This window comes from Indicator indicator, chromosome 23 (assembly GCF_027791375.1).
Source record: "Indicator indicator isolate 239-I01 chromosome 23, UM_Iind_1.1, whole genome shotgun sequence".
NCBI lineage: Eukaryota > Metazoa > Chordata > Aves > Piciformes > Indicatoridae > Indicator > Indicator indicator.
In genome coordinates, this window is record NC_072032.1 from 9,617,315 (window position 1) to 9,837,495 (window position 220,181).

The window sequence follows — 220,181 nt, forward strand, 5'->3', positions numbered from 1 at the left end:
TCATCTTTCTCTTCTTGCTGTTGTAGGATTAATTCATGGGCATTATTAACAGTTATTGTTTTTCTGCCTTTCCCATTGGAAAGGACACAGGACAGCATTCATCAGATGATGTTGGACAGTCGTATTCACTGAATAGCTAGCAAAGAAAGGATTGGGACTGGGCTTTGCAACAGCTGCTTTACTTGGGGTGGTAACAGTGGGAAGCAAGAGAAGATGTTCGAGGTAACTGATAGGGGATATGAAAAAAGAGGCTGCACTTTTTTTCCCTGAATTTAGGTGTCACCTTGCAATTTAAGAAACAGGCTTTGCCCAGTCTGATTAGCTTGAACATGAGGCTGTGTCCATGATGCTTTTGGTATGTTGGAGAACCATACAGAGCAGCAAGTGAGCTTGGCTTGCCTTTCACATGGGCACATTCCAGCTTGTGCAGCTATGCAGTGTTTGGGGACCTTATCTCTCTTTTGGGATGTGTTTGGAGAAGTTAGGAGTATGTTAGGTTTTTTTTCCCCTCAAATGACTGAGACTGCAGCCTCTTCAGATGACTGATCGCTGTAATGGATAATGCTTCCATGCTGATTCACTTCAATTTCTCCTGCACTGAAAGGATTTGACTTGATGTATTTTATGTATTCTTTCCATATTGGATCTGAAACCATCGTGGATATCTTCCCTCATTTCTCAGGGCTGAGAGGGAATTTGTGCAAGGAATGCGGGGATAAATTGTAGTGCTTCTTATTGCTTCTCATGGAGTCATCTTAAACCTTAAGGATAAAAACCTCCAGGCAAGAAATGTTTTCAGTGTAGTGAATCAGTTATTTTAAAGAATAGGAATAAATGTACACAACATCCTCCTTGTCAGGGGATTTCTTCTGAGATACTTTTTGGTAGAATACTGTTTTGTTGGGGTTTTTTTGGTTTTGTTTTGTTTTGTTTTTTCTATTTCTACCCATTTCTTTGCAAGAACCTATTTACTGCTTTGCCATGAATCATGTTGGAAGGAAAGAGGTCTGAAATAACATTCTCTGATGTTCTCCTTAAAATGATTTGTGTGTGGCTGGTGAAATCAGAAGCTTTTTCTGGCGCCGACGATGAGATAACATTTTGTGTTTGACATCTATACTTCAGGCAATCATCTCCATGGCAGGTTATCTATTTATTGGTATAGTTGCAAGAGAGAGATACAAGGAGATATCCTGCCTAGTTTACATATCTGCTTTAGATGGGGTGAGAAGAGTTGTAGAAGTTGGACTCCATTAGTTGTGAAGGGAGGCAGGAGGAGATATGCTTTGGTCAGATGAATGTCACTCTCAGAGAGGAGAACAAATTTAACCCTGGGGTTTTAGTCTTGTAGGGACAATGCTGATCAAGATCAAGGGACAAAGTTTTTTGCAGGAAGAGGCTTCTTTGTTTGACATTAAAGAAAATGTGATCGTTAAATTATTGCAATTCCAAGGAGATGAAAGAGAGGAGATGGTAGCAATTATTTTTTTAAAAGGGTAAAATCCATTGCTGAGAGAGACTATTAAAAATATTGAAGGGTATGAAATATGGATTAGAACCAGTTAAGGACAGTCTGGCCTTTCCAGGGAAATAACTGATAAAGCTCTTCAATAATTATATAAATATCTGTTTGTACAGTGAGTAACTCAAGAATTTGTGGTGGCTGAGGAGATGGTACATGCTCAAGATTAATGCCCTTTTAAAGTAAAATTGTGTTTGATGGACATCCTGTGAAAACTTTGGTGGAGTAGCAGCTTCACTCATCAGGGTTTGCACTAGCTCACCTTTCTACTGTGTTTCTCTGCTTCAGCTGCAATAGAGCTTGGTAATTCTAAGAGGCAAAAGAGTTTGTGAGCTGAACAACTGAAGGGAGGGAAAGACCCTGCAAGGAGGTCATTTTTCTAAAAATGAGATGTGCCAGTGTCACAGCTTTGATTTGCTGCTCTGTATTTTCTGGTAGCTTTCCCAGCTCTCCTGCCTGCGAGGAGGACAGTGATGTGCCTTTGCATGGGTCACTGAGCTCCAGAACTTGTTCTGCTCCTGCTGACTCTCATCTATCACCAGGGATGCCTCTAACTGTGCTTCCTGTAGTGAGGAAATTCTCATCAAATAATTTTTGATCCAATCTCTTCATGCTTCACAACATTTCATGGCTGCCCTTTGTAACCTTTCCACCGCTTTCAGCCAGCCGGCATTTTTTGTGAGAGCTGGAGAGAGATCCTGCACTCATAACCTTGGTGAGAAACCAAGGACTTCTGAAGCTGCCTTTGGCTTTTGTATTTATAGTGGAACAACCAAATGTGTGTCTTTCCAACTGATCTATGCCTGTGATGCTAGAATATGATTTGGTATTCGTGCCCCACTGCCTAAATAAATGCTCTATCCAGAGAGTGTCATAGATCCCTCTGCTGCTCCTCCCTGAAACACTTTCTGATTGCAATCTGATGTGCCCAAAGTCAGTCAGTATCAATGTCTTTTAATTCTTGGATGTCACCATCCATCCTGTTCCCTGGCCTCTTGTTCAGCCTGAAGTAAATGATCCAGGTGGAAGCTGCTCCTGGAGACTGTCTCAGCTGACCAGACAGGAATATAAATGGGGTGAATGACTTGAATTCAGCAGCATTGGTTCCCTCCACTCATTGCAGGAAGTCAAGACCAGATCTTTTTTGAGGTCACTTCAGAGCAATCTTACACCACTATGGCATTTCAGAATCCTTTTTTTTTTTTCTTTATTTAATAGGCACAAGTGATGCAGTTAATGCTCACCAAAGATGTATGGAGTAAAATGTTTAAAATATGTGTTTTAAATTCATTAACCATTCCTGAGCTGGTATATCTCTAGTATGTGCATTTCTGGAGCTTTTGCAAGAGAACTAAGGACACTAAAGTGACCACTTGTAGTCAAAAGTATTAATTTTGGAAATAAATAAATAAAACTTCTTAAAAAAAAAAAACAACACAACAAAAAAAACCCAAATCAAAGCTGAAGCTGTTGTTAACAATCTTAAATTTGTTTTTCTGTACAATTGCAAGGGGAAAAAAAAAATAAACCCCCCAAACTTTAATGAATTTTCATTTGGGTAGTAAAATGCTACTACCCTGACCTGTGATATTCATTTACATTCAAGAACTTCTTTTCCTGTTTGAAACTGATATGACAAGGTTCATAATTACACAACTGCAGTGTCTCTCTAAATTTGGCTTCGGTTCAGTGCAAATAGTCAAGAAGAAGAATTTTTTTTTTTTGTGGTGTTAGGGTTGATTTGGAGGTGAAATAAGATCAACTGAATTAATATTATTTTGATTCATAATAGGGAGGTCTGTATAAGAGTTTATGTTTTTGAAGTCTACTCAAGTAATCTTTCTTGAGCATTTGCAGGTAGACAAACCTGAGTTTGTGTAGTGCAGAGTGAGAGAATACCTGTGTGGAAAAAATAATACAAGAAATTTGGAGGTTCTTTAAGAGGAGATCTACATGAGGCAATTTTTTAAATCATTATATTCTTTTACTTTTCATCTAGGTTTTCTTAATATCCATATGCAAATTTTGGCTGTAGTTAAAGCTTTTTTTACTTTGGGAAGACTTGATACATTGCTTTTTAGACAGATGCAGGAATATTTCACATATAAAATAACTGTCATATTATCTTGTTTTCTATTTTGGTAATTTATTTACATTTAGTTGTCATGAATTCACCCAAGTGGCTTCTAATTAATCCAAAATAAGCAGCACTGGAAAACATCATCTAGCTTAAATTTCTGAAAGTGGTATTTTCTCCTGTAGGTGCTGCCTTCTTCCACAGGCTTTTCACAGGCCAATGGACAGCCAGAGGATGGTGAGACAAGTGTCAAAGTGGATTGGATGACTGGGTCAACACCTGCAAGCTCTCAGCAAGAGGTAGATAGCATCCACACTTCTTGCATCACTCCAAATGTGTCTGCTGCTTCTGCTGTTAAATTAACAAGCCCAGAGAGGATCACAGCCTTGCATCGAGAGATAAGTCAAAACTATCACAAAATGTGCCAGGTCAGTAAAAATTTTCTCATTATGTTTCCAGTAGTGATATTTATTATCCTTGGCAGCCATTTTATAGATTAAATGGAGTGATATAGAGATGTAGAATGATTGCTTCCAGAGATGCAGAGTTGATTGTTAGTTTAAACAAGCTGAAGGCCATAAATACTTCATGTTTGTATTTTCATCCCCATTGTTTAGGAATAGCTTGGGGCTTGTAAAAATAATTAAAAGGTTTTTGCTTCACCATGATGTACTGTCTGGTAAGACCACCTTTGAAAAGTGCTAGATGTTTAAAAATGGAAGTTGTTATGTTGATCTTGTCCTACCTTTTTTATTACAATTTTTTTTTTTTTTTTTACTGATCCAATTATTCCTGTGCCCTGAAGCTCTTTATAGTAATTTCCACTAACTGCAGGAATCCTGTTAAGAACAGAGCTGATCAATTGCAATTGCATTTGTGACAGTCTGCTGCTAAACTAAACATGCAGGAGATTTCACCCTCTCTGACACAGCACAACCTCTCCATGATTGCACAGAAACAAAATTCAAGTATGCAGTGACTGGAGCCAGTTAGCTAGAGTAGCTGCAAATGTTACTCTACTGAATTTCCTTCATAATCTTGGATTAAAATAAATGTAATAAAACAAGTAAAAGCACAATTTCTGCTTCTGGCATTAACAGTGGGGAGGGAGGAAAAAAAAACCCAAACTTGAAATCTCCTTTTAGTTCAGAAATATTTTATAGAATGAAATGGAGACTCAGAATCCTACTAACATGTTATTTAGTCCAGGACAGATATGTGTCAGGTCAGATCTAGCTTCTTGGTCAATTTCTGTATCACAGCCACATATAAAAGTGGACCCATGGAAATATTGTCATAAAAGAAAATTATTATGGAGAGCAGAATGTAAGTAGCTCTGTGATTGACTCAGCTTTGTAAACTCAGGGTTGGGTTTCTTATGTACATCACATGACCTTTAATTTAACCCAAAGGAGAGCACGACACAAACCTGCTGTGGAATTACATGGGAATCTACAGCTGCAATCAGTCACAACACACAGAGTGTGTTTCCACATATCATCATGTGGTGGGTTGAAAGTTCCCCCCCCTACATTTAATTTGCCAGACCAGCTCAGCTGGAAGCAAATGAAAGCTGTATTTACAATCAAATCTACAATCTGCAATGGAATGTAATGAATATGTACAAATATACAGTATTTACAAGACTTACAGGGATTTGCAATTTATAAGCAGCACAAGGACCCCTCTGGCCAAAGACCAGGGGAGCTGCAACAGCTTCTCCCTCCCTGCCTTCCCCTTATCCCCCGGTACAAAAGGGACAAGAGAGAGAAGCAGAGATATTAATATCAGTCAAAATAATGCAGCCAAGGTCAAGCAGAAGCCAGTTGAAGCACAAAGTTAGTATCTCCCAGCCCAAGAAAATGAGAAGAGAGAGAAATTCTTTTGGCAACTAAATCTTATGGTAGATATCTTTCCAGTGGGATTATTTAGAACTATCCTTATTTTTCCCACCCAGTAGTGATTTATTTACATTCTACTACTTTCTGTTCAAGATCTCTGAAAAATTTGAAAGGCATAGCCTAAAACTACCACACATACAGAAACACACTGGGGCATCCAAGATTGTTTTCTTCTCTTCTTTCCTTCTCAGGTACCTTCAGCTGTCTCCATCCCCAATCCAAAGGCTGAGTGCAACTTGCCCATGATGCAAGAGGAAGCTCCTTGGCCTCTGCTGTCAAGGAGGAAAGCTGCACTGGTGCCTCCAGAGCGTGGTGCTTTCTGCGCCACGAAGGGGAGGGATCGGCTGTCGAAATGTGATGATGTATTTTGGGGTCAAGTGGGCAATCAGCATGCAGGTGCTATTCCCCAGGGAATGAAACAGAAAAATTCCATTATGAATAAGGCATGGCTCTCTAGAGAAAAAACAGATGGCTCTACCTCTGCTACCACAGCAAAAAGCTATTTGTCAGACGTGTTGTCAGCGAGTAATAAAGGTCGAAATCCTGTGGGGAGAAATCAGCTGCACGGGAAAGAGTAAACCCCACAGAAATAAAACAAGGTAAAGCATCTTAGCAATGTGATTTTTTTTCTTGTTGTTATAAGGGAGTTAATAATTCTTTTTTAAAACAAAGATATTCTACTAGTTAGTATGGCTTAGCAACAAGTTTGAGGTGACTGTGGATAATTTCCATGAAAAAGAGCTAGAATACTTTTTGTGGTCAAAATTTCTTAGAACATTTGAGGTCACTGAAGTCTATGGATTTCTCAGTAGCTGGCCTGCCTCCCCATTTTCTTTTTACCACTTGTTTATGATTTGTTTTTCTTTGAAATCAGACTGTGAATCCATCTATTAAACCATTTTGTAACTCATTTGTTCAGTGTGCAGTGGCAAATTCTGAAAGGTCTGTCTTGTGTGACTGTTTCCTTTGGAGCTTAAGCAAATGGCCTTCCTAGAAACCCATTTTACAGAAATTTGGGAGTAGTTTTGCTGCTGATGTTTCTTTAGCGTCTTGGGATTTTTTTTTCTTTTATGTTTGTTTTGTTTTGTTTCAATAAGAGATCCACAGCAGGATACTCCATGTGTTCCTGCAAGTGGTAGTATCTTTAAAATGACATCCTGCAGTTGTTACTTTTAAATAACAAAAGTCACCTTAATTTGAGTAGTTTTACTGGACACATCCTGACCACTCTCTTCAGGTGACCACTTGGGCATCATGAGCAGGATTAACATCTGAGTTCCAGGGATGGATGATCCAGAAAGCAACCTGTGCTGCCAAACCCCTTCATACACAGCAGGGAAAAGTGACTGTGGTGTGAGGCCACCTGCCTAGCACAGCTGTGACATCCTTCTAGCCTGGTTCAGAAATAGCTGTGGTCTGGGTTGCATGAACTTTTGATGGACCCTGGTTGTGGGAGGGAGGAGGGAAGAATGTGTCTGTGCAGGTATGTGTGCAGTAACACTGGTTCATTCTGGGAAGTTTAACTGAGCATGGCTGGAAGTTTCCCAGAACATTGATTTTTATTGGGATCCTGCAGAGTTAATACTTTTGGAAAACCTTCATTATTCACATCTCCCAGCTATCTTTACTTTTAATCACTCTGATCAGGAAAGGGTATTTTTAACATGCAGTAATATGTGTTATCACTCCTGTGCTTTTCCTCTGCCTCCATTGAAGACCCTGGATGGTTCATAGTATGTTACCACTTTGGTGCTGCTTTTCAGAAACTTAGAAAAGAAAAAAAAAATAAGACTGTTTTTGATGAAATATTAATGCACCCCCTCACACTTTGTGGTGGACAACTTGTCATCATTTGTTCAGTGAAGTAGCAATGCAATTATTTACAGCAGTAACCAAACTGGTCTTTATCCAACACCCCAGATGCCAAGGAAAATTGCCCCTGGAAGTGGTGTTCTGGAGTGCTATAAGCAGAGGAGACAACAGTGAGCTTCTGCTTTCTTTCCTTCCTAATGCTTGGCCAGCACTTCTGGAGACAAATATACCTGATAGCCAACCATCAGCTGGATCAAAGAGATTTTGATGTGCAAAAACCACTAGTAAATGTTTAACATGGTAAACATTGTATTGATAAAATGATGCTTTAAGAATTAGCACTTGTATACAAATTTTTGGGAGCTTCGTCTTGCTGATGGTAGAATATAGGACCTGTATTCTAGGCTGGAGGTCAGATTATAATACACAAAGTGTGCTAATAATAAGGGTATTAATAATACCTGATGATAATAAGTCTTTGTTTTCCTGGTGTAGCTATCTGCTTTGTGGTTAGAACCACAACAACTTACCCTGAAATTATTTTTTTATTTAGTCCAGATTCTTTCTATCAAACAGAAATGTGGTTTATTTTAAGATATCAGGCTTCGTTTTAAGCTAATTAGGTTATTTGGCCTCATTTTTCCTCCTGCTGGAATTAATAATTTCCTAAGTGAAGGCTGCAGACACATGAGTGTAGATGGGGCAACAGGCACTTGCAAGCATATCACCTGCATGAAAGCACTGTCCTACAAAATGAACTCAAGCAATACCTCAGGCAAATAGATTCTGCACTGGCCCTTTGTAGATTTGCTTCACAAGTCAGATTTCATTTGAAATCTTGCAGCCCCTTGTGTTTTGACTTTTCAAAGACATCCCTTCTTCCTACACCAAAGCATTGTTTAAACAGGTGAAGATGCCATAGTCCTCATTTGGCCAGCAGTTTCAGCTGCTTTTCATTTCTTCTGTAAAAATGTGAGTTTTTCAGACATTACAGTGAGGTAATGCTAACAAATTAACAGCAATTCACTTGTACTGCTCCATGCAACAGTGTTAGAGAAGATGGATCAGCTAAAGGCTTTCTCTTTAAAACCTCTGCTTTACCCCATTTTTTAGCACTACTGAATGTGCAAATGAGAAGTGATTGTCAGATTATGCCAAATAATTGTGAGCTAATGGATGTTCAAGAAGATCAGATGGTGCCTTGCACCATCAAACAAGGTCCTCCAACAGCTTTAAACACTGTCATTTATAGAAACCAGCTCCAAGATGTACAGTGGCAGGCCAGATGGTTTGCATGTTGGTGTCCTGCTAAGCTGAGGTCCTTTGGGAGTCTTGAGCTTGCTGAGTGACTCGTACAGAATAATTAATACTGCCCCTTATCATGTAAATGATGTGGTGGTGGTTGAAATTGAGGGTGATCAGTAGCAGTGTACTTACAGAACACATCTGAACAGTGCTGAATCACCTGTGATGTCCTGCTTGGCATCTGTGGACTTGCATGAGTCAAATGGCATTAGCTGTACTTGACTGGAGGGTCAGGATACATGGAAGGAAGATGGACAACAGTGTGCTTCTTACTGACAGATCCTCACTGAGCCTGATTCCCATTCAGACTCTTCCACTTCCAAAGAATTTTTTTGAAACAGCACAGAAAACTATTTGTTATAATCAGTTATTTGTTATAACTCACACCAAACAAGTGTTTGTTAACATATTCAGGCACTATTTGCCCAGTCCTTTTTGTCTACACTTGAACCTCCTCAGTACTAAACTCCAAATGTCTCATTTTAGCAGGAAAGTCATCTCTTTTCTCACTAGTTTTAACAGAAATATTACTTAGAAACAGGATATAAGTTCAGTGCATGGGAGTAGTAACATGAAGTAGCACATAGTGTGTGAAAGATCAAGGGAAATCTATGGTGTGCCCAATGCTACAGATGCACTGTAGAGTAATTTGTACCCTGTTTACGGGAGGAATTGTAATCTAAAAATAAAAATCCACTGGAAAGAATGGCCATTTGCCCATGACAAGTGTAAAAAAAAAAATCATAATAATTAAAACAAAATCTATCACTTTCTTCCAGCACTGAACAATTTTATGTAATCAAAGACAACGAATAATTCTCCTGCACTTGTGTTTTTTCTATTTTCCTCTCCTCTGGTGGGAGATGTCATAAACAAGGAATGCAATGCCAGTTTTTATGTTCAGATGAAAAGCAACAGAACACCTACAGTGACAGATCATGTGTCTTTAAGAAAGTTCTGTTTAGTCAGTGAAGTTCTTGTATTTAGAGTACTTCCAGTCCTCTTATTTTTCAGGAAACCAGCAGGTAAAGCAGCCATGGTTTGGTCATAATCAGTTGAAGGAACATAGTCTCTTTGAGAACTGATCTGCTGGAGAAGGTCTGGAAGGCACAGGAAATTGACAAAACACAGTGTCTTTGAAATAAATGATGCCAGTGCCCACTCTGGGTTCTCCTGGAGATTAAATATTTCTATCAAATGCAGAGGGGTTGCTCTGGAAGCCTACCACTCCCCATCTGCTGCTTATCCTGTGCTCTTATGCACATAGGAGATCGGGGGATCAGATCTACTTCTCAGCCTGTGGTAAGTCAGTTCCTTGCTCAGGACTGCTATTTGTATGAGTCAGAACAAACCCAAGTTGTCCTTGATTAAATTCTCTGTAGTCCTTAATAATTCCTGTTGGTGTCTTTTGGGTGGCAAGTGTGATTTGTAAAAGCACTATCTAATGTCGTCTTAGCAAAACCCTTTTCATTTATCCCTTAAGCTGAGGGATATTAAAGCTCCTAATTAAATCCAGATAATGCATGAAAGATTTCTACAGTCAAGACTTTTTTCTTAAGGCCTGGTTAAACCAAGAAACTCCATCTATTGGTACAGCATTATTCTCCTCATGTCAGGCACTGACTTAAGTCCTCCTTTCTTGCAGCAGCATTTCTTGGGAATGAAGAGAACAGGAAGGGCTAGGACAGAAAATGGAATATTTCAGAAACATTGCCCAGTTACATTTAGCTGGGAATATCATCTTTCCAGAGTCTGTGACTCTGATCCTATTAGCCAGGATAATGGTACACCATACAATAATGTGTTCATTTACATATAAATATGTACACAGTATTTATGTGCATCTCTATATATGTAATTGCATGAGGTTTGCCATAAATAAAGGTTAGCATCATATAATAGGGACAAATAACTTGCTGGAAATCTTTCTTTCTTTTTTTTTTTCTCTATTCTTTTTCTTTTTCTCTCTCTGCTGGGATTTGTTAATAGAAGTAGGGACATAAGAAGAGATTGGGGTTTTTTATTATTTATTTATATTGTTATTTTAAAGACTGAATTTAAACCTTAAGTTAAGAGGAAGATAAGACTATGCAATGGAAGTTCTTGTTGTTCCTTGACTCCACTGCAGGCTGAAATCCAGGTGTGTGTCAATCTGTCTTCCCTTTCCTAAACACACTAGTGTCCATAGGAAGGAAATTTGTGTGCTCCACCTCTCAGTGTCAGTGTAGATGACAGTGAGACCAGGCTGATGGTGGATATTTGTTCTTTTGCTGCTGAAAGAGAGGAAGAAAAGGACCAGTGGTTATATATAATATTCTCAGTACAATTTTGCCTTGCTTTTATATGAATAAATTGTTGAACCTTTACTGGGTAGGAGTTAGGTACCACCAAAGAAAATGTCAGGCTCAGTGGATGCTAGACTGACTTGCACCCTTGTTAAAGGTGTCTTCAGCTGCAGGCACTGTTACATTGTCTTTGGAAAGGTCTATGTAGTTTGGCAAGTTCTTGAGGGAAAGCATTATGACTTGTGAAATAAACAGTTCTTCAGAAGAAGGCGGGGGGGGGAGGGAAAAAAGAGCTAAAGGATCTTATTACAGATGGTGGTTCAGGTTCACCAGGGTGCCACAGCAGCTCTGTTTTAAACTGGTGACCCAGAGCAGCTGTAAACTTGGCTTCTCAGGCACTGAAACTGTGTTTATGTTCAAGCCATTAGTGATTCGGGTTGAATATGTAAGGAAGGAGAGAGAGGGGCTGGGGGGTTGGTTTTGGTTTCGGTGGGGTTTTTTTGTTGCTTGTTTGTAATGGTTGTTGTTGTTAGTTACTGGGAATATTTAATCAACAACTAATAAAAAATTAGGATGCTATCAGTTCTGCCTAGCCCCTGCATTTTTGGTCCCAGTGTGAGAACACAGAGCAGAGTAAAGGGGAATTTCAGTAAAGGGTTCCGTGAAGCTCACTGGGGTTGGATTTGTATTAACTATATTTAGACAAGAGCAAAAAGCTCTGAAATTGCCTCTCAGGACATGGTTGTCTGGCAAAGCCTTCTTTAAGTGGGAAGCTCTTGGAACACGTTGTCAATTTTTGTGATGCAGCTGTGAGGCTGAAAGTCAGGAGTGGTTCTTTCTCACCCTTAGTGAAAGTGGCAGCTAGAAAGGGAGGATGTGGCCATCTTTTATTGCCCTCCCTTGCCCCCACCATCTGCTGGGTGCTGCCTCTCTGCTTTCCCATCTGTGGGCTGGGGAATCTGTTTCACAGCAGCCACATCTTTGTTTCCAGCTGGCTGCAGACAGTCCCTTCTGGTGAGCAGGCTTTAAAATCTAGGATTGAGGCTACCTTGCTGGAGGGTACCTGTAGTTTGTGACTGTTTGTGCAGGAAGTTCTGCTTAGGGGGCCCAAAGCTCTTCTTGTTTCAGAGCAGCTGATTTGTCAGATGATGTGGCTTCTGAATGAATAGCTATTAAGACATCTTTTGTGATGGCAGACCTCTTGCAAATGATGTTTTACGGATGAGCAGACAGGTTGTCTGTTGTACATGAGCTGGGCAGAAATCAAGAATAAGTCTATGTTATAGAGTTCCTATATGGTCTGGATGCCTCATCAGTTTCCAAGACAGAAGTATACTGTCTGCATACCCTGTCAAAATGAACTTGTCCAAGAGTAGCTGAGCAGTTCTGGAGAAATAATGGTGTGTGGCAGGTGCTTGGCCCTCAGTGTTGAAGAGGATATTGGAGGCAATAACCTCTTCAGGTTTTTGAAACATAAGAAATGAAGGTGCAACTGGTGTGGACAAGTATCCCAGGGTGTTAGGGGGTCTGAATTGGGTTCAGAAGAGAAACTGTCTTGTGTGATGATGTGTGATGTCATATAACTGCTTGTTACAGCTGACATGCAGCTTTCCCAGAACAGCACATTCCTGTAGTCCCCTGCTTTAGATGTGAGAATGGGATTTGCACTCACTTTTGAATGTGAACAGAGAATTGACTCAGCATTTCCTGGTTCTTCCCAAATGACACAACAGCTCTACTAGGCTAGAGCCCTAAGCTCTTTACTGCTTATACAGACCTTCACAGCACTGACTCTCAGGTGTATGCCTCCCAGACTGGGACTTTGTTATCATGTGTTTAAGAACTAAGCTTAATTCCCAAGGAGTGGGATTCCTTGGAGCATGTAGAAGCCTGAGTTAGTCTCCTGGGGTCCTTGATAGTCAGAAAGAGAAATCAGCACTTGATCCTAGAGGATAGGATTCATCTCATCATAACGTGGGTCTGGAACAGACAAGATGAGGTACCTTTTCAACTCAGTGGTTATGAAGATGAGTGGAGGACATCTGCCTCAGACATCAAGTCTGCACTGCAGAAGAAAGTGAAAGTGATTGACACTTAAAGTACTTGAGTAGCAAATGTGACTGAGGTGGTATGGGACTTGGTTGTGACAATCTGGTAGTGCCCAGTAGAACAAAGACTTGAAATCTTCCTGTCTCCTTCCTAGGTGACTGCCCTGAGCACTGGTCTAGCCTTCTCTTAAGAGATAATGGACATTAACACTTGGAACCTCTTCTTTTGTATTGTTATAGCTTTTTTTTTTTTTTTTTAATATTCTGCTTGAGGACTTTTCTTTGTACTTATACTTAGGACTAACTCTATAGTTTTGTCTTAATTTATAGCCACCAGCTCTGCTGGATTCACTACAAGAAGTTTAGGTACGAGTTCATGGATGTATTAAACAGGAAATAAAATGTGTATGTAGATCTGAAGCCTTGTTGACCTGACAAATTCTCCTGAGGCCCCAGGAGATCAGAGACAGCATTCATGAAGTGAGGCATTGAGCATATGCTGGATCTAGTGCTAATGCTGAGGAGTTTTTGCATAAAAATGAGCTGGATTCACTATTCTTTATCTGTCAGCTGTGTGCTCCTCTTTAGTTTTGTGTGCTTCTCCTTCAATAGCATAAAATAGGACAAAGCAGAAGAGAGGGCAACAACTTAGAAAGCAGTGTGTGCAAACACATGGATTCAGCCTGAGCTGTGGAGAGTTCTCTTCAGAGCTTTAGTAGTTGCAATGCTGCCGTTCTCCTGGGAAATCACAGCATATGTGTTTTCCTTCTGACCTCTTTTGTGGTGGTGTTCTTAATTTCTGTGTCCTAAGTAAGGTGATATTGAAACAAATCCTTGTTGGTCTGCTACCTTGGGAGCTTTACAGAGAGGAAAGGAGGGTAGTGGTTTCTACAGCTTCTGAATTAAAAGCAATAGCTCAAATTCCTGCAAGCCTGCAGAATATGACATGTCTGCTAGGAATGAGCACTGCTCTTTGCTGGGGAGAGAATACAATGTTTGTCAAGACACAGCTTGCAGTTTAATATACAGCTTTGAGAGGAAAGCTCTGCCTCAGTTTAATAATAATCTTTTTGAGGGAAAAAAAATTAGATTCCAAACTCTTGCATGAAATCAAGCACACTTTTTTCTATTTTGAAATAACCCCGCTTCTTTCTGCAGCACTGGGCTGTGTTGTAAATTAAGCCTTCTATAGACAAATGGGATATGAATAAGACGATTGCCTTAGCACTGTTATTAGGAGTAATAACTTCTGTTGTGGATAAATCTGACCCTTTCTGAACATAAAAACTCTCATGTTTTATGTATTAGCTTTTCCCCCAGAAGAGGTTGTTTTGTCTGTAAGACTTATTTGAACTGTCATGATATATGTCCTGCTAAGAATTGCTACTTTGGAGCTCCGTTGAACAGAGGCTGTTGCCATATATTGTTTTGTGTGTCTAGACTGGATGCTCTGGAAGCTTAACACTAGGAGCTCCTTCCTGCTTCAGAATGATTATTTGGGGACTGATTATCAAGTACCAGTGCTATACAAAATGCCTGAATCTGCTGGTAAATCTCCATTGAAGGAGCTGCATTTCTATCTGTGTGCTTTAGATTGGGACCCCCTTGCACAGGAGTCTCCCTTCCCTTCTCTCCCTTGGCAGAGAGTTTATTCTGCTCCCATGGTCAGTGTGCCCAGGGTGTTTTTCTGTTTGCAGTGAAGCCATCACATCCCCAGCCACGGCAAAACTGACACCCATCCATTGACACTCAAAGAGAATAAAAACAATGCAGAGCTTGAGCCCTGGGAGCTGCACTGCTGCCTTCTGCATGGGATCCTTGACATTTTCAGATTGCAGCTGAACTTTATCTGTTAATGACCACACCTTGGGAAAAAAAAAAATCAACTTCCAATTTACTGGCAAGTTTGTAGGCCCACCTGGTAGACATGTGAGACAAGCTGAACTCATGTTCAATGATTAATGTGAAATAAAAGGTAGTGTTGTGTGGCCCAGTTAACTTAGATGTCTTTGATTTAATCCTGTCATTTGGTCACAGCTGTTAATGCTTTTATGTCCTTATAAAAAAGCTGTACCTGTGTTGCTATAGGTTTTCAGGCTAAAAGAAAATCATATTAAAATAAGGTATAGAGCCAGAAGTTATATCAATCAATAGAATTGGAGATAAACATCCATGAACTGAAGCAGAAATTTATAGGAGGCTATGATTTCTACCACATAAAATGTTACGGTGATTTTTTCAAAGTCAAAAGAATTCATTAAGTGTCCAGATTTCATTGCCTTTCTATTTCACTTGGTAACTAATTCCTCTCACTTCTTTTAAGATGTCCCCTTAATTAGTCAGTTTGACTACACATGCCATATATAACTGTATAGGACCAACAATGAGAATTCTTTGTGATTCTTAAATTGTATTTTTCTTCAGTGCAAATTTCCAGTTGAAATAGTTACCTGTGGGAGAGTAAAAAAAAACTGAAGCAGCTGCAGAACCTCAGGGTGGTTTCACTAGGGCTTGGTAACATTCACCTTTATAGAACCTGGCAAGGAATAGGTGTGGTGAAAAGGCTTTTTGTCATCTTGGGCACCAGGAGGCTGCTGCAGAGCTGACTGCTGCACTACAAGGTCAGTGTAATCCTCAGTCATGTGTTGTACCTAGTGGGAATTAACAGATTCCTGAGACTTTAAATTAATGTTCCTATTAGGAGGGACACTTTTCTTCTTCCTCATTTTGTGTGACAGGATCAATATCTCATCAGGGAAACCTTTGACAGAGAATATTTTGAATGAGCGTACAATAAATAATATTCTCCTGACTGCACTTGGCCTATAGGAAAAAGAGTTTTCCCTGTATACTGTGTGATAAGTAGAACAAAGATCATTTGGGAATAAAATGTTGCTGTTTGATCCATTTGATAATTTCCATCTGGATGGCATTTGCTTCCCTCAGTAAAGGGAATGGGAGCTGCCTATTTCTGGGCAATCTGTTCAGTTTCTTTCATGGGCAAGGACAGTCTAGCTCTTCCTTCCATATGGGCATCCATTATTACAGCTAACAAACATGTTGTTCATCTTTCCTTTTATTCAGACCATCTAAGCAGCCTTAATTCCTGTGTGAGGTGAGATGGGGATTGAATTTTTTTTCTTTGTTTGTTTCCTGTCTCCAAAGCTCAATAAGGGAGGAGAAAGATTCCTGTTGTTCTGTACAGACAAGTGCTAGTTCATTTACTAACACACAGAAAAGCTTTGCTTGAGGAAGCAGAAAGCAAGCTAATTGTAAGGATGCCAGAATAATCATTGTTCCTGACAACACTGGAGGAATAGAGGTCTGCAAGTGTGACTCCCTGCTATCACAGGATCCAAGTCATGCAAGTTCTGCTGTAAATTAAGCAAGACCTGTCTCAGAATTCCCCCTAGAACAGTATTCTAAACATTAGAAGTGTCTTTATAATCATAATGTTCCTTTGGCTAACCAAAGAGAAACTATTTTCTTAGTACAATGAGGTGACCCTGGTTAATGCTGCATTTTTTAGCCACTGCCCTGAGACTACTGGTTCTTGTGCACTTTTAGCATGGTTTTTTGCTATTTGTGGGGCTTTTGTGTGAGGCACCCTGGGCCCTTTGATTAGTTCTCAAGAAGTCTTGTGTATCAGAGGGAATATGTCACAGCTGCTTCACTCTGACACCCTGGGTGGGCAGTGAGGTCCAGGCTCTGCTCCCCTCACTGAGCACAGTCATTCCAAAATCAATTCCTGTAGTCCAAAATGTCAGAAGGTAATCAAGTGCAATAAGCATGGAGGCAATGGTTCCTTGTCCTTGGAATTCTTCTATCTGAAAAGTGATTCTGTCCTATGAATCATGATTTTTTTTTTTTTGAATGTTAGTGTTTGAAATCTTTGAAACTACTGAAATCTCTTCCTAATATCCCTGTGCATAAAAGCAGGAAGGAGCAGTAGCAATTGCTGCTTTGCTGGTTGTACTTTAAGAGGACAACATGGGTTTTGTTATAAAAGCAAACTTGAACTTTTTCTCCTTTGGCAAACCCATGTAAATACTCCTGCAGAAACAGTGTTGTGTGAGTGCATGGAGCCAAGGAAAGGGGCAAAAACTAAGAGGGTATGCCTGGTGTTTTAGGGCCACACCTTCTACATTCTCTTTTCACTAGTACTCCTTAGGTACTGCTTGTTCTCTTTTGGTTTGGTGTGACTTGCTGAGCTCTTTCAGCAGTGAGTTTGAGTTTTGCTTTACCATGCCCAGCACTCTCAGTGGATGCTGCTGTTGTAAACATGCCCAGGCAGCTTGACTGGAAGTTCATCCCCAGAAGGGTTCAGAGTCAAAACAGCTTTCTGTTGCTGCCACTGATCATCATTTCCTCTGTTAGCAAAAGCTGCCACCCCTGCATCAGATCCATGAGACCATGGATGGCTTCCAAACGTGCTAATTCAGCACCAGAGCTGTGATTTTAGCAGCAATTGCTCTTTAGCGTTTTGTACCTGGAATTTTTATGAATTTCCATATTTATCAAACAGCTGTAAATTGAGACCTCTAGCTTGCAACTACTTGTGTGATCTAATGAAGTCTGTGAAAGATGATTGCACTCCAGTTTCAGTGGAAACAAAGGCTGATTCAGCTGAAGTTCAGCTAGGACCTGGTTCCCAGAGAATTTCAGTGCCTTGGTAATTACACATTTCATCTGTCAGTTGTGATTTTTTTTTTTTTTTATTTCAGTGCTTCATTATTTTCCATTGTCCTTGCTACTCATTGGTAATGTTCACACTGGACACAAGTACAGTGAGAGACTTTTTACCTGGTGGGCCCAAGCCATAAGAATTGTGTTTGGGATGGGCAATCCAAAAGATAAGCACAATTCCTAACTTCCAGAAGAGACTTTTTTTTTTTTTCTTGTCCTGGCCTTTAACAATCTGCACCAGTGAACAGAGCCACATCACCGGCAGCTGGTAGGAAGGCACCCAGATTTTTCTCAGTCTGCATCTGATGTACCTCCTGTTTGGAAAATGGGGACCCAGGTGCTGAAGGGCTTCCTGGGGAGGGGAGAGAGAATGGGTCAAAATGAAGAAGCAGATGTTGTCTAGGCAGGAATTCTCTTTTTTTTTATTTATTCACTTGGCTGTTGAAGAAAACTGTGACAATATATGTTTTCAGCCTTTTCATAAGATTAGCTGTGACAAATCCAACATCTTTGCTCCCTACAGAGAGGGCTGATGTTTATTACTGCTGTGTCACTTCAGTTGCAGTTGTAGATTTGCCTTTTCTCTTCCTCTAAAAGTAGTTTTAAATGAAACAGAAGCAGTATCTGGGTAACTAACACAAATTAAACAGCCAGATGAGATTTTCTTCCTTTGCCAGAGCCCTTAAAGCTCTCTTTGTGCTCCTTAAGATTTTATCCAGACAGATCATGGCTTTATAATCCTGGTGGTGTGTGACAGTTGGATCTGGCTAATATCTATACCCTTAATGAGTTATTAAAGTAAGCAGCATCATTAAGAATTTATGTTATGCCTTGAAGCCTCTCTCAGACTTTTTTTTTTTTTTTTGTGAGACATCTGTGGCTACTGCTGACAAAAAAGTCTCTGCTGCTGCAGATTTGTGGTAGCACAGGGGTTGTGCAAGTTGTGCTTGCGTGGTACCCCCACAAGTTACAGCATTAAAATTATTGATGCAGTGATGTTAGGCATAATGTCCTAAAAAGTGGCTTTATTCTCACCTGCAAAGTTACAGCCTCAAGTATTTTGCAGGCACGTGCTAGAACACAACCAGTGAAGGCAAATAGGGACATTGTGATGTAGTTTCTCATGCTGAGAGAATGGAAACTTTCTTGTGGATAGAACAGAGTTAAGGTTATGGTCATCAAAGGAAGATCCATTAAAAAAATGAGCCAGCAGCTGAAAGCAGATACCCTGGGGAAGAGAGGAGGTCAGACTACTACTGTCCAGGGCTTTCATCATTTGCTGGTTAAGGACTTCCTGAAGCAGAGATGGTTTCTATCCGTTCAGTGAACTTTGATGGATTTTTCTTCTATTAGATTATCAAGTCTCCCCTGAACCCACATAAACTTTTTGGTTTTGCAATATACCATGGAAAGGAGATCCACCACTTAATTGCATGTTAAGAACTACTTTGTTAAGAACCTGTTACCAATGAGAGCATCCTGGCTCTTGTCATTCCTGATTTTTTCCATCTTCACTTAGGTGTACTTTTACTCAAGAATCACTTTTCACTGTAGGGTGTAAGGTTTGCACAAGAATCTGTCTAGCAAACAGCAGCTTTGGTTACTGTTAGTTTTGGACTCAAATTTCCAAAGCCATTTCAGGCCATTTCATAGAGTAAAAAAAGCCCTAAGACCTTTGGAAAAGTCCTAAAACCTCCTCCAAAATTGCAGACTTTAATGTTAATGGACATTTCATTTTTTTTTTTTTTTTTTTAAAGTAAGAGAAACTACTTACTGGGCCAATTCCAGAGCACAGACAAAACTTTTGGAGCTATGACTAATATTGCAAGCTGTGTTCTTACAGGAGCTTGCAAAATAAATCAGGCAATGATACACAGTGGGAAGATGAAATAAGTTGGGAACTAAATAATATTTATTTTCTGCTCCAGGTAAGTGCTTCCATTTGAAGTATTTGACATTTATCATGTTTTGTCTCCTTTGTTCAACTCCAAAGTGTTCTGCACTCTGGAAATCCTCAGCTTCACAGGTTATTGCCCCAGGTTACTGCAGACTCTGTGGCAAAGTGAATAGGAAAACCAGAAAGGGAGTCTCTTCAAAACTGGATATGCACAATTAACATCTTCATGCTTCCTCTTCACTTTTCAGTTCCCACCTGTTGTGAAAGGACTTTTAAATCCAAGATTTTCATGTCTTTAAAAGCTATTACTACCCCCAAAATGACCAGATACTCATTCTACTGTTGAATATTAGGCAGTCAACCTTTTCTGGTTGAAATGTTGTTTTTCTTAGATTATTGCCTTGAAAATTTAGCAACTGTGTTTTCAGATATTTCCCTTTTTTTTCCATGCTATGCTCCAGCAGCTGCTTCTTTTCCTTCAGTATTTTATCTGCCAAACAGAAGTCCTCCTTCATTACGCTACTTTTATTACTACACATGAGCTAATGTTTTAATGAACATTTTATTAGCCTGCTTAGCTATCACAGAAGATGATGATTGAGATGAGTAACAATGTTTTACTGATTTCCAAAAGTTAGAATGGACAGGAAAACTCACAGTATTGATAAGGAAGGGTTGATACATGAAAGCTATGTCCCTGTTGAACCAAAGCATTTTAAAGCATGTGCTGAAATTGCATTGCAACTTGAATGCTGTATTGGCCAGAGGGTTAACAGTTGACTTACTATTAAGAGCTCAGTGAAATGTTGTGCTGAACTGGGGACACTGAAATTGACTTTCCTCACTCAAAAAGATAAAAGCTGCAGTGCCTGCATTTATGTTATGTCAATGATTTGAAAAGCTAATGAAAATAGTATTCTTGCTGTATGGTTGGTTTTTGTTTTTTTTTTTTTCTCCAGGGCTGAGTTTGCCAGTTGGTTTGGTCTACATTAAACAGTGGGGAGAGGCAGCCTGATGGTTGGTTCAGAGTGATGATGATAATGAATTAGGATGTTGCAACATGGCTTTCATTGCAGAATACAAGGTAGGTTTAATACAAATAAATACTTAATGCTTTATCTCAAATGACATCAAATAAATTTTATTTAATTTTTATGCTTTTTTTTTTTTTTGGTATTGTTTCATTCAGGCAGAAAAAATTCTGTATGCTGATTTTTAGGAGTGCTAATTTTCAAATACAGCGCATCACTCTTGAAACAATTCAATAAAATCAATATAACCACTTCTGAGGACAAATTCAGATCTGACTTTTTTTGGTCAGCTGTTCTGTTGCTTTAAAAAAATAGAAATAAGAAAGAAAACTAAGTCATCAAACTAAGTAGAAATATGTCCTCTGGATAGTTTCAAAATCAACTATTTAAAATTGGTCTTAAATAATTATTACATTTTTATCTGGAATATCTGGTTTAATTGTATTTCCTGCTCACATTGGGAGGTTAGATTTCTTGCTTTTCCTCAGTACTGGCCCATCACTTGGACTTACTTATACAGGACTTAGGTTCTCCTGTTGCTGAATCACCCAGTTTGTATCAACTATTTACCTGCCTCTCATGAACTGTGTACTGCTTGCTTTGATCACATTCAAGATCCCCACATTCTTAAACCTAGTTCCTTTTTCAGCATGCCTTGAAAATACAGCAGGTGCAGAGAGATTAATTCCAAGGTCATGCATAGTCTGTGGCAAACCAGGATATCGAAGTCTGGTCTACATCCACAGGCAGTGCATTAAGCACTACATCTTCTTATGTCAGGAAGATTTGACAAATTAAATTTTACACAATACAATTAGACTTACTAAAAGCTGACCTGTAATTTTCATGGGAAAGTGATTTATATGTATTAAATACCCTGGAGAAAAGGAAGCTCAAGGGAGAACTTGTCTCTCTCTATGCAACCACCTGAAAGGAGGTTGCAGCAAGGTGGGGGTTGGGCTCTTCTCCCAAGTAACAAGTGACAGGATGAGAGGAAATGGCCTCAAGTTTTAGCTTGGTTTAGCGGTTTAGACTGGACGTTAGAAAGGTTTGTCAAGCAGTGGAACAGCCTGTGGAGGGAGGTGATTGAGTCACCACCCCTGGAGGGATTTAAAAGCTGTGTAGATAACTTAGGTTAGTGAAATGATTTTGTGGTGGAGTTGGCAGCACTAGGTTAAGAGTTATAAATTTACTAAGTTCTTCTCCTTAAACTACTTTGGTAGAGATGCAATATTAAAGGTACAGAGAGCATTCTGCCACTATTACCTGTAGTTTGAAATGTACTCTGCAATTCTTCCATATCTCTCTATGCACAATTAATTTTAAATATATGTCTTTGCTCCCCTTTCCAGTTCTCTAAACACAATCCTGATGAGTGTAAGGTCACTGATCTGAGTCATTCTGCCACTTGGATTTATGCATCCATTGTCTGAAATTACTTATGGACTTCCAATGGGATGCTGTTTCCATTATTTATTTATTTTTTTTTTAATTAAGAACAATTTCCATAACGCAATAACTTCTGTACTCACGGTTTCAGGCAGATTTTCTGTATCTACACACACATTTAGGAACAACTCTTTAGGCTGTTTACTTTGGTTGTGTTCCATCATACTAAGACAGTAGTTGGAGAACTATTGTTCATGGTTACCCTATGTTTGTGTTGGATTTTTTGCAGTCAGCATTTATATTGTAGTACTCAGGAGAATTTTTTGCTAGCAAAAACTGTAGTTTCATGGTGGAAGAGCTTGTTCTGTGTTGCAGCAAGAGCTGATTCCTCAAGCAGTCCCCTCAAAATCCATTGCTTCCTGAAGATTAAGTTGCACCTTGCCGTGCAAAGCTGAAATTGAATCCAAATGGCCCGAATTGAATTGAATGGACTAAAGATGTGTAGACATTGACTTGAAAGAAAATTTGGATATATCTGCACAGCCTCAAGCAGAGGGGAGCTGGCAGGAACATGTGCTGCTTCATTTATGCAAGAAAGAGAGGCATTCCTACGTCTTCTGTAACACAGGCACAGGCAGACCAAGCTGGTATGAAAGCCTGGCAATGTATCTCGTGCTGAAGATTGCATGAGGTTGCCTGAATGCTAAAGATGCTTAATTATTTAAAGATGCTTAAGCAATTCAGTTACCTAGATTATGCACATGGGAAGGAGGGGAAGAAGAGTTAGGGAATTTGGTTTAGCACAGACAGCCTGGGCCTTACAATTTTATATATATATTGCTGTCTCTAGTTATCTTCCTGCAGGCATTGGTGGGCATGAATCTGAAGACGTGTTTAAAGCCAGAGACTAGAAATCTTTAATAGGACAATTGCTAATCAGCAGTGTGAATACCACAGCTGTCCTGTGGTCAGAGAGGCTTTTAGATTGCTTGTCTCCAAGTCTGATAGGACATCTACTTGCCATTTAAGTCCCTCTAATCAAATCATGATTCTATGATTATAGATCACTCTTTAATGTCCACCAAAGGCTTCAGGTCTGCTGAAGGCAAGTATCTATTCTATATTAAATCAATTAAGCATGTTTTTTTCACACCAGCATTTTCACCTATGTTGTTTTTCTGCCATGGTTATACCCAGATGAGGAATTGCATAAGTCTGCCATGAGTTCAGCAAGTACTGAAGTCACCCAAGTCTTTGCTGAAAGATATTATTCAGTCTGTCAATAGTTCATGTGGAGCAACCACTGAACTGCATGATTTGATAGATCGGTGTGTTGCTCCCTGAATACCTCTAATGCTCTCATGATCTCTTCACTTTTTAGAAGCATCATGAGAAAACAAACACCAAATGTTGTGTTCTGGACAAAAATGGTGTGAAACAAGCTAATAGTATTGCACAGGTATTTTCCTCACAGTTTTTCTGAAGCTCTCATGGGGCTCAACAGTGTCTCTAAGCCAGTTGGTTGCTCAGGGTCTTTATTGGCACATGGGGTTGATTCCCAGCACACAGTATGTGATGTGCTTTCTCAGACACATGATAGCTTCTCCTGGGATTTGTGGTTCTTACCACAGTGAGCCTCTAGCAGACATGGAGTTAGCTGATGCAAGCAGTGGAGTGAGACTAGGTCAGTTTGCTTTTGGTAGTGTTTCTCCTGCGGAGTCTCTTCCATGCTCATTCTTGACTCTGAAAGCCAAGACAGCTTCTGAGTCTTAGGGCAGTTAACAGCATCATTTGCAGGTATTACTGAAACTATATTGAGATAAGGGTTATTGAGAGTTCACCCTGAATATAATTCAAAACAAATTCTGTGAAATCATCACCCCTGCTGCTTTGCTCCTTTTTCACAGATGACTTGATCCTCCATCATTACTAGATTCAGTCTGTGATCTAAAAACGCTCCTTTGACCTTTTGTTTCTCATGTCAGTGCCCCTTCTCTGTCCTTAGAAATTCAGTAGCATTCCTTCTCCCAGAGCAGATACTGGTTCCTGTCAGTCTTCCTACCTTTCTGTGGACTGTATGTGCAGGTGATAGGAGTATGGTATATGGAAACACTACAAACCATACAGCTATACATCTTATCTTGTCCCTTTGGCCTCCTCCACCTGATCTCTGCTCCAGGAGCCTCTTCCAGCACTCCACACCACTGAGCTAGGAGCCACCATTAAAACATACAACAAGCAGGATCATTTGTTTCTGTCTTGTGAAATTCTCACAGATGCAAACTGCTCCTTTGCAGGTCCTGTGGTGAAGGTAAGATTCTCTCAAGGGTTGTTAAATACAAGCATTTTTATGTCAAGGATAATTGGTAAAGTCTAGGATATTATTGTATTCTCTCCCACAGGAAAGGGAGAACTTTTTCCAGTGTGCTTTAACACCTTCTGTTCCCTAAAATAGTGAGGTCATAGACTTAAAGACATAATATTTTTTATCATGAGAGAACTAGTTTAATTTATAAACAGTTTTATGACCTTCAGTGGGATCTTTACAGCAGGAGGCCAGATGCCAAAAACCTAAAGCAGTGAAGCCATGAAGTACTTTGCCAAAAAAAACATATTTTGCAGTTTTGTGACAGAACAACAAGTAGAGAGTAAAAATTTGAATGGTAAGGATTTAAGAAGAGGTCTGTTACTCATACATGGTCTAACAGTCCTATGTAGCCTAAGTGTTCTAGAATAAAATAAAACACAATGCTATTTCATAGAATCATAGAGTGGGTTGGGTTGGCGGGGACCTCCAAAGGTCATCTAGTCCAAGTCTCTCTGCGGTAAGCAGGGACATTCTCAACTAGATCACATTGCTCAGAGCTCTGTCTAGCTTCACATTGAATATCTCCAGGAATGAGGCCTCAACCACCTCCCTGGGCAACCCATTCCAGTGTTCCACCATTTCTCCTGTGCATCTGACTTGTATCCCATATTACATAGTACACAAAGTGCTGCCGTCTCTGTTACTGCAATCAGCTAAAACCCCTTCCAACTCAAAGGATTAGTACTTGTTGAAAAGCTTGGTCTGGTTTTGTATCAGAAACCATTACTTAGTGAGTAGTATTGCTAAAAAGGTGGTGGGAAACGACTTTCTAATGAATATTTCTTCTCTTTCCAGACTGCCTTAGAAAATTCATGCTGCCCATGTACCTTTCAAACCAGTGCTTCTGGTTTGTTTTCTGAGAAGACAAGTGTCCAGTGCAGTCCAGTCCAGCTCAGCCTTGCTGGCCTGTTGCCAGCTTTTGTGAAGTAGCAGTTGTCTTCTTCATGTAGAAGTTACTGCTGATTTTTATCCTTAGAGCATCTCTATGCCAATCCATGCTATTGTTTTTATTGCAAAAACATCTTGAATTCCAATATAGACATGCTCTAATCAGGAGACACTTCTGCACTGGAGCACCTGTAAAAGGTTAGTAGTACATGAAAGGTAATTCATGGGAAATGCACAAAAAGTGGATCAATGCTACATTTATTTATTTAGCTTTTAACTGAAGCATCTGTTTGTGATTCATGGATAGATATCATGTATCTGAGTGAACAGAGTTTCAGTGCCTCATTAAAGGCAAGTTCCAAGTGGCAGCAGATGGAGATGAAGCTAGGATTAATTGTAAGGAAAGTGAGAGCTGAGTGTTTAGTTTCAGTTTTAGGAATCAAACCTCCTGCCCTGGTTAACACTGAGATATTTGGATTTGATACAGATTGATAAGAAGATTAACAGAGCAAGGAGATAAAGAGCAACCTCAGATCACCTGATTACAACCTGGGTTTATTCACTGTAGCACAGAAAAAGAGTTTGTAAGGGCACAATGAAAGTGTACTCAGCCATGGCAAAGTTTGCCTTGAGAATTTAAGAAAATTGATACATCTAATACATAGATGTATTAATAAATTAATACATCTAACATGAGTTAGAAATAAAGGGAGTTGAAAGTTTGAAGCATCTTCTGAAGCTTGGTTAAGGAAGTTATGATTTCTCCTACTGGGGAAATAAGAGGCAGACGTTATCTCTTGAAGGAAAATGCTGGTGAGGTAGTGTCTCTGGTAAAGAGATTCTAGTCAGGTCCTTTCCTGGTAACCTGAATGTCTTTAAAAGTCAGGGGTTTGCAGAGCATCAAGCAAAAGAGCTCAGAAGATCAGGTTTCTCACAGAATGCCTGGCTATAAAGTGTGACATCTGAGTTTGCCTTTGGGTTTGGCATTATACAGTGCTGGCTACTCAGAGATTTCCCCCTGACCTGAGCAATTCTGCATTATAAACATTCTAGAACAAGACTGAAACAATCAGTGCCTCCCTTTATGTGACTCAACATGCACAGGCTGATACCAGTAAGTGATGATAGTTGCTCAAATATTTTTTCTTGGTTCCATTTTTAAAATGCTTTGTAGTGCTTTCAAACAGCCACCAAGCCAACCCTTCAGCAGGGAGCTGTAGCAGGTCTCTTTATCTTAAGAGAATACATATAATATTGTAGCTTTTCTGTATGATTATGTATTTAGATCTAAAGGGTTTGGGTTTTTTTGCTTACCCTGAGCAGAATGATTAAGGTTCATGTGTGAAAATGCTTTGTAATGTTCCCTTCTTGGCAAAGAGGAGATCCTCAGATTTATTACTCCTGGATGTGTCTCCCATGTTAAATGCCCCTGCACAGTATGTATCCAGGGAAGGGCACAGGCTGTGCTGGACATTGCGCAGAAGTTCAATCAGTCAGCCTGTGGATTACAAACACAACACAATTTTACTCATTTGAAACAAAAATTTTCTCTGCTTTTGGATTTGTTTGGTTGGTTTTGGTTTTACCTTTGAAACCAAACTGAGAACACTCTTAATTTCACATCATTGCATTTTAGTAGCAGTATGATAGTTACTGCCAAAGTCAATAGTAAAATGTTGTTCATTTAATTTGGATCAAAGCTTGAATGAATACACAAGTTAATTCTCTTATTACTTGTGGTGTTCTTTATAAAACATTCAATTTACCCTTCACACATAAGCAGAGCCTCCTGAAGGATAGCTTTGTTTCATCACCAGGAACATGCTATGCTAGAGCTGGTTGCAAAATCACTTTAATCTGGAGGTGACAAATGAAAGAGATTAGTGGCTTCAGTTTGGACACATACAGCCAAGTACCATGTTCATTCTTTAAGGCAGAACAGACAGGATTATGTGGGATTTAAGAAAGAAGTTCATGAAGTTAAAATACATTCTTATATTGCTTAAAATGTTTTTAATATCACCACAGAGATGGGGACATGCTGCACACCACAGTGCCTCATCAGTGAAGTCACTAAGGTGGGCTTAAGCATATAATGAAATTTCATGAACTTCAATAGCGAAAGACATGGAGGGGTTAAGCAGGTGTTTCATCATTGGAGTAGCTCTCACATCCTTCCCTTTTACAAGGACACAATTAGGACAGAGCCTAGTGAATTCTCCCAAGAAGTCTGGGAGCAAGAAAGAACACAATTTTCTTATGCTTTAGATGCTGTGGTAGACTTGAGACTGCAAAGTCACCTTGAAAATGCGGATGGTGTCAGCATTGCTATTTGTCAATGCAAATCCTGGTGGCATGGAAAAAAACCTTTGCACCACTATGGGCTTTTACTGGACGTGTTTTAGACAGCTATTTTAGGTAAGATATATTAGATTAGATTTATCAACAAATGTGAATAAAACTTCACACGCAAACATACACAAAAATAATGTTTTAGGCAAGGCTTTGATATTTTTCCTTGTTTTCACGCTGGTTTTAGGGACTATTTGGCCCTTCTCTGCAAAAGCTGAGATGAGCTAAGATTCAAAGGAGGGTTGCAGAAATGATGTTGATATATTTTAATTGCCAGCCAGCATGCTGTCCTCTCTAATGAAACCTTTTCTTAAGTCAGTTAAAAGGCTTAGAACACAGGAGGGTGCAAAGAAGTGATAAGAACTGATGTATGGTGATACTAGCTTGAGAAATTTAATGTTCATTTTCAAAGGCACAAGGGAAGGCAATGGTGATGGGCCAATAAAAAGCCCTCTTCTCATCTGTCTGTTATGCTAGGAGCATAAGAAGATTTTTTTTTTTTCCTTGGGGGTTGAGATGAGTGTTGAAAAAAGTGTGGTCTAGGACTTTCTGAAGATTAACTCGTGACATGGAGACTGCAGCCAAGAAAAGCTAAGCACCATTCAGACCTCTGTGATGGTGTGGCATACTCAGCACTTTTGAAAAACCAGGCCATTTAAATACAGCTGGGAGGCTAAGGATGGGGAGTTTTAAAAATCTTAGCCAAAAAAACCCTTTAAAATATCAGATGGAAATAAGTCTAAATGTTACAAGTGTGAAGTTAGACCTGTGGTGGGATGGTTTTGTGGTTGTTGTCAGTTATGCAAGCTGATCAGAATTAAGTTGAACTCTATCAACATCAGGAAAGCAGGTGGATGACCAATTCAATCAGTTTTTCCCTGCCCAGTCTTAACTGGATATCTTTGAAATTAATATTTTTGTTGGCCAGTTAAATGTGGACTAACAAAATCAATTTTTTTCCACTGGATTTGTGAGGGCCTGTCTTTCTTATACTGTCTACAGATTACAAGAGATCAATGAGGAAAAAGGTCACGTGCAGAAGATACAAAAGCTCTTCATTAGCTAAGGCAGTCACAGCAAGAAATTAAAGCTTAAAAAAAACCAAAACAAAACAGAAAATCACCCAACCAAAATCCCTGAAAATCCAAACTTCCATCAATCTTCAATCCAAGAATCCCTTAAACTGGTCTCTGCTTTATGAGACTCCAAGGGCAAAAAAGCTTTTGCATTTTGTGTCATTACTGCAGTGATAGAAGATTCTTGCAGTGGATTTAATTTGTCCCCATCAGTTTCTCCACAGATACTGGTGTGGTTTTTTATAGTCTATGTCTCTGAGGCACTGCATTTTGAAGCTAAATTTCCCTCCTTCCTGAAAATAGAAAAGTAATCCTACTGCCTTTGGGAGAAGGAGTTGGCTCAGGGAAGAATTGTATTGGTATGACATAAATTAGAAAAAAAAATAAAATTGAAAGGGAATTTGCCTGAGAGAGAAGAATGAACACTTATTTACTGTCTCATGAAGAGAGAATTTTGTGACTGTGTGGAAGGTCGCCATATGACTTATATGGTGCTAAAGTCTCACTTGTAGTAGACCCCTGGCAATCAAGTCTCTAGCTGAATGAAGGTTAGTGACTCCTTAAAAACGAGCTTGTAGAGTGCAGGAAAATAAAAAGCAGATTGAAAGAGAATGTGATCTCTGTGCTAAATATGCCATAAACTGGCTAACTAGTGCTGAATTTGCTTGTTTCAAATATTGTGGAAACATACATAACCTGCAAATCTGGTGAAGAACTCTGCCTTCTATGAGACTCTAATAAATTGGCCAACCATACTGTAAAGCATACATTCATCTTTGGATTTTATGAAGCAGTGTAGTTGTGTGCTAAACTGAAAACAGCAAATAGAAACACAAAGTTTCAGTAGTGTTGTCTTAATATATTGTGTCATGCACTCCAGCATTTCAGAAGGTATGTATGTGGGAAAGGAGATGAAGTGGGATAAATGTAACATCATGTACAGTGTATGTATGAATTTTGTAGACCTTTAATTTTTAAAGTTTCCTATGCAAGACTTAGAAATACATTAATTCAGCTATCAGCTCTTCTCTGCTATCTTGATTATGCAGGTCACAGAGGTTGCTATAGTAACCTTGCATTGCCAATGTAAAGGCAGTGAAGGATCTGGCTCTCTAGATAAATAAAATAATGGAGGGGTGTTTGCAACCAGCACTCTGATTAATGCAGTGCCTGGCTCCATTGAATGGGCACTTAGTCCTGTGTGGATTAGGCTCTTGACTTGTAGGATAGGAGAAAGGCTGGTGCTCAGAGCCAGTTTCATATGGAACAGGTTTGTAATTAGAGAGGTGCTATTCACTGGGACAGCCTGTGAATTGTGGTATACAAGATGTTAATTCGTTGCAGTCTGCAATCACAGTGTCAAAAGGCACTCCAATACAATCCCATGTCCAGACCTTCTCTCGAGGATGAAGATGTGTTGGAATATTTGGATATTTTGTAAGCCAGGAAAAGGTAGTTTCTGTGAAACTGAAGTGGGTTCGTGTTGTTGAATGCAGATGTTGAAGCACACAGCCTAGTGCAAGCGGGGGCTAGGCACTTCATCTTATGGGAGCAAAGACTAGATCACAGAGTGCTTAGGAGACAGTGCTGGTCTGTCATGTCCTGATGACAAAGGAATGAGAAGTTGTAAGTTTAAAGAAAGAGCAAATTTCTGAATCAAACTTTCTGAACATTTCTGACAGTTGCTCCAAGAGCCTGAACCTCAGCTGAAGCTTTGCAGTATTTTGGTAAGCAGAGGACCCACCTAAACTCTATAGAAGGAGAAATCCTTTCTAGTGTAGTTTCTTCTATAGCTTATTACAGGAGTTGCTTTCTTTTACCAGGCCTCTGTGTTCTTGGAAACTTGTAGGAATTTGGAGGCTTTTTTCCTGAGTGGTTTTTAGTTAAACATGGCCACTGGGTTCAAAAGTAATGCAGGAATGCAGGTCCAGAGAGGCATGCAGTGCTGAATGCTCCGTTTCCATTGGAAACCAAGCCTAAAAATACTCCTGCAGCCACAGCTCAAGTGTGCTACCAATTGAAGTTGCTGGCTGTGCCTGTGAAATAACACTCCAACCTGAAGCAGTAAAATAGGAGTTAAAGTTGTAGCCTCTTGTGAGCCTTCCTTCAGCCTAAAGTCCTACAAAGGAAACCTCTCATTGCTTTAGAAGTGTCCCAGCTCTTTTCCTTTTTGTCTGGCCCTGAAAAGCCAAATCGGTTTTGTGACTTGCTTTGTTGAGACTGTCAGCCTGCTCCCTGTGAGAGGCTGCTGCTGTCCTGGCAGCTTTCTGCAGGGGGCAAAGGGAAAGAAAGATTCTGCATCAGCAGCTCCATTTGTATTGCTTTCCTTCCCTCCTTCTCAGCACAAAGGTGGTTTTGTTTGTGCTCAAGAACCAACTAAAAAGTTTGGCTGTGAAATGAGCTCTCCTCTGGAGAAAAAGAAAGGGGCAGAAGATGTAGCATACAACAGCCAGCCACAAACTTCTACCAGGTCATGGGCCAGAGCTGGGCTTTTGCATTAGCTGATGTTGTTTTACCCAGCTGCAGAGCAACTAATGAGACAGCAGTTGCTGGGTTTCAATCTTGACAGAAGTAATTTAGTTATTTGGGATAGGAAGAAAGTTGAAAGAAAAGGTGGTTCTCCCACACTGGTGAGATGCAGGGAAGGGTTCAATATTTATAGTTTGCTCACATTGGTATTTGTTTCAATTCAGGCTCTCTGGTGCTGTCAGAAAGGTGAGAGAGAGGCTGCCTGCAATTATTTATGGTCATAGTGTACAAGGTAGTGAATCCTGGTTGGTTGGGGCACGATTGTACTGGACAGGAGAGAAATATGATCTGCCACAAATTCCTTTCCAACAAGCAAACTGGAAGCAGATGGAGACTTGTATCTTCTCTCCTGTTCACTGAAGCGAAGTGGAACTGGTTGTAGTTGGTGTCCTAATAAACTTTTGGGTCTGTTTTCCAATGGAGCAAAATGGAACCTTTGATGCTTTGTTTATCCTGGGGCTAGAATGATTCTGCACTGGTGAAGGCTGGGGTTAGTGGAGTGAACCATCCACCAATGAAGTGCATAAGCAATGGTGGAATTTCTCTTTGATTGAGCTCTGCTTTTCTAGTTAATTTTACTTCTATGGTTTCTCATGTTTAAACTGTATCATTACACCCAGCAAAATATTTATTGTTACCTGCTGTGATTTTAAATAATTAATGATGTTAGTATGGAATTTTAGACCATAACTGCATCTCCCAAGAGAAAACCAAAGGTTGCTTCACTGGTTTTGTGTCTTTGAAGGTGAATGGAAGGCAAGTTCTGACTTTGCCTTTTATCAGAAAGTTAATCTCTGAATCAGCCAAACAAATTAAAGGTGGCATGATGAAGGTATAGTATTTGCAATGTAGCTGAAATATTTTTATGAAATGGCTAGCTAAGATAAAAATAACCTGAGCAAATCATCCCAGGACCTCCATAAAGAAGTCTTCTACTTTCAGTTAATTGTTTCCATAAATGTAGTGAGCGACAGCATTCTGGTTTTCCTACATCAGTGTTACTGCAGCTCTCAACTTCATTTGATTTAATTTCCTTTTCTTAATAGATGGGTTAACCAAACCTAAAAATACCGATCTCTCTTTTCAGTTACAGCAAGGTTTTCCCTACATGGGTTTTGTGAGTTGCCCTGGAAACAAGAAACCACTGAAGTAAGGTCAGAAAAGTGGTGTCATGCCAACCATTGTTTCTAGTATTTTGAGCCCAGCTCAATACTAGACAAATTTTATGGCTGAAGAGTCCAGCTGGTAGCTGGTAACTTCTGAACAAAGATAGATGTGGTATATTTGTTTTGATTAGAACAAAATCAGTGGGGAATATTCCACAGTGAAAAGTCATTATGTCAGAAATACATTTTCCAAGTGTTTTTCTTCCGCAGCCTGGCACGAGCTCTGGAGTTGCTTCACTCTGGCACTGTCTGTGCTCCTTTGCAGCCTCAGGATTGCATTGACTCCATCTTTATACAGCCTGTATTAGCCAAGATCTTTGAGTGCAAGGCTGAAATCCTCTTTTTGGCTATCTTCACAAATAGTTATGGAGTATTTTCATCTTTTTCCAAGCGATGACAAAAATTGGTCCTCTGAACATGAAGCAGAATGGTTTAATGTTAAAACAAAGGCCATTCCTAAAGGTTAACTGCCTGATAAACAGCCAGATTGTTCCCTCCACTCACTGCAAGTCTGCAATCTGCTTAATATATGCACAGTCAGGGAAAAGCTGTAAATATAATGCTAAAAGCAGACACTTGGAACTACTGCTCTTGCTTTTCTTCAGTTTATGCAACTGTTTGCAGTAGTTTATTGCCAACAGAACTGTTGTGTCCTAGTACTTTGGGCTTAATCTTACACATCTCCTGAAAATGCTGTCCCCATTCCAACACTGTTGAACAGATCTGTATGAGGAGGGCTTGCAAGACCAAGTTGTTAACTGAAAGCCACAAATGCATCACCACCTGCTTAAGCCATCAGCCTAGAACTGAGTGAGCTCATAAAGTTCTGCCAGTTGAAGTCCTGCCTAAAACCCTCTAGTAACCCAAAATTTTGGCCCTAAGAAGCCCATGCCTTATCCAGACAGATAATTCCACCTGCTTTTCCCCTAGCAAATGATTGAAGTTCCCTCTTCCAGAGGTTTTCCAGTGAGTCTTGCCGATCTTTCAGCGGCAGCTTTGTGCCGGTTGATAGCTGATCTTTTCTCATCTGCCTATTCAAAGCAAAGCTTAACAATGCAGGGATAATCTGCATCCATAGCCTTCTCTCTTCAGACAGACCCAGAAGATCTCTGGTAGTAAATAACATTCTTGCTCCACAGGCTTCTAAGTTCATTGAAGGTGATGCGATGATCTGGGAAATTGCTAGACTCATAAATTGCTGGGACTGTGTGCTTGAGGCAGTGTCATCTCTGATACTCTTGGTGATCTCCAAGAATTCCTTACAAAATTATAGTCTCATGCATTAACAAGGTGTATGAGGGAAGGATGTATTTTATGTAAATTTAGTCAGAAAGTCCTTGTAACTAATTGCTTAGCCAGGAGTAAGTGGGGAAAGCTGATGGAGTGTGATAGACATGCAGAATTTTTTTTCCTGCTTTCAGAATAGATAGTGTTGATTAACTGGGCTTAGTATAGCACTGCATACATTAACTGAGCATAAAATCACTCAGTGGATGATCCTGCTCTGTGGATGAACTTGACAGGCCATGCTCTGGATGTTCTTACAGGTGAATGTAGGAAGTTTTAGAGCTAAACTCGTGCACATCAAACCATTGGTTTTGGTGAGCTTAGCATCAAATTATTGTCTTGTCCTAGTTTCAATATTTCAATTTGTGGTAAAAGTGGCATCAAATAAAAAAAAAAAAGTGAAGCCATACCTACAAAATGGATAATTTATTCCAAAAGGTCTCAAACTAGGAGAAAAAGTTGGGAAAATCTTCCTGCACATATGTTGCTCAGCATAGTTAGCCCTGGGAGCTGTCAGAGTGTTGTCTGCCAATCAGTTTCCAAGTCTTTGGTCTTTCTGATTTGTGCTTTTTGGTCATGCTGTCTTGTCTGCAGAAGAGCCTCTGACCTTTCTTTGGTGCTGTTCTGGCCACAGTCTATTATGCTTCAGGCTTTGTTCCTACTTCACCTTGCATTTAGCCACATTTGAATATTTATAGAAAATCAGTGATTTGATTTCTACACTGGCTAGAGGCTGGAGGTACAACTTACAGTTACCTTCTTGGTCCAGAACTGGGGCTTGCATAGATGTGTACCTGTATTTGATACCTTAATAAAACACATTATTGTGCCTACTGCATTGGGCCAGATCTGCTGTTCTTAAGCATGAGCTCATGCCATGGGTCTATGCATACCTCAGTGAAGCATGAAAGCTGGGCTCCTGCTGTTGACTTGGGTCCCATCCCCTTCATAATACTTTGACCTAGTTTCAATTAAATAAGATTTTTACAATATTCAGGTCTGGATAGAGCTTCTTCTGTGCTGTGTCCTATGGACATGTAGGAAGTCCTTGCCTGTTGCCATGACCCTTTCACAGGGGTTGGCTGGTAGATGTGTGACAAAATGGAAAAGGTCAAAGGAAAAGGCAAGAACAAGAAGCAGCAGTAAAAAAAACAAGATGGAGACAACTCACAAGCTAACAACTGACCTTAAAGGAGTGTATTAAAATACAACATGAACTAACTCAAAATCTGTTCTCTGTAATAATGAATTAAAAAAAAAAAGAAATCCATTTAGTCCGGTTGTAAACACCAGACTGAGAACATGTAGCAACCACAGGTCTTTGGAAAACTGCAGGTTGAAATTTCAGTGGATCTCCTTTAATAGGAAAACAAAAATATGGTTATGAGCCTTTGATGAACAGTGCACAAGGTTATGTAGCAGTCACAGTATATTCTGCCTTATTTGGGACAGAGTCAGATGCATCACTGTTACATAAGCCTGCTGACCTGCATATAGAGCTTTGTGATAATAATGGTTTCAGAAAAATAAACCCTGTTCAACTTAGCCAGCATGATTTAGTGTCTTTTCAAGTTTTGTTGCTTTCCACCTGCTTTCTCTGGAGTTGTATGGCTATACAGGTAGGTTTAAAGAGGGAAACTCCACAAAACTTATTCCCTAAAGAGCTTGCTTCTGAAAATAAAATTGGGAGGTCATGAATACCTGGGATAAAGAAGAAGAGTGAGGAGTCAATGAACATGATGAAATCTCAGTCTGCTGAGTAATGATACAGTCTGTATGTTTAGGGAATGGGACCAACAGGTGTGTTGTACACCAGCCATAACAGCTCATTACTTAAGTGGTGCAGCATGAAAAAAGGTTATGCCATTTTGATAGAGGGCTTTGATAGAGTTGCTTCATTTGATTTTATTCTGATTTGAAATGGAGTATTTTTTGCAATTCTTAATGAACAGTGTAGAATGTTTTCAGTCAGAACAGGCCTACAATGATCATCTAGTCCAAAGCTAATGTCATCTTGAACTGGAGGCTCACAATCTCTGGGGTTCCCGGCTGAAGGAAGCCTGTCTGGATCCTCTGGCTGCCTGGCCTGCCAAGCATTTGCACATTTCCAGAGCTTCCAGACTCTTGCTTCTCTTCTTTCTGCCTGATGGGCTAACAGAGAGCTGACAGCCTTGGAGTTTATGATCAGGATTACTCTGCTTTGAGTTTCTTGGCATCCTGCCTAATGAGATCTGTAGAGGAGCCAGCATCTTAGGAGTTCTGTAATCTCTGAGACAATCCTGGAGCAAAAACTTCTTTCAAACTCCTACTCTCTGTCAACTTGCCAGGAGTGCTGTTGAAGAACAGGGAAGGGGACCTGGCAGGAAATCAGACATGATTCCTGCAGCCTCATCAAAATCAAGTGTTCCATTAAAAATGTTTCTGAACACTTTTAGTAATCCCATGCAGAAACCTTAACATGTCAGGACCTGGTTCTGGAGGTCCTGCAACCCCTTGTTTCAGATATAATGGATGAAAAGCATGAGGCAGAAGAGAGGGTGAAGTGATATTTACACCTTCCTAGCATCTCTGTAGTTGGGTTGTGGGTCAGCTGCAGCTCTTGACATAGCACTGGACTACCTGTAGTCAGATGGCCTACAAATTCCAGTTGTCCTGATGGTATTGGAGCGCAAGTTTATTCTAGGAAGGCTCTTGGGAAGGCTTTTGACTGGTATAGCAGCTACTATGATAGTACTGGAAAGATAGATGAAATGCATATTTGCTTTCTGTACTTCTTCCAGTGCTTACTTTATAATTGACCTTGGGGTTTGCGTCTGAGTAGAGACATTGGTCCAAACAGTGTGGACAGAATTGTCTGGGCACAGGCTTGTGTGTCCCAAGCACGTACTTACCGTGCAATGCAGACATTTCCAATGCAGATTTTAGCAACCTAAAGGTTACTGCAATTGATACTTATAATCCCAGAATCCCAGGATGCCAGGTTGGAAGGGACCCCAAGGATCATCTGGTCCAACCTTTCTAGGTGATAGTGGAGTTGAAATGAGCTGTATAATCTACACCTGGTAGATTATAATGGTAGCTCAGCAGCTGGGAGTCCCTGGAAGTTGAGGGTGCTCTTGCTTTTTCCTGCCATAGAGCAGGAGGACAATGATACAACAAACCTGGTGACCCCTGCAGAGTGAATTAGCACTAATGATGCAATGCAAAATTGCCCAAATGACAGAGAGAATCTGGGCCACTGCATTCATCTTGTCTGATTTCCAAATTTTTCAGTGCTCAGGGGGACAGGATTGTAACAAAGTTTTGACTCCCTGCTATGTAGGTCATATGCAGTATGCTGAATCCTTCACCACAGGGATAAAGCTGAACTAAGGACAATTGTTTTGCCTCTGTAAATATTGATTGGAACAGGAAATGCTTTCCTTGTATTAATATAGTTTTCAAGATTTGGGATGAAAGCATTTAGAATTTTACTGTTGGTGGTGCATTGAAGTATGTTGCAGTAACAACATGTTGCAATTATTAAACTCCACCACGTTTAGATTGCTGCCTCTGAGCAAAATTCACTGCTTTCTGAATGAGGAGTGGGATGTCTGGCTCTGCTGTGGGCCGGTCAAGGTGCTACCACCCCAGTGCTCCTGTGACCACAGCTGTGTATCAGATCCCTCTGGCAGACAGGGCTGTGCTGGCTCACATGCGGATCTGCTGGAAGTTGATCAGGGAATGAATAGTTTAAGGAAATAACCACATAAAATCTAGGATTTGCTCACAGGCTGCTAATGACCCCATTTTAGTTTGTACTTTAAAAAAGTAAAATAAAATCCAGCCTACTTGTAGAGAAGGTCAAGAAAAACAATGCAGAACAGAAAAGCTCCTGTTTTCTTAAGCTTTTGCTAATGGGGTGCAGAGCACCTGGAAATCCTCTTCCTCAGATGCTATTTAATCTGTTCTGGATGCACATACATCATTTTTTCTGCATGGTTGAAGAGGTAGTGCCATATTAAAATGCTTTACTGAAATGTGAATTCACTTCCCGTTTTTCTCAGGCTGGCAGCAGCAAGGCAAACCTGCTGATGAGTTACTTGTATGACTGTGCATTTCAGGGGAAGGTATTCCTTTGTCACTGCTGAAGTTCTGTTGCAGCAATTAAAAAACCAAGAAAGTGTCTAAGAAGGAGGCAATAACTCTGAAAGTGGTTTTGGTGACTAAACACTATACTCTAAAAAAATGTAGTGTCGATGCTGATTTTTCCCAGTCTCCCCTGAGTCATAAAGCTTGTCTCAGATTGAGAAAGACCTTGGCTTAATGACCTTCACTTTAAAAACCAAAGTCTGTACCTCCCCCTAAGTCAAAAAATTTAAATGAATGGTTTTCTGTAGGACATTTGTAGTGCTTTTCAGATCATTAAAATTCCTGAAGGACAATGGGCAGGTCTGAATTTGCAGGCATCACTGCTGTCCCCAGGACAAAGCTCTTCTGTCCCAAACGTTGCTGTGGCTTAGATGAATGCAACCCTTAGTCTTCTGGGCAGCCTTTACCCATGTAAATATGAATAGGACTACCTGGGAAGATTATCTGGCAGATAGACATCCTGCTCCAGTGACTGAAGGGCTCCAATGGCCTCTAATTCAGGGACTTTATGTTGTCCTGCTCACAATTTGTGCTCTTCAATCCCAGCAAGTCTTTGAGATTTCCCTGGTTGTACTTACCTCCTTGGGTTCCTCAGCATCCCCAACAGACTGAGATGCTCCTTTGAGGGACAGGATTTCCCCTTATAGTCTGTTGATCCAGTTTACAATGCCTTGCTTTCCCAGAAACTTTAAAGGGAAAGGAGTGGTCTAGCAGCCCAAAAGATTTGGAAGTAGCTAAATTGATCAACCAAGTTGAACGTGCCTCTATTGCATGTTTTTAGGGTGGGCTGTGGGCCTACTGTGGATCGCCCTCTCTGTTGCATGTTCATCACTGGAAGAAACAGTGTGTCCCAGTTATGACTGGATGTATTACAGTGCCGAAGTACATGGTGAAGTACATGAGATGGGAAGTTTTTGTTGTGGTTGTTGCTGCTGTCTGTTACTGGTAATGGTCACTTCTTTAACCCTAGGAAAACATGCTCATGATAGGGATCGCTTCCATTTCTGACTTGACAGCATAATCCTTCTGGAACTTGCTTTTGCATTGTAGTGAGTTCAGTTATTGTTTTGTGATGTTTCTCACTAAAAAAATCTACCCACTGTACTGAAGGTACCACTGCCATTGTATTTGGACATGTCACACTGTTATTGTGTCTATAGTGTGAGACTAACACATTTGTATTAACCTTTAAATCCCTTATAACTGTCTTAATGGGAGAGATGTAACCAAACACTAAGTTCATGTCTTCAGTTTACCTTAGCACAAAAAGAAAGTGTGTATTTATTAAGTGCTGTTAGATTTGCAAGACTTGTAAAAGCCCTGGGATATATAAATGAGGTGGTGACAGTAGAGGAAAATCAAATCTGTAAAGAGGGTCCTGTAGAAGATACTTCGAATGCAAGGGTGTTTTAATTGTTTCTTATTTTAAATTGGACTAGGGCCACTCTTTAATTAGGACTAGCACTGGGTGAACTGGGTGGGAAAAAAAAAAAAGTAAATCCAGCTGGTTTTCCCTTTTTATGTGTTCTCAACAATCTGTGATCAGACATTGAGGTTTCCTAGTTTGTCATTTTAAATTGCTGGGCTGCTCTATATCAACGTGTTTCACCCTAAGCTTCTTGGCAAGCTGGCTTGCTTTGACTGTGTTTTCAAGACTTTGGGTTAGTAATTGATCTCATAAGTGTGTATGTTGCTGCTGCCTGCTTGCAAAGTTGTGGAATATTTGATGAGCAGGAGGTTAGACATCAGGATTCTTCTGCAAACATTCGCATTTTCTGTAAGCAAAGCTGCAAAGAATTGTAAGGATATTATTCTAGAATACAGTTTTTGAAAGGGCATGTATTATTTATATATATATGTATGTAGATAGGCCATTAACAGAAGAAATTGGCTCCCAGAATGGTGCTCAGCACAGCAATGAATTCAACTGTCCATTGCACATTTGTAACATGCACGTTTGCAACTCCTATTCACTGTGGTGACCCAACCCTAATTAAGCCTCTGAAATTGTTCTTCTTCTCCAAACAGTGTGAAAATGAGTGTGACTGACTTCTTTCCTGAGGAGTTCTGTAACATTAAATAGCAGCACTGCTTCTACATTTTATATTGACCAAATTCCACTGTTAATCAAACTAATGTATTTTGCATAGAGTATGGTTAAGACAAGCTTCATTCACCACTGCATGAACTCATTTTACCAGAGTTACACCATTAGTTTCATAAGAAAGTAACTGGCAGAAAGCCAGGAAAATGGTGTTGAATGAGGTCAATAAAGGTAACACTACTTAGCATTTAATATCTTTATTAGGCACAAAATATAACAGTAACATGACTTAATTTTCTAACAGAAGACAGTATAATATCTGTGATTTTCAACATCCTTGGTTGCTTTGTTGATAAGGTTTTTTTTCCCTGGAGTGCAATTGGTGTGGGTTTTCCTTTCCTCTGAGATATAGGTGAACTCTCTTGGCTTTTTGTTATAATTGGGATCAATACATCTCCACTCAGAGTTTAATGAGACTTCTACCTCTTGAGGTCCAATGTGAATCAATCGATTAGAATTGAATTTTATAAGCAGCAATTTGTGAATGAGAAGACTACACTGAATACTGTTAGATTTTATCTTTTCCAAGGTTTTATTTTTCCAAAGACCAGAATGCTCTTGGGCATATAGCATTGCTTTATCAAGCAGCTGAGGGATCCTGTGTATATTATGGCAAAATACAGCTTCAGACCATTTCCTTTCTTGTAATCACTTTCTTTTTTTTGCCAGTTTTTCTATTTGCAAGTAATCTTTTTTTTTTTTTTCTAAATAAAGATACCTTATTAAAGTAATAAAGTACCTCATTTTAAAATAAGGTGCTATAAAGCACACACCAAATAATTTATGGTAGATAATTTTCTATTGAAGTGTGTGCATGCCACAGACTCGTTGATTCTGTGTAATTAGTAGAAATGATAAAATGACTGGATGCTTGTGATTATATTAGTTAGACTACGTAAAATATTGGTAACTTCATTATCAAATATCATAGAACAGCCAAGGCCTTCATGCCTGGCATTTTCTCTCATCTGTCCTACTGTAAGTGAAGATAGGGTCACAGAAAAGAGACTTTGAGTAGAAGGGGGGAGACAAGAACGTGTTTCAGACCATCCCAGAATACAAGACCAGCTCTGCTGTTGCTAAGTCATATTTCTCTTTGTAATATTCGTTATAAAAGGGAAAGTGCCTGATGTCCTGAAAAAATCCTTGGAAGCTGTGGACAGCAAAGGCTGTACGTATGTTCTACTGGGTCTTGTTTCGACTGCACTCAGGCTACAAAGGCATTAATCAAAAAAGAAGGTGATCCATGAAGACTCTAATAGCATTCCCTGTCTCTGCCTGGAGATCAGAATGAACTGCAATGGTGTTTGTTTGCAGTACAGTCTGGAGCTCTAGGAGACCGTGGAAAGAGAAGAAATTCCTAAACCAGTTTTGTTTGGATCCACCTACAGAAGATGCAGAGATAATATACAACAACTTAACCAGGCTGCAGCAAGCTTCTGGCAGTGTTTTGAATCTGAATATTGGTCACCCTCTCATCCAGGATGGAGATCTGGACTGGGGAGTATGAAAGGGCTCTAAATGCTTGTCATCACTAGGATGCCTACATGGGTTCCTGCCTGACTGGCACTCCTTTGGCTCAATAACTGCCCTTTCCACATCTCCTTGGTTTTGTATCCTACAATATCACAGATATCTACTTCTCCAAAAGTAATGGCCTCCCCTTTATTACTCTGTCTCAGTCGGTAGGAATTTTTTTCAGTTCTGTTCTTTGTGCCTGGTCAAACCTTTTCACCCTAAAGTCTAAGTTATAATGGCTCTTTCCCAGTTTTTCTCCATTGAAAGGCATTGATGAATGGGACATGTTTTAGTAGTGACAGTTAAGGACTACCACCAGTGAGTGTAATAATTAGAATATTTACAATATACCATTGAAAAAAATGCTGTATAATTTTCTGTGCTCCAGCAGATACTAAGTTTCAGCCAGCGTTAAGTATGCAGGCACTGCATCACTGATGATACTGAACAGGAGTGATGACAACCTCAGCAGAAATTGCAAAGCCAGACACAGTATTTCACAGGCTTTGAAATGTAATATCTAAGGAAGAATTCACATCATTCAAATGATGAATATTGCTCTTAGAAGTGGTACAGAAATTTGATTTGCATGGAAAGTCGAGTTTGTGGTGACTGTCAACCCTGTGGTGAACTTTATCCATGAGACTTCTGTAGATCCCTGATGAGAGGATTACAAAATGATGTTGGGGAAATGGCAGAGAGTGTTTGTTCCCATATTGATAAATGGACGACAAGAAGGAGAAGCAAAATGGAAAATCATGCGATGTGCTCTTCATTTTAAAATCAGTAAATCATGGAAGAATGTCTCAATGTGTTTTGAACAGTCGAGTTTGCACAGTATCTTCTCTTAATGCTGCCATTATGTTATATTTGTGTGGAAGCACCTGGGCACACTGCTTCCCTAATGCTTTGTTTTGGCCTTGAATGAATAACAAACAACTCCTTGTTGCAAAAGTCCAGATGTTTATCTTATGCTTTTGTCTTTTTTCCCCCCTTTTCTTTCTTTCTTTTTTATTTTTTCCCTCCTTCCTCTTATCCAGGAAAGAATTTATCAGTCACACAAAAGAAGCAGTACTGCTCCGAGGAAAGATGAAAGTTGCTTTGACCTGGTGATGGCAGCTGCTTCATCATGGGAAAAACAGAATTTGTCTTGAGTTACCACCTGTCACATTTTAGCCACCTCCTGTAGTGGAAGCTGGCCATGGGGGCTAACCCAGTGTGTGGTTTGAGTTTTCATGGGATCTCAACATTTGCCTTTTAAAGAAACTCTCAAGTTAAGCACAGATCTCAGTCTTCACGGGTATGCTTTTGTGGACATTTTTTATCTTCAGCCTCATATGGCTTTGGGCAGTCCTGAAAGAGTCTTTGATCTGAGTTAGAATGTTTAGTCTTTCTGAGGACATGGCACTTCAGGGTACAAACTGTTTAGGAAATGAGACAGAACTGCATTTTTGCAAGGGTAAGTAGGAGCTGGGAATGTGCTTCATGTACACTGAGAGGCACTTGGAACGTCAAAGCGCTGTGTCCTAGTAGTCCAGATGGATTATTTCAACCATACAAACAGGTCATAACTTTCAGATAAGGCATTTGCACACATGCTCTTCCTGAAATAGGTGGTTTTGTGCACGCTGGTTGGTACCAGGGCACATGATGAAATCCCATTTTGCAACCATGCTGCACAATTCATGTGGGAGTGCCCACTTGTGAAAGCAGGGAGCTGTGAACACAGGCACAAGGCTTGTGCATAAGACATCACATGGGTGCATCCACTCCTCCTTCAGCTGAAAGCACATGGCACTGTTGAAGTCAGTGGCAATTCTTGTGTTGACCTGAACAGGAGTGTATCCCTTACAGTGCACTTCCAGTTTTGATAACCGGTTTATGATTTGTATTTCCACTTTTTTTTTTTTTTTTTTTTTTTTTTTAAGCTTCTGTTGAGCTAACTTCCAGAATGAGCTCTCTTTGTAATGCTCAGTTGCCTGGTAATTCCAGATACCCTTTGAAAGGAGGCAGAAGGATAATAAATGGTGGAATCCTGAATCAGATTAATGTAATGTACATTTCTAGATTATGATTAGTTACGAGATGACACGTTGGCATGGTAACACTTTAAGCTTAACTACAAGTTCTTAAAATAAAGCAATGACATATGTGTAGGTTTCTATCCATTTGCATAGTATCCACCTGAAAACATCATTTCCACAACACTCAGTCAATTAAACCCTGAATTAGGTGTTGAACTAAAACATTATGCCTCTTTCCTAGTATTTCTGCATCATCTCCCACTGTAAATTTTAAATGTTGATAATGAATCTACCCACTTTGCAACATCTTAGACTTTCTGCTTCTTGTCTTCATTTAAAAATGATTAGCATAAGGAATGTAGAACATACTTCCTTCTTTGTGGTTTATACCACATTCATCTCCTTCAGATTATACCACCTCCTAATATGAAAATTGTCTCACTGATATGGGAAAGGTCTGTTTATTAATTAAACTGATAGACCAGTGGCTGCATTTCATGTGGCTGAGGATTGGGAATTAAATCCCAACATTACCTCAAATCATTGTAAGAAAGCATTACAGTATTTAATGTGAGATTACTAGCTGAGGCAGAGAGCCTAGCTATTATTTTCTGGTTGCCTTATGGTGAAGAGAAAAGTGTTGTCTGGTTGTTACAGGGTGTGTTTGGCTTTCCAATTTGACTTGTTTAATGTGCTATCTATGGTAAATGTGTCAGGGGATGCTTTACATGTATCGTTGTTTTGTGTTAAACTTCCTCAGAATGCAAAATTGGGCACTTTGTTCAGATTGCTTTGTATGCACAATATTGCTTTGACCAAATTCCTTATAGCCAAGATGAAGATGCTGCTAAGTTCTGTGTAAGTAAATGCAACCTTCTTCTGTCATCCTAAATAGACAACATGGGCAGTGTTACATGGAAAATATTATTTGACAGCTCACTTATTTATGTATACTCTACTGCATAGAGCATAGTAGGATATTGAAAATATAGCTTACAGCCTTTCCACAGCTCTTTACACAGCCTTTAAATCCCAAATTCTGTTCTTCACACCGCTATGGATGGCAGGTGCTGGAAGTACAATGATTGACTCTGGCATGATAATCATGTTACATTCAGAATAATACAATTGCCAGGAAATATTTCACATACACAGCAGAGTTCCCAGGATAAACCTCCTGCTAAGGCATGGCTGATGTTTGTCCTTGTGGCCTTTTAACAAGTGGAAACCCTGATCTGTGTTTCAGAAATCTACCTGTATTTCTCACTTGCAGATGAAGGATTTTAATATTTGAATTTACTGTGGTTGTGGGGTGGAGGGATGGCCATGTGCATGCTGGGTTTTGCCACTAATCCTTTGGAAATCCTTTAGTGCCTTAAGGAGGCAGAGGGGGAACAGACCTTAGGATTACAGAAACTTATTCAAACCTCTTTCCTGCTTCAGCAGAATTCCTTTAAAGTATATTGTGCCTTTGGCTCCAAACATATTTCCATTAGAAATCAGTACCCATGGGATTATGGACAGGTATTTTTGTCCCTGCACAAATGTTAAGGAGAGTATACTGTTTCTTATATAGGATGTGAATTAAAAATATAGCCAACTTCAGTTCTATGCTTGGGATCAATGCATACTTTGAAAGGTGAATGTTGAAGGTAAAACCAGAAAAGTAAAAACAGATGGGAGTTGGGAGGGGAAGGACAGGGTTTGAATGTACTGGATGAAATGCTTGCACCACTGAACTGACTGGCAAATTTCCACTGGAACTACGATTTCATGCTTGCTTCTATTTGGCTTAAGAAATGCTCCCATATGATAGATACTTAGGCATCATGTTCTCCTTAACACTGTCTATGCATAAAGGAGAGGCAAAGAGAGATTAGTAGGTGTGGAGACCTGTCTTGATTTGGAGTTCTTGGGATCTGTGGTATAAATCTCTGTTCACTATAGTTTCTCTGTGGGACATAGACTCTTGATATGGGAATATGAATATGCAAATGTAAATTCCAATGTGAGATGTTACTATGCAGTGTGCAACGACCAATACTGAGCATTTCTCTACTCTCTGAATTGTAGTTGTGTTTGAAAAGAGGGAAAGTGTAGTGAACAGGTGAAAACTACTCCTGGGCTAAAAAAAAAAAAACTATGTGAGGCAATTCATGTACTCACTGGTGGCCCCAAGCAGAATTTATAAAAAGCTGAATAAGCTTTTAGCTCATGAGTGAATTTTATCTTCCAGGAATTAAGAGCAGTTTTTTGGTACAGAGCTACAAAATTAAAAAAGAAAAAGGGGGGAAAAAATGAAGGCCTGAAATTCAGAGTGGTGGTGGTCTTCTAGTTCTCTCCCTGTGCTGACAAGCAGTTTTAATGCAAATTTAAATATTTAAACGAAAATCATTACATGGCTCACAGTATGGAAGACAAGACTCAGCATGGAACAGATTTTTGTAGCTTCTGTCTTTGGTTTGGAATTTGGAAAAAGAAACCATGGAAATTAAAGAAGGAGTAAAGACTTACTGCACACATTTGTATGACTGAAACAAAGGTATTTCCCCACCTCCTGAGGCTTTAGTGGGTAGTCTGGGGTGAATAACACACAGAGATCTTGCCTTTTGAGCTCTAGTGCTGTGCAGCTATTTAACCCTTTCACACAGTCATCAGTGGGATGGTAACCAGAAGTCATGAAGAGCAGTTGTTAGGGCCACAAACTGGGATCCATTTGAAGGATGCACAAAACAGCTGAGATTTGTTGTGTGATACTTATTAAATTGATGTATGAGCCAGAATGGGGAGGGAGGAGTGTTTGTAAATTAAATGCAAAAAGTTTAAACTCTGGCCTATGACCACCCTTCAGTAGTATGAGAGAGGTCACTCTTGTTCCTTCTGGAGAACTTTTCAGCAAAGATTTCCACTCTAACACATTTGCCATGGATATCAACTGTACATATGTAGTAATTTCCAGTGTAACTAGGGAAATACAGAACTGTAATGAAGTCACAAAGTCTACTTGATGATTATCACAGATTTGTAACTCTCAAATTATGTAAGATATGTTGACATTTTATCTTGTTAACAAGATGTATTTTTCTATGTTAGTTAAATGTATAATTTGTATAATTTTGTATATTAAATGTATGCATATTTTAAATTAAAAACCTCATAATTTTAATTATTTTAACTCCAAAATGGTGGCAGAGCCTCTATAGTTGTAAGTGCAACTGTACCCATGGAAGGCAACCCAAGAAGTCTCCATTTTGAGGAAGGAGCAACCTGGTCTTCTAACAGGGTAAGCAAACTGTTATGCCTGAGCTCTTGGTGAAGGAGTTGTCATTCTTCTTTTGCTGATTTAGTGGAATTAATGTGAATTAGCAGAATACTATGGGCTGGATCACTGCTCAGGAAGCGGGAAACTTAAGCCTTTCCCAGCTTGTAGGAGTTGGGATCCATGTTTCCTACATGTCAGGAGACAGTTCAAATCACCAGTCTGGTTCTGTGGGGGTAAGGAGGACACTGCAGCCAGATATTTCTGGCAACAGTCACATAGAGCAGAGACAGGGAGACTGACTCAGTGACTTAGTGACTCAAGTCACTCCTCTGGGAGAAAGAAAATGGGTCTCTTTCACACTCACTCTCTTTGGGCTGTCTATGCCTTTTTTAATCTGATGATTCTGTTATAAAATGCACAACAGCAAGAACAGGTGCAAAATGTACATTGCTTATTCCCTGAGACCCTTCACCAGGGAAATCCTGCTCTAGGTCATGACATTCATGCTGCTGCACGAAGAGTTCCAGCTACAGCTGGAGCCAAGCCAGTAAATATCTTTCTGATTGAGTTTTTGCTGAAGTTTTTTATTGTGTGAAGCGAGAATGTGTCTAGGTTTTCTACTGTCTCCCATCTGGTCTTCTTGGGAAGAGGGTGTACTTTCAGTCAAATTCTATCCTCTTTTCACCAAGCCACATCCAGAAAGGATGAAATGCAGTGCCTGCAAGAGAAAACACCCCCAAAGTGTAACGTATTTCTCCAAAGCTGTAAACCCACAGGGTGTCAGATTTTCAGGCTGTAACTAGGTCTGCTTTTGGAGTGCCTACAATTGCAATTTTATGGCTTGGCCAATGGAAAAACAGTGTGTATCCGTTGAGTTAGAACACAGTTTTTCATAAACTAAGGGCTACTATATATGTGTGTGTATATACACATACATATAAAATCTTTTTAAAAGTAAAGAAAGACTGATAGGATTTTATTCTTATTTCTAACTCGAAAGTTCAATGGTGTCTCCCAAAGCATTGATTTGACATATTCTCTGAGCTTTGGGATCTCATTATATATCACCATTAAGATGAATGTTCTAGCTTAATACTGGAAAACAAACAAACAAACAAAAAACCTAAAAACCATTATCCTTTGTTATTTTAAAAAACTGAGCAGTTCTAGAACCACTGAACAGTGGTATCTAATGAGATCTCAGGTGTAAACAGAGTCCAGCTTTCTTAGTTTTATGGATCCTCTTTGTTTAGCAGATGCATGCACTATGTAATATATACTGGACCTACCAAGGACCATGAGAAGTTTTTTGTGGGTATTTTTGGTTGGTTCTTTTGTTTGTCTGGGGCTTTTTTGGGGGTTAGGTGTTTTTTGTTTGGTTGGTTGGTTGGTTTTTGTTTTGTTTTTTGTATGTTCAAATCAATCTCTTGATGGGAAAGACGTATCTCATAAAATGAATTATTTTTCAGTATTTACAAAGACACACAGGTCTTGCTCCCTGTACCACCTGCATGTTTCACTAACTGTCAGGGTTTGGTGTCTTGTGGAGAAACAAATTGACTTGTTTTTTTTTGACTTGATCAGTGTATCTCAATGTTACCATTTGGAAGAAAAACTATTTGCCCACAGGAATAGTGGGGCCAGGAGGACTAGGGATGTAATTCTGCCCCTGTACTCTGCGTTAGTGAGGCTTCACCTCGAGTGCTGTGTGCAGTTCTGGGCCCCTCACTTCAGGAAGGATACTCAAGTGCTGGAGCAGGTCCAGAGGAGAGCAATGAGACTCGTGAGGGGGCTGGAAGGAAAATGATCTGAGGAGAGGCTCTGAGGGAGCTTGGGTTGTTCAGGCTGGAGAAGAGAAGACTTAGAGGGGACCTTATCACTCTCTACAACTACCTAAAAGGAAGTTGTAGTCAGGTGGGGGTCAGGCTCTTCTCCCAGGCAACTTGTGACAGGACAAGAGGGCATGGTATGAAGCTGCACCAGGAGAGGTTTAGGTTAGATATTAGAAAGCACTTCCCCACAGAAAGGCTGATTAGGCACTGGAATGGGCTGCCGGAGAGGTGGTGGAGTTACCATCACTGGAGATCTTTAAGAAAAGATCGGATGTGCACTTGGTGGCATGGTTTAGCTGATGTCATGGTGTAGGGTCATAGGCTGGCCTTGATGATCTCAGAGGTCTTTTCCAGCCTCAATAATTCTGTGATTCTGTGACATACAAGAGGAGTCTTTAAGGGAGCAAAAAAGCAATGTCCTACAAGCTATACAAATTTTTTCACACCAATGAAACCTCTATATGATATTAAGTGTGTTGACATGGTAGCATGGTTTATCAAGTGAGCTGTTGGAATCCTGGGCAATATACACTCAGAAATGTCAGTCATGATGCTGTGACTACTAAAATTGGTGTGTTAGTACCTGATGGTCAATGGACTTTTGGCTGATTTCCTAACTCCCCTTGTGAACAATACACACAGTGTTGAGTGTGCACAGGGCATTCAGGACAGCAGGTACCACTGCATTACAGCAAATGTAGAAAAGAAAGGTGTTTTCCTTTGGTGTGTTTTGGCAATGCTCAGGTATGTTCCATCACTGTTTTTTCACATGGTTTTGGTCCGTGGGTAGTTGTTAGTGAGGAAATGGTTATCTGGACTTGCTTCTGATGAAATCCCAGTGATCTCTGTCTTTAACCTCTCAGTTAGTCTGGTTCATTTATTAACTTGTGGTATTTCTGGTGTTGGGACCACCAGGCACGTCTGTGGGCTGTAGACAACAGTGCTGTGTGGCCAGACTGGTATCAAAAATGTCCTAACTATGTTGTACGTAAGCAGTAAACAGGTCTTGTGATTGATCTGGTGCTTTAAATTTGCTTAGTCATTTAATCGATCTCAGAGCAGTTTGTTCCAAGTAGTATTTCAAAGCAACAGAAAATGTTCCTTATGTAACTGCTGGTGTATTCAAAGCCTTTCAGAATCGTCTGAGATTGGCTGCTTGTGCAGGAGAGGAGTGTCCAAGGTCTTGTACTTCCAGTGGATGATCCCCTCAGGCATCATAAAGCAGGCAGAGGTGAAAAGATGGACTTTCTGAAGTGGCCTAGGCAGTGAGCGGAGGGTAACACATTCTCCGTCCCTCCTGCTTTAAAAGCAACTACACTCTCCTTGATTTTGGGAGCTGACTTTCCTCACAGCGCCGCGAATCACTGTACATTTGTACCGGGCCGCCGGTCCGAAGCCGGAAGCCGGTCGGGGTGCTGAAGGGACAGCTCCGCGGGGGCGCGCCAGGCTTCCCCGGTTTGCGTAGGGCCGCGCTCGGCAGGACACAACGGACACCCCAGCTCCGCGGGGACGCGCCGGGCATTCCGCGGGCCGCACACCACGCTCCGCTCAGCCCCCTCTGCCAGCCCCCCGCGCCCCATGGCCGGTAGTGGAGCCAGTTAGGCAGGCAGCTCTCGGCACGATCACTTCCGTGTCAGCGCCGCTTGCCGCCGCCGTGCCAGCTGCCTGCGCGTCGCTCTACGGCATCGGACGCCCTCCTAGGGCCGCTGCGGCTGCGGGGGGTGGGGGCGGCGGCCAGGGGCAGTGAGGCGGAGTGGGGCCGCCGCCATCCCCCTTCCACCTCCCAGGCACCAGCTGCTGCGGCGGAGAGAGCATAGCACCAGCCCCCTTTTTGCGCCGGGGGTGTGCGGCTGATCGTCCTTCCTCCCCCTACTCCGGCCATCCCTCCTCTCCCCCGCGGCGGGGGGGCAGCGAGGAGCTGGCCCGCCCCGCACCGCGGGCTGCCGCGCCCCTCCCGGGCACCGCCGCAGCTTCCTCCTGCGGAGAGAGGCGGGGGGAGTGCGAGTGTGCAGAGTGGGAGAAACTCCCTCCGGCTCGCTCGCTCGGGGGTGGGCGGGGGAGATTTTGGGTTTGTGGGTTTTGGGTTGGGTTTTTGTTTTTTTTTTTTTTCCTCCCCTAAAGCCACGCAGCAGCAGGTGACTGGCGCCCGCCCGCCGGCAAGGACCCTGTTTGCACTGGCTGCGTGTGCGGGTGGGGGGCTGCCGCCTCCCCCTGCCTCCCGCCCTCCAGATCCTTCTTTATACCGGGGGAGCCTGTGCACTGCGGTCCTTGGTCTGGGAATCGCTGCTGCTCTTCCTATTCGTCAAGGGCTTTCCAATCACCTGCCTCTGCCACCCTCTTCTCTCCGCTCTTTGTACTTTATTTTCACGTGCTCTTTACTAACACGGCTATTTTTAAATCCCACTTTGGATTTATTTCTTTCTCTCTTTTTCTCTTATATTTTTTTCTAATTTTTTTCCTCTTTTTTTTTTTTTTCCTTTCCTGGGGGTGGTTGGGGGGAGGGAGGTTAACGTTTGCATTATCCCTAGGGGAAAGATCCCACCAGCCAACCCAGCTCCGCCACTGCTGCATCCATCCATTCATTTTTATGGTCACTAGCAGCCTGTACCGGTAGTAGAAGGTGCAGAGAAGTGGGAAGCAGAGAGAAAGAGAGGGAGGGAGGGAGGGGAGAAATCCGGACAGCGAGAATGGCCGAGAGAAAGAGGAACTGGAATAAAGAAGATGACCTGCCTGTGTATCTAGCTAGGCCGGGTACGACAGCCCAGACACCGCGGCAGAAATACGGGGGGATGTTCGCCTCGGTGGAGGGGGCCTACGAGAACAAAACCATCGACTTCGATGCCTACAGCGTGGGGAAGAAGGGGTCCCGCACCCCGCGGAGCGGCAGCCGGCACGATATGCTGGACGGAGGAGACAACTACAGTGAGACCGCCAGCGACATCAGCGAGGTCTCCGGTTCCGTCATCAGCTCCCCGGGAGACCGGGAGGACAAGACCCCGGGCGTGGAGATTAGATACCCCGTGGGGAAAGAGCTGCTGCAGGGCCAGGACAATGGGCAGGTGAGCGGGGCCCGGGCCGGGGGAAGGGAGCCGCCGCCCCCGCTTGCCGGGCGAGCCGAGCTGTGCCGAGCCGTGCCGTGCCGAGCCGCAGATCCCCGCTCGCCTTGCGGGGGGGACGGGGGTCACCTTAGCAGGGGAGTTTCAGCCGGAAGGTCGGTAGGGCACGAACCCCTTTTCCCTGGCAGGGCGATGCTGCAGGAAAAGCCTAGCTGGCTTCGAAACTATCTCGCTTGCCTGAGCTTAGTGGGGACTGGGGGACTGGGGCGGGGGGCATATCAACTCCAGAAATCATTTTCCTTTGTGAGTGATAGCGCTCAGTTTTCTCCGTATCCTATCCTGTTGGCAAAACGTTGCCCGTGTCGCGGGGGCTGGAGGGCACGCACCCTCCCTTTCTCCCCCCCTTACCCTTCCACCCCCCCGGCGCCTCCTCTCTGCCCCGTGGAACAAAGCAGTCCCCGCTGCACTGGTGGGCTTGCCGGGAAAACTCTGCAGAGCATGTCCCAGGCACAACCCCCCGGCTCTGCCCCGGCTGTGCCCCCGGTTACCCCCGCCTCTTCCCTCCCCCCCCCCCCCCACCCTCCGTTCCCATGCGCCTTCATTGTCTCCCCGGCAGGGAGCGCGTAAGGAGGGATGATCAGTCCAAGCCTGTGCCCGGGTTCCCTACTTCTGGGGCTGCCACCTTGGACTTACTGTGAGGAAGGCTCATGGAAGAAGTGAAGGTGGTGGGGCAGGCTAGTCCCTGCCAGCTGAGCTTCCCCATCTTAGCCCTGTCTGTGACACGCCGCTGGAGGCAGACCCGGGGGGCTGGCTCTCCTGGGAACGGGGCTGCCATTGATTTCTCCTTAGAAAGAAATGTGGCCTGCAGTTTTAAATGCACCTTTCCCTGGAGGTTGATATCCTGTTCATGCTCTCCTATTTCTATAGTCTAAACCAAGAGTTTCTGCTCTCTTCTTCCCCTCTTCAATTTGATCATGAATGGGGAGCTGGACCTTTCTCGTCTGAGTGCTGGGTGCAGATGCCACACAGCCTCCCATGCAGTTACTGTGGTGGGACACTGGATCGAGCAGACAGGGCTTGGTGGGACGCTGCACCTGTGATGGTGCAACTTCACTGCAATGACCTCGGTATTGCCCTCAGTGGCTTCCAGCTGCAGTGCAGTCTTCTCTTTCACAGCTTACCTGACACCCTGTGTTTTCTGCATCAGGACTCAGAACAGTGTAAGGGCACAGCACACCCTGAACATCCCATCTCTTCTGGCACTTCCCTTATACCTCCTCCCCATTTTACCTGCTTCCTACTTCAGCTTAGGACTTGGGGTAGTGAGTACATTGCACACTATCTTCCTGTATCTCACTGTGCTTACGAAGTTGTCTGGCTCTGCACTGAACTTGAGGGGGTGAGGAGGAGGCCGGGGATAAAGTAGGCAGTATTTGGTCATGGGCAGAGGTGCACTCTAAGCAGCACCCATGAACCTGACCCCTGCATGAGTGGCAGATGGAGCTTTTTGCAAGATCCAAATGGTGATTTTGGGGCCGATGTGGCCTAGGTGGGAAGTGCTTTGTACCTGTGTGTCTGTGTTGCAGGTGTGTGTGCCAGGAACACCTGGCTGCTTGTTGAGGGGGATTAACCTTGGGTGCAGCTTTGCAGTGTCTTCTGTGCTTCCTGCAGTTGTCAAAGCAGCCTGAATAAAGTACCGTGGGTAGGGGGAGACACTCTGTGATTCAGAAAAGACAGAAGGGTTTCAAATAGGTGCTTTCACTCTCTAGCAGGTGCCGGCATAGCGTCTACCTGGCTAGGCTATGGTGGGGTGTGCCAGCTCCCATGCCCTCCCTAGCGATGGGGCAGAGCAGAGTGCCTCTGAGACACTGATAAGGAGAGCAGTGCAGGGCTGTCAGAACCGTTGGTGGGAGAGAACAAGCAGTGCCATGTGGGTTAGTGCCGATCAGGGACAGAGTGGGCAGTGCCACGGGGTCAGAGCAGGGCAGTGCTATGGGGATAAACCAGGGCAGAGCCATCGCGGTCAGTGCCATGGGGAAAGAGCGGGGCAGTTCAATTGCCATGTGCTGCGCAGTGGGACCCACAGCCGAGGGTTACCCCCATTCAAGCCTGTCTCCACCCTGCGGAAGCCCATGTGTGAGACCTCGCCGGTAACCTCAGCGTGCGAGCGGGGCGGTGGCGGAGTTGGGGATGGCGGCGGAGCTGGGGGGGCGGTGTTTCCCAGCGCCGGTGCGGGAGGGAGGCAGGCTCCGGTTGGATTGATGGGCTGTGAAGGGGGGCCGAGGGGGGTAGGGGTGGGGGGGCTAGGAGGGAAGGAAACGCTTCCTGGGTTGAGCTGAGCGAATCCTGCTCCGACCTGCAGCCGGGAGGGCGCTGCTGCCGCCGGGAGAGGCAGCGCTCGCCGACCCCCCCTTCCCCGGGAGCTGCGTCCTCTATTTTATTGCAGCCGGAAAAAAAGGTGCCAGGTTTGCCTGGCTTCCTTTCCTCTGGGCGAGGAAACTTTGCCTCCATTACACAGCTCAGCCGGGTCGCCCCCGCCCCGCCCCATCACCCCACCGAGCTCTCAATTTTTATTCCTCCGGTTAGCGCCGGTGCTGTTCCTCCGGGCTCGGCTCGCTCCTCGGGTGTGTGCGTGCGCCCGGCGCTAGCCAGAGCCGACATGTCTTATCAGGGCAAGAAGAGCATCCCCCACATAACGGTAAGCGATCCCGGCACGCAGCGAGCCGCTGCCCTCGCTCCTTTGTTAGCCGGGTGGGGAAGGGCGTGAGGCGGCTGCAGAGCAGCCGCTCAGAGCCCCGCGGATGGTGGCAGGGAGCCCGCTGAGGCTCTGCGGGGCTGGGTGGTGCGAGAGCCGGTGTCCTCTCATTCTCTTCCTGCTGCTGCAGCTCTGGGCTGGGAGCGATTTTATTATTTTCTGTATTTTTATTCTATTTTTAATTTATTATTTTTCCTGTTTCCTCGCCCTGCACATAGGCGGGGCTCAGCGCTGTGTGCTCTCCGGTTTGCCAGGGGACCGGGACGGGGAGAGGAGCGGGAGGCGGCGGGAGTCTTGTCCCGGCGCTTGCGGGGCCGGGGACTGAGGGCCGGGGATGGCGGTGTCGCCCTCCCGAAGGAGTGGGGCCCGGGGAGGCTCGGCTGCCGGGCGAGGCAGAACAAAAGAGGGAGGGGACGAGCCGCAGCACAACGTGCCCCAGCTGCCGCCCCCCGGCAGCGGGCAGGGGCAGCGCAGCTCCCCGGCAGGGCGGGGGGCAGGGGTGGGCTCGGGGTGCGGAGAGATGGGAGGTGAGGAGATAGGGAGTGGGGGGGGAGAAAGCGTGGAAAATCAAGGAGCGCCATGATGCCAACACCAACACCTCTGTGTGCTGTTAATACATCATGGTGGGGATCAGAAGTCAAAGAGTTAATCATAACCAGCCTCTTCCTATATGTGCCTGTCTCCCCTAGATGCTTTTATCCCCGAGCAGGACTACAATAGAACATGCTTCCCGTGTCGGGAAGAAAGGATCTAGATCCTTTGATTCAGTATCTTGTTTCCCATAGCTACCCTGCCTCCACAGGGACTGGGGGGTAAAGAATAGGCAGAGCTGGTGGGGAAGGGAGTTTCAGGGAAATCTCCCCGGGGTTTCGTCATGCAGAGATTTTCCTCATCACCAGTGCTGGTCTCCAGGATGGTACCTGCTTTCCTTCTGGGGACTGGATGAGAGGGTGGTGGGGTCACTGCTGCTGTGAGACCCAGAGATTAGGAGGGAAGCCCGGTGAGCTCAAGAGGCTTGGGTTCATGAAGCTTTTTCAGGAAAGCTGGAGCCCTGGGGACACAGGTTTCAGGAGCTGGAGAGATGGCTGAACCGGTGGGTGTGGCAGCTTCCTGAGCAAACCTGATGGTTAAAGGCATTATTTGAATCAGTGTTACAAAGCTTGTAAGCACCTCAGTGTTTTCTCAATGTTAGAAAATAATAATTCCTTAACCAAAATATTTGGTCAGGGGTGGGGGATAGCCTTCTTGGAAAAGCAGAGCTTTATGGTACCAAAGTGCTGCATTTATGCAGATTTCCACTGTCAACAGGCAGCAGTGCCTGATGGCCAAGGCTGAGTCTGGGTGTTGCAGTGGCTCTTTGGGTGGTGGCTCCTCTTGTCTCTATCTTCAATGTGTGGTTACTCGGTACATCTACATGAGGGTGTCCCTGGCTGTCGTCTGGGTGAGTGTCTGGTGTGTTATGTGTGGCTTCATTTGCAGCAGGAGTGTAACAGGTTCCCACCCATAGCTGGTTGGTTGCTCTCCAGTTTGGAGTGAAAGAGGAAACTGGAAGAATTGCAAGTGTTTGCCTTGGAATCAACAGTTCATTTTATTTTCTTCACTTTTCACAGATTTCCTTCTCTGTGCTGGTGAGGGGATTGCTGGGAAAAAGAAATCCCAAACCTCAGCCTGTTCTCTTTGAAATGGGATGTGTTGAAGCTTCTATAAATGAATATTCATTAATGCTAGTGAGTTTTGTGACCAAATCAAAGGCATAAATTAACATTGGTGAAGTTGGCAGGCATCAGACTTGAACTGCCTTTTTTATTTTAATGTTTTACACTTCTGGCCCTTCCTCTCCTTCATCAAAAGCAAATCAGATATTCTGTGTTATTCCTTGTATGTGCTGCCCATCCCACAAGAGCCTGCTGAATTTGTCTGCATGTATCTTCTGAAAGCCCCATTCTACTGTGGTAAATTAGGTATTTCATCCTGCTACTAAGGAAATGCACTGGAGCTTCAAGTCTTCTGGGCTCTGAGGAAATGTGATAGCTCTGTGAAGTTATGCAACAATAACAGAGATGATGAAGTCATACAAAAATGTCATGTGTTACTGTGCTTCATATTTTACACATGCACACTCCTGCTTTCTGGAGCTACACTGGCTCCTGGATTCATTGGAATAGTGGGAAACTCATTTTTGACAGTGTTCTGTGTGCTCATACTTTGTTGTGGGCTTTTTCCGTTCCAGGCCTATGCTCCTTGCATGGGGCCAGAAGCCATACTGAGCACCCAAGGACAAGAGTGCCCAGCATTCATCCACAGCATCCAGCCACAGGCACTATTTGCAGTCAGTACTTGGTCAAAACTTCCCTCTGAGGTCATGTTTGCAGCATCAGGAACTTTGTGAAGGAAGAGGCAGAGGCTGGTTTCATCTCTCACCAGCATGGGAGCAGATGCTTCTTTTGGGAAGACATCCCCGTGGTGTCCTTCCTGGGTTAGTCCTGTTGGTGCATGTGGGCATAACTACTTCCTTGTGCTTTGTCTGACCAGGCCTTGCCCCTGACTCCTTCAGATTATTAGCAGTGCCTGGCTGATGCCCCCTTCATCCCTTTTCCCCAAAGCAGCTTAATTCATGCTTTCCCTTCTCCCCTTTATCCTAGAAGTATCTAGGACAGCAGAGACACTGTGGTGCAGACAGGTCCCCTTTGGCATGCTGCATCTCTCCCCTCTCATGTATCAAATTTGCATCTGTTATATTAATTTTGTTTCACCTGCCTTGTTATTGATTTCAGCTCCTGAAAATGCATGCTTCTTGCAGTTTATCCTGTTTGTGACTCTGTTGCTGCCCTTTATGCATCCCAGGTAGCATTCAGGCTAGCTGTTGTTAGCTAAACACCAGCACTGCTCCAGTGTAAGGTGCTGTTCAGTTGTGAGTCAGATTGGAGAAACTGGGCCCCTTCCACTGTAATTACTGAGGTTCTTCTCTGCATTTGAAGCACCAGACCAGACCCTGGGTGATGTAAAATAGAAATGCAGTGAACCAGTAAGTGTGAGGATTTTGGTCACACCCTCTGCACTGTGTTGTTCTCAGGAGGGTCTCACTCCCCAGGTTCAGGAGTATTATCTGGGGATGGAGCAGGTTGTGCATAATGTAGGAATGGTCAAGAATGCCTCTGCAAGAGTGTATTTCTCAGGCTGTGTAGTACAGTCAGCCATCAAATCCATTGCTGAGGTGTTTTTCTGCATGAGGTGGCAATCTTTTGTGCTTGGGTTGTGCAGGCATGCTGGCATGCAGGGCAGATTTTTCCAGGATACATCCCCCAGCCCTTGCTGTTAACATCACTATTACACTCCTCTTGTGCAGCAGATTACAGGGAATCAATGGGGATGATACTGAAAGATCTCTTACAAATTATTTTGGCTTGTGTGTTTTGGTGGTGCTGGGTACTTTGCAAGCAAAGGCCTCAAGCCCAGATGAACTCAAAATTACATTATATACAGAGCACAATTAAAATGTGTGTGTAAAATGTTTGTTAGAGGACTTGTTTGTTCCAGTAACGGCTGCAACCGTTTGAAAAAAACATAATTGGTGTGAGCTCAGTGAAGAGGAGGTGTGAAGACAATTCTACTGAGCAAAGAGGGAATAGCTAGTCACCAAAGCAAGGAGGGACATGGGAGGAACAAATGGTGTTTGAATGTCTTAGAAAAAGGAATAGTATTCCTGGGAATGGTCCAAGGGTTGGCATATGAATGGGGGAAGGAGCCAGTGGTCATGAACAGGCAGACTGTGAGGCATGGTGAGGTAGAGAGCTGAAAAATGTGGTGCTGCAGAGGAAGGATCTTGCTATTGAGCTTAGCAAGTAAAGAAAAGAGCTGGTGGAAGATGAGAAAAGGAAGCAGACACAGGGAAATGAAGAGAGACTGGAGAAATTCAGAGGAGTGGGCACAGAGAATAATTGTAGTTGCAGCTTTTTGGATTGATTGATTGATGTGAAAAAAGCTGGGAAATAAGCAGGCTTTGGCTGAAGACAGCAGAGTACTTTGAGAGAGGAAGAAATTGTATGCATCTGGACTTCTGTGTGGGACAGTGCACTCAAGCTAACTGTCCAGGATCCAGACAGAAACTTTTCGCTTGACCCGAGCAAAGTGGTGAGGTAATATGAGGTGTTCTGGTGTGAGACAACAGCAGTGTAAGAGATGCCAGCTTTGAACACCAGGAGAGGCATATCTTACAGATGCAAGTTGTGCTGAGTACCTGCAATGGGGAAGCAAAGTCCTCATCTAGGTTTAGATCTATTTCCTGTCTCCTCTGGCTGTGCTTTTTTTCCCACCCACCTTTCTTAGCAATATGAAGCTAAACACAGATTGGTGAGTGATGTGCCAAAAACGTTTGAAAAGCTGACTGAGAGCTGGGCATGGGAACAATGACTCACATTATTATTCTGCTGTTGGTGCAAGATTTGGATTAATTTAGACAACACTTTGTCCTGCTTTAAAATACCAAGGCCTGGGATTTCTGGATCCCCTTTTACCTTTAAATATTTGCTTAATATTCAAAGTTATGTTTTTCCATCTGTAGCTGTTTAATAGACTTGACCTTTCTCAGTTTACCTGTTTGTTGATGAACATTAGAGAATTCACATTGCACATTGCACTGCACTTGGTCTTGGCAGCTCTGGAGATGCTTTAGCTGCTTCAGTAGCAGTTGTTTGACTTCCATCCATTTCCATGATTCAGTGATTAGTCTTTTCATTTCCTTTTTCTACAGGAGAAAAAGTGGCCCCAGTGTTAGGCCACTTCCCTTTGATGTCTTACATTACATTCAGAGTAGGTCCTTCTGGGGACATTTCTAGGGAGATCAAAACCTCTGCAGAGGGACAGAAAAGAGGGTTTGGGGTAGCGAGTTCTTCAACTGCCACAGCAAGTTTGTCAGTTGTTGCCTGCTTCAGGTCTTCAGTGTCATAGCTGGTGCCAACATGGGAGTTGAGCTGGGTTTTGCTGGAAGCTGGGCAGGTTTAGGAAGGGGGCAGTGACTGACTGATGTGGTGAGTGGTTGTTCAAGCCTGAATCTCCTTACAAGCACCGAGAGCGACCACTGCCGATGAACCACTTCCCTGACAAGAGGTCAGGGTCTGGTTTTTGCTTTGCTGCCATTTCTTTCATAAGCAAGTCTATACATGGGGTAAAAGACAGAAGCTTGATGGCACAGAGATGAGCAGCAAAGTAATTTGCAAGTTTCTAATCTTGCTATATGTGAAGATCACGATGTTGTCCTTGGAGACGGAGATACTCTGGGATTACTTTTGCTTGCCCCTTGATGCACTTGTCACAAGACAGTTTCAGTCTGTCGTGCATGTCCTGAGGAGGTTTAAGGCCTCAGCTCTTACTTACATGACTAATGAATGTCACAGAATAAATGTCCCCACTGATTTCAGTAAATCTACACTCTGTGTAAAATCTAGGTAGAGCTGACCACCCTTGCCCACGGCTGGCTATAGGACTGTGGAAGGGTTGTTCAGGGACTGGTGCTGATACCATGTGAAATGGAGCAGCAAGTGTTGCAACTTGCTGTGACTCGCAGGGGAAGTAGAGAGGTGAGGCAACATGACAGCAAAAAGTGTCTAAATGGAAACAATGCACTTTGTATCCACCTAGGCTTAGTCCATTATGAGTTACTATTGCTAACATCATATGAAAAGGCCTTTCCTACTGTTCTGCTTCCCTTGCATCCATTTCTTCCATCCAGAGAAGGGATTCCTTATGGTCTTAGCTGAATTTCAACTGTGAGTGATGCCAAAGCTTGTGTGTCCTAGTAACCTGCTGCAGGTGTGTGACTAGAACTTAGAATTCATCTTCAGTTCAGTGGCACTCAGCAGCCAGCCCTGCTGTAAATTGCTGTTATTTTTTCCCCAAGTTTAACCTTTCCTTTGAATGGCTTGCTGAGATTTTGAGCTCAGCTCTGACTGACATAACCTGCTTGTAACCCCAAGAGATGTCTGTAACAACACACAGTGCAATGGCTTCAACTCTCCAGCCCATACTTAGGGGAAACCTCTGCTGATGTCAAGAAATATTGTCTTCAGTAAGACAATATTTGTTGTGCTTCCCTTCTAAAAGCAAAGATGACATTTACAGTAAAGAAATCCCCCTGGAGTTAGTAGCTGTAGCCCTTTTAGACTATGTGAATAACGAGTGAAATTGCTAGCAGAATATAAAGTCAGGTCTCCAAAGGGGAATCAAAGGAAATCAGTTCTTTTAAATGAATAAAGATGAATGAATATATTGGATGCAGACCAAAATACAGCACTACTACAGTCAACATAATCCTTCCTAAATGAATTGCCATATAGTGGAGTGCATTTGTTAAGAAAAAGACCTTAAAAGCAGGATTTGCCATTAGTGGCCTGTTGGAAATGATCCCTCAAGGATAGAATGTTTTACAATCAATTCCCTGAGCTGATTCAAGTATCACCCCAGCAAAAGATCACTTCCTATGGAGGGTAACCTGGATGTGAAATTCAAAGGGAAGGATAGCGCTGATTAAAAGCAGATCTTCTATAAGCAGACAGTGCTTCATGAAATCCCATTTACAGCTCTTTGATCCTTATGAAAAGATTTAAACAAGCATTCCTCTTGGGAAGGATGTCTTCTTTTGCCATTAAGTTTTAAAATGTTCCTTATTTGTAAGTACTTTGCTAAAAGCAAGGTAATTTAACTATATCGTATGACAAGTGGAGCTGAATCTGACCAGCTCTCACAACAGACAACCAAATATATCCACAGAAAAAACCCAAACCAAACAACAACCAAACCCACAAAACCAAAACAACAAAAAATCCCACACACAAATCCCCAAACCAACCAAATAAGAAAAACAACACTAAACCAGTGTCTTGTATATCATGGAAAATAAATATGCTAGAGGAAAACCAGAGAAGCACAGAGGAGCCCTGGGTGTCTTCCATTGTTAAGCAGTGGGACTTTTGCCTTTGAGAAACTGTTCCTTTGCATATGGTCTTGTGGAGATTTGAATAATCAAGGAGAACACAAACATCAGCCTGTGTCTTTTGATCCTTCCCTCTCAATTGGGGATGTCATCTCTTTCCTAACTCTCAGTGGCCTTTTTAAAGCCTTAGCAACAAAGGATTCTGCCTCTAAAATGCTAAAAAAGTAAAGCTGAATGTCATGGCTGCAAGTGATAACATAGCCTAATGCAACCTTCTGTCTATTGCCTTTAATCTGCACATGCATTTATAGGCAGAGTACTGTAAATACAGGTAGATTTGGAATTAAAACTGTTTTCAAATGTCTGTTTAGCATAAAGTCCTTAGGCATCTTTAGGGACATTGACTAATCTGGATTTTAGAGAATACAGTCTTTGTCACTTTGGAGCTAGAAGGACAATGGTATCTTCTAGTAAGTCCTCAGAATTATGCAAAGGATGAAATCACTGCTGAGTGTTTCCTCCTCTTTTAGGCCTGGAAAATCCTGGGCACAATGCAGCAATCTTAAAAGTCCAAATGCAAGAGTGAAGCAGCACTTAGGCTGATATGCTGGATGTGTTATATGAAGTTCCTTGTAGCTAATTGTAAAACAAACTGTAAATAACCACAAAGACATGATTTACTTGAATTAGAGATGAAGATGTGACAGAGCACTGGAACAGACTGCCCAGATTGATGGGGGAGTCTCCTTCTCTGGAGGCATTCAGAACCCACCTGGATGTGATTCTGTGCAGCATGATGTAGGTGAACCTGCTTTAGCAGAGGGGTTGGGCTAGATGATCTTCAGAGATCCCTTTCAACCACTACCATTCTGTGATATGTAACAGAATTTACATTTGTGGAAGAAAAGCAGGAACATGATAGCAAATATCAGACTTGCAGTCTGCTATTTGATGAAAACACAGCTTTTGAAATCTCTTTGAATCTGTATGGCAAGAACAGATAGTGGCAGACTCATTCTTTGTTTTTATTTTATTGTTCAAACTCCATCTTGTATGACAGAGGTGTGGCTTTCTCTGAAAGGTTCTTGCAGGTGTGGGTATTGACACTTAAGAAATGTGGAAGTGTGTGGTTTGCTCTAAATTGTGCTGCCTTGTATTTTGACTTGCTGTGTGTATTTGAGAGAATATTTATTTAGTAAATCTTATGGCAGAAGATGACAGATTCTATTACTCTATTTTTTCAGCAGTTCTAGAAGCAGATTGAGAACTGCATATGTAAAAAAAACCTATTTCAGTTTTGTTGGGTATAATATTTTTAAATACTTCTATTTCTGAATGAAAAAAAACCCCTGATTTTAAATTTCTTTGTACTTGTTCCTGCTCTAACATTTGGATTGTATTTACAAATAACCCAGAGCTGAGTGATTTACTGACCAGAGGACTTCGATTTTACTGTGCAGAGCCCACTGCAGTTTCTGACTGCAGCAGATCTCAGGCTCATTATCTGGCAGGTTGATGCTGACCATGCTTGTATCTGCTGGCCCTGTACTTTTGGGAGCATGTGGAAATATGGACACATTTCACAAGAGCTGAGCCAAGCTGACTTTAAAAACTCAGAAAAACAGGCAATTTGTACAGATTTTGCCAGATACCAGCTTACAGATGCTTTGTCTTGCTCTTACAATAGTTGTAAGGGAGTGAAAAATCCACTGCCTCATGGCTGAGCAGCCAGCCCCTCCTCCTGCAGCAAACGATGCTGAGTTTGTGGCATCTCCTTCTGCTGCCATGAAAATTGCTGTCATGTCACAGACTAAGCTCTGTGGCTTTGCTGACAGATTAAGCAGGAGAAGCTCCACTGCGATTAGCAAAAAAAATCACGGGGAAAGCAGCGCGCAGGGTTTGAAGGTGGAGAGCAGTGGATAACGGGAATGGCTGTATCACACTCGACAGCGAGCTGAGCTGGGAGGTGGTGGAGTGCTTGTAAAATGGAGCTGCAGGGAGACAGAAGATAAGCATCGCTGCTGTGCTGATGCTGTGTCATAGCCAGGCACAAAACCCGGAAGCAAAGAGCGCTGCATCCATGTGGTCACATCACTGCAGCAGCGAGGGTGGAGAAACACCTTGGCTCCCACACCCTGCAGCAAATGCTCGGCAGTAGCGTGGATTTACAGTGGTGCTTTACCCACCTCCCACGTCAGTGACAGCAGATCTTTTTTCCTCCTCGCTTCTTGGCACCTAATGAATTGCTCGATTTATGCGTTCAATATAATGCTCCCTCTCTCTTTTACTGCTGTCTGTCCTTAGGCTGGAGGGAGAGGGTCCCAGCAGCTTCCCTTGGCTTGCAGTAGGAAGAAATGGATTTGCAGTGTCTTGTGCCAGGCAGTGAACTGAGAACTCGGTTTTAAGCCCTTAGGGCTCAGCAGGCACGGCACCAGCGGCTGAGACTGCTGTTAGCTGAATGGGAAGGTGGCAGCCACCGTATAAAGGCTTTTATAGTATTGTCACCCCCTGAGCTGTGTGATGAGTCCATTGTTGTTTGCTTTGTGAGAGCACCCGAAGGTCATCTGAGTGGCTGAGGGTACGTCTAGGCTAGGCAAAGAAAGTCCTGCCTTGAGGGGTTACAGCTGAAAAGGGGAAATATCGGCCAGCACTGCATGAATAATTCATCAGCTTCAGGCCACTCCTCACTTCACCGCCCCCTGCTTTGCTCTGTGGCTGTCCTCCAGCCTGGAACGTTGTCCAGGTAGAGGACTTTGGTCCCCGTTTTTTGTGAATATTTGGCACTTAGTAAGAAAACTGCAAACCTGCAGACCCCTAATAAATAATAAATGGTCTCTGGCCATGCTTAACCAGGCTGCATACCCCAGGAGACTGACCTACTTCACAGACCCTGTGTGTGCTCACGTTTCTGTCCAGGATTTCACTGCCACAAGTACCAATGACCTCAACCAGTGCAGGAGTGCCCAGGCATTGGTGACTGTGGCAGTATCCCTTTGCTTTCATGCCAGGGCTGTGCCTGCCCCTGAAGCTTGTGCTCAAGCTATGGTGGGGAATGACTGCTCACATGCTGACCAAGGGTTTCTATGAAAGAACCTTCATTCTTTCATGAATACTTGCCCACATTAGCGCACACCTCCCTGCTAGTTGGTTATGTTCTGTAATTTTTCCAACATTTTCTTGGAGATGCATCTCTATGGTTAGGTGCACACAGGCATCTGGTGCTGCAGCTCTGGCTGAGATCAAGCTACCTCTGCTCCTGAGTAAGGTGTATGAGGCAGTGCCTGTTTGCTTGGGCACAGCATGCTGCTGGGATGTCCACCAACACTGACACTCCACCTGGTTTGCTTGTGCCCACCAGCACCATCTGTGTAAAGGTACTGTGCTTGCTTGTGCTTCTGGCTTGCAGCAATCAGTAATGTGTCCTACAGGCGTGCTGACAGCTTGAGCTGGTTGGAACAAGCTCCAGCAAACCCCTTTTTCTTCTAAATTTGCTCATTTGTTGGAATGGAAATGTGTGTCAGAGGTGTTTCCACATCTATCAGGTCTTGATGAAAGTTGGGCAAGGCTCCACAGCACCCTCCCCAGTAGCTTGGCAGACTACCTGGAGAGCATCAAGATTGATGATTTTTTGGCAGCCTCATCTCCCATGGCTTTCTATTCCTGGATGGGGACAAGCTTAGCCACAGGCCAGCTCAGGGGCAGGAGCTGCTACCTTTTGTAGCAGTTTTGAACCATTTGTGTTTCCTTCTGAATGGGAAGGTGTCAAGAATTAAAACATTGAAAGTCTCCTTAAAGTGCAGTTTTCTTTCTTCACCAGAATTTCTTAGACCCTCTGAAGTTCTGAAAAAGACAAGACTTTGTAGCTAAATATTCAGTAATCCTTTATAAACTGTAAGTGATGCTCAATTTAATGGATGACTCACATAATTGAGTGCTTTCTTGAAACTGTATTTGTATCCTTTTTAGTTTCAGATTAATACCTAGATTTGCCACTTATGTTTATGTATAAAAACATGTCAAAACCTTATGTCTACAATTTTTTTTTCTGGGGTTATATTTCTGCTTTATTTTAGGCTGTCTTACTTTCCTGGCCTGTTAAATTTGGGTTTTATTTATTATGCATCTTAGCCTGTTTAAAAAAGATAAATTGCAGAACATCTTGATGAGTATACAGATTTTTGACTCCTTAGAAGTGACAGATGCAGTGCTCTGGTAAGATTCCTTGCCCATAGCAATAAGCTCTTGCCTCTTGTAATTGGGCAGTGTTAATGTTTAGGAAAGTAATTGAATGAGCTTAAAAAGAGCTCACAAGATGGTGGTCTCTGCAGGTCACCAGGCAGTGTAGTAAATCATCATGGTGAGGAGATGCAACTGCCAGCACATGGCAATATGACTTATTACCATTCCAGCTGCTGGCTCACAAGTCCTGCAATTACAAGTGACAGTAGAATGGCTGGGGAGAAAACAGGGAGCTTGCTCTGGCAGATTCCAAGCTGAGGATTTGGAATCATCTGCATACTTTAATGAGAGGGTACCAATATCTGAGACATATTGCATTGTACTTCTGTGCCTTGGTCCCCCCTCCCCAGGGTCATCTCTCTGTTGCAGCACATGGAGAAAAGTCTCAAACTTTGTGTCAGACTGTATTTAAAATGTCATTTCCCCTCTTCTTTCTCCCCTTAAAATTCCTGTTTCTCCCTTTTTTTGCTTCTCTAAAATGATGGGGGGGTGGGGGAGGGGTGGCTGTAGAGGCCTTGTTCAAATACTAGCTGAGAAGGAAATCTGCTGCATATAACTGAGAAGTTACACTGAAGAAAGGTGGTTGTAACATCCCTAGCTCTGACTTAGCACTTTCTAGTCAATACATTTTAGGAGTTCTGTATTATTGTCCTGGTTTTTATAGATGAGGAAACATATCAACTTGTTTCATTCTGTTCTAAACTGGGAACTTGGGACATGCAGGGTTTATATATTAACCCAAGAACAGAGTCTGGAATGAGGAGTATAAAACACAGACAGAATGGAGATTCTGAGTTATTGTTTAGTGAGCCAAGGAAATAATTTTCAATAAATGGCTCTTTTATATGTGAATGGGAAAAGAAAGTTTGGACTACTTTAGATGTTTTCAGCATTCACAGTCACTTGGCAAAAGCTCAGCAGCCTCTCCTGACCTCTTCTCATTTCAAGCTCTGTTGCTCTTCCAGGGGTGCCAAGAGTCCCAGGTGAGCTCAGCTTGGCCATTCTCATGTCAGAGAGTTTATTTTGGTGGTTTCTCTTCCCTTTTTGGCCTTTGTACAGTAAAGTGGTGGTAAAAAGGGGTTGTAGCAGGATTCCAGGTGTTTCTGTGTGCAATGAATTCTGCTTTGAGGAAGAAAGACCATGACAACCATGAGGGCTTGTGGCCAAAATTTCAGAAACAGGCACTCGGTGAAACTATAATTTTCTTCTCCACTGTCTATATACTCACCTGAACCTATAGTATAGACCTTAATATAGTGTAAGTGCTTTTGTATTGATGGCATCCTATAGAATATAAGCCTGTTTGGTATCATCAATATATTATCTTCATTTATTTCAACCAACCCACATTTTTTCCTCTTTTTTTTCTTTTCCCTCAGAGTGATCGACTACTCATTAAAGGTGGAAGAATTATCAATGATGACCACTCCTTCTATGCAGACCTGTACCTTGAAGATGGACTTATAAAGTTGGTGGTTGTTTTGTTTTGTTTTTTTAAATATTGAACTTTTGTTTTGCATGCCTGTTAGTATAGACTGCTGTGATTTCTTGATGGTGCTGACTCAAAATCTTGCAGCCAGCATCTCACTTTCCTCTAGATGTGAGGCCACAGTAGGGGAGTGTTTAATTATGAAATTCCATTTTATGTTTGCTAAGATTAGATAACTTGAAATTTTCTTTACTGTGAGTCAAAGGTATTTGGTTTTCTAACAGTTCAATCCTAGTTTCTGCCAACATAGTCAAGGCAAATAAGCTCTCTCAACATGAGAAGCAGTGATAAGGGCAATGAATATTTTTTTGGGTCCATGTATGACAGAAGGCTGATTATCAGTTTTTTTTCCCAACACCTGATCTGAGTGAATGCAGCCATGCTTTAAAGGATTGTAGGACACAGACGTGTGCCCTGTGTTACACAGTACTAATGGGGACCTTCTTCTCAGTTGTCCTGTTGGTTGTTGCTGAAGCAATAGCATGTTGTGCTGTCCAGCATTGTTAAGCATTGTTGTATCTCCCTGTTCTTGCTTAGAAAAAAGTATATGGTCTTAAATCTTCACACCATCAGAAAGAAAAATCCTACTGATTTATCAGGGTATAAAATAGGGCAACTGTGAAAATATTCCTTAGGTGAAAAACACGAACTACATGTTACTTACAGCTTGAGAAACAGTAACAGAGATGTCTGTTCATGGAGCTCCTGCCTTGACTTAGTGGAGATGGGCATCTCTAGTTTTGCAGTTACGTGCAAAGTGTGTGCAAGCACCCGGATGTACACAAGGATCAAAGCTTTTCTTGACTGCTGCACGTTTTCACTAGTGACCTATCAAGTTTGGTCTCTAGGGGCTACAATTTAATACACAGATATATAATTATGGTTATAATTCATAATTAATTCATTACCTATTTGTTTTCAGAGCTTTTTTTTAATGAGAGGCTCTCATCACCTTAAAAGTCCAATTCTTTCTATGTCTGTGGCTACTTAGATTATTCATTATTCAGAGTGTTGTAACAGAAAACAATCTGCACACTTTTATCCATGGACTGTGGTTTTCATTTTTAGTACTTCACTCTGCCTTTCCAGTTGCAGTATTACTTGCGTTGCAGAAGTGACAAAAGGAGCATACTGTTTTAAGTGGAGAAGGCACAAAATTTGGAACATGTGTCTTTCTTATTAATAGGAACAATCTACCAAGCTGTGCTTTCTGATAGGTACTTCAGTTGAGTTTTTCACTGCTTTTGTTTATTCACATGCAAATTTCCTAGCAACACTTGAAAGTGTCAGAACTGATTTAACAGCTAAGGGCATGAGATACTGAGAGTCTGAAACTACTCTGAATTTTTGGCCTTGGTTCCAGAAATGCAATGGTGCTTGGTAGACAGATTAGCAATGCCAGCCTGTCAGCTGCCCTTGTGAAGTGCATAGACTCCCTCTAAAATACATGTGTGGATCCATACCTCCAGGAATTATTCTTAGCTGCCCAGCATAGTCAGGATTAATGATGAATAGACAGGCAAGATCTTAATTTTAAAAATGCCTTTATCTTTTCCCAAGGCAGCAAGTTTACTATTCAACACCCCAAGTTGTGCCTGGTTTCCTGGATTGAGATGACTCAAGACTTTTATTTGTCATCTGGCCTCTGCACGAGCAGCTAATTTGTGAGGGCAGCTTGGTGTGAGAGGAACTTGGGACCTAACAGTGTTCAGATGATAAATTCTGCAGTCTAGGAAGGTGCTATATTTTCAGGGATTTGTCTCTTCTAGTTTATCCAGCTGGAGCTGCACATTGTGTCTGAATATTTAACATTGTTGTTAAATGTTCCTCAAGATCCTTTGGAGCAGGACCTTGAACCTCAGGCATCTATGTTTCAACTGATGCTCTAACTCTCCAGCTGCTGATCCTGCTAATACAGCATTACTTCCACAGAATGGAGCAAATACCAAACCACTTAGCCCAGAATAGGCAGTAGTGTCCTAGTTTTGCTGGGATATAAAGGATCTGGGTTAATTTTCTTATTTTGCAATGGAGACTGATTGGAAAATGGAGGGTTGGGTTTCTCTTGCAGGCTAATGAAATGAATAGGGTCTTTTAACACTTATGTCCCTGTAGATTGTCCTGCAGAGAGGAATGTAGATACTACCTTGAATGTGTTTGAAGATTAGCTATAGTTTGGAGGGTGGTAAATGTTTTTTCATACCTATCAATACTCAAACTGACTCCATAGGTGCAAGGCAGCAGTGGTGCATGTGGGTTTTTCATGGCTGAAACTTAAGCCCTTCACACTCAGATGGCAGCTGAGAGGCAGTTCTCTGGTATCTAAAGAGTAACTTAGATATTTAGTAATTTAAATTGCCACTGGCATGTAAATAATGTTTTGCCTACTTCTGTGCTGCCTCTGTTATTGATATGAGGAAATGAGCCCCAGTCTCTCTGCTCACTGACAGGTCATGCAGTCTGGTGCCTGCTGTCCTCTGCTCTTCCTGCTAATGTGAAGGGTTAGGTTCCTGTGGGCTGGAGGGGGCTAATAAGTGTGCAGAATGGGTGACTGGGAACAGGCTCTGCGTTGCAAGGCAGGTGATGAGCCAAATGCCAAAAGGAGATCCGGACTTGATAACAAGAGAAATAACTCTGGAGTCCTGGGGGAGGTTTTCAGCTTTCTCAGGTTAAGCTTATGGAGATCTGCAGTCTGATGTTTCCATTGTGCTTTAATCAGCTCATGTACATCAGAATTTATCAGCTTGTTCAACTGAAGACTGCACACAGCATCAGCTTTCCCTGAGTGTGAGTTTTCTAGTTGCAGGTGCATTAGAAAACCAGCTCAATCATTTATACAGTGTCTACAACAAAGTTATCTGTGCTATTGTATTTTTTCACCCACAAGCCTCATTCTTAACATACACTTAGCAATTCAGTGAGCAATTCAGGAATCCTGTCACATTTTCTCCTGCTACGTGTTTTAGTCAGTCAGAATAAAAAGGACCTTGAATGCCAGTGAAGATCAGTCTTCCAGCCTCAGTCTTTATGTCAGGACAAGAGAAGAGACAGGCTCCTGACAGGTAATAATGCAGCATCATCCGCAAAGGGTATTTGGTCCTGTGCCACTTTAGCATGGATGACTTCAGCCATTGCCTGATTGCTTTACATTTTTCTGTAGATTTTCTTTAACACTATTTTCAGAAGGTGAAGTGAAATTTCACTTCAGACATATGTAAAGGAGATTGGTCACAGTAATTTTTTCTTTTTTCCCAGTTCATTTTTTTTAGCCACATGAACACTGGACAAAGGTTGAGGATTGTTCTGATTAAACACAAGGGAAGGATTCAGCTAAAGAAAATGAGTGCAACACCACTTTTATACATGGTGCTACCTAACTTCATCCAAGTGCATTATGGTATGCCTTTGCAAGTCAAATTTTAACAGCAGAGGAGCTTCTTACAACTTCCTCCCCCCCAACTGTGTGTGCTGGGCTGCTAGAGGCTTTTTCATATCAATTCCCTGTTTGTGGTGACATCATTAGTGCTCTTCACAGCTGTAAACATGGCATGACATGCTCCCAGTGCTATAGTGTTGATGGAGATGAGTCACCAGACATGGAGCTGCGCAGCTTCAAGCAGTGGTATTGTCAGCTCTTATGAGTAAGCCCTTTTGGATTTGTTCAGCACTGAGTGACTGAGACCCCAGCCTGGGATGCTGAGGAGAGTTTGCTGATCCAGTGGCTGTGCTTCCCTCCAGCCAAAACCTGGAGCAGGGGGGAAGCCAGCCTGCTGGAGGTGACATTTTTGCATAGCATATGAAACAAATTCCTGACCTCTTGGGGCTATTTATTAACTCTGGTGGTTTGGCCAGATTCCAATGTGAATAATTATCCCTGCATTTTGCTGGTTTTAATTAACAGTGGTATTCATTTTCTGTTCTAGCTTGTTGTGATTGGCTGTTAATCAGTCGCTGTGGCCTGCTCTGTAGGTGGGAGTTGCATTTTAATATGGGAGAAATGGATTCAGCAGCTCAGATGTCTGGGGTATTTGTTTAGCTGTGGATAAATGTTATTTTATCCCAGACAAAAGGAAATTAAGACAAGGACTGTGTGTCTGTAATACAAGATAAAGTAAGTGAACTTAAACTACCTCATAGTTGTCTCCAAGCCCAAATACATTACAGTGTAACAACACAGAGGCATGGCTTCCACACAGACCATGCCTTTTCCTGTTTGCCACCATAGGCAATAAAAATTTAGTGTGGCTTTAGAAGTTAAAGGTTAATTTACTCATAGTTGTGTTCATGAGCAGCAAAAGTATTTTGATTGTAGGTATCTGCAGTTTGCTTGATATCATCATGGGGGACAGATTAGTGGTTTTAATAGTGGAAAAAAAAAATCTATTTGGAAGAACCAAAGGGGAATAGATGACAACAGTTATTTAACATTTTAAATACACAGTTATGCACAATGTTTCACTGAGATTTAACCATAAGAGGAGGATGAAGAATATGTGACAGAGGTGTTTGGGTCTCTTAAATATGCATTTCTGTACCTTAGCATATTTAGATCTCTTTCAAGGATAAATTTGTGTTGTTTGATTACAAAGTAATTATAACTCCTGCCTGATGTGCTTTGTGCTTCTGCAGTTTATTTACAATTCCAGCTTGCTGTTGTATGTGATCTGAGTTTTTCTGCTTTCATTTAAGAACTTACTATACAGAACTGGAGCTCCCAAAGGAGTATTAACTCTAGACGTTTGGAATGGTTTAACGATAGGACACTTAAGTCTCACCCTGAATCATACAAAAAATAATCAGTTTTTAATGCTTGAGTGTTACAGCTTCGTTATTTGCCTCTAGAGCAATGCAAAGCAGCCCAAGCACTGGGCTGAGCTGGGCAGGCTCATGGATGCTTTGTTCTGTCAGTGCTGTGCAGAGCAGCCAGAGCAGGTGCTTAAGATTTACCTTCCCTTTGGAATCCCAATTCTTTCTGTATGGCCTCTAGGTTCCTCTTGCCTCTGTGCCTCAAATAGCTTCTATCCCCTCTGCTTCTTTGTTTAAATAAAATTAACACTGGCTTTCTTTGCTGCCTAGGCAAATAGGAGAGAATCTGATTGTTCCAGGAGGAGTCAAGACCATAGAGGCTAACGGGCGCATGGTTATTCCTGGGGGAATAGATGTCAACACTTACCTACAAAAGCCCTACCAAGGAATGACTGCTGTTGATGACTTCTATCAAGGCACAAAAGCAGCCTTAGCAGGGGGCACCACCATGATCAGTGAGTACTAGCAGTACTAACTCTTCCCACTCCAAGCTGAAGCTCATGTACCATAGATGGGGACAGCTGCAGAAGGTTCCATATCTGAGGTCTTCTGCGGTGAATTTTCAAATTTCAGGGCACGATGTTGGAGATCCATTCATTGTGATGCTGAGACATGGGTTAGCACCAGACTTGGTAGTTAGATGATGATTGGACTCAATGATCTTAGAGGTCTTTTCTAACCAAAACCACTCTGTGACTCTATCGTTGTCACCCAGGGCTAGCCTGAAAACGAACCTATCCAGAAAGAAACAGGCAGTGGCATGGGGAATTGTCTCTTGGATTTCCTTCTGAAATACAGAAGGAGCACTGAGGGATATTGTATCTACTCCTGGGATTTTTGGGGAAAAAAAAAAAAAAAAAGCTCAAAAAACCCAACATGTAGTTATTGCAGTAAATATATGACACAGAAAATCTGACAAACACCTGCTGTTCCCACCCAGTGAGATTTCTTTGGAAATAATTTTATTCAATGAATGTTCTTCAGTTGAGGCTTCCTTTGCACCATTAGGTTTGCAAATGTCACTGTAAGCCCCTCTTGCTTTGTTTCCATGCTTATCTTTGAGGTAGCTCTGCAAAGTTAAGTGTATGTGCATAAGTAGTCATGTCTCTCTTTTATGCTAGTAAACACTGTGTCATCATCAGATGCAGAAAGGCTTGAAATAGGGAAGATGTGTAGTTGCAGCACACTTGGTCTATAGTGTGGCTGAGTGTTAGTGCTCTACATCATCTCTGTTCAGACCTTTGGCTGTATTCCTGGTTCTGGCTGCTGAGAAAGCATTTGACATCTCCACTGATATATTGGTAAATACAGGGTCAGTCCAGTGACTGTGAGACCCTGGTTAGTAATAATGTTTGCTATGAAATACATAAAAACAGAGACATCAGACAATAAATACAGATAAGTCCAGAACTTGTGGTCTCTTGCAAAACAGTTAAGGGAAAAACAAACCTTTCTTAAACTGTGCAATGTTTGAATATACGGATGCTGTGCCAAGCAGGTTGTCAGACTCAGCTTTCCTATAGACTGTCCACAAAGTCTGCTATACCTGAGACAGAGGGATCTGGCTCTAACATCCCGAAGTTAGGGTCTGCACACAGTCTGCCTCCAAGGCTTCTCTTTTGACTGAACTGCTGGAAGGCTACTGACAGGCACTGAGGAAATCTGAGCAGTGTGCAATCTGGGTAACAGATGCTGAATCTCTTTTTCAGTTGACCACGTGTTTCCAGAACCTGGATCAAGTTTACTGACCTCCTTTGAAAAGTGGCATGAGGCAGCTGACACCAAATCCTGCTGTGATTACTCTCTCCATGTGGACATCACCAGCTGGTATGATGGGATTCGAGAAGAGCTGGAAGTACTGGTGCAAGACAAAGGTTAGTGAGTGAAAATGAGTAACATTTTTTGATTTTATTGAAGTATCAGATGGAGGTAAAATGTTGAAGTATTTTAATGAATGCATCATCCAGATCAGAGATGCACAGGTACTGGTTATCCTGCCCAAGGGTTCTGCACTGCCTTACACTTTTACACACATTTGGTGTTCTGTAAAATGGACCTAGAACTGTGTATTAGTGATAGTCATCAGTAAGGATCGGGAAGAGAGAAGGTTTATCCCAATATTAGACATAGAAAATTAAGATGTGTATGTTGCCAGTTACAAAGATATCTCTTCATGGTTGCTTGTTCATGTGGAAATAGGCTCAGACATTGCACACTTGGGTTTTATTTTAAGATAGATCTCACAGATCAGCATTTAAGGTAGCCAGCCCAATCACCTTAGATCCTCTGTATCATGAATGGAGAGAATGAAACATTGAAGTGTGGCAGTTCAGCTTTTAATTAGACTGGAATGGCCCATTTAGCTGCCTCAAATTAAGCCCAAATACAAAGGGCATGTGTGTCTGAGAAATGGTCATCACAGGCTGTTGCTCATTTCTCAGCACTGACTTAGGATAACTTATTTGTGAGTCTATAGAACTTGCCTGTATGTTTAAAATAGCTTCAAGTTATTAGGAAAAAAAGATCTTAAACTTAGGTACCTAATATTGAGAAATGTCCTGATTTTTTCAAGTGCTTGGTCTCCAGCAGTGTTCCCTGAAGTTACTAGACGACACTGTTTCAAGACTTAATAAAACTAGGTCACTTCTTTAGGAATCTATTTAAGCCACTTATAGGCTTGATTCAGTTCAATTAACAGGTCTACTATCATGTGAGATGCTGTAGGTTAGCCTAGCTGGATTTCAGCTACCACTGCAGAACAGTGCAGGTAAAAACTCCTATAAATCCTTTTTCCTTATGTGCCAGCTTAGTGTGGCAGTTTCCTATATGGAGGCTATCCTGGTGGTACCAGACACCTATGTGTGGGCAGTTGAATCTAGCTTTGAGAAAACAGTTTTGATCGAGGTCCTTAAAATTCTCTCTGACAGCATGAATTCTTTTTCTTCCAGAAAGATATTTTCCACTTAATACTATCCTTGAAAATGCATGAATATTAATCAGGAAATATTTTCTGAAATGGTGTGTAATTACCATGGGTAAATCCAGATGATCCTTGTGTTGGCAAGTCTGAGTAATATGCAGCATCCTTGGGAAGGTGTAATGCTAGTGATGACTTAGATTTGAAAACTTCATACAGAAAACCAAAGCAAAACCCTATTTTTGAGTGAGCAATTGTTCACTGAGATACTGAGGAGGTGCAGTCACATAGGAGAACTTATCCTGTATTGCAGCACGTTAGCAGGACATGTGCTGTATAACCAGATTCTAGGCAACAAAACCCTTACAGCAGCAAGGCTGCACATAATTTAGAGAAACTGCAGCTGGTCTTACATAGGTCCTTACAATATAGGTGATTTTTACAAGGTGATGACATCTGTCAGCACTGGTGGTGCCAAATCCGTGCTGTTTCCCTGCTCTCAGCATTAACATGGACATGCTGCTGTGCCTGATCTGACTGTGCTCTCAGACAAGCACAGAGTGCCTTGTTTCAAAGGTTGGATACTATTTGTCAGAGCTCCTGGATCACAGATGGCTCAGCACTCCCAAATTTGCCTGAGGGCTGGCATTTAAAGCCTGGTGCAGACAGTTAGGTTAATAGTTGTCTCTGACAATCCAAATGTGAATTTCCAATATAAATCTGACCTGCATTTCAGTCTTCAGCAGTAGCAGGAATCTGTTCCCTGGTTCCTGAACCAGGATGTGTGGTGGGACACTCGGTGGCCTCCTTGGTGGCGATGGCATTAGGAGGTCACCTTTGTTCTCAGAGGTGCTGCAGTAGGTCTCAGGTAGTCAGTGTGAATTATTGTCATGTGCTAGGAGACATAAGGTCAGGGTGAGTATGAGAGCACCAGCACAATAGGGCATAGTGCAGCATGGCAAGGGCTTTCAAGTTAATGGACAATATCTGCTGATGATTGAGTTGAGCTGCCTGGTGCAAACAGACGTGATGGCAGTGGAGTGATGCTGGTTTACATCAGCTGGGACTCTGGACTGGATTCCTCCTGCTTGTCTGGTGGGTGGGTTAGCTGAGCAACAGGGCTGCGTGAGGGCTGGTACAGCCTTGGCATGAGCAACAGAGGAGGTGCTGAGGTGCCTTCTCATGAGGTGTAAGTGAATAATTAATCAGTTCTAAATCAATACAAAGCTAATTTAAGGAGACAGGCTTTGGAAGGGCCTGGAAATTTTGTAGAACCAGATGTTGATTATAAAGACTCAAGCTTGTAGTGTTTAGCTAATACAGGACTGGGTTTCTCCAGTATATACCAAGGAACAGCAGCCAGAAACATGATGACAGAGGCCTCACTTGATCCTTTACTGTACTGTTCAAAAATGCCTGTAGCACTGTCTGAAATTTGGGGAGGATCCTTTTAAGTACTGCTGGTGTGAGAGCAAGCAAGAATGTAGGATGTAACAAATACTAAGCATTAAGGTCAACAGGCCACAGGCCAGGGCTTTTTTAAAACCACATATTTCCAATGAGTAGATAGAGAGGGCAGACCAAGGCATTAGGCAAAGAGGCTATTCTTGGATGCCTGTGTATTAATTTGTGTTATTTTACCTTTGTATCTTGTAAAGGTTCAAACCATCTCTCCTGTTAGCTGCAAAGGCAGCCCATGAGATGCCCTTCCACTTTGTGAAAGGTTGCTGGGGGCATGGGTGTGCATTTGGAAGGGAGAGCTCTGCTCCTGCACCATGGGAGTTGTCTGTAAGGGAGAAGCTCAGGATCACATGGGACCAGCTGAGGATACAAAGGCAATAAAAGGAAAGGGAAGAGCACTCGTATTACTTGGGTCAGTGTATGTTTCCCAGCCACAGTACCCCAAGAAAGCTGCCATATGTCCTGTGGTTTTGTGGTTGAATGAATGACCTTTGGCTGGATCCCAGTGGATAAGCAGGAGCAATGGATAACCCAGTGCTTTGCCTACAGGAAGTGTGTAGGAGAGGATTCAGTCACATGCCATCACTGAGGCTAGTTGGCATGGCTTGGACCGGCCTCGACACGTCTCATTGCTTCATGTATGCATGGTCACTCATGCAGGAAGGTGGCTCCCCAGGTGCAGCTGACATCTGAGACACTGTATGGGTTTGTGAAAAGAAACAGAGCTTTCCTGCATGACAGGCTGGGCAGATGTGCTCAGTCAGAGGGGAGGTGGTGCTGCAGGCAGGAGGCTCTATGCACTGGCCCCAGGGAAGGTGTAGTCAGGCTGAATGAATGTTTGAAAGCAGGGACATACTAAATACATTGGAAGTGTGCAATGAGGAATAAGCTGAGGGATTGCAGCTACTAAAACCCATGTGTGTTTTCTGGGAACTTGAGGAATAGGAAGAACGGATGGGCTCTCAGGCTGACAGGGCTCCATGTTGCAGGCTGGATTTGCTCAACATGGAAGTCAGCAAGGAGGGGCCAGCTCTTGCTTCATATTTCTCCCTGAGCTGCCTGGATTTAGCAGGAAGACATAATACCAGGGATCATTTCAAGGTTTTATCCTGTGTGTATTCTGGGGCATTTTAGTCTTGTAATTGTGAATAAAAAAAGCCTCTGTGTGAGTGTGAACAGCCATACCCTCTGCCTGAGGATATAGCTGCATCTTCTAGTCTCCTGTAGAAGTTGTGTCTTCATCAGAGAGCCTTACTCATTTGGTGTAGCTAACATAAATAGCATGAACAGATCTCTTCCCCCTTGCCCCAGGAAATGCAGTTTTTCTGACATCTGTTTTGAAATGCAGCATACGTGGCTCAGACAGCTTAGAATTTACTTTTCTTTTAAGCTAGATCAGCCCTTGTACCAAACTGGGGATGTTGTCAGTAAACTAGAGAATAAGACAAATTGATAAACTAATATGAATTCATATGGACAGAAAATATGAGCAGATGATGTTTGGAATTCCCATTCCATTAGACTATAAAGCTGTGTAAATAATTGAATCTTTGCAAAACTTGTAGGGGCCTGAATACAGTTGGTTCTTGGCAGCCAACACTCAACACCAGCATTTCTTGCTGATCTCTAAATTTAGGAGCTGTCATCCTTCATGGTTTTGCATGACTGCCAGCATAAATCCTTCCATCTTTGGCATGTGGAAGGAGAAGTATGATGAGCTGCCCTTCAACTGGCTTTAGGCTTTGCTTCCACCTTTTCCCAGTGTCTGCCATCAGCTAAGCTGGGTGCTTGGGGAAGCAGGGTCAAGAAAAAGCAAGCCTGCATGCAATTTCAGATACACAGTTCCTAAAGCCTTGCAGCACTTTGGCTAAACTTACCTAGAAGCTTATCTTTTTAAAAGCACAGTTTCAGGTCTAGCTGAAATGGTTTCCTGATTAGCTAAAGAAAGCTAAAAAGAAAATGATTCACAGAACCTTACACAAGTTCTTTTAAAACTTCATGTATTGTGTGTGTTGCTTGTTTGTGATTTGGCTACAAGCTCTCCTGTGTGTGGTGATGGCTGTGGGTAGCCTGGGTTGAATACAGGAAATCCACAGGTTCCAGCAAATTCCCTCAGAGATGAGAGGATTCAAGCTTATAGTCCTAGCAACTGTAATGCAGTTCATAGAATCATAGAATGTCTGGGTTGGAAGGGACATCTAAAGGTCATCCAGTCCAACCCCCTCTGCAGTAAGCAGGGGCATCCTCCCCTAGATCAGGTTGCCCAGAGCCCTGTTGAGCCTCACCTTGAGTATCTCCAGGGATGGGGCCTCAACTACTTCCCTGGGCAACCTGTTCCAGTGTTCCACTACCCTCACGGTGAGGCTGTGGAGCCATGCTTTACTTCTGGTAGTTGCTGATGAAAAGCCCAGTCCAGACATATTCTCTGACTTATTTTTCCTGAAGTTTATGTTAAAATACAACTTAAGAACCCACTTATATGCCAACACCTTTGATTTTTGTCTTGGAACAGGTGTGAACTCTTTTCAAGTCTACATGGCCTACAAAGACCTCTACCAAATGTCTGACAGCCAGGTATTGCTCTGAATGCTTTTCCTTGCTGGGATCTTGTCCCCTCTTCTGTGATCTCTCAACACTTGAGGAGTTGCTGAGGTTGAATCCTACAGAAATGTTTTCACTGACCTGAGTGGCATTGGGAGTGGAGGAGTGCAGTGGAGGAGTTCTATCTGGAGGGTCAGAGCTGAGCAGTGTTGAACATCTGCCCATGTTCCTTCAAGTGGATGATGTTCACTTTTCTGCAAAGATTTTCTGGTGTCTCCCAAGGCTGCAATCACTCACACTGCTCAGGATTTTCCCCTCACTTTATTTTGCTGTTACCTTTCAAGAACTCTAGATCAGAGAGGGGAGAAAAGATGAAGCCCTTCAGGCAGTGTCAGTTCTGAGGTTTCAAGAATTTCTGGGTTGCTGCAAACAGCTAAATGGAGTTGCTCTGGGTGGGGGGGGGGGAGGGGGGTGGGGTGGCCTTCTCTCATTAGAGCTGGAGATAACAATGAGCTTGTTTGTTCAGAGCTCATTACAGATTCCAGACTCTTCAGCTTTCTCGTTCATGAGTGTCAGGTCATTGTAAATGGACAATGGCATCTGTTAGTAATAATAATGTTTGCTTATTCAGTTGAGAAAATGTTTCTTTCTTTCTTATTCCCAGAGCTGTAGCTCTCTGCCTCTTAAATAACTGTTGTTACATCTCCAATACACGTGGTTTTAATTGGAATTTTAGACATAATAATATAAAAATATTCTCTGAGAGGCAGTGCCTGTTAAATTCAGCTCCCTGTTGGAATTGCCAAGAGAAATACATCAAAATGTTTAGTGTGTGGCTAGACTAATGCCTGTTTCCCTGTTTAAATGTGAATTCTAACCCATTCAATGCTTGTTGAGGTATCCTAGTGCAAAAGTGGACACTGAAGAAACCATGTCTTCAGAATTTGATCTGTTAGAAACCTGGGCTCCCACATTACTGAAGCCTGGTTTAAACAGAGAACACCTTAGCTGAATGTCTTTTGGAAAGGGAACTGAATTTCAGTAGATCTGTGCTAGAAATTCTCAGTAAAGGCAACAGGGTCAACTGCCTTCTGTATGGATGGGTTTGAATCTCAGAAAGCAATAAAAAAAGGATGCTCTAGAGCAAATACTGCAACTTTTAATTGCAGAATTGAAGACGATGCAAAATGCCTGCTCTTTGGATGTTCTAGTTGTACTAAAAGTGTCTGTAGTCCATGGGAATACTTCAAGCTTACATTTGCTAAAACTACAATAAAAAGACTCTCACAAACCTTTGTGGAAGGGTGTGAGAAGGTGACCTTCCAATACAAGGGGCTGTGGGAGACATTATGTCCTGGGGGAGATGCAGCCTTGCTCAGGACATCTGACCCTGTCTGGGAGCAGAAAGTGCAGAAGCTCATCCTGGGGCTGGGTGGTGTGTAAGAGGGTGACTGAGTCAACACCAAACAGTGAACCTCAGGCTATGTGTAGAAAGCAGAGTGGAAAAGGGAGATAATTTGCTGTTCACCTAGTTAATTACCAACACAGAAGGTGCAAAACTTGGGTGAACAGGGAGGGCTGAGTGCTAAGTAATGTGTTTTCCTTATTCAGCAGTGTTTCCTTCTTTGTACCACCTGCAGCTTTATGAAGCCTTTACCTTTCTAAAAAGTCTTGGGGCTGTTATCCTGGTCCATGCTGAAAATGGAGACTTGATAGCTCAGGTGAGTGAACTGCAATTTTTTCTTCTTTTTGTGAGAAGATAGACATGAGAGAGAGGTAAAACCTTCCAGTCAGAGTATGGGTAGGAAGAAGGGAACTACCTACCTTAATTGAGCCTGATGCCCTGCACACTGCTGGTGTAAAGCCTGGGGTGAGAGGATGGAGGCCCTTTTGCTTGGTTTGATGGAGCATCTGTGAGGTAGAAGAGTGATCCAGGTGGGTCCTTGCCTTGGCAGCAGATGAGGAGTGGATGAGGAGGGCAAAAGGACTCAAGATCTCAGTCCAGCTGAGACAAGTGAATCAGAACAATGTAAAATTTTCCTCAGAGATTTTTGAGGACAAAAAGTGGAGCTGGGAAGATTTATGCTAGTGTCTTTAGCTGCAGCTATCAGCATAAGCAGTGTAGTGAGTTTGGAGTGGGCTGGTAAAGCTCTCAAACCTTTTTTATTTTTGAGAACATTAATATAAATCTGAAGTTTGAGAATAAGTAGCCACCATGATCTTCTGAACATCTCAAAAACACGCGTTCAAGTGTAAGTCATGCTCTTTGAAGATGCCTCTCACAACCAGCAAACTGTCCTGGATCCCCAGTGCACTCTGTAGGTCTGTAGTAGCATCCTCACAGTGAGGGTGCTATAGCTCTGATCATCTGTGCCACAGCACTCTGAAAGAGGTATCCCAAGGACAGCAGTCCAGAGTAAACCTCCCACAGGTGTATCTGAGGCCAGGATTGCCCCTGTAAATCAGAATGAGTAGGTTTGGGTGAGTGGTGGTAGATTTTTTGCATCTGTGGCAGGTTAATCTTTTAAGGCTGTTGCAGAGATGTGTCTCTGTTCTGATCCCTTGCACGTGCACAGAGCCCCTCTGGGGTCCATGAGGCTCTGAGGGAGCTGACTGATTTATCTGCTGAGCTCTTTATCTGCTGACTTATCCGCTAAGGACTAGGCTGCAGAGCTGACAGAAATTACAGCAGCGAAAAGCAAGTTGTCTTTCAGATCTGGTCTAGGGAAGCCACCTTGTCTCATGGTTAAAGGAGACCCTAGAATGAAGTATGAGTGGTTGGGCAATGTGGGCTCTAGCCCATGTAAGTTTATTTTATAGAATCATAGAATCAAGAAGGCTGGAAGAGACCTCAAGGATCATCGAGTCCAACCTGTCACCATACACCTCATGCCTATCTAAACCATGGCACCAAGTGCCATGTCCAATCCCCTCTTGAACACCTCCAGGGATGGTGACTCCACCACCTCCCTGGGCAGCACATTCCAATGGCCAACCACTCTCTCTGTGAAGAACTTTCTCCTCACCTCCAGCCTAAACCTCCCCTGGTGCAGCTTGAGACTGTGTCCTCTTGTTCTGGTGCTGGTTGCCTGGGAGAAGAGACCAACCCCCTCCTGGCTACAACCTCCCTTCAGGTAGTTGTAGACAGCAATGAGGTCACCCCTGAGCCTCCTCTTCTCCAGGCTAAACAGTCCCAGCTCCCTCAGCCTCTCCTCATAGGGCTTGTGCTCTAGGCCTCTCCCCAGCCTCGCTGCCCTTCTCTGGACATGCTCCAGCAATTCAACATCTTTCCTAAACTGAGGGGCCCAGAACTGGACACAGTACTCAAGGTGTGGCCTAACCAGTGCTGTGTACAGGGGTACAATGACCTCCCTGCTCCTGCTGGCCACACTATTCCTGATGCAGGCCAGGATGCCATTGGCTCTCTTGGCCACCTGGGCACACTGCTGGCTCATGTTCAGGCGCCTGTCAACCAGTACCCCCAGGTCCCTTTCCACCTGGCTGCTCTCCAGCCACTCTGACCCCAGCCTGTAGCTGGTTTCTCCCTGTATGGGATTCTGTCCTTTATCTGCCTGGTAAGGATTTAGCCCCTTTGAGAGCCTTCTTACCCTTTTCCCTTCAAGTTTAGCTGAAACAACTACAGGGCTCAAAAGTTACTGCTGAGGAGTCAACAGGTACATACAGTGTGCAGTTTCGTCCTTGCACAACCTAAACCAGATGAAAACCTTCACTTGGATTCAAGGGGGGGTGGGGGGTGGGGGGTGGAGGGAAGAAAAGCTGATTTCCAATGAAGTTTAGCATGATTTAAATCTACCAAAAATAAATAATGAGAAACATAATAAATTCCTGCCCTGCAGGAAGGGCAAAATGGAACCAATCAACTGGCACCCCTGATGTTTTGAAGTGTTCCCCATTCACATCCAGGCACACTGCTGGAATTGCATTTCTGATAGAAACCTGTTTCAGTTACAGTTTTCTTTTATCAGCTTTAATATATAGCCATGCAATATGAACATATAAGACAGAAAAAGTTTTAGGAAAAGAGGAAGTAGTGAAAAAATGTGAATTATGTTCTGCATCACCAGATTTCTTCACCATTGGCATGTCTCATAAAGTCAGGCTTTCCTTATGCTTTAATTAAAAGGACTATTTGGGTAGTGAAAAGAAAGCTGTCTGCAGAGAGGCTTTTCAGGACTGTCCTGTGTGAAAAGACATTTGATCTTATCAAACAGCTATTCTAGCTTATTAGCACTATGAAATCCTCTTACAGGGGGTAATTTTATCATATGATCTGATTTGATGACTTCTTCAAGGTTCAAATCTATCCTAGTTTGTGTAACCTTATTTATGTAACCTTTTTTTTTCCATCTTGCCTTTTTGTTCCCCCCTCCATTTAAAAAAAATATATTTGTAACTTTATTTTTTGTTCTATATTAATTATCTGAATTCTTTAATTGGCACTATTCAGAGCTGTTGCATTAATGATTTAGAAAAGGTGTTTTAAAGGATACATTCCTATTAATGCCTCTTCAGCCTTGATTGATTGCAATGAAGCCAAAAGTACATGTAAATATTATCTTGCTCAGGAGTATGTTGGTAATGTGTCAGCTTTTCACCCCTGGGGACCTGGGATCAAATATTTATTAGGTGACACAGTGAAGTATGTTCAGTAACTTCATCCTGGTCTCTAGGGGACATTTGTCTGTATCATGGAGTCATTACTTTGGTTGAACTTGGTTCATTAGAGACCTGGGGGTAGGGTCAGAGGTATGTCAACAGCTCTGCTCCTACTTCTCTTCTCCTGGCAGACCTGGACCAATCTCAGATCAGAAGTGGTTGACCAGCCTTTCCTGCAAAAATAGGAAATGTATTCCAATACCACTTCTTGATCTTCACTTAAAAGACAGGTGAAGCTTTTTGTCTGCATAAGAAAATGTATCCCACTGCTGTGAAGCTGGGTAGCATGGATTTTTTAGCCAAAGGCAATATTTTATTTGATGAAATGTCAGCAATGCTAAAAGCTTGAGGAAGGTAACAATCCTTCCTAGATTGCAGCCAGAGAGGAACCTGTGCAGATAGACAGAACTGAAGGTTAGAAATATCCATAACTACCTATTCAGTGTATGGTGTCTTGGTGCCAAGTAAGACTTTCTGGAGGACAAAGAAGATTTCCAAAGGTGCAGCCCAACTCCATGCACAAATATTTTCTGTTGCACTGCAGAAACAAACCTGCCCCTGAAATCTATACTGGCATCACGGAGCAGGTGCTGGGGTAGCATGGGACTGGTTTAGAGTCAGAGCCTTCAGCCCTCCTGCCCCAGCAGCAGGGTCACACAGACAATATGTGCCAGAGGATTCCTGGTGCCAGGGTCTCATCCTGGAGCAGCTGTCAGCATTTCTCTCTTACATTGCAGGAACAAAAGCGTATCCTGGACATGGGAATCACTGGGCCCGAGGGACATGCCCTGAGCAGGCCTGAGGAGGTAAGAGGCTTCCCTCATTCTGTCATTCTTTGCCATACTTTGTTGAGCCATACTTTGTTGGCTTCTGTGTGTGCAGATGATAGCTGAATGCATGGGGGAAGGCAGCAGACTGTTGCTCATGGGGCCTCTTCCAGAGCTATCCAAAGCCCTGGGAAGTTTCAGCTAGCTTTGCTTGCTGAAGCACCCTCTTGCTGCAGCTGCTGTACGCTCTTGATCCAAGAGCAGCTTGTCTTTGCTCTTTGCACACTTCTGCCCCAGGCATGGGTGTGCCTGTATTTTTTTTAGCATGACCCTTGTGATTTGATTTGTGATGACCATAAAATGGGCCTGTCAGGGGCAAAAATCGTCAGTGCAGCTTGTGGGTTATGCTTTGGAATAACTGCATTCATTTAAGTGCTTTGGGTGAAAGCCTCCTGCAAGATGCTTGTGTACGTGGATACCATGCCTATGCATACACCCCCACACAAATCTGTGCTTGTGCCAGCAGATATTTTTGTAGTAGAAATGGAAGCTGCAGAAATGCAAATATGTGAGAATGGAAAGATGCTGCAAGGCAGCTCATTTTGTACAATTCTCTCATAATAAAACCCAGGCCCTGGCATGGATCATCTTGGGCATCTGGAAAGGGTTTCTTTAATAAGAAAGAAAAGGTGTGGACATATGGATGTCCCTTAATGTACACATTCAGACCATTCATGGAATGATGGAGGGTGGTGGTGGGAAGTGACTGTTTTCCTCGAGGGCTAAAGAGACAAGGTCCTGGGGATTTGAGGCTAAACTTGAGGAGATTGTTGTGGTTTGCTGATCTTTATATAACCCCTCCCCAAGGCATGGGAATCAGCATAATTGCTCACATTCTTCCATTGAACTGTTTATGTATGTTTTCATTTTGCTCTTCTGCCTAAATTATTTTAAAATACTGGGGTTGTTTTCTTTTAATGAGAACAAGAGTCTAAGGAAAATCTGCCTTTGCAGTTTTCAGGAAGGAGTTTTGTGTCTTTCTGACCATGCATCTTATCACCTTAGCCCCAGCATTGAGGTACAGAGGCCCTGCGTCCTTCCCTGGTCTTCTGTGAGTCCACCTGGGGCTTCCAGAGCAAATGTTGTGATAAAAAAAATCACAACAAAAATCCAGTTTGTTTTAAGAAAAAATATTTTACAAGACTGTGAAGAACTGAGCCATGTGATTTGGGAAGGGCTAAGTTGCCTCAGCTCTTGGAGGGACATTTCTGTACCATCAAGTCAGTGTTTTCAGTGACAGCAGAGGTTTAGGTATTAAAATGCCAATACTGTAAGTCTGTGTGGGAAGGAGTTTTAACTGATGACTGGGAAAGGAGTCTCCAGAGCCAGTGGGAAATATGGATTCTCTGTCTGAAGATGACTGCTTTGTGTGCCTGTGTCCCAAATGGATCCCTGGGAGGAGATTGCCTTTACACTTGCTGACAGAAGGAACTTACTGGGCGATGCTTCAAAGGCTTTTATGGATTATGAGCTAAATTCAGTCCATAGTGCTGAAGTTGCTGTTTGAGAATACATTCACTGTCATCTTATCCTTATGTAAAGATTGCATAGGGGGGAAGCTGCCAAGGAGAGCCTGTCTCCAACCTCCAAGAGGTTGTCTCCATATTTTACATACACTGTCATCTTATCCTTATATAAAGATGGCATAGGGAGGGGTTGTCTCTAAGCTGGGGAAATGTTTTCTTGTTTAGCTCTCCTTCCAAATACAGGGCAGAAATCTGAAGCAAAAAGGTGGGAGGGAGGTAAGGAGGAACCCCATTAGCTGTTTGGATGTGACCTCTCCTGGAGTGCAGGGAGCTGTATTAGTGCCAGGGCAGCTGTACCCTGTGAGCAAGCACAGCCTGTCTATGGCTGAGGTGAAGTGTCTGAGGTTGGGTTAGCTTTCTCTCCCCAGAATTGTGTCTCTCTATAGAAAAAGCAGAATCAACCCCTAAGGAGTTGTTGCTGAACAGTGAGAAATATGGCTCAGCCCTCCAGTTTATTTTTTGCCTTCAGTCTGCTTTTGCAGTTGACATTTTCCTCCTTGTTTTCCTCAGCTTGAAGCAGAAGCAGTTTTCCGTGCCATCACCATTGCCAGTCGAATAAACTGCCCAGTGTACATCACCAAAGTGATGAGCAAGAGTGCAGCTGATATCATTGCACTGGCCAGAAAGAAAGGTAAGAGACTTCCTTTTCTCCCTGAAGTTCAGGTTGTTGTTGTTTTTTGTTTTGTTTTTTTCAATAGAAGCTCAGTGGAAAGCCCTGTACCCTGTACATGTTGACCCAAATCACAAGATATAGGGAGAGGTTACCAAAGAATGGTAACACCATCACAGACTCTAAATATTTATGACTGGGAAGGACGAAGGGAAATCCTACATTTTTCAGCTGAGAAACTCCCCACAGCCTGTCCCCTTGAAGCTTGTGTTGTAATTTCTTTGTCCTGTTTTTACTTTTCCCTTAGACTGCTGTATCTGTATTTGTGGGAGGGAGATACTTTATTCTTAACAGGGTCTAGTGCATCCTCAGTGCCTTTTGGAGGTGTTTCTGGCTATTACCCTCAGAGGAGTGGCTTGGGCAGTGAATCTGCTGTTAAAGATGCCTGATCCTGGCCTTGCTGCTAGAAGTTGACTTGTTAGATGTGCACTGGGCACATCTGCAGGTAAACACTGCTAGCTGGCGCCATATAGGGATCCAAGTTGCAAAGCACCCAAAAGGGTTTTGTGAACCTGGAGGCAGCATCTTTCAAAGCTGCATTTTTGAGTCTGGACTGTTCTGCTGGTTGGTGCTGTGGCACGTGTAAGCAATATGGAATAGCCAAAGAGCAAAGTATCATCTTGATATTTGTATTTTTGAAGTCTTGGAGTATGGTGCTGAGGACCATATGCTGCTATCTGCTGGTGCTTTGCCCAACCTGGGAGTAGTAAAAAGGCATCTGTCTGCTGGAGCCCATCCTCCACATAAATGCACTCTGAAGCAGGGCAATATAGAGAACATGGCTGTGATTAAAACAGTACAAATTAAAACCAGATCTGAACTGTCTCCTTCTGGATTAGAAAGGGAGCTTTGTAAATATGCTGATCAAAAGCATGTGTAGCTCAGAGGACCTCCTGATTAATTTTTTATCATATAGACAAAGTCAGGGCTGCTTAATTTTATGGGTGCTATGTTGGCCGTGTAGCAATGTTTAAATTATACATGACTGCATGCAGCAAGAGAGCATGGATTGTAATCAATTCCTGTATATCTTTGCTTTCCCCAAGGTCCTCTTGTGTTTGGAGAGCCAATCACTGCCAGCTTGGGGACAGATGGGACACATTACTGGAGCAAGAACTGGGCCAAGGCTGCAGCTTTTGTGACCTCGCCACCTCTGAGCCCTGATCCTACCACTCCAGATCACTTAAATTCACTCTTAGCATGGTAAGACCTTCATTTTGTTATAGGCTGGTGGTCAGGCAAGTGCAAAGGCCACATGGGATGAAGCATCTAGAAAACCATATCCTTATGTTTAGGCTGTCAGACCTTAGAGCAGCCTTCCAGTACCTGAAGGGTGCTAGAGGTGAGCAGTCATGGACTGTCCAGCTCCTGGTTAGCATGTCAGAGAGGCAACTGCTGGCTATTTAGGAATTAATTACTTTTCTTTCTGCTTTTTCAGTGATTCCTGGTTGTGCAGGCCAATGATCTTTAGCACAATAATGTGTATGTCTCTCCTTGCACATGGTGGCTCAGGCTGTGCAGTCCACCAAACCCAGGTTTTACCTCAGCTGCCCCAACACTGCTGCATGGGCAGCGCTGTTAATGAGTGCACACTTGAGCTCTGAGTTACATGCAGCTCTGGTAGGAATACAAAGGAATTTGTTGTGTTGTGGTGGTCTGATGGCAGAAATGATTTTCCATAATTGAGCTTTCTGTTCCTTAAAATAAGGACAAGGAAGAAAAGTTACTTTTCTGGTCTGATCCAGCACTGTGAAGAGTGAAGCTCATCGTGTGAGGGGAAGGCTCTTAGCCAGCCCATGTGAATGCATATCAAACTGTTCAGCTCTTCACTCTGTCAGGCACAGCCACATGTTTTCTAGAAGAGAGTCCCAAAATACTACTATGTGGGTCAAAACAGATTAGTTAAAATAGCAAGAGAATTTTTAGAACTGGAATCCAAATAATGACTTTTCAGCACTAACATTGGAAGGACAAACTGAGGAGTCACAGAAGTTTTCATTATCCTCCAAGCATGCAAAAATGGCCTTTTTTTTCTTTCCAGTGGTTTAAAGTCCTAGATCTTAAATGACAGCAGCTTAGCCTGCTTTCAGTTTTAATACTTTAAATCTACACTGGGAAACTGAAAAAAAGAGCTGTATGTTTTATCAGCCTGCCATGAATTTGTGGGGAATTTTAAGGAAGGGTGATGGTAAAGACAGTTTTTTACTTTCCTGTTAACGCTGTTCATTAGCAGACCAGTATTTTACATTAATTAAAAAATCCTTGCATACTGCTTGTGCTGCTTGCCACAGAAAGAATTGATTTCTCACTGAAAAGCTGAATGTATCAAACCCCAGCATGTCTCATGAGGTTTGCAGACTGGATTTGCCTCATGGCATTTGGTCCTGATTTCACCTGTGGGCCATGCACCTGAGGCAGCTTTCACCTTCCATGGTGTACTGCTGCATTGTTGCTGCATTGTGGCCTGCCATCTCTTCTGACCTGGAGATGGGAGATCTTTGTGCTTCAGAGAAGATGTAACCTGCCATGAAAGCCTTGTTCACAATGAAGAAGATGACTAAGTATAAAGAACAGGTTGCCCAGTGAGGTCATGGAATCTTCATCTCTGGAAGCATTCAAACCCACTTGGATGTGTTCCTGTGTGATTTACTCTAGGTGATCCTGCTCTAGCAGACTAGATGATCTTCAGAGGTCCCTTCTAACACCTACCATTCTGTGATTCTGTGGGATTTAAAGATATATATATGACCACTCTTAATCCCCACCACTCCCTCTTTTGGAGATGTTGTCCATAGTGATCCCTTCTTGTCTCAGGTTTTCAGCTGATCCAGCACTCATTCCCCATTTAAGAGCAGACAGTAGGAAACAATATTGATAATATGAAGACAAAAGGAGTGCCTTTGTGGTTAATCAGGAGGTCTTGGCAGCTCTTGAGCTTCAGCTTCAGAAGTCTTCTGTTGGTTATACTGGAGAATGCAGTGCATGTCACTGAATGTCAGAAGAGAGGGAAAGCGTTTGGAGGAAGCAACTCCTTTTTATCTTCCAGGTGTAGGAATTAAGAGCATAACCTCAGGGAAATGGGCAATGCTACAGGGCCTGGCTAGGACATTCACCTTTTCATGGTTGTACACATCAGAGTGCAAAAAACAGAGTGAGGGTAAGCCACAAGGAGCTTAGCTGGCAGAAGAGCAGGAAAAAGGAAGAAAAGACATTTCAATCTTCTGACTTCATTGTCATTTATTCTAACATGACTATTTAACTGATGGCTTTGGTTTGGTCTTATGGAGTAACACCAGACAGTCATTAAGAATCAGGAACTGCTAAAACATAACTGCCCTTTATTAAATACATGGCTTTGGCTTCTTCTAGAAACTGGGTGGGTGGGTAGATAGATAGGAGCATGGTGATGAACCAGAAAAGAAGCCAAAGGTTCTTCTCATTCATTGGGGCTGGCAGCCTGGAAAATTGCACTAGAATTAATGATGGGTCACACATCAGTAGCTATTACATAGCTTCCTGGAATCTGAATTTGTGGGCCAGAACCACTCAGATATTTCAGAGCTGGAACCTACATATTCAGTTCAATAAAGGATGGCAGGCTTTTGGGGACATTACCCTTCTGGAATGATGGACCACAAAGCATAGTGTGTTTTAATGTGCTTGACTCCTGTAAGCATAATCATGGCCTAAAAATACCACCTGTTTCCTGTGGGTATTGAGGAACCTGTCTTAATTTTTCTCCATTCTTCTGTTCTTCCTCCTTATTCCTGAAAGCAGCTGTGATCCAGTTCTGCTCTCTGCAATACAAATTTTCTCTAGGCTGAAAAAAAAGTGGCTTCTTAAATAAAAGCATTATTACTTATTAGTATACTGTGTACATAGTTAATGGCTGCTGCTTATTATCTTTTTGTGGTTTACTCTGTGCCTTTTTCTGTATAAGGCCTTTAATTTAGATAAATCCAGAGTGTGTATTTGACTAGCACTATGCCTTTGTTTAATTAGAAGACTACCTGATAAAGAACTTCCCTTCCTTTCTTTCTTATTTTCATGGTTCTGTTTTGGAAAGTTAGACGAGAAAGATTTGTGTAACAACTGCAAGAAAAATATATGCAGAGGGGAGAAATGCAAGGAAATAAGCTTGATGCTCATGGCTTTGCATGGTAAAATTTGCCATTATTTTTTCAGCATGGTTGTGCATTAATTCCTCTTGAGTGGCAGAATGTCATAGGAGCTTCTGATTGTTTCCCTAATCCCAGAGTAATCTTTTGTCCCAGTTAGTGGGCTTGTGCCTGATCTCTGTTGATAAGCAGCCTGAACCCTGAGGGGGCTGTAGTCTGGGAGTTCAGGGTGCTCCTGGGGGGAAGTGGAGATGCCCAATGCCATTGTCACTCTTCAATGATCTGTAGCCAACATGTAAAGGCTGCTGCTGATTTCCAGGCTGTGCCTCTGGTGTGTAGGCTTGAAAGGTCCTTTCACAGCTAGTCTGAGAGCAAAGTGACCTTGGTGATGCCTCCTCTAAACCTTCTGTGTGTTAACTCCACAGTGGGGACCTGCAGGTGACAGGAAGTGGACATTGCCCATATAGCACTGCCCAGAAAGCTGTTGGAAAGGACAACTTCACTATGATTCCTGAAGGGGTCAATGGAATTGAGGAAAGAATGACTGTTGTCTGGGACAAGGCTGTAGTAAGTAGTTACCTTCTTTTATGAACTAAAATGAACTGGAGTGTTGACTGAGTAATGAAAGCCAGGAGACTCTTGGCCAGTACTTAAGTGACTTTCTAATGTATTGAGAATTCCCTGGGAGAGTGCTACTTTGAGGTGAATTGTTTATTTCAAAAACCTTCTCCAGTAGAATAAACCCAGGGACTGTGTTTCACTTTTGACACTGCAACACCGTTGTGTTTTATTAGTCCTGAGGCTTCACAGGCTCCACTGCTCAGTTTTCCACTTATGTTAGAGCAGATGCATCTCAGAGATGTGTATCTGGAGCAGTTTAATGATTTTGAAGTGGATCTCATGTAAATGTGGTCAATGGATTGTTTGACTTTGGGAAGTGCCTTATAGTTTTGGAGAAATTATAAATGGGTGGCAGCTGAGCCTGAGGCTAGAGGAGAGAAGGCTTTGAAGGAGAACATAGCATGTGATTCATGCTGGCATATTTTGCAGTGGACTTTTTGCTGATGCAATTTTTTTGGATGGCTCAGTGGATCCTGATACAAAAAAATATACTCCCTTCACTGTCCATCTTCACAAACACAGCCATGCACACACACTCACACCCCACACACACTCATGACCTTAGGTTGCATCACGCAGTCTGGAAAGTGCTGCTATTGGCAATACTCTCAGGAGCACTTCTCCCAGACTGTGTTTAATAAGCACTTTCTTCAGGGATTGTTGCTGAGATTCAAAGCACAGAAGCACCTTCATATATCTGCCATGTAGGAGCCAAGCAGGGAAGCAAGCAAAGTGCATCCAGCCAGGGATTCTTCTCTTTTTTTTACTCCCACAAAGAGAAGGCTGCAACCTGGGGTTTACAGGTGGTAACACTCAGCCCTGCACTTCTGAGGAGATTCTATTTTGAAAAATTGTCATGGTTTAGCAGGCAGGAAATGAAGATTTATTTATAATGTTAGAAAGTTTGGCACTGCTTTCCTTCTGTGCAGCACTCTGTGTCAATTGCCAGGGAAGACCCAAAAATACTCTGCTGTGAAATCAAAATGCTGTTGTGTATAGCTGCTATTAAGCCATTACTGACTGGATAAAAAGTTCAATTGATGCTGACATTTCTCCAGGCAAGGACTTTATAATTGGGGTTGTATTAATTAGATGTATGGGTTTGGTAACACTAGTTGTAGAATGGACTTAATTTGCAAGAAATGCTTCTAAAAGAGTCTGAATCTTGATCTTTGATTTAATCTCATAATGCTCATATCAATTTCTCTGTTCTAAAAACGTTAAAACATTTGAATGGATTGTGAGGAATAGCTACAAAACAAACTTAGACATCAGTGTGTAGGGAAAGGGACCTTAGATAAGTGAGAAGCTTGGTGGTATCATCTGCATTAAGGTTTTATTGGCTGTTCTTTGGGATGCCAGGAGTAACACATTGATTTATTTGAAACTCACAAGTCATGTGCCTTGTATAAAATCTGCTTCATGCAGCCATCACCATATAGATGAGCTACATGGTTTCCAATATCTCCCTGACCATTCACTGCTCTGAATACTAAATCCCTCTTTTCTTTTCCTCAAATCATATTGTTCTTAGGCCACAGGCAAGATGGATGAGAGCCAGTTTGTAGCTGTCACCAGCACCAATGCTGCCAAAATCTTTAATCTGTACCCAAGAAAAGGCCGGATTGCTGTGGGATCAGATGCTGATGTTGTTATTTGGGACCCTGACAAGGTGAAGACTATCACAGCTAAAAGCCATAAATCGGTAAGGAGAAGAAGAAAACCAGCAAGGAAAAAGAAATGTCACTGCTGCTTTTCAGCCATTGATCTAATTCATGTGAACCACAAATGCACTGGATATAGAGGCGTGGGGTAGTTGCCTACTCCTGCTCAGGAGTGGGCAAATGTTTCAGGAGATAAAAGTACTGAAATCTTGCATTGGGATCAAGAATGGTTGGTTTCTTTTGTATCTGCATATATCATTCACTATTTTTTGCATGCTTGTGGCAGATCTCTAAACAGTGTGAAGCAGCAGCTCTGCAGCTGGGGTTAGTAAAGCTGTGATGATAAAATTAAAACCAGTTCACATTTGGTTTTGCTTACCTGAAAAGCACCTGATACTGTAAACTGATTAAATCAACAATGTTCTAAAATACAAGTGATGATTAAATATTTTGATAATAGAGCTTTGATCAGCCTCATGGCTGGGATTTTCTATTTCATTCCAGAGCCTTGCCACATCCTTTTGTGCCCTTAGTGCAGAGTTCCAGTGACAGTCATTTTGATTTTGACTGTGATGGGTCTTATGTGTTGTCTGTCTCAAAATAGTTGTCTTACTGTTCAATGCTTTGGCCTTTTGTATTGGGGAATTCTTCCAAAAGTTTGACTAGAAATGTGGCCTGTATTAAAAAGGCAAAAACCTTTAGAAACCTTTAAAAAGTAAGTTTAGGTGATTCAATTTCTCTCTGTATTTTCAAGAAAATAATAATCACCTGCCTTTTGACAGTAATTCCCATTTAGAGTCAGGCTTTCCTGGACCATTCTGGGCCTTTTCAGACAAAAATACACAGCTGGTCCCTTTGAAATTCCCTTACATAGTCACAACAGATGCATGACAGGACCATGTTCTCTGTGTATCTGGCAGCTGAGTCAGTTTTCTTTCTTATTATTAAGGCTATCATACTAGCAGAGGCTCTGGATAATTACAGAAAGTCCTGAAAAACAAATGAGATAAAGCCTTGATGGAAAGTGAGAAATAGCAAGGAAAAGTCTGATCCAGGAAAGTCTAACCAGAGAGATTCTTTAAAATCATTTTGAACACCATTGCTTTTTCTTCAGACAAAACAATTTTGTACACAGTGTTTTATGCAGCCTCAGTTGTCTAAACCAGTGACTACAAACACAGAATGTCACTTACTGACTGAAAGAGATCTTGGACCAAACTTGCAGTGAGTGAGTGTGTTGGTTGATCCTCAGGCTGTTGAGTACAACATCTTTGAAGGAATGGAGTGCCATGGTGCCCCTCTGGTGGTGATAAGCCAAGGGAAGATTGTGTTTGAAGATGGAAATCTGCATGTAAATAAGGGAATGGGTCGCTTCATCCCTCGCAAACCTTTCCCTGAATATCTGTACCAGCGTGTCAAAATCAGGAATAAGGTAATGGCAAGTATTCTTTAATCTTCTTTTCTAGCCATACCCTCTTACATCCACAGCAGCACGTTTCTCCTTATTCTTGTGCTAAGGTGAGTCCATGTTGGATGCACTACATGCCAGACTTGTTCAAAATGTGATCAAAATCCTGGTTCCTCTGCAAATATGAACTGGTGTGACTTCATTGACACCCTGAGCTTCAGTAGGTAGAACATATAATTGTAAGGTGGACATAATTGCCTTATGTTCAGGTGTGAAGGCTTTTGAAGGGAGGTGAAAAAGTGATAGGATTTACTTATTTGGGAGGAGATAGCCAGAAGCAATCCAGAATTTTAAGTTGCTGCTGGGCTTTGCATACTGAGCAGCCACATTCCAGAGAAGAAAAGCAAGTGAGCCAGAGATCCTCATTATATTTGTTGTTCAGGCATTTGCTGTGCTGAGCATAAATTAGCAGCATTCACAGCTCAGAAAACTTTTCTCTTGTATTTAATAAAAAGCTTGGGAAAAGGCCCAAGATTAAGACTTGGGTGACTTCTGGGTTTCAATTACATCAGTGCTCCTTCACTGAAAACCAGTTGGATTGGTAATAGTTGGGGGTTGTTTGGAAACTGCTTCTTGCTGTTAAAGAAAGAGTTTAGTGTGTGAGGACAGGTAACAAGGCAAATTGACTAAATCCCATATTTTTTTCCAACCAAGCATAGACCATAGCCTGTGGGGTTGGCAGCTGAAGTTAAGTCTGCAGGTGGGTTGATAGGTTTTATCTTTCATCAGCTGTTACACAAATTGTGTCAGGCTGTGGGATGCAAGAGGTCTGCTGTTCTGATGAGAAGAGGCATACAGTGCAAAGCAGTTTTGCAAACTACCATTCAGTTACACTTTTCTTTCCAGTCTCCATTTAGATGGCCTGAGGCCTCTCTTCACATCTGCCTCTCAAGGGTTTAGTTAAAGCACATGGGGACCATGTCACTGAAATACTGGAAACAACACTTTAAAAACAAGTATCAGGGGGTGGTGTCCTATACCAGCAGTATAAGACACTCAGATACCAGGAGTCTGCACAAAAGTAACCAGGTTAAGTAACCTGCACCTTGCAAGTGGGACTGGATTTTGGGAAAGACCTTGGATTTTACATATTTAGAGACTAAGGTGTGCAAAAGGACCAAGAAATAAACTGCTATTTTTGCTCTTGCAGCTCCCTCTGCTGCTTGCTGTGAGGAAGAGCAGATTCATGCCCACGTTTCTTTTCCCACTATCAAATTTTATCGACTGGAAATATTGAGCAATATTCAATGATGGTCATATCAGCAACCATTTCAGTATGTCAGTGCATGACAAAGGAATATAGAAAAACACATATCCAACAAAGAAGGGGCTGCAAAGCTGTATCTGGCACAGGATAGCTGTGTAAATTTATCCTGGAGCAAGGATGGCAGTGCAGACTCCTGCCTTTGTAGGTCCACAGATTATTGCTGTGGTTGGCAGCTGCTCCCTTCTGGGCACTGGATTTGGCTCAGCCTGTGAGATGATGGCTCTTCTGAGCCTGATAGCTCTGCCACTGAAAGCAAGGAAAATGCACTGATTTTTGTAAGAGCTGGACCAAACCCCTGTGAATGTCTCTGTTAACCTGTTGGGGGAATGTTTCTGAAACAAGAACCTTGTAAACCACAGATTTTGCTTAAATGAGCTTTGGATTCTGCAATCTAATGGCTTCTGTCTGTGCCTGGAAATTTGCCCTGAGTTAGAAAGACATTATTTCCTAGATTCCTGTGATTTTTAAGGCCAGTGAGACTGTGAGGATTGTCTTTTCTCATGTTCCTTATAGGAACTGTACAGGGATAAAATCTAGGACCTCAAACTGAAACCAGAGCACAAAGGACCCATAGTCTGTTGACAAATAATGAAACCTGGGACCCATGCTACAGTCTAGTGTGTGACTGCTTTTCTAGTTCATGAGAAGAAGTAGGAAAGTCTGAAATGTTAATTTAAAATTTTCCATGAGTTCTAATGAAGGTAATTTGTAGACTTGAAGGGCAGAAGCAGAAAGAATGCAGTGTAAGTGTGGGTACAATCAGGACAGTGGTATCAGTCTTGCAACAACCCAAGTGGGGATTCAGCAGCTGAATCAGCCTTGCTGAACACTCTCTGAATGGAGGAAGAAGAGGTGATAGTGACTGATAACTACTTAAAATAAAGATCTTCAGTCAGATCTGTTCATTTGATTCCCATTTATCCCCACTGGCTTTGAAAGATGCCTAATAAGGGTTTCTCTCTTGTAATTTGCATATATGTGCACATGGAGGGAGGAGGCTTTATAATTTGCTTCATATATAAAGCAGGCTGTAGCCTGATGAAACCACAGATGTGTTTTCACTTCAGCTAATGCAGAGTGCAGCTCTGTGCTCAGTGGGCTCTGCATATAGGCAGGACTAGCATTAGGGAGTGTTATCAGAGCATTCAGTGTCTGGGTTTTTACTCTCCTCTTGATCTAGGTGGGAGGACTGCAAGGAGTCTCCAGAGGAATGTATGATGGGCCTGTGTATGAAATCCCAGCTACGCCAAAATATGCAACTCCTGCACCCTCAACTAAATCCTCCCCTGCCAAAAACCAGCCCCCACCAATCAGAAACCTCCATCAGTCTAATTTTAGCTTATCAGGTAAGTCAGCCTGCCTCACTGGAAATGATTTACAATCGTGAGTACAGATTAGTGGTGAGGAATTTCAATTATAATTATTCTTTTATCAAATATGAAAGAATTATGTACTCATATATATGCATATTCCTACTTATTTGTATATGTAGGTATGTTTTTTATACATCATTTCCCTGGGAATATTGTACAAATGATCAAATATTCAGCATGTTTGCAGTCTAACATTTTTCTCTGCATGTATATTAATTACCTGACCCATTGCTGTTACCAGAGGTCTCTGGTTGATGTGATTGAGGTGGTATACATGGCTGATGGGATTTGGGTCTGATGCACCTCAACATGGCTCAGACATCTTAGATTTCTTCCTTGCTACATCAGCAGAAACTTCTAGACATGGAAAACTCAACTGTCCTTGCCCATGGTCAGAGAACCATCTTTTAATACACAGCCTGGAGTATTTCTTGTCCTTTTTGCTCTTAGTGCTCAAAATATTTTCCATGGTCCATAAGAAACAGGCTGGTAAATAATCCTTTGGGGCTGTTGGAAATAATTCTTGTCATTTGAAGATAATTACAAGTGTGTCAAATCCTTAGCCTTCAAAAGTCTACAGCCCAACTGTAAATAAGGGGCTCCTTATGATGTTGTGAAAGTCACTGGATTTTCTCCCCTGTGGAAGCTGATGGTGGAGGTTTCTTCCCTGAGAGATCCTGCTTTTAGAAACTAAATCCAGCTTCTGGAAGAAAGTCCAAGGGGAGCAAATACTTAAAAAACTCTTCTGGTGAGTTGGAGTTGGCCATGGTGAGCACATGCAGATATGTAAATCTATACAAAGGAAAAAAAGTGCTTACAAACTTGACTTATAACCATAACAACCAAAACCTGGGATTTTCTTGAGCACCTGAAGCTGTGGTTCCACAGTATGCTGCTTGCTCTGATTATTACCAAGGCATTTACTGGTATTTGATCTGAAATTGATCTGAGTCAGGCAATCACACATTAATGTGTTCTTATGAAATTAAACACAGCCAGAGACTACAATGGCATTTAAAATGATCCCACACTTTTATGGTAGTCCTGTATTACCTGAGTGTGATCAGGCAGTATTTAGCCTGGCAGAAAACTTGCTGTCACCTTAAGCTTAACCTTTCAATGTTGTAAAACCTAGTTTGAAGTGGATGTAAATTCACATCAGCTCAGTGCTTCCTTTGTCATGGATTCATGATCGCTAACATATTTATTGTGGACTCAGCAAGGACAAGGATTGTAAATCAGTGAGGCAGGTCTGAAAAATCCACTCTGCACATACTTGGTTTTGGGGTTTTCTGTAGTTGTAACAGTGATATTTTCTGTCAGCCTGATCTCTTGAGAGGAATTCAGTCTCTAGGCTGTCATCCCTGCATGGGCTTTTCCTCAGGTCAGTGAAAAACAATTCCCCATGTAGGATGATCAGTATGATCCCAAACATTTGATGCTACCCTTCTTGTTAAAGACAGCTGGACCTAGGCTCAGAAATGTGTCTTGAAGGTCTGTTTAATGCTTCAGTCAGGGGTCTGGCTCAAGAGAAACCAGTTGAGGGTGGGGTGAGGGAAGCATAGCTGGAACTAGCCAGGTAAAATCTCACTGCTGATGGTTTGCTCCTTTTCATAGCTGTGTCTCTTGGTGTTCTGTTGTTGCAGGAGCTCAGATAGATGACAACAACCCACGCCGTACCGGTCACCGTATTGTGGCACCTCCAGGTGGTCGCTCTAATATTACCAGTCTTGGCTGAAAAATGGTGATGGACAGAGACACAAGGATGAAGGATCACGGGAATAACGTCTGTTCCCTTCAATATCTGTGTTATCAAACCCACACTTTTATTTGGTACTAATGGAAATAAAAACTGAAATGTCTTTCTTTTTTTTTTCTTTTCCTTTTTTTTTTGTATAGGAAGAGGTGATAATAGTGTGGTGTGTTTGCTTGGAACTACTTGCCTCACAATTGTGCTTTCATGCCATAGTCACCTTAAAGCATGGTGCTTCCATTGCCCCTTTAGTGACTACAGGTTTTAGCTTCGTCTCGTAACTGAATGATGGTTCCTTTGCACCCTTTCGCTGTATTAGAGTAGTTAATGCATGTTACTGAGTTATTTATGCAAGATGCGTTCTGTGAGTGAGTCCCTTTAGAACACCTTGCCAACAATTGACTAGACGCAATGCCAAGGTTAATGTTCGTGTTTGAGAAACACCACCAAAAACACTTCTGAAGGAAGAAAATGGCCATCTTCAAAGTATGAAGTAGAGTAGGATAGGCAGCTTCTGTTTCACCTTTAATTTATTATAAGCCCAAGAAGCACTTCTCTGAGACACAGAAAATCCTCGGGACACGAAACGACAAATGGTCTCTGTAGCACCTGTCCGTTCCCACTCAGTACGTTCCAAGTCTGTGTCCTTCTTGTTTCCGTTCCAGACAGAGCCATAACTCATACATACCAATGCCATTGCCACCCCTGCAGGGATTTCTCCACCTGGGCAGTAGTGCTCTCCTTCTGCATGTGACTTTTGGTACTTACAGCTAATCCAGGTTGCTGTTGGATTTTTAAAGGTTTTTGTACAAAGTTTTCCTTTGTAATCACATGCATTTTTACTTACTCTGCCGTATCAAGATCTACTAGTCGTGGTTCAATTTCTGAATTCAAAGCTTGTGAAATAAAGGAAATTAATTGATGGGTAAGCGTCTTCCTCTGCTTTCCAGTGCTGTTGTTCAAGGGTTGAAAGTTTAGAATGGAGAAACCCAGGAGAAATTGGTTTTTAGGTTGCCATGATGTGAAAGAAGGAACCTCCTTAGCACACAAGGGCTGTTAAATGTATAGCTGTCAGCATATGCATACTATAGCATCCCATAATTGTCTTAATTACACAGAGCACACAGTAAATGTGCACTTGCTATTGACCTTGCAGCTGCATCAGTTTTGACCAAACGAGACTGAAATTAGCTTTCTCCCAAGACCTTCAGGTCTGCTTCTGATTTGCTACAGATGGTAACAGATTGCCATCATCTTCACCTGTTTCATGGAACCAGTATGTAGTGCTTCAGTTTGACCTAAGCTTAGGTCAAGTTGACTTACTACTGGTTTTCTCTGCTGACTGAACTGGGACAGCTTTTAGGCAAGGCATGAAGTCATGCCGCAGGTAAGGTAAGTGGACTTGAATTCTCCAGTTCTCCAGGAGAATGAAGGAAATGTGTTCTTGTCTGCCTCCCTCACAAACTAAAGAACCTTTTTTTTCTATTGCTTTTTACTGGTCTGGTTGTGTTCAGATGTTGCAGGAGGTGTGGGTGGGGTGCTGTGAAATTAAGCAGGTCAGCAAAATACCTCTTGACCTTGTGCCACTTTGTCCTTGCCTGCACTCAGAGCTGTGCCAAGAAACATTTTGTAGCAGTACAGTGGCAGTGGAATGGTTTTATCTAACTGTGATGCCTGACTGCTTAGCACCCATCCATCCTTTCCATGCAGCCATAAATTGTGCTGGCATGGGGCATGGTGTGGTGCACAGCAGGTGCACGTGGGACATAAAATTTTGGAAAGTAGCCTACCTGAAGCCTATCATCTTATCCTGAAGCCAGAATGCTTGGGAAAGGAATCACTACCTTAGAAAACTCCATTTTGGGCAGTTTGGGCTGAAAAGCTGGTCTGAAGAGCCAGCTTTAATTTTTGCTTTGGCTTTGATCTGAACCTGTGAAGAAACTGCAATTTTCAGCCTGTAGTGAACTGAATTGAGTGCTCCCAAAATAAAAATACAGGGTTTGGGAACAGTCCCTTCTGATGAGGATTCAAACTGATGCCTGGAAAGCCCTAGGCTAGCTTGCTCACTTATATGACATGCAGCATAGTAATTTGCTCACTTCAGGATTTTTATATGAAGAAAGATAATGCTATCAGAGAAGCCTGAGGACAACGTGCCTTGGAATAACCCACAGCCTCAAAGGTAAGTCAATCCTGAAATGTCTTCATTGCCAGTGTCCTATTCCAACCCATTTGCTCTGAGTGTTGACAGAGTTCTGGTAATCTAACCCTCACCCCAGAAATAATGTTGGTTTGTGAAACTGTGGTAAATTTGACATAGTGTGATAACTTTGGACCTGCTAGTTACAATTCCCTTTGTGATTTTCTTTGATGTGCTTGTGCAATGATTGTTTACCTCAAGCTTCCCCTCCATCTACCAGACTTGTCATGCTTGAGGTAATGGAAATTAGCATTCTGTAATTACTCTGGGCACATCCCACTTTTCCTGCATGATAAACAGCATCTTAATAAACTAAAGAAAGGGTGCATGATAGATGTGCAGTATAAAGCAAGTGCTTTGAGCTGTGGCTGGCATCTAGGTACTCGTTTTTCGCCCCATCACATGCACTATGCTGGGGATTGCTCTCAGGAGGTAAAACTGTGTGGCACTTTATACCTCTCAGAGACTCTAGGCACAATCCCTGGTTTGCAAGCAATGTTTGCTACCCCTTAAAATAGGTAAGATACAAAAGGAGGGTGTGAGGGACACATCAGACATGTTGGTAACATCAGGTGGAAGAAGTATTAAAATCATGGTAAGATTTAGGTTGGAAAAAGTACTATCTGGAGTCCAGCCTCCTTCAGGGCTGTCTTCAAAGCTAGGTAGCTTAGGACTTTGTCCAGTAGAGAGCTGGCAGTCTCCAAGGATGGATGTTCTGGACTCTCTCTGAATTACCTATTCCAGTGCTTTCTCCCATTCATGGCAAATATTTTTTTCTTCCTGATGAGTAACTGGAACGTCTGTGTTTAAACTTGTGACTACTGCAATAAGCTGTGCCCGTTTGGCTGGTGATAAAGTACTTCACAGCATCAAGAAAAAGTATCAGTCTCTGTACTGTTCTCTGTAAACTCAGGAACAAGCAGTCACATGGATTTAAAGTGAATTGAGGGGGCAGAGGTACAAAAAAATCCACTCTGTAATACTGGGTCAGGAGATGGGATGGAGATCTTTGAGCATCAGGATACAGATACTGACTGCTGCTAGAGTTAAAGTTGAGTAATGTTAACAACAAAATTGTGTCAGAGGAGGTTTAGATTGCATATTGAGAGAAATTTCTTTCCTGAAGGGGTTGTCAAGCATGGGAACAGGTTACCCAGTTGTGTCACTATCTTGAGAAGGAGTTAAAAAATGTGTAAAGGTGATGCTTAGGGACATGGTTTAATGGTAGACTTGGCAGTGCTAGGTTTATGGTTGGAACTGATGACTTTTTGAGGTCTTTTCCAACCTATGATTCTATGATATAACATAGGAGTTGAACAGTGCTTAACTGAGGAGCACCTGTGGTGAGCTCAGCTTGGCATTTGCCACGCTTGTTCCTTGGTCTAATGAAACTTGGCCTTGCTCTGTCCCTGCATGGCTGACAAGGAGTAATGGCAGTTGCTGTGCTATGCTCTAAGTCTGCCTGTGACTTTAAACAGGACAGAGAATCCATGGAGTATCTCAGGGAGGCTGAGAAGTCACTAACAGGGGCAGGAATAGCAGGTGTTTTGCCAGGAAGCTGAGGTGTCTGTGGAGGAAGAGGAGAAATGTTTGTAGAAAGGTCAGCTCGGGGCTGCTGGGCAGACGGAGTAGCTGCACTGCTGAGCCTGAGCTGCCTGCGGCCACGGCCGGGGGGCAGGCGATCCCTCCTTGGCTCCTGCCTGTCACCTCCTCCAGCGAGCGGAAAACTCCGCTAATTGCCCAGCAGAGGGCACTGCTGCCCTGCTTTTGGGATGATCGGAACCGTTCCATGTTTTCTAAGGGAGAGGAAAAGCCATTTCAGCCCTGACAGCCCACAGGAGTCACGAGACACTCGAGGAGACCCCACCCGGGCAATTCGAGACCCAGCTCAGGTAATTAGATATCCTGCTTGGGTGATTATGCTGAATCCTCACTGAGACAGAGATGCTGCTGCACCGCCTGGTTTGCAAGGTCATCAACTCCAGTATCAAAATCTTCCTTCTCTCCACCTCCACTGAGTGCACTGTACAATGAAGATGTTCAGAGGTAAACAAGCTGCAATCTGTCTGATAAAAGCACAACAAGCAGCAGTTATCATGTCTGGATCAGGAAGGCAGAAAGACCAAACAGCCCAAGGTACTGAAATATCAAAATGAAATGCCTGAATTAGTACAATTTAGGAAAAAACAAAACCAAAAACCCAAACCTATTTTTACAACAATCAAGGTGAAAATTAAGTGTTTAACAGTTGTGTGTAACATGCCTGGTAAAGTCATTTGTGTGGTGGCACTTCTGTCTGAGGTAACTGTGTAACTGATACAGTATCTCCCGTTGTGCACCAAAGGACAGCCTTTTCCTTAGCAAAATATATCTTTATTTTAAAAAGTCAGAGAATTGTTGTTTCATGCAAGCTGTAAGATTGCTTCAAGTGGGGTAATTTATTACACAATACAGGTGCTGAACCAGCTGCTTTGCATAATAAGAATTCCCATAGGAAATATAATGAGCATAACAAAGTCTGTTGGAAAGGAAAAAGATTAGAAACTGAAGGCTCAAAACTCAAATAGTTAAACAGGTTTTGTCCCATTCTTCTTAAAAAAGTCTAATGTGAAATCTGAGGCAAAAATATGAAGCATATTTCTAAAACTCTTTGTACAAACTTTCATGTGTCCATAGCCTTGGAAGCACTAAAATATATCAAAAGAGAGTCAAAATGTAATCTTTTGATGTACTAATGCCCTCTGAAGTCTGTTTATGCATTCTTTAAATTCCTATTTTTGTTGGTCCAAAGCAGCAATCACAAAATATTAAGAGCTGATCAACCATATTTAGGGCTCAAAGCCAACTGATACATCACTGCTGCAACGAAACCTTACTGAGATACACCAGGCTGGGCAACCAGCCTAGTGTGGATCTGTTCTTCCACAAACCCACTTTCCAAAGTATATTCCTAATATAAAACTAGCTCCCCTCCACATGCCTCAAGCTATTTGGAAGAGCTTACATCAAAGACTTCCTTGCTCCCCCTTACCAAAATCAAGTAGGACTGTTTTATTAACAGCTAAAGGAAGTCAGGATCAATTCTTGGTCTGTCGCTAAAGGAGATTTCTCAGTTATTCTTCATTGGTCCTCAGAGTTTATAGGTGCTGAGATTCCCCAGAAGAATGCTTTGGTACTCTCTGTCCAGACAGCTCACATAAAAGCTTTTACTACCTGTTGCCTCTTTTTTTTAGCATCTTTGAGTTTTGCCTTGGTTCAGCCTCCTCTTCATGTGGACTTTGTAACCTGTCTCTGAAAACAAGAAGAGTAAAACAAGATTGTAGACAGAATTTTTAAAAGGGTACAATTCTCTCATAAATTAAATGAATTTTGGTAAGAGATGAAAGGCACTTGCTATGCAATTATAACTTTTACACTCCCTGCTTTCAGCTGCCTCTATTGAGGCTGCCAAAACAAAGTTGCATAAAGATAAATGTTCCTTTGTTGGGTCCCTGTTCCCTACACATGTATCCCTTGTTGGCTGTGGGAAAGGAGTGCGTGAAAAGGGTTGATGCCATCAGGGAAAGGAGCCATCTCCTGAAGTCAGTCCCAGGCTGAGGTCACTCAGGGGATAAATACTTTACCCCAAAGGCCTGTGAGTGCTGAGAACCAACTGTTTGCTTTGCCTGTCAACAGGATTTTCTCTGCTCAATATATCAAGCCCCAGTGACCAGCTGGCTGGTTTGATCTGCCCGTAGTAATCAGCTGGCATCTTTCAGGTTTGCAGCCATTTCTTCTCTAGTTAGCACCCCAGCATAAGCCAACTGAAACATCTATCAAGAAAAACATTGTTAGAGCTGCTACCCTCATCAGCCAAAGACGGGCGCTTGCCTTTGTTCCTGAAATAAAGGTGGAAGCTGAAAGCCTAAATACCACAGGCCATATTTTGGTTGCTACATGTCAGCATAGTTCCATTGGATTCACTTGTCTCTGCTGATTTATGCTGTGTCTCAGGTTTAAAAACCAAAGAACTAATTAAAGGAAATTTGGAAACAGTATTCCTCACTTCTCTACCTAAAATCAAAGTAATTTATAAAACACACAGCAGCAGGGACAAGCAAACTCGATGACTTTCCAACATTTAAGAAGGAATAAAGGGCGGGGGGAAGGCCAAGTACATGTGAGAATTAAAGGAACTACTAAGGAAGAAGCTCTGTAGGCATTGGATTTGGGGTTTGATTGACATACCTGCTTGTAAAGTAGATTATGTAGTGCTTTTTATAAAAAGTTTTTCATGTTTTGTTTTTTTTTTTTTTTTTTCCCTAGCCTCTACTGTACCTGCATAAGCCAGAAGTCAGTCCAGGGGGTTCTTGAACACTTTCATGAGAATCACTTTTGTCTGCGGATTCTGGTGAGTGGAAGGTCTTTCTTTTTGAGTTTCTTTTATCCCCTGAATTGCCAAATGCATGTGGATTAAAAACAAACAAAACCCATAAACTAGAGCTTATTTGGCTTTGCTTAATCTAAAGCAATAAAATGCACTCTAACACTTCATACATACACATTATTATTGCAAGGAAAGCATTCCACTTTAGATTTCTCTAGAATATTTTTTGCCATCAGTTAGTTCTCACAGAGCAGACCTTGAAACTTTACACTTGTTGAACACTGAAGTTAGCTTCCACCAGGTGTAACAGCTGAAAGTCCTACCATATATTTTCTTAGCAAGTAACTGAATTTTTCTTTTTTTTACTACAAAAAAACCCAATTAATGTGATTTGATTCAACACAAACTCGTGTTAAAACGTCACTTCTTCTAGGGACACCCCTTCCTGGGGTCAGGGTGTGTCTCCCAGGGCAAACAGCTCTGCACCTCTGAGAAACAATTGACTGGGAAGAGAGACTTGTCCAGGTGAGTGAGCTGCTTTTCCCTTTTGGGCACACATCTTGTTGTCAGCATCATATAAATGTTTCAATCTGACAATCACAGAAGGATTGGATGGCTCACAGGATGCGAATTTGCACTCTCCACCCTAAATGTGGATCAGCAAACACAGCTGCTATTCTATTTATCCCTAAGCATCTCTTGAATAATGACTTCATCTGATTTGTTAAAACTGCAGTAAATTCATATAAATACTTTAAGTTTTCTGATTCAGTAAGATTTTACTTTTGAGTATGCATGTAGGAAGGTGATTCTTCCATTCTACCAGGAGAATGAAAGCTGGGTCATTCAGCTCTGCTGTTCTCCCAAAGACTTTGTGATTGAGGTGAACAGATTAATTTCTAAAGAACATGATACAGACATGGGGAGCTAAGTGATCTGGGAAGATTCTCTTATTTTCCTGTATCCCAATTAGGGAAACGGCACTGCCAAAAAAAATCTCTCCAGAAAATCCATTGTGTTATATTGCAAAATATGCCCTGATGTGTGGAGAGATATGGGTTTCTTTAAACAAATCAGAATTGTACCAACCTGCTGCCTTGCTCCTTTTGGAAGGCTGCTGCTTCACAGCCATGGGAACACGGGCCAGCGCAGCCAGCTCGCTCATGAAGTCCTGCTCTGCTTCCTGCATGCAAGGATAAGTGGGAAGGCAGTTAACAAAAGACAGCCTGATTCTGAGTTATGTTATTGTATATGTAGCATGCCAGAGGAGGCAGATGTCACTGCAGGCACACAGGAAACAGTATGGCTAGCATGAGGGAAGCATTTTCTACAAGAGAGTGGTGAATCCTGGCACTGACTTCATCTAGGACAGCAAAGAGACTCTTATAACCTGCTGGATGTTTTGCCATGGACTGCTTCAGATCTGTGAGTCATTTTATCCTGGCTTACCTTTAGCTGATTCTCCAACTCAGTTTCTAGGTGATGCAATCCCAGAAGTTTCTGTTTCAGAGACTCCAGACGAATTTGCTGCTGCAGTTCAAACTGAGCTAAAACCTTCTTTTGCTGCAGCACCATCCTGGTCAAGAGAAAGTTAAAGGTACTGATGTTATTCAGTTCCAGGAAGGAAAACAATCCTGGCAAAGTGTATTTAGAAGGTTTTGTAGAGAGAAAGGCTCACAAACAGTATCAGCCCATCCTCTTTCTGTTGGGATAAAAACTTAGCAGTAGATTTTTAGATAGATTTACTCATTTTAATAATCTGCCTTGTCTCTCCATGGGATGCAAGCTTCTTTAAGAGGCAGGATTGGAGCAGAAGTTTAGGTTGTTCACACCTGGACATTGGGAGCTGGACTTCAGTACTAAGTCTGCTTTCAAAACCACTGTTACATTTCTAAAGTCAGCTTTATTGTCTGCTTGCCAAAATGACAAGCTGTTAGAAGATCAGGTGTGAGGATAAGGGATTCAGAATTAGGCCTTTTTTTCATGGCTCTTCAGTAATAGGCTGAGACTGAGCCAGAAACATGATAATACAAAACCTGGCAATTGGGAGCACTGACAACTATATTCTTAGTTTTTACTTGGCTAGTTAAAAAAATGAGTATTAATACAGTAGAACCTGAATAGCTGCAACTTTGCTAAATCTGTGTTTCTTCTCTTCTCTTGCCTGATCTGCGATGAAGAAATGCTGTCAGTCACCCATCAGATTCCTCAGGGAAGGAGATAACACAAATTGTTTCTGGCATCTACACATAATGAGGTTCCTAATGTCAATGCTTACAGAAGGTTAGCTTTCCAAACTTGCTTTTTGAACTCAAATTCATAACCTTGCACTAAGGGCAAAAAGAACTAAAACAATCTATGCTGAGTTCAATAGGAGTTAGAGAAACTAATGAAAATTTTGTCATTAACTTACAGAGGACTGGGATTTGACTGTAAAAGAAATCATGACAACAGGAAAATGGGTTAGATTACTGATGGTTATGAGACCAGCTTAGATACTGAGTAGATATATTCCTCAATACCATAGTTGTGCTTGCATGGAAAAAATTTGATTGTATTTTGGTTTAAAACACTAGAATAGATTATGAAAGAAAGAAATGAGACAACAGATAGAAGTGAATTTATATGTCAGAATAAATTATAAACTTGATAGTGAATAACGAACAGACCTTCTACGAAGCCCTTCATTACATGAATCCATTCCTGTACTAATTCAAACAAGGATGAAACCCAGAGAGTGGGCAATCATTTATTTCAAGTTAGAAGTAACAGAATGTTTAAAAAAGAATTAACCTCTTTGCAGTGTCAAAATTGCAGATGCTGTGATGCTCTGGATACTGAACCAAGAGTAAAGACACTAAATCATTTAAAAATGTATCATGTTCCTGCCAAGTCCTACAGCTTTTTAAGACAGCTTATTCCTTTGGAACTGCAGGTTTGTTTGTATTTTTTTTTTTTTTTGTCTGGACTGCCAGTTTCATGAAATCAGCAATGAATTAAATATTTTTTTTATTTAATTAACATTTGAGGGATTCCACTCTAATGCAAGTCCAAGGCATTCACTGGAATCTTCCCATTATTTATGCTTCAATCATTTTCTCTTCATTGTGGTATGTATTTACTCAATGGCAAACTAACAAAACACTTTTGAAGTTCAAAGCAGAAAAGATGGAACATAATGAATTAGACAACATTCCCATCCCACATTTATGTTAAATTCCTTTAAAAATTTGGCAAATGCTTTGCCATTGTTTTCAGTTCTCTCTTTTGAAAAGGGCTATGTATAGTTATTCAGTCTGTAATTAATAAGCATCAAAAAGTTAATTTAATGAGAAAACAATTCTCTGCGATCGAAGGGCAGATGTAGTTTGGCAACAGATATTTCTTCTCCATCAAAGACAAATCTAAAATGTAAACCCAAGACATTTATTCAGTTAGACATTTATCTGCAAACATGACATTTAACAAGGCAGCAGTGCTGCTGCCTGCTCTTACCTTTGATGGACTGTGGATGACACATTCAGGAGGCCTTGGGTCAGTTCTTCTTTCAGTGCCAGTTCAATCTCTTGTTTCTTCCTAAGTCTGCTCCTTTCACCTCTTTCTGCTGAAATGTTTTTGTAAAATTTTCTGCTCAGAATCACAAACTCTGAGTTGTGGTAACCTTACAATTTGTTTCACATCAGCATAAATGAATCCCTGTTCTAGGTATCTGTTATCTTGAGCAACAAGTGTTAAGACAATGGTCTATTAAAACACCAGAATTATCCTATAGTTAATCTCATACGTACCTTGTAAAGATTTCAACTGTTGAAGCTTTTTCCCTTCATAGCTTTCTGTAATTTTTCCCAATTGCTGATAGTAGTTTTGCACCAACCTGCTGATATTGTTGCTGGTCCCATACACACTTTCTACAGCAGCTTCCACCAATCTCTCCTGTGTTACAAAATACAAGTCACAATTAATTTTCTAAGTCAAAACCTGAAGTGTTTTGATGTAAAACTGAAGAGCCAATCTAATTTTGTATGTGCACATAAAATTCTGAATTTCATGCTTTGAAAATGTGAGACACTGACAAACAGAACATTAGGGGCTGGAAGGGACCTGGAAAGATTATCTAGTCCGACCTCCATGCCAGAGCAGGATCCACCTGAATGTGCCTCACCTCCCTGTGGAAAAGGGCCATTCCCCTCTGTGGTCAATCTCTATAACCCATTTTACCTGTTAACACAACTGTCAGCAAAGTAAATCAGTATCTGTGTAGCTCTGCTACAACTTTTCATTATATAAAAAATCCAAATAGTTACTTTGGAATATTTTTATTAATCTATGAAGCAAGATTTATTTCTATTTAATTATTTGCCTGTGAATTAATATTAAGCTGTTAATATACAAACACTATTAATTAACCATAAAACCTTCATCAAAGGATAATTACCTCTATTTTTTCTTCATTTTTGTTATTCTCTATCAGCAAGAACTCTCTCAGTTCTTTTAATGTTCCAGGGTAAAAACTATTTTGGCTGCTGTAGAAAATCACTAAAAAATACTGCACTTCTACATAAGTCTTAGTCTGCAAATACTTTGCAAAGTAACTTCAGTTTTAACACAAGTTGTAGTGGTCTCCTGATACTTCTAGGCATAAGGTAGTGCATAAACAAAACTGCATCCATTTTAGCAAAGTAGAACTCATTTTGTTTGGGGAACTGCTGTTGAACTTTTCTATACCTTGAAGTCCTGTCCATCATCTGAATTCTTTTTTCCAGCTTCCTCTCTGGCATGCTGCAGCAGTGTCTGCCCAATCACCTGTTCCATGTGCTGCTGAAGAAACTGAAGGGCCTCTTTGATTTCTGTGACTAGCTGCTGGTGAAATTCTAAATGGGTTTGCTGTGTTTCTTCCTCAAGCTTCTCCTCCTCTTCCAGAATGTGGGATTCCTGGTAATCAGAAAAACTGCATGTTGAAAAACTTACCCAGCTTCACTTAAGAGAAAATCCTACATCCATCCAGAATATTATGGTTTCAATACTCAGAATAATTTGACTTCCAGCAGATATTCATGTATAGTCGCTTAACACATTTGTCTTTGCAACAAAATAATTGCCTCTGTCATGGTATGCACAGTAACAGTTTGCATCCTGTCCCATCATTCATTTCCAGGTGATGTATTCCCATCTTTGTATTCTGTACTGCTAAATTTGGTCTTATTATTATGAAAAATATGAACACTCTAGGTCAAATATCCTGAGTGCAGTAACAGTAAGAGATAATTATGGATGTCTTGATAAGAGTGCACAGGGATAAGGCAAATAAGCCCTGGAATACTTGTACAGTTTTTGAGGTCCACTTGAGAAAAAGTTGGTGTACTGGTACTTACAGCACTTCAGAAAGGGCATGAAAACATTTAACAGCACTGGGAAACCATTTCTCTCTTGGCATCTACAGCATCCTGTGGCTGTAAGTTCTACAGCTTCTCCAAACAATTCTTAATTTTCAGCCTGCCATCTAATACCTTTGTGCTGGGTGCTCTTTGACTAGAAACAAGGGAAAAATTGCTCTCTATTCATATATTTATACCAGTTTTAAGACCTGTGAGATTCCAGAGACCACCTCTTTTTTTCATGTTGAAAAGTTTTAGTCTCTTGAGGTCTTTGGACCTTTCTTGCCACCATTTTCTAGGCTTCTTTTTAAATCCACTTTCCCTCTAAACTCTCATTAGCACACAATAGGTTACACTAACCAGCACGACCTGGTCTGTCCTCCTTACGTGTATCAGTCTTCCACAGATTGCCTTCTGTTGAGTTGCTTGCCCTTCTTATATTAATATACTCATTCAAGGCTAAATAACATCGAATTATCTGGGAGATTCAGCAGTACCTATTTGATGCCTTCTTGGAAATAAATGCAAGTAGAAAAAGAACCTGCTCTGCCCACATTCATCTGTGGAAAATTATGGTGTCCCTATTAATGCTGGGTTATTCTGCCATGTTTTTATTTATAGCTCTGACGTATGTTTTTGATGGGGTTTTTTTAGACAGTTAGAATGTCATGAAGTCATTTTTTTGAAGAGTCCCAATGTGATGTTATCATCTCCAAGACAGAATTCTTTAGTGTTGTTTTGTATTTTATAACAAATTAACAGATAGACTGCCAGTCTAAAATTGGCACTACCAATAACTAAGTTTTTATGGCAAAAACTCTGGTTGACTATCTGTAAATTAACTTTTTCTTTAGCTCTTTGCGTGTTGGTTCTAGTTTTGGATGTTGTTCAAAACATTTATTTTTTTTTTATCTCTGACTTTTCAGAATTCCACACCTAGACCTACTTTGGCAGCAAGGACCTTATGTGTAATTTGTAGGCAGTTCTTTGGGAGGTGGCTTTTAGCTGGCCTTGGAAAAAATCTGTAATGAAGAGAGACCAAATGAACAGTGATACCTGGGGACATTTCATTTTTGTTAGGAAACACAGTGATTGCCTCAATTAACAGCCCTGTGAGAGCTAAGTGAGAGGAAGTAAGTGAAAGCACATACCAAGAGGAATGCAGTCATATGCACTTATATTTTATTATTTTATGTTTTATTTCTTCTGAAGGCTAATGAGGTTTTGGGATTTCCACATTTAACAGGACCTACTTTGACAGAAGTATCAAATATGGGAAATGGCAGCAGACAGAATTTCCTTATTCCCTTCCAAGTGGAGAATTAGGGTTTATATTATGCAAATCAGTGTTAAGAGTGATGCAAAATATTACCTCTCAGCTAATTACACAGTGAGAGCATGGAGTACAGAGCTGCTAAGTGTTGGATGGGTTCAACCAACATGTGCAGCAGAAGTGGGATGGGTGGAGGCTACCACTAGGAGGGTTATCTGAGGATGAAATCTGGAATTTGGAGTTGTTTTAGGTGAATATCCAACACACACAAGTAAATAACCAACAATGCTTAATGGATTAACTCTGAAAAATAATCATAGATTTGGAAGTGACCTGTGGGAATATCAAGTCAAAAAAGACCTTAAACTTTCTGTCTTCTCCTCAACCAACAGGAGACATTATTTGGAAGGATGTTAGAGGAACGGATGCTGAGCAGACGGACAGAGAACAAAGAATAGAAAATGATGACATTATAGAAGAAATTGCTAGAACTGGTGGAGGGAACAATTTCTTCTGATCCTCAAGTAAGAGCTTTTCAAGTTCATGTTGTGATCCCTCCAGATTTAGTAGCAGCTTATCTTAAGCCTTTATATATGTTGGTATTTTTATCTAAAATAAATACAGACACTGTACCTACCACTGCCTTCTGTAACTGCCACTGGTCCTCATCTTGACAGGGGGAGGATCCCTTCTGCAGGGTATGTTGTTCTCTCAGTTCCTGAAGCAAGCTCTTCTTTCTGGACAGTCTCATGCGGGCCAGTGCTGCCATTCCAACTCTTCGGAGGGTTAACCTTCTCAGTACTGAACACAGCAGGAGGTGGTGTTTTTGTAATATATAGTTAACAGACCTGCAAAAAAGATCATTAAAAATTAATCAGGTAAGCTGTTTGCTGACTGGCACAGCTCAGTTCAGCAAAGCCATTGCTCAAAGACAAGAGGAGTTTACCTTTGACTCTGTTATTTCTTCTCGTATAAAGCATGCCTTTGGAAAAGCTGCTCAAGTGTAAAGAGTGGGTATTGCTGTGACAGACTTCTGTCACACTGAAGTTAAAATAAAAGTAGTACCAAAATAGAAAAAATAATCATCTATAATTACTGATAAAATAATTTTTTAATAGGAGACTTGGAATAAGATGAAAAAAGAATGTGATCAGAACTACAGGAAAGTTATTTCAAGAAAACGCAGAACAGTGTATCTGGAAGGCACACTCTGGAGAGACACTGAAGAGGCCAAGGTTAGCTGGCACAGCAGATGTGGCTGAAGCCATGTTTGTGAGGAATTTAAAATAGGAGAGCAAATTTCAAAGTTGGTTCTAGACCAGCTGAGTGAAATCTGTGTGCAGATTTGAGATGACATTGTTTGTGTCTGTATCTAACGGGTGTATGTGTAAGGCCTTGTGAGCTCTGAATGCTGCAAAGCACTGAAGTCAGAGAAAGTGTAAATGTTGGGTTAAACTGAAAAGTAGAGCCAAAAAAGGAGTGCAATGGCAATAATACCAATATTCCAAATAGACAGGTCTTCAAATGCCTTGATCTTTGAGAATGTGAGAACCATGGTAAATGAAGTATCTTGATATCTTGATCCCAACAAGGCAGATAATGCAGAATTGTGAAAAAAGAGATGCTTAGCTATAAAAGGATGAGATAAAACTAGAAGGTTTTTTTGTGAATACAGAAGAATCATATTATACAAAGTGCTGGTCAGTGGTACTGAAATAGCAGAAAACAAAGGCAGAGCTTAATGGTGCTGGATGGAATATTTTATTTTAAAGATTATCCAACTCCAGTGCGACATACAGAGTGCAAAGAGGCTGGCTCAAGGTTTGAAATGAGTCTCCTGTGATTTGTCAAGTGGTGTACTTTTCCTACTTACCAGGAGTCAGAATGGCTCTTTCTGAATTTTGTCCTTGATACAAACAAATTAGAGTAACTGCCTCTCTGTCTGAAGATGCTCATAATGCCCCAACACTGCTTTCCACAACGTAATGCACACAAGGTTTTATCTGTGCATGCAGCAGTGCAGTTTTACACCAGTGCTTACCCATCACCGAGGCTTCCTAGTCTGCTTATGACACCTTGAATTATCTTCTCTTGTTTCTCAGACAGGTGTTTCTGCATCACAGCAGACACAGCATATTCCTTTATCCACAGCTAAAAGCAGGAGAGAAAAATGACAATTTTAAGATACTCTGGTTTCAGTCATTCTAGTAACCACATTAAAAAGCAGGGGCTTATTTGATGTGATTTTGCTAAAAAATAATCATCCCCTTTTTTCAAGAAACAAACTCATACTAAATTAAAGTTATTCTACTTAGGAATATCTTTTTGTCAATGATCAAAGGCTTAAACAGAGCTCATTGAAAAGAAAGGGAGGCTTTGCACTGGTTTGGATCTGCCTTGATATGTATGTCCCACAGATTTTCTGGTTTCAGCCACAGACTGGGAAGAGAAAATGAATAATATGGCACCAAATATTGCATCAGCTCTTATCAGCAGGTTGCAGTGGGCTTTTTTTCTTCTTTTTTTTTTTCACTAGTAGAGAATGTTTTTATTTCAGTGAACAAAATAAAGATACCACCTTTCATCACACTTTCATGTGTAGTACACAGTGCTGATAGTTAGAACGGGAGATTGTGTGATTAGGTTAATAGACTGCAAATTCACAGCTCCTTCAGGGTCATATTTATCTAAAAGAATTTAATTTTAAAATGCTTTGATGGATTTTCCATTAGACTGTAAACTTTCGGAGATAAGGATTTAAGATTTTGTTCAGTATATTGCCAGAATTTAAGGAACAATAAGCCATAAAATGAAACAGTTGTAAGGCCCAAACTCTGTTACTGTCAGATGAAGAATATATTTTAGGACACACTGGCAGCTGGATAAATGCCTACATTATGCAGATTGTATGCAGATGTCTACATTAAACGTAATGCCCAGACTCCCTGACAGCTTTACTTCATCTTGTAGCCTCATTCAGAATGGAAGGGACCTTGTCTTCTACTCTTGTGGCCAGCCAGGTCTCACTAGAACATTCTGTCTAGCAAAGAATTAGATGTGTAATTGCATAAGTGTTGGTGTTAGGAATTGTAGTAGGAGTGGTACTAGGCCTTCCTGCTGGGTTTGATAATCTCTTCATTGGGAAGCAGTGATCTGTGCAGGGGAGAGGCTTTATCTGTGAGCACAGAATGAAGTGCAAACACCAGGAACCACGTCAACTTTGGCTTAAATATAAATGTCTTTCTTGGATAGCACCTTCTCTGTTGCACACACAGCAACAGATGTAATTGATCCCTCTCTATGCAGAAAACCTTACCAAAACACATGCTCCTGAGCAGGATGCCTGAGAATGATGGGCAGGCAGTCAACAACAGAAGACAGATGGAAAGAGTGCAGCTGAGCATGAGAAGCACAGCCTGAATGTCTCTGTGACACCAGGGAGCACACCAGGCTGGTCTCAGAAAAGCTGCAAGACCTACCTGTGTGGCCAGACCCGAACTGATTTGAGTCTAGGCAATTGTTAAAAATCACAGAGCACAGCTGAGCACAGTGCTTCACTGACTGCAGGCTGAAAGTGTCAAATCAAGGTCTACCAGGTCTCCAAGTATCATCCTGACAGATGGCAAATGCCTGAAGCAATGACTGTATCAGTATTTCCCTTTTGCAGCTCTGTGGCTATGGCTTCCTAGTGTATTTTGATTTTCAATGAGAGGCTGGCTGTGGCTCCATTATTCTTGGAGACCTGACTGTTCACTGAGAAGCTGCTCTTGCAGGACCTGTCTGCAAGGGCATAGGTCACCTGGAGGACAGGAGACCATGTCTGAATTCCAACTACAATGGTAAATGATATAATGCAGCCAAGAACCCAACATTTAGCACCTCTGCTGCTACCAGTATATGCTATCCAAAAAGACACACAGAATGAGAACTAAGACAGGGACCAGTTGTCTATTTCTGTTTACAAAGAAATAGCCTAGTTCTGTAGTGCTGAATACAGCTTCTTTCAAAGGAAAAGAATGAGTCACCTTTTCCACTATGAGATCGTTTAAGGTAAGCCATATGTAATATTTATAAAAGATCTCTTTACCTCCCTGAAACCAATGGAAAGCTGAGAACACAGCAGAAAATCCCCTTGGAGCAGTTACACAACTGAACAGTAGAAGTACATCAGCCACACAAGTGGTAAAAGAACAAAGAGGAAAGGAGATGAGTTATGCATTGAAGATGGGATGACAAATAGGGGAGATTGAGATTTGGACCAGTACTAAAGTAGTGTTTTGTTTCAAAAGGGCCATTAGGAAGATGATCAGGAAGGGAAGGATCAGCTGGGAATATATGCAACATTGTATGTTTTATTGGAAGCAACATTCCAGCAGCTCACTGGGATGGGCTGGAAGAGGTAAGTATTTTCCATCTCCAAAGTACTAGAACTCACAGGCAAAAATGCCAACAGCACAGCTCCTCTGAGAATCTTAATTTGAGGCTGTTGGTGTATGACCGAAGATCAGCAAAAAGGAGAAAACTATTTCATCAAGCCAGATGGAAAGGTCAAGCTTTGTGCTGCATTGACCTTCCAATGCTGGGTCAAGTCATCAGGTACCTCTCCAAGCTTTCCTGTTCTTGGGAACAGCCTTACTTAGAAACAGGTCAGTACAGAGTGGAGAAAATCATGCTGCTGCAGAGAGTCAGCATCTGAAAGAGAGTTCAAGCTCCCCCATTCCTCCTTTTAATCAGTAAAGCCAGTGAAAAAGCATGGTAAATGGGGGAGCAAAGCTCCAAGGAATGCCTGGGTTCTTGAAGAGTCATTCCAAAGAGAATGCAATAATGTGCACACCATGTCATAACTGGTAAACTGCTACTGGTCCAGTTTTCTGGGTGTTGGACAGAAATCTTGCCCCACTTTTATTCTGCAAGCTTCTCTGTGTTTTGCCACCTGGTAACAAGTCTGTTGCAAGATCTTCTGGAGCACTGCTAACATTAGGTATTACTCTCTGGCCATAAAGGTGAAAAATATGCCTTTTGTAGGTAATGAAACCCATATTTTGAGTTATACCTCAGATACAACAGCAAATTAGATCCAGGTAAGCTCACTCATTTTCCCCTGCAGCTCTCAGCTGGACTTCTTGAGCACAGATTCAGGCAATCGAAGCAAAGCCATTTCTGTCTAACAGCCGGTAGATGGGGTGTGATGTACACTGAATGCCAAGCAAACACCTCAGCCTGGTGCAGCAGTCTGCTCCCTCAAACAACTGTCCAGGCAGGAGAGCTTCTCAGCAGAAATCATGAGGTAGGGGCTATGTGGGAAAATGCTGAACATTTATCTTCATTAGCTGTATATTCCCATTTGCCTCACTCACATTCTCAAGCATTTAAGGCAAAGTTAAATATGAAACTGATCTTTTTTCTTTTCAATTGCAAAAGGGATTCTGCTCCCTCAAAGGACATATATTCCAGATATGTATAAATGATAGGAAAGATAATTAAAAAAAAAAAAAAGCCTCTACATGTACTGTCTGCTTGTCTCCTCTGGTCTCAATGCCTCCTCTGTTGGGCGCAGACAGAGCAGGAAAGCTGGATGTGTACTTCTTCATCTTCTCAGAGTAACTTTTTGCATTAAATGTCTGTGATACTAATAGTTTCCAACTATTATAGTATTAATACATAAAAATTAAGAGGCATTTATCACTGTAAGCCCTCTTTTCCTGTATACTGTACTCATGTCTCCAAACAGAGCACACAAAAGGTTTGGGGGTGTTTTTGAACTGTTTATGTAGCTGCTCAAGAGTTGAGGACATCAGACAGCAGCCTTGCCAAAGTTTGTTTATGTGCTGACAAAGCTATTGAACACTGTGGACAGATGTTCAGTGATCACTCTCTGACTCCTCTATGCAAGTCTACATGCACAGTATATATATTCATTCCACACTGCATGTCAAACTGCCTATCCCAAGTCTGGATCTGTGTCTGGAGCTGGGCTGTGTACTTATAGACAAAATACTCCCCACAGGTAAGTATTTTGGTAATTTTTTTCCATATCTCTGGTTTTAGAACCTGGTGCCCCAGAATGTAACATGGATCTTACTTCTTTTTCTTGCAATAGCTGTTCCTGGAGAAGCTTCCAGCGCTTCTGGCGGTGGGTCTCCCATTTCTCTAGCTGAGGGATCAAATTCTCCTGCCATTCCTCTTTCAAAAGCTCACATTCTTTTGCAGAGAGGCCAGTCATAGCAGGCAGGGTCAGAAGAAACAGCTCCATCACCAACTCCTCTAAAGCACGGGAAGCTTTTGAGTACAGCTCCTAACAGAGACACAAAGGACAGAGAGAGGTACAGGTAAGAAAGTGAACTCCCAGCCCATTTTTGCTGTTTCACTGCATGTATCCATGATGTAACTGAGGGAACCATGTCCCAGTGAAGACACTGGGGCAGTGACCAACCATAGGCACATTTTCAAAGGTGCTGATATAAAATGCATGAAGGAAAGAATGAAGGAAGAGTTAAAAGGGACAGTACAGCTTTTAATTAGGCAAAATTGACATTAGTTGTGTTAACAGTTGGTTCTTAAGGACAGACTTATTCAAATTCCTTCTGATGGAAGGTTCAAGCCTAGGAAAACAAGTATCTTCTGGTGGTTTTATTAAACCTAGTCCCACATGAGTGGTTTTAAACTGTTGAGGCTGTTTCAGCCAGAGGAAGAGTTCGGGTAATTTAGTTAGATGGCATCCAAGCTACAAAGTCTGTTCAGAACATGTAATTTCATTGTCAAACACAAAGTGATGATACAAATTGTGTTGCTACAAGTTGAGACAATTTGCTACAATTTGAGACAATCCCTGAAGAGAAGGAGTGAAGCAAAGTAGCTTTCCCCAGTGGAAGAGAGAAAATAAAAACACTGGAAAGGTCACATGGACACTGCAGTGCTCCAGCAGTATGAAGATCTATTTTTGTCTGAGTTCCACATAATCTTACCAGCCCAAAAAGATCTATTGCCTCCTTGGTTTTGCTATCATTGTAAATCAGTGTTACCTCTCTTGAAAACACTTCTGTTTTGTTCTTTTCCTTAAAATATGGCTAATATTTCTAAAACCCTTCAGCATTCCTATTGTAAGAACAGGCTGCCCAGGGAAGTGGTTGAGTCACCATCCCTGGAGGAAGTCAAAAGATGTGTAGACCTGGTGCTGATGGACATCTTTAGTGGTGGAGTTGACTGTGCTGGGTTGGACTTGATGACATTAAAGGTGTTTTCCAACCTGAATGATTCTATGATTCTATCATAGGAACAAGTCAAATATTCTAGCTGTTGCATTCTTTTACATACAGGTTTAATTACAATCTCTTAAGTGATCAAAATCTAGAACTTCTTAATTGAAACGCTAAGAAATTTTTTTTTAGATGTTCTAAACATGTTCTTCTAACTACCTTTACTGGCCTTACAGGACAAGTTCTTCTACCTTTACTGGGTGTTTAGAAATAGAAAAATTATTCTTGGGACTGAATAGAGTTCAAAAGCAGTCCAGAGGAGTCTCTAGCATTTCTACTACAGTCTCAAAAGATCTCAGGCAGCGAATTAAAGAAATCTATTCTTAAAGAGAGTTCCACCTATGGCAGCTAAATTGCTTTGCTGCAGAACTGATAGCACCTCCCTGGCATGCTGACAGCTCTAAAGTAGTATTTACTAGGAAATCTTTTGCACACAAAATAAAGAAGGTATTTTGGTACTTGCCTTGATGCCACATTGTTTAAAGACCAAGTGAATAGAGTTCTGCTTGCATTCCCTGCAGCTTCAAATATATTGTGTGTTTCCTTTTGGCACTAGCACAGTGGGTACATAGTTACCCAGGAATATTATGACTATCTTTAGGTGAAGGGTGCTTGTTTGCAAAAATACTCTGCTGAAACTGGTGTGTGAAAAGACGAGAAAGTGGGATTAGAATTCCCAGAACAGATTTCCACATTAACAGTCCCTTGAAAGATTAAGTTACTGGGTGAATACAGGAGTGGAAAGCAGGAGTAAGCAGGATGTTCTTCAGGAGTGCTGCAAACTGGCACATAAAGCAACAGGAAGCCTGTTCAGGTGCTTTAAGTCCTTGGGATGGTGATTTTTAACAGGCCTGAACATCTTCCCTCTAAGTTCTGCTAGAAATTCTCCTCTGTGCAGGGCAGTCTTGCACTTACTGGTCTCATCTGTGATCCAGGATCACAAACCACTCTCAGTGATGAATATCACAATACTAACTTCTCTCCAGTGCTCAAGGAACCACTGGCTGCTAGCTTCTTTAACCTGAACACATCATCACATGGACATTAGACCCCTGGCAGTCCTTGCACCCCAGATCCTAAGGTGGACAGCATGCTCTAGACAGAGGACATAGCAGGTACAGTGCAATAGCTACCCTGTTTAAAGCAACACTTGAAAAAGCACAGTGGAATGGCCTTTTGAAATGAGGTAGCAGAAACCGTAAGGTTCCATTTAGGGAAGATTGCAGATGTGATTGAATTCTACCAAAGTGACTCCAGCTAACAAAATAGTTCAAAACTATTTGTACTCTAAGGAATGTACTTGATCTGAACAGCAATCAAGTCTGTGAGCAGGGATGGCACACTATGTATTATAAAGCTTGTTTTCTACAGTAAAAAAGGAAAATGGTTAAGAAATCCCACTGCTTCCACAATCTTATTTTTGGACTAAAATACCTACAAAATAGTTCTTACAAGCTTCCTGGTATGCCATCTCTTGTTTTTCAGAACTTTCACTTAATGAAATTTATTCAGATTGATTCCATTAATAGAATAGCTGATTACAGTGTTGAATGAACCTGTTTGTAGTACCTGGCAGTCAATCTTAATGCTTTTCAAAAAACCTCCAGGGAAATTCATCAAGCATAAAGAAATACCATGGGGTATATGCAGATATAAAATGGGTTCAGATTAAAATGCTGAGTGCATCTGAATTCCAAACAAGGCAATAAATGTATAATTTTGTCAAAAAACAGGGGAAATACACAGCTTATCAGATTTCACTACAAAACCAGAGAACATTATTAATACTCTCCCTCAAATCCAAATGATTAAAAGGTTCCTACATGCAGTTGACAGTAAAAGGAACAGTGAAATTGTGAAGCTGGGAAATTTATTTAGAAAGGTTGGTTATACTGTATTTTACCTGCCAGCCACTGACTAGTATATATTATCTCCCAGAAGCAACAGTTATTTGTTAATTTGGGATACAGCAGCATTTCATCAAAATAATTAAAATTTCTGGTCAAAGCTGGAAAACCCTCTTGCACATACCTCCAGAAAACTCAGTGGCTAGGATACTTGTACAGAAGGTAAGAGATGCATCTCCTAAATTGTACTGTACCTTACTAAGCACACAGATTCAATTCTCAGATCATATATCCCACAAATACTTTAAACTTTCTTGGACATCACTGGCCACTAGAAGATACTTCACATTATAAACTCCTGCTACTTGGGGAAAAGCTGATTCCATGTACTTCTTCCCCTCTTCCACGTGAAGAATACTGGAGTGCTACTTGGAAAATGAAAACCGAATCCTGCTTTTAAGCATCCTAACAACTCTAAGACACAATAATGTTGAAGTCATCCTTAGCACAGGCTACTACAAAAAAGAAATTTGATGTCCATGCATTTAAATGGAGGTTCATTGAAATTCCAGTCTTGCTCCCTCACTGGTGCTTGATTTATTCAGGAGACAGTTTCAAGCATCTCTTTCTGTACTACTTTTTCAGAAATGTGCCTCTGTAGATAAGGTTATGTCCTTTAATAGATCTAACTATTAACAGATTATGAATCCATTTAGAGGTAAAATACATTTTCTTATGCAGTAAGGCAAGAAGCAAACTTCAGAATTAAGGCTATCCTAATCAGGTATCTTCTATCAGCTTTGGCTGAAATGACCAGATCAAATTTAAGCAGTTGCCAAACCCATAACTAGACTGAGCCCCCTTGGTAAGAATTCAGATTTCAGCTGTCAGACCATGCTGATTTTCAGTCTTTTTGAGGTGCATCACAGGGCAAAATTTTTAAAAGGGAGCATTTGAAGTGCAGGTTTCTGATAGGAATTCCATCTGAGACAAGCTGTGGGTGATTCACCTTGCAAAGAAGCTAACTCTTGGTACTCAAAAATGCAGCCCACACTATGAAAAGCATCCTCCCCTTAACCACATTCCATGTTAATGAAATGATATAAAGAAAATAATGGAAGAGTGAGTCTCTGAGACTGCACTTTTTATTTTGAAAAAAAAATCCCTTTTCTTAAGAAAGTAAAAAATCAAATACATTGCTTCAACCTTACATTCATGTTTACCCATTCATAAAAAGATTATTGCCTTGCCTGTTGAAAATCCTCATTACTTAATACCTTTTATCCTGAATTTCTGTTCTGTCAAGTCAAATGAAACAACAGTCTGGTGAACTGCTATCAGCAAAGGGGAACTGTAAGTGACAGTTAATGGAGTGTTGTTATGGTTTTGACATTAAGGCTGAGAAAAAAATAATTATCTTACCATGGACTATGTCATTCCTAGCTGTTAATTGATTTCCTTTGTGCAATCTGCATGTCTGTTTTCTTAATAATAATACCCTCTTTTCATTTCTCCCTTTCCTACTGAAATAGGCAGGTAGTTCATCAAAAAAAGGAGAAATACATGATTAAAGGTTAGTGAACATGTGGCTTGCCAAACTTGAGATGGACTTGCAAGGAGCTAGCCATTAATCTTTTCATCATATCAGAGCAAGGTATATTGGGGGGGTCGTGTGCTTTTGCTGCCATGTAAAAAAAAAATAAAGTAAAAACTCGGCAATTTAAAAGCTACCCAAGCCAATACCACAGTGCAATGTGGTACTGTAACTCTGAGGTTGGTGTTTGTGAAAATATTCAGCTGAGCCATTCAATTACCTCTGCCATTATTCCTCCTTCAATCATGATAGATTTTGACAATCAAAATCATTTACCTCTGTTCCTCAACCTGCACTTCAAGAATTAGTTATGAAGCCTGTGTCTAGACACAGACTATTCACCTACAGTGCACTATTTTAATCCACTAGTATGGCTGAAATGTCCTAAGCTATCCTCCAAATATAACTCATTCATTCACTTCAGGCATCAACAGATTCCATTAACCTTGGTTAAATCATTTTTAATTGATTTATTCATGTGTACACAAAACAAACCTACTCAATTATTCTATGCAAACACAGTCAGCTTCCAGATCATTGCTTTTTTACATATTTATTCAATCTGGATAATTCTTTGATGTCCTGTAGCACTACAGGCTACAGTAGTGTTGGAGGGTTATATAAATCTATCTCAATGAACTCACAAACTGTTTAAAAGGGGAAAACTGAAAAAGAAAAGGCACAGAAATCTAAGGGCTTAGAAGAACATTGTGAGAATAAGGTTAAAGGTCTTCTCCCATAAGTTAGTGGCACTTACAGGTAAGTGACATCTTCTGTCCCCAGGAATGGTCACTTGATGACCTCTTCCACATATTTTAGTATCACCTCTTGCATTGAGGTCATCCTTCTACTTATTCATGCAACTAAGTCTGACAGGCTTCCTTCTCTGCTTGCTTATACTAGGACAAACCAAGGTATCTGCCAAAATAAGTCAAGTCATTCTAGCACAGAAGTGATGGAGGGTTGAAGGGCCTAAACTTTTTATTGCATATAGAACTTTATTACAAGGTAATAAGGAATCTTGCCAGGTCCTTTTCCCTTGAAATCAAAAGGTGTAATGGCCTTTATACATAGCTGCTAAGGATGATGAGCTTAGGGCAATGGTTGGACAAGAGGACTTCCACACTTGGCTGAGTGAATTTGTCGGAGTGCAACCCTTGGGAACCTTGTACTGGCTGTCTTCCTTAAGGATTGATTCTGGTTAGTCATCTAAAGTGCAAGCTATGATACAGGTGATGTACAGGGTGGAGGCACCAGTATGCTCTAAGATCATTGCTTTGAAAGCTGCTAGTAACTGCTCTTAGCTGAAGGCAGGCCTGAGAATGGGATGTAACTGTAGGTAACTGTAGCTGCTTGGAGCAGAGAGAGAAGGAAAGGCATTGTGGTTGAGAAATACAATTGCCCTTAAATGGCAAATCTGCTCTGGCTTTTATGCTCCAGATAAATGTGTAAGTACTGCACTTCCCTCAATTGTAGAAGGCAGAAGGGCTCCATTTACCTACAGTGGGGCTAGGCTCATTTGCATTTTCTCTTCTTATTTAGGTATATTCAGCAGCCTGCTTGGCTAAAACAGTCTCTAGTATCTGTATCTAGGGTTAAGGGGAGAAAGGGCAGTTGTTCATTATGTTAAATGTCACAATAAAAATGTTTTATTATAGAAAAAAAGGTGGAAATTAAGATTTGTGGACCCTCATTCACTATGCCAGTTGGATCACAGGACTTGCAGTTTTTCATGTCTGGCAGTGTTTGTTTGGGTCTAGGAACAAAAGAGCAGCTGTAATAAGGAATATAATGGCTTAAAGCTGAGTGAATTGGCAGGGTTCAAGTTTATGCAGCTCTCCTGGCAACTTGGCAATTCTAGAAACACTTAATTCACCCAAACCAATTTTTCTTTTATGGAAGAGAAAACTTAGCTTAACAGTGCTAAAAGAAATGCTATTTCCAGGCTTGATCTTAGTGTCACTAAAGCAGAGTGCACAATAAAGGAAAGCAATATAATTTCACAAATGAGGTGGAACTGTGCAGGGTGAAAAAAATTGTTTTGTCTCCAGAGATTTCATGTGAATTGAGGATAGGGGTGGAGAAGTTAGTAACTCTGGAGAATGGACTGTATGCACTAATATCAGCAGACATGTTGACTTTTCTGAAATTAAATAGCTGTGTAAAATTAATCAACTTTGATTCACTGGCATAGCCCTCCAAGCAAACTCTTCCTTTCTCCAAAGCAGCAGTTCTCAAATATCCTGTTGCTTCACTACTGCATGAAACCATGGCAGAACTATTTGTTCTAAACACAGTGGCTTTATATAATGGCTTTATATATTTTTAACAATTGAATTTGAGAAAGTGCACATAGACTAGTGCTAATTAAGATTGTGTGGGTATCTTTTCCTAATGTGATACAAACTACAAGTTTTCATAACACCCTGATCTGGTCATAATTAATCATGACAAGGATCCTGTTGATCTGAAAGTGATTAGTTCCAGCCTCAGCAAGGGTTACTGCTGGCTACAATTTTGGGCTTCATCAGATAGATTATGTTACTCTACTTTTTTTTTTTTGGTGCAGACAGAAATTAATTAAATATGACATAAAAGAATGAAGCATCTACATAGTTTCTAAATCAGTAACATAAGTGTAAAAATATTATTTACACCAAAGATCTGAACTTATTTCAGGGAACTAACTAGCATCAAAACAATTTTTTCAAGAGGAAAATAGATGACTGCAGGGAATGTAGTATGTTGGAAGATTATGCAAAAATCAAGCTGACGTGGAAGACTGTCCTGTCTCCATCTCCTGGTTTTCCAAGCTCGCTTCCTGGAGCTGCAATGATCTCTCCTGCCATTCCCCAATCCTCCCCAAGACCTGATATTGTGTAGAAGATCTTCAGAATGATTTTAGTAAACACCACACTAGTGGTGGTACCTTGTAGAGATCTGCAACAGCCTCTGTGCTCTTGCAGTCATCCTCCTCCTCCAGTTCCCACTGTGCTTGACGATGCTTCTCTAGCAGCTCGTGGTAAGCCTAAAGAAACACAATAGATATATTTAAATAGCTGAAAATGTTTTGATAGCTTCTTCTGATCCTTCCCTTCCCTGAACCCTTTTCTATGTACTATTAAAAAAGGAACTATGCCTTAAAGGGAAATGAAACTTGCTTTACCACCTTAATGTGAGCTTATCCATTCTTGTGTATGAAATTCCACAGCCTCAGCAATTTGGGGTTAAATCATATTTATCTAATACTGGAAAGCACATGAAATTATCCTATTTGCAACCTGCTTTCCTATGAATTAATATCACTTCATCCTAGCCAGTGCTATGAGGTGCAGAACAGCCATGAGACATCATCATCAGGCAGCTGTATCACACTGTATAGAGCTTTTTGTACCAGGCTTGGTCACCATGTTCCCCATGGTGTGCTTCACTTGATCATTCTTGTATTCTCTGCCAAAATCAAATGTTCCTTTCGCAGTGGAAACATAGATGAAGGAGACAGAATGATACAAGGCAATAGGGAGTCTGATCCTACTTGACCTGTACATAATTCTCAGAGAAAATACCCATTTTATGGCACCGAGAGAAGTATGAATATATTTGACCTTAAAAACTAATGGAACAGTGAAAATAAGCTTTTACATTGCCCACCTTAATGAAATCATTAATATCTTCATTATGAAAAGTTTTACTGAGGAGACTCTCTTGTTCAGCTTTCTCCCTATCTTTGAACTCTTTTCTCTTCTTTTCACGGCACTCCAGTTCTCTCAAGATCAGGTCTTTACTTTGCTGGATGCATTCTGGAACATAAACCACTGATGATTAGATACCACAGCTCCACAGGGAGAAAGTAGCATCTGCTACTGTCACACAACATAAGCTCATGGAAATCTGTTGGTAAGTGAAATAGGCAAGTAATTACCATGCAGGGTTTCAAATTTGATTCTTTTGAATTGTTACATGGCACCCGCATCAGGCTTTTGGATTACTACCATCCTGTGTTCTCCCTTTCACTGGTACTGCTGCTTATGCAAAGGCACTGTGCTAGTTCAAGGAACAGATTCCCATTTGCAGTACCCCAAACCTCCTCCTCCTGCTTCAGGATGGTCCAGAAGTGGCTCATTACCTAATTGCAGATATGCAAATGCTGCTGCAAGGACAGGGGCAGCAACATATGGTGGGGAGAAAAGGTCTAGAGCAATGTAGTTCCGATTAGCTTGAATTGGCATGCAGCCATACCAGCTTCCAAAGTGACTCAGTCAGGAACCTGCATCAAAAGTTGTCAAGGTCCCTTTGCTTTTGTGCTAGTACTGTGAAATATTTGGGACTGAGTTCTTCCCCTCTTCAGCCCCCCTATAGCTCCAAGGGATTTATAAAGCTTTTCTAAAGTTTATAAAACCGATCTTTTCACACAAGTGACAGCACAACTTGTGTTCCGTGAGTCTTCTGGCTCCTCATGCTAGCAGGAGATCAGAAGACAGTGTCCTGCATGAATGCAGCTCACAAATATTTGTAACAAATGTGACTCCTCTTCAATCTTCAAATTAATGAAATAAGGTATAGATTATGTGTACTGTAGAGTAAGGTCATAGTAAGCAATGCCTGGAACAAGCCAAAGTTTCCCATTCCAAGCATCCATCCTTCACAACAACAGTGTCCTTGGCCAATTCATCATTACCTTTTCAAAACAGAGGGGCATAGGGCTGAAGCCATAACTTTTCTCTAATGCAATAATGTGAATTCATATATGTATTTGTTAAGTCATGAGCTCTGGTCTAAGTACTCACCATTACTGAAATGTGCCAGCTGTTCCCAAAAGGCTTTGTGCAGATCTGTTAGAAGTTCTTCCTTTTGTCGGACTGACAGATTATTCTTTACAGTTAAGTGGTCCAGAATATTTGATACAGTGTTTAATCTACACTTGCACTCTTCTGGTATGTAGGACTTCAATGAATCAATCATTTTCACCATAAGCTCCCAGTTGAATAACCTTTCCTGAATGTCCTAAAAGCAAGCACAAAAAAGTCCTATATAGAAACCAAGAATGGGTCTCTGATTGTGTTTAATTACTCATTCCCAAACTACCCTTCATCATTAGATCTAGTGCTGTTGTTTCCAACTGAAGGGCTTCATTAATATCACCTTTTCCTAACATGACTGTGGAAATGGTATTTTGAGAATTAGAGCTCAACCTCAGAGTTCACCCTCTTGTAAATCTTCATAAACTGCCATGAAAATTGAGCTCTCTGCAAGAAAGCTGAAAGAGACAACTTAAGTAGTTTACTTCATTCCAGAGACAGGACTGATGGACTGTACACTTGCACCATTCTTTGTGTTCAGATTGAGTAAATTTCTCTCAACTATTTTTTTTTTTTTTAACTTTACCATTGCCTGCAAATCTTGAGATTCACTTAATAAGTTTTCCACTGCAATCATCTTCTCAGTCAGATCCATCATTATCTTTGTTGCTTTGGCACTTGAACATTTTGATTGGTCCAAAAAAGCCTGCTGGGCTTTGTCAGTCTGCTTCCAGAAAGCTTCCATCTGTAGAATATGAATCAAAAAAACAATTCATGTTCCCTCATTAATCATCCAGTATTGCATTACAGTCAGAGCCATATGAGTCTACTGAGATAGAAGTCACTGAGCTGACAGGCAACTTTCAGTATTAGTAGTTCCAGTGAACACTTTGCAAACCTCCAGGGCCTGTTTACTACACAATGATACATATGTTGGGGACACATAACCACCTGATATTCTTTTAGTGTAGTTTTTCTAAGAATTTGTTGTTAATTCTCCACATACTTCATCTATAAAAGCCTATCCTGTTGTTAGGGTTAACAGGAAAACTAAAAAAAGGTAACAAGCTTGTAGCCCTTTTCTCTGGCAAGTTGATTTAGCTGCAGGAGCAGGCACTCCAGTCAAACAAGTCTTTTGCTAAAAAAGGAAAACTGCAAATTGTAACTGTATTTCACCATCAAAGCCTTTCACAATGACAAGCTACAAAAGCACTTTATTAACTGCACTGGAATGAAGTTCTTCATGCAGTATCAGCACAATGTATGTGCTCATTCTGCTATCTTTTTGTATGGGCAATCTCCAGTTTTAGGCTCTCATGCCAGAAGCACTTAAATTATGAATATTCTGTGGGATTACTAGTACATAGAAAGGTAAGAAAATATATCCATTGCCAAGATTTCTATTATGTATATGTGAGCTTTGAAAAAGCTGTGACAGTAGCATCCTTGAGGACGGCAATAAATCCCTTTATATTACTGACAGAAGAGTGGATGAGTTCAAGGTCTTGATCTATCCAAATCTGTGTACAGGGAAATCATTTTCAGTATGGAGAAAAAGCATCTGCTGGTGTAAGAGTGACAGACCCAGTGAAAGATGACTGCTGCTGGTGAATAACTACCTCAGGTTGCTCAGCTAGGCTTCCAGTGATTTTTTTTTTTATGTGACTAACTCTGGAGAACTCAAAACAATCACTTTTTTTACAGAGCAAAAGTTAAATTGCAAAAGAAACTTGATACAGATGTACCATTGTTACCAGGACTTCCATTATAAAGTGAAAGGCACAGAAAATCAAGAGAAGGCTGAGATAATTCCCAGTGAAGCACTTAAGCACCAGACATTAAAATATGCAAACTCCTCTAAAAAAGGCCCAAGGCTGAGATGACAGGTTGTTTAGTTCAGGGCTGAAGTGCCACAGTCAATCAGCACAGGCAGCTCACAGAGCCATCAGTCTGACTAGTCAGCCTCTCGTTTTCATCAGCAGTGAATTTGCTCAAACCTCAAAAACAGGACTGGAAAGGAGAATATCTTCCAGATCATTCAGTTTACTGAAAAATAATATACAGAATTATTTTGAAACCTCCCAATTTTGTAGCATGCAAGCTATTGGGACAGGATGACACTACTTAAAAGAAAAAAATTATAAAATTATTCTTTACTTTGAGAATCAAATGCCTGCTATCAAACTCTATTTTTACATTGAAAGATATGCAAATGTATTCTAATGTGGAAAGTTACTAAAGAAAAATGTTTTGCTCAACTATATGTGCAAAGCATACTAAAAGGTTGTACTGTATTTTCTCAGTACTTGTTTCAGCTCAGAAAGTTTTGTAGTCTCTAATTACTCTCTTACTAAGTTATGGAGAATTGAAGGAGACAAGGTGTCAGGACAGAATTCCTAAAAGTCAAGATATACGTAGGCTTGAAATAGATATTACCATCTGATGACCCACAGACATTTCTCAGCCCTAAACCTAGTCTGTTAAAGCAGTATTTGTATAAAAAACCCCTTGGCTCCCAGAGAGAGTTGTAAATACTTTGCTAGAGCAATGTAAAAAATGTTTTCAGGACTCAGACATCTCAACTACAACACAAAAGGTAAAGAAAAAAAGCATTTCTCATGAAAAGAATAACATGAAAATGAAATTCTACAAAAAAATAGGAACCTACATGATCTATCACATGCTCAGAATATTCCTTTTCTTTCCTTTCTAAGTCTTCTAGAGTCTGGTACTCTGAGTTATGGGCTTCTGACATCTCAGTACTCTGGAGTCGAGAGTCAAGTTGTTTCTGCAATTCTTCAAAATCCTGGGGGAAGAAGCAAGTTATTTTCTGTTAAATAGAAGAGGAGACATAACAGCTAAATTCAGAGTGGATTTCTATGTCAGTTCTGGCTCATGGCTAAGGAAGCTAAACAAGAACATTCAGGAAGTGCTGTCTCTGGGTATTGCACTTTCTGCAGCAAGCAAGGAAAACTCAAGGTATGTATGTGAGCTCTGAAATAATTACAAATACATCTACTTCCACTAGTCTGTGAGTGCTCTCCACTGAATTCAAGTTTTAGTAAGCACTGCTCCATAAGCTTGCATACTAATAAGCCTGTGAATTTATCCACAAATATTTTTATTTTAATGCATGTGCCTTATTTAAAATGCAGCTGTGAGTGGACACAGTGTGTTTAAAAGCACAGGTTAAGTATCCAGATATAAGAATCAGAATGTTTCCTGCACAGTGCTAGTGCACACCTGTAACGCTTAGAAGGTACAAATTACAGGCTACATGATTATATGGGCTTTTAAAGCTTCTCAGTCCTTTGAAACCATGGTGCTTTCCTCTGAAAACTAATGATAGCAACATGGTCTTCTGCCATTACTCAGTAGGTAAGTACTGACATGGTGACTTCAGTTGCTGAAACATGCCTTGCCTAACAAGCATTTACTTTTAATACCACCCCATTACTTGGTTACTCTTATGACTTCAAGAAATACAGTGGGATTTTGACAAGCTTCACTAGCAATTTCATCAAAATCCCATTAATTACTCTTACAATGCAGAATTAAGAGGAAAATCCTGTCTGCAATAAATTATATAATCCTCCATCTTAGTGGTCATGAGGTCTTGGGTGACAGGTTGGACTTCGATGATCCTTGAGGTCTTTTCCAACCTCATTGATTCTGTGATTCTTTGATCTTGCCAGTGCTACAGTAAATAGGCTCCATTGCTAATGCTTTTGCTTATTACCAACTGTCTTTCACACAGTATTTATGACAAGCCTTGCCTCTTATCTGATAGCCCAACTCTAACTGTCATATTTCCAAGACACTTCTCCCAATAACACAGGAATCCCATATTGACACTTAAACAACTGGACTACTCTGGCAATTTCTGCACCTAGTAATCAGCACTTATTCTTTGCCTTGCAGCACCTTGGTTAGGTGCATGAAGACACCAATGCTCAAGCCTCACTGAAGGTTGGGCTATACTGGCAATCATGCCCTAAACTATATTACCTTTGTGTTTATCATTTGCAGTTATCACTGCAAGTCAATCAGAAAAAGGGACCTGCACAATAAATCTTGCATTTCATTTAGTAGATGCAATCACCTTTGACAGTAAACCTGAGAAGTTAAGGCAGAAGAGTGGTTTTAAGGCAAAATACATTCTGATAAAAAAATATAAGGTACAGCTACAGAGATTCTTGATATTAATTCAGAGATTGTGAGACTGCACAAACAAATCTCAACAACTAGAACTCACAAGCTAATAGACTAATGCCTAAAGGTGAAATTCCATCTGTATGTAAGAGAAAAATAATCATCACTAGGAGAAAATTAAACTTTGAACTAAGCTGCTCAGAGAAAATGATGGTGTCTCCTTCAGTGCAAATATTCATGACTTGGACTGGCAGAGTACTAGATAACTCCACTTAAGGCCCCTCCTCCTACAGAAGGTTGGGCCAGATGATCTCCAGATACGCCTCTCAACCTAGACTATTCTATGACTCCAATCTGAAAAGGGAAAATAGAACCAGTAGATCTCCTACTTTGCTTAGTTTTGTAAAGTTTTGTTGTTTTTTTTTTCCTAATAATCTTTAAACAGTAGTTGAATTCCACCTGAAATCCTTATTGACTATCAATGTACATTTTTCAGTTCAGAAGTGGCACATGGATTTTGAGACAAAGATATGGAAGAAAAAAAGACAGCAAAGTAAGTTTATTTTCCCTTGATGAAAGCCCTGAGTTTCCCCCTGATACTTTATTTCCTGCTATTTTAATATCAGTGATGATACATGGGACCAGACAAAGCCCTGACAATTAGAAATTAAGCCTGCACGAATAAGGTTCACAATTTTCTGTTTGCTTGAATGGATTCAACTACAAAATACTTTTACCCTTAACAGATTACACGTATCACTGTCCTGATCAGCTCATACATTAACAAAGAGGAAATGCACACAAGGTAATGGAGATAATCAACTAACAAGGGTGTTTCTTTGCATTTCCTCTGAAACAGATTACAAATTACATTACTGCTTAAAAGGAGTAGGAGAGAGAGCCTGCTGAGGCAGCTTGCACTGACTGCTGGGAGTAATTCTTATTTCCTGTGGTCTTAAATATCAACCAACAAAAAGACTTACATTTTCCTGAATTAAAAGGATCTTCTTGAACAAGTCATCAGTAATCTTCTTTTTATGATGAAAGTCTGTGAGGTATATTTTGAGAACCTGAGTAAACATCTGTTTAAAAGGAAAGAAACATACTGCAGGGTAAGTGCCTGTTGAACACTGTAAAGCCATCTTTGTGATAAGCTTTGTTGATTTAAATCAGTCAGTGAGACTATAGTGAATCCTAAGCAAAATAACAGAAACATCGTCAGCAACTCTGCAGTATTTCTACTGTGAAAAATTCTTTGGCTTCAGTAAGATCCTGGAGCACTCTAACAAGAACAAAGACATTATCTCACTTGTCCTTGTAACCAGACTGACACATCTGAAACCATCCTTTACTGGCGAAAATGGAGGTCACTTAAAAAGATAAAGTCAGTTTTTCTAAAATTTAATGAATGCCTAACCTGAAACATACAAACATATTCATTCCTATGATTTCAACAGCAGTCAACCAAATGAAGCATCAGACATTTTTACACGCTGCCCAAAAGTAACGATCTCAAGTTCTAGCTACCCCCTCTTACAAAAAAATACACCTGTTTTCCAGTTGTGTGGTTTGGGGCTTTTTGTTTGGTTTTGGTTTTGAGATTGTAATACTAGGGACTTCAAAAAGGTGTTTGTGAACAGCTGGGATAATTTTTGCTTAACCTCCTCCCCTCTTGCCTCAACTAGAGTGTCAGTGTAAAGAGGATTCACTTCCAGCATTTTCCAACATGAAGATAAAAATGTGAAACTTAAGAGCCCACCTGCCTGTTACTCATGTACTCAGAAACAGATGATGCAGAAGTTGCCCATTTTAAACATAAACAAAATAATATTTACATTTAAAAACAGTTATCAAAGCCAACATTTCAGCTGAGTAAAATCTGGAAAATATGTAATAAATAGAGCTAAGTAGAAGAGAAAAGCATAAAGCAGCCATGTTTTGGATCTCACTTGCTTGTTTTGGATTGGAGTTTGGCAAGTTTTGAACACACACACACACACACACACACACACACATATACACATATACATACACACACACCAGATACCAGTAAAAAGAGAAAAGGAAAAAAAAAAAGAAAAGGAATTCAGGAACACAATGTGTTTCCTTTTCCTAGACCTTATCTTAAGAAAGACTGACTGAAATCACAGAAAGCAGAGTGGAAAAGGAAGAAACTCTTCTTGAGACTGTACACCTTTTTCCCCCCCTTTTTCCCTTGTAAGCAAAAATATGAAGCCGTTCAAAGGTTTGCTAAAGGTCAAAGTCATCTGCCTTTTGTGGTAACTTCTAGTGGGCCACAAAGTGTGTTACATGCTCCCTTTCTCAGTGTTTCTGTGATTACATCACCATGTTGTTACCACACATTCATTTACAAGCTGATAATTAACTTTGAGATCAAGTTCAAGTACTCCTGGCCAAACTAAACTTCCATATGGAATCTAATATCAAGTTCCCTTTCTCATCTACTTTAGATGGGAATAATCTATCAGAAGAGAAGTTGCTTTCCAGGTTTTCCTTCATGCCTCTTCTTTCAGGCTGTGTGGAAATTAGTTACTAAAATCCCACCCTTTGAAATATAAATTATATCTGAAATGACCAGAAATGACCCATCTGTTTAAACAAAGGTCAGCAAAGTAGTAGAGGAGAATACCTTACACTTTATGTCCAGATTTATAGTAACTGAGCTGAAACTCAGTGACAGTAATGATTCTGTCCTTGACCACAACTAGTCACCATAACCAATTCTCCTGATCCAGGGTTTCGTGGCTTTAATTGTATGCATCCATGTTTGGTTTGCTGGTTTGTTTTTCACTGTCATCTTTGGATGCTGTGACTTGAGGTAGGTAGCTACCTATGGTTTAAATGGGTACCTTAATTTATGCAAAAAATCATGACTATTGTACTTATTACAATAGTACTGATTCAGCTAAACTGAATTTTCAATTTTATTCAAAGAGCTTGGAGTTCTTGGAGTTGCAATGCACAAGCATTATCTTTAAGACATAAACTCATCTATTAAATATTTTTCCCTCTTTTTATGAACCCCAAGTACTGTATGTTATCCTCTGGAGTAAGTTTTAAACCCAAATTTTTATATTACCCAGTCTGCCCTTGTGTAATTCACAGCTCAACAGATTTCATTGTATTTTGTTCCTTTCTGAAGCTCATATATGCAGACCAGGAGAAAAAATAAAGACAATACTGTAGAAATGCAACTCTACTACACTCCTTCCCAGCTACTCAGATGTTTGTTATTTCCTAAACTGATACTTAACCAAGATGTTCAAAACCACTAGCTCTAAATGAGACATGAGTACTTACCATGTGTTTTTCTTTTCTGAGTTCAGTATCAAGAAGCATGAGATCCTTTAAAACAAGGCTGCAAAGGCAGAGCTTAACATCAAAACTAAAACAAAGATTAAAAATGTGTTAATATCAATCTAAACAAAGGTGGTGCAGCTGAAAGAAAATCAGAGCTGACACAGCTCGTTTTGATCAGCACTACCTGCTTATCAGTGGCACTGAGAAAAAGGAACTGTGTCCACAGTAAGTTCCCACTACAGTGGAGAGAACAGACAACTGTCACTTGGTGTTCTCAAGGTACTTGTTGGGTGACTTCACATTCTACAGAGCAGAGGACTCTATCCCCACTCAAGCATGCCACTGCTTATGTGAACTGAGCACATGAGACAAAACAAAGGGCTCTCCTTGTCCTAACAGTGAGATACATTCTGCTAAGTTGTGATTCCCAGAACTTCATAAACAATAAACTGGCTTTCTATATACAGCATGTATTACTCCAATCTCCTCAACCATTTCTTAGGGTTATAATCAGATAATTCTGTCCTGTTGTGGTGAACATATGCATTCAAGCCCAGTCTTTGGTTTACACCAGATCTTTAGTCACTGTCACCCCTGGGACACACAAGGAAGTGACCAAACACAAGAGCGGGTTTACTGCTTACCTCTCACATGTTAGCACTTCAGGGAAGCTGGTCACCTTGAGGAAGGCTCGAGCCTGAAATCTGTCATCACTTGTTGTGGAATGTATTGTTGTAGAGGAACTGCAGTCTTCCTTGTCTCCCTGGCTCAGGGATCCCAGGCTGCCTGATGTAGATGTCTCCATGACCTGATTAGGCAGAACTGCCTGCTTTGGGTTTTCATGCAAAGATGGATTGGATGAACCATCTGCCAAAGGCTATAGTTAAAGAAAATTCACAAGGTGAATTAATACAAGACAATAAAAAGATAAACATCAATTTACAGGATTTGACTTCAAGTGAAAAATTAAACAATATACACAGCAAAGGTGTTTCCACATAAATTGAGATTCATCATACTGACAGGTTTCTGCGTGGCCCAAAAAAGCATTCTTCTGTTGTGGTTATCTGCTTAGTGCACAGATCCTTGTAGGGTTTTTCTTATGGTTCCTTGGACAGACCTAACTTCCACTATTGTCAATAGGAAGAAAAGGTCACTTGACTACAGTGAAAATTGACTGGACATCATGGAAAGCACTGCAGGTTTCAGGGAGAGCTGAAAGCAGCTGATGTCTTAAAAACAAGCCCTGTGTCAATGGACTATAAACAGCAGACTGGCAGGTAAGTTTTCTTCCATTACTTGACTCTGTAATTTACACTGACACAGAGTGGTTGTGATTAATGCTTACAAGTAGAATCGAAAACCTTACCCTGAATTTCTGATTGATGGGATAGATCACTTTTGCCTTTAATGCAAATGCTGTGATGTTACTGTTCAGAGGAGACTCACTTTCCTGTATGGAAGAGAAGAGAAAACCATTTAGGAAGAGCAGTAGATCTGGCAGTTGTCTACTGCAAGTACTATGTGCCCCTTTTGGTTACATAACTTTGGAATTCCTATTGATAACTATTTATTGACTGCTTCTGCTTTGGCACAAGACATCATCTCATAAGACTCACTCAGAGTATGAAACCCATAAAGGGGAGCTCTGTCATTACCACGGCTACAAAATGTTTTTAGTCCTGCAAGGGAAAGCAGGTAATAGCTGGTATTCAGAAGTTATTTTTAATTTGCTTCCCTCTCCCCACCTTTAGCAGGAACTGAAGATTTCACATGAGAGACTGAAATTATCTTCATAATAGAAACTACTAAAGGATAAGCACCATAGTTACCATCATGGCTATAAATATAGTCTTTTAATTTAAATAAAGTAACATTAGATGAAACAAAACCAGTCACAATTTTTCCAGGAAGAATTTTTTTTCATAGTACAACTTCACCTATAATCTAGAGAAAATAACAGCATTCTTCTGAAGAACTTTCTAAAGATAATGCATTCTTTTCATACAATCTTCATTCATACAATTTCATACAACCCTAACCTGACTTCCTGCTCCTCCTCTTTCTAAGCCACTGCTTTATGCACTGGAAAAATGGATAATCAGCTGTGTTTTGTGAGGTTATGTACAGCTTAATAAAAAGTTGGCTATAAGCAACAGATAGAATGTTTAAATCCAAGCTTTAGAAGCTTTCCTATTCAAAGTTGTCTGATTTTGTCTTATGAAATGAAAAAATCTCATTTATCAAAACTTAATTTTCTTTATAGATTCTTCTAAGAAATATCAAAGCACTGACAGAGTCAAAAGTAGAAACGGGAAGAGAAGAGCAAGCTATGTCATTCATTAGACTTATCACTGCACCTTTTCATCTCCATTTCATTTATTTCTAGAATTCACTTTAGGGTTTACTGATCAAGCTAAAAGCATAGGGTCAGTGTGTAAAACGTGCTCATACTGAGCAGTCCCACTGCTACAGTGCATATTAGGGGACAGAAGCCAACAGAGTTATTGCTCCACAATGGCTGGAGGCAGAGCAGCTCCAGCTCAAAGCTGTATCACAGTGTGCTAGAAGTAACACATCCTGCTTCTCAGCAGGTATGAGTAATACACAGTTATTATTAACATGGTAATTATGGTATTATTGCAATGTGTAAGGTCTCATAATGAAAATATCTGTATTTCTGAAGTGCTCTAACCTAATTAAAAGCCTTTTCCATATAAAATTCTTCATGAACTGTCAATTTGATGCTAGTAACAGCAAAAGCCTCTGGGAATCAGAACAAATTAATAGAAAAAAAACCCACAAACTTCAGTAGTTAGACAAATAGGTGGGAGAAACTCCTTTCAAATAACAAGGTTACTTCTTAATGTGTTATCAATGAGCTAATGTGTTTGGGAAATGGATATAGTTGTGAATGATCACCTTTAAAAGATCATGATCCCATTTCACAGGACTGGTAATATGCACAAAGCTGTATCATACTTAAGTTCTCCCACAGGATTTGCACTCCAAGAGAGAAACTAATCCATGCTCAGTTGTTCTGCTGTACTTTAACTCAAGCAAAATGATCAAGCATGGTTTGTCACCATTCCTGATCCCAAAACTGAAGGGAAGATTCATTACCAAGAATTTAAAACAAGGGTACAATGTTTACAACAAAGTCTACTTTTTCCTTGTCTTGAAACCAGTTCTTGTTGCAAGCTAAACACCAGACTTGCTGGCTTTAAGCAACACTTTCTGCATGTAGCACTTTCTGCATGTATGTAATTCATATATAATGAGTTCACTTCAGCTTTGGGTGAAAGGCAGTGATCTAACAACTACATGGTAGGATTGGTTCTCAAGTTATTTTGAGATTATTATACACACACAAAAAGTTATTTGAAATTTTGATTGAGGATGGGTTAATTTTGTGTCTTAACCTACTTTTCTTTCCAACTTGTCTAACTGTCCTTGAGCCCCAGCTCACCACCGTGGTGTTTCAGTACCTGTGGCCATCTGAACTCTGCAGTATATCTTCAGCCAGCAGCTGTTAGGAGGCTTTTCTATGTATGAAGGCAATTGAAGATGCTACTGTTTGCAAACATACTCATTTTACTTCATTCATTCTTTCTCTCTACAGTTCTAAACAGTCCAAGTGAGATTTGGAGCCTCTAAGGAAGGTCTAGAAAATAAATACTTGTTCCAGACTGGATCTTTGTAACTCTCAAAAGCCCTCTAATAAATCTTCTTCTCCAGGTAAGAATCCACAGTCAGCTATCAGCACTGATTTCAGTATTTAGAAACTTCATCTCATGTAAATGGTGTTGAGTTTTTCCATCAGCCTTTTGAAATTAAGGATAATAGAAAGACAAAACCAAAGCAGCCCCTACGCAGGATCTTAATTAAAATACTCAAGAAAGAATCCCTCAGGAGAAATGGAATTCATAAGGGCAATGAGTGCCTGAAATGGTGGCATTCCTAAGCAGCCATCAACTCCCACTCTCCTTCTTACACTTCAAGGGCTCAATTCCAAACTCAGTAAAATTAGAACAGTTTGGACCAGGCCTTGGAATGTGCTCATTACAACATGCAGCAGAATGTACCATTAAGAGCAGAGCTTTACCTCCAGCACCATTTCCTCTTTTGATGTACTTTTCATGACTGTGTATTCTTTTTCATCAGAGTCAAAGCTTTCCAGAAGTGTCTGGGAATCATCCTTCTGAAATTCCAAGAGAAAATAGATAAAATATTACACTGGGATCATGGAGATTCACTCAAATTATCTTTGGCAGCCTGGACACATTCATGTCTCCACCCTGAAAATGATTTCAGTATTACTTGAAAATTTTGGAAAAATACAATCTGAAAACAAATGAAAATTTTGCATATTTCAGAAGAAAAAAATAATGAAGTTTATGAATTTGACTTATCAGTCTAGAAGTAGAATTTTAATTTGTAAGAGGCTGTAAATATGTCAAATCAATTCATCTGCTCTCAAAATATCTTGCTACAGACTATGGAGTCAAGCTCATAGTTCCAGTTCAAATTTCTCAGTTAAAGTACTTTAACTAAAATTGGCTATATTGCCTACAATGAGGGGAACGCTGAGTGGCTTTGCTCTCCTGCTATGAGAAAAACTTCCTAAATGAAATTTTATATGTGGGAAGGTTCCTGTCAGGAAGACCACCAGAAAATGTTCACCATATTCCTACTCTAAAAGCAGCCTGTACCATTGGCCTTCACTCCCCTAACAAACACACAGCTGCTGGTAGGGACACAGAGTGTGCAGCAGCGAAACCTCCTGCTGCACACATTCCTCCCTGTGCACTATACAGACCAAAATACAATACTAATGTTGGTCAATGCATCCAAACACAGCATTGCAAGGAATGTTTTTAGTGAAGGAAAAGATGGTACCCACTCTACCTCAACTAATTTTTAAATTCTTTTTCAGGTTTTCAGGCCACTGACTACTTTTGGTGTAGTCTGATGATATGACTTCAGCCACTATGAATGAAAACTGTCTTACAAAAAAATCTCCTTGAATTATTTGACCCTTTGGTATATCAAGCAGTCCATTTCCTCGACATACAGAGAACTGCCCAGCAATTACATACATTTATTTCCTTATGACTTGCCTCTGTCATCTCTCTGGAACTTAGGAGGTGTTCAACAATACAGATCACAGTCTTGGGTTAGCCTCTAAGACATGGTAAGTTGCAGATGCTAGTTCCTAAAAATCTACTTATGACAAAAGAATAGCTGCAAGTCTCCCTGACCAATCTCGTCACTTTTTTGGTCCCAAACTAGAAGTACACAAAATTTAGGTTGAGTGATTGGGACTTTTAGAACTAGTCACACTGAATTCACCACTGTACTTCACATCATAGCCACTCCAGAGTAAGAATTTGCTTTTCTCTGCTTGTTTCTCAATTAATTCATATTTATCCAGTATTCATTCTCACTCCTTTATATCTCCAATGTTATAATTTTTAAAGTATTTGATTTTTTCCAGGATTCATTCGTTTCTTGCTAATATTTCTAATCTCATTGCCTGCCTCTCCATTTGTTTTTGCCCTTTGTTATTTTTACGGCTAAGTGCTACTGAGCTCTCTCCTTTCAGACCATTAAGAACTTCAATAAAATTAAGTCTAACTGTAATTACCGCAACACTTCATCAAGCTAATCTACCAGAATATCATAATGAAACAAGCTCCAATCCAGAGGGCCGTGAGAGCCTCTAGGCAATGCTGTACTCTAATAGAAGAATTATTATCGATAGACGTGTATTACAGTACACTACATGGTCTGAAGTTACCATGGTAAAGGTTTCCTCTTAAAACTATCCAAATGCATCCTATGTACAGATCATCAAACCAGTAAGGCACTTAAAAGCATGCACCCAAGTCCCACAGATTCAGGTTGAGATCTATACAATATTGATTAACTGGGGTTGAATGACAGAAGCCAGTAGCTTGTCACAGTGCTTATGTCTGCTCTGTACTCCAGGTACTTGTCCTGATCCTGCTGCAAGGGAAGGAACATGGCATAATTAGGTAAACTGTCCCTGCTACTGCTCTGGATACAGAAGGCAGTCCAGTACCTGCTATACACCCAACAGGCTAGCTCCACAGAATCTGTGGCAGAGAGCACAAAAAAGGCACAGGCACCAAGAGCCGAAAGCAGCCCTGTCAGATTTGGGAAATCAGACTTGTAGGATACAATCTGCCCACCCTGCAATGTGCTCTCTATGTGTCAGTGGGCAGTTTATTTTTCCTTAAACAACTCTTTTACAGCAGCAGCAGCAGCAGCATTGATTTTAATGGTGTTTAAGCACCTAGATGTGTCTGAAGATCCAGGCCAGAGAGAACTGACAGCTTTTATTCCCCATTGACATAAACGACATGCAGGATGAAATTATACATGGTTATATTTGAGTTGGTAGTGGCAGTACAACAAAGATACCAGCTATTAAGGCAGGAAAAATGAGTAACTGAATCAGAGAGGCTTTTCCACTCATACAGGATGCATTGATCCAGCATGTGAAGTGCCTCCATTACTAGGCTAAAGCATGGCTTCAAACAGAGATTCAAATCTCCTACTTAAAAGCAGTTGGGAGCAAGATTTTTTCTCTTATGACATGTTTAATGACGCTCAACACTAGCAGATACATGCATACAGCAGAGCTGCTGTAGCTGAAAAAAGGTGTGGTTAAAAAAAACAAATCAAGCCAGACCTCCCCACTGCAGGCTGGCAGAATGCTCTGCAGGGCTCCAAATTTCCCAGCTGTGCCAGCGTGCACCATTGCTACATCCAGCCAATCCAGCACAACTTGAAACTAAATGCAATGAGAAGGAAAAAAAAAAAAAAAAAAAAAACAAACAAACAAACAAACAAAACAGAAGTCGATAACAATTCCCAGAAAATGTACCTGCTTGGTAGCAGTTTTGTGGGCATGTGTTACCTCTGCAACTCTGAAGTCCAAACAAACACTTTATGTAATATGAACCACAATCCTTACAACAGCAAGGCAGGTATGTTAACAACAAAAGCACATGCTTTAAAAAGCTTGTTAGTTTTGCATCAAGCAAACTGTCAAGATTTGTTCTGCCTCCCTTGGCTGTTATGTGTGTACTCTCAGTGTAAAGTTATTGTTGTGGGTTAGTAGTAATACTTGTGCTGTTTGTAAAATTAACTTTGGAAACGTTTGTGAAATGCTTTGGAAATCGGATTGTTCTTAACTAGTTAAGATGGAAGTTAGTGTTTATTTTCTATTATCACACTAAGTTCCTGCAAGCTGACTACATCTTCCATGACCCCACAAGCAACACAGCCTTCTACAAGAAGTGACTGTTACGAGAAGCAACTTGCAGGTCATCTATGCTAAAGACATAGGTGAGTAGGGTACTATTAAGAACGCATACATACTTAAACCGGCGTCTTTTTCGAGTCAACATCTTTGTATCAGTAAATTTTTAAATGCACAAAGAAATAAAATCCTTCCCAACAGAGGAGTGTCAGGAATTGCAGGGCTTCCCGCCTAGCACCGAGTGCAGCTCAAGCCCTCACAGTCACCGCTATAAAGCCCATCACCAGCCCCCGATGTTCGCCCGGGGCCCCGGCGAAGCACAGGTAGCCCCCGTGCGGTGGACAGAGCCGAGCTGGCGGCACCTCCCGGTGCCTCTGGGGCCGCGGCCCCTGGCAAACGAGTCCTGACCCCTCCAAGCTCTTCACCCGAGTCAGGCCTGAGCTCCCCCGCGGCGGAAGGCAGTACGCAAGGCCGGCTGCCAGTCCTCCGCCCGCCGGCCCCGCGTACCTCTCTCCGCCGGCACGGCCCAAGCGCATAGCGGTAGAGCAGGGCGGCGGCGGCGGCTCCCAGCAGCAGCCCCAGCAGCACGGCGGGGGCCAGAAGGACGGACAGTGTCTGCAGGGACCGAGCCCAGAATTGCAGCCCCACCGCCCCTACGCAGCCCCCGGCTGCCGCCATCCAGGCCCAAGCCGGGCCGGGCCTGCCCGCCGGGAAGAGAGGGGAGGTCTCGGGGCTCCTCCGCCGCCCGCCCCCTGTCCTCGTCGCGGTGGGAGGAGACCGATGGCGGGTGGATGCGGCGGCTGAAGCCCGGCCGGGCTCGGGACAGCGCCTAGAAAGTCTCTGCGGCGCCCGGGGCGGCCGCTGCCATGCGCCGGCTGCTGGCCGGCCTGCTGCTGGCTCTGGTCCCCGTCGGGCCCTCCGCGCCCGCCCAGAGCCTCGGACCGGCCGCCTGGCGCGCCCGGGCCGGCGACTGGGCCCCGCCGAGCCCCGTGGAGAGGGCCGGGGTACCAGGCCCGTCCCGGGAGCTCTGCGGTCAGACAGCGGCTGGGGTAAGGCGGTGTGCCCGAGGGGCGCTGCGCGGGTAGCGGGTCAAGCTCCTCGGCGAAGGAGAGGCCGCGTCTGAGGGTGCAGGGAGCCCCATGGGGTTTGCTGGAGCAGTGGCGGCCTGGCAGAGCCGCAGCCGCTTCCCAGGCACTTGGGCTGGGGAGAAAGGCTAGAAAAGCTGTCAGGGTTCGGCGTGGTGGGGCAACTGCAACGTGCCACATGCCAGCAGTGTCTCTGCTGGGCTGTTCTTCCTGAGCAAAGGTATTCAGTAGGTTTTTACCTAGTCACAGCATCCTTCCTCACTGGTATCAGCCTGCTATTTGGAGTGCCACTAGCAGTTTAGGGTACTCCCTCTGTTCTTCGTTCTTTCTCCTTAGGTAGGTAGGTATCTAAGAAGCTGTCTCAAAACGTGTCAATGTAGTTTTCATTTGCGTACCTGGAGAATACCTGAGACACTGCGGTGGGGACTGGAGGGAGTCACGATAGTTTGTTATGTGATTACAAAAAGACTTACCAGCGGGAAATAATATTGTAGAAGAATCAAAAAAAACCTGCAGGACGCTAAATGGATGTAGGGACACCAGTGTAAAGCACTGATGAAAATATGAAACACCAGTATCTATGGTGTGCTTACGTCCATGTGCGTCAACTACAGATGACATTATAGCACTCCTTGATTCTTTTCTTCTGCCTTTTCCGACATTCAATTCTCAGTAGTCTGCACTGGAAGGTAAGAGTCTGGATATTCAGCACAATTCTTCCACTCTGCTGCAGAGTGCCTCCGTAATACCAGGGGGCATCATGAAGGGCTCTGCATGGGCAAGTAGTGCCAATTCTGTGGGCCAGCATTCCCATCATGTTTTGAAAGTAATTAATTTAATGCAGTGATATTGCCAGCAGACATTTCCCCAAGTTTTAAGTTAATTTATATTTCTGGTGGAAAAATAATGTGGGTTTTTTTGATTCTTCTTCACTTAATCAGCTGATGTTCTTAACTCTCTATTATCTCCTGCAAGGAGACATTTTTATTAAATAAAGAACTGCTTGGTTTGACTACTACATCTTTGTCAGCACTGGGCTTTAGCAATCCTATGATTTCTGCAGTGATCTCTGCAGTTGGTGCACAGGCAAAAGGCTGTCACAGGTTGCCTTGTAAACTGCAGTTTTTAGCCTGTGGCCTCTTTGAAAAGCTCCATGTAATGCTCCAAAGGAAAAATAAGCATAATATCAGTAGATTTGATCATGCAATATGGACATGTTCCTGCTACCTCCTAATGACTGTGTTTTCTTTGTTCTTAAGTTTGCCTTTGGAAGTGGCAAAGAAAGATTATTTTATGAGAACAAACTAATAGCAAAGCCTTCTGGTTGTGCAGAGGCTGAGCCTAATAATACGAAGTGTGCATAGCCATACTGGGAGACACCAGAGCCTCATACTGCTGAACTGTAGGAGTCATCTAGAGCCATGTTTTGTCTTTTCTGGCAGTTGATTCTGGGAAACATGAGGCTTTGTATAATGGGGTTCTGTCTAATTGTGGAATGTAAGTTCAGCATAAGAGTTCAGTATTAGACATTTATGAATACTTTTTTTTTTTAGAATTGCTCTCTTTGTCAATTTTAGGTTATTCAAGATAATCTATGGCTTCAAGAAGAGATGGAATGTCTGGGAATGACAGGTACGTAACTCTTTTCTCTACCTTTTCAGAGCTGTGAAGAGTCACAGGACTCCCAGAACATAGGTGTGAAGGTGAGCAGGGAACTGGAGCTGTTCACTAGTGGCTGCTATTATCAGTAGGACTCTTGATGCTGGGCCACAGGGGAGTGTATGCTCAGAACTTAGGAGCAAGGGTGCTCTAAGCTTCCTACACAGAAGTGGAGCCCTGTGAGAAGACCTTAATTCCTACCCTACTCTAAATAATTTTCAGGAGGAGCCCTTTTTCCTCATGAAACATAACTGCTACAGGCTCTCTGTGTACATATGAACAAATTGCTTAGTTTCTCTGAGTCTCTTGTCTTTATTTGCTCTGTATGTGTATAATAAATAGTGGGCTACCTCCTCCAAGTGTAGTGGAGATGAGTGCCCTGAAAGGTTATAACATCCTCATATAGTACATTAACAGGAGCAATGCAATATCTGGAATAGAAGCCATGGCATTCCCCAAGAGACATGAATTTGCCAAGAGATTATATGCTCTGAGGCAGTCATCTAGTGAGATGCCTTTAATTTCTTTGCCCTGTGCCATGGCTAATTCACAAATGAGTTTATTAATTTAAATATGAAAGCAAATAATCAGATTAGCTGAGCTTCCTTGTTTTTTTTTCCCCTGTATTTCTTCAATGTCATGTTTGCTGCTTGCATCTTGCTTTCTGATGGGTTGCAGATTATTAATGCATCATCCACTGAGATGGGAAATGCATAGGGTTTTGCAGTTCAGAAGAACCCTCTGGTGCTGCAGAAAAAGTGGGGTGATTGGAGGATTTGGACGCAGTATCTTTATGTTAGTTGTTGAAAATAGTGTGGCCAGCAGGACTAGGGAAGAGATTGTTCCTTTGATTTTGGCACTGGTTGAGGCTACATCTCAAATATTGTGTTCAGTTTTGGGCCACTCACTACAAGAAAGACACACAAGAAACCATGTCCAGAGAAGGGCAGTGAAGCTGGTGAAGGGTCTGGAGAGCAGGTCTTGTGAGAAATGGCCGAGGAACTGGGGTTGTTTAACTTAAAGGAGGCGGAGAGGAGACCTTCCCACTTTCTACATACTGTTACCTGAAAGGAGGCTGTAGTGAGGTGGAGGTTGATCTCTTTTCTCCAGTAACAAGTGAAAGGATGAAAAGAAACAGCCTCAGGTTGTTCCATGGGAGGTTTAGATTGGACATTAGGAAAAATTTCTTCCCCAGGAAGGTTGTAAAGTCCTGGAACAAGCTGGCCAGGGAAGTGGTTGAGTTACCATCCCTGGAGGTATTTAAAAGACATGTAGATGTGGTGCTTAGGGACATGGTTTAATGGTGGACTTGGCAATGCTAGGTTGACAGTTGATGATCTTAAAGGTCTTGTCCAATTTAAACGATTTTATGGTTCTCTGAAACTACCATTTTGATAGTAGGTAAATAAATGTGTTAAATGGGAGGCTGCTACAAGCACTGAATTTTATGCTTGTTTTTATCACTGAGGTGTCCTATTGAATAAACATGCAGTTTTTTAAAAATATATTTAAAGCTAAGCTTTTAGTGGTTTGCATAATCAAGATATGAGCCTACTCTTTATTTCTCACTGGGGAAGTTCTCAATGAAAGCAGTGAGATGGGAGCTTCTGCATCAAACCTGTGTCATTGAAACTGGCAGCATGCTGGAGCGAAATGGTTTGTGGCAGCACACTGATCATTCCACTGGATGAGGAAAAGCAATCCCATAATAGTGTTTTGATCAGGGAACACTGAATTTTTGAGAGTTATGTTTGAATCTGTTCTAACTGACTCAAAACAGACCTGGAAACAGGTTTGTTTTGTCTTGTTGATTCCCATAGTTTCTTTGACTTTGTAACAAGAAAAGCTAATAGCAACATTGAAAACTGAAATACAGTAAATTGCTCCCTTTGTCTGTTCATTGTTGTGTGTAATTGAAAGGACTTCAAACTGGATCTTGTATTCTGGGTGGTTTTCAAGACAGGAAATAATTTAGAAGAAGAAGAACAACAACAATTTAACAAACAAGTATATTTAACTCTTTTCTTCCCCACTGAAATAAAGCAAGATTATTCAGAGCTTTTCTGGTAAATTCTGAGGGAAAGCAAATCAGACTGCGGGTGTAGAACTTGAAATGTGCAGCTCTGAGGCACTAGGAATTAGAATGATTGTATTAGTTAAACTGCTTTTTTTTCCTCTTGGTGTCAGGTGATTTTTAATTCTAAATTTGACATTGCACAAACATGTCAGTCTTCACTTTTCCTGTTGTAATTTGGCAGGTTAGGATGTGTTCTAAAGGTACTGGGGCCTTAAGGACATACTGGAGTCTTTGCTGTGAATCTATTTAAATTTTGTATCATCCTATTTAATTGCCATGGCCAAGAAAAGCCTTCACTTTAACTTCTATCAAGAATTAAGGCACTGTGGTGTTTTACCTATCCTTCTAATAGCACTGTGACACTAATTGTGACAGTGACACTGTGACACTAGTTGTGTCACTAACACATGAAGCTAACCTGTTCAGGACTTAGCCTGTTCAGTCCAGTGGTAAAGGCTTGTGCTTCAGCACTGAAAGTCACTGTCATTACACAAAACTAATTTCTTAGCAGAGGACAGTATGATGAGCAGAGGGGACAGTTTCTTTCCATAGGTACCCATCCTTCCATACACTGTCTGAACACAGACCTGCTCTCACCAGTTCCCAGGCAGTAGGTGCCTTTTGTACCAGGTTGTATCCTCTCTGTGTTTGCACACCCTGTGTAGCAAGTGAAGGCAGTGAGAGTTGGAAGTGGGGAGCTCCCCTCCCTAACTGTACTGAATGTGCCTTGATTATGCCTTCTGGAGCTCCAAAAGATCACCCAAAGCAATAGTTCACAAACCAGAGGAGTGGCAAATGACTGCCTGGGGACAATTAGCAAAGAAAATTGAACAGCATTAAATAGCAGAGACTGCTCTGATCAACTGTGTATTTGTCATTTTGTGTTGTGGCATTGCACATATGTGAGACTGAGTGAATGATATAGTAGTATGAGTGGTAAAATGTTATACCAATCTTCCAGCTGTTTCAACTATATTAATACTTATTTTCATATTTTAGTTTTGTAATTCAATTCAAAGTGGACCTACCATCACTGGTAAGTAGCTAGGAATGTGTGGTTTAAGAGAGGGTTCTGGCACATCTGTTTATATTAGGTTTATGGAGGATTAAATCATGGGAAAACATTTTAGCAATGTGCTAATTGGAAGTAAGGTAAAATATTTAGTGACTTAATAATACATTGTAAAAAATGAGGAATGTTTAATTCAGGAAAACAAAACAAATTTTCTTTTTAAAGGTGATGATATTGTGTCACATCTCAAAAGAAAGTGAAATTACTGCCTTTCTTTGATGAGCTGTTTCACTTGGCATCTTTGGCTATGGTTGCAGGAAAGCCCCAGACTAAGCTTCACGCTCTGCCGGCTTGCTCTGTGGGAAGTGTTTTAGCCTGAGGCATTGTACTCAGAGTGCCTGGGGGCAGCCTGGCAAGCTCAGCTGAGAGGGGGCTGTCTGAGCTGTAAAGTTGAAACTGTTCCCCTGCTTTGCAAAGTTTCCCTTTCGAAGAGGAGTGGGAATAGTTTCCATTTAGAAACTAATGGAAGTGAAGGCCATGCAGCTCTGATAATGGCTTTTCTGAAAACATCGAGAATAATGGCAAAGGTTTAAGCTGTAAGAGGAAAAGAGAGTGGAAGGAGGGAGCCCATGGAGGTGATGTCAGAATTGGGATGCACCTCCAAAGGGACACTGGCAATTGTGCATTCACTATTCTGAGCAGCAGGGTATCAAAAAAAAAGCTCAAAGCTTGCTAGTGAAAGGCTTCAGGAGTCCAGTATAAGCATTTTCCAACCTCAGGTGGATTGATTTGCTTAAAACCCCCACAATTTCACAATGAAAATTGAGACATGAAAGCCACAGAATGTGTTATGCCTGTACAGTCCTTTCTTTGATACTCAGCATCCTGCTTATCAAGCAATCATCAGCCATCTACAATCCATCTAGGACTTTATCTGAAAGGAGACAGAAAGTGAATTGATAAATACAATTATGTTGTCTTGATGTCAAGAATATGCAGCAAGTTGTGTGGAACAGCATTTGTGTTCTTGTAGGTCATCTGGATTGAGCTGTATAATGTTCTAGTGACAGCTAAAAATGTGTCAGTCAGGAAAAAGCTGCTTTATTTAACTGACAGTTAAAAAAAAAGAGGCAGAAAAGGCAAGGGAAACTAGGGTGTTATAAAAACCAGTTTATATTGTTTAAAATTAAGGGGAAGGAAGAGGAAAAAATGTGGTGGAAGACAGTAACACATGCTATTGAATGTACATACTTCACACTGAATATGTTTAAGCAAAACTTTCTACTGAGTGCAGGAAAGATACAAGCGAATTTGCAGAAGTATCCTTACAATCATCATCAGTGTTGAGGCTGCTTAACATAATGTCAAAAACTTGCAAAATCCCCAAAGTCCAATTGTTGATGGTGGAGCAGCCAAATAACATGCTTGGAGACTTGTGCTGGGAGCTGGGCATGTTATCTTGGGGTTGTAAAGTGACGACAAAAGCACATCTTAAAAACAGAGTCATCTGTGTAATTAATAATCCAGATATTTATTCAGAGTCAAAGAACATGATCAGCTAATTAAATAGATTACTGCAGACTTGATACTCTCCTGAGGGGAGTATCAGGATTTGCTGTCACATGAAAAGGGCAGTTGGTTGTGCTGATGGAGCTGTCACACTGCATAGGGCACAACAACAAAAGGTATTTTATGAGGCAATTATGCCCTTCTCACTGGCTGACCTCCCTCATCCAAAATACAGAAGGAAATGATCTGCTAAATGAGAAGCACTTTCAAAGCAGTAGTTGCTCAATCCAACCCATGTTTTGCCATTCTGACTTCTGACTCTTAATGAACCCCTCCAAGACTTCAGTCAGTTTGTTTGCTCTAAAGGAGAGTTCATCTCCTGTAGTCTGGCAAGAACCCCCACAGGAATGGGGTGGCAATTGGCATTAATACAAGAGACACAGCAAATAGAAAATTAATCTTTTTCAGTGTCTGGATGTATCTACATAAAACTGCAAAGCAGTTCAGTAGCCAGGTTTAGAGCCACTGGAGGTGGGCTGTAGTGTGATACTTGGATCTGCTGGGGAGTGCCGTGGCCAGGTCGGCTCAGACTGGTAGCTAGCAGGTCTGTACTGCACTGAGAGCTCAGCACTAGGGCCAACCTGAGTGACTTGGGCTGATGCTTAGTCTTGAAACAGAAATATGCCATGTGTGTATTAGGTAGTGTGACTACCCTGAAGGAATGCCAACCCCAAAGACATGCAGACATTTGGTATTGCAATTATAGATATTGCTGTTATCACCAGGTTTACTATATTAGTTTTTGCGAGCCCTGAATTAGTCTGAGTCTACTGTATTGTTTAACAGCAGTTTAAGTATTTAAGTAAGCTTAGAGAAGTGAATTAAAGCTCATTGTAAAATACAAACAAGTATCTTTTTCTGGCCCATATACCCACAAATTTGTCCAATATAAACCACTTTCTCCCGTATAAAAAGCATGCTATTCCAGGTTGGGAGACAGTGAAGCTATCCAAGGTGCACTTCTCCGTCTGGGTGTTGTAGGCAGCAGGGCTGATCTCATTCATTACGTTAACAGAAATCTTTTCAGTGATTCATGTGCATCAATGCTTCAAGGCCCTTTGTAAGACCTCCTTTTTGGGGTCCAATTCTGAATGCTCTGTGCATATCTTTTGTATTTACAGCTGACGGGATTTCTCTATACTGTTCTTCCAGTGAAGCAGTGCTTTTTCAAACAAATGATGCTTTTCATATTATTCAGATTTTGGTATCTTCAGGTTTTTTGTAGTTCATTAAAATGAAAAAAATCTCATTTGCAAAAAATCTTTGCTTTTCAATGAGATTTTTTTTTTTCATTTGAATAAATGTTGCTAATGATTAAAACATGAGATTGAAGTAGTAAATGAGGACCATTATATAAAGTATCTTTTTTTAAGCATAGGGAGCCAAGTACAATTTTGAAATTTTCATTTGTCTTTTTTCCTCTTCTCTTAGCAGTTTTACCTTCTGACAATTTAGTATATTAAATTATTGATTTTCAGTATAAGCCTTTATTAATGTCATAGGTGCCTCTACAAGAAAGTGATTTTAAAACTTGTAGTCCTGTGATCTTGCAATTTTGTGTGGTAGCATGGACTAATCTTTCATAAAGATATAAAAATATAAACTACCATTTATACTGCTAATTACTAAACTGAGGAGCATTTGATTTGGTGAACTCCAATTCAGCTGAAATGTAACTGAGACCCTTACTTAAGTGAGAAGTATTTTTGCTCTCAATATATGCATGGATACGTTTAATGGATAATTGGCAGACTGGCTTTGAAGCAGAAAACCTTTACCACTGAGGCCACTCAGCATGGAGTGCTTCAGTTATATTTTGCTGAAAATGTCTTTATGTTGAAAGTGTTAACAGTTGGTTTAAAGCTGAAACCTCTTAATGCATGCATTAGACAGGGAGCTGGCTTTAGCTCTAATGCAGAGTGTTGCCTTGGTTTTCAGCAGTGCCCTTACCTCTGGTTATTCAAGCAAGTAAAGCCCCTCACCAGCTCTTGACTTCCGCAGCCTCAGACGGTCAGTGGAGCCATTCACTGTTTGCTTTGATACCCTCATGGACAAGGAAGATTTTGTTCAAACGAGAGTCATCTGTTAACCAGCAGCTGGTCAGTAAAAGATGATTTGCCATTTTTACTGATGCTCAAGATTGCAGCCATTACATCAAAAGTGAAAGTTGGTGGGAATTTACTGCCCAGGTAGTGCTTTTTTAACTCTCTCAGGTGATTACTTGAGAGGGCTTCAGCAACTCCAGCTTGTAGTGAAACTTCCAAAGCATTGTTGTGGCAGACACAGCTATGTGATTGCTGTGTAAATTCTGATAGACACTTAGTAATGAAATCGATTTGTTTAGTCTGATGAACTTTGTGTATAGTGTATTTTATTAGGAAATTTCAATAGCCAGAAGAGGAATATATCAATAAAGATACTGGTAATTACTTGTGGGAATAAGTAGTTCATATAAATTTGGACTAGAAAAAAAAAAGATCAACTTGGAATAACAAAGGTCTTAAATTTGAAAGTGATTAGTTCCTCTAAGTTTGTTTGGTTTTTTTTTTTCTCATTTCATTATTCACATAATTTAATTTGTGCTGCAGTTGGTGAATTATGATGTTATCCCACACTTATGTAGACTTTGCCCCTTTCTCCTCAGCCTGAAGATATGTCCAATATGTCAGTGTCTCCTGAATTTGGAATAACTATTCAGAAATGTGGTGTGGTAAGTTTTCTTACATTTATCTTGTTAATTTGATAGGAAGTTTGTACCTAAATGTCCTTTAAAACATGGCAACTGTTAGTTTTCCATTCTTTTTTTGTTCCCTGGTGTGTTTTATTTAACACTGAATCAAGCAAGTCTGATGTTTTATTATTAGAGTTCATCTTTCCTGTCCCTTGGAGAGACAAAGTGCATCCAATTTTAAGACAAATCTGGATTCAGCCATTGAAATGCTGCATGTGAGGATAGGGGATTCAGCAGCCAGTACAGAGGAGGTGATATTATAACCTGCATCATGTTTGCATAGAGAAGAATGAATATACATCACATCTCATGGTACTGATTACCTCAGATGTTACTGAAATGGCAGCACGTAATAATTAATGAGGCTGAATAGTGAACATTTCAGACAATAAGAAGCACTAACACAGAATCTTCTGCTATCAGGCTGTAGACTCTCAATATTTACATAAGAGCCTCTCAGAAATTTTGAGACAATTGCAGGTTGTTTTTTCCTGCTATTCACAGCACAGCCTCACAGAGGTCTGTTGCACATGCTAGGATTATTAGAAAATATTTTTCCAGTGCTATTAGTTGTAAATTACTGAAAACTCTGCAGTTGTATCTGATTGTGTTCTGCCTTCAACTGGAGTTCACGTTTGATTTTCCTTTGCTTACCTTGTCGTCTACCTCAGTCCTAATTTGTCTGAACAGATGCTTTCCCGCTAAGAGGCAAACTGGCCATATGGTAGTCTTTAGCTGTTTTAAATGGGAAAAAAGTGAATTTTGCACATTTTCTTCCTCAGAGCATGGAGATGACATATGTTTAGTTCTCAGAGTCAGGATTTTTCCAACACCTTATTGCAGACATAGCCTTATTCAAACTGGAGTGTTTAAATTTTAGCTATGCTTCCAGCACCCAGTCTCATACTTCTTTCCAGAAACATGCTCCTGGAACAGCTCTGTTTCACAGCATGACATGAACTTTTCTATAACGGTACTTCATAATGACACAAATTCTTAGCAGTTTAAATTTGGCTGTTTGCATTTTAACACGTTTACCTGTCTTGTTTCTCAATCTCCTAAGCATTCCTGCATTGCAGATAATCTATGAGCCTTAATTTTTATTCCTTCCTTACTTTTTTCCTAGTCGTTCTAACGCATTTTCAAATATCCTCCATTCCTTTCACTTCTGTGGAAATCCCTTCCTCCCCTCTTTTCTCCCAGCATGTCCTTACTCTTGCTCTGGTTCTTTCACTCCACTCTCCCAGGTATCTGAGTGACATTGCTTCCAGGGGTAATGACACGTGGTGTGCTTCAGTGACAGGGAGAAAGTGGAGCATACACTTCGGAATCATCAGTGGCTGTCATTGGGTTTGGTTCCTGTAGATGGTTGGCAACATGATCATTGCTCCAAAAGCTAGAACAAACATCTATGAGTAACCAATTAATTCCTAACTACATATGTCAAACCATGTGGCTGCCATGAACTCTGGTGTGATTTTGAAGCCTGCCACAGTTCACATTTTTAGAACTCATTTCTATTCAAGCTGCTTTGTATTTGCTGGTGTCCAAATACAGAGTAGATGTCCCTTAAAAAGGGAGAGGAGCAAAAGAAAAAGACTCAGCCTGAATTGTACTTCTGTCAGTTAAATAAGCACTAATGTGGCTTCATTACTGGAATCCTGATACACCATGATGGCTGTACTATAGGCCAGCATATTGCAGCCCTGATAAAGTTTTAGACATTCTGGTTTAACATGAGTTATAAGGGGAAGGCAGTTTGGAAGGTGAGAGGTCAATAAGCAACTGTGCTCAAAGTAATTTTATTTAGAGGACATAATTACTGAGTAAGAATTAATGACCTAATGGAATAAATAAGTAAAATCAAATGAGTGTGTGTTACTAGAGATTGGTGATTAACTTATGATCCTGATCACTAACTAGAAGTAAAACTGTGAACTCTTAAGTCCATGGATGGCTCCAGCAGTCCTCCCTTGGGAAGGGCTAATTGAGGCAATCTGCAGTCTTTGGAGAGTATAGTTGATATGACAAAAAAAAAAAAAAAGGGAAACAGAGACCAAAACTGCATGCAGAGAACACATTTGCAGCAAGGGCAGCTTGCAAAAGAAACATCCTCATGTACAGAAGTTCAAAGTTAAGAATTTTGCAGACTCTGGTTGTAAAGTTTTGGTCAAGTTTTGTGTTGTATGAGGTATCATGGGGATAATCAGATTCTTGGTTGCACTTCTGACTCTGCATGAGCTGAGGTTCCAGCTTCTGGCTTTCTGTCCCTTTGTCTCCAAGCAGCACATTGACATAGCAAAGGTTAAAATCTCTGGGAGTTTGGGATCAAGCCATTTGCAGGTTGCTCAGAATGCCTTCAGAAAATAGGTTTATTTAGTAATCAAGACCATGAATTTTGCTGTTAGGATGCACATACATCCATTTTGCAGCACTGACACTAATATTTCTGTTTTCAGGTGGACGTTGAACATGACCCTCAAACTGCATACATTACAGTTCTGATTAATAACACCAACACACTGCTCTCAGCAAACATCACAGATCTTTTCCTCCTGGACAATATCACTGGTCTACATGTTCAAAACACCAGTGGTAATAAGACCACAGATGGTATGCAGATTTATAGGAAAAGGTACTTACAAGGTAATGCACAGTCTGCAGGGAAGTACCTATGATTACACCCATGGAAGAGTATCTGCTCAAATCACTATATTTATTTAGTTAGCTAGTTTTAGTGCTGTAAATTCTCTGATTATCATTAATACAGATGAAAAACCCTGGGAAACGTGTTGTGCTGAAGTTCACAGTTCTACTAATTCATATTTTGATTGCCACTTTTGAACTGCTTCTGATCTCTCAGGTACAGAAGTGAGCCCTTGTACTCTCTAAAAGTTGCTGCAATAAAAATGAAACAGAACCTTTCATGTTCTGTATATTTGTATATTTTGAGTGTTTCAGAAAGCTGCTGCACGAGCCATTTTAGCCATATCTGACAAGTCTTCCTTCTTCAGCCATGTGTAACAGATTGACTTGAGGTGTGTTGCAGTTGCAAAAGGCTGTGCAAGCAGGCAAGATGATACATCAGAAATAAGGTAGCTCTTCTCAGTATCTGTTCTCCCCAAAGTTAGCAAATTATAAAATCAAAGCAAATAATAGAGATATAACACTGTTCCACTGCTGGGAGTCAGTGTGTTCCTTGTGGCCAATGTGCCCTTGTGGCCAAGAAGACCAGTAGCATCCTAGGGTGTATTAGAAGGGCTGTGGTTAGTAGGTTGAGAGAGGTTCTTCTCCCTGCTCTGCTCTGCCCTGATGAGACCACATCTGGAATATTGTGTCCAGTTCTGGGCCCCTCAGTTCAAGAAGGACCTTGGGGAACTGTTTGAGAGAGTCCAGTCCAGAGCCTCAAAGATACTGAAGGGAGTGGAACATCTCCTTTATAAGGAAAGGCTGAGGAGCTGCATTCCTTCAGCTTAGAGAAGAGACTGAGGGGTGCAAATAGATAGCCAGACTTACTTCTAATAACAGCAGTGTGGGTTGTGATTACAGGGCTGGGGATTTTGAAAATGTCAAGGAATTGCTGGCTCTCAACAGAGGTTCCTAAGTAAAAAATGATCTCTGAGAAAGCATAGAGAAATGAGTGGCAGAAAAACCAGCTGGCAGAGCTGATCTAGTAAACCAAGCTGAAGATGTTATTTAATTAATTACTGAATCTGGAACTGAAGCTTGCATTTCCAGCCCATATACACTGCATGAATCAGCATGAAGACTATTGAACTGGAAGAAAATCCAGCAAAATGTATTTCTGCATAGTTTAAGGTTTGGTCATTACTGTGTCAGCCTTGGGCTCAGCTCCATATCTTGCCATTCGGGCTGGACAGAAGGGCTCTTCCTACACTGGCTTATATGTTGTCATGCTGTATGCTATCCATAACAATTTTTCAGTGCTCCAGTGCATTGTGAATCAAAATTAATCTGAAATCTCAGGTAAAAAGGAAAACATCCAGTGCTGTTCTGAGCATTCGTCGGGATCTCTGAGAAATTTCCCTGCGACAGAGCAAAACTATCCATATCCCTCCTCTCTGGAGTGTGCTGGTAGGCTCTGGCTGCTTCTGCAAAACTTTCTTGAAGTCAGTTTTAGTTTACTACAGGTTGGTTCCTAGGAGAGCACTTTGCTGGTGAGGAGGCCGTCTAAAGGGGAACCTACAGAGCTCCTCAGATGCTTTATTCATGTTGAACTTGCTTTTCAAATCCTGCAAACAGCTGTAACTGCAGCTGAGTTCAGCTCTCTCTGAAGAGACTCACAGCCATTCTTGAGTGAAAAAATCTGTGCAACTGTATTGGGTTGTTTTCAAGTCAGTGTAGTTACTATTCTGTTTCAGAAAATGCAAACACAATTACTTAGAGGCCACTGTTGCACTGTCTGATGTACCTCAGCTGCTTGATCTACACAACTATTTTTTTCTCTGTTTTAAAAGGTGGAGAGCATTTTGCAATCAATTACTCTGCACTTCTTGATACAAGAGAAATGTGGAATGGCAGGGTTTTAACACTGCCTGCAATGCTAACTTTCAGGAGTTCATCAGAGGTATTTCCTGTACAATTTTATTTTGCTAGTCACAATTTTTGTCAAAAAGAAGTCTCAAAAGTGGTTCTTGTCTGTCTAGGCAGTGAGGCCTGCATGAAATGAAATTAAATTCTTAGGCTCTTCATTTACCATGAATTTATAAATACATGACTCATTCTTTAGAGCTTAGGAAGACCTAGACCTCCTTAAATAAAAATAAAAAAGGTCAAGTATGTTTGTGTGTTGTCCTGTAGCTTTTCTCTCTACTTGTTGTGTTTCTCTCCAGTTTATCTATGTATCCTGCAAATAACGGTGTCCCACGTAATTATGGTGTATTGTTCTAGTCTGTGAGAGTTGGAAAGTCTGCTGTATTTTTATCAGAACATTATTTCTTTTAACCAAAATCTAAGCTGCCGCAAAGGAAAACCTCCTTGCTCATAAGGAAGACATTTTTTTGCTATGAGAATTGTGAAGCTCTGAAATAGATACTCAGAGAAGCTGAGGAATCTCCATCCACATTGACTTTTGGGAACTCAGTTGTACCAGGCACCAAGACAACTGATCTAACACTGCAGTTACCTCAGCTTTGAGGAGGATGCAAAACAAGGGAGGCAGGATAAGTGGTTTCTTCCAAAGTAAAATTTCCCAGTTTTTAAATATGGTTTGGTGCTTTTTCTGTGATTTTCATAATTGCATGTAATTAGGACCTACAGTTGTATTTTCACTTCAACTGCTGTATCCCCTTTGTTTTAGAGGGAAAAAAGTGTTCAGCGAGGGTGGCCCTAGAGTGGTAGAGAGCAAGAAGAAATAGGGAATTGGAAGAGTAGAGACATAGGAGCTAATTGTGGGTCCTGTTATATGCATTTTCAATCAACCTGTTTTTTATAAGCACGGAAAAAATGCAATTCTGTGAGCCTGGAATATACCTCTGTGTGATTAGAAGGGAAATGTAGCCCATGGAACAGCTGCTTTCATGTCTGTTGTTGTTACCTCTAAGTACACTGCATTAGCCTATCAGATTTATTTCAGCTTTAAACTTAATGAGAAGTATAGTTTGTCTTCGAAGGAAAGGCTTTCCTCAAGACTGGGATATTTGCCTGTGGATTCTGCTCTCTTTTTTTTAATACATGTAATGTTTTTATACTTCTCTCAGAATAAAACACATCTTGTGTCACTGATGGCATCATTCACCATAACTGAAGAGGAGAAGACTAAGGTAAATTCTGTAAGATTTGGTATTATGTTGGCTCTCCTGCTTAAACTTAGGGGCAGTGTAAACTAAATCCTAGGAACTAAGGTCACTCAGTTCTTGGCTGTTAATTGTACGCAAGTTCTATTTTCTCTGATTTTAAGAGAAAGAAAACAGGAGTCAGTACAGGGAGTCTTTGTTGTCTTAAAGCAGTAATATTTAGTGTGGAAAAGCCACAGACATCTATTACATTCCTAACTATGTTTTTTTTTCTCATTTGAAGAATTGTGCAGGCACAGAGAACTGTGATGAGCTCCTCTGCCCCTTTACAATCAGTAGTCTATTTGAAAACTGGGCACAGGGACCTTTTGTTCCACTATTCACTTTTGCTGAGGATCTCTTGCCCTCTTGGTTTGTATTAGTGTAATAGATAAAGGTCCAGCCTTGGCTTTCCCATAATTGAAGATCAAGTGCCCGTTCTGTTAAAATGAAAGCCAGAATTGGTATAAAGCAAACCTATACATGAGCTAAAGAACTCATTATTCCTGGATAGAGGTCTAGTGAAATTTAAAAGTATTGGACGTTTGTATAGCTAGGAATTATGCTTGGAATTACTTTAAATATGTTTTTTGGAAACTTAAGGTTATAAGCCATGCAGTATCTGACTGGGTTAGAAAAATAGCTTTCTGACTGGTTTTCTGTAGAGTTCAGTGTGAAATGATCTGCAGCTGTTGGTGATGTCTAAGCTAAGAGTGTAAGCTATGCTGGTCTCAGCCCACAGTGAAAGCTCCTGCAATCCATTAGTATACTTAAAACTTTTATGGTATAGTTTTGTTCCAACTTGATAGTTAGACCTCAACGAGTTCTTGGGGACTATTTCATAGTCAGGTCAAACTGGCTCAGCTGCATTTGAGCATGCTAAATGAACAGGCTTTATGATTAAAATGTGTGGTAAAGGTTTGTGGAGAATACTGTTAATTTTTGAAAAAGCTTAGAAATTATGGAACACATCACATTTCACATGCATAATATTTGCCTTTGGGCTGTGGCCAAGCATGAGGTATTTCAGAATGAAGTCAGTTTGTGCAAGGAAATTATCATCAGCTGAAAAGGTGTGATGTATTGTATTTCATCCATATCTTCAGCTGTCACAAATGCTCTCAATCTCACCCTGTGAAACCACAAGTCTGATGTGAAGTAGCTCCTTTCAGTTAGAAATATGACAGATTTACAGTATACAAAAATGTATCAGAGAGAAACTAGGCAATCAAAGGATAAAATTCAGCTGGTAAATTGGAATAAATCCTTTTCAAATTGTGGGCTACATTTGATTATCACTTGCTGTGCAGCATTAGTGTTGACTTCCTGGAATGCTCTCAGGTTTCTGCTCCAAGAGATGACCAAGCCCAGCTTGCAAGCAGCATGTTAATTATTTACACTTCCTAGCCCCAGCAGAGTGATTAGTTTGTGGTGAAACATTACACTAATAGCTGTGCTGTGTTTTTTTGTGCAAAGATCTCAAATAACTAAGCAAACACTGAATTAACTTTTGCTACATGGAGCATGAAGTAAAAATTAATTTTTAATGCAATTCAATTCAAAGATTAAATTAATTGCTAAAGTGAAAGGCCTACAAAGTTGTTGGCCTGTTGTTGTGGTTCTGGTATTGCTGCTATTCATTTCTGAGTGGCTTATGCAGGAACTACAACGTGCACTCAAACTGGGGCCTTTTGTCAACTGTCATTTATATGTTTATTCAAAATCATATTGATGCTTTTTTGCCTATGGTGATTACTCAGTTTTATTGAATCAAGAAATGACCATTAATTAAAGGTGGCCAACATCAGAGCCTGTGAGCAACATCAAACACCATCAATCACAAGAAGACTATGCTGACTTGAAAACCTATGGAAAATAGGCACTTATTTGAAAATGTTAATAAAAAATGTAATAGTTATAACTTAATGTCAAGAAACTCTGAAGTTGTGTGAAGCCATTTAAAAATTATTTCCTTTGGTCTGATCTTTATATGTGTTTAAAATGTGGTTTTAACAATATGTTCTTTTCATTTCAGATTTCTTACAGCCATGTCATCCATGCTTCAGGGTTCTTCATTGCTTTTTTTGTTTCCCTTGTATTGACAAGTGCTGTTCTGTTCATTGTTTCCCAAAAACAAATCTTGAAATGGAATTTCTGTGATAAAAACCAGGTGAGTCTGGACAGTACTTTGATGTTTTTCGTTCACCATATCTGCTGGTATAATTTGCTAACTAATACAGATTACCAGGGTGGTAATCTCTACAACCTCTAATCTTGAGCATAATCTGATTTAGAGGGGAGTGTAAGAAGGGTAATCTGATCAAAAGAACTGCTGTGAGTCCCTGAATGTCAGCTTCAGGATGGAGGGAGATTACCCCTTGGCTAGTAGTTTCTTTTCATATTCCTCCCTTCCTCCTCTCCTCTTCATCCCTCAAAAGGAGAGGCAGGATACCTATGGGTTATAAGCAGTTGCCCAGGGAACAGACCACTCACTTCGAGCATAGCAGACTTGGGTCCAAATTGTATTTCTGATTATCAGGAATAGGGATTTTAATTTAGGTTTCTTAGTTCCTTGGATGTGCCTTAATCTCTTGAGTAATTAAGCAAAACAGTTGGTTTTGGGGATGGGCCATTTCCAGTGTTCTTTCTCTAAGTTACACAAGTTTGAAGAAGGTATTTCAATACATACTGGGATGGAGAGAGAAAAGAGAGTCTGATAAATATTCATCAACTTGGCCCAAGTTCCAGCTTTTGCTTCTATTAATTATTTATGTATTTATGTAAAGTGGAGCAACTTCAATGGAGGGAGCTAGACACCTCTGAATATTACAGTGATTGGAGCAGTCCTCTAAGAGAGGTGTGCTCAGAGGTTTGAACTGCTCCTTTGCTCAGATAGTGGTGGATCTCCTGTCTCAGAGGAGCCCACAAATCTCTTCCAGGCTTATTTTCTATGGTTGAAAATTACCCCATTGAGAATTTTTATTTCTCTTAGGTCTGCAAAAATAATCACTTCAGATGCAAAGGGCATGTTTTGTTTCTTTTTACAGACAGTGCTGTGATAATGAAATCATAAAATGGCCATTTTGGTCCCAGCATCAGATATTTATAGTGGGGGTTTTGTATATTAATTTTATTAGCCTGCATTCTCAGGGGAATCTCACTGAACTGTGAACCAAATGAATTACTTCCATCATTCAGAGGATTAGTTTTTCATGTTGTTGACATCACAATATTGTAAATCTCATCATACATAATTAGTATACTGTAGCAATATTTTTAAATGGTCTAGAAAGTTTGTAATCTTCACAAGCCTCCTGCAGTCAATGTAGTCTGTTGGCTTCTCCATTCATTTCTTCATTTGTATTCCAGACCAGTTACATACAAAAAGTTCAGCCTGAAATAAAAGTAGCATATTGGATTTCAGATACATACCTGAATTGCACAACCTTCTCACCCAGAGTTACCTGCTATAGAATATTTGATCAGATGCTCAGTGTAAATTTTTTTGTCATCTGAAGTTGTTTGTTTGTTTGTTTTTGTTTAATTTTTTAATAGGAGGTACAGCATGAACTCAGCCAAAATCATAATCTGGAGCATTCTCAGTTTAATGCAGGTGATCTCTGTAGTGAAGATACAATTATGAATGACCAAATCATCGATATTCTGTCCTTTGAAGAGTCTCAGAACATGCTTCAGGCTTTAGAAGAGTAAGAATTCACTCCTGTCACATCCCATTTATTACGTTTGTCATCAACCAAACCTTTGAATATATTTTATGTATCTGCCCTTCTGTTGTTTTTCCTAGTGTCTGTTTACACATAGGACTGCACTACCTTAAGTTTTTGAACTGTATTAATTAGTCATGTGTGGGAACTGAAAATCATCATGCTTTGTGTTGCCTGACCTGTAGAAGTCATAGTTTCATCTAGGCCTTAGGCATGCAAGTTTTCCAATCTAAATCAATATCTAGTTTTGCCTCTCTGGGGTTTGTTAAGGAAACTTTCCTGTGTACAAGAAAATGTTGAAAGGATGTATTCTGCTACTGCTGACCACATTCTGCTTTCAAAAGGGTGGCTTTTGTCAAGAGAAAAGAGAGCCACTGTTGGGTGCCAGCAGTGCTGTTTGGCAGTGTGTTTTGAAAATACCTGGATTGGAGTCTAAGGAGTAATAGCTCATAGTGCTGCCTCGGAGATGCCACATAGCTGCAATTGGAGAGTCTGCTGGGTGAAGCAGAGGAGAAACTGCTGATGTTGTCAAAATGCCAGTCAGGGCTGTTTGACAGAAACATGTCACTGTTAAAGGTCATCTGTTCTTCAGCTGAATGTGATAACAAGGTCTGGTGTGAGGACAGAGCAGGTTTTGTTTGTTCAGTCTTACCCGTAGCTTCTGGCATGTCAGGCTACCAGCAGTGTTATGCAACTATAAAAATCCATAGAGGATGAAAAGGAAAAGTTATGGCACCATGGAAGTAATTTTCTTTCTTAAAAGGTAGCTAACAGCATTATTATTTCCTGCCTTTCCTTGGTAATTGGGATACTTATCTCTGTAAATTACATATTAGTCCTTGCTTTCATAACTATATAGCAGCTCAGGCTTTGAGAAGTCTTATCCTGAAAGTCATTATGTAAATATTAAGAAGGACAGGATCAAGCATTCTTTTAACTTTCTTTAATATTAATTTATTTGAGGCACAGTGAATATCTAGCTAGTTAGCAAAAAAATGCTGGGCAATTTTCAGGTATGTTGTGGTTTAGAAAGGTAAATATTCTGGCAAAACTTTGTATGGGGTTTTTTTTATCACTGGAGGTTTTCTAAACCCATAAAACATAATTCATTTCTTCATTTGTGTATGTATCCACAGGCTGAAGTTTTGTAATAGCTTTATGCAGATAACACAAACTAAGTCACTCTTGCTTCCACTTCTTTCCTCACAGTTTCTGTTTTCTCTGTGTCTAAGGAGATAGAGCACTGCAGAGAAAAAAAATAGATGCCCATTAGCAAACAGTCACTAACCTTCTTCACCTTATGAGTTAGTTATTCATCTTCCAGGATGAGGATGGTAGATAGACAACTAAGGCATCCAGAGTTACAGTGGTTCCTGCTAGGAAAAGTGACTGAAAGGGTGACAGACAGTACTGTGAAGGGGTCATGTTAGCTTCTACCTGTTAGCAATGTGTATTTTTTAATACCTAAATAAATTGTCCCAGTTCTTCTAATTTCTTGTAGTTTTAAACTGGACCTTCTGACTCATCTGCTGCTAAGAGGTGACACACAGCTACATGTACATATTTTCCTTTTTTTTATTGGCACTCGCTGAATATGTGTATTCAATTGCTACATACCTCCTCTCCTACTTATGGTGCAGTTTATCTGACTGGGTGAGGATCTCTGCAGTGTAAACTCCTACACTCAGCTGCCCTGGGTTCCCCATTTTAACTGCTGGATGAAAAGGGCACCTTGAGGGTATGATTATTTTCATCCTAGAGTCACGTGGCTGCCACAGCCACTGACCATTGAAGCCTGGAGCCTGGCCTGTTGAGCTCAGCTGGAGAGGTCTAGAGGTATGTGAGATGAATCCCAGTTTTGCAGGCTGGTTGATTAAAAAAAAGCTACAGCATTACTCTAACACCTGTATCAGACACATACAATATTGTTTCTGGTTTCTTCTCTGTCTGTAGTCTACCACTTGTTTAATCTCTCATTGTTAAATTTTTTATATGATATATAGCTTAAGATACTTTCTCATCTCTTAATGTTGATTTCTTAGTCATTTTGCAAGTTGGGGCAAAGCAGTCCTTTATTTCCTGGTCGATGTTTCTTGCAGGTTTTGTTTTAGTCTTGTACTTCAGGAACTGTTATACATTATCCAGGTTTTTAACTTATTCCAAAGACAAAGGTAAAATACTGTACCATTGCCTTGGGAGCTTCTCTGACATCCATCTAGACTAAAAACAGACTGGAGTAATCCTTCTTTTTACTAATTACCTGCTTTAAGGATACTAATTTGCAAAATGTAATGGCAACAAGAAAGATTGTGTTTGTAATTTATTAATGGCTAATTGCAGTCAATTTGAGTGAATTCTGTGTTCGAATGAAATGTAATTTTACTAATTATGGTCACAGATTTTCAACAAAATTGCATTTTGTTTTATTACACGTAGTGTCAGAAAATAGAATAGTTAGAGTTTCTGAAGGAGCTCAGCACTGGTCAGGCCACACCTTGAGTACTGTGTCCAGTTCTGGGCCCCTCAATTCAAGAGAGATGTTGAGGTACTGGAACGTGTCCAGAGAAGGGCAACGAAGCTGGGGAGGGGCCTGGAACACAAACCCTATGAGGAGAGGCTGAGGGAGCTGGGGGTGTTCAGCCTGGAGAAGAGGAGGCTCAGGGTGACCTCATTGCTGTCTACAACTACCTGAAGGGAGGTTGTAGCCAGGTGGGGGTTGGGCTCTTCTCTCAGGCAACCAGCAACAGAACAAGAGGACACAGTCTCAAGCTGTGCCAGGAGAGGTATAGGTTGGATGTTAGGAGGAAGTTCTTCACAAAGGGAGAGATTTGCCATTGGAATGTGCTGCCCAGGGAAGTGTGGAGTCACCATCCCTGGAGATGTTCAAGAAAAGATGGGAGGGGGCACGTAGTGCCATGGTCTAGCTGACTGGATAGGGCTGGGTGGTGGGTTGGACTGGATGATGTTGGAGGTCTCTTCCAACCTGCTTGATTCTGTTATTCTATGAACTGAGGAATGAGGTTTGTCCTGCAGGAGTAGCAGTGTACTGAGGAGGAGAACTGGGCTGGTACTTCGAGTAAAATTTTTTTCTTGTTGTGTGTATACCAAGATGAATTTCAGCATCATGATTCTGGGGTTTATTTTTTGGGTAAGCAAAGTATGGAGACCTATTTTAGAGAGCTTTTGATAATGTAGGTGTTTTCAACCAACCAACAACGTCTTGCCTGTATTCTAGTTCAATAATCCTCCTGCACATTTTAGTGTAGCTATGTCCTTTTCTTCCCGTGGCATACCTATCAGCCTGCCAAATGTAACTGATAGATTCTACACTGTGATAGTAAACATGGTTGGCATCATTCTGCTGCTTTGTTCTTTTGTCCAGACACAAATGAGAAAATTACTGTTCTGAGTCACAGGTGCTTTTTTTGTCCTCTTTACGATGTAAAGTTACATTAATGTCTTTTACAAAGTGACGGTGCCAAATTGTTTAGCAAATATGTTAGGAGCATGTGTTCAATATTTATGGACAGGGACATCTTTGGAGCATAGACAGTTTGCAGTGTCAGGAGGACTGGCTGGAGAACAAAACATACCTTAAATATTTCATAAGGAAGCTTCTTTGTTAGTCTTTTTATGGGGTTTGTCTTAATAAGTCATATCCTTGGTGTACATTATGCAGCAAAATAGCTGGGCTTTTATTCTCAGTAGGTTCCTTACTGTGTATGTTCTTGAATATTGGCCTATTGGCAATGAATGCCAATGAGAAGCTATGTGACTTGAATATTTGACATGTGCACTGGAAGATGAGGTTCCAGAAAGTTCTGTGTATCTTCTTCTGTATATCTAGAAAATAATATGAAGAGAGTTGAGCAGTTTAGGTTTGTGTCCAGCCTAAGATAAGAAGTTTAATCAAGCTCATAGTCTCAGAAGATACAGATATATTCATTTCCTTAAATGGATTTCCACTGCTACAACATTTCTTTTTGTCTTCATTTTATAGAGTTATGCTTCCTTGAGTGTGGAAGAGCTCTAGCTGAACCTGAGTCTGCTTGTTGAATCACAATACATACTGCCAATTATTTTGGGAAATCACTAAGTAATGTGTATGCATTGCAGCTGACTTTCTTCTGATGGTAGAGAGCATTGAGGCCAGTGTACTAGAGAACAGGATCAAACTGTCTCCAGAGAGCCTTGACAGAAAAGTCAAAACCAATCTGCTACTATATTAGAATGTAACTTTTTCTTTCTAAATGTAAATGTCTCGCTGTACATCTGAATTTAATTTGCTGCACAGCAAATGTGGTTTCTTTTTAACCTTGAATTCAAATGGAAAGCAAGAATAAAAGATCACATTGTCACAGCAGCTAGACCTGAATATTCCTACATAGACAATGGTGAGAAATAGCTACATTGTTAGGATGAAAAAAAATAATAATTGAGGTGGTAAATTCCTGTATTTCATAACTTCTAAAATAGAATCTTTGAAGGGAAGGTGTATTCATTTCTCACTTTCTGTGCAATGTGTACAGTGCAGGAATACATAAATAAATAATAATCGCATGCAATGAAGCCCAAACCCTTCACTTGTAGTTCTGTGCTATAAATGTTGTCATATACTTGACAAATGTCTAAACCACACACTTTTTTTCCATTAGGTGATAGGAGTCCATAAGGCAACGGAATTGAAGGAAATAATTCATTTGTAATTAATGATAATGTATCTTTTCATCTAAAAATGACATTTTTTCTTTGATGTTGGCTAACTATGAAAAAATCATGTTCAGAATTATATGGGTCATTTCTACTGTCTACCCAGAACAATTTATTTCATCTGGAAAACAGTCTGCTTTTGAGAGCAGAGCTGTTAGTGATGCTTTATGCCATGTAATTTTGAAAGAAGATTGATATCTCCTGCTGTTTCTGTGAGCTGAATACTCTAAGTCTGAGTAGATCAGGATAATCTGAGTAGATCATAGCAAAGTTGGAAGCTCCTCAGGCATTCATAGATTCATTGAGTGGTTTAGGTTGGAAGGGACCTTAGAAATCACCTATTTACAATCACCCTGCCATGGGCAAGGACACCTTCCACTAGACCAGGTTGCTCAAGGCCTCATCCAACTTGGTCTTCATGACCTTCCCAGGCAACTTGTTCCAGAGTCTCACCACCCTCACTGTAAAGAATTTCTTCCTAATATCCAGACTAAATATACCCTCCTCAAGTTACAGTCCATTCCTTCTCATCCTATCAATACAAGCCCTTGTAAAAGTCCTTTCCTGGCTTTGTTGTAGGCCCCCTTCAGGTACTGAAAGGCCACTATAAGGTCTCCCTGGAGCCTTCTTTTCTCCAAGCTGAACAGCCCCAAATCTCTCAGCCTGTCCCCACAAGGGAGGTGCTCCAGCCCTCTGATCATCTGTATTAATGCATATAGCCATAATGTTAATTTATGCTTCTGCTGGCATCAGGCTGAAGTTGCTGCTTTTAAAACCAGTGGTAAAATGCATGATAACTTCATTGGAAGCAGGTCTGGAGTCTTTTTTATACTCTTTTTGCATTGTAGTTTTGCAGTGAAATAGCATTGTCTGAGCTGTTGCAACAGCTGTGTTGTCACTAGCTGTATTTTTTAAATTGGTTTGCTGAAAATCACTGATTATTAGTTTTCATACTTACTGTAATCAAAGCAGAGGTTCACAGTCTCTCAAATGCAGGAGTTTTCAATATTTTTTTAAACAGATTAAGAATTGGAATACCTCTACTCTCTTCATGTTGCTGTGGAGAGTTAAAAGAATTTGATAGTGAAACTGCTGCCAAATGTAGTACTTAACACTTTTGGCAGGTTGTCATTAATAATTTTTTTTCCTGAAGAGCCAGTGGTCTCTCAGCTCCATTACTCATCTTTTTCTATGTTTTGGCTGTATACCATAAGAATACTCTTTCTGTTTTTGTCAGCATCTTGGCCTTTTCTGGAAAGCCAAACTTAAGCTGTCACTCATCCATGTGAAAGCATCCTTAGATGATCAGCACCATACCTTTCTTAACAATTTTGTTTACTGATCAGATGTCCTGTGTTCTCTGTCAGCTCACAAGTCAAATGTCCTATGAGCTGGCTACAGGTCAGTACAGCTACTGGTGTAGCCCAGAGCATCTTCAGACCTCCTCTGACACAGGCAGGCAGCAGGCAGAGTCCAGGGGAAGCAGCGTATCCTGCTCTGTCACAGGAGGGCTGAACGATCTGAGCAGCTGTTGGCAGCTGTTCAGACCTCCTGTTGTTACCTCTACTTCTACTTCAGCACGTTTGTGGTCTCCTGCAAAGATTTGCACCTGGTTGTAATGCAGCCTGAATAAATCCCTATCCTGAAGTGTTTGCAATGTCTGTTGTTGCTGGACCTAGCAGGAGACTGTGGGAAGCAGGGCTGGGAAAAAAGGAGGGAAAGACTGAAGAGAGGAAGCTACAGCACTGCACACAGGGTCTGCGTGGGCACAGCAGTTGAAAACAAATACTTCAAAACAAGGAAGAAAACAAAACACAGCCCAGCTTACTGATGTTGTATTACTAACCCCTCAATAAATGGATGATTTAGGAAACATCTGCAACTGAAGACCTTTGATGTTGTTCTTACTTGAATTGGCTTTCTTCACTTGCTGTTCCTAAAGCCAGCACTGACACACACTGTTTCACGTCTTGGCTGTGTGGTTCTCCCTGTCTGACCTCTCTCCATCTTCGCTTCTCTGAAGTGTGAAAAGGCAACATGGACCGTAGCACTTCTGTTTTGTTCTCCTTTTACTTTCCCCACAGATAACCCATTGCCATTTTGCCCATGAGTGCGGGAGATGTGCTGCTCTGGCTCAGGGAGTAGCAGTGGGTACCACTGGGCTGGAGGCAGTTGTGTGTCGATGTCTGCCCATTCCCAGCTGCATTCCCTTCTCCAGCAGGAGCTGGTGCAGCTGCTGTGCTGTGGTACTCCAGGTCATGGCTTCAGCAGGGTATCTGAGACAGTGCAGGCACAAACCATGGCCCTAAATTACATCTTTTTAGTGACACTGTGTATCACAAAGGAATGCTTTTGCAGAAACTGCTACCTGAGGGCTCCAGTCCGCTTGGGATGATGTTGTAATATGTATGCTACTAATTGGCTGCCATTTGCAGATGAGAGATGAGTCTCTGAAAATGAGTAACTTCTCTGTTTTGGTGAGAGAGTGTCACTGAAGGGGAGTTTGCTTAATATTTCACTCCCCTTTAGACTTCAGAAGATTGTGTCACAGTATCTTTGTGAACTCTGAATTAATTTCTGAAATGTCAGAAAGCCATTAGTTCATTTTAGGACTTACATTCAGCTGCTATTATGTTCTGTTCAAAAATTACCTCTATGGGCCTCTAATTTGAATAGTTAAGACACAAATATTTTGTAGTTTGCTTTGTGTTTTTTTTTTTTTTAATTAAATGCAGTTGTTTCTTTTTGACACTAGCTGCTTTCCTGTATTCTTTCATCAGGTCTGTGGAAGACATCAGATGTTCAAGCACTCTTTCTGCTTCTTTGTGCTTGGTGTCTGGGATTCACCCCTCCTAGATCTTCTTTGACTTATCTTTAAATCCTCTTCCTTTTCAAGTGAGTGAAAAATCTTTACACTTGCTATTTGCAGCTTATTTTCTACTTGTCTGTTCACTTTTCCTCCCCTCACACTTCTGTACCACCTGCCTTCTGTGCTGTCCTCATCCTTTCTCCACATGCTTTGTCCAGCAGAAGCTTTGATCTTTTTCATCAATAGAGTGCCATCTGCTACCTGTACTTCATGGGCTTTCATGTTTCTGTTATGTTGAATATGCTCAGGAAGAGATCTGAGACCTTTTAAACATGAATTGCTGTAACAAGCAGAGTGCAGAGCATTTAAAGCAACTTCACTAAATCTACCTCAGTTTCAGGAGGCAGGGAGTGTCACGGTAGGATATTTTTTTTTTCCCCTAGATGTCACAAAACATTGCACATTTAATCTGGGTGACTGTAAGCATTGCTTTTCTGATGAACTTGTGTCTGAAGGCACTTGCTTTTATTGTATGTATAGTATTCCAATTTTGTACTGACTGTTCATGTCTAAAACTCCACATTGTATTGATGCAGCTTGCTAAGGCTGTCCTCAAACTCTCATTTGGAGTCAGAGCTTGAAGCAAGGTTTCTGATGCGTGTGATGAGCTTATCTCCTTCCTGCAGGCTGCTGTGTGGAATACTCTTGATATCTTAACAGCCCTCACTTGCTGTCACATGAGGTGAACTACACCTATTGCTCCTCCTGTGTTTGGCATCATGATCATGAGAAGTAGAGTTAATTTGGTACCATAGTTCTCTTTGTGGCCTTGGGTTCTGGTAGAATGCGGTGCTAACACATCAAAGTTTTTGTTTATCTTAGGGAACTGATGAGGTTGAACCTTGTTTAATTTATCTTAAATCTGTGATGGTGAAATTGATTGAAAAAGAGAAATGTGTGTAAGAGAAGCCTAAGGGCTGCATTAAAACCAGCATGCTTCCAGCTCACAACTCTGGACGTAGATAAGGAATAATCAGCTGCCATGGTGACAGGGCTTGGGATATGAAACCCTGCTCTTGGAATATGAAGTAATACAGCTTTGCTAGGAAAAAAGGTAAATCCAGGCAGTGGGTCCTGGGCAGAGCATTGGTACCTGTGTTAGAGGGACTGAGGGAGCTGTGCAAGGAGTATTCAGCTGAATATAAATGAGGATTTCAAAATAAAAGAGGATTTCTTTATACACAAGATTTCTGAAGTGACCAAACATAGGCTAGGCTGTTCCCTTGATGCGTTTCTCACAAGGAAGTACCAGTGCTCAACTGCTGTACAGCAGTCATGAAAACCAGAAATGAATCCATGTCACATCTGTTAATGCAAAAGCTTGCAGGTCACAACCAAACTACTACTTCTTCCCCTAACTCCCCTGCTCCTTACTTTATCTCAGTTCCTAACATTTGCAGAATTGGCAAGAGCAACCTCTTATTCTAAATCAAGGTGACAGGTTGGGAAACAAAGGTTATTAGGTAGCCTGACTGACAACTTTATTATAGTGTACAGCTTTCACATTTCATGGCTTTGCTAAATAAAATATTTTATTTAAGAAATTATAAAACTTATATTTTTCTCTTCCCTCCAAGATTTCCAAACACAGCATACTGGAGTGTGTAAAGTAACATTTTCCATGCTGCTTCATGGACTACCAAAACCCACCACCATCCATCTCAGTATTTCAGTTTAGGTGTGTCATAATGTGACATACTTAAAGATGACCACAGACAAATGTGTTAGGTGTAGGAAAAAACAGCTGTGGGTGTTTTTTTTTCCCTTACTACTATTTTTGCATGTGTTAACTAAATAATTTCCTGTAATTTTTGTTCTGTTTTGGTTTTAATAAGAAGGAATAGAATATCATACTTCTAAACTTTTCTAAGTAGCAATGAACTAGATGATCCTGGAGGTCCCTTCCAACCCTAACAATTCTATGATTCTGTGATTCTAACTTCCCTGTTTAAATACTGTATCTCATTGGAAACTGTTTTCTAAAGAGGAAAGATGACCAAGGTCATTTGACAAGTGATTGTAATCCTGCAGGAATTAACTAGGCCTGATGTTCAAAGCCATAAGCATTCAAAATGTGGGCAAAATCTGAAACTTTGCTAAAAAAAATCTTGTATTTGTCATTTAATCTCTTTTCTAGAACTTTATTAGTGATTTAGCTTTATTTATTTAATTAACTTTTCCTGTCCACAATAGAAATGCAAGAATGGCTATACTTCATTAAAGCTCTGCTATAGTACAAGTTGGCTCACCCTGCTTTTTCATGAAGGATTACTGTCATGATTAGTAAACTCATGCGCTGTGATATCCCTACACTTTTCTGACTGCCATTCAGTTATCCATTACTGAATGAATCTAGATATCCTTCTTTTCTGACAGATTGCTGTAAACTGTGATTTCAAAACACAAATTGCCTTTCTGCAGCTTGGAGGTTGCCAGCCTGACACGGGCAGATGCTGATCTGGAGGCATATCGAACACAGATATGCAAGGAAGTCATTGCTATGTTGATGAAGAACATGGTTTTGAGTCACAGCCTCTTTCCTCATGTGGAGAAGAGAATGGGTTCAATTTTTAAAATGCAGTTTCTTGCAATGGAGAAAGAGATTCAAGAGGAGTATGAAAGGAAGATGGTAGCTTTAACAGCTGAGTGTAATCTGGAAACTAGGAAGACAATGGAGGCTCAACACCAAAAAGCAAGAAATGCAAATGAAGAGGCTGAAGAGTTAATGAAGAAAATGAGTGAAAAGGTAAATCTAATACAAAATGAAGGTATTTTGTGTGATACATGGTTTTGCTTAGATGGTTTTTCTTTTAGATTAGAATTGCAGAGTTGTAGAAGAGTAAAGAGCTCTGTAGTCCTCAGCACAGAAAAGTCATGGACCTGTTTGATCTGGTCCAGAGGAGGGCCACAATACTTCGCTCTAGGAGGATGGACTGAGGGGGCTGAGGGGTTGTCCTGTGTACAAAATTATGCTCTAGTTTTCCATGTCTTTTTTCAAGTATATTGAATGTTTACTTCAGCATATATATTGAATATATAGTGTATCTATATAGTATATATTGAGTAGTACACTGAATGTTTTAATTCATGTATCTCGAGAGGATTCTGTTACATTTTGAGTAAAATACCCAAGTTTAGTGTTTCATGCTTGTCTAATGTTAAGAGGATTAAGATTTGTTAACTCATATTAAGAGGCTGACTTAGTGGGAATAACCAGTGTAGTTTGTTCCTTACCAGGGGGGTTTTGCTCCTCTGTGTGTACTGAATGTCATGCTGCTGAGTTTCCAGCTGTCTGTTTCTGTTTGACTATAAAGAGGAGAAGTCACATTGGGAACATAATCCCTTAGACCAGTGTGATCCCTTATACATGCTTGTTCAAGTTTTTTGCCTTCATTTTTATTTGCATATCATAGAGGTATAGCTGTTAAAGACTATGAGATCAATTCATGAGTGAAGTTTTGACAAAAGAAATGTTTTGCTGAGCATGACCCATCAAAGATATTACAGTATGTGTAGGCTCTCAAGAACTTCAGTTTGTCAGGCTGTTGTGTTTAGAAATTTGATGGCTGAAGGCTACTGAACCAGTTGAGTTTCTGCAATGTTTCCTGATGAATTTTAAATTGTCACCCTAAGGAGCTTTTACATATCTAGGATATGAACATCCTGAACTATAGTGATAGAAAGTTAAAGGAGATAGCAAGGAAGGGGTATTTGTGGACATCATTTTAAGGATGGTGTAAATTGTACTCTACGGCCTAGAGTAGAAAACTAGCACTTAAAAAGACCTCTCTCTGAGATAAATCTTGGCTTTTGCATAGAGAGGGGCTTGACTGAAACTCAGTATGTGCACTTGCACTAAATAGGCTGTCAGCAAAATGGCTTTTCTTTGCACAAAAGACATTGGTATTGATTCAGTCTGGCTTGTATTGGAAATTCTGAATGGTAGGAATCAAAGAAAGAATTAAGGCCAATCCAGAACTTGTCCTAATCCATTTATCATGTACATCTTGCTGTTCACTTTGCTGTCTGTGAAAAGACCTACTTTAGTGTTTACCTTGGAACCTGGTTCAAAAGGACGTGCCAAACCACCAGGGGTGGCCCACACTTTTGTGCCCAGCAGCCGATGTCCAAGAGGACAGCAGTGAAAAACAGATGAAGCAATAATGGGGGAGAATTTCAGCTCACACTGACACATCTTCTCAGCCAAAGCACACAATGTATATTCCCTGCCTTTTGGATTAATTATTTGCTATCTGCAGTGTGTTTCTTGGGAATGAGGAGTGAGGTGTGTGGGAGAACTCAGTGCAGAGAGCAGTTCTCCCCAGGTAAATAAGAAGTTTAGAACAAGACCAGCATAACTACTGTTAGGTAGCCCTGCTGGCATAAGAAACATTCATTGCTCTGTGGGCCATGTATGATTTGATTTTCTAATGAGTTTATGCCATCTGAGATTAAAGCTATGAATACATCTTAATGGAGAACGATGAGAAAGTAGTTCTTGCAAAGAAGCTTATAAATGAATTGCCATTTAATTCTACTCTGTTGCTGCAATTCTAAAAGGATGCTTTTGAATTAATTTGTGGAAACCAATAGATAAATAAGAGCTTTTAGAGATTTGTAGTAGAGTATTTTTTTCTAATTTATTTTGTTTTTAAAATGTATGCTTATTGTTATTGTTCTGATTTATATGAGTCTCCTCAATTTTAATTGGATTTCAGGACTGATGATACCTAAGAAATTCATTTCATGTGTAGTCATTGTGTTGAATTTCATGCAGTTTTGTGTAATTTATCTTAAATAATTCTTTTAAATCCTAAAAATAACTTTGTTATGCCTTGGAAATGTTACCTGGATTAGAGATTGATGTCTGTACAACCTCTGTCATTAAAAAAATCAGATGAAAACCATGGAGAGTGTACATTTGGTATCAGCCTCCATTCAAACCTGAAATGACAGCAATCAGAATATATGTAAAACATGTATGAGCTGTTAGCACTGATGCTTTAAAATCTGTTACATACTGAATAGCACTTGAAATGAATTTATTTCTCTCTTCTTTGCAGCCTGCTGTAGAATACAGAAGTCTTTTGGATAGGCTTCAGAGACTGGAGCAGGACCACCTGAAGAGGTTCCTTCTGTTAAAGCAGGAGGAATATTTTGCAAAAGCTTATAGACAACTGGCTGTTATCCAGAGGAAAGAGCTCCATAATATCTTTTTCACACAGATAACAAACGCTGCTTCCAAGGGGGATCTGAAGTTGGAAGCAACTAAGACATTAGTGGAAGATTACTCTAAAGTACAGGTAAGAGGATAATAACCCCGTTCCTGACTTAATGACAGAATTCATGGTTAAGTCTTGGAAAATGCTTCAGGAAATAATCTTCACTCACAGAACTCTAAAGGAAATTATCCATATGTTAACTAATCTTCATAGGAATAGTGTTTAAAAGTTTAATCCCATCATTATGCACATCTAGACATCTGCACAATTGTGTGGTGGTGAATACACACAGCATTTTTCGACAGCAACAAGTTAGATGTATTTGCCACAAGGCCACGTGCTTAGTGCTGGCTTTTGTTTTCATGGCTGGATAGCTTGAAGCAAGAACAGTTCTACTAACACTGGTGGGGTTGAGTGCATCTTTAATTGTGGGTATCTAATTGACTGACCAGTTAAATCAGGAATCTCAGGAGATGCTCATGAGGTACTCAGACCTCTGTATTGTTGAAATAACAACAATAACTTGACATGATGATTGGAGTTAAGTTGATAATAATTTACTGGTTTTCACTTATAAGAACTTTTTAACTTTACCTGTTAATTAACAAATCTGATCTGATACCCACAGGTATTATCTGAAGTTAGCATTACAGCTAATTGAATATATTTGTTTGCATTCTTTCCTACAGGGGGACATTGAAGAACTAATGGATTTTTTGCAAGCTAGGACTAAATATCATCTGAATAGAAGATTTGCTTACAGGGAGTATCTTATAAATAAGATACAGTTAAGGGATTCTCAAGCCTCTGCTCTTATAAATGCAGCAGCAACCCAGATAACAAGTCTTATCAGTAAGACAGAAAGGTAAATATCTTGACTGTATTCTTGACAACCATTTGACTGTGTCATCTCAAAGACAATAGAATCATATTCAGAAGTCTTTGTGTTACCTAGCAGGAAAGGTGTGTAGTAATGTTATCATTTAAATTAATTGTGGGAAAATATTTTTTAACTGATGACTTTATTGGTTAATACCCTGGCAGATACTAAGGTAAAACTTTCAGTCAAGTGTTGGACAAACAGGCTTGTATTTCAGTTTCTCATTATAAAGTGATTTGAGAAATATTATAAAGTTGGAGCGTTATAACTTGGGCAGCAAGAGAATTCTGGTCTGAATGGCTGGTGCTTTAAATTATATCTATATTATTCTACTTTTCATTTTAGTGTTGAATCTACTTGTCTAAATATAGGTACAAATCTGTCTTAATCTGTTGTGCCCAACTTATTAGCCTGCCCTGAACTTACAAATGGAATTTTAAAATGCAGAACTGTTTGTATGGAGAAGAGAAATTGAGAAAAGATGTAGATTAGATATACCACAGATAAAGAGATTCATAAACTAGCAGATAAATCATGAAGGGAGAGGTCTTTTAAAAATGGAGCTTAATAGGATGTTTAAAATTGATCAGATAGCAAGGCAATTTCAAATTAACACACACAAAAAAAAAAAAACATTCCGTGCAGCCACAAATGAAAGTTATAAAAAGCAAAATAAAACCAAACCAATTTTAAGGAGGGTTATGAACATTTTAAATTAGAGCAGCCAGTTTTCAAGCTGGGCTTTCTAAAGATAGTATTTAAATAAAATGTCCCATTTGTCCAGACTGGCTGTGGGTACTTGCTGCCTTTGGAAATCAGGTCCATGGACTATAGTGCCAAAAGGCAGGAAAGTGAGTTTTAAAATATCTGTATAGCAGCCTTCCAATACCTGAAAGAAGACTAAAAGAAAGCCAGGAAGAGACTTTTCACAGGGGCTTTTATGGGTGGTGATAGGGCAAGAGGGAATGGATTGAAGCTGGAAGAAGAGGGATTTAGACTGGATATTAGGAAGAAATTCTTTACACTGAGGGTGGTGAGACACTGGAACAGGTTGCCCAGGGAGGTTGTGGATGCCCCTTCCCTGGAGGTGTTCAAGGCCAGGCTGGATGAGGCCTGGTCTAGTGTGAGGTGTCCCTGCCCATGGCAGGAGGGATGGAAGTAGATGATCTTTAAGGTCCCTTCCAACCTGAGCCGTTTTGTGCATCCATATCTACCTAGGCTTTTTGTGTTTTCCCTTAAAGAATAAGTGGGCATGAGGGTGGTACTTAAGGCAGTGTTTATCCTGGGTTGTTTTGGATATCCTTAGAGGCATGAGGTTCTTGATGTTTTTGACCTGCAGCTGCTGTAGTGTGGTGCTTCATCCTTCAGCTGGTATCTGCTCATTCACAAGATACTTTCTTCATTCTTTCTTCCCCTAAAAACTGAATCCCATTCTGCTGGCTTGCTAGGTACCAACTCAATACCAACTCAAGCTCATTTATAAATTTCTCTCAAAATTTTAATTTGTAAAAGACCTCAAGCATTTCTTGTGAACTGTGTTTTTTAAGGTAGGCAATTGATTATCTTTGACGTAAATGTTCCAAGCAAAACATCTTGTATTGATTTCTTACTTACTCTTCTGAATAATCTTAATTTATATGGACCTTGTTACAAGCAAAGTAATTTTCTGAGCAATGTCCTGCAGGACCTTTCAGTGAGTTGGTATTGGAAACTGAATGCCTCCAGCAGTAATGAATTGGTATAAAGTTTTGTAATAATCTCTTAAAACTTTTTATGCATGTACCACTTTGTTATGTAGAATATTTATTCTTCTGAATTATTTTACCTGAATTTTGGTGTGTGCACCAGCAAGATGCCAGCTAGCTCAGCAGATCAAATCTAGAAGTAGCTGAAGAGAGTGATGTGGGCATTGTCTTGCAGGTGATCTAGCCTCTGTCTGCATCCAGATTGCTGCAACGTTTCTGCTTCATATCTCCCTTTTGTTTTTGTGATGCTCCCATGCTTTCTCTAGCTGTCATAAAACAATCTTCCTTTGCTGGGGTCCAGCATCACTTAGATAGTTCCCCATAGCATCAAACACCAACTGCTTTTTTTTTTTTTTAGTGCCCTCTCTTCCTGTGTTCTCCTAATGTTGTTGGCTTTCATTGAGTATAGAGAAGTCAGAGCCTGCCTCTGATTAAGCTCTGATACAGTTGCTGGTGGCCACATACTTCATCAATGTTCCTTCCATGACACACTGCCTTTGGGAGGATCTCCCAGTAAACATCCTTGTTATTACTGCAGTATTCTCTTTCATTAACATTCACCTTGTTCAAAGACATTAAAGGTGTGCCTGCACATTTCTTCAGTGATGAGATGTCTGGTATGCTGAGATCAAGCAGTTTATCATACGCTCTATACTGTCTCATTATATTTCTCCTTTCCTTGTATTTTGTGTTTCAATTCGGAGTCCTTTGGGAACAGGACATCTTTTAATTCTAATAACTGTAATTATTTTTATACTGTATTTATACCAAAGCAGAAATGAGGGTCTCTTGCCAGGATTGAGCCTTCTAGGAATTGCTGTAATACTGATTAATGTCAGTAAGTTGCCATATAACTCCAATAAACTTCTGAGCTGGTAGGTCTTTTGCTCATTATTTTTGTTATCTGGAAGGTCTAAATAAGTAGATTCCAAAAACATAATAAGATTTTACAATACTATATCACCTTCAGTTTGACCTGGGAAAATCTCTGAATAAATCAAATTATTTCAGTCTCTAACTGAAGTAATGCAGACCCTTTTTTTTTTTTCCTGTTCGGAATAGGTAGGTATATATCATGCTCCAGTCATTTTACCTTGCATGGCTTTTTCTCCATCTTTCATTTATTGGATAGTTCCAACACATCTATCTTTCTCTATTGCAGCCTCTTTTCACTGCCCTGGACAGGGATTTTAATTGGATGCAGCAAGCCTGCATTTATTTCCTCAGTATAAGCCAAGATGAAGGTGTTAAAAAATAATATTTTACTAATCTTCTTCTTTGAGTTTGATCAGAAAGGAGGGCAAAACTTAGAGCTACCAAATATGGGTAGAAAATTTGGTGCTGTTGGGTTGTTGTTTTTAACATAACACTGAAACTTAACATTGATTGCTTTCAAGGTAAAAGTGAGTTGATCCAAGAATGATGCTTGGTGGATTGCTCTCAAGATGCTGAGAGGTATTTTAATCCTCTTTATAGAAGATTAAAGAAATACAATAGATAGAGATTGGAAAAGCTTTGGAAAGGAGGGTTTTCTCTGCTTGACATAAGTGTGATAAAGCAGATCTGAGTTTATCTAGTGCATTCATTATGTAGGGAGTGATACTTCACAGCTTGGCCAGAAACTTGGAAATGCTTGAGCAGTAGGTGGAGAGTTGTGAATTGTGGAATCTGGCCACCGTGGTTACAGTGCAGTGGCCTAAATAAACCTTAATCTTCTGGTTTATTTCTTGGAGCTTTTATTTTAGGGATTTTATTTGAAATTGAGCTGTTAAGAGTATCAACAAATCCTGATAAAGCAGAATGAGAGACTGTCTTTTCTGGGGAAGGCCTTGCAGCATTTAGCTGCCACTCTAGTTTATTAATTGGGCCAGGTATCCCTGGAACACAGACTTTGAACCCCTGGATCATCTCAATCCAGGCTCTGTGTGTAATGTTCATTACAACCCATAATATTGGAAGTCCACTATGTTTAATGTTAGAAATTATAACTTACAAATGTTTCAACAGCCTGGTCTGAAGGAAGATGTTCTACTGTTCTTCTGTAGTCAGGGAAAGATTTCAGGAATTTCTGGTGTAAATGTAATATCAAATAATTTTTGAGATACAATTTGAGAGTGTGGAGATGAAGGTTTTGCTAACTGTTGCAGACATGGTTAGGGCTTTGCTTACTCTGACACTGGAGGTAGACCATAGTCTTAAACGTCCATTTGAAAGCCCAGTGTGCTTAAGACTGAGAAATTGCTCTGTTTAAATTATTGTATTTCACTACCAATTTAAAACCATGATAATTTTTTGATAGTGTAAATGTAACAGCAAATCTGAACAGAAGTCTTTTCATGGGCTTAATTGCTTTGTATCTTCAAAATAATTTCTAATGGTTGCTACTTGATTAGATTACATCCTTTAAAGAGAAAATTGTTTCTAATGAGGAGGCAGAGTTATAAAAGACATCTAGAGTTGCATTGCAGGGGCATTAAATGAAAAATGCAAATATTATGAATAATACATAAGGTTTGAAATGTCTCATTTGAATGTCACATTGCTAGCTGATGTGTGTTTGATTTTGATTTTTCCTTCCTGCCTTCCAAATTCATTCCTTCCTTCCAACTTCCTTCCACCCTTCCTTCCAAATTCCTTCATCCTTCTGAATTTCTTCCACATTCCTTCCTTCCTTCTGAATTCCCTCCTTCCCTCCAAACTCCTGCCTTCCGAATTCCTTATGAATTCCTTCCAAACTCCTCCTTCCTTCTGAATTCGTTCCTTCCCTCCAAATTCCTTCCTTCCTTCCCAATTAATTTCTTTCTGCCTTCCTCCTTCCCTGCCTTCCTGCTTCCTTGCCTTCCTGCTTCCTTCCCTTCCTCCTTCCCTGCCTTCCCTCCTGCCCCAGTCTTCCTTCACAAACTGCCTCAATTCTCATATGGGATCCTTTCTGTTACCCACTTGCTTGTTTGACTACCACAGGCATCACTGCTAAAGAAACAAAGTTGATTCTGTGTATCTACTTTTTTGCACCTTGTTATGGTATAAATTGCCTCAAATACCCTTTGGCTCTTAAGAATTTGGGCTAACAGGTTTCAAACACTCTTATTACAGAGCAGGTCATCTACCTGAAAGTCATTTGGGAGTGCTGCTGGACCAAGCTGAGGCTGAAATTAATTCTGTTAAACAGAAATTCAATCATGATTTAAAACAAGAAAAGCAAAAGCTTCGCCAGAAACTCATTACCAAGCGAAGGAGGGAAATGCTACAACAGGTAATTATTTTCGGCATATTTCTTTTCACAGGGCTTATCATGAATTAAAAATGGAATGAATTGAAAAATAAAGTGTGGTTCTTAGGACAGGGGTCACCACTGTCAGGAACACAGGTGAAAATAAGGGTCAGTGGTTTGCTATGTACCTCCATGTTCTGTATTAATTATGCAGTAATGAAGAGCTTTTAGAAGAACCTGCAAGAAACTAATATAACTGGAGAATCTTGTGAAGCTCCTCTGTTTAGTCTGGCCTGTCCAGGAGGCTTATGCCAAGCCTATGTAATGTGCTAACAGGTGAAACCCACCTGAGGTTCTGGGGTTGATGAGGGACATGACACAGCTTTGTGACAGTCGTGGTTTTCTGTGGATTTTCTGGCAATGTGTGGCTTGGATGACTTCTACATCATAGTTAAAAATCACATGCAAAACAAAACTGTTGAAAATATGCTGGGCCTGTGGCTGCTTGTGGTGGGATTCAAGTCACCTAACCTCAGCCACCTAGAAATCAAGGCTGGCTCCAAGAGATCTAAATGGTCTCATAATGGAAGATGACTTGCAAGTGCAGAAGCATGGAATTTTGCTTTACTGTGAAATGGATATTTAAAGAACTAGAATTTGAGATGTTCCTTCTCTTAACCTTGTTCCTTCTTTTGGCAAACGAATCAGCAGAAAGAGCGTCAGAAGGAGCAGCTGTCACTTGGAGACCCCTTCAAAACCACTAAGGAGGTTACTCACTACCTGAGCCACTGGAAAAATCTTCTAAGTGATCAAGCTATTGAATTTGAAGAACTTACTGAAAAGCTTGACTTTGAGGCCAGTGAAGAACTAAAAGAGCTTCTGTTTAGTCTAACAGACAAAACTATTGAAGAGCTTAAACGTGTTCAGTATGGGGTATTTGTGCAAGAACTGGTAAAGCTCAGTGTTCCCAAGATGTTCCTGCTGGAAGCTGTGGAGGAGCAGAAAAAAGAGATGGTTGTTAAACATGAACAGCTTGAAAGGGAAGAGCATGATAAGAGCACAGCCGCTGAAGAGCTTCTTCAGCTTGCCAGGCAGAAGCTAAGCCAAGAACTGGAAATGAGTCTTTTGGAACAAAAAAAATTAAGGAGCTGGGAACAATCAGTATTCATGCAAGTATCTCTCTCTACCCTTTTCTTAGCTGTTGCAAATAGAGATGAACTAGGAGTTCTCACACCTGTCTGGTATAATTGCTAGTGACAAGTTCTCTATTGTTCACTTGGGAATCGATTTCTCAGGCACACCCAGCATTGCAGTGGAAGTCCTGGGAAATGGTAGTTTTGAAACCCAGCAAGTGGAGTGGTTTTACATTTCTGTTCGCTCTGTGTCAGGTTTCACTTGGGCATCTTTCATCATCATTCTCAGTCTGTTCTCAGAGGTCCAGCACTTTGGAAATGTCATTCAGTGTATGGGGCCTAATTAGCCACATGTTCAATTTCAAATGTATCCCTCCCAGCTACAAGCCAAGCCTTACTCATCAGGTGCTTGTTTAAGCTCTGCCACAATATTTCCTCTTATTTCATGAATACACAGCAGTGGTGTGATCTCATCTCACAGGATCCACAGATCAGACTTGTCTGATCTGGCCTGCTGACCAAGTGCCTCTGGTGCTAAGCCCCCAGCCAGGTGTGTCATGGCATGGGTGATTTTGCAGAGTCGTTTGCTGGTCCCAGGCACACATTTTGGCCATCACTGCCTGCTACAATGTGACCTGGGGAAGGTGGGAAATTGAGTGATAGCCTTGGCACCACTGGGAAAGCTTGCTCAGAAAGAGACTATAGATGCAGTGGAGAGTCAACGTGTGTGGTGCCTCTCAGACTGGGCAGCAAGGCCCCTGAGAGATTTGCACCACTCACCTGTGTTTCTTCCCAGCTTTCAAGTGCTTTTATGACTAGTTGTTGTATTACTTGAATATTTACATTACTACATATTCTATACAAAGTCCATTTCATAAAAGGTGTTGTTAGAGACCTAGGAACATGAAAAATAGTCATCTATAGCTTCAGGGGAAGCAACTGGAAGAGCCAACTCTGTAACTAGACTTTCTGGCCCTGGAGCAAAAGTATTGGGCATGAGAAATTGAACAGAGGAAAGGCGGGGGGGGGAAGCAAGCATTAGTTAAGGTTTCTCCTTCACACCTCTTTTCTAAAACAAAACAGATTTGCACAGGCACTTTTGTCCAGACAGCATCTTTGTTAGTTTGCCTGCTGTACAGTGTCTGACCTTATAAAACAAATAGAAGAAATGTTGCCCATTGCATATTTGCTTTGTTAAAGAAAAACAGTTAATCCATCTGTCTTGTTTTCATTCTCATGTCAAGATCTTTATGGGGTTTTTTTAGCATTTTAAATGCTTTTCTCTGAGCCATTCCAGTATATTTTCTAGTTTGTCTTACCTCTTTATTGATACTGCTAGAGCAGACCTACATAAGCAGCTATGTAGATTGTATGACCCAGCAGGTGTTTCCTATTTCTAGCTTAACATTCCATAATTGTATTCCAGCCTGCAGTGTCTCCTGGCGTATTTGTTCAATGCTGTCTTTATCTACAGCAACAAATAAGCTGTTTAGGTTTCTTCCCCGCTAAAACACTGGAAAATATACCAAAAAAAGCAGAATTTTCACAACGTTCTATCAAAACAGTTTAAAATCTGTCACTTTCTTATGTTCAGTCCACTGTCAGTTTTGCTGTTTCAATGGCAGATGCCAGCTCTCCTGTTTATGATCTCTTCTCTAGTTTTCATCAGTAATTATTTTGAGTGGTAGCTTTTGATTTTTTGTTGTTTATCAGAGTGACCATGAGTTAGTCCACAGTATTTATGAAGATCATTAGTGCTTGAAGTTCTTTTTAAGCATGGATAAAACAACACTGTGATTTACTGGTTTATATGTATCTGTGTATATATCTGTGTATCACAGAATGGTAGAATCATAGAATGGTTTGAGTTGGAAGGGACCTCCGAAGGTCCTCTAATCCAACTCACCCTACAGTAAGCAGGGACATCCTCCACTAGATCAGGTTGCTCAGAGCCCTGTTGAGTCTCACCTTGAATATCTCCAGGGTTTCAACTACCTCCCTGGGCAACCTGTTCCAGTGTTCCACCACTCTCATGGTAAAGAACCTGTTCCTAACATCCAATCTCAATCTCCTCTTCTCTATTTTCAAACCATTGCTGCTCATCCTATAACTAAAAGCCCTTGTAAAATTTCCTCTTCTTGGAGGCCTCGTTCAGGTACTGGAAGGCTCCTATTAGGTCTCCCCAGAGCCTTCTCTTCTCCAGGCTGATCAACCCCAGCTCCCTCAGCCTGTCCTCGTAGCAGAGGTTCTCCAGCTCCCTGATCATCTTTGTGTCCCTCCTCTGGACCCGATCCATCAGGTCCCTGTCCTTCCTGTGTTGAGGGCTCCAGAGCTGGACACAGTACTCCAGGTGAGGTCTTACCAGAGCACAGTGAAGTGACAGAATCACCTCTCATAGGGTCATGTGGTATGGTTTTTCTTCTGAAAGTCTTCAGACAACATGAGAAATGGTTAAGTATGCTGTAAATGGTTACTTGGAGTCAAACTGCCATAATTTCTTTAAGAGAAAAACTTTATCCATTACAAACATTTTAATTTAGAATTTAGCTGTACTGTGCTGATTCAGTAGGCAGAAATAAAGATTTTTAAACTCAGAAATATTTTAGTGAAATGGTGAGATGGTATAGGCCTGTGACATACTGAATAAAAGCATCAGTCCAATAGAAAATACAATTAATATGTTTTTAAAAGAAAACTACTTAAAAATTTACTGTTCATGCTTTAAATAAAAATGCATTCTTTGGGAAGCAGAGAAAATTTGCAAACAAAAAAAATATGCTACTTTTTATTAAATACTCTTAATGAAATAGTCACAAATAAGGTGATGAGTGTAGTCTAAGGTTAGTCACAGCTGGAAGATGAATTCAGGTTTTGGCATGCTTCATTTTTAAGTCAATTTCAGCTTGACCTAAGGATCAGTTCCCCAGACCTCTCTGCTGAAAACCTTCCTTCTACCAAACAGGAACTTTGAGTGATTCAAACTGCTGCTAAAATAGATTTCTGTGTTGTTCAGACTGCTAAAAGCTTTTTTACAAAGAACAGTTGGAACCCTTGTGACTTGGTGATGAGAGGGCTTACATATATGAGTTTATTATAAAAAGATACTGGGTTTTATTTTATTTTTCCCCCTCTCAGTAGCTGTGACTGCTAAGTGCTGGGAGACAGCACAGGGAGAGTTCACAGGAAGCTTTTAGCTCTATTTTGGCTCTCAGTTTTGGGCTTACATTGTCTGAAGAGGTGGGAGGGTTCTGTGCATAGGAGAGTGCTAAAAATTGTGTATTGATATTTTTTTTTTTTTTTAAATATTCAGAAACTGTTTCCCCTTGAAAATGAAGTTTTACAGTTCAGGAAGTTCTGTATGCAGAACTGAAAGTATCTTCAAGGATCTTTTGAACATGCTGAGCAGCTCAGACCTATGTGTGGAATCGTGAACTGAAATAGGAGTAAGACAAATCAGGATGATCATTGCCATGGGAATTTTGTGTGCATGGCTCTCAGGTTTTATGTAAAATTGCCTCTAAGACTGAACAGCAAATGGTTTTCATTTTTTTTAACAGGCAGCTTCTCTGTTTACCCCTCTCACTATCACAAGAGGAATTGCTTAGACTGAGACAAGAGCTGCACTGCTGCTTCTCTCAGGTGGATAGCAGCTTGGCTTGGCCCAAGATAAGAGCAAGAACCTTGCTTCAGGCTTTTGAGGTGGAACAGAGGGATGCAGAACTGCTGAAGGTCGATCAGAATTTAGCAATGACAAATAAACAGGTGGGACCAATGTGTGATCAGTGTGGGGATGTGCAGGGGGTTCCTGGGTGCATCCACAGGATGTTAGCCTCAGCTGCAGGTGTGGGTCCATAGCTTCTCCATGGGTATCACAGCAGTGCCCACTTCTGCTGTCTGTGTGGACTTTGCTGAGCCTTAAAGGTAATTGTTTGGGTAGCAGTTGGATAAATATTCTCTTCACATACTCCTACTTGCATGTCCTCCAGCGTTCCCAAGAAGGTAACATAGATGGAAACAAGCAGATAGGTGGCTGAAATGGCTGCATTTTTGAAGAGAGGCAGATGAAATACCAAAAAACTGAGGGGAGCTGAGCCTGGCATTGAACACCAGGGACAAGTTGGGTCCTTTACAGCTCAGATTGAGTTTTTTCTGGGAGTCCCTACACAGTACTAAATTTGTCACTAAATCAAAGAAAGGTTTAGGGAGGTTTTTTAGGGCAATGACCCACAGTGTCTTGTCCACATAGGAAAGGGGTGAGATGTCTTAATTCCTTCAGTAATATGTAAAGTCTATGGAACCATAAGCTATTAAGTAGGAGGAAAAAGTGTATCCTGTATGGATTGTATCTGATACCATCATAAAAAGGAGGACTTTGCCTCTCTCAGTTACGTTTTCTAAATGTGTAAGCTAACTTGGGTTAATTGTGCTAGGAATTAACCTAGTTCAAAACCTTAATAATTTGGAAAGTACTAAAGAAGGGAAATGACTTTGCAAAAGCCTTATAGCTGAACAGATGTTATCATTTCCCCAAGAGTCTGTTATACTTAGTTGATATTCTTGTAAAGAAATAGAAAGGTCAAGAATAATTTGATTACATGGAACGGTGCCCCTTAATAGTATCATGGTTCATTTGTGATTCATATACTGTGCCTTGAAAACAATGTTGTTCCTAAATTAATATTCTTTGTTCATTTTTAACCATGCTGAGGACACAACAGATCAGCTCAAATCTTCTCTTATTGTCACTGCTAAAGCTTGTTTAAAACTCCCAGTTATGTGCTAGCAGTTTTCATGGAAAGGGTTGAATGTGTCATTCTTCTTGAAAGAAATTAAAGTCAAAATTTCCAACTTTGAATGTCTGAAAGGAATCTTCTGAATCAATAGGCAGCACCTTCATTTCAGAAATATTTTCTCAGTGAAAGTCATCCTTGCCAAATGTCTCATTCATTGGTGGACTTGCCAATAACAACAAGTAATAATATTAGCATCCTCATCTGCCTCTTGCAAATAAAGCTTTGTGTGCTCATCTTCTTACAGCAGCATAATAAAATGAAAAAAACAGGATCCAGGAATAGAAATAAGATAGATCTTCTGAAGAAATCTTTACAGGACAAAATTTTCATTTATGAAGACTTGATGAAAGATGAAAATTTGGATAAGGTAAGTTCAAATTTCTTCTGCACTGAGGTCAAACCATAAATCCTTAGTAAGTAAATAATGACAGTTTCCTGTCAGTGTGAGTAAGAACTAGATAAAAAAGACATGTAGTGTAGTGGCATGATGTATCTCTCCCTGCTCTTGCTTGTGTTTGTCAAGATGCTACATTTCAAACTTAATAGTTTCGGCTTTGTTTTTATTTTTGTGCCTTAGTTACAGAACTGATTTCATGTCTCAGTCTTTTTTCTTCTGGGGGTTTTGAGGCTTGGCATGCACATGATGGCATGACTCCCCTAGAGCCTGTAATTTCCTTAGTAAGGTTTTCGAAACATTAAATCACAGAATCATAGACTGGGAATTGGAAGGGGTCTTCAGAGGTCATCTAGTCTGGCCCCCCTGCAATAAGCAGGGGCATCTTCAACTAGGTCAAGTTGATCAGAGCCTCTAATCCAACATGACCTTGAATATTTCCAGGGATGGGGCTTTTACCACCTGTCAGGGCAACCTGTTCCCAGTATGGCTCTCTTGTATTTCTCCCTTCAGTGCTGTCATGGGTTCTGTCTCACTACAGGATGGTTGTAAAATGGTTTCCAGCTAATGCTTATGAAAGCAGCAGCAGGATGTGTTTTGTAATGCTGTAAAACAGGCACGGCAGAGAAAGAAAACTCATGGAAAAGAGGCAGAGAGCTGGGAGGCTGTGGTGAGAAATTCAAAGCCTAGTCTTGGAGGATGAGAGTGGCACTGACCTTGCTTTGAAAATCTTCAAAAGCAAGCTGTATCTACTTCTTTTGTGTTTCATAGCTGGTTTGAGCCATCATGTGAGTGAGGAAGTAGGTTTTCCGTTCTGAAAGAGTTCAGAAGAAACAGAGTGGTAAAAATACTGACATTCTTTAGTCTGTTTTCCCTGCTGGACTTAAAACCCCTAGTAATAAGACTTGCATGAGAAGTGTTTCTGAGATTGCAAGTAATCAAGGACATTTTCAGATTATTCCCTTTATTTGTAATGTTTAGGACTGAGACAACACTAGTTAGCAATTAGTCTGCACTAAATTTGTAAAGTAGAAGTCAGTGCTTCCAAGCAGTGGACTAATCATAATGCATTCACAGCACTGACAATGTTTGATGTAATTTGAGTGTTTCAGGTGGAATCAGCAGCAAATGTTCAGACTTACAGGAGCTGATTCATCATAACCAAATTACTCGGACACTCTAGTAATATCATGTCAAATGGTACAATGTCAAGAGGTATTTTATGGTCTTCTATTTGGTATGATGAAAGGCTTCAAGAATGGCCAAGGAATATTAGTGTAGAATTAGTTTATAATTTAGTTTGTAGTCAATATTTGAAGTCACCTTTTGTGTCACAGTGAAGTCACATCTGCTTGCAAGCTTTCAAGGAGACCTTAGAGCAGCCTTCCAGTACCTGAAGGGAGCCACAGGAGGGCTGGGGAGGCATTTTTACAAGGGCTTGTAGTGATAGGATGAGGGAACATCTCTGAGCTGGAAGAAGGGAGATTTAATCTATATGTTGGGAAGAAATTCTTTACAGTGAGGGTGGTGAGACACTGGAACAGGTTGCTCAGGGAGGTCATGGATGCCCCCTCCATGGAAGGGAGGTTAGACAAGGCCAAGTTAGACAGGGCTTTGAGCAAGCTGGTCTAGAGGAAGATGTCCCTGCCCATGGTGGGGGATTGGAACTAGATGATCTTTAAGGTTGCCTCCAACCCAACCCATTCCTTGATTCTTTGATTTTCACGTTCCTGTTTGCAGAGCTGTGATTTCAGAACTGACAAGAGGCAGAAAGGCACTCATGTAGCTACAGGTAGATAGTGGTTCCAGCTGAGTAATGCAACCTTTGGTTTGGTTAAGAGCAGTCAGTTTACTGTATAATGTTGAATAGATGCGGAATGATAAGGCTGAACATCACTCCCATGCATCTGGGTGTCCTGAACATATGGCTTCTTACTTAGTAATATGCAAATAATATCTAGTTTTGCAGTTTCGACCATGAGTCATGGCATATACTGAACGTAGCATAGAAACCTCCTGTTACTTGAAGAGTTTGACAAAAGTGTGTTTAGTCATCAGTGTCATCTCTTTTGGCTTCCAATTCAGCTACAACTGAAATCTACATTCTTGTGTCCCCTTGTAAGTGAACTTGAGTTGTCAAACTGCATTTCCATCCTTATTCATTATTCATTTTACTGGGTTCAAACTTACACTAAAGGTGATCACTCATTTACTCATTTACCTATTCATTATTCATTCAACTATCCCCAGATTTCATATATGTATAATTCATTTAAAATCCTTATGTCTGAAACTGAGCCTCCTATGAAGAAAGAAGCAAACTTTAATTTCATTTGTGTGCACACACCTGTCAAAACATCTCTGTGTAATTTTTGTCTGAATTTTTGAAGCTTTGTAGGACATCCTGTTCCTAAACCACAATGGCAGCTTTCAGATATTACATGCCAGTTTTGTGTCATATAAAGCAAATCATACTTCAAGACCATATTTTCCTCTTCTTTGAGATCCTGTAAAAATGTGTGTCTTCTGGCAGGCAGTATCTTAGACCTGTAAATAATAGCTGGAATAAAAGAAGGGCCAGCTCCTCAGTGTGTGCATAATGTCATAACTCATTCAAGCTAGTAGTGTTGTAATAATTTCTGTTAGATAGGAAGCTATACAAATAGGTTGAATAGGGAACATCACATAGATTCTAAACATTAGTTTTGCTGAAAATGAAACTTTGCTTCTAGTCAGGAAGGCTGAATGATTTTTCTTTTCCCATTCCTTGAATAGGTACTATTGTAGTGAAATCATAACACAAATCATTTATTCTCATGTGGCAAAAGCATTGCTTGCTCTTATCCATCTTAATTTTCCTGCTTTTAAGTAAACTCAAAATTCAACATTTCACAAATTTCAAAAGGTGACTTTTGACATTACTTACCCAACTCAGTTCACAGGCATCTTAAAGTGATGTCAGCTCTGCATCTCAACAGCTAGATAGCAGCTGTTGCCAGCTAAGTGTCTAGCTGAATTGGATAGAAAGTCTTTCCCTTCCTTCAGTAGGTATTTTGTCTGCTCTTTGTTAACATGTCTTCCATTCCATCCTCTCTTCAAGAGTCACCTAAGAGTGCAACAACTTTCACCACTGAAAAGAGGAGTGAGGGAAAATTAATGGAAACCTCACAACTGAGATGTTTAAAAATTGGACAGTCAGACAATATGGCTCTGAAAATTGCTAATTGCTTTTGGGAACATTGTCTTGTGTCACAGCAATCAGTAGCATAACAATTCAGCTTGAGTCTTATTTGAGAAATTAGTCTTGGGCACAGACTTTTGAAGAAAGATGATAATGATGATATTATAATAATTGTTGTTTTAAACATTTGCCTTGGCACTGAGATGTTTAATAGCCTTGTTTCTAGACCTTAATCTGATGTCACTGGCTCTTACCTTGAAATAACACTTTGGATTTTGAAAATAAATTTGCTTTGGTGAGATAAACCAAACCAACCAACCAAACTCTCCCCCAAAAAATGAGTCAGGAAGGGATTGGCTGTCTTGTGCAGTCTGTATCAAAGTCATGATGTTCTGTGGTAGTTTTTATCTTTGATTTCCAATCAGTACTGGTAGGATGGGAACTGCTGGACTGTGTCAGTAAAAAGCATTCTACAGAAAATAAAAGGCCATGAATTTGCTTCAATCTGTTTCTTGCCTGCCTGCAAAGAATGTAGAATATGGATGTAACAAAATAGTATTTTAGCTGTTAGTGTTCATTTTTTTTCCTACTGAAAACACGTAAACAAGCAATGGATATTTGTGGATCTATCCTAAGGAAACTGTCATCTGCTTTTTTTGAAATAGCACTGGAAGGCAGCTCAGCTCATTTTCCATAAACTCCCAGTTTTGGCCATCTCTTTTGCTTTTCACTGGACATCTCTGCCTCCCATGCACTAAAATAGCAGCTTACCTTTTAGCATTTTGGTGACTATATTCCCCGAATGATCTCTGAGCTGAATTCTCCTCCTAACTGAAATATCTTGTATGTTTATTTGTAACCCATAAGCTTGCTTACTATTTAGTGTCACACATCTACATTATTCAAGATCAATTTATTCTGTTAGCAGGAATCTTTTAAGATGGAAATTTGGTAAAGATATCAGGATAGTAAATCTTGCTTTTACTTAGTGTCTGCAGGATGATTTGTTACTCTTGTGTTGTTATTGGCTGAATTCACATTAGGAGGAAATCTGTCCTGAAGGTCACCTTCTATCTCTGGTATTCAAGGACGTTCCAGATGATATAATGGAGCCTTTGGAGAATATCCCATGAGCATGAATGAGAATATGACCAGCATATGTGGTTCCAAATCACATTTTAAATGTAGCTGTCTCTACTGGATAACAGAATTTGTATTGATACACAGTCACACTTAGCAGGTCCCTTATTGATAAAAGTTACAGAGAAAATTTCTGATAGAAGCTTGAAATTCCATGATAAAAGCACTGTTAAAGCAGTGTTTCACATTGTAAGATAACAGGATTGATTTCTTTGCTGTTTTAATCCTGCTTGATAATTACAGAGTAGTAAAATCTTGAGCATGCATGTGAAGTTTTCTGTTAATCTTGTTATCTTTTGGTGTTCTAGGTTAAGTACAAGGTGCTGCTTGAGAGAGAGCATCAGCTACGTGATCTGGAAAATAACCTTGGAGAGCATGTTGCTTCTTTAGCCTTTCAAAAGACTGTTAAAAAGTCCAAAATGCTGGAGCTATATAGTGCTGCCATAAATGTACAAGCTTTACTGTTCGAACAGCTGAACACATCAAAAACCCTGTCAAAATTGGAATGCGTTCAGATTTTAGAAGCTCATAATCCTGTAAGTAATGAAGTTGTGAAAAGGAAAATTTCCTGTTAGGGCACAGTAACTATCACAGTAGCTAATTTGACTTTGATCTAGCTGTGCTGGTTTGCAGCTCCTGGTGGTCTGTCTTTTGTTTTCACAGAATCAGAGTATCTTTCGTTGGAAGATCATCCAGTCCAACCTTCAACTCAGCACAGCAGGGTCAGCAGTAAACCATGTCCCTAAGCACCAGGTCCACATGCTGGTTAAACACCTCAAGGGGAGGGTGACTCCACCACTGCCATTGGCAGATCATTCCAATGTTTGAGAACCCTTTCAGTGAAGAAGTATTTCCTTATATCCAGCCTAAACCTCCCCTGGCACAGCTTGCAACCATTTCATCTAGTACTGTGGCTTGCCACCAGAGAGAAGAGGCTGCCCCCCTCCTGTCTCTGACCTCCTCTCAGATAGTTAGAGCAAGCGATGAGGTCTCCCTTCAGCCTCCTCTTCCCCTCTTCTGTGGTTTTCTGCACTGTAATACACTCAGTAAAAGAAATAAAGAAAGGATTAGAGCCAGGGAAAATTGCCTATTATTAATTTTTATTATAGTAGCATTCAGAGGTCTACAGTCAACAAAGAGCAGCATTTTGGTGCTTGATTAATAGTAAAGTTTTTTTGTTCACAAGAAAGAATTGGAAAGTGGTTGTGAGTCAAGACTTGAGGTAGTTTGTAAATTTTCATGACTGTGTTACAAAATTGTTCATGGTACAGTTTTTAAAGATTCTATGTACAGAATTCTACCTGTCCATCTACCTCCGAGCACACTCAGTGCAGTTTACACAGTAGAAACTCTGGAAAAGCCTCTTCCCATCATCATATTGATTATGTACTTGGTATGTGCCACATTTCTAATCTTTTTTTAATACTTCAGTGCTGTGTATTCATAAGGATTTTTTTTTTTTAATCTGCTATTTGCAACCATCCAAGTGAGGCTTGGAAGACCAATGAAGTAGAACAAACAAAATGGATTTTTGAGAGCAAAACCTCTTTGCTAGAGGGCATCATTAGACAGCTATTGCTGTGAAAACTCTTGGTTAAATTTTAATGCTGTCATCTCTACAATTTCTCTTAGAATGGCAGTTAGAATGCTTATATGCTTCCAATTTTGCTTACATTTGTATTAAATCTGTAGGAAATAGTGAAAGTTGTATTTAGGTGAAGTATTAAAACAATGTAACCTGGAATTACTTACTGTTATGGAGCAAGTATAAGGGGACTCTGCAAAGAGGTTGCTGATAGCTTCTCTGTTCTTGAACAGATGAAGAAAAAGGATTGAAAGACAGAAGGGAGACCTAAAGTATCTAACACTGGATCCTTTATTCAAAATGCAAGAACACAGCTGAGCTCTCTCTTGGGGGAAAAGCTGCATTACTTAAAGTGCCTGTTAGACTTCGTTTACAGGGACTAGTCATCAAACCTCTCTCTTTCGCTGTGTTTTTGTCCAATTTCTTTGTTCCACTGACTGGCAAATTTTAGCACCTGTTACTTTAAAACAAATCTATCAGATTACACAGGATTCCTTAATGCTGACACCATCAGTCAACAAACATGTCTGGCTATCTGTCAGCTTGCTTCATCCTCTCAGAGATAAAAAGTCAATGCTTGGTTTTGGTGTTAGGAGAGTGGATCTAAGCTCCAATGTCAAATCTTACTGACCAGGGAGTGTGCAGTTACTTAGAGACAACATGCTGCAATGAGTCTGTAGAGTGAATATATCTGATAAGGTGGAGGAATAGGTTGAAATCTGGAATTTTATTTCAGGTGCAGGTTGGGAAGTAGGGCAGTGAGATACTAAGCAACTTAAAACTTGAGGTCAAGCAACAATGGCTTGGAAAATTGGAATATGAAGCCTTTCTAAGGTCTAGTTTGACTCCAACCAAAGAGAGCTCCAACCAATGAGGAATACAGTCTACTTAAGATTTTGGGTTTTAGCTTCTTGGGTTTTAGCCTTTTGAGCTTTAGCCCTTTGATTTTTAGAGCATTGTATTTTAACCCTAATTTTGCCACGATAACTGTGAATTATGGTCTGTTAACTTCAAACCTCTGTTGATTCAGTATAGCTAAAACTGATCAGCCTGAGTTTATCAAGGTTTTTCAGGGGCTTTATGCTGCTTATAGATGAATTTGTTTCAGAGAACGTCAGCCTCTAGCACAATGAAAATTGTCACATATGATGCAGCACTGTTCTGGTAGTCATAGCATGCAAGTCATGTTTGCTGAAGCTGTGCAGCGAACTGAGAAGTGGAATGACTGCAAGTGGCTGGGAGAACAAGAAATGAATAAGCTAATATCAGAAATTCTGATACCATCTTTATTCTTCACTCCAAATTAAATTATGCCAAGTGAAATTACGACTTTTTATCGTTACATGTTTTGAACCTCTAGGAGATTGAAGAACTGGACAGGAAACTGGAGTATGAGATGTTCAATAAGGAGTCAGCTCAGCAGCAGCATCTAATGAGTAAGCAGAGGTGGACCCTGGATGGACTGGAACTTTCAGGTGAAGCTGTGGAAGCGAATGCAGACAGACAGGTGACAGCTCTACTACAACAGGCCATGAATAAGTGTAGCCACTTCATAAATCTGCACCAGCAAAGGTAAGTGCTTTGCTCTCAGGTTTAGTCACTGCAGTCCTTATAGACCATAAGATAGGACAAAGAGCAGGCTGAACGTTCTGCTATGTTGGGAAGGGACTGCATATCTGTATTTGAACAGTGCAGCTTTGTGATGTGACCCAGAGCATATCTGAGGAGTCTTGAGAATATGGAAAAAAGAAACATGAAATAATAATAATAACTTAGTTGCACATAGATTGTGATATGATACATAGCAATCACCATTTCTTGATGAGCATAGTGGGAAATAACAATACTCCTTAGCAGCAAGAAGGAGAAGAATTTTAATCCTGTTCCTTCCATCTCCAAGAACAGAGGTTTTGACTTCAGTGGAACCTGATCTACTGGGTCAGAGAAAGTAGCTGAGACAATTTAAACTGAATTTCCTTCTCCACCGTCACACTGTAGACTGAATTCCCTCTCAAACAATCATTTTTGATGGAATATATAAACTCTTCTTCAGAGACAGGCTCAATTCCACTTTTCCCTGGCCAGTTTTTAAGTAAAAGTCTCAGTGACAAAAGGAGAAGAAAAAAAAAAGTTTCATGAGAAGTGTATAGAAATATCTGTTGTGGAGGTTGCCTTGTTAAAATGAGGGATAATTTGCAAAATTGGAAAATATTTCATTGCATTCATTAGGGTTGCAGGAGTCAGAAATTACATTTCCATGTGCATTGCACAGTGTTAAAAGCATGCCACATCTCAAGGCAAGATGCTGAGAGGGTGCTTTCTATCACAGGGAGGCTTTTCTGTGAAACAACTGATATAGTTAAAATGGCTTTGATAGTCTTTGAGTGGAGGTACTGCAATCTTAAGCATGTTGTAATTCTCAAAGGGCTGCAGCTCTACTCGATGTAGGTTAACAACTCTCCTGTTGCAGGAAGCCTTTAAAGAAACTGTAAGCAGTCTTCACTATTTATCTGAAAAAAATGGTGGAAGAAACAAGTTTTGTACTTTTCTCAAATGGCAGAAGAATGGCTTCATGATTTGGTCCAGAAACGAACAAAAAAAAAAAATCACCAGTAGTGAGGAAGTTAACTGTTTACTGTTATATTCTAGCAACAAAAAGATCCCCAACTTGCCATAAAATGTGGTGTTAAAATTTGAAGAGGATGGAGACAGGCTGAATCATGTTGCTTTGGAGCCATTCCAGATTTAAATTTGGTACAAGATGGTAGCCTTAGATTCTGCTCTGATGTTTGCTTGGTGGTTCAGAGGGAAAACAGAGGAGAGGTTGGCTTAGTTTAGAAGTTATGCTGCTCACCCAACTTGGCTGACAGAAAGATAAGTTTCCTGAACGGGTGACTTTCAGATATTGTTTCCTATCACACGGTCATTGCCCTTGGGCAGAGTTCAGTGTTAATTCTGTCTTTCACTTCAGCTTGAGAGATGAGCAGTGGAATTGTGCAGTGCTGGAAGATCTCCTGGAAAATATAGAAATGGATGCGTTTTGGGCACTTTATAGTCAGGTAAGCATGAAATTGAACAAAGCTTCCAAGTTTAAATTACAGCTGTATCCAGAAATCAGCTTTTCTTGCTTTTTTGGGAACTCTTGCAGATGTACTTGGACCCAGTTCTGCTAATAGTCTCTACCAGTTCTGCTCTTTGGAGCTGGTATTGTCATTCACTTGCATTAAATCTAAACTACTTTCAGCCTTTTGAATGTTACTGAGTTACACTTCTTTTTGTTCACTTACAAATCCTTTCCAGGGGCTGTCCTATTGCGTTTCATTCTGTGGAGAAAACTAAATTGCCTAAATTTCTGGTCTCCAGACAGATCTACAGCCTGATTTTCATGTAATGAGGCAAGGCTTTTGCTTAGGCTTTAGTCAGTGTTAGAAAGGATTTGCACTGATAGTGTTACAATACTAAATGATAGAAGGACTGCTAGTTACATTTTCTAGTATCATTACTCATATTGTTTTCAAAAAGAGCATCACCTCTTCAGGTAATTTGCTGTTTGCTGGCTGCCCGTCAGTTTCACAGAAGGTGTTGAAAATCAAAATCAGTGTTGTCCCCAAATTTTGTCTGCAGGTCTTGGTTGAGATAGGCATCAGGAAAGAGATTCAGTGCCACAGCTTTTACCATTCAGGTACCTTCTCTCTTAGGGGCTGGCATGGTTACAGTTAGCTGTATCATGAATTGAGAGCTTAAGAGGTCAGCCAGCCAAGGAGGGGCCACTTAGACTAGAAGTCTGTCAGCTTCTGTGTCTCAGCTTGTTTCTGCTCAGTTTTCTGAACTCTGTCCTCTCCTGATTTAGATGTCTATTTGAGGTCAGATGCTCTCCTGTGTATTATACCTGTGTTTGGAGTTTCAGCTGGAAGCTAGCACATATTTTAAGACCTTTACACTCACTTGGGTAAGGAATTTCCCTCAAGAACTCCTAAAGCTTTATTATTGTCATGGCTTAACCTCAACTGGCAACTAAGCACCAGGCAGCCACTGATCCCCTCACCCCTAGGGGAATAAAGAGGAGAATTGAGGGGGAAAAAAAACAACTTATGGGACAAGATAAGAACATTTTAATAATTGAAAATCAAACCTGAGAAGAGTCAAGTGATGCACAATGCAATTGCTCACTGGCAGTTCAAAGACTTCCAATCTCTCTTTCATTTGGAAGTTTTAATCATATTTATTATCAGTCTGACTACAATTAACCATGAATGTGCTGGTTTTGCCATGTTATTGTAGCTTTCTGTCCTAGAAAGTTTGGTGGCTACTGATGCTTCTCATCCTGCATTCCCAGAGATCATACTGCATGTCTAGGAAGAAGCTTGTCCACAGCATGGGTAGAAATACTGCTCCGGTTGCTGACAATATTTGTCTGCCTGTCATTGTCATTAGGTTTCTTTGGCACAGATACATTGTGAAAAAAGCATCTGAACAGCATGACATATGCAAGTTGAGAGATTAACATCATTGTTTTTCAGATGACAGATGCATGCAAACAGAGTATGTGAAAATTTTCACAGCTCCAAGCCCTCTTAGCAGCCTAGCAGGTGAACACTGACCATTGATAATTACAGATTTGGTATCTTGAAGACACTGCTACTGTCACCTCACTGCACCTGAAGAACTAGACATGCTGTCCATTGTATACTTGAGGGACTCTGCTTTATGTTTTGCTCCTAAGTTTCCCTGAAGAAACAATTAATTTGTGTAAATATGCATTAGATACACCATTGAAGTTTTTGTGTTTATACTTAGTCATAAAAAAACGCAGTCCAGAGATATTTTGGGACATAGTTTCTTGAAATTACACAAAACCTTTCTTTTTTGTTTTCTATTTTCTCTGCAAGTACAATAGAATAATAATTCCAACAATAATTCCAAATCTGACTTCTCTTAATTCAACTGTAAAGTATGTGCTTAGTGGAATAGTAATTTATCAATCAATTTAAGGCTCACAGTGTAACATGTTCCTACTTTTAGATATCCTTATCTTGTGAGTTAATACAGAAACTGATTTTTAAGTCTTTTCCCCTCCTGTTTCCTTAAAATGTATAGAAGACATTATATTGGTAACTGTGAGGAAACTATAGCTATTGTACCTCTGTATCTCACATTCCTCCTTTGCTCTAAAGAGGATTTTCCCCTTTAGATTGGTTTTCAGAATTGTGGATGTAGACCTCTCTGCAAAACCAGATAAGTTTTACTTTCCTGCGTTTCATGTTGCAGCTTACATCTTTATGGAGGCAGATCTAGGTCAAAAAAAAAAGATTTGCTTGAATGATATTGAGTTCAGGATCTCAGCCTCTGGCTGAGAAGTTACTTTTAGATAAGCTCAGAGCTATAGCCCCAGGTGCACTAGTTGCATTTTAGAGACAACAGATGATGCGGGCAGACTGTCGAAGTAAGCTGGAGGTACAGCATGGATCAGATTCATTGATTCTTGCAGTTGTTTAAATAAACATTGCTCAGTCCAAATACTTAATTCTCCTGTTTGTAAACTACAATTCATTCCTGTTTTTATTTTGACCAATTCAGAGAATACAAATGAGGCTGTTGGTGGCACAAATAGCATTTGAATCCATTAGATGTTACGAAAAAAATGAATTTCTGCTCTTTGTGGTACCATACTACAAGAAGAATCAAACTCACCCCACCCTGGAGGGCTTTTGGTCTGCCTAATGTGACCATTCCTCTGTTTTCATGCACATTCACCTGTCTTTCCCACTTCTGCAAGCTGATCTGGGTGGCTGTGAGTATCTGAAAGCACTGCTCAGTGCTGGTGCATGGTCACACATCAGCACTCCTTTTGCCATACTCCTGCTAGATGCACCTGGCTGGTGGGTGTCTGTGCCACTTCTGGTACTGTTGATAGCACTGTGGCACCTTGCAGGTTACTTAATTATGAACTCTGCTGCATTAGAAGAGCATTAAGGGTTGCCTCTCAGCCCAAGTCATCCTTGATGTAGAAAGGCAAGGGTCAGAGTGGAGAAAAGAACATTTTAAAGAGGAAACTTACAGAGGAGAGCAGTGCTGAAGTCGTGACGTTTCAATCCTCCACATATAAATTACTGTTAAAGACAATTCAGCCTAAAAGGCAGAATAGGTAACAGAAATGTGTCTCTTTTTTTCTCACTTAAATGTTTTTTTTCTTTCTAAGTTTCTCTAAGAATACTTTTTAAAGACCAGAAGTACAACACAGTCTGTGTACAACTATAGGAATTAAACTTAGGTGTCTGTATTAAGATTTAAGCTTTTATTTACATTCCTCTCCAGAGAAGAATTAAATAATTTCCTGCTCTGAGTAGCCCCAACAGGCATTTTTTTTCGTAACTTTGGTGCTTGTTTGGGTGAAAATATTGGATATTTTAGATGCCATATCAACTAACTAACCTCTCATCAATCTTAGGATTTTGTTGTTCGTTCTAGTATCTCAATGGTTTCCATGGAAAACCTGTAACAACAAACACTGAAGAACCCAGGAAACTCTAGGAAGTGACTCCTTTTCCTGCTATTTGGAGAGGTGTTCTTTACTCAGAGAATGGTTGTGGGAAAAGGAGATTGACTGATTGACTGATTTCTTTATTTTGTATGGCCATCTGAATTCAGGTTAGGTAAGGCCACTTTGAGGGTGATTGCTTTGATTTTTACATTTATTTAGCAGAAAGAATTGTCCTTTACACTGTTTTGGTGAAACAGCTTCTTTCAAAGTAGAAGATTCACTTAACACTCAGCTCTCTTAGGTGCATTTGCTCCTCTGAAATTTCATCATGCAAAAAAGAGGCAGCTTTTGACATTTTTGAATCCACTGCAGACACAGAAATGGGACGTCTTGCTGCATAGTGGGAGCTTGTGGGGGTTTTATGTGACATGTGCTTTGTATTCACCTGCCCCATCAGTGATTTATAGGAGGGTCTACAGAGCCAAAGTGGCTCAGCTGTCATCAGCCACCCTGAAAGTCTGGCACATTTTGCTTGACCTTGGCTACCTAAGATACGTGAATGGTTTGAACAGACAACAGCAGCAATTTCCTTGTATCTGAGGTGTTTACCTTGCTTTAATTTGCTCTACTCTCTTCTTTCCACATAGTCCTCAATATGTTGTAGATTTTTTGTATTTGATATGCATGAAAAAATCTGCAGAAATAGCTCTGAGGACACAGTAGTTTTGACAGCAGAGCAGAAAATAACAAGAAGATTTTGGTGTTTGGAGGGGGAGGCAGGAAATGGGACTAGTTGATTGTCTAGGGAAGACCTACATTTGAATTTGGCCTATTTGAACACTATGTGAGTACACTGTACCACTGTCCTTTGGGCCAGAAAAAAGAGGATGTTTGGAAAACACCAAAACAAAACCAGATGTTTCCTTCACCTCTCAGCAAATGTTGCAAGCTGTTCTCTGAGTGTTTCGCAGAATCTGGTGTGAAGAGAGGATGAACCTTGTTGAGTGGTTGAACACATGCTCAGCCATGTCAATATGTCATTAGGATTTAGAGGCTATTTCCCTCCCCTAATTTTACAGACTAAAAAATGCTATATTGCTTCATTGCTATCTTGAAAGGATTTTGTTTTAATGGTACAGTCCAGAAATTAAATTAGCTAAACCTTAAGTGCTAGAATATGGTCACATTATGATTTTTCAGACCAAAGAGCATCAAGTACACACCTTAAGCACCTACACTAAGATGAACTAGTTTTTTAACATTTACATTGCCTCTGTCCAGAATGAAATGGACAACTGTTGATATTTATGGGCTAGTATGGTAGAAACAGTGAACATGGGACTATGGCCAAGTGACACCAAAACTGTCATCACTAGCATGCTTTTCAATAATATATTTTTTTTTGTTTCCAAAATGAATAATTCTTTAATGCTACTAATGGAAATTTGCTAACACATTTTCAGTGTTGCATTTATCTATCCTCATTAATCCTCCAGGAGCTCCAGCTGGCAGGTTATTTAGCTAAAGTGATGAGGGTACCAATGGGGATGTTGCACAGGATTCTGAACTTGTTGCTGCCCTCCAGTCCACAAAGTGAGGTTCTTTCTCTCCTGGATTCCATCAGTAAATGTTCAGGTGGTGTTGCTGAAAATGAAAGTCACGCAGATGAGTCAGGCAGCTGTAAGAAAAAGTAAGTGATATTTCACTTTATTGCTTAACATATATAGGTATTTGCTGGGCAAGGAGATCAACAGCAATAGAAAAAAAAATCAGGTGCATAAGTTTCCTGTTTGAAATATTTTTGTGGAGTAAAAGTACTTTGAAAATGCTACCTTATTTTGTGAAATGCTTTGGCTATAATAAATTGATCGATTAATAAATTTTACAACTTTATGAATCTAACAGCTATCTTATAGATTTATAAATTTTATTCTGATAATTTTCTTTCTGTTGACTTTACTTGGAGTGTATTAAATTATTTCCTATACAGCTTTTTGTACTTATAATATTCACAGGATGCTGGATTTCAGGTGTCTACAGCTCCTGAAGATAGAAAGGAGGTCTTCCTTCCTAATAAGGGGTTTTTTAGCCTTCCAGATGCCTGTCCTTTTGTAGTTCATTACCAAAGTCCCAAGTGACCACTGTTTTTGCCTTTACTCACAGAGTCAGATAGTCTCCCAGGGTCTTTATCCCTCCTGTTTATCCCCATTAGCACCAGCTGGATAGCTGTGCATTGAGAGATGCTCCCGAGGACTCAGTCTCACGACTCCCTGCCAAGACATGGGAAGGAGAGGAAAGCAGATGTTGTGGCACTGGGCCCTCTAGTTGTCAGATAAGAGCTGACAAGGAACAGACAAGGGTTGTTGGAATCATGCCCTGAGGTGTGATCTTAGATGATTTAAATGATTGGTGGCAGGGCAGCAAAAATACTTGCATGCTCTCACTGACTGTGTTCGTGGTATTGCTGACATGGGTTTGGTAGCTGAAATCAGAAGGAGGAGGATGTGTATTTGGGGATTTGCTGCTGGGATTTTTTTTTTTTTCCCAATCCTTCAGGAAGAACCAAGAGTTCTGGCGTGCATTGGAGAACAAAGTAAGGCAAGATTTGATTAACAGAAGTTTGGGAAAGATCCCTTCTCTAAACCAGAGAAAAGACAGGTAAGGAGAAAGCAGGAACAAACAAAAGTGATTTTTTTAATATTTCATTTACTCTTCAAAGATTCCTCTTAGATCTGTTAGGAAATAAGTCCATTTGCTGACACTGTTCTGCTGTTTGGTGCTTATCTTCCCTAAAACATATTTATATATACTAATCGACAATAGTAAGTGCTTAAAAAGGTTTTCCACAAAATTCACACATTGTTTGTGTTCGTTGCCCATCTTCCCTCTGGTTGTTTAGTATGAGGTTACCTTCCCTTCTGCAGTTTTGAATCTTACTAAATGATAGGTGAATTATCGGGGACTGGAATGGAAATCACAATTCTCTCCATTGAAACATGATTTTCTTCAGCTTCCAAAGTCCCCACTTCTATATCAGGTTATGATACAGGAATTTTTGCTTTTATGGACCAAGTTTTCACTTTTCAGTTGCAAGTTTTCACTTTCCAATTCAAATTTTTCATTATTGCAGCATAATAACGAAGAAGCAGCTTGCCCTGTTGGAAAAAACATCGTTCATTCATCTTGGATGTTCGCCTACACATCTTCCTATGGAACATTCTGCTCCACCTGTTCCTTTGAGCACTGCAACTGTGGAAGCCATTGAGCTATTAGACACAGGGGAGAAGGTGTTTTTGTTCCGGGAGCTGAGTGAGCCAGTGCTTGCTTTGCATAATTCTCCAAGGAAAAAGAAAAAGAACTTTCTTAATTCCAAAAAAGCTGCTCGTGCAAATACAGACTCATGAGGGCACCTTCCATTCAAAGTATCAGTTAGGGAAGAGGAAGTTATGTAAAACTCAGTAAAAGAATGAGGAAGAATGAATGAAGTGTGCAGTTTAAATGAGACGTGGATTGCTTGGATCTCATTCATCTGCCAGTGTAAATAGCTGTAATTGTAGACTGTGCCATTAGCAGTGTGCATTCTGCCTTCTCGATTCTTGTCAGCTCATGGTGCAGTAGATGGAATCTCTGTTTTATGATGCACATTCTGGCAGAGAGGACTTGATGTTCCTTCGGTACATTTTGATCATTTTTTGCACTGATTTTCCTGTATTTTCATGATTTATATAGAAAGGTTATTTATTATATAAACTAAGTACTGATTTACTATTCTTGTATTTATATATTCTTGTAATAAGCTGTGGTATAGCAGATGACATGAAGAGGTGAAGTCAATGACCTGCAAGTCCCCTGTTCTCTGATTTTCTGTTATTCTAGCTAATATACTGTTTAATTGTGTGTCTTGATAGGCTTTGAAGTTACCTCTGCAATCTGTATTCTACAATGATAGCTGCAATTCCAGGTCTTCAGTGTAGAATCATAGAATGGTTTGTGTTGGAAGGGACCTCCAAAGGTCATCTAGTCCAACCCTCTCTGCAATCAGCAGGGACATCCTCAATTAGATCAGGGTGGCCAGAGCCTTGTCGAGCTTCACCTTGAATATCTTCAGGGATGGTACTTCAACTACCTCCCTGGGCAACCTGTATATAGATACATACTTAAGCCTTATGTCCTGGAGTAACTCCAGCTTTTCACTGTTTCTAAACTTTACTTAAACTGTGACTGTGGCTGCAGTTCAAAACTGTGTTAAGTATTTGCAACCTGTTGCAATCTTTTTCTTGGTGAACCAATATCATCACACTTGCTGAGTTGTAAAAGGAAAAATGTAAAAGGAGATGTAACATGTAGTACCATAAAAGCTTTTTTGACTGCAATGTTGCCAGCCTTCACAGCTCTAGGTGGGTGTTTTTGATGTTCTGATTTTTCTGAATTGATGAGAATATATTTTTACATTTCAAAGAGAGAGAATTTTTAAACCTTTCTCATTGACGGAAAGAAGCCTGTAAAAGACCCTAAAAAAGAGGAAGAGGAAAAAGCTAATTAAAACAAACACACATTTCTTAATCTTTTGTGATATTCAAGCCTGTTGTGAAGTTTTTCAAGCTGCATTTGAATGCTGTGCTCCAAGGGTACTGTGCTCATGTATTTTGCAGTTTTTCATGTATGGAGTTTCTATGTCTTTGTATTACTGTGGTGCCAATTTCATTATAAAAATTAAAATGTTACAATGTTCCTGTGTATCTGCCATTGGCAAGTGGAAAAAAAAAAAACCACAAACTAATTTTTTGTTCTCCACTTCTCTTGACAAGTTTAAATATTCATCCCACAGTAAACAACAATTAGTGTTTCATATCGCTATTAGCATTAGAAAATGTATGCAGTAATTAGCCTGATAATCCTAATTATTTTTTTGATTGCATTCTTCAGTCTTTTCATAGAAGTCGTTGCTCTCACAGAAGAGGAGCCTGTCAGGGTTGTGGGAGTTCAGAGACACTGCAATTTGATGCGTCTGGGAGCTTGTAAGGGTGTGGGTGGGTAAAGGCAGGGCCTGTTCTGCCTTGGAGGTGGGTCAGGGCTCTGTAGGAGGAGGCTCAGGTGTTTCAGAAATGGGTCTGACCCTATGTAAGAAAAAGCAACAGGGAAGCCTGGCCTGTGCTCAGGGCTGCAAGGAGCACTTGAAAGCTGAAGTATCCTTTTGAATGTGAGTCTCTTCCAAGATTTTTTCTCAAGCTCAGACTGCAGGCTGCTATAATATGAAAGGGAAATGGTGGTACTGATAACAGGCAAGACAATGGGGCTGATAGCTTTAAACAGTTGCAATAATGCAATGCAACATCTGAATATTGGTTGCAATATCAGTTTGTTATCCTTAACAGATAATCCCTATGTCTAATAACAGAAAGCTAATATTTAACTCTCACATCCCTCATCATAGATTGGAAGCAGCTCAGTGATTGTAACAGTTCTAGCAGGGAAAGTCATTCCCTACTATGAATCAGTTTCATGTCGTGCAATGCATACCTAAAGAAATGTCCAGGTCTTGATATCTCTAGTGCATTAGGAAAGAAGTTCTACCTAGGTCATAGCCCACTTCAATAAAGAGCTGACTTACATCCAGCTTTGAGTCATGCAGAGGACACAGGAGGGCCAGTTGTGTGCAGTTCTGTGTGTCTATTGTAGGTATTAGCAACCTGTTCCAGTGTCTCGCCACCCTCACTGTGAAGAATTTCTTTCTTATATCCAGTCTACATCTGCCCTCCTCAAGTTTCAATCCTTTCCCTCTTGTCCTGTCACTACAAGCCCTTGTAAGCAGCCCCTCCCCAGCCTTCCTGCAGCCCCCTTCAGATACTGGAAGGCTGCTCTAAAGTCTCCCTGCAGCCTTGTCTTCTCCAGGCTTAACAACCCCAACTCTCTCAGCCTGTCCTCAAAGGGGAGCTGCTCCAGCCCCCTGCTTATCTTTGTGGCCTCCTCGGGACCCACTCCAGCAGCTCCATGTCCCTCTTATGCTCAGCGCACTGTAATTGGATGCAGTACTCCAGGTGGGGTCACAGGAGAGCAGAGACATCCTCAACTATTGCTAGAGCAGTTTTGCTTTCAGATTAATTTTTCAAGTGACAGACATGTCTCTTTAATAAGGTCAGTTCTGCACAACACTCATTTGCTTTATTTGAACCTGGGGAAATCATGCTGCTTCTTTCATTATCTGGTATTTACTCAGCTGCTATTTTAACACCTTTATTTCTTCTGGGGAATGTTAACTTTTTATGCTGTTATCTTAATACAACCCAGTGCCAATGATTACACTGCCTTTCATCAACAGCTCTGGCTTCCTGAGAATGACAGCAGGACTTCCACAGCACCAAAGGCAGAGTCTGCTCACTCAGCTCACCCAGTTCCTCCTCTGCCCTATGCCAAAACGTTTCACTGCTGTGCTGGTGCAAACATAGGTGTGCAAGACATGAACTCACACCTTCAGCTCATAACCTACAGAGAGGCAGGTTATGGATAGAGGCTGCCAATACTTAGTTGAGCACCAGATTTAGTACTGTCAGGTTGGACTCAATGATCTTAAAGGTCTTTTCCAACCATGATTCTACTATGATTCTATACTTTCATCCTAAAGAGTATGTGATCATTGAATCATAGAATGGTAGGGGTTGGAAGGGATCTCTGGAGACCAAGTCCATGATGGTCCATTTTGTTGCAAGGATAGTGCAGCATGAACCAAGTCATGGTGTTTTGTAGGGGGGAAAGGGAGAGAGGCATGCTGTTAGCACAGTGTCTGTTTGAAGAGAAGAAAAACTATGAAACTCCCATGTAACTGATGACAAAACAAGAGGTAATGTGCTCAAGCTGTGCCAGGAGAAGTTTAGACTGGCTATTAGGAAGAATTTCTTTACTGCAAGAGTGGCATTTCTTTACTGAAAGAGGCATGGGAACAGGCTGCCCAGGGAGGTGGTGGAGTCACCATCCCTGGTGATTTTCAAGAAGTGTCTGGACATGGCACTTCAGGACATGCTTTAATGGCTGTGGTGGTCTTAGGTTGATGGTTGGACTCAATGATCTTAGAGGTCTTTTCCAACCCTAATGATTCTGTGATTCTATGGTTCTATGACTAGGCATCTTCCTGGCTCCTCCAATTTTAATGCATGTGCATAGTTCTTTATGTGCAACAATATTACTAACATGAATAAAAAATGGCAGGTTTTGGTTACTGCAGCCCCTCCACACTGTGATTCAGTGTTGTATCACACCAGAGAGTAACTCAGTGTGGCACAAAACCCTGCTAGCATTCTGGCTGTCAAAATGCACTCTCTGCACAGGGTATGTGCTGCAATTGCTTTGACTATATTTTGACTACCTAAATGTCATGGTGTTCAGTTGAAGTCAAATGTTGTGGCTTTTCCCCATAACTGAGAGATAGGTACAGGCACTACCCTAGGACAGTTCATCTAACACCTACCACAGGCAGTACAGACTGTGTTTGAAATAGTGCTTTGTTACTAAGTGAAAGTAGAGAAGCAACTGGGAAATTCTCCAAGTTCTGTGAGCAAGGACTGGGGCTGAGTGATTGTGGGAGTTAGATATGGACCCTGTAGCAGAGAGCAAAGGATATTATATTATAAGACCAGTATGCTCAGGATGCTGCTGTGCTCAGCTGTAATTTGCTGATCTGTGGGAAAAAGTCTTGGTTTTCTCTCTATAGACTGTGTTAATCAAAATGAAGACCAGCAAATCTTTAGACTCCTTTCATGACAGTTACTATCTACAGAGCCTGAAAGACTTTGTTGGAGATATATTTGCCTGGCAGTGCAGGGCTGTGTTGGTGACATAGAAATCTGCTAATTTTTTGTGTTGAAGATGATGCCTCTGTGCCCAGGAACTGCTGCTGCCCTGAGCTGAAGCACAAGGAGTAATTCATGTGTCATGCAGTTGTGTTACAGAAATTAAAAGTGTTGGTCATATCTTTCCATCAATCCCAACAGAAAATTTTATTATTTGGGTTTTTTTCTTAGTTCTTCCTGAGGCGTGAATTAAATAACCAGCAAGCTAAGTGTGCATATGTCCTTTATCAAACAGTTGGTGTTATATTACAGATCTGGGAACATTTCATTTGGAGGCTGATCCAGTGATGTTAACAGATATATCCTACTTGATACCCCTTGAGGCTCCATTGATAATCCATAAGTTCCTTCTCTGTTGTGTTCTTGGTTTTTTAATTTCTCTTTTTGTTCAGCGTAAACATAAAAACATGAGCAATAAATACATCTGTGCATAATCTCTGCAGTCTTGCAACTGGAAGCTAATTCTTAGCCTTGAAATCCATTTCTGCTCTATTAATCCATCCCATTGACAGGGGAATTTTTATTTCATTTTATTCCTACCACAGTTAAATTGAATTAATCTAACAGCTCCTTTATGTGCAGAGTGGTAGGTAATAGTGAGCAGCCTTGCAGGGTGAAATGACAATTACCAGTCTGATAATCTACTCTGGGCATGTACAACAAACTGCAATTTGCACTTCTTCTTGTGGTTCACTTAGAGTGACTTTCATGCTTTTAAAATACAATTTGTGTTTCAGTAATATGGGCTTCACATGACTTCCATTCCTCCAGTATTTATTTTGAGAGAGCAGGTGAAGGAAAAAGCAAGCAGTAAGAAAAGTACTTCTTGAGCATGCCACAGTGAATGAAGGACTGAAACTCTTTCACTTCAGATAATGCAGACTGGTCATTAAAAAGAACACCTTTATGACTGACAGCTTTTCAGTTATTCCTTGAGAATACCATGCATTCCAGAAGTGCTTTTGGTTTTGGTGCCATTGTGAAGCCAATCACTTTAAAACAAGGTGATTGCGAAGAAGTTGGTGTGAACTTAAGGGCTATCAAGCCAATTGTACTATCACTATTTCAGTGAAATGTGTGTGGTGCAGAAAGAGAGGATGGGAAGTGAATCTCTTTCCAGTGAATAAAACCCTGTTCACATGTCATGATGTTAAATGAATGTCACTCATGAGGATGGATGCACTTATCAGAAAGGGTGGCAGTTAGCATGCAGAGGATGAAAGCTGTAAAAGATGTGTCTGGATACAGCCCTCCTGAAGCTCTCTTTCAGGTGGGAGTTCTCAAATACCAAAAAATTTCCTGGTCTAGCAGAGTGAGCCTAGGAGCCAGAAGCCCGAAGCAAGCACTGGGTTCAGTAACTGCTTATATGGTCTGGGATTAGTCATGTTTTGTTTGAAGTCCTGATGTTATTAATAGCATGAAATAATGATATTTAAATGACTGTAATCCTGACTGTTGATTGTAGTTGATTGGAAAATAGCTATTCTAGTTGTTTCTTTCTTGAGTAAAATTGTGATTTGTTTGCACAAAGATCACAAAAGGGGAAAGAGGAAAGGCAAGAAGGCTGGCAAGCAGGCAGGAGGGAAGGAAGGGAGGAAGCGAATGGAGGGAGGGAGGAAGGACGGAGGAAGGAAAGGAAGGAAGGAAGGAATTTGGAAGGAGGGAAGGAACTTGGAAAGAATTTGTAAGGAAGGAAGAAAGAAAGGAAGAAAGGATGGATATGAGATGGAAGGAAGGAAAAGGGAGGGGAAAAAAGGAAGTGAAAAACAAGTAAAGAGGAAAATCTCAGGTACTTTTAGCAAGAGCACAAACAGGGAGACACTGATGCAGTTTGCTGTGCAGTGCTCCCCTCATCTGAGCTATGCCAGATCTGGACAAGAAAAGATAGCAGTTATTTTTTTGTCTGCTTCCGTTTTGCCTTTCAGAAAGTAAGGAGAGAAAAAAAAAGCCTCAAACAGCAGCACCAATTCTAGTTTCTCTTTTCCCCACAGAGACAGCTAAATACTTTGATGTCATTGAAAGGACTGACAAATAAATGTATTTTTCATTTAACAGAATTCCTCTCTACAGGTGAAGGGGGAAATGTAAACCGCATTTTTCAATGGAATTTCACTTTATCTTCTACTTTTCAAATGCTTTAGCAGTTTTCCTCTCCTTTATATCTTTAAGATAGGGTTAAAAAATGTAATGGAGGTTGTTGCTATGGTGCTCATATCAAGGTGTCTGCATTCATTCCTCTGAACCTTGTTTGGTGCTTGTACATGTTTACAGCTCTGTCTGTCTGGATCTGTTTGCTCAGTCAAAATCAACACAGTGCATTCCAGCTGATAGACAACGTGGGCTTGTTTTTGCCTTGAGAAGATGCAGAATGAATGCAACATGAAAGAAAGTCTGCAGGGCCTTTCTTTAACAGTTCTTGAATGTTTTTCATAGAGTCAGAATGTGCCTGTGCAGAGACAGACGTAAGAGATGCTGCACTTGGCAATGTTTGCAAATCAGGGGACAAATCATTTAGGTTCTTTTAGTAGCTTTATGACACATTGTAGCACATTGGGCAGCCCTTGCCAGCTGGCATCACAAAGAGTATTCCTGAATGACATTATCACTGGAGCCTTTTAGGGAGAAAAAGAAAAAGAATAAAAACCCCAACAGTTTAGTGACTGACCAAACTGTTTTATCTTGCCATAGCTTGTTTTTGTTTTTATCACCACAGCATCTAAACCTCTCACAATGCATCATCATAACTGCTCTCCAGGGAAGGATTATCTTTCTTGTGTGGAGGGAGAGCTGAGGCATTCAAGGTCTGGCCTAGCACCCGGGAAAGATGGTGACAAATCCCTTTGATAAAGGTCACACCAGGAGTCTGTGGCAGGGCTGGGAACAGATTAACAGCTCAGTACTTTAACCTCTTCCACCACTTTCTCCCTTTTTTTTTCCATTATCTTTCCTTTTTTCATGTGTCTGTTTTCACTGGTCAGAATTCACTCACTGACCTACATCCCTAAGATGATGTATTGTGAAAATATGTTAGCACCTGTCATGTATTTTCTGCTTGATAGTTGCAATCAGGTGGAAAGTGTAGTTTCCAAAATAATAGATCAGTGGGGATCTAGGGCATTGGCAATATCACTTTGTTATTTTCTTTTCCTGAAGTCAATCTAGTAGGGTTATGGTACTGTATTTTGCCACCACTACATTCTAAATTTGTTTCAGGTTTTTCTCCAGTGCTAAGTAATCCTCTAATAATTTGTTTGCTGTGGCAACAGACCATGTAAAATTGATTTTTTTTTTATGTGACCAAGGAATGTCATGTAGTATTTGTCCCCTCCTTCTTATTTTAACTCTTGATTTTGCAAACAGAAGAGAAAGGTAAATTCTCAAATCCACTCTTTTGGCTTATTTTCCCTCTCTTTTTTTTTCTTTCTAGAATACTGAAAGAAATGGCATTTTTAAAGTGTCCCCACAATAGCCTACAACATTACTCTGAACTTATTTTTGTGTATTTTACTTTTTTTCCCCCTGATTCAGTTGAATAACTTCTTATTATATTTATATTCACTGAAAAAAAAATAGTGACACAGATATTTTTCTGAATTCCTTTTAAAAATTGGATACAGTTCCAGGCAAATGATCAGGGATATGAGCAAAGATGATAAATTCTTGGATGAATATTGCTAAAAGAGTCATGAGAAGTACTCAGAAATTGCTAGCAACAATAGCAATCACAGAAAGAGAGATTAGAACTCTCAGCACAGCAGTTCTTGCTGTCAAGTTTTACAGTGAGTGGAGCTGATACTACTCATGGATTTGCAAACAAGCAGAAGAGTAGGACAGAAATAATTTAACCTAAACTCTGGTTTTGGCTGTCTGCTGGTTGATTGTGCTAAAATCCAGGCAGAATGAATCCTGAACCAAAATAGGCCCAATGAAAAACAATCAATTTCCAAGAATTGCTGTCTTCTGAAATGTGGTAGGCACAACCATGGCCTGAAGTTGAATAGTGAAACACAGACTCTGATTCAGGATTTCTTAATGACATCGGAAGGCTTTTCATTCAATTTAGAGAATTTGGGGTTGGTCATCAGTAATTTTTTCAAAAAACCATTTTGTCAGGCAGTCTGAAGTGCCTGGCAGTCTGAAGTGAGCTGGTTCCTCACTGCTTCTTCTGTTCTTGGAAAGGTGCTAGCCCCTGTATTTCTGTAACTCAGGCATAGCCACTGCCAACAACTGAAACACAAAGTTCTGTCCTTTTGGTCTTATAGTGAACAAGCACTGAAATTTTTGGCCATTAGTCTTGTGGTCCACTACAGATATTTACTACTAAACTGCTAAATTATTCATTAATCGATCAACTGCATAAAAGCCTCAAACAGAGCAAATAAATTGTTTAGCCTAAACTATTACAAAATCTATTACACCAGCAAGTACATTTGTGATGGTTTGAAACTGTCTTTTTAATTTTTCCTTGCAAAGTTCAGAACAGAGAAAGTGAAAGAATGTAAATAAGTCACTATTGGGTGTAAGAGATCAAAATACCGATTGTTCTAAACACTTCCATTGGATAGATAGAAATGTTTAAGAACTATTACCCAAAACAAAGTAGGCACTCTGCACATTCTGCGTTCGGCAGTGGGGGCAGTTGCTGGGCTGTCTGGCTGCTGTTTCTTCTTCTCTTCTGGCTGAAGATAACACACTGACCTTGGCAGCTAAGTTAACAACTTTCTGCTTAACTAACTCTGCTTCTCTGTCCAGGGGGGTCTGGGGGGGAAGCTCCTGGGAGAGGGAGGCCCCTTTGGGAGGGTCCCCTTGGGGGGAAGCAAAGGGAGATCGATTGTGCTTTTTCTGTTGATTGTATATATTTGTGAATGTTGTGAATTTTGTATATTTGTACATATTCATTGCATTTCATTGTAGATTTTAGACTCTGCTTGTAAATACAGCTTTTCATTTGCTTCCAGACTGAGCTAGCCTGGTTATTGTCGGTGGCGGGGGGGGGGAATTTGAGCTCACACCAACACAACATTTCAGTATTTCAGTTCATCTAATTATGTGGCAAATTAATGAGTTTAGGCTTATTTCAAAACACTGATCCCAGGACTTATCTCCAGGTCCATATTTTTTGTTTCTGTCACAGAATGGGCTGGGTTTGAAGGGACCTCCAAAGGTCATCTAGTCCAAGCCTTTCTGCCATAAGCAGGGGCATCCTCAACTAGATCAGATTGTTCAGAGCTCTGTTGAGCCTCATGTTGAATATCTTCAGGGCTGGTGCTCAGCCAGCTCCCTGGGCAACCAGTGTTCCACTCCCCTCATGGCAAAGAAACTGTTCCCAACATCCAATCTAAATCTACTATTCTCTAGTTTGAAGCCATTGTCCCTCATCCTATCACTGCCTTTGGAACCAGTCCCTCTGCAGCCTTCTTGTAGTCCACTTCAGGTACTGGAAGGCTGCTGTAAGGTGTCCCTGGAGCCTTCTCTTCTCCAGGCTGAACACCCCCAGCTCCCTCAGCCTGTCCTCACAGCAGAAGTGCTCCAACTCCCTGATCATTTTCATCATTCTTTATTTCTTCCAGGTCCCCAAATCTCAGACTTCTCTTAGCTGTAAAGTCTCCTTTAGCTTTGATGCAGACTGGTAAGCCAGTCTTGCAAACATCATTTTTCTGTTTGTTCCACATAGGCATAGGTTCTGAACAATCAAGAGATTTTTCATATTTGTTTTACAACTGAAAAGTAATTTTTGTTTCACTTGCTCTACGGTCCCCATAAAATAGGTCATGGCTGCAATGGAGTGGTGAAATGTGCTGAAGTACAGCAAGCCCTTCTCAGAGGATCAGATGTGAAGAGTGAAGAACTCACAGATGAACAGGGCCCCCAAATGCAAACACTGGTGTCCTAAATATTCCCTCTTAGTACTTAATGTGTTGATAACAGGAATTACTTTTTCCATCTGTGCTCATCCAGCTAAGGTCACCCATGAGGCAGATTTGGGTGACATCTAGCAGATACTCTATAGAGTACAAAACACAATATGAATACCAGCTTTTGGGGTATAAATAACCAAAACAAGGCTTTGGGGGATAAGAAGACTATTTCTAACCTTCTTTTATTACATTCTGGCTTTCTTTGGCAGAATAACAAACTAAAGATAAAAAAGAATGTTCAACTTAAACACTTGAAGTGCTGTTGTGCTACTCCCATGCACACTCTAAATAAATTGTTTAGCTGATGACTCGACTTAATACCAGAGCTTTCCCCCATGTTTGTTGTAGGCTGTTGTATAACACACCTCCTGAAATTGTAATTTAATAGGACTAGCCTGAGGGTAAATTTGCTGTAACATGGGGCCAAGTTATTACAGTAATCAGCTAGCTGAGAAGGAGCTTGAAGGAGTGAAATGCAGCAAATGAGCCTATTTTTTTCCAAAGTGTAGGTGCTTATAGAACCTGTGGACCATTGCTAGCACTGCTAAGCAATAAACCAAGCAATTGAAGCTCAGTGTGCTAAATACTTTAAATAGTTTTAAAAGAGGTGGAGTTTTGTAGCTATTGAGATTACAGAGTGGAACTAGCATGAAAATTTCATAACCACAGTTTACATTCTATAGGCTATTCTTCTATTTCAATTACTTTTTGTCTTGAATTTTGAAACACCCAGCAAAAGAACTAAGGAATGCTGCCTCAGTTTGATTTTTGTGTTCCCAAAAGACAAAGCCCAAAGGTTTTCTTTGTCAAAAAGAACTAAGAAGTATTATTTTTTTTTCCTTTTTTTTTTTTTTTGGAAGTATAATCTAACTTATTCCTGAGAAAGTTTGATTTCCAAACCTGCCAGTATTCTTCTAGAAACTTTCTTGAGCAATGGCATACTTAGAATTTTCTCTGAAATACAGAGATTTAATTCAGGACCCTTATATCTCCCATAGGCTGCTGCAGATTTCTGTAGCTGGTTTTCACCCCCACCTTTTCATTTCTTTTTATAGTGAAAAAAAAAAAAAAAAGAGATTTGGAATTTTATGTCTAGGAGATAAAATATGAATCCAGAAATAATTCCAGCAAAACCTGTGAAGATGATTATTATTAGAACATGGCACATTTATTTCAATTTCAAGAACAAGTGTGATAACTGAGCACTGTAGCAGTATGAGAGCTGAAATCCCTGTCCCACACTGACAATAACCAGGCAAGCCCAGTCTGGAAGCAAATTAAAGCTGCATTTACAAGCAAAACTACAATCTGTGATGAAATGCAATGAAAGTGTACAAATATACACTATTCACAGCATTTACAATCAACAGAAAAGCACAACCAAACCCCATTTGCTTCCCCCAAGGGGCCTGCCCCCCCAGCCAGAGGACTCGCCCCCAGACCCTCCTGGCAGAAGGCAGAGTCAAGAAGCAGAGAGGCTGTTAGACTTAGCTGGTCAAGGTCAGTGTGTTATCTGCAGCCAGAAAAGAAGCAGCAGCAGACAGAAGCCAAGCAAACCAAGGCTGAGCCTGCCCAAGAGCCCAACCTTGTTTTGAGTAGTAGTTCTTAAGCATTTCTCTCTCTCCAATAGAAGTGTTTAGAATAATCATCATTTTGCTTTCTTACACCCAATAGTGACTTATTTACATTCTTTCGCTTTCTCTGCTCAAACTTTGTGAAGAAAAATTTAAAAGACAATCTTAAAGCCATCACAAGCACCTCCTGTTCCAAGAGGTCTTTGGAGAAGCTGCAAGAAGCACTAAAAAATATAATGACATCCTCTGAGAGAATTCACCTCCAGAACAACCTAGCCCAGAGGTCATATTTTCTTGGTTCTCCTTGGATCTCATGCTCCACGTAAATCAACTCATCAGTATTTCCCCATCTACCATATAGCTCTTATGGAACGTAAACAAAATGTGAGTAATACTTAGATACAAGATAATACTATAAGGAGGACTGTAACTGCTGATGAAATTGAAAAGTCTCTCCATCTGTCTCATTAGAAGTGGCTAATTGCAAATTACATGCAACTGAAGTTCACAAGTGGAGTGGGTTTCTGTGAGCTGATCAAATGGAGACTCTGTTAAAGACTTCCCTGTTTGGCAATCGTTAGCTAGACCTGAAGCATTGAAGGGCTTTGTGCTCCTGAAACTGAGTTCTGCAAAGGTTTCCTCTTCTCTGCCAGATCTCCAGGTTAGTACATTCTCCTTACTCATTTGTAATTTCCAGGGGATATTGTAACTCCCTCTGGGCTTTTAAAAGGAGAAGGATACCAGGACAAAATGCAGTTTCTACTGATCCTAGCAAAATAAGTACAGAAAACTATTTCCCAGTCGTTAACCTTTTCCCAAAGAGCTTAAAAGTTAATTTGCAGCTCAGTTTCAAAGTGCACTTAATGCAGCTGAACAGAGGACAATAATGAATGCAGGCTAACTCAGGAAACCAGAACAATTCATTCCCAGGTACACAGTGTTATTAATATTGGTTTATGGTGCAGAGGCAGGTCAGAATAAAACATCAGTGGTCAGATCCAAGACGCCTGGCTTTGGAGAGACATCCTCCCCAATTCCCTTGGCAGCATGGAGAAGTACAGACTGGGGAAGGAATCTCCAGCCAACATCTGTGCTGGTGAGGACCACATGGGAGAGGAAATGCTCAGAAACCCTTCATCTCCTCTAGCTTTGGTTTCCTTGCCCTCTTGGACTGTGGACCCTGCATGGTAAAGAAGAGTTATCTCATTTTTTGTTTTCAGACCATAGCCTGAAGAGAAGACATGGCTTACCTGTCATTAAATAGCATTCTGTTACTAAGTTCAACACTTCCCTTAGGTTCAGGAGACATATTCACGCAGCAGGAGAGCAAGCTCTAACCAACAAACTGGTGGAAAAGGTGAAATGGGGGCAGGCTCCCACATCTCATTTCATGCAGTGCTGTTGTGTGTAGAAGGAATAGATGATTTCTGCACCTGTAGGTGCAGAGCTTTGGTTTATTCCTGCCCTCAGCTTTTCCCTGTTATCTGAAAGCATTTATATGCAAACTCTGCTGTATATTGCTAGATGTGTTTGTGTGCTTGCTGGTGGGGCTCCTGTTTGAAGTTTCCCTGGTGTGTTCAGAAACAAAGATCTTTAATGCTTGCTTCTGAAGTACAAGTCAGAATCCTAAATGAGATGTTCAAACTATCAGGTCATGCACTTTACCTTTCAGTGTCCACTGGGGCACTGGCAGTGCCCAGGAGCCTTTCCTCCTGGTGGATAACTTTCCATATGAATGTCTCAGCTTTGATGAAACTGTATAATCAAGCAAGATGAAAAGGTGCAGTAGCTCTTCAGAAAAGAAATCAAAATGAAAGGAAGACAGGTGCTGAGTTCTTGCACAAAATGCAAGACCACAGGAAGTTAATCTTAACATGGATATTCTTAAAAGACTATCAATATTTATCCATTAAACCTCATGAAATCACCATAAAAGCAGATTAGAAAAAATTAGGTTTCTTTCCCTTCCCTTCCTGCTGAATCTAGACATTGATTAAAAACATATGAGACTGAAAAAATCCCCCACCACTGCTTTACTTAGAGCCCAAAGCATCAGTCAGCACAGTGCTTGTTTGGATTTCCAGGGTGCCTGCTCCCTTCTCCCTGAGCAGGAGGCACAGCAACAGCCCAACCATATGGTGAAGTGGCTGCTGATTACTCACAGGAAAATTGTTCCAAATCACTATCTATCAACTGTTCATTTTCACAAGACAGAGGACTGCTGTGCCTTGTTGGACAGTATGTTTGCTTGCTTTCTGGAGTTTTGTTGTTGTATCTTCTGCCTGGGGAGGGACCCAGGGCTCTGCTTTGCCTGCAGTTTCCGTTTCCCATCAGTGTATTTTAATGAGCTGGAATGTTTTTTCTCTTGTAGCACACCAAAGTCCCATGGCATTTACAGTCTGGGAATTGCTCGCTTTTGTAAATGGTTTCTGCTGGGCTTTTTGAAACCTGATGCTGACTGTTGAAATAATGTATGAATCTAAACAAACAAAAGAAAAGCTGGGATACATAGTCTTCACAGAAGGTATAATCAAAGATGAGCAAGCCCCAATTCTCTACTTTTTATATTCAAAACTGATATGCACTCATGAGATTTCTGAAGGTAACCCATTCACAATTTGTAAGCTGAGCAATGAGCACTTCCTCAGGCTTCTTGCAGACTCTGATGGCCTCAGAATTCCAGGGATATGTGTTTCTCATGCAGGGTTTGTAGCACTGGACTACCAGTAGGCAAGGACAGGTCTTTCTACCATGCAGGTGAGATTTTTCCTTTTAAAACCTTTCTTCCAAGGTTCTTCCCTTCCACCCACATAATGATGGGCAAACTCTCACAAAGTGGGTGGAAATACTTATTCAGTGTTTTCTTCTGCCTGAGGACAGTCTAATCCAGCATTAAAGGGAAGGCCATTAACCATAGACAGAGAAAAGTCTTCTCTGTGGGTACGTTTGAGAGGCCTCTTGCTGAAGCCCCACTGCTGATAAGCAAATGAGAGAAGAGGATGCTGACGATGGAAAAGGAATTGATCACATCCTGCTTCCATTTAAATCCTACTGAGGATCTGAAAATCTTAGTTGCCATAAATCTTGGATGCTGCTTTTCTCATTACTTGAATAATAGAAGCACAAGCTGTAATTGCTGGCCATTAAACAGTGCCCTGTAGAAGAGACAAAACCTTTCTGAAAAATCCTGCTGCTTTTTTGTGAAAATAGAACCAAACAGAAAATGAGAACTTTTCCACTGAGTCTTCTAAATTGGCTTTGGACTTTCAGTCTGTTTTTTTGTGGGCTCTTGGGCTGATCCTCCTTTTCCTGGCTCTCTCCAACTTTTCCCTGGTTTTCCATCAGCATCTCTTACTAATATTTTTGTCTGTACATCACTAGAGCTGTCAAGAAGCCAGAAAAACAGGATTCCCTTTTTGTTCTGAGCTGCTATAAAATTTTCAAGATATTAAGTTCTGTCAGATAATGGAGATTTGTAGAAATCTGCAAGGTCTCAACGGAATATCTCAGTTTCTATAAAATGCTGAGGGGAGGCTTTCCTGCCAGCCTGTTCCCCATCTCCCTGAGTCCTGGCAGTCCATAGCTGTCAGCTTTCCTGTCCTCCACATTTGGAGGCACTAGAAGTCCCTGCTGTGAGTGCTTTGATGGTTTTGAAGTGAATAAATGCACCTTTGGGTCCCAAAATGATGTTGGTTTGTTGTTTTGGGGTTTTTTTGTGTTTTTGTTTTTGGTTTGGTTTGGTTTTGGTTGGTTTGTGAAAAATACCTTCCTGGGAGCTGGTGAGCTCTAGTTATACAGCATCTCATTCAACTCATGTTTCCCCAGCAAGTCTCAAAGCCTTGGCTCTGTTGCATGACCTCTCTTCTCAGTCACTGTAATTTCCCTTATTTCCTTTAATTTTTCCATGCGAACTGGTGAGGGATTAGATGAGCTTTGCTGGAGGGTTCACAGTGTTTTCTAACACCAGAGTGACAGTGAGAAATCTGGTCTTTGAAAGGAAATACAGTCCACTGAGCGCCAACTCATCACTTCTCAAGATTCTGCTTTGTCCTGCCATCTCAGGACCACTTTCATCCCAGGTCTTCCTACCCTTGCTCCTTGTGCTTCTCATCTCCACTTACTCATCCCTGGGCTCATAGGTCAATGCTGCCTCACCCTGCCTAGGCTCTGACAGCAGTCCTGAGCTCCTGTTCTTGCCCATCTCTTGGCTGTGTCCCAGCCCAGTCTCTGTATGTAATCTCAGACTGTAGCCTCCTTTCTTGGTTTTCTCTCTCTTTTCACAGACAGCTTTTCTGCCCAGGTCTTTTCAGTTCTGCTTCATCACCACTACCTTTACTCCTTCTTTTCTACAGGTGCTGGTCCAGTTCTCTTGGTTAAACTGAAAGAGCACAGCAGCATTGAGTGAATCACATACCAAAGACATTTTTTTATATCATGCACCATTTTGGTTTTAGGTTTTGTAGCATTTTACTGAATTTTATGCAACACACTCTTGTTATCAGAGAAAGGATCAAGAACTTTGTGACCTGTGTCCCTTCTGCCCAGACTACTGGTGGTAACTTGGTTTTAACTGGGTACAGAATCCACAGGTGGGATTGTGAGAGCTGTTTGTGGCTGAAGCTGTAGAGCACTTTGATTTTTACCCTGCTCTTTAAAGAGCTTGGATTTGGGATTATGCTCAGATTTGGGGCTGTGATGATTTCTGTGCACCAACTTGCAGTGAAGCGCAGACAGCAGGTGAGAAAGGTTCTTTAAATGTAAGTAAAACAAAATATAGTTCTCTACCTTCATTCTCAGAAATGGAAAAATGCAGAACTAAAAGTGTATTAAATATGTCTTCAGTCATATACCAGACTTGGATAGAATATTAATCACTAGCTGGTTAAAATTAGAAAAATAAATGAACTACAGAAAATACAAAGTGATAAGGAAAAGACCAAAACCTACTTCTTAGTATCAATGATGTTTATGTTTAGTCACAAGCAAAAGATGTGATTTTTATTAATGGCCTTTAGAATGATTGTGGGGAAGAGACCCCCTTCTGTACTTTTCCAGCAGACAGTGATGACTGCTTAACAAGGCAAGTATCTGTCATGATAATTGCTATCAACATGTCAGGAGAAAACATTTTGATAGATTTCTGTTCAGCAGCTTTTACTTGTAATTGGAAGGAAATACTTCAGCTGACACTTGCTTTCATGTTGCTGCTTTGATCTTCCAATGGAAGTGGATCTATAATAGCACTAGGTAGCTCCTCTTGCATCCTTTAAATCAAAGAGCCCTTTTCAGGTAACATGATTTCTTGATTAAAGCACAAGGGGCATAGTGCTCCTTACTTCTGGCCTGCTGCACATTCCCCTCTCTGTGTTTCATTGGTGATGAACTGCCTTACAGGCTGACCGAATGCTGTTCCCTTGCCAATTTCCATTTTTTCAGCAAATGGAATGAATTTTCCTAGCTTTATGTGCCCCAGCTTCCCCTGTGGTAGGCACTGCTGTCATTTTGGCAAAATAAAATTCTGCAGGAGAGTCTTGGAAGAGCTTTTTGCCAGCTGCATTTGTGTTAAGCAAACATTTCCCCTCTCACCCACACCCTATGCCAAATTCTCTGTGCAACAACCAGAAGGGATCGTTCCATGCAGTTGTGTTTTGAATACTGTAAGTTCAGAAGCAAACTTGATTTCTCATATGTTGTAAACCCAAGAGAGAAATGTTTTTCAATGTGCTGT

At 40.9% G+C, this 220,181-nt stretch overlaps 3 protein-coding genes across 3 annotated transcripts; 2 read left to right on the forward strand and 1 right to left on the reverse strand.

Annotated features, from left to right (window-relative positions):
- The first annotated feature begins 51,177 nt into the window (after positions 1 to 51,177).
- Positions 51,178 to 98,631, forward strand: CRMP1 (collapsin response mediator protein 1). The gene is made up of 14 exons (XM_054391696.1): positions 51,178 to 51,549; positions 66,848 to 66,936; positions 72,034 to 72,218; positions 73,473 to 73,637; positions 78,654 to 78,715; positions 80,323 to 80,403; positions 84,097 to 84,165; positions 86,223 to 86,343; positions 87,429 to 87,585; positions 90,926 to 91,067; positions 92,656 to 92,826; positions 94,038 to 94,217; positions 96,701 to 96,866; positions 98,540 to 98,631. Exons 1-14 carry the CDS (start codon positions 51,178 to 51,180, stop codon positions 98,629 to 98,631), a joined length of 2,052 nt encoding a protein of 683 aa, XP_054247671.1.
- Positions 98,632 to 104,055: 5,424 nt separating this feature from the next.
- EVC (EvC ciliary complex subunit 1) lies at positions 104,056 to 142,798 on the reverse strand. The gene is made up of 21 exons (XM_054391599.1): positions 142,628 to 142,798; positions 138,935 to 139,030; positions 136,199 to 136,282; positions 135,474 to 135,706; positions 134,830 to 134,914; positions 132,492 to 132,590; positions 130,025 to 130,162; positions 127,943 to 128,101; positions 127,345 to 127,561; positions 126,209 to 126,357; positions 125,487 to 125,585; positions 117,943 to 118,155; positions 113,902 to 114,011; positions 112,498 to 112,708; positions 109,938 to 110,144; positions 109,001 to 109,145; positions 108,708 to 108,816; positions 106,662 to 106,788; positions 106,302 to 106,395; positions 105,164 to 105,275; positions 104,056 to 104,137 (listed from the first exon to the last, which is right to left on the reverse strand). The coding sequence occupies exons 1-21, from the start codon at positions 142,796 to 142,798 to the stop codon at positions 104,056 to 104,058; spliced, it is 2,940 nt and encodes a 979-aa protein (XP_054247574.1).
- Positions 142,799 to 142,986: 188 nt separating this feature from the next.
- EVC2 (EvC ciliary complex subunit 2) lies at positions 142,987 to 202,521 on the forward strand. Its single transcript, XM_054391430.1, has 22 exons — positions 142,987 to 143,169; positions 144,783 to 144,837; positions 151,461 to 151,621; positions 152,167 to 152,232; positions 154,713 to 154,899; positions 156,732 to 156,841; positions 157,974 to 158,036; positions 160,084 to 160,218; positions 161,604 to 161,755; positions 171,774 to 172,098; positions 174,416 to 174,655; positions 175,264 to 175,439; positions 180,293 to 180,452; positions 181,122 to 181,583; positions 185,105 to 185,305; positions 186,581 to 186,703; positions 191,360 to 191,587; positions 193,997 to 194,208; positions 195,608 to 195,695; positions 200,614 to 200,807; positions 201,674 to 201,775; positions 202,248 to 202,521. The coding sequence occupies exons 1-22, from the start codon at positions 142,987 to 142,989 to the stop codon at positions 202,519 to 202,521; spliced, it is 3,897 nt and encodes a 1,298-aa protein (XP_054247405.1).
- The last annotated feature ends 17,660 nt before the right edge of the window (positions 202,522 to 220,181 follow it).

Bases quoted from the DNA above. Each gene is read 5' to 3' on its own strand.
- EVC2 (XM_054391430.1), top strand. From the start codon at position 142,987: ATGCGCCGGCTGCTGGCCGGCCTGCTGCTGGCTCTGGTCCCCGTCGGG. The intron at 154,900-156,731 runs GTAATGCACAGT...CTGTTTTAAAAG, and splicing joins TAGGAAAAGGTACTTACAAG to GTGGAGAGCATTTTGCAATC. The intron at 174,656-175,263 runs GTAAGAGGATAA...TCTTTCCTACAG, and splicing joins AAGATTACTCTAAAGTACAG to GGGGACATTGAAGAACTAAT.
- EVC (XM_054391599.1), bottom strand. From the start codon at position 142,798: ATGGCGGCAGCCGGGGGCTGCGTAGGGGCGGTGGGGCTGCAATTCTGG. The intron at 135,707-136,198 runs GTAAGGTTTTCG...CTTTAACTATAG, and splicing joins CCATCAATCAGAAATTCAGG to CCTTTGGCAGATGGTTCATC. The intron at 108,817-109,000 runs GTACGTATGAGA...AAAACATTTCAG, and splicing joins ACAGTTGAAATCTTTACAAG to CAGAAAGAGGTGAAAGGAGC.
- CRMP1 (XM_054391696.1), top strand. From the start codon at position 51,178: ATGGCCGAGAGAAAGAGGAACTGGAATAAAGAAGATGACCTGCCTGTG. The intron at 51,550-66,847 runs GTGAGCGGGGCC...CTTTTCCCTCAG, and splicing joins AGGGCCAGGACAATGGGCAG to AGTGATCGACTACTCATTAA. The intron at 92,827-94,037 runs GTAAGGAGAAGA...GTTGATCCTCAG, and splicing joins CAGCTAAAAGCCATAAATCG to GCTGTTGAGTACAACATCTT.